Below are 288,358 nucleotides of genomic sequence, written 5' to 3' on the forward strand. Positions count from 1 at the left end.
AAGCCCTTCTGCTGTGGTGCCCTGCAGATAGATGGAGGACTTTCAGCGAACATGGCAGGAAGGTTATTTGCAGAAAAATAATCAGAGCAGCATACCAGTTTGTTTGTAGTTTTTCTTGCTCCATCTACAACTCTGCACCTTAAAATAGCTGGCTTCTTTCTGAGGCGGTTCAGAAAGCCAGCCTCTTTTGTCATTCGCCTCTTCCAGGGGCGCTCGGCAAAGGGCTGGCAGCCCGAGCCCGCTGCCGCTGCGGCGGCTCCTCTCCGGGCAGCGGCGCCTCTAGGGGTGGGGGCGGCCTCGGCGGGTCTCACAGCGGCGCTTTGTGACCCAAGCAGCCTCGCAGCGTTAGCTCCACGGCAAGCCGGGACCGGGGGAGCCGGGACCGGCGCCGGGCAGCAGCGGGGGCCGCGAGCAGCCCTCCGCCCGGCGCCCCCGGCCCTGGCCAGCCCCGCAGCATCGGGCGCCCGGCTCGGCTCGGCTCTGCTCTGCTCCGCGCAAGGTAATACCCGCCCTCCGCTCGCTCGCCTACCGCCGTGCTGCCCGCCTGCCCGCTCCCTGCAGTGCCTTCCCCTGCGGTACTCGAAGGGATTGGAAAAATGAAAAGGCTTGCTCGAGGGGGGCTGGGGAGAAGGGAGCCCTTTAGTCTTCGCGAGCATCTCAGCCTGCTCGCTCTCTGCTTGTTTATAAACAGCTTCTGCGGTAACTCAAGGGCTGGCACCTCTGAGCTGTTCCTGCAGCCCTCTAGGTAAGCCCGTTGCTTTCCTCCCTCCTCCTTTCCTGTCAGCACTATTAATGTAAGTTTGTTACCGGTTTACTCCCCCCCCCTCTTCCCCCAACCCAAAATAACTCTTAAAACTATATTCTCACTTTCTTCTAGTCTGATGTATGGGATAGAGTCAGCGAAGTGGGAAATGGATTGCTGTAACCCTGTAGCATTTGATGGATGCAAATCCCTTCGTGCACTCAGGAGGGCAGATGAGTGGGAGACACGGGATTAATATTTAGAGCGTTCAGACAATCTGTTACTGTATATTGTAAAGCTCGTGGCAGTCACAGTTGCGGATGAGGCTACTTGACTGTTACCCAAAGTAGAATGCATTAGTATAATGATATATGCAAATACTTTTTACGTGATGGAAAAGTGTTAAAAGGACCCATACTGACCTTATGGATAAACCTTTCTCCTGATAAAGGGTATCAGCATACAAAGGCAACTAAAACACATTCTCCTTCCTTCAGATGCAATAATAAATCACGTTATCATCCAGCTGACGGACTGTGGTCTGGCAACTGTATATGCTTAGTCCTGCTTGTTTCGCGGCCGTGTCTGGTGGTCTTTGTTTCCCCAAGAGTGTAGCAGTAATCATAATGGATCCTTACTTTCCTGGAACTTCCCAGGAAATTAATCAATGTAAAAGATTGCTGAGAAATGATAGAGATGCTTTGGTTAATGTTCTAATTTTAATCACTTATTTCCCTCCAACCTTTCAATTGTTCACAGCTGTTTAATGGTAATTTTACTTGCAGAAATGTCTTGTGTAAATGTTATCAACAAACCATTAAGTACTCATTTAAAGATACTTCTACAAGTACATAATTAATATTTTTATGGAGTGTTGGTAAACCACTTACACATAACATTCTGAAACTTCCAGGTAGTTTGGCCTGTGCTTGCAGGTGAATTGGCTTGTTTTGGTAAGTTTCAGCAGAAACAGCTCAGCCACTTTGGATTAAATGGAGAGTGGAAGGGAGGAAGGGAGTGCTTTTTATATTTCTAAAGAAGCTGTCAACCCATAACATCATTAACTTAATTTGAATGACTGCAGACAGAGTGTCTAGGGATAGAGAGTTGTAATGTGGTATGGAATCAAACCATCTTGTGAAGTGTCTTTTTAACAATGGAAATTAGTTTTGACTTGGCTGAAACCTATCTCATTAAAAACAAGTGCTATGAACATGCATGCTTGCTTGTGTTTTTTATATATGGTGAAGCATGCACAGCTACATGGGCATAGGTGACATAATCACATAGTAAGTAGTGAGCAGCAAGTAAATGTTTCCCTAATATTTTGTAAGTTGTTATGATAAAGCTAAAGCATGGGTAAAAGTAAGTTATCTCTATAGAGGTTTTCTTGCGTAGACAGGAATTTCCAGAAAATTTTATTTTTTTCCTTTTAATTTCTTAAGGACCATTTCAATGTTGATAAATTATTTGAATTAATACTACAGATCTCTATTTTCACTTTTTCATATCTGTAGAGTATACAGGATCCCTCTATCAATCCTTGTTAATTTAAAATGATCTGTTAATAATTTTCAAAGAAGAAAATAATTTATTACCAGAAGATGATAAATTAGAGAAAATCTCCCTCTGAGAAAGCTTAGCAACTAGAGGCCAGAGAAGACCTTTTGCTTTTGTGGAGTCTATAGACAAGTATCAAACAGTACTGAGAGATGGTAACTTTTCAAAATAAATGTCAATGTAATGAACATCAACTTCATGCTGACATTTGTCAGGATATAAAAATGTGGTGAAGGACCAGTTCTGTCTGGGGTATGAAGAACTACTGGTTTGTGGGTTTGGTTTTGTTTTGTAAAAGACTAATATTCCTTATTTTCTCTGGCAGAAAAAAAAATAGGTGGGAGGGGGAAATATTTTTAAGCTTTATTTGAGAAGAACTCTTGATGACTTGCCTGTGTAAAGAAGCATGAAATCTTGGACTTCTACAATACCATTTAATAAGGTGATCCTTTCTGATGCTTTGATCCTTTTTTAGGTTATGTGCATATAATGTTTGAAAGTGGAACCAAAAGAGAAGAATAGTCTTTTGAAATATCCCCAAATGAGATGCTCTACAGAGAACTCAAAAGTAGAAAAAGGAAAGTGAGGACAATCATAAGAGGTCTTCGTTAAGGTTCTAGGGTGGGGCAGCTTTCTGCTCTTTGCTTTACTGTCATATTTAAGGACTGAATGAAAGAAATCTTCATGTGCCTCTTGTGTTGCTCTTTTCAAAGATCTTTGCATCCCTTTCTCCACCCAGTCTTCCTGGCATCTGAGAACATTTGTCAGCTTTTGATTGTGCTTTGGCTATTTTGGTATGAAACGTATTCTTCTAGCTTCTATCTTATAGGACTTTTTAAATATAAAATCTGGATGTATATTCTATTATCATGATGAGCACCAAAAAGGCAGGAAACTGTCCATCAAGAGATCAAGTAGCTATAACTCAACAGAACCTGAACAATAGATGTGAATTATTTCTACTGTTTCAATATATTTTATATTTTTATGCACTATTCCTTCATGCCTAACCCCTCTTTGTTACTACTAATAATCATATAGCATTGTTATCATTGCTGGTTTTGACTGTCCATGTTTATTTGCTCATACTTGGAAGCAATAGGTGGAAAAAATACATTACTGTTTTAATGACCAAGCACAAAAAGTCAGTTATTGCTTGTGATTTTAATCCACGTGAATATTGTCAGAGTAGAGATTCAACATGGATAGTGAGTCTTAGCACTGAGTGAGTCTTAGTCTGAGAAGAGGAAAAGAAAGCCTACAAAATGTGCTGCGAGAATTCTTATCCAAGTGACTGTGTTTCCCAGCCATGCAGATACTGCAGCTTCTTCCCTTTCCACGGAAGGTTGAACCACTAATCATTAGTTCGGATGTTCCACGTGATTTTCAATCCAATCCTGTGCAGTCATAATAGAGGGCTTAGTATCTCCAGAAGACCACATATATTTTGTTGAGTTGGGCCCTTAGAAAACTATGCAAGAGCTGTTAAGTCTTAATATTGAAGTTCTTTTGTCCTCCATTTAACACCATTCAATCTTACAAATGATTTTAAATTATTTTAAATGGTACTAGTGAGATCTCGAAGTGAAATGCGTAAGATCTAAGCTGACATTTTTCTCAAAGCTGTTCTTTTTATCCTGCTGTATTTTTGAGCTCATTACATGGAAATACTGTCTGTATTTTAATCTTTTTGATTTTTTTTTTTTTTTTTGCCATGATGTTTGTCTTGTTGCTATAGTTAGAACCAACTGGGGGATCTATGCAGCCTGTTTAATCTCTTGAGTTTTATAAATATTTTTAAATGTTGTTAAAAAACATTGTTAAAGAGGTGCCAGATTTGCCAGTTGACAGACTTGCTGAATCTTATAAAAGCTCCATGTGAATGGTCGTCTACGTAAGGACACAGGCCAAACAAACCACAAGGACATACAAGCAGTTAACCATTTTCAGTACTTCTCTTTTTACTGTTGATTTGTACTTAAAACAGGACACATACAACAGACTAAATGTTGTACGTATGCAAGTTGTTACTTCATGAATTTGTTTGACAGGCCTATAGAAAACCTGTAATCTGTCCTCTCAGATGAGTAGCCCTTGAGTTTATAACTTTTTGTAAATTGGAGTTATATGTCAAAAACATTCACCTGTGAAATGGTGTCATCAGAAAGTTGAACTGAAGAAAACAAATACAACCATAGTTCTCTCCTGTAACACTTCCTCCTTTGAAGTGTTAACATGATCATCACAAGTCATTACAACCCATTTCATCCCAGTACAGCCAAGATTTTCAAAAACTGGATGATGAAGGTTATTTTTGAAGCAACCTGATATTCTTTAAGGCTCAAGTAATTTCAAGTTGGTTAAAGTCTGGGGAGGGGAAAAAGTTGAAAAGATTTCTGAATTTATTCTCCAAGTTTGCATGATTTTATGAAATATTTTAAAATATGCACAGTTAAAAATAGGTTTAACTTGTCAAATAAATCTTTCAATATTGTCCTAAGAACTTAGTATGGGACAGCATCTTTGATCTTTCCTTATGCAAAGATCACTGGATTTTAATTGGAGAGTTCTTCTAAAGGTATAAAAATTTGTTATTACAAGGTGTTTTGTTTTTTTTTCAGTTGTTATTATTTTAAATTCTGTTTCTGTTCTGTCTTCTCTACTGAAACTTCCTTAGCACATGCATTTTCTTTAGCAGTAGGCCCAGACTTTTGCAGCTAGAATTATTATCCATGCTCATGAGATACATCAAAAATTGGCGGTATCATATCCTTTTAGTTTTCTTCTCCTTAGCTTTCCTTATATATTATATTGGGTTTAAAGCTCAGAATATATGGTTAAACCAAAAGTGTCTCTGAAAGTGATGTTTGGTGAAAGACCTTTTGATCTGAAAGACAGTATACTAAATACTTTTTTTAAACGTTAGCATGGCACTAACAGGCATGGGCATTAAATAAATACAAATCTAGTGTCTTGGTTTAACAAAGATAAAGATGATACATGATACAAACTGGTGAGCTATTTGTAGCAATAATCTCACCAACTTGGATCCTTTAGCTGGTATGCATACAACAAAATACACTGGTCTATTTTGCCCCACAGTAATATCACAGGGTCCTTTCTGGAGTGTATAAGAATGTAAAACTAAAACCAGATTAAAATGAAATAAGATATATTAATAAAGTTTTAAGGTTTGACACAAGTTGATTGTTTTAGAGAAATTACTTATAAAGCACATTCAGTATTCTATTTGTAAAGATATTTCCCAGACGTTACTTCTTCAAACCATACCTGAAAAAGGTATTCTGATCAATATTAGGTATTTGCAAGCCAATTTATTAAAAACATTATGAGATGCAGCTCTTACCTGGAGAGTTTGCAGTTTGAACAATCAAGCTTAAAGCTTTTGGACAAAGATTAACAAGAAGACAATTCTTCTATTAAAAAAAATATATTTTTCATTTAGGTTGGTGTTTGTTTTTCCCCTGTAGAAATATCCTGTACATGCTGCCAGAAGTGGAAATAACCTACTGTGTAGCCTATAAAACTTAAGACAATGTATGAAATAAAAAATGTTTTATTTTGTAAGGACATATTTACCTGTGTTAAAATTGATCTATGGCAAAAAGTCATGCGTGCAGTTGATGATTGAATTCTAAAATATGTAAAGATGATCTTGCAAGTTTATATTATTTTGTTTGCTATTAATGTCAATGTCTGTTTTACTTTTCTTGAAAATACGTTTTTCTGTTGAAATATGTAATGATTACATTTTTAGACATATGAGTAGAGGTTTGTGCAAACTCTTTAGGTCTGTTATGGCTTTTATTTTGTTTATTACTTGAAAATCAGTTGACTAGTAATTCTACAGCTTTTTGTTAAGACCTGTTTCCTGAGGCAAAAAATGTTTCTTCTTGCTTGTAATTATTTTTTCAAGCTCTATATGAATTCAGCTGAATGTTAGCCACATGCCTCTGTACACATGTCCTGGAATGGTTGTCAGTTTTAACTTACAATAGATTATTTTATTGAGAGTATTCATCTTAGGCACATAAAGTTGTAGGAAGAGTTATTAGAGCAAGGTGTATTATATTACATTATAATTGTATAATATATATGTTATAATTATATACACGTTATATTACACATGCATAAATAATAAATCACAAAATATCTGTTTAATACTGTTGTTGAGTAATAAACCCTGTATTTATTTTAAAATAGTTGACATAGTTGTAACATTCATTTTAATTTCCAGATTTGGCAAAATACTCTTCTCTTACCAGTGAGGACGGTTTGGGTTATTTTGTTTATAAATATCTTTTTAATCTCTTTGAATTCATGTTCATACAGTCTGTGCATGTATCTTCTAGACAAGGTGAAAGCATAAGTCAATTTGTCATGATAATATTGTATCTGGTACCTTAAACTTTCTAAATTTTTCATAAGTATCCTCAACTGATTTTCATTTTCCTTATGTATCATTTAGGAAAATATGGCCTGGAGTATTGTGAAAATGACTTTTCTATCTTCCTTAACTAAGATTAATTAACTGTAGTTGCTGGATTGGACTGATGGACCTGGGCAAGGAGGGCAGCCTCATTCTCTGAAACAGAATCATAGAATGGTTTGGGTTGGAAGGGACCATAAAGACTATCTAATTCCACCCCTCCACCCCCCCACCCCCCCTGGCTGTTGGCAGGGGCACCTCCCACTAGACCAGGTTGCCCAAAGTGCTGTGATATCTCTTAGGTCCACGTGTTTTGTTCCAGAGAGATGTGAGGGTCTATATTATTGTTTGCAACAAAGTCTGGCTGGTATTTCGTGTATCATGCAAAATGAAGATTCTTATGCAAAATGGAGAGTCTTCATGTTTCACCCATGATGTAAAATAAATTTGTTTTTCTTATATAACAGCAGGACTGATTACTAAAATCTATATTGAAGTTGTTCAGGCATTTTTCATTGTAAGATTCTATTTTCAGCTACAACTTTGTGACACTTCAGTTATTTTAGATTCAATTTTCCATGCCAAATATTGCCTCTTGAAATGTTTTTCCCAAGGAAAATCTCAGTTAAAAATTAAATGAATTAAAGGCGCTTGCTTTTGCAAGCTAAGCTGGAAGAATGGAGCAAGAAGTGACAAATATAATTTTGGTCATGATATAATGGATTGAACCCATTTAATATCATTAAATTTTATAAGAGTTGCTGTTGCCATCACTTAGAAAAACCTCTCTTATTTAATCTTGGAAAAGTCACTTTGCTTCAAATCTGTTATGATGAACATGTCTTTATCTGGAATGCAATGTTTTTAGTGATACTTTCCTTGCAATTTGCCTTCAGCATTCAGAAAATGCTGTTACAGTCCAAAATCACTGGAAGCAAGATGACTGACTCATCTGTTCTGTTGGTTCTTTCCCTGCTGAGTGCCCAGAAGCAAGATGGAGAATGTAAAATCCTGACTGAAGTGCAGAGGGGTTTATTGGTTCAGATGCTGTACTTCTTGAAGCATCCTGTTTCAAGCAGACTGTTATTGTGTTAAGAGTGATTTCACTGGGATATGCGTACAGCTTGTCCATGCTCTGTTTCCTATAAGGTCCGCTGGTTTACTGCTCATTAGATTAAGGGTTTTTCATATTTACAATATCTGTTGCAGATTTTTTATTAACTACCTCTTAAAACAGTCAAATGGAAGAGTTTGTGATGGAAATCTCATCTGGTAACTTGTTGAAAATTAATTCAAACATGTACTTGAGAAAGGTAATTAATACATCCTATGATGTGGCTGAACTCTGCCAACACAGTTTTAGTAGTCATGAGGACATGCTGTGTGTCTTTTTTTCTTTTTTTAACTTGCTGACGCAGTTGTGTCAGAAAAAGCAACATCTTGCTTTGCTAAATTGAAGTAGGCTACAGAAGGATGAGAACATACATGTCAATCTAATTCTTTGTTGGTGGAAAGGTCTCGTTTTCTGTAACTAAAATTGCAAAAGGTTGTGTTAGCACAGATAGAGTACTAACAACAAAAAATCTACTTGTACAAATTATGTTGTGTTTCCGAGTTGCTTTGGGTTATATTCAGAAAGTAATGTAGATAAATTGTATTGAAGGTCACTTGGCTCAAATTATGAGAGCAAAAATCTGAAGAAAGGAACTTTTGGGGTAAGAGTACAACTGAAAATATTTGCAGGATTTGTGATGCTTTATGGTGAAGAACTTCACTGTTTTTAGCCAAACATTTTGATAATTCTGAAACAAAAGACTGATATAGTTACTATTGCATGTGGAAAAATATTTTTATCACTTCAGAAATCAAACTATTACTGAAGTCAGTAATTTCAATATAATTATAATTTTGTGGTCTAGTTTTTTTAAAAACAATTTTTGAGACCAGATAGTATGAATAATATAAGCATTTTGTGTTTGTTTCCCAACCTGACTGCTCAAGCGTAGTATAAATTTTAAGTATAAATAGTAGGCATTGATTCTAAATCCATCATTTCTTTTTTTCCATCTCCCATGTGCTAGAAAGGTAATATGTTTATTTACTGCTCTTTCAAAGTGAGTCTGTGGCCTATGAAGTCCAGGAACAAGTACAGGGCAGTTTGTCTATTTGTTTCTAGTAAGGCATCATCATGTTATTCAGTCCAACAGAAACTTTAATTTTAACTTTACATACCACCTATAGAGTATCTTTTTAAGTGATGGTTTTAGAGTTTGACATGTAGATTTCCTTCTTTTCAGATCACAGAGACAGGGTTTTCAGGGAGCTGAATTTCAGATTACTTCATTTTATGGACTTGGTCCTGTGTTGGATTATTTGGACAGAATAATATAGCCAGAGATTGTAAAAGATCCAAAGAATTTTAACATGCTTTTCTAGTGATTTTCATTTAATTTATCTCATTGTATGTTTATCACACTTTGTGTTTGTTTTAAAACCATTTTTGGTATGCCGAGCTCTGCATTGTGGATTAACTTAATGACTTTCAACCTTATGTTCTGTGCTATCCCTTTATGTTTCATCCAAATTTTTTGGCAAGCTCTAATATGCTTTAACACTTCCCCTATGCCATTGCATGAGATTTGAAATTTAATAGAAGATGTCTGTGTCTGGTATAGACTCTGTGTTTCTTATGTCTTAACAACTCTTTGCTAGGATAGTTCAGTATTTGTACAGTGAAGTAGAAAATAATTGTATTTTAAACTACCATGCATTGCTAACAACACGTATTATAGTTCAAGCTATTGCATGAACAAACAGTCTAACTTCTGAAATTTTTGTCACAATGCAGTAAATAAAATGTAGACTTCTAGTTGGAAAGTTCCAACTGCGAGGAGCTGTAACATTTTGTCTCCATGAAGAGCTAATCACCTTTTATCTTTCCAATTATAATGTTTATAATTGTGAGAGTGAGCAAGAGAACAAAATGCTGGAGTTCATCTCTATCAGACGAGTTGTGCTTAGTAATTAACAAATTTTATTGCAATCACTTTCATTTCAGTTTCTTCTAGCTTGTGCTGTGGATCCTTCTGTCCAGGTTTTTACTGCCTTTTCTCTACCAAGTTTTTTCTATTCTGGTGTGGTCATTAGCGGTATAATACAGCACAGAAGTTACCAGTAGTGTACTTGGGAACACACTGCCACCTAATAACAGTCAGGTATTGGGGAGGGCTGGGAAGGTAAGGAGTTCCAGTTCTTGCTTGCCTAAAGATTAGGGGAAGAAGGAGCAGCACCTGCCATGCTGAGCAGAGGTGATATGTCCTGATAGAGAGAAGGGACTGCAGCCACGGGGACCTGACTTTCCAAGAGTGCATTTTGAACAGCACTTTTTGAGAACTGACTCTTTTTACCTAGGATTTTGCTTAATTAAACCAATTTACTTTCTTTGCAGTCCTGGTTTTATATATATATATATATATATATATTTTACATATGTATATATAAGTATTTTTTTGAAAGCATGGCCTGCAGTTGTCTTCCCCACTCCACTCCCCACCTCCCATGTGCAGTGAAAAACAGACATCTGAGCAAAGCTACATAATTTTAGAAGACTTAACAGATCTTTTGGAAAGGCAGAGATGATACAGACTCTTTAATATGTCAATATGTGTGTACCAAAAGCAACGGTTAGTTTGTTCAAGCAAGAAGAGATCTAACAGGATGTATCCTCCAAAATGGGCCCAAACTGGCCTAACAGGTTGTTGTTAGTAAGATTAAAACAATAAATCTAGAAAAAGGTTTATTTGTTTCTAACTTAAAATAAATAAATAAATAAATAAATTGCACTTTTAGCTGCAATATGACTTCAGGAGTAGCTTGCAGGTCTTATTTCAGTAATGTAATCAATCAGAACTCAGATTAGATTAGGGCACCTGCTTGTGTTTTGGGGGTTATAGCCCAGCAAATCTGTGTTGCAAAGACAAGGGCTAGCAAATTCTCTCCTTTACACATATATTCCTTTGTCCAAAAAAATGCATACGTGTTACTAAGAACTGAGCTGAATTACTCAATATCGTACGTGTCAATTGAGGATATTCAGTTTGATCATAATGTTTCTGTTTATAGCTTCTAAATCTATAGCTTCCATGATGATATTACCTTGTAATCACATCATCATCTTTCAGTGAAAAAATGCCAAGCCAACTGAGGTGAAACAAATGAACACACAAGATAATTCTGACTAATATAATACCAAAAGTTTTTTTCCTAGATAAGACTATTAAATTGGACTTAACACAGACCTGATTTATTCTGTGTATTAAATACAATTCCCTTTCTTCCTATAACTCCCTCCCTTTTGTTATTTTCTAAAGCAAATGCACTGATAAATACTTTGTTGTGATGCTCTACTCTACTCTGTGCTGGTGCAGCCTCACCTCGAGTACTGTGTGCAGTTCTGGGCACCACAGTACAAAAAGGACGTAAAACTGTTGTTGGAGAGTGTCCAGAGAAGGGCTACAAAGATGGCGAAGGGCCTAGAGGGGAAGAGGTATGAGGAGTGGCTGAGGTCACTGGGCCTGTTCAGCCTGGAAAAGAGGAGGCTGAGGGGAGACCTCATCGCAGTCTACAGCTTCCTCACGAGGGGGAGTGGAGGGGAAGGAGCCGATCTATTCTCTTTAGTGACCAGTGATAGGACCCATGGGAATGGTGTCAAGCTGAGGCAGGGGAGGTTTAGGCTAGACATCAGGAAGAGGCTCTTCACTGAGAGGGTGGAACAGGAGGGTGGAACATACACTGGAACGGGCTCCCCAGTGAAGTAGTCACTGCACCAAGCCTGTCTGAATTTAAAAAGCGTTTGGACTGTGCACTTAGTCACATGGTCTGAATTTTTGGGTAGACCTGTGTGGTGCCAGGAGTTGGGCTCGATGATCCTTATGGGTGCCTTCCATCTTGGGATATCCTATGATTCTATGCAGCATCTTCCTTAAGTCAATACCGAGCATGGATTTTTGGTCGACTTTTTTGGGCAATCCAGTCTCATTTTTACTTTTTTTTTTTTTTTTTTTCCCCCAGCTACCTATTCTTTCTGCTTCCTAGTTTAACCGCTATGTTGCCAGTGGACCATAATATGGACTTTGGCATCCATCTCTCTGCCCAGCCACTCCCTTGAAATTCTACTCCTCAGTAAAGTTCTCCTGTAAGTAAAAACTGACTCAGCATACATTAGCCAAGGCTGTGGAGTATTAATTTATGAAAATGTCAACAAGTTAACTAGCTCATATTTGACGGAGCTTGCCACAGTAGATGACTCAAGGGGCAATTTGGTGCTATGGCCGAATTGATGTATTAGCAAACTGCTCCCATAAGTGTTGTTCTCTGCTTGGGTGAAGAGTGAGTAAGTTCAAGATGTCTCCTCTAAGGAAAAAATGTTCTTTGATGGTTGTTATTTCTATATGCAGAACCACTCTTGGATGCATCTGCCACTGACACACCCACCCCGTGGCTGCATGAGCACTCGCTTCTACACCAGAGAAGCAGCAGGAGTGCACAGCTGGAGACGAGGAGGGCAAAAAGTGAGAATGCACTTTTTGGCAGTACTCAGCCTTGTTGGTATTTTAAACTCAGATAATGAGCTAAGACAAGGATACGAGAAGAAAGAGTAAGGCAGAATTTTCTTAGAAATTGTTGTATGTCTATGAAACAAGAAGGCAGTCTTCAACAGAAGTACTGACTAAAGGTTTTGTACCTGTTCTACCCTTTCTTATATCAGAGAAAGCACAGCTATCTGAATGCCATCTAACTATTGACTGCTGGTGAATAGAATTAAGAAGCTGATCTGGCTCTAATGAAGATTTTCCTCACTGTTAGGCTCTACCCATTAGGCTCTCTCCTCTGAAGCATGCACATTAAGAATTTTGCTGACATCCAGTAAATGGAAAATTACTTCATTTTTACTCAAAGTAAACAGAAAGTTTGAAACTATTTAAAGAATATAGATGTGATGCTTTAGAATTTAGATCAAAACCACTGCAGAAATTACTACTTACCAGTAGTATAGGATGTTTTTAGTAAATGCCACTTGCTTCTTAGAGTTATAGTTTGCTAATTATTCTGATAATGTTATGGCATAATTTTATATCTAACTCACTACACTCTACAAACCGATACAATGTTTGCATATTGACAAAGTATGTAAAACTGAAATACATGACATGGTAATGTGGTAGCTTCCTTTAATTATTGTTGCCTGAGGTTTGACTATTTTAAAATGATGGAAAGTTCTGCTGTACTTACACTTTCAAAGTTGAAAACTGTGATTACTGCACCTTCCAACAAAGAGAAGCCTTGGAGCAGGTGCTCTCCAGCTTTGTGTGCTGCAGGTTTCGCAGTGGAACTTTAGCTCTTTTCATTATGCTTATGCATTTCCTAGTGGCTGCAGAATACCACTTTCATTATGATAGCAGAGTTCCTCCTGGATAAAAAAAACAATTTAGTTCTCAAAAAGAGTAAACTAACTTCTATCATGGTGTATCAAACGAATATAAGTATATCCAATCTGTAGTAAGAAAATGCAATGCAATGCAAAGAAAAGGAAACAACAAAGCTCAGTAAATCTGCCTGTAGTAACACAACTGCATTTTGGATCAAAATAAATTTATACAGTTCTGTATCTGATGGGTCTTTTGCTCTGAATATACTAACCAAATAAACATATTATTTTTCTTGCAAGTTTTCTTGATGTCAGGGCAGTTTCACAGATAGATATGGGAAGAAAATTTTCTTTCTTTTTTTTTTTTCTCCTGTGTAATAATGATAGCTAATGACACTGAAGGTGTTATGGTGCTGGTTTTACTGAGTTTAAAAAACATCAAACAAAAAAAACAGCATATATGCTTGAACGGTTCTTTTAACTATATGTTCAAGAGCAAGTTAACTTTTAACAGAGAGGAGGCAATAGATTTCAGCATTAAACAATAAATTCTGTTTGAAATGGATATATCAGTGAACATGTGACCTTATGGAACCAAGAGCATTGACTGAGAACCCTGGAGACACAGGCATGATGTATGGGAGAAGGATTAGGACTCTAAATATGAGCTTTAGCAATATCATCTTTTTTGTGTCAGATTTTTCAAGGTTAAAGATATGTATCAGGGAGAAAAAAAAGAGAGGGAAAATTGTGCTTCTGTGGGCTTGTTATTTGTCATATTACATTTGCCATAACCAAGTTTGACAGGCTTTTCTTTATTTTTTCCAGCAGACAATGTTATTGTTGAAGATTAGTCAGATGCCTTCTGTCCATTCCCTGCCTCACACGCTATGTCATGCAAGCAAGCTTTGATACACTTAGCATATAATTTAAATGAATGACTAATTTGGTAAGCATAATGGAAGGCACGCACACTATCCTTCAATTGCACAAACCCATTACGGAGCTTTGTTATGTCAGCTTCTACCTTCCAGAGGGAAAAGTCAGAGGATTTACTTACAAGGGCTGTGTAACTCTAGATAGAACCAGTAAACGTTTCTGTAATTGCTATAAAGTACAGGAACGGTCAGAAATGGAGTTGAGAGAACAGCCATATGAAAACGTTGGAGATATTATTTTCAAGCAAACTACAACGAAAGACATTCTCATTGAGCTGTACAGACTAACTACTGAAAAGGAAAAACTGTTATCCAGTCTTTTGAGATCACATCATATTCCAAGCCTTGATACAGGACAACAGGAGGGAAAGCAACAGGCTGTTTCTGGAGTCCAAAAACTTAGAGGTGATGACCACTCCAGTTTTACATATCGGCAGGAATTCTTTCTGGATTCCACAAGTAGCGACAATTTTAATCGCAAAAAAAAGAGTAAATATAGAAGGAAAGAGAGCTTTGAGGAATTCAGGCATTGGAAAGGGGCAAAAAAGGTGCATGAACAACATCCTTCTTTGCTGATTGGGCAAGGCATGCAACTGGAAAATCAGAAGATGCCCCCCACAAGATTTCCTACCAGGAGTTTTCCCAGTTTCTTTTCTGCATCCAGTTGTCTAACAGTAAAAGGTAAGGATGACTTACCACTAGAAATTGGTATTCTACCAGAAAGAGAGAGAGAAGATGGGTATTTTCTTGAAAGCAACAAAGTTATGAAACTGGATGCTGACTTACCAAGTTGTCTATCAAAAGACAGCAATGATATGGTTGCAGTTGAACTATTGGACAATGGAGAATGCATTCCTGAAGTTAAGAATGTACAGCAGAGTATCACTTTGGTAAAGCCATCTCAGGACAATCTATCTAACCAACTAGAGACATTAAGTAAATCTGCAGCTGCTAAAAGCTTGAAAGTTAAATGTACCGAGCAGGTATGCAAGGAGAAAGCAGCAATCGGAGTTGTGAAAGTGCAGGATTCAGAGGCTTGTATTAAAAAGGCCACACAAACCCATTCAGAATCTTTATCTGATTTTCACAAAGGTAAAGAAACCGCTTCTCCCGTTCTCACAGCAGTACCTAATGAGTTTATATCAAGAACTGGTGTATATTCGGTAGATGAAGCTGCTGGAGACTCTAAAAGCAGTGTGCAGCAGGAAGAGGAGCGAGACGGCTCTGTTTTGCAGTACAAAGCAGAGAGAGTGCACATTACTGATGAGTCATGCAACCCTGTGGGAGCAGTCAATAAAGCTCTTCTGAAAGTTATACGGAGTGACAGTTTAGATGAAGCTGCAGAATGGAAGAGACTGCAACAAATTACAGCAGCAGACAGAAACCTGCCAGGCTCAACATATGAGAAAAGAACCACGGTATCCTGGGGAAGCAGCAAGCATTTATTTCTGAACCTGCCTGTAAGTGAAGGTCCTGATGCTTCTCAGACAGGTAATAATCTTAAACTGGAAGAGAAAAGGCTGCATTCACCCTCGTTAATAGCTGTGAGTAATGTTTTTAGTAATTCCTATCCGCTATCTAATACACACAAACAAATGTCACCTATTCCTTCTCCATTATCTTCAAGACTGCCTAGCCCACAGCTGCATCATCGGATTCTCCCATTACCTGCACAGAACGGCGAGGACGAACCTATGTTCGGTGACTATTGCAGTGGGAGGCACGGTGCTATAAACCTCTCTTTCAATGATTTGGAGCCGCAGTTTTATCTGAAGTTTTCTGAACCTGGAGAATTGGGATTTGCCATCAGACAACCAGGCCTACATCAGAATGCAACTGCAGGGCATTTTGAAAAGCGCACTCTACAAGGAAGATTCACTACTCGGACACCTCAGAATTTCTGCCCAGGTCAGTCCTATTTTAGATATTCCTAACCTAGCAGAATTGACCATGCATGAAAGTATCAGAGCTTTTTAAAATATTAGCCTTTAATGATAAACAATGTTTACATTGAAACTATTTTTCACTGCTTAAAGAATGAGTGAAAAGCTGTTGAATTTTTAAACAAAAGTTACAGCTACACAGGATATGCTTTCAGATGCATTTTTTTTTTGTCAGATTATGTTCAGTGCTGTTGTTACCAAATCACCTATTATGATTTAACCAAAGTTAAATAGGTACACAGAGAGGAAGCATATTAAACTTTATTATTTATTTCATCAGTAACTGTGTATGATTTTTCAGCTTACTAAGAAATATATCCTAATATAATAGCTAAGATAATATCTTAAATAGATGATTTTTCTATATAAAAAGTTCCTGCTTTTCCTGTGTTTTAATCTGTCAAAATGCTGTCATAACTTTTATTGTCCAAAGCATTCTTTTTCGTTTGTTTGGCTTAACTTATAGAATATTGTATGAGCAAGCTAATTTACATTGCCTTAAGTATAGGACTGGTGTTGTGACCATTTAGTTACAAGAGGTTGATGTAAATTCTCTACCAACAAAATGCTTGTTTTTAAAAGGACTGCATGCAAGAGTCATGTTAAAAAGCACTGGAGTAAAGTGCATGGGTGTTTTATAAACATACACTGTGAATATAAAAGTGCATGAATATATGACATACTATACAGCTAGCTTTATTAGCTAGAACTTTGACATTTATATCCTTTTTTTTCCTGAGAAATAGGAAAGCCGAAGGACCTAATTCCACAGTGGTCTGGGTGTGGCTTAGGTTGGTCTGTGTTTTATGGAGGGCTGACAATGCAAGGCAATATGATTTCCCTATAAAAGAAAAAGAGGTCCTAATTTGCAACCTTAAAACTTTTCAAGGAAAATCAGATCACTTTCTTCAGCCTCAAATTAAAAGGGAAACTAAGAGAAGTAAGGGGGGGGGGGGGGAAACACCACTTTTATATCTGTTTTCTAGTATTTATCTAGACTTGAGCCTTTTGTGCAAAACATGCTCCCAACCCTGCCTCCCTTCATAGCCAGTTTGGGTCTCTTGCCATACCTTTGGCTGATCCAGTTCACAGAAATGGAACAAAAAACATCTTTTCTCTCTTTCTCTCTTTTTGTGGGTTAATCTTTTGCTGTTTTAGTTACCTAAATTGCTTCACTGGCTGGCTTAATAAGTGCTTTCCAGAGAGGGTGCAAGATGAGTTATAGGGTGCTACAGTCTAAAACAGGGAGGAAGACACGGCACAAGAAGGGGAGGTGTGTAGGAATGTGAAGCCATTACCTTAGTCAAAGGGTGTTGAATGCTGCCTATGAGACTTGTGTTTATGTGTGCTGCTTCTAGAAGTTGCTCTGTAATTGTAGTTGCACTCAAGACTATGTATAAATTTAGAGTGCTGTTTGATGAGTTGACAAAGCTAATGTAAACACTTACTGCTGGAAAAAAAAAAAAAAAGATAGGTGTTATGCTCTTGTTCTTTCCTTTCTTCCTTGGTTCCTATTGTCCTATCCCTCTTGTTACTTCTGGTACTGATCATAAGTTTTGGTGAGCTGGTTTACCTCATGAAACCAGCAGAAAATATCACCCCTTATAAATAAAAATAAATTAAAAAAAAAATAGTATTTTTAACTACTTTATCATTTGGGATCCTCAGATGGGGAACTATTGTGCTGCACTCCATAAGAAAAATAAAACATGCATACAAATAGCATCTGTTGGCTGCAAATCCAAGCTACTAAGCAGAAACATCTTAGTGAAGAGAACAAAGTGCAGACAAAACAAGTCCTTAGTTCTTGTTTACATCTTGCATCTTTAGATCTTGCAACATTAGTACAGATATAAAATATCAGTGCAACTTTCTGAAAGATGTAATACTATTCTGTTTTGTTTCATTTTCATGTAAGATTGAGTGCCATCATTATTACCCGTGTGTCAGAAGATCTGTAACTTTAGGGAAGAGCTTCCTACTTTACTACCCTATAGAAGACTGTAGATATGTCTCTGGATCTGAGATACTCTAGATTTCCATTTTGTTCTGAACTGGAGAAGAAATCATTCATACAGAGCATTGGTTGTACCCCTCTTCTGTAAGCTAACATAAGAAATAAGTAATTGGCTATAGTACAGTAGGGCAAATGAAGCATCACCAAGTTTAGGCAACATAAATGGTATTAAGATTTACAGCTGTATATTTGCAGTCCTGTTTTGATCCTTATCAGACTCCTCCCATGTCTGAAGATCAAAATCCAAGACTATTGTTCAGATTTATCTTTAATGGGGTACTGTTGTGAAATGGTTTCTCTCACATCTTGTCTGTATTAAATTGTGTAAGTATCTACAATGAATCTAAGAGTCATGGTGATGTTCAGCTGACTATCAGTCGGTTTGGTTGAAGGTTTTATTTCATGTCAAAAATGTTGGTCTTATGAAAGTCTCCAAAGCTTTATTACTGTCAGTCTGCAGTACTTAATACTGCAAAGCATTTGGAACCTTTCATTACTTGTGTATTTGGATAATTTGAGGTATGAATTAAAATATTATTTTAAGTGCAAAACCTTAAGGTTTTGCATTTTAAATAACAAATTGGACTCATACAGCTCTACCCATATTTTCTTTTAATTCTCTTTTGCGATTGTTTTAAATCACAATTCTTCACTCTGACTGCAGAAATATTCTCCAATTATCTAGAACTGTAACATTTAGCTAAGGCAGGGTGCCTTTCTCTGCTTCCACTTTTTCTGCAAGTTCAGTTTCTTTACAGCAAATATTTATGGCAAAAATCTCCTTGTTTCATTACACAAAGTTCTATCAGTAATTCACATGAAAGTACAGATTTCTGGACCTTCCTGTTGAAGTGCAACTGCTGGCCATGGGAACAGGCCACAGCTTTTATCTTAGCAGGTTAATAGTTAACTGGGAAGAATTTGTATTTCAATGATAATTATTTAGCAATTTTCTCTGGAAGTGGGGCTATGAATTAATGTTCCTATATTTGCATTTAGTAATTCCATTTGAATTACCAAAAGTCTAAATAAAAACTTTGGAATAAATTAAGGCTTTCAAGAAATAAATGTCCTCAGTGTATCTGAATACCTGTCTCAAGGAAAGATGTTTTGAAAGCTTTCACTTTCTGACTGTGCTTCTTTCTTAAGTTAATATTAATGAGTTAATATTTAATTATAAGTTAATATTTGCACTGAGAAAAATCTAGGGAGAAAATTTTCAGAGTTGCTTTATTTAATTAATAGAGAATGCTACCAATATGTTGTCTTACTAAGTATTATCTGAAGGGAGAGGAAGATTACTGGTGTTTATAGTAGTTATTTGATTCAGAGCAGGAAACTTAAAAATCTCTGGTTATGACATAGCCTCTATGACTTTGGGCAATTCAGCCAAGACGTCCCATTATTCCAGGATGATGACCACACTTTGAGTCAGCAAAAGAGCCTTGGATGGGTCATTTACCGTGCTTTCTTTTGCATATGTTAGTGCTGGTGTGTAAAAAGAATGAAGAACTGGTTAGGAGGAATGGTGAAAGCAAGAAAGAGAAGAAATTAGGTGAATGGTGTCACCTCAGTCCACCAGCCAGTGAAAATTTAATCCTTCTGTGATACCTAGGAGTTGTGAGAGAAGAGTATATCTGACAAAAACAGAAACTAAAAGTTAGTAGCACTGTAGAGAAATTGAAAATGTCTGAGCCTGTGCCACTGAAAGGGATAGGACCATTCTCCCTATGTTATCTTCCCTTCTCCCAGCAGAGGCCTCCTTTCTCACTATCCTTGGCCCCATTGGAACAACTCTTGTGTCTGTCCTTGTTGGTATTTTGAGTCAGATCACTAAGCAAGTTGAAAACTAAACCACAAGGAGAGAGGTGAACAGCTTTTGCTGTTTTAGTGAGCTGAACAGTTCACTAGCAGTCTGATGAAAACCAAAGCTAATGCTCCAGTACCTCAATTGCATCCGAAGTTGTTGGGAATAGTGAATGAAATTGGATGATGAAGCTTTTAGGTGGGTACAGTAGGTCTAGTTAATTTGGGAGGAAAAGAGAGGTTAGGCAACAGAGAAAGGGGAGCTCAAATACAGAGGGTAGGGAGTCTGGCCTTGGCTAGAATGGAGAACAGGAATGGAGTATCATGAAGTAAGTGTAGCATAGCAGGTTAGAGTTGAGAGGATTAATTTTTGTGGGAAGGTGTGTGAAAAGACCTGTAACCATTAGAATGTATTTCAGTGGATGTAAAGTTACCGTGCTTATTGTGATGTTCAGAGGGCGACTTATGCTCTGGAAGAGATTGCTAGATATAATTCTTCAGATTCTTTCTCAAATATATACCCAAGAGCTCCTGGTAATATATTCTAGACATAATAGTAGCTGCATGTATCCCAGCTAATGATTAGATGGAGAATGTTATGTTTGCTTGTTACTGCCAATGGGAATTTTATGGCAGCAGCTTGATTTCCATTAGGTGAGAGGTTTCTGTGGACAAAATTGACAATGAGCACTCTGGCAATTTTGTGTGGTTGTCAAAAGTTATGCACTGCTGTTTGAAAACATGCCAACTGTTAATGGCTACCTTCAGGAGATCCATTTTACAGTCTTAAAGTATAATAGAAGTGCTTCAACCTATAAAAGGCTGTTTACTGTAATATGGATAAATACTTGAGTAAGTATTATCCTTAAATTGGTCTAAGATCAGAATTCTTGTATGTCAGTCCTCAAGCCTTTTTAAGGGAATAAAAAGCATAAAACTATTTTTATCATGGTACTTCACATGCTGGTGGCTGGAGGAACAGTTTTCATAATCGTGCTTTGAAAGCTGTCCTACTCGTTATGACTTTCAACTTCCAGTAACATTTTTCTGGGTTCATTTTTGTTTTCAATGTAAGCACAGCTTACTTCCATGTGAACTACAATACTCTGATTCTTCAAATATAGCAGTTATATAGTCTATTTAAATTTCCAGCATTAAGGTAGCAGGCTGAAGTATCATTTGTGTAAGCCTCAGCGTTTGGATTTGATTTACTGTATTAGAATTAACCAGCAAAAAAAAATAAAATTATATATTAATCTATCTCCAGCACTAATGTGAAAAGATTTGTAATTGAAAAATGGGATGCATGCAATGTTTTGTCCTAGATATGTAATGAAGGTAGCAAAAATAATGAATATAGAGTTACTATTTGAATTTTATTTTGTCTTTTCCTAACCTAACTCTTTGACTCTTTAAGATGAAAAGGGATGGACAAAGTCAGTAAGAGAATTTAACAACACCTTGTGATGTATTCCTGAACCATGGTTTTTGAAAATGAAGTTTCATATAAACAAAACTATGTTTGAAGGCTCTTATAGCAGGAGACAGGTGATATTATATTGTTTTTGATGTTCCTTTTATAGTGAAGGGAAGGGTTTATAAATATCTTCTGTAATTGAAGTGGTTCAGAGAATTGCTAATTAGCATTTTAAAAGCACTGTAGCATTCTGTCCATAACTAGTATGCACTTCATGAGGTAAGTTTGCATATAGATCACATGGAAACATGACGCATAGTTTCTCACAGGTAATTCACATGAAAGTAATATACATTGAGTGTGTTGCTTCACAAAAAAAACCAGCTTATTCAGAGTCTGTGTAATTTGAAGATTCAATAAAGGAGTTAAAGAACTAAGACACTTGGGTAAAAACAGAATTACATTAAACGAGAAAAGAGAATTTATCACCTAAACTCAGGATTGTTTAGGTTGAAAGAGACCTCTTCATTTGATCTAATCCCCTGCTCAAGCAAGGTCACCCAGAGCAGGTTGCCCAGGACTGTGTTCAGCTAAGTTTCAAATATTTCCAAGAAGGAGGACTCCACAATCTCTCCGGACAACCTGTGTGAATGCTCAGTCAACCTCACAGTAAAGAAACGTTTCCTGATCTTCACATGTCATTACATACTTTTTAATGTGTGCTTGTTGCCACTTGTCACTGGACACCACTGAAAAGAGCCTGACTTCCTCTTCTTTGTTCCCTCCCATCAGTTATTTGTACACATTGATAAGAATCCCTCCTCTGAGCCCTCTCTTCCCCATGCTAAAGAGTCCCAGCTCTGTCAGTATCTCCTCTTATGAGAGAGATGCTCCAGTCCCTTAATCATCATCCTAGCCCTTCATTGGACTTTCTCCAGTATGTTCATGTCTCTTATACTGGGAAGCCCAGAACTGGACGTGTTACTCCTGATGCAGTCTCACTAGTGATGAGTAGAGAGGAAGAAGGATCGCCTTCCTCAACCTGTTGGCAATACTCCTAATAATGTGGCCTAGGATACTGTTTTTGTCACGCAGGTGCATTGCTGGCATTCTTGTTCAGCTGGCACTCATGTTCAGCTTGCTGTCCCCCAGGACCTTGAAGTCCTTCTCTACAAAACTGCTTTCTGGACAGCTGGCGCCTAGCATATGCCAGTGTTGGGGTTGTTCCTCTGTAGGTGCAGGACTTTGTATTTCCCTTGGTTGAGCTGCATTAAGTTCCTGTCAGCCCATTTCTCAAGCCTGTTGATATCCCTCAGAGTGGCATTAGAACCCCCTGGTGTATCAGCGACTCCTCCAAATTTTCTATCATTTGCAAACTTGCTGAGGGTGTGCACTATCCAGTTATCAGGGTCAATGAAAATGTTGAACAGTAATGGTTCCAGTATTTTGTCCTGTATATTTTTTTCCTCCAACAGGAATTAGTCCCACTGATCACAAACCTCTGGGCCTGGTCGTTCAGCCAGTTTTTAATCCTGTCCATTTATCTAACCCATACTTTGTCATCTTGTCTGTGATGATGTTACAGGAGACAGTGTCAAAGGCTTTATTAAAGTAAAGGTAAACAACAGCCACTGTTCTCACCTCATCCACCACGGTAGTAACCTCACTGTAGAAGTCAAAGAAGTTGCCCAAGCATGATTTCTCCTTTGTAAATCCATGCTAGTACTCCCCATCATGTTCCTGTCCTTCACCTGTTTGAAAATGTTTCCCAGGAGGATTTTCTGCATCATATTCCCAGGGACTCAAGTGGGAATGACTGGCATGTAGTCTCTTGGGTCTTCCTTCTTGAAGATAGGAGTGATATTTGCTCTCTTTCAGTCCTCAGAAACCTCTAACAATTGCCATGACCATTTAAAGATAATCAAGAGTGGCCTCACAATGACAACGGATTGCTCCTGCAGAAACCCGCAAGTTGTGGGTGCAACCTGTTTGGTCCTTAAGTCCTGTTTGGACTTAAGTACATCTAGTTTGTTTAAATGCTCCTTAACCTGGTCCTCCTCCATCAAGGGTAAGTCTTGCTCCAGAATTCCCCTCTGGTATCAGAGGCCTGTGATTCCTGAAAGCAGGTTTTACTGGTAAAGACTAAGGTGAAGAAGGCATTGAGTAACTCGGTCTTCTCCATGTCATTTGTCACCAGTTTCCCTGCCCTATTCAGCAATTATTCAACTGATGATTTTTCATGATTTTCCAAACTTGAATTGAGCTTCATCTCAGTTTTTCTAAACAAAATATGACAAATTTCTAAGATTAATTATGATAGTGATATTCAAAAGTTTGGAATCCAACCTTGGTCTTAATAGAACCAATATAGGTGTACACACCTAGGAGGAAACAGTCATGAGTTCTATTTTTCCCTCAGAGTTTTTCCTCTGGATTATCATCTCTGCAAAATCCAGTTACCTTCTCAGTGTTGTCACTAATATCAATTTCTATTCCAAACTTGTTTCTTTTTGCCCAGTCTAAAGCCTAGACATGTTTCTAATATGTTACAGAATTATGCTACCTGAAGTCTCAGTATGGCTGAGATAGAGGTAATTATTTCTGAGACTATTCCAGATATTGCTTTTCTGTATCATAGTGCATAACATGGCTATCCCGACTGCCACTTAGGTCTGTAAGATAGATATTTTCTTTGATTTGGACTTCTGTTGTGCCTTCGGTAGACAGTTGCAGTCTGAAACTAAAATTTTCTGGTTAAGTCTCCTTTTCCTTCTAGATATGTGATCTTGTCAACTGCTCTAATGGGTTCCAACTAAAACTACAGTAGGTATATAGCTCTTTCATGGATGTTTGTTTTGCTATTATGTTCAATGTACTTACTTGTCATAGTTTGACTGTATCTTGATTTCTTTAAAGGACATCATTATATCTTCTGAGTCTTACAATGCATTGTAATGATAAGAGATCACTAATACTTCTTCCCAGTGAAGCCAAAATCTTTTTTATATTACTGTTAACAACGTTAGCCAATGCTGCATTAAAATTGTACATTTATAACAGTTTGAAATGAATGTAGAGAAGAGAGGTAGTTCAAGACAAAGTCTGAGTTAAAAAGATCCTCTGAAGACTGACTTTCAGTAGATGCTGTGAACAAATAGTTCCTGTTTTACTTGAATGACTTCCCAGCATGACACGCTTAAGCAATAGTTGTATTTTCATCTCTCTCTGTAACATGTGACTCTCTAGTCAAAGGCAATCAGTGAGGGGAAAGCAAGTGAATTAAATTGGAATGAAACAACAGAGACAGCTTATTGTTTGATGCTGGTCACAGATTAACAATTTTCTGTTTCATGGGTGGGAGAAAAGGCCAAAGCATTCACACTGGTTTACAGTTTGTGCATTTAATTTAAGAGGCTTACTGTAATGAAATGGGATTTTTTCATCAGTATAAAAAGAATGTCTTGAAGTAAAATACTGAAATAACGTAGAAGTTGTAATTTATTAAATCTGTAGTTGTAATTTGTTAAATCTGTATGTATTCTGTTGTCAATTTAAAACAAGTAAATAGAAATGGTTCCGCTGACATTCTTCTTGATGGGTCAGGATTATATATAAGCTGAGATCAAGTTCAAGTATTTTCCTGTGTAAGTACAAATTAATAATGTATATAGGAATATTAAAAAGCTGCTATAGCTGCTCTTTGGTATTTTGTTTCTCAAGAAATGATGTTAAACCAAATCAAACTTGTAAAAATGGTGGAAAAAAGCCCTGTATATTCCCTCCTAAAAATGTGCTCAAAATTATAAGTAATGAAAATGAGTAAAGATGCAATTTATGTGCATGTGTTTTATCATTATCAGTAAATAATTTTGAATAGTATTTCGTGATTTAGATGTGACATTAAATCTAAAATAACACACTTAAATACTTATAAGTAGTGAATATTATTTAGAAGCACCTAAAGCTTTATCTTAGCCATAGTATTAAAATATTGCTCCTAGTGGATTAATGATGTATTTAACTATTTGTGTCAGAGGAATTTTTCTTTGGGATTAGATTATGACTACCCTTGAATTTAGATAATGGCAGCCTCTCACTCCCTGAAAGTGTTTAGGTTTTTCCAGAGCATAGTCAAATATCTCCTCAGGATTGAATGTTATATTTCTCAGGAGGGTAGGTCAGAGAAAAGAGAAGACTTGTTGGATGCATTCTACAGGAGGTATTTCAAAGACTGAGTGAAATTGCTCTTTACCAGAAAAAGAGGTGCACAAGGAAGGAAAGAGAAATACTTCACAATCCCTCAGCTGGGTGATGTTCACTATATACTGCCTCCTGGAGTTTCCTGGGCGATAAAGATTTTGATGAAAGTGTTAAAAAAGAGAACTGTCATATTTTTTGCCTTTATATATATATATATATATATATATATATATATATAACATGTTTGATATTGCAATGAAAAGCATATGTGACATCTCTGTGTTTTAAGTACACTGAGTCTCTCTGAATGGTTTTAAATGATCTCTAAGTGTTTCTTTGTCATTAGTACACAATCTATTTATACTAACTGGGTTCATTTAAAACTGCAAAAATTATGAGCATTGCCAAGTGTTTTGAGAGAGTGTTTTGGCAAATGTGTGTCTGTGATGGCTCTCATTTCTCATTTCTCTTCAGTATGTTGGAAAATGAAGGTGGAAAAACTTTATTTATGTACCAAAAAAAAAAAAAAAGAAAAAAAAAAAGAAACAAAAAACCTTGATAAAAGCATTCCGAGTTCCTAATTTATAACTCTTTAGCATTTTCTGTCTTAGTACTTCCTCATTGTCATCCCTGTAAACTGGATTCTCTTACCTCAACAAAACCACTGAATGTAAGAGAAAACAATTTTCACTGGGTGTACAAATTGTAGTATATCGTTTCTTGCTCTCGTTTTGGTGACAGAAACAGAAGTGAAAATAACAACTGTTGTACAGAGGAGTCTGGCCAATAAGAAGCTAGGACTTCTATGAGCATATAAACTCGGTCATTGTTGAGGAAGAAATAGCACAGGGCCTAAAATGGCGTCCTCCCATGCCTGTGGCCGCCACGTGCACCACGCAGCTGGGCAGTGTGAGGAGCAGGCCCTGTCAGGCCTGGGCTCGGCAGCTGCAGGCCTCGTCCTTGAGTCCCAAGCTGCGCCCAGCAGCTTTAGCTGTTAGCTGCAAAATACCAGTTCCTTCTGTGTGGCCTGGGATGCTAATCATGCTTCAAATTAGAATAGGGGGTCTGATTTATATTGTCAGTATATTTATAACAAATAGCTTGATTTCTGTGTCTAGAGAAACTTAACCATAAGAGATTTTCTAGAACCATGAGGGCAGACTCATCTAAAAGCTGCAGAATTTTCTGGAACATCTTATGGTAAATTACGAGTACTAGTCACCAGAAGCCATCCCAAGTTCTTTGGGGCACTTACTTTAAAAAAAAAAAAAAATAAATAAAAAAAAATAAAAGCTTAGTTTATTTTTGTGCAGCGCTAAAATCACCATTTTGTGTATCCCTTTGACTAGAATTTTGTTAATATCTACCTGGGTAATATTTAATGTGATAAAAGTGAAATCTTGCAGTTTAGTCTTTTGGAAAGACTAAAACTTTGTTCTTTTCTTTCCTATATAAGTTTTGTACAACCCGAGATGTATACATAACCCTTCAAGCTGCTGGCATTGAGCCATTTCATGTGATGATAATTAAAATCTAGAGGTCACCTTCTGTAACTTTCTTCTAGACTATATATATGTCTAGACTATATATATGTGTTAGTAATGTAGTTATCCATACATTGTATACTCGTCCCAGTGTCTACAGATTTTTGATTCTTCAATATGAGCTCTGTTTTATCTCAAGAAACTGAAATAGTGAAATAAGAATGCATTGAAAATCTATATTCTATTTTGAAGGGCATACGTTTTTAAATGTATATTAAAATGAAATTACATATATATTTAAAATAGGTTTTACAACTTAAACTTCAGATATATTTGATACAGTAATGCATACCAGTCAGGTTTTTTCTTCTTTTTGGAAAATGTCAGCTTTCGTTTTGAACAAACATACAAACAAACCCCACTTTGTTTTTTATTTATTTATTTTTTTTATCAGCCAGATAGCAGCCTTCTGAAAATTATTTTCTAGGTGATAAATAACCCCCCACTAATTTAATAGATGACATTCTTTGGTTTTTAATACATCTTTTTACATAGGCAGAATCGTCTTGCAGAAGACCTAAGCATTTATTCATAATGCTTTTGTACTCTAATTTTCTCTTATATACTGCTTTAATGGGATATTGAACAAGTAATTTTTGTACTAGTTTATCACAACAGATTATTTTTTTTACATGTGACATAAAGTGAAACTGCAGTTTTTGATATTATGGGTAAGGTAAATACCACCATATAAACTGCCAAGAAAGGCTTGCACCTTTCTTTCTTATGATTCATTTGTACTCTACTTTTGAACTTGTTTATGCAAATTATATTTAACTAGGGGAGAAAAAAAAAAAAAGTTGTTTGTCATCCAAAGCTCCGAAGAAAAATGCTAGCACATACTTCTTCAGCTTTTTACTTGTTTCAAGAATCTTTTACTTTTCAACCTTCAATCTTCTAGTGATGTCACCTAGTTTATAATGCAGTTTTTCATTTCAGTATTTTTCTTCTGTTTTTCCAAGTCATTGGGAAAAAACTCCCAACTTTGTTGCTTAGCTTGACAGCCTTGAACCATCCTGAGGGTTTTTTCTCTTGTCTACGGATTAGCAAAAGAGGCCAATCCTAATTAGCCCAAAGAACCATATTTTTCTTCTCATCAGGCACTGAATGTTTGTTCAGTCATTTTCATTAAGGTGACTGGATAACATTTATACTATTTCACCCTACAATCTCTGCAAAAGATTTGTTTCTGTTCTCATCAGCTTTTGGTGGCCAGTAAGAGCTTAGGGTTTATAGGCTTCTGAAAGGTTTTGTTCAAAGGTTAGCAGAAAACAGGCTATAGTCTAAAGCTAGTTGAAATTTCCAGTATGACATAAAACTTAGTGAGAGAGATCTCTTTTGTTAAAGAGCTACCTTTGTGATAGTTAAATCCAGTGTGATTACTTTCTTCTGTAACACTTCCAAAAGGAAATGCTTTTCATCATGCAGATGTCTTTTATTAAATTTAATTTTGTTTTGTTTTTGTTTTGTTGTCTTCTGTGGTATTTCTGACCACACATTTACTTTCAAATCCAACATTTTTCCCTCCTCTACTTAATCTTATTTCAGTTAGAGTAATGTGGATGCTTTATATGAGAACAGTCATGTAGGGTGTGTTCGCATTGCATGTCTGGTCCACGCTAGCAACCTGCTGCTTTTCCAGTTTGAGAGTTGCTGGCTGGATACTCATGCTGTTCGAAGGGCTTCTGGAGCCTGAACAATTCTTGTGCAGTTGCAGTTGCTGAGAAGTGTGCCCAGACCTCGTACATCTGTGGTGGCAGGGCTGATGTTACACATCTTCTCACACCCCAGTGACTTGCAGTCATTCCACCCTTGCTGCAGAGGAAGGAGTTTAGGCTTTTCGTCTTGTGGGTTAGGTGTGACTCTAGGCTTAAGGGGGATTTCAGACTATAAACAAGGATAGCCTGGGCTTGAGGCATCAATAATGTGGATGGTCAATGAGACAGAGATAAAAGCAGGTTCAATTAACTTAGTAAAGTATGTTGCAGCTCTGTCATCAGAGAGGTGAATTCTCTTAGGTGTAACTCTCATGAAATTGATGTTAAATGTGCAAATTAGGCTGACAGCTGGGTGTTCCAGTGGAACAAATGAAAAGTTCCTTGGAATTCAGGTCTGCTTTCACTGTTTTCACTGCTAAGAACAACATCTAATGATACTTTACATTTGAACAGTCATGGCTTTGAATGACCATGGAAATATTTCCACCCATCCTTTTCGTGACGTGTTCATGAAGCAGATGTTTGGCATACTGCTTCTCTTTCTGATTCATCAGTCATCCTTACTACATTTCCACAACCCCTTCACTTCTACTTTATTCCTATTACTTTTCTTCTTGTTTAGGCAATTGAATCCCACTAAGTTCTAATGTAAATGATATGACAGCTTTTTATTATGAAAAATGTTAAAATTCATCAGCCAAATTAATCCAAATTAGGGTTATTCCTTCAGGAAAAAAAAAAGAGAAAAAAAAACATTGTTTAGAAAATGTCTGAATTTTGTCTAGAATCTCTTCGTGTAATTTGGCCCATGATAACCTTTGTTCTAAAACTTGAACGATGCTTAATTCTGCATTCTTCCTTCTGGGAACTACCTTTATTTTCATGTTGCATTTCTAATTAAGTGTAATCTTGCTATTGTTTCTGTGTCAGTGTAGTAAGGTACTTCATCTGACTTTTAACCATAAAACTTAACACACTAAGTTGGGATTTTCTGGAAAATGATTATATAGTACCCAGTCCAGTCAAATAGCATCCTTTTAATTTATTTATTTAAGTCCTAGAAGGAAGTTCGATGAGGTGAGACTAATTGTACTTCTTGGTGAAACAAATATAGGGCTTAAGAGGACAGACTTTAGAGGTCTTTGGCCAACATGCAGAATTTGCATAATAGGTTTGCTGTTACAACAGGACTATGAGCAACACAAATAAAAGGAAGTTTATGTCTCTTATTTGGTTCCTTTGGCACCTACAGTTGCAGATGAAAGAATTTTAAAGTATAAAGTATACCTTTTGTATGAATCAGAAATACGATCAACAGCATTTTGCTGTCGTGCTCTCACATAGTGGTATGCTTTAGTATGGCATATGTTAGTCACTGGGCCTTAAAAGAGAAAAACACCCTTTTCAAGCACAGTGTTGAACAGACACTTAACTTGAAGCAAGACTGAGAACAAGCATGTGCTTATGATCAACTTAAATAGGAATGTTTTCCAAAACAAAATTACATGCTAGATGGCCAGCAATTGCTAAGTTGTAATTTTATTTTTAAAGGAAATGTAATACTGGCAGCCTTGAGGCTGCTGGATTGTAATAATGGCTGGTATTTGTATCTGGCCCATGAGCATGCCAGTGAAAAATTTCCTGTGACAAAAATCCATTTGGCTAATGAACCCCCTTTTAATTAGACCTCAAATTTTCAAAGGAACACAGCTTTTTTTTTTTTCCTCAGTAATGTAATATAACTGCATGAAACAGCTGAAAAAACGAAATGAATGACAGAAATACTTTCAAGTGAAATAAGCAGAGTACTTGTTAGGTGCTTAGATGTCTAAGGCTTTCTTTTGCTCTGCCAGATTTGACTGAGGCCAATAGAAAAGGCTAGGTTACATAATGAAGCGTGTTTTTTCTTGTTTCATGATAAAGGCCTTTGGGTTTGAGAGTGACTTGGTAAAGCTGAGAAATTTGTCATTTCTTCTGCTGGTTTATACAGTTATTCAGAGGTACAAGTGTTATTGAACATGCATGTAATATCTTGCAGATGTTACACAGTCAGCCAAACGCTATGCCTGAAAAAAAGTCTTTCCATAAAACTACTTAAAACAACAAAAAAAGCTATCCCCCAACTTGACTAATTTCAGTGTGCAGATGTGTCAGAGTTGAGACTACCTGTGCAATCTGCTGTAGGGAACCAGCTTTGGCAAAAGGGTTGGACCTGATGATCTCTGGAGGTCGCTTCCAACCCCTACAATTCTGTGATTCTGTGAGACTGTCCAATGTTGCATCTCATTTTGGAAGTTTCTTGTTAAAAATACGAATAAATACAGACTATTAAAAAAGAAATTCAGGTGGTAACCACAGATGTAAAATTCTAGCCCTTTTCTGCATTGCTTCTGATGAGTACTTTAAGACTGTTTAGCAGATTGCTATAGTTACCTAGTCCTTTACTGAATCTTACTGTAATACAAAGGACATGAGTAGTGTTACAGGTAGCTATTCTGGAGCAGTGACGCTAGTCAATGTTCCCTCATGGTTTCTGAAACCTTCTCTGCTGCACTGTTCTCCTTTTCCTCCCCTCTTCTGCACTTCCCCAACAGTTCCTCCAGTCCTCATCAGTCATCATCACTAACTATGAAATCAGTGCTGATGTGCTGGAGGGTGTATAACCTGATCTGACACGGTCTGCCTGAGGAGCAGGGATACTGATCTAGCCAATGCGGGTCATATCATGCTATTTGGGAAGAAATGCCATGAAGAATGCAGAAAGCACTTACTGGGCAGTAAAAGGACATTTGAAATTCAAGGAAATAAATACAAAGTGAGTGGCTGGAGAGGCTGTCCGGGAATGGCTTTTTCACTCCCCCTTCAGCACAATAACTGATGTGCACTGAAGAATGTTTCTAGGAGTCAAGTTGAGAAGAAACAAAAGGACGTAGTCCTTCATGCAGAATGTAGCTATGCATGTAGTGTGTAGTGGTGTGGAGTGCTTTGCCAAAGGACGCTGCAGAGAGCAGTATCCGGGTTAGTGCAGGGGGCCTGGGAACCAAAGTCTTTTGAGGGTTACTGAACAGCTTGTGCAGAGACAGGTTTCTGAGCTGTACATGCTGGAAGGACAGGAGAGAACAAGGAGGAAGTATCGCTGCACGTGCCACGTTCTTACACACTTGCTTAGGTTTAGGGCTCTGTTGGATGTAGGATACTTAGCTAGTTAGACCTTTAATTTGACTCGGTGTTGCTATTCTTATGTTCTTTTTCTATCTTTTTCTCCGATATTTAAAAAAAACAATTGTATTTCCTGATGACACTGCTTACACTGATGTTATCCTTTGTATTGCTGTGGTGATCTGGTGCTATTTAGGAATGCTTTGCAATGTCTTTTATTTGAAAAGAATTCTGCTTCTAAGGAAGGCAATCAGTTTCCAAAAATGCTACTAGTGATAAAATAAATAAAACAAATACTGCTGGGCAGATAATTTTGGGAAATATTTAATTCCTTGTAGTTATTTCATTTTATGGTTTTATGACTGATCCCAAGAGGGAAAGAAAGGGAAATGCTGAGGCAGTGTAGTCCACCCTACTGGACGTTTTACATACAACCTCTAATTTGTATTATATTGGACTGTTCTAGTATCAGTCAATATATAGAATCAAAAACTTTCCCATGCTGAGAAGCAATACTTATTCTTAAGGAACTGTGTATACCTTTTCTTACCAGACAGATTAGAAGTAGTTTATAACTGTTTTCTAAAGTTTTCCTTCATTCTAATGAACAGATGATATCTCTCTCTGGTGTGGCTAGCTGATCGTGTTTCAGCTACTTTGAACTTGAGACTTGATTCTAGGTAAGGTCTGATATTGCAATACAAACATCTGCAGGTAAGAATTTCACTCATGAGGAAGGTCCTAGATCAGGTGGAAATAAAGAGAGGAACCACTGTCTTTCCTACAGTTATCTTTGAGCTGGAACAACCTTCCTTTACATAATTTTGTTAATTTTTGTTTGTATTTTACATGCTTTGATAATTTCAGTTAACAAGCTATAATAGTGTGATATAATATTGCACTCACCCACTTCCTGAATTCTGTGCAAATATAACCTAGCTTGCAGGAGGCAAATACAATTATTGGTATTTTCTATATATGAAACTTCTAACCTGAGCAGTGGAAAAGTTCTATCAGGAACTTATGAAGCATGGGACTGCCAAGGTATGCATTGAGCCAGGACTGCAGCACTTGAAAGGTTGCAATAAAACATGCTTGCTTTGGGTGAGTATAGGTCATTGCTGTGTCTTGATACTAAATATTAACCTTATAAGTCACCAAATCTTCATTTCATCAGAGAAATAAATTTTAGTCAGTCATACATACCAAAATGTTGATGATAGAGTGAATAACTGTACAGCATCTTGTCTCAATGCAGAATTTTCAGTTGGCAACCATTTTTAACATTTGAAGAGAAGCTATTCATGAATGCCAGTATAAATTAATGTCGAGTTCCCTGATGTTATTCATGTCGAGTACATCTCACTACAGGCCCAAAAGACAAAAAAAAAAAAAAAAAAAAGATGCCAGGAAAGGCTTAAATGTAAAGAAAATAGTTTAGACCTTAATTTATTTCAAGAAAGCTAAAACATTTTAAGCAATCTATGATCTTTTCTAGTAATCATTACCAGGGAAGGTATCTAAATAGATGGCATAATTTTTTTTCAGATGTACTGTTCACCTCTAGCTTCTTGTGAAGTCTATGAAAGCAGTGAATATTCAACAGCAGTGAAAATGGAAAAATATGTCTAGTGGTTGTATGTAATTATTAAGTCAGAAATGGTACAGGAAAAAAAGTGATGAAAAAATTAGTGAATTTTCTGGAAAATAATTTGGGAAGAAGACAGCCTGTGGATTAATGCATTTTGTTTTAACTGCTTCATTGTCCTTTTTTCAGTACAGTTAGTTCAGGATTAGCTGATGCAAGTAGTGCTTTGGCATGTCTTAGATGAAATAGAAAACTGAGAAATAAAAATGATAATAAAAAAGGCCATTAAATATTGCAGTTTAAGTTTATTGGGGGAAAAAAAAAAGAATTAAAAAAATTTAATGACACAGCTGAGATTGTCCTGTAAGTACTAACTGGAAATGAGAAAAACATGTCACAAGACTCCATGAATATGTCTATGCTTTCCTGACATTTTGGATAACATGAAAAGCCCATTTGTGAGGCCTGATGGGCTACAGTAATGATAATCCAATCATGTTTAACTGGGAGTTGAGTGTGCATATCCAAAAATTGTATCTCATCCAGAATTTTTTCATAGGTAATGAGACTTCAGCATATATGAAAACTCAGTTCAGAAGATTTGCAAGATTTGTCATTGGTTCCCTTTTCTTTTTCAGTTCCTATCCAATTTTCCTAGGGCTGCAAAAGTCAGTATAAATCTGTCCATGCCTACCAGCTTATTTGATAGTGTTTCAAACATCATGATGATAAGATTTGCTTGATAAGAGCGTAGCATGGCTTTCCAGTTTCCATGCTCACAATGGATTAAAAAAACAAACAAACAAAAAACCATTCGGAGTTACCTGCATTAAAAAGAAGTCAGCTCAAGCTTTTGAAAGTCTGTGTGATGCAGACCAGGTTCCTCATAACTCAGTCAGCAGTGACACTGAGTGTAGTGATGTGAGACTTACAAGAGCGTGAACACCAAAGTAATCTCTTATTACTGCCATATACTGCCACATGGTGAGATGTCGCTACTGAGTCTCTGACCACTGCAGACAGGTGATCAGTGATTAATTTCTGTTCCTGCCTTGGCTAAGCAGAAAATGTAGGTATCAGTTGTCATATCACATATGAAAGCATATAACTGTAGAACATCCAGGGATGAATTATCAAATTAATTTGGGTTGTACTGGCTTGTTTGCTTCTTTTATGATTATATGTAAATATCGATGTAGCTACTTTTGCAGAACAGGTTGGAAACTTGCTTGGTGCCATCTAGGATGGATTCCTGAGACAGTTCAGAGACAGATTCTGAACTGTGTGGTTCTACAGTTGCAGAAATGCTTTTTTACTAGTCTTGAGCACAATTTATTTGCTTAGGAATTTCTTACGTTTCAACTTACACTGAGTGATAAGTGACAGGCCCATTGTCTTTCCACTTGCACACATTCAGCACTCACATGGTTAAATGTCTTGACGTGCAAATTCTTAGTATCGGGATAATTTTTTTTCCTTATATTCTAAGCAGCCTGCCTTCCTAGATAAGTACAGCTGTTTAAGCTTTTTGATTATACACTTTGCCAAGAAAATCTTTGAGTGGTGCTTGTGGTAGTTAAGAGTACACTAAAGTCGTCTTAAAGCACTAAAGTACACTAAAATCTTCTTAATTGGAATCCTTTCACAGTCTGTTGCTTCTCCTAAATCTCCACCACCTTTCACTGTCTTTTGTCTTGTAGCTCTCCCTCTCCCACTTTCTCTCATCTTAATGAGTTGACCCTGAGCAACTTTCTGCCTGTTCCTCCAGTTAATAGCTCCTCTCCTTTGTCTCTCTGGCATCTTGGCTGCCTCAAACACTCTCCTTGTTCCATTTCTTTCTGCCTTCTGTTCACTCACATCTTTCTCTCCCTATACCTCAGATATTTTGACAAGTTTCGGTGTTTTGTTCAGTGTTTGTTCAAGACTCATTTCTGCTTTTGCACAATGATCTAGCTCCCGCCCTAATAAAAAGGATTATTCTTCACTGGCTCTTGTAGTCAGTAACTGAACCCGACCTGTGTTATGTTGCACAGAATCCTAGAATGGCAGAGGTTGGGAGGAACCTCTAGAAATCATCTAGTCCAGCCTCCTGTCAAGCAGGTTCACTTAGAGCACGTTGCACAGGATCACATCCAGAAGGGTTTTGATGGATGAAGGAATGTAGTATGATGGTGAAGTGTATTCTTTTCTGAGTATGAAGTATTTCTGTAGACTACAGTTAGAGCAGTTATGGTTGCCTGTCACTTATGCTTTCAGTTCTTATGAATTCATCAAAGTTTTCTGATAAAATTTTACATCTCGTGTGTGTCTTAAGGTTTTTAAAATGTCAGTTGAAATAATTTACCTAACTGAGAAGAATCAGTTTGGAGAAAAATGTTGTTTTACAACAACAAAAAAATGTTATATTAAAACAATTTTTGAAGGAAGATGCTAAATTTTTCTGAAAGGCTTTTTTTTTTTTTTTTTTTTTTTTTTTTTTGGTCAGGAATATATGTTTAGCTTTCTATCAAATGTAAGTAACAGGACTTCAAAAACAAAAATCATTTGTGCATATCATTATATCTTATTCTTAGCATTTTTTGCAAAATACTACAACTGCAGGGGCCCCGTTCCAGCCTGTGCTGTTTCTTCCCACCACCACAGCCCCTGGCAGTATACAAGAAGCTGAGATCTTTTTTAAATGACAGATGAGCTGGACTAGAAGTACGGAAAGATAACCATTCTTGAGTTAACAGCTTGGTAATTAACTCCCAGAGGACAGACTGACACCATATAACAGTGCAGAAATGTCCAGCCAGTGTCCATTTCAGCTGGTGTGCCTGAATGGCATAGTGCAGAATCAGGCAGAGAGATAAATTGGACTGAACTAGTATAGCTATATACTGTAGTTACGTACTGTAGTATAGATATGCAGAGCCTGTCAAACGGAATGCAAGGGTGCAATGAATAGCTGTACTATTAGTACTGCAGCTTTGATGCCACTGTCTCAGACATCCTTCCAGTTCGATGTAGAAAATCAATGTGACAAATTTTTTTGTGAGTCCTTATAGAAGAAAATGAACTCACGGGTCTTAGTTGAATCTGCCCATTCACAGCATGTTGCCCCTCTCACTTTAATGTGTATATAAAACCAGCCTGGGCAGTGAGGATATAGAGTAAGTTGTGTTTTTGTTGTTTTTTTTTTGGTGGGTTTTTATCCCTAAGAATGAATAATTAGTATGGCATGATCCTTTTGCCACAAATCTTTCGTATTTTGTCTGTCATGGATCTTGTGCAAGGTTGCTGCACATTGTCTTTGTTTCTTGATTTTGAGTATCTTTTGGGCTGTAGTGTGCCCTCCTGTTGGATACCAGGAAAAGCAGTGGCACGTGCCATCCAATGTTATGCCAAGAGGAGGAGAAGCAGCAGCACATGCAATGTGGTGTAAACCCCTTGCCATCCTCCTCCTGTTATCAGAGTGTAGTTTTCCACTGATGAATCATCTGTACCATGGCCTTGATATAAATACCATGCTAAGTGTTAATTAGTTTTGTTGCTCTTGGTGGTTTCCCTGTTTATCTATACAGGTTGTTATTTTAATTTTTGCTTCTGGTGCTTTTATATCGTGTGGCTTTTTTTTAATAGTAATTTAATAATTTTGCACAAATGTTTCTATACAAAGATTTTAGCAATGTAGAAGCGATCTAAGTGATCTCTGCACATAGATTAATCAGTCTTAGACTTCCATCTTTCTTATTTTGGCAGTTTTCAACTTTGAAGTGCATTAAAAAAAGATACAGGTTATTTAAAATCAATCTTACTACATTTGTTGTGCTTTTTCACTTATCTAATGCAAACCTAATGTTGTCTGTGGTGACTTTATTCATCTCAGAGTCAGCAGAAGAGTAAGAGCCAGTGTGCAGGGGAAAAATATTCTAAATAACAAATGAGAAAACTAATGTACACAGTTTGTGTCATTAAATAGCTTATTACATTTGCTTAACCTGCTGACGTTGTGGTTAAGGACTCCCAGAGCATTCATTCCTGGCTTGCTGCCTGAAAGATATTAGATTTCAACTGTGTAGCTTTTTGTCTGTATTTTCTACATACTGTCTTATTCTTCCTATTGTATTAGCCACAGGTAGAGTTGTTTTCCAAGACTGCCGTGTGTATGCTGTAATCTGTCTGAAACAAAACAACGAGTAAAGGATTTAACCATTAGTCTCTTCATCCATATTCTTTTAGCTCACTGGTTCAGGCCACAGATCAGAAAAGCTATTGTAAGAAGACATAGTGAAACGCTCTCCAAGTAGTAGATAGCAATTGCAGCCTTAGGAATGCTTTGTTTTTTCGGTGGTCACTTTGAGTGTAATCTGTAATCAATAAGGTATGTACTGTGATTGGATGGAAGTGACTTCAGTTAATGAAAGAAACAGTCATCAACTGTTTTTGGAAAATAATCATTATCTATTTTAAAACCACATAAGAACAGTAACCGTATGTTTAATATCAAAAGCATATGTGAATTGTAAGGTATTTCAAAGCCTTGTATAGTATGTACTTTTTGTATATCCATAAATTGTTAATTTAGGTAATGTTGTATAATTAATATATGGATTGGTTATTCATCTATATTATTTTGGATACTCTCCCAATCTAGAAGTTACTGTGAGTAGTGAAATTCTTTGGCATTAAAACCGAACAAATGAGCCTTTGCTAAAAGTTTCTGGCATTGTAGCTCAGAATCTTGGCTGGAGCATTGACTGCGGACTTTTGGCTGCAGTCACCAGAATCTACTTTGGAAATAGCGAGAGATTCAGACTTTGCATTGAAGTGCCAACTGCTTCTTGTGTTAGGTCCTCTTGTGGCTTTTTTTTTTTTTTTTCCAAATCTTTGTTTCTTTGCTTATAATGCCAATTATGCTTGGAGAGCATCCTGCTCCAATCTGGAAGAAAGCAACGTTTGGCTGGGAAGTAACAAGACAGGTCCTACACATTATTTTCTCAGTGTAACAAAACATGTTAAATTTAAGTATGTGCTAAAATGCTATGCTGAATAGGATCAAACTACTCAATAGCTTATAAGACTATCCGAATTTAGTGAATGCATGCTGTACATGTTACTGGAGTTGGTATTCCTTAGCTTTCTGGAGCACTTGTGGGGTGGTTGCACAGCATTAGAACTCAGATCCAATTCTCTCATCTTTCTGCCCAAGATCTTGCTCTTATTTTTTTCTAATGCAAATTGTACTGGTTCTTTATGCAAAGCTAGTGATGTGGTCTCACTTTCACTCTACTTTATTAGAAATTTTTCTTGTCCAGGACAAATCTTGTCTAGATTGATGTAGAGGACAAAAGCAATATGAAGTATATACATTATTGTGATAATAATATAGCATAACATACTGTAAACACTTTTTTTTTTTTTTTTAGGCCAGAGAGCTTTGTGTTCATTCTTTTGACTGTTTGTTTTAATGCTAGGAGTTTCAAGTCATGGTTATGTACAATTTATTTCGTCTTGTGGGAAGATAACTCACTTTCAATTGGAACTTCAGAACAATGCATTAATCTTTGTTAGTCAGAGAAGTAGGCCTTAATTTTGCTGGTAATAGATTTCTCTGTTCATAATTGGATGGATTGGAAGCAACCTAAACATTTTTCTCCATTATTAGCAATACTAAATTGCATTTACTGCTAACTGGGAGAATTACAACACAGCCCAAAGGCAGTAAATTGGTGGTGGTTCTGGATACTGGTACTCCAGGAGCTTCTAGCTCTCCGAGCATTATGAGTCCCCCCAGTCAGGAAGGATTTACTGGTTGGTGCTTGGTTTAGAAAGAAAAGATCAAGCAAGAGGGTGAGGTCATAAAAACTGAGGTGTACACAGCAAAAAAAAAAAAAAATAGTTTGGGTGGGGTCTGCATATTTTGGCTTTCCATATTTTTAAAATATGGAGAAAAAAAGCATGCTTTCAGTAACATCGGTCAAGCATAATCTGTTCAGTCAAGGACTTTGCCAAAAATTGTCTAACATGCTGTGACTTGTTGATGTAGGACCTTGCAAATACCGATAGCTGTAGGAACATCATCATCTTCAGTTACTCGCGTAAGTGCTCTAACTAGTGATGGTGTTGAGAATGTTCGGCTCTGCTGTTGAAATGGTGCCTTTAAATAAGCAACTTGGCCACTTAGACTGTTTCAATTATGTGATCCACTTACCAAGTAAGTCTAACTGGTTATTTTCTTGTCTTTCTGAAATTAAAGACCCCCCAAAATCGTAAAGGTCCACAGAACATGGTATTCTGAGACTGGTTCTCAAAGACTTACGTTTTATTTCCTCTACCATTTTTTCAGTCCTTCCAAGAGGCAAACAGTGAAAAGTATCTAATTAACAAAAGACTTTCTTTATTTCTGCTTCACAAATTTATAAAAATGTTTATAACATTTAATCAAATAGACAACAGATACAGAATTGTATCTTACATAGGAATCATAATACAAAAAAATTAACTGTTATGTTTTTATCTTGTGTGATATAACAAAGCAAGCTAGAAGGAATAGATTGTGATTAAAAGACACATATAGAATAGACCAGCGGTCAGGAAACAGAAGCTGAAAAGACATTGTAAAGATTGGTCTCAGATTTAAGTGCTTTGTGGTTAAGCAAACTATGTTCCAACGGGGTATGGATATTATGACTCATCCGGTTTCCTTTGTCTAATAAAAGAAGATGTTTGAAAAGCTGATTTTTTTCTCCAAGGAGTTCTTTATACAAGACAGATGAGAAGGTAAAGAATGGCTTTCTAGAGAGACCATGGTATCACCATGTTTGGGAAAAATCGACACGTTTGTGGACCCACAGATCCTCTTCCTGGCTTCAGGCAGACCTAACAAAAGCTTTGCAAGCCATTTTGCAGAGACCTAGGTAATACTGCTTGCAGGCTTTTCTTGGTTCTGGGAAATGTTCATTGTCCAAAACCTGATTAGATGTAATTCTGAAAGTGAACTTAAACTCTATTTAAAAACTGAGTTATATTGCTGCCAAAACTAATTGTAATGCTTCTTTCTGTTTTGTAATTAACCTGCAACTTTAATTTCTGACATAGGCTTAAGAAATCCAGCTTAGAGTTTGGTTTAGTGCTTTACACAAAGAGCTCTAAATTGCTACAGGGAATGTAATGACAAAAGCTCACGTGAACATTTTATAATTGGAACTAAAAATGGCATATGTGCTTCCTTCATAGGAAGTGCTTGAGGTGAGAATTACAGCTGTTTGCATCCTCAGCTGATGATTTTGCTTTTCTTTGTTCTGCCCCTGCTTCTGATTTGTCAATGATTTAACTATGTAAAAAACTGTACATTTAAAAAATTTTCATTTTAATTTGCTGTTATGGTAAGTTTGCTTAACTTATTTAAATTATCTCACAGCCCATCCTGGTCCTAAGCAACCTAAATAATCTCATCTAACATTTTTTTGTACATTTCATTGTTATTTTTCTGAATGATGAAATATTCCAACTCTTTATTCAGCTTCCAAGATGTTTCTTCTTTATGTATTGTTTAATATCTCTCCAGGTATTATGTACAGCAGCTTAGGTTGTGTTGTATTATTTTTTCCCTTAATGGGATCTTTGTTGAAAAATAATTGTTTTGTGATTTTAGTATTTTAGAAAAAAAAAAACACGGATAAAATGTGTGTTAAAAATACTGCAATGGTTTGTTATCTTTGCAAGACAGAACTATGAAGTTCTAAAATAAGTGTTGCAAAAATATTTTTTTATAGATTTCTCAGTTTGCAGAAGATATTACTTGTGGTGATAAAAAAATAGCCACATATCTTAGCCATGTATCTGTGCATAAAAGTAGCCATATATCTATTTTTTTTAGTTCAAAAATTAAGAATTAAGAAATATTTAACCCCTGTGACATTAAACCAGTTTACAGAAAAGCAGCAGCAGTATATGGTTCTTTTTCATTTTTAAAAATCAACTTGTAATCAGTGTGGAAAAAATACTTTTCATTTCATTATAAAACACAAGTCTATAATTTTAATGAATTGCATGTGCATTATTATGTGCATTTAATATATCTATACACGTATTTATATAGATAGATACACATACATTTTGTGCCTGACTTGTTCCTGGTTCTGTCATTCTCATGATTTGCCTCTTAGAGACAGTGTATGTACCCCAGTCCCTTGCTGTCATCTCCTGGATTTTGGGCCACTGAAAACTGTAGGAGCCAGTGTTACACGTGTTTGGGTCTCATATCCCAGGACTGGTGTAGTGACGGGGAAAGAGCAGATAGCCCAGCTGTGAGCAGGCTGTGGCTTCCACCCCCTTGGCAGCAATAGATGGCAGCAAATCTGTATTTGGGCACAGTTCCTTCTACATTGGGTGCTTGTGGAAGGTATGACCTTGGCGATGTCAGCTGTGAAACCTGGAAGATGGTTTGGGTAGCAACTGGATTCTCCTGGAAAGTCTGTGTTTGTTTTTGTTGTTTTGAAGTACAAAACAGAACAACAGAAGTTGTCAAATTGATTAAGGTGGCTAAAGGATAAGCATATGCATTTCAAATTTTCCTTAATTAAACCTATGATTGAATGGATATATACATTTGTCTGCATGTACATGGATAAAATGTACATAACGCCCAGACATTTGAAAGCATTCGTTATAAATTGATGTAGCAAATAAACATAAATCAACAATAGTCACTGAAATTATAGAAACGGCCTAAATTTCCTCTTGGCTCTTGTTTTTTGGAAGCAGGTATGATTTTATAGGTGACACCACAAGTTTTTGCAATGTAAAGTCAGTATATATCCACAAAAATGTAACATTAATATGTGATAGGCATCAGGAGAAAAGCTAAAAGCTGGCACAATAGTTTGCTAGCATGATACAGGTGGTCTCCAATTGCCTCAAAAATGCTGTGCAGATACCAATTTTTTTTTCCTCAGTTGCTGCAGTAAAATGCTTTATGCAGTAAAATGCTTTAAAATAATTTACTTTTGTATTCAAATAGAAGTTTGTTTGCTGGTGTAAACAGTCAATCCACTGTCCGTTTCTGAGTGGAGGGGAAAAAATATGAAGTACGTAAAGCTTCTCAATGTTTTCATTACAAATGACTCCTGTGAGTCCTGTTTCTTCAGACTCCCGTTTTTCCTTTCCCCCAGCCTCTTTCTTGAGCTGTGTAATCATAGGAACTATGAATTTGCAGTTAATATTCCCTCTGAAATCAAGGAATTCCCTTTTCATGAGCAAGTACTTGCAGACGTAGGACATAAATGTATTGCTTCAGTCCTGGCTGGGTTTAAAGTTTAGAGAAGCACTGTGCTGGCTCTATGGTGGTGGGCAAGAAACAGCTTCAAGCTGGCAAACTTTAGTAGATTTTATTTATTGAAATTAACAAGCTTTTTTAACAAATGATTATGGTATTGAAAGACATATATATATATATGTATGAAAAAACAAAACATATGTATGAAAAAACAACATATGTATGAAAAAACAAAACAAACTAAAAAAAAAACACTAAAAAGCAGACACTTGGGGAACAGCTTTGCTTCCATAGGGACACCTCGTGCCCATTCTCTGGTCTCCAGCCCTCACACCAAACATCATGTCCCTCTGCTGAGGTGGGCTGGGGAAGACACCAGTGCCGGGACATGGAGGCCCCTTTTGTCATGCTGCTCCTTGTTCCTTACACCACTGCTCCTGGCTTCCTCCACCAGTCCCTCCAGAGCTGCACCCCCTCCTCAGTCTCCTCTCAGCCCCTGCTCAGGCCACCACCTGGCTCCAGCCCTGCTTTGGCCCACAGAGAGTCCCCCTTTGCCGAGTTACGTATCTGCTGGGTTACGTTAAATCAGTTCAGCACAGACAGATGAGAGCCAGAGCCGATGAGCAGAAGCCTTATAACTGGGGCTCTGATGGGGATGGAAGGGAACAGAGCCTCTTGTTCTTGTCAGTATCATGCCATGAGGTCTGTTAAAGCTATAACATGACACTTCAGAGCAAGAAGTACGTTTTTATTAAAACAACATTTTAAATACTTATAAATGCAATTACAATTCATATTATGTACAGTGCATAATTTCAAAAAGTTTAAGGTATGTGTAAAAAGTAAAAGTTTAAGGTATCTCTTTTTGCAGAGATGCTGTCTTTTGACATCTGGAAGGATGAGCATGAACAGTAGCTTCAACTTGAAAATCCCTCTTCTATAACGTGCTGGTGCTTCCCTAGCTAGGAATGACTAGTTTGTTCAAATGCTGTAATATTCCCTTTTGTAAGTGGAATGCGATTTAGAGGTTCTGCTAGGAAAACAAACAAACAAACACATTTGAAGAATAAACTAATTTGGGATACACACATTCAGCTTGCATATTAGTGAAGGTTCATTGAAGCATTACGATAAACTATTATAGTTTGCTATATGTGTCTGTGTAACCAGAATTCTTACACTTGCTTCTGAGTAGACCACAGAGAAATTTCTACAAATATTTTATGAAAACATAATTATTATTTCCTAATCTTGAGAATGGTTAGTTAATCAGTACCTCATAAGCAGTAGCATTTTATAATAAAATGGGACTGCCTTTGGACTCGAGCCCAGAAACTGTACACCTTGTAGACTAAGTCTGAGCTCTTTTGGCAAGAAGTGAAATTCAAGTACAACAATTATATTCAGCTACAGTGTTTTAGGGTACGTTATTTCATGAAAGGTTCTGTTCCATGAGGTCTTTACTTTTCATGGGGAATATTTTGGCTTTATGGATAGTTGGCAGCTTTACCAAGTATTTTACCTTGCTATGCTTACTGATACAGTGTGTCATCTAAATTATTTGGAGCTATAAGCCTTCAGAAGCTTGGAAGATCAGCCTAAATTTAATCAAACAGTCTTAGAGATTATGATTCTTGTGCTTCTTTTTAACATGGTATTTTAAAATCAGGGGAAATACCAAAAATTAAAAATAAATTTCAAAATTGTAAGTACAGTTCCTTGTGCATTGTTAAGCTAACTACCATATGTGACAGCTCTGAATTATGTTAGGATCTGAATCTTCTAGGTGAGAATGTTCTAGGATTCTAGAACTGCATATATAGTAGGATGGTCTGTGTATGTTCTACACCATGTCACACATTACACTTCAGAGAACACACTGGCCTCGTGGAATTCATTGCTTTTCTCATTCATAAATTAGAGGCTATCATTCAGAAAAAGAGTCACTGTTTTGGGGAGCTGAAATATTTGCAGCGATGCAAAGGAGAGTGCTGTGTAACTGGAGTGCATGACACAGGCGTATACTGTTGGCTGGCAGCTTTTGCACTTACCTCTCACACTACATTCATGACTGCATGTTTGTAACTAAATCATTCTAAAACTAGGTCGATATTTTTTTAAGGTTAATGGAGCAAGGTGAAGTGTAAAATACCACTTCTGATTGAAAGATTCTACTTTTTATGCTTTTGCTGTAATGGGCTAATGTAGATTTGCACAATACCCATTAGGGCTGTGCTTAACTTATGTCAGAAAGTTCGTCTAATCAGTCACTTGAGCTTCCTTAGCTTAGTTTTTATGCTTCACAGCCACCTCTGGAAATATATGCATGTAACAAATGCATTCAAGAGGGCCTTGGCAGAGGAGGTGAAAACTCAAGCAGCTTACATACTGTGTGTATGTGTGTGTTTGTTGGGGAGGAAGACAAGCAGTCCACTTTTTCGCTAGATGAAAGTTAAGTGCAAAGGTATTTTTTTCTGAGTGAAAAAACATATCCCATTTATGCCATTTTGTTTTAAATACGAAAAGTGAAAGTGCGTATATGTTGGTAGTGTGCACTAAAATTTTTAAAAGACATAGAACTTTTTATATGTAGAAATTATCTGCAGATGCAGATAATTTACTTTGTTTCATTTCATTTTGGCATTCCAGCAGAGACTGCTTTAAAGGATGACTTCACTGAACGACTGACAAATTTGGATGTGTCAAACAGAGATGAAGATACATGGGTTTTGGATTGCAGATTGGGGCAGTCAAGCCCATTTGCTCATTCATGTGAGAAAGAGAAGATCAACAGAAATGTGTTGCATTTGAGCCTGGAACTGAATGTAAGTAGGACTCTATTCATGCTATGTTGGATTTCAACAAGCATTTATTATATACTCTTACGTTTCTGGTATGCATTTATTTCTGGTGTGTCTAAAACTGTGTTCTAAAAAATCTGACAAACTGGAAAGTTTTGAATGGGATGCAGTTTTCCAGATGGTTTCTGAGTCCATATGCCTATATGTGACTAAGCCAGAGAGCAATATATATAAAAGTATATAAATAAATAAGATGCATGATGTGTCATTACTGAAATCATGATGGGCATTTTGTTTAAATTAGTTGTTTTCCTAGAAATGGATTGGAGGAGCTTGAAAGTATGAGATGACCAGAAAGATTTGAGTCAGCAAGCGGTGTGTGTGCATGCATGTGTGCATATGCACATATATATAGGCATGTGCACAGCCCAGGACTGCTATTAGTTTCAAAATTTCTCAAGGTTTTGAAGCAGCTGAACTGGCATTGGAGTCAGACTGGCCATGTATGTGACAGAAAAAGTTGATAAACTTGCTGGGAGACACTGAAGTTTTGGGCGCCAACCTGACTTAATTGCAACTTGAGACACTAGTTTAACATGGCCCAGCCTGATCTACCTGGAAATATTCACGTGCTCCAGGGACAAGCAAGTAGGCACATTTTGGCAGTAGTTTTCAAATGGGAGGGAGAAGGGAATAGAACGTAGTAGATGAGAAAAGAACCATGGAAAGAATGAAAAGATCAAAAGACGATGCTTTGAAGACTAGACTACATTTACAGTATGTGCAAACAACAAACACTGACCAAAAAAAATTGTGCAACAGTGACATCTATTGGTAGAAAGACTAAAACTGACATAGAAAAACATTTATAATACTTCACGACGTTTAAACTCACCATTCTTGTTCTCTTTAGCTTGTTATAAAACTAGTTTCGTGTCCTAACCTTCTTTTCCTAAAATAATTAATCGGAATGTTGTTGTATTACCATGAAAGTACAGGTTTATACTTGCAATAAACTGTTGAGATGAAAACAAATAACTGGATTGAAAAGACCTGTGGCACAGTTGTTACTACAAATACATGCTACAACAGGAAGAATCCAGTCAATGAGGGTACTTCATCTGTATTTAAGTCCTTGTATAGAGCATAGAGCAGTTGGGTCTCTACATCAAGTCCTTTAAGCACAATAATTTCAGTAAAGTAAGAGAAATCTAAGATTAGTAAGCAGTTTATTTCTATTTTTCTTTATTCAAGTAGCATTTGCTGTCTAGAAATCTTAGTGACTACATTATGAAAGGGGGAATGATTTCAGTTTCTTAACATGTAAGAATATTTATTCAGCTGTTTCTAAGAGATTCAGAACAAGAGCCCCAATTTCTATTAAAAAAAAAAAAAACGGTGTGTGGGGGGGAGGTGTGCTCAGCATGTGGCTGATAAGCTGTGAGTGACCCACCAGGACGTTGTATCCTGCAGCTCACTCGCTGTGACCTTCTTTCTTGAAAGTCTTTCAGAACAGAACTCTGGGCTGAATTACTTGCAGAGCCCTAGGGTCTCTGCCTATTTTTCTGCTGCAAGATGGGCCCAGGTCCAATTGTGTGACAAGGGGTTGGAGGAGGAACTGCCAAAAGAACAGTGGTGAAAAGGCTGCTGCTGGTGCTGCCATCAGAATCTGTTTGTACTGTAACACTATAAGAAGCCTATAAGAAAGGTAATGACCAGAGATAAGCGGCATGAATTGCTCTGGTGACAGCAATCTGTTCCCAGATGTCTTTCCTGTGCACTCCTCAGACTGAACAGCAAGACAGTTGTGGTCAAAAAATGAGCATGTGTCTGAAGAGCAACTCCAAAACAAAAATGTTTCCAGGAAATGCCAACCGAAATGGACTGATTTATTTACTCAGCCATACTAGATCCAGTCATGTGATCTATGGCCCTTTCTTGCTGGTGGAAAAAAAGTTTAGCCTAATTGACCAAAAAGTTGGGCACTACTGATTTAAAATGTAGTTATATTCATTACAATGGCAATGTGAAAAACAAAGCTGCTTTGCTCCGCTCTACTTTCTATATATTAGGAGCAGCCTTATATAAAGCTACAATATATTTGTATATGTGCATATCTAGGTAGAATCATAGAATCATCCACGTTGGAAAAGACCTTCAAGATCACCAAGTCCAACTAAGAACCTCACTTCCATCACTAAACCACGTTCATTAGTGTCATGTACACGTGTCTTTTAAATACCTCTGGGGATGGGGATAACACCGCTTCCCTGGGCAGCTTGCTTATGTTATTGAACAGATGTTTCTATGTGTCTATTACTTGGAAGGAGGCAGATAAAGTAGGTAAGGGAGACAGTGAATGAATTCCGCTCTAACAGGAGTTTAAAATGCACAATCTGTATCAGAAGCCTGAAAAAAAGTCCTGCATTAGATTTTAAGATCTTAGTCTGAGTGTGCTGGGTTCTCATTCACAATCAGCATGTACAAGATACAGAGATACAGAAGATAATGAAGCAAAATAAAAATGCAACTCCACCCTATACTTTATACAGTATTTCATCTCAGATAAAAAGGCACTTAAATGAAGTATGAAACTGCAGCTAAAATAGATATTAATAGATAACAATTACTTAAAAAATTCTGATAAATTATTTGATGTGACTTAATTTTATTTTACAACGTTGTGTTTGTTTTTAAATCTTTAAACTATTAAATCATGCTGTATAAGTGGAACAAGAGGCCTGTTGAATGCAATGGAGGAGAGAAGAGAGCAAGCTAGAAAAGTAAAGCACAGAGGCAAAAGATTCAGATTTAATCTCTGTTCTTATACTAAGTGCCAGCCTTTGTGCCTTACTGCACAAAGGTCTCAGTTTACTTACACAATTTACAGTTACCTTTTATTCTCTGTCTTTGTTAATTGTATGTCTGCTCATTTTAACCCTGATCATCCGATAAATTCTCTTCTACAAGCTCTCCCTCTGAGCTACTGTAGGTTTCTCATATGATGGAATTTCCACCTTCATTGTTCATTATGTTTACTGATACAATATAGATGCCTTCAAAACAGTAAATTGTATTTTTTAATGTGCCTTTTGTTTTTATAACTATGTAACTGTTCTGATTTTTTTTCAGATTGTCTAAAATAGTTAATATATCAGTGTCAAGCAGAACGGTGATTAAGGCATTAAAAAACGTTGGGTGTATGCAGCCTCCCTAGACCAAATGTGTCTGATGTTCATTGTTAATATCACTTAATGTTGAAATTTGATAAGAATTATTGTATCTATGTATTTGTTGCTAAGTCTAAACTTAATTGTTTATATTTACAGTGAGTATAATGGTGATACCCAGATTTCCAAACTTCAGGAAAGTTGCTCACATATAGCAAGTTAACAAAGGTGAAGACAATGGCATCAATCCAGGGCATACACATTTCTTTCCATATTCTCTGTCCTTTCTATTTTAAAGCATCTGAAGAGTTAAAATACAAAGTATAAAAGATAAACAGTTGGCAGGAGAGGCAGAAGGAAGAGTTGGAGAAGGTTAAGATCCTTATCCTTATCAATCAGCACGGGGGACAGTGCAGAGGCCAGGACTGTGTCAGCTGAGCCTCAGATCAATTCAAATTGCAGGAGTCACAGCCTGCAGCTTTACTTGGCTTTTCTTAAGCCTGGCACAGTTTAGTGCATATTTTGATTCTATAATGATTTTCAAGAAATTATGCAAACTCTTCTTGTTTCCAGCCCCTTTGTGTTGAAAATGCATTGGAAATTTTTCTACACAGTTCAGCCATTTGACTGTTCTGTAGAGTATGTCTCTATGCCTTGTTCATGTTTCTGTGGTTTGCTGTTATAATCTGAAAAGGCAATCTAGGTAGATATGCTGTCAGGAAGGCTTGAGTTCTGCTGTATAAAAATGATTGAAAAGACTAGTTTTATTTCTGCCTTACTGTGTGCTTTCTTCAAGGGTAGTTTTAAAGTTTCCTTCAGGGGAGCTCTCAGACACCTTAAGAATAGCAGTGGAGTGAGGTGTAGGTGTGACTTCTGTCTGTGATGAAATGTAGGTCAGTAAGGATGTGGATTATTAAATGTTCTTTAAACTGTAAGGAATTATTGTCCTCTTGTATAATTAATGCATTGACTGTCCTGAAAGTTGCTGTGATGGGCTGTAGGGGCTTTTCAGAGGCACCAGAGGGCTGTCAGTTTTATTAAGTGAAGAGGCTTGTAACATTATCATAACTGCTTTTTTTCTTAAAGGATTTGAAGTCATTTCATCTGTCAGATGCAACATTAAAGTCTGTTCAGACTTTCCTCATGAGATAGAACCACCTAATGTTAAAAGACTTCTGTCAGCGAACTGGCTCAGTCTCATTTGCATATGCATGGAATGATCTCCTTTTTATGTAAAAATATTAAGGGCACGTATCAATACATGCATGTTAACCAGAAACACTGTACTTCTTCATCAGCTATCCAGTCCCTTCACAGGGGCCCTCCAGTGGGTGACTGTCAGACTGTGAGAAGCAAGTCATTACAGGATCTTTATTTGAGGTTGGAGCTTTATGCATCACATGCTGAATTTAAGATACTGAGTGGCTTCTAGTTTTTGATAATTTCTGCAGTGGTAGATATAGGGATGAATTCCTTTCTTCATCCTAATGCTTAAAAAGCTTCAAGTTTTCTTCTCTGTTCCTCTTGCTCATTATCAAGAGAAGAGGTATGAATAAAAGTCTCATTTTCTGCAACCGTGTGAGATTGCCTCTGTGGTGCCCAGCTGGGCAATCAAGCTCCATCACAACTGCTCTCTCACTCCCCCTCCTCAAAAGGAAAGGGGGAGAAAATATGATGGAAAGGGCTCAAGGGTTGAGATAAGCACAGGGAGATCACTCAAGAATTATCATCACAGCCAAAATAGGTTCAATATAGGGAGATTAATATAATTCGTTCCTATTACTAACAGACTAGAACAGTGAGAAACTAAAACCAAACTAAAAACACCAACCCCCCATCCACCCTCTTCTACCTTCTTCCACCCCACTTCCCTCCTTCCCCCCCCTGCTTGAATGGGGGCTGCGGTCAGTCCCTAACACTTTGTCTCTGCCGCTCCTTCACGGTCACTCTGTGATCATCACCCCAGATGATCCTGGGGCGGGGGGCTTCCCACTGGCAGCAGCTCTTCAGGAACTGCTCCCACAATGCTCCGTACCACAGAGTCCATCCATCAGGAGAGGACTGCTCCACAGGCTGCAGCTCCGACCCGGGGCCTGCTCCTGCAGGGGCTCTCCATGGGCCGCAGCCTCCTCCAGGCCACATCCACCTGCTCCACCGGGGGCTCCTCCACGGGCTGCAGCGTGGAGATCTGCTCCGTGTGGGACCCATGGGCTGCACGGGGACAGCCTGCTCCACCAGGGGCCTCTCCACAGGCTGCAGGGGAACTTCTGCTCTGTGCCAGGAGCAGCTCCTGCACTGACCTTAGGGTCTGCAGGGCTGTTCCTCTCACATTTTCTCACTCCTCCAGCTGCAGTTTACAGCAGTTTTTTCCCTTTCTTAAATCTGCTCTCCCAGAGGCCAAACCAGCATCGCTCCCATGCCTGGCTTGGCTCTGGCCAGCGGCAGGTCCCTTTTGGAGCAGCTGGAGCTGGCTGTGATCTGGCATGGGGCAGCTGCTGGGCTCTGCTCACAGAGCCCACCCTGCAGCTCCCTGCTACTAAAACCTTGCCACGTAAACCCAATATATTCTACCCCTCATCTCTGTGAAAAACATGTTTAAGAATTATCATCACAATATGGCCTTATATGGAGTTATAAGGGATATAACTGAACTTTTCATACATACTATTAAAATCTAGAATAGTTAGATGGTGGCTATTTCAGTAACCTGCTTACAGACAATATGCATAAGACTGTTACAGTTTGGTGACCCTAGATTATTACACATAAGTTTTATTTTATCGAAGTGTAGGTGTAGTGTTGTCACCAACACCTGCTGTCACCTGTTGTATTTTGGCATTATCTAGTAAGTATGTTTAGTTTAAAATACAGCTACATGAGCAACTTCATAGAAGGTTTCTGATCACTGAGCAACCAAACTACTTTTGAAAAATACAATACTGTTTATCCATCATAAGTTAACCATACCTCAAATAAATATGCACATAAAATATGCAAAGCATAACCATAGAAGTTATCAGGACAATAGTAATTGTTTGAACAATTATCCTGTGGTTGAATATAAAAATAGGTATAAATTTAAATGTAATGAGTAGAAAATTTTGGTTCAGTAGGGTCAATCTTGCCCAATATTTTGTCATAAATTGAAGTTTAAAATTGCTGTAGACTTGCCTTAGAGAAGTCTGGTCTTGGAAGAAATTCTCACCAGTGCTGAGACAGCTTCCTGCCACTCGTCTTACTAACACAAGATTGTAAGAGAAAGTTGGCACAGGGAGTGAAAAAGACTTTCCTTATGTAGCACTTCCTTTTATGATATTGGTCTATATAAAGCCTAGAAAACCGGGGCAGTAAGTCATGGCTTATTGGGACATTCCTTCCCTTTGCCCATGATGATTAAGCACAGCAGAATCGCTAGTCCAGAGCTTTCTGTGTGCAGGAAATGGCAGATAGGAAAGCAGATAATGTTGTTCTATGCTTAAATCACAAGTGAAGGTGGGAGTGATTCCAGTACCCTTTGTCTATAGGTATGTATGCAACTTTGTAACTGAAAAGGTGTCAGTAGGCATTGTCTAAGCCCTTCGTATTACAATCTGATTTCAGGGAAACTTGCTTCCTGCAGTAGATACCAATGACTTTCGCTGTTGACTTTATGACAACTTTACTTTCTATAGTATCCTTAAAGGGAAACACATGCTTTTTGTACATAAACACTAAACCAAAACATAAGTATGTTGGCATACATAGCTGTTGCTTGTTGTCTGTAGCGTTCAGCTTTTCAATAAATGTTTTCCTGTAATGTGATACAATGGTGCCAAGCACAGTTGATCTGCCTGGGAAGGCCGGCTTTCAGCCTGGTGTTTACACAAGGCTACTCAGCACAGCTAAACGGCTGACTGCAGAATGACCCCTCCGCTTGGGTGCAACAAAAATCAGAGTACTGTCTTCGAATTTCTAACATACCGATGTGGAAATATGAGTAAAGTAACTTCTTAAAGGCAGGGGGATAAGACGATTAGAAATTCTTGCAGATCTGCAGTCTCTGTAGTTCCAAAAATAGGAAAAGTGAAGACTTTTGATGGGAACCTGACCTGAACATTAATGACTTCCTGAATTTCAACTGTGCCTAAGTATTTTGCACTTTCATGTGTGTTAAGAAACATATGTAAAGAGAGTTCCTGACAGCTTCTCTGAATGCCGAGTTATGCGGACGTGAAGATTTCCTTCAAGTACACTCACCAATGTTAACTAAACAATCTTACCCGCGCACCGCACAGAAGCAAGTTACCAAAGAAGAAGAGAAAGGTGTGAGCAGAGCGGGGTCCTTTCGCAGCAGTCCCGGCCCGGGGGCGGCGCAGTGTCCGCTCCTGAGCGGGTGCGGGCCCTGGGTCCCGTCCGGCCCCGTCCCGGCGGCGGCTCGGGGGCGCTGGGCGCGGTGCCTGGCGGTGCTCGGAGCAGGAGGGCGGGAGTAACGCGAAACCAGGCGCGCTGGTTTTTGCCCGTGGCCCCGCGGGCTGCGATCTGCATTCCGGATGAAACCTGCAGCAAATCGGAAGGCAGGCTCGCTCTCGCTTTTGTTTTTTGTTTTTTTTTTCATCTCCCCCCCTCTGGATTCGACTTCGCGGGCGGTCGCCGGGGCTCGCTTTGGGCAGCCGAGACCAGGAGCTCCGCACGGCAGCACCAGCGGGGAGCTTCGGGCTGACTCGGGCTTGACTTCGTTATGGGTGTAGGGCGGTGGACCCCGACCCCAGCGGAAGGGCCGTGCCGAGGCGTCCCGCGGGCGTTCAGCGCCGGGCCAGGCGCCCCGTTCAGCTCCCGCCCTGAGGAGGCAGCGCCCGGCCGCCGCCCGGCCGCCCCGCGCGTCTAGGCGCCCCGCACCGCCACCCCGCTCCGCCTGCCGTGCCCCAGAGCCCTTGGTGCCAGGGACCGGGCCCCGCGGCCGCCGAGGACTCGCCGCGTGTCCCCGCGGGCCCCATGGGCGACGCGGCCGCCGGGCGGAAGCAGCCGCAGCGGGGCCGGGCCGCTGCCTGCCCGCGCCGGGCCCGCGCCCCTCCGCCGCTGCCCTGACCCCGCCGGGGCCCGGCATGGAGGGAGCGGGCGCGGGGCCGCCGAGCCCGGCAGAAGGCGCTTGCACCACTTTTTCCGTGAAGACGCGATTCGGACTGACGGCCAGGTTGGAGCCGGCTGCCGCCGAGGAAGGGACGGTGCTCAGAGGCTTCCAGCCCTTGCGCGGCAGCCCGGACGGCCGTGCCGAGGAGCCCCGCGAGGGGAGCGGTGGCGACGGCTCCGAAAAGCCGGGTGTCCCAGCCGGGCCGATGGCTGGCAGCCGGCCCGAGCCGCAGCCCGAGGCCCCCGAGCTTGGCCAGCGGCCCCCTCGCCGTCTGGGGTCGGCGCAGAGCTCTCCGGCCGAGTCCGACGGCGACGACAAGGATGCCATTCTGGTGCAGGGCACTTTGGTGCACACGACGAGCGATACGGAGTCGGACTGCGAGGGTAAGGACTTCGACAGCGATGGGACCCATGACAGCGAGTGTGTACTACACAACGCTGCTTTGTCTGCTGGGGCTTCGGACGGTAACAGTGGAACCCAGGAGGAGTCAGAGGACTCGGAGGGGTGCAGCCACAGTGATGACACCGCGGATAGAGATGAAACTGAGTTACACCCGCCAATTTCGAAGTGGCTCCCCAAGGAGCTGGATGGTTTTCTGGAGCATGACTCCAATGGAAAAGCCCGAATGCTAATGGACGAGCACTTGAGTCGCTTGCTTGCTAGAGGGGAATGCCCTCCAGAGCTTCCAGACGAAGAACAAAGACCTTCAGCTGATAATATATCTCTCTATAAGGCAGCGCTGGCTGAAAAGACTTTTCAGCTGCCCGCTTTCTTTAGTGGACTACGAGTGAGGAAAAAGGGACTAGGCACAGAGGACGGGGAGACTGTTACAGAAATCAAACCGAGGGAGAACGATTTAGCTCTGCTGAAGTTACGACAGCCTGTTAAGAAATCCAGTATTACATCAGGTTTGACCACAAAGAAAAAATCAGCTGAACCTAAAGCAAGTCCTACTTTCCTGGAACAACTCTCCCACTTGTTAAACATAGATGTCTCCAAGAACGATGATAGAACCGAAGATTCTGGTGAAGGGTTTGGGGAGACCGAGGACAGCGATGAAGCTCAAGAGAACAAAGCCCCTGGCAAAACAGAACCACGGTTTCCCTCTGAGGATATAAAACCAAACCCCGCTGAATCTGCACTGGATGTCTTTAAAGCTTTATTCACACGGCCTCCCAAAAAAGAAACAACTGCAGATCCTTCAGAGCTGGAAGCCCTGAAACGCAAAATGAGAAACGAAAAGGAGTCCTTGAAAGCTGTATTTGAAAGGTCAAAATCCAGACCTGGTGATGGACCATCAGACAAATCTGTAGGTTGACTTACTTTTTCTTCCTAAAATCTGGAAGTATATGGATATAAAATATTTTCTTGTTTAAAATTAATGGTGGGGACTTAAGGTCAAAATGTCGGAATTGTCTTCTACTTTGTCAATCTCAAATTTTGGATTCCAAACTGAAGAAATCTTGGGGCTTTCAAAATTGTCGATCATCTCAAGTTCTAGCAGAAATCAAAGAGACCTGGTGATAATCACAGATTTGGGTTAAAAATCAGAAATTAAACATCAGTTTCTGATTTTAAAAGATGATCACAAAACAGTTGCCCATATATTAAGTAGGGCTTAAAATAAGTTTTGTGTTGCAAATACAAACTGTAATATTATTTATTAGTATCTCAATCTCCCTCTTCTTTCTTTCATTGATTATTTTTTTGTTTGTTTTTTGATTTTTAAAAGTGCTATTTCATTTTACCTTTAGGAATAATTTTAGGATGAGACCTGATACAAGAAGTTGTGGATGATCTTCAGTTTGATTTGTCCAAGACAAATGTATTCACACAGCCTCCCAAAAAAGAAACAACTGCAGATCCTTCAGAGCTGGAAGCTCTGTAAAATTTAAATTTAAATAGAATTTTAAAGTATTTTTTTCTTATTTACGTACATATTTTGGCTTTACAAATATGGAGAACTATTTAACCTTACGCAAGTATAACCGAGTACTTCTAATTAGACCACTTAAGTTATAGTTAAATATTTGCGAGGTTAATATTCCTATGTGTATGTAGATCTGCTGATGTAAATCTTTAAGAAATGAAAAAAATCTGTGCTATTTATAAAAGCCACAACGATAAATGAAGTCGAGTGCAATTTAGACTCTTTAACTAAATGAGTAACTGTCCCTGTGCCCCCCAACCAAAAACTCTTTCAGCTATGTCTCTGGCAGATAGTATCAGTACAGAAGACTGTTCTTATTGGCTAACAGGGGAATTACCTGAATGATTAAATTTGCAGGATCTGACCCTAAACCTGAAGCTACATACGTTAATTTGCTGCGTTGGTTGTACTCTCTTAAAATTTTTATTCTTATGTATAATTAAAATGTTCATAAAAGATGACTGACAACAGGGCAGACTGCTAATACCAGTTTTAAGTAAATTACCTGCGGGGAGGAGGAGAAAAGAGGCACTCATTGGCCCTGGCATGTACAGCAAATGCTGTCGGTGTGTGCCCTTCCCATTCCTGGGTTGCTGGTTCCTGCTTACGCCATTCCCTGGGCTGTGCTGGCGCAAGCGTCTGTGTGCCTCACAGCAACCCAGTTCGGGAGGCTGTCCTCACGCCTGGTGGGGGAGGAAGCACAGGAGTCAGTGTGAGTGGCTTTTAGAAATGTCTGCTCAGTGTCTCGTCTAATACACAGGTACATTTTCCCAGAGCAAAGCCAGAGCAAAAGGTCTTGCTTTTCCTTTTTCCTTGCCCAAATCGGCCTCTTATGGAGCCACTTTCATACAGTGTTCTGCTGTTGCTGCAGTTGTGTCTATGCAATTGCTCGTATGTTGTAAATCAGATTACAGAAATGTTGTTAGAGTTGTGAAAAACAACCAACCAACCAAAAAAGTAAACTCTAAAATGTTCTTCTTTATCTCCCCCCACCCCTCCTGTAAAGGATTATTTCACCATTCCAATTGACAGCGCAGTCCCATAACCAGCTGCAGCAGCACTTTGATGTGGCAGCGTTACATACTATGTGGACTGAGCAAGCTGCCAGGGGTGTGGCAGGCATTTTTTAAACCAGCTCTGCTTCCAGAAAATTATATTGTTAAATGATGTCTTAGGTGAATCCCACTAATGTTTACTTGTAGGAGAAGTGCAGATGGGGCTTTTCATTCTTGGAAAAAAAATAGATACAGGGAAAAAAAAAAACAAACTTCTTGACCTCTTGGTTCACCAAAGCGTAGACAGCCTTCCGTACTGATGTGAACAGTTTCAACACAATCATCATATGTCACGTGCATTAGGATATTTTCCTCCTCAAAATTATTTTTCCATACTGATTTCTTTGTGTCCCTTCCAACTAACTGAGCACTTTTTGGATCACTGGAATGAGACAGATAGCCATTCTTGAGTAGAATATGTAGAGCTGGGGATGGCAGTTGCTGTTTTGGAATTAATTGATACTGCTGATTTTAATTTTTTATTTTTTCATAATTTTAACAGCCTGACCTGAGTCCCTCAGAGCAAGATGACAAGACTCCAGGGAGACTCCAGACTGTCTGGCCACCACCGAAAGCAAATCATGAAGAAGTGAAAGTAGGATTGAAGTACACAGAAGCAGGTAAAACAAAGAGATGAAGCATTTGCAGAAATTAGTTTCTGACATTTTTTTTGTTTAAGATAGAGACAGTGATAAGTCACAGTATTTTCTTATCTGGGAAGACAGACCTTACTCAAATGAGTGACAGTACTGAGCTAATGGTGACTTGCCAACCTTATCCATTGGCTCTGGCAGTGACCCTGCCAGAGTCTAGTCTGATGTGTGCAGTTCGCTTTAGGTAGTGTCATACTGTTAAGTCCAGAATAAAAGTAATTATTATCACTTTTGCAACTTGTGTATAAACAGAGGAATGTTAATACCCACTCAGACCATGTGTATAGCTAGCCATGTGTATTCTCATATACAAATGTATAAGGAGGCATTTCTGAAGTGCAGTGCTAACTAGTCATCAGATAAACATTCCACAAAAACACACGTTAAAGGTTTTTGTTATATAAATGCTTATATCACATATTTACAAGGAAAGAGTGAGTATTACAGGTGCCACAAGCAAATTTGTGTTCTGAAGTATAAAATAGGATGTCCTTGTTACTCAGAAGTCAGTTCTGAACCATGGAATTGTCAGAAATACTGAAATAAAAGACCATTTGTGCTTCATGCAGCTCAAGATTTTAGAAAATACCATGTCAAAAGGATTAAGTGGAATTAAAAAACAAGCTTTTCTACTGCCTTGCTGTGAGAAAGTTTGCATGGTGATGGTGTACATTTCTTTCCAATTCCAGTGAATATCCATCTGGCCTTGTATTAGGAGAAAGAATAAGTAGGAGTCCTGAACCTACTTTATATTGTTCAATGTATTGCTTTTTTCTCTCTATTTCCTGAGCTCCCTCTACCTTCATCTTTATTTTTGTTTTGTTTTATGATAAAGAGGGGATGTTAATGAAGGTGAAAAGCTGTTTAAGATTCAGAAAACTTTTTTCCCCTAGGTTTTGGCAGGATCAACATGGTTTTAATGTAGGCAGAATTGAATTTACATTGCTTCTGATTGCTCTGAGGTGTGTGTCTATCACTAGATGACCAGCACAGTTTTTTTTTTGTGCAAATACAGGTATTCAGCTGTTGACAACACTACAGTCTCTTTCTGTTATGCTTAGATTCTTATTACAGGGTATGTGCTTTCTGTATTTAATTTTCCCCAGATAAACATTTTTTCTTCTAATGACTATAATCATCTGTGGCAAAAACACATGCTGTAAGAAAAAAGGAAAGGAAACTGAATTAACAAAAGCTCCAGATTCTACTACTTGCAGAGAAATTAGGTCATGCTTCCCTGAAATTTGAATAGAAAGGACAGACTGGCTTAGAGCCCATGTAAATTGTTACTCTTTTGTTACTGTGATATTTTGGGTGGCAGTGTCATCAACATGCTGATGGTTGGTTTGCTAAGTCAAGTTTTTATACAGACCAGATTTTTCAGTTCATTAGTCACTCCAGTGTCTGGCAGAGAGGGATCTGAATGAAAACAAATCTCTGGTGATCCAGCTAGGATGAGACAGAAGTGGTGCTTTTAAAGGAAATAGGCAAAGACTATATTTTAAGAGTGTAGCAGCATTATAGGTATTAGCTGGTTTGTATTTCTTTCATCTCTATTAATACTCACGGATGCCAAGAAAGCAGTGATAGCAGCAAGGACACTGGAAACACTTAGAAGTTGCATATGATGGGTCAGTTACAACAGTTGGCTTCTCTGAGTGCTACGGGGAATGCCTTAAATCATTATACACAGGAATGTGTGTATACAATCTCCTGCAGGTGGAGGATAGCACTGTTTATGAGAGCAGCACAGATGTAATTAAAAAAAAAAAAAAAGAGTTTGTATTCAAGGTTGGTCTTACTGCTAGGTTGTTGTTATTTTTTTTCCCATTATATGAAAGTTTTGGTACAGGATTACTTCTACCCTCAGTCTCTGCAAAGTGTCTGCAAAGAAAGTACATGTGTGTAGTGGCATTTCCCTTCATGCCCCTTCCCATCCATAATTCTCTCCCCACTACCGGTACCAGAGGAGCTTCTTGTCCACAAAGAGTGTTTCCTAAAAGTGTAATCCAAAGCAGATTATTGATGATCATTGAACTTTGACTGTTCTCAACCTGTAACCTGAAACCCCATCTATTACTACAGTGTCTTGTTCTGATGGCTCTGATCAAATGTCAGAATCAAAGTCAAAAATTGTCCACATGGCAGAGATCATCCTCCATTAGTTTTCCTGAACAGATGATTATTGGTACTGTAGAACAATGCTAAAATGACTGACTTCCAGTCAACAGTTTATGTTAGTGTTTTAATTTCAGTGATTAGGAGTTCCATCTACTGAAACAGTAGGAACCTGTATACAATCAGTAGTAGTAGGCAGAATTATTAGGTAAATTCATTTTGGGTTGTAAGCCAAAATAAAGCTGTCGTAACTGTGATTATGTCCAAGGAGAAGAAATCTGTGGACATATGCCTCAGTACTTCTAACAAGGTACAAGAATCCGTACTTATTTTATGAGGTAGCATAGCTTTTTCATTTGTCATGAGAAATTGGTGTTTGAAGTAAGGCTGTTTGAAAACTTGCAAGCTGGAATACTGTGATCTTTCTCACAATTCTGTTCTAAGTCTTTGATTTACTTCCTCCATCACCATGCAATATGACAGCTATGACAGGAAGGTAGATATATTGTGTGAGAGGATTACTGGCTTTTTGATCTTTTCTCACCTCCTTGCCGTGTTTTTCCTCATTGTTCTTGCTGCCTAGTGGAAGCAAGAAATTCAGGCTTAGTTTGGCCTACGCAGCAGACATCACAGTGACTCAGAGCAGCTTGGAGGAGCAGCTAACTCCCTCCTGAGGCTCGTAGTCTGGCCTGGTATGTGGGAAACCAACTGAAAAGCAAATGGACATAACAAGGAACATGTGTGTGGAACTGACTAGGCCTGTTAGGAATATTAGAACTGAAAGAAGTTAGTGAACAAATACAACTCCTCACCAGATTTTTTTCATGCCTTTGATAACATCTTGTGTAGCCATAGTATTGTCACTCCCAACATTTAAAAATTACCGTAAATATCCCCAAATCTTGAGTTGCAAATTTTGAATTAAAAGGATGATATTATGAGATTTTGGCACACCTTATTATTGTTTTCTTAATCTTTAATTCCTCTGTTTCCATAGTGTGAGTGACTGCATCGTCAACTGTCTCTCTGTAATTAACACAAACTGCTTCCACGGGTCTCTAGAGAAACTGGAACTTCTTTGAAGTTTGTCAGTCTAAAAATCCAGCAAGACTGTAGTACATTATAGTATTTACATCCTGGTAGACTGGAAGGAGGGTATTTTAATTTATAGTTACGAGTTTATTCCATGGAAATCTTTACTGTATACTCGAGACATTTCTGTGCATATTCCTCTGGTCCTAAAATTCAATTCTTCTGTTTTCAGTAAACGCTTCTTTTTCTTTTTTTCTCCATAATTCTTAGAGTAATTTCTCCCACTGCTGAAGCATTATATCTGATAGAAGGGTGGATGTGTCAGCTGTTAATCAATGTGAGAATACCTAGCCACGTGGAGGAGACAAATTGATGTCTATAATGAGTGAACTCAGTTATGATATTGAATCACATGGAATCCACATACAATGAGTCTTAGCTGCTGCATATGATTGATAAGAGCTTGCAGCCTGCCATGTCCAAGAAGGAGAGTTTAGAGATGAGTTCTCATGCTCATAAAACTGCTTATGTTTGAAGAACAGTCTCCATGTTGAGGAGATACAGAAGAGAAGAACTTCAGGTCCTGTGATCCTTATTAAAATGTGCATTTAGCCATCAAATTAGTCCTCTCATAAAACTGAGAGTACTTCATCTTTTGCTTAAGCAGAGCAAAAATTGTAAAAATGATGAGAGAAATATTTGTCATTCTGGTCAGAGAAAATGTTGAAAGAAAATCAAGTTGAAATATTAATCCATTTAGTGCTCTTTTTCATGACATGCTTTCTTGTTAATTCAAATTTTTTTATCAGACAAAAAAACTAACCCTGTTCTCTCATTGTCTGTCTTATTCATCATACTTAAATCTTCGATGACATCTTGTTGTCCACATGGAGCCACCATTTATATATATGTATATACAACCGTATAAGCTGTAAGCACAATTTCTGTTTCAGGGTAAATAAGGAAACCAGGAGGTGACCGAGAAAACTCTTATTAAACAGAAAGTGTCTAAGTCAGTTGCAAATGACATAAAAAAAATAATGGCAGAGGTTTACTCCCAAGTCTTCCATACATTAAAGCTTTGGTCCCCTATGCTCTGGGTTCCCAGCAAGAAAATCACTTTATGGTCATGACGTAAATGCAGAGAATAACCAGCTTATATGACAGAAAGAGAGGCATAATGATCTGAACAAAGAGATGAGAGAGAAGCTTTCATATCTGTTTTTAACTTGGGCTTCTGTTGTTGCCTTAAACAATTTATATTTGTCTCTACAACAGACATAATGCTTGATGTTAGTATACTGAAGGAAGTTGTAACAGGTGATGTTAATGTTGGTTTTATCTTAAATTTATTAAAAAATAATTAAAATAAAATAAAGGCAAGCCCTTGCCTCATACATATATTTTTAATAGAGAATTTGGGATTTGACTTTATTAAATGAACAATCTTGTTACATGGATATGTTTCTCAACCTGAGAGGTACTCGCTTTTCAAACTGCAGGTCTGTTGAGCAGTGTGGTACCAGAGGGCTGCAGGCAGTGAAGAGGAATCAGTCTCTTCCTCCTGCCCACTAGAAGACATGCAGGGCTTACGAGAAAGGAACTTTTCTCTCCCCATCTCAGCTGATACTGTCATTCCTACTGTGCCTTTGGAGATGGGAATAACAAGACAGACATCTATTAATGCTGCAGATTTGTTGGTAAAATGCCTGGGTTCCATTTCCAGCCTTTTATTATGCTATCTTCTGGAATGACTTCAGGAAACACGAGCGTTGACCTTTTCACACTTCAGTTTACCCATCTGTAGAACTGGGATAAGAATCCTGACCTATTTTTCAAGCCAAATTAAATCCCTTTTCAGTTTAGAGGTTGTTAACATTATATAGGAGAGAAGAATAGAAAAGAATGCTGGCTTCCTATGTTTAAATCTGCAAATAATAACACAGGATGGAAATTGTGCCTAAGGGCATGTGATAAAACAGTTGTGCCTTTCTATGCACAGGGCATTATATTATTACAGGGTAAAGGGGGAGAAGAGGTGTGACTCACTTTTTCAGTGAAAATTTCTGCTTTATTTCCATATTTATTTAAATACAGCAGTTTTAGGAGACCTGTTGGTTTTGAGTCTGGATGCATATTACAGCAGATGCCTAAAAAGGACATGTTTCACATTATACAAAGCCATACCTGAATACGCACATCTGTGTAGCTGTAGATGCCATTCTGAATTTATATACAGAATTTATATACAGAACAGCATTGGTCCACTCAAAATAGAAACATGATTTTAAACTACATTTTCCTATTGAAGAGATCAATCTGTTAACTGAATATAATGAAGGCAAGTTCTGTGAATTCTTTTCTTTTACAGTAGTTTTTACTTTGAAATGCAGGCACCACTATGGGTCCTACCAATGTGGCATTGTGAAGGCCCAAAATGATTACAGGATTTTATGAGATGGTTATTGTTACTTAACTGAAACACAGTGAAAGAGCAGTTGTGTACAGCACAAGAAGAATGACTTTGTATTTTATTTCCCTGGTTCTGTTTCAAAATATATGAGGCCCTTTGTGTAAGACAAATGCCTCCGATTTTTCTTGAATTCACTTCCTTGTATTGGATCTCATTCTCCAGTCTCATTGTTCACATGGTCAAGGTTCTGTTTGCTGCAGCATTTGAACAGCACTGATTTACATACCAGTCCAAATTAAATGCTGAATCTGAACACCTTGAAGCTTTCTGAAAATATGAACCTGGATTCAGAACTGCTCTGGGGCTTTCTTAGTTACATCTGATAACGTCCTTCCTAAGTTTGCCCTCTCTGCTACGGCACAGACACGTACTCTTATCTGAAAAAGAAAAAACAAGCCACCACACCTATTTATTGTACATTTCATCATTTTGTACACATCCATGTTTTAATGTCTGTCAACTGCTCTAAACTCATAGGTTTCTGAGAATATATCGGGGAAGCAGTGTCCCTGTGTGTGTGTGAACACATTATGTTTCTACACCCACATCCATCCACGTTCGAATAAATGTACATGTATACTGCATATATAGTACACATGCATTCTCAATGCATGCTTACTATATATACTATATAGTGATTGAGAAGGTGTTAAGAGATCTACAATCTAGAATATGTGTTAGGTATTTTAATTCTGTGCTGAATGAAGTGGATAGAGAGGGTTTGTTACTCATTAAAGAAATGCTTTAATAAATTTGTTCCTTGTATTTTTTGATAAGGTGTACTTTATTTGCCATATTGCACTTGTGAACGTGATCCTGAAATAGATTGTTATTCGACATATGTAATAGGACATATATTGAGAAAGAAATCATTTTGAATGTCCCCAACAACAGTACATCTAATGCTGCCTTCCTGTGAGGATGAAAATCACAAGTGAAACTTAATTTCTGTTATCAAGTAAATGAACTGTTGCTGTAACCTCACCTGTGACAGGAGGGGAATGATCAAGTAGATAGTTACTCAGGTGACTACTTCTGAATAGTGCTTTATATTGTTTTGCAGCCAGAAAGAGTAGAAGCTATTTTCTTCGTTTACATAACAGAATCAAGGGGTTGCTGGTCTTTCCTTTGGGAGACCTGCTTTTCTGTGGGTATCATTCTGTTACTCCCAGGGAATTCAATAACTGTTGTGTAGTTACTTTGTTTTCTGCAGTAAGTTAACAGTTATGTCTTCAGGAACAGTACAGGTATTATCTCAATACTCAGACAGTGTTTAAATGCTTAACTAATGGTGTGTTTGGAACTTATTTCTCTACGTGTTCCTTTCCAGCTGTCTTGCTTCTCCACATGTTCCATATTTTCACTCTAACAGAATCTTTAAGGTGCAGAAAATGATCATTTTAAATTTTAGGCTTGCATGTTTCTTCCTTCTCCTGAAAGTCTAAAAATCGTTCAGTAGACATGAGGGATATCTGCTCATTTCTTAGGCTGGGGAATTGATTTCCATCTATGTATTGAATTACAGGGCTGTAAAAAAGTTCAGGTCAAATGGGAAGTAAAGAAAGGAGGAAAGACAGGAGTAGGTGGAATGGGATGGGGGAAGAAGGGTTAGAACAACGTGACAAAACTATATTCAGTATTGTTTTAGACAAACCCTTATTCCTAAACAAGTCAATTTTAATTTCTTAGTTCCAATGAGATGGTTAAATGTTAAACTTGTTCAAATTGGTTCTGAGAAAGTTTAAGCCTTTCTGTCAGTTCTTTACAAACCTAGGCTTTGGGCTTTCACTGACCAATCATCTTGTAAAAAACCATATAAGCTATGATTTATGTGCTTGAAACATTGCACTCATTTAACATGTCAAATAAGTTTCTATATTTCTACCAGATCTAATTCTTTTGAATAAAAATTACACTTTAAACACCAGTTCAAGACAGAAGAAATGACGTGTTTTGTAAGATGCTCTTGATTATTTCTATTGGGGAAAAAAAAAGCGTGAACGTTTGCTGCCTTTTAGGACTGTAGCCCAAAAAAAGACTGTAAAGCTGCATCAGTATGTTTGTGGAAATAAATAAATAAATAGCTAAGAAGAAAGCAGCTGTGGTGAGGATATGCACTTCTGGCACCTGGTGGTTAGAGCAGAAAGCTGCACGGGAAAGTAATGGAAGAGAAAACAAAGGCTTCAGTAAAAGAGAATTTGAAAGTGATGGGACCAAGCGTTACCAAAGAGGGAGACAGGAATAAGAAACTCTCACTGTTCAGAAATTTAATGAATTGGCTCAATTTAAAGGTAATGGATTCCTCAAGGCACATACATCACACTCAAGTTTTCCGGCTTTTCTTCTGTAATTACTTTTAAATTTTTGGATAACATTATTTTGGATTTTTCATTTGATGAGTTTAATAAGTAAGATTTTTTACAAAAATGAATGTACTTTAAATGCCTTTAAAACTTTGACTGTCTACTTGAAGTTTTGAGATCATGGGGGGGAAGGTTTTTAAACTGCTTTTGTAAAGTTTTAAGGAATAACTCATCTATTTGAATTGTCAGTTGTGGAATTTTCTGTGTGAAAGGTTTTCATATAAAATTTTACTTAAGTTGAGAGAAAGTAAGTGATTTGCTTTGTTGTCAAAGAAGAAAAGGTAACCTTGGAATATTTTGCATCTAAGTTTGTTTGAAACTTTTCAGGGATCTTAAGAAATAGCATTTTTCTTTCAGAAAGTCAGGATGTTGTATTTTCTGGAATCAGGTGCTCAAGGTCATCTTCCCCGTGCATAAAGGGTCTTCTGAAAAAAAGCATAATCAGCACAGTTTTGAACACATATAGAATAATACTGAATAATGTTTTAGTGTATACACTTGCTTTATGCAGCAGTTTTGGAAAATGAAAATTGCCATTCAATTTATACAAGAACACTGTGATCCACTGTATCTAGTACTGCCAAAGCTTCAAGTTATATCTTCAGTTCACCAGATTTACCAGTGAATGCTTGTACCTTTTCTTTTAGAAATGGTAATACTCAGTGCAGCTTGCTCTGTATCATGACAAAGATTTAAATGAACATGTATATATTTGTAAATGTTATTGGTACTTTGCATTCAAATAATTTCTTTGTAATTACACATCTGACCACATTTTAAGCATTTGCTTGAATTGTGTAGGCTGTTCAAAACATCTAGTGTTTATTTCATGTTTGATTTTCTATTCATTAGGTAAAAACATGCATATTACAGTATATATTTTCTTCGCAAAATAGTGAAGCACGCCTCATACTTTACTTGTCATTAGTAATATCATATTATGTTTTATCTCTACTATCCGGTGGCATATGTCATATGTTGGCTATTGATTTATTTATTTTTAATACTGACTGAGGTATATGCTTATAGCAATGAATAAAAAGCAGGGAGTCTGCTGGACTGTCTGCTAGGATACATATGTAATGAGTGTAAAAATCTAAGTGCCCTGTGTGAAACTTGAATACAATCTTACTAATGCTTTTGTCTCTAGCTCACCTAAAGCTTTATGAGGAGGGACCACCAGGTGGGTGGAACAGCGTAACGTTGTCTGTCTCTGTCTAGTATTTGGTCTCTCTTGTTGTTGTAAAGGTGGTATGTACCTTTCCTTGATAGAACGGGAATGATAAAGGCAGAGTCTGCAGTACCTACCGGTATTTAGGACTAAAAAATGAATAAAGACTATCGCAGTTCTGTAGTGTAGATGAGGAACTGTTTTCATTATTCTAGCTTGAGGGACTGCAATTTCAGTTGCAGCCATCCTGCTGCAGCGAGTGGTACTTAGGTCGGTTTCCCTGACTTTCAGATCCATCCCACAATGCTACATGTCAAAGTTTGAAAAGTTGAAATTTGAAGACAGATCAGAGGGATATCGCAACAGAGAACTGATATATTACTTTCCTCTAATTTGGTTGTCTGTGAGCAAACTCCAGGTAAACATAACCCATTTTAGGGAGTATTTTCTATCCCTAATGCTTGGGCTTGTTATAATCAGGCAGTGTTTTTTTTAATGAGCCTTGAAGGGAAGACTGCAGCTGTAGTGAGAATCGGGCTGGAGACGTTCATTCTGGAGTTGTGGACTATACTTTTCCATTGTGAGATGTTCCTTATGTCAAAACAAGATAACAGCTGAATACAAGCAAAAAGACAAAGTGAAATAATTTAATAAATGTTGAGAAATTTCATAGCAGCATACTTCTACAGATCTGAGTAAATATTGCATATAGAAATGGCAGCTGATTTTGTGTGTGTGTGCAAGAACTAAATTTAGCCTGTACTAGTTCAGTATTAGACAGTTTTGGTGGATTAAAGGAATTACAGCTTTTAGATGATGATGTAAGTGATCATGATACTTGAAGAAATTAATTAAGTGACTCTGAAACCTTGTCCTGTTGCCTCTGAAATTTCATGATGAAAGTCCACTCCTGGTTGTTACATGTACATTAGTACATCTTAAAAAATAAAACAGCATTCAGGCATTTTTGCATAAATAAAAGCAACTTGTATTGGAACTGTTACAGCGTGTTAGAGTTCCCCTGCACATTCGATCAGTTATCTCAGGTTACAAAAGTTATGTTGTCTGTGCAAACTGTCAGTAAGTGAGCATCTGAAGAGTCTGGTCTGCTCGGTTCATCTTTCCCTGACAACTCAATTGCTGGCATTTTCCATTTCCCTCACATGAAGTAGGATTCTGATGGTGGTGTGAAGGCCACAGAAACACTTAGATCTTTGGAGTTCCAGGCCACCCATGTAATTTACTGCTTGCTTGGAGACCGGGCAAATGAGCATGCTGTTCAGTTTATCCATCCCATAAAAATGTCATATTTTTTCCCTCCTTTCCAATGGAACAAATAAGTGAACATCACAGAGTTGTTCATGAAACAGAAACTCCTACCACTCAACTCTGCTCTAAAATGTGTTAGCAAAGATTTAGGCTGTAAATCATTGTTTACAACTATTTGAATAGCAATTTAGAGATGAGTAATTCATTTTTAGTTCAGTTTCATTTCAGGCATCTTAACTTACAATGTAGGGGAGAATTGGAAAGGAATAACTTACCACGTTTCACGTATAAACCAACTTACCCTGATTCATATTCCAGAGCATAGTATTCTTGCAAAATTAGCTTTAATGGCCAAAATGGTAGAAAACACTGCTGTGTAAGTTATCCCAATGTATTGAGTACCTCTTCCTTTGTTTCAGGTCATTCCGTGTTAATGTTTGAAACTCAGATATTAATATCTTCAGACACCTCTTCATCTGTTAACTCAGTTCTCAATATGCAATTAAAACATCAGCCTGTATATAATATAATTGTCAGTGACTGTCAGCCTAGAATACTTTTTCCCAATCTGTATGAAGACACTAAGTGTTGCAGTATTTTTCTTATTAATTTTTTGGGCCAGGATGGTTGCTTGGAAGATTCATGATTTCTTTCTGCAAATTTTTTCCTTATGAAGTTAAAAATCAGAAGCTTTGTGTATACTTTCATATAAGGATACATACCTTTTATATACGTGTATATATATATATATATATATGTATGCAAACATGCATATATTTATAAGATACATTAATATATTTCCAAAGTAGATTTCTGGAGGCACAGTGCTTTGTTATACCTGCTACTTCTGCTTCCTGGCCCAGTTATCAGATAGGATCACGTCATATAGACAGAAATACGAAGCTATGAATACTTTGTGTAGCAAATTAGTGACAAATAGGACACTCAACTGCAGGTCCACACAGAAATATTATCAGGTAGACAGACGTGCGTGCTTCTGCAAGCAGCTTTGATTTATAGGCTTGTCAGTCCCTCTGTGGCCCTTCGTGGACTCCCTCTGCTAGCTCCATGTCTCTCTCATACTGGGGAGCCCAGAACCAGACACAGTGCTCCACGTGCATCCTCAGCAGTGCTGATTAGAGGGGAAGGATCACCTCCCTCAACATGCTGGTAGTACTTTCCCTAATGCAGCCCAGGATACCATCAAGTTTCTTTGGTGCAAGGGCTCATTGCTGGCTCCTGCTCCACTTGGTGTCCACCAGGACCCAAAGGTCCTCTTCTGCAAAGCAGGGTTGCAGCCAGCATGCATGGGTGCCTGGGGTTGTTCCTCCCCAGGTGCAGGACTTTGCATGTCTCTTCCTTTGCATGTTCCTGTCAGCCCATTTCTCCAGCCTGTCAAGGTCCCCCTTGATGGTCCCACAGGTGTATCAACGACTCATCCCCGTTTTGTGTCATCTGCAAACTTGATGAGGGTGAAAAGACTCTGCAACTCTGGACATATATTCATAAATGAACTGGAAAAGTGAGCAGGAGATGGGAAAGCTTGCACCTGAAATGGAATTAATAAGTGTAGAAAAGAATAAGACCTGAGAACGCACAATGCAAATTTATCTTATGAAAATGCCAAAGTAAAAAAGCAGCAAACATTTGAAGACTGAGGGATAATGGCAAAGGAAATCCAAAATGAAGAACTTTAAGTTTTGCACGTGAGGAAGAAAGAAATCCTAAGGGGAAAAAAAATAAATCCTAAATTCACATATATAATGAACTCTGATCAGGTCATCACTCTTTAAATACAAGACCTTGATAGGACCTTGATATTGAAATAGATCTTGGGAAATGTCATTTCAGTACTCAGTAGTGATCAACCAATGGTGGTAGGAAGCAGTAGGACAGAAATAAAAGATAAATACGTAGATCACTGTAATGCCAGTGCTTAAATGTCCACATTTTGAATTTGGCGGGAAACTGTAGTTTCAGAAGGGGACAGTAAGTTTGATCAAAATTACGGAATGTGCTCTTTATGAAAAAAGACTATATAGACTAGTATGCTGTCAACTGAAAAAGAAATAATCAATGGGTTTATGATGGAGATCTCTAAAATTGTAACAAATAGCAAATGGGTAAATAGTGAACGTTTGTCTTCTAGTGCACATATTGCAGACATCAAATGAGACTAACAGGTGCAGATTCCAAATAAACAAAAGGGTCTTTACCTAACGTGTGATTAATTCTTTGCTGCAGGATGTTGTCTGCTTCCAGGAGTTTTAAAATCAGCAATGCACATTCATGAGAGGAATCCACTTGCAAACTGTTAAATATGAAAACAACATCTGTGGTTTAAAAAGTTCTTAATTGCAAATCATGTTGCTGGAAGAGCGTGGGAGAAAAGTACAGCTACCTTTTTGCCTGTTCTTTTTTTTTTACATCACCTGCATTTTGGCTACTGTCAGAGACAGGATACTAGGCAAAATAGACTTTTGGCATGGTTCAATGCGGATATAATTTTGTTCATTATGAAGCTGAATGATTTTTATGACAGAGTGACAACTGGGATACATATGGGATACATATGACTAGTCATCTTATGTATTACTTCAGTGAGGAATTTCCTCACAAAGTAATGTGAGCTGGAATATGTAATATGTTCTATATTTTTAGATTTTTATTTTGGTAAGACTCAGCTAAGCTTTTGTGTTTGGCTTCAGAAGTTTAGACCTGTGTGTTTTAAAGTTTCTGAGGCCCAAGGTGTTTTCACTGTCTGGTTTCTGGTTTGAGTTTTGTAACTAAAGCGTTTTCAAGCAACGAGAGAGCTAACTCCCCAGTCTAACTGGTCTTCTGCTGTACATGTAGTGCTAGCTTCCTCACAGTTTTGCCCTTCCTCACAGTCCTGCCACTCTACGCTTGGCAGTTCTGTTTATCTCTGTAGGGACTTGTAGAAATAGGAACAAAATAGACTTTGCAATGTGTTCCCAAACCTTCATAGATTAGAAATATATAATATGAGTAATCCCAGACAAAATAAGATGTGTTCACTTAATTCACTGACTTTTATTTCCTTCTGCTTTGTAGTGTCTCCTGGAAACCAAATTAGTTTCCTATAAGAAATCCAACTCATTTTACTGTTTTAATGTTCTACAACAAGTTTATCTCTCCAAATTAGAAACAATCTTTTACTTACACAGCTATTTTTTCTCTACTATGACTCAGTGAATCTCTGCTGTGAAATCTACTTGATTGGGTAAATCTCAGGTACTTTCACTAGGTGCTAACTATTTCCCTGAAAATGATCTGGATAGATTTCAGAACTTGGAAAAGTGATTTGACCTAGGCCAGAGGTATCTACTTGTCCTGCTTCTATGTGCAAAGAGGACCTGCATGATTAACGTTGGTGTATGTTGCCTAATGGATTTAAAATACATATGGCAAACTGTAGATGCAAAAAGTGTGAATGTAAAGGATGAAAGTACAGAAAAAACAGTAGTGGGGAGGGAGGGAATGTTCGTTTTGTTATCATTATAATTCTGATGATAATGAAGTCCAAGTAAGGTTTTAGTATATCTGATGATAAATCTCTATGATTAGCAAGACTGCTTTATATACCTGCCCTATCTACCTCCAATGGCAAACCATGGGATCTAATGGAAATTTAAGTTTCACTCTAAGGAGATTTCTGTTTTTACAATTACTAACCAGTTTATTTTTCCAACAATGCACATACAAAATGGAAACCCCACACTGCTGTGCTTTTTCATTAACTAAGTTAAAATCACTCCATATCTTTAGTTTTCACCAAGGCCTCTGTCCAGCTTCCTGTGTACTTTGCCAACATTTATGTTACTTTAAAGCAAGTATTTTATTGAACATTTTTCAATATCCTGGTACACATAAAATAGTTTTCTAACTACCAGAAGAGGTAAAAAAAATCTATATCTATGCCACGTGTATGTCTGCTTTATCTCAGTATCTTAGGAAAAAAACAGCTAGTCTTATGATGGTTTGCTTTAGCAGCAGTGGGTTATAATTATTGAGTGAAGGAAGCACCAAGTTGCATAAGTAAAGAGAATGCCCAAGTAAGTCAAAAACCCTCCAACTTTTATAATATTTTTCCTGGGATGGTCTCCTCTCAAAACAGAGAAAAAAGTGTACTAGAAGCAGTAAATTAAAATTGTTAGAGCTGGTTGGAACTGAATTTGTACAGTGAGATTATTTACTTCTTGCTTGTTTGCCTTATGTAAATGACTAACATTCACATTTTTCATTGTTTTCTCAGTAATTAAATCCTAATTTGCTTGTGGTCACTTGTCAGGGTAAGAGCATTTCCCATCTGATTTGTATCCGATTTGTTTGTTTAAAAAGTCCTTCAGAGTACTGTTTGAATTGGGGATGGCTAACTTACTTATGCCTTACAGCCACTTTCTTCCTGGCAGGCTGTTTGTAGACCAGGCAAGCACAACAGGATGTTTCCACCATCAGTCTTCTGTTATCCAGGATAATGAAAGACTTTAAAACCTCAGAAAATATAAAAATCTTGAGATTACGTAAACCAGGGGATGTGCTGAAATGGAATGCAGTAAAGAACCACACCTTGACACCAGATCAGCTTGGGTCTGTAAGGGGAGATGGAGCCAGGCTCTCTTCAGTGGTGCTGGGTGACAGGACAGGAGGCAATGGGCACCAAATGAAACACAGGAGGTTCTGTCTGAACATCAGGAAACACTTTTTCACTGTGTGGATGACTGAGCACTGGCACAGGTTGCCCAGAGTAGTTGTGGAGTCTTTGTGCTTGGAGATACTCAAAAGTCATCTGGACATGGTTGTGTGAAACTGGCTGTAGGTGTGCTTGCTTGAACAAGGAGTCTGGACCAGATGACCTCCAGAGGTCTCTTCCAGCCTTCAACCATTCTGTAACTTTGTGCTTCTATGATGATTAGCTTTATTTCCATGTCAGTCTGAACGTCATTAAGGTATTGTAGCACCATGTAGTGGGAGGTCTTGTTGCAGCATTGTATCTCAGCTGGCTCCAAGAACAATCCATAAAAACAGTATTTCATTGGCTGTTGGTTTTTATCCAATGGGTATTTCTTTTTGTTATTTAACTAGGAGAAACTACAATGGTAGAAAGAAACAAAAGAAGCTTATGCTGTAGAATGCCTGCTTACTGCATAGTAGACAATGTTTTAAATATGTTACAGTATATCAATGCATGATACACTTGCTTTTATGTAGTAACAGTATTTTAAGTAATGAATTAGGTTTATTAGTTCTTATAATCTAGTAGTTGCTAAGCATACTTTTATTTGGAATAAGCAAACTGTAAAAGAATCTCTACTTTCTATTCTACTCTATAACAAAGTTTAAACAAAGCAATCTCAAGAATTTATTTTGGAACTTTCAGCTAGAAGGAGTAATGAAAAGCACATGCCTTTGGGACTTTGGAACGTAAATAACTTAAAATGATGGTATCTTGCAAAATGTCTATCACAAAAAATAACACAACTCATTTTTTAAAAATTCTTTAACTGTTTTCGTGCTGTCTTAGGTTTAATCTGCCGGGGTTCTTCCATCATTTTGTGGTTTCACAAACATTCATGGCAACGTAAGAGAAGAGGCAACAGAGAGTTAGGAATGGGTAGACGTAGTGAAAAATCTGCTTTAGGTGCAGTAGAGGTCTATGCCGGCACAAGTTCGTACCCAAATCCTAAAGAATGTTGAGCACTGGGCAGTCCCAGAGAGACAGTAGATCTTTTGTTAAGATTGTTAGAAGCATTTTGAAAGCCTGTTGTTTGCTCTGACTATCATGTGACCTTAAAGAGCTAAACTTCAAGTCACAATGTTCGTAAAGTTCATGCCCTGCAAACTGAGCGCTTGAATAACTGAGGTGCCAGAAGGGTCACTGATTGTTCTGGGGACCTGAGGCAGCTGTTTCTTTAAGTGTAATTTAGGTGAATGGATAAGCAGAGTTTGTGTCCAAAAAGCATATCAATAAAGAGTTAAAGGAAGAAAATCTAAAAGTGTGTAGATCTAACCACTTACAATTCAAAGAGAGCAGTTAGGCAGTTTTTCCATGCTGGGAAGCTCTAAGGAGAACCTCGTAAGAGAGGATGGAGGTGTTCAGATGAGTGATTCTGACTAGTTATAGTATTTATGTTTTTTATTTTGCATCTTGAAAAATATCAAACACTTCCTTCAGTTTTGTTTATCAATTCAGTTGCTTGGATATAGCTTCACCTGCCTGTCAAAATATTTGGAAAAAAAAGTTTCAAATTAAAAGGTTCCTCATCATACAGACTTCAGGGTGATGACTAGGCTATGTTTTCTTTTCTTTTTTGCTCATGTATTCTCAAAAGAAAAATAATAAAACCACCTAACCACTGAAATATTTTACTGATCTGGTGCTTTGGTCCATATTTTGCTGATCTAATGCTGTTTTACTGGTTCTTATGTTCCAGGGAGATAGCATTGGAGAACATTTTCAGTAAAATTTAAACTCCTTGGACTATTTTGAGTCCTTGTTTAAATTAGGATCTGATTCCTTTTTTTTTTTTTTTTTTGTTCAGGAAGCAGAAGCCAGCCAGGGAACTGGAAATGAACCATCAGATAAATTTTGATTTGGAAGCAGATGGAAGTGGAGTCTTAATAGAATGAACTCCAGTTGCTTGTTTAGGAGGGCTAAAGCATCTGGGCCAGTGTCTCACAGGAGACAGGCTTTTCTTAAATCATTACACAACTGTAATGAAAATTCTTCTCTTTCTTCTTTGGTCGAATGTAGCCACAGTATGGAGTGAGGGACACCATAGCATGAGATACAGGTTCTGGAGGTTCGTTTGGTAAATCGACATTACAGCCACCACTAAAACTATATAATCAATGCTCAACATTTTCAATTTTTCATTGCTGACATAAATTTCCCTGGCTTTAACTTTCATTCTCTGGGGTTTGTTATAGCCTCTCCAAATTAAAAAGAGTTATGTAGTATATAGTGTATTTTCCCTCGGACGTTACTTAATCTCTAATTAAGCTTCAAATGACAAACTTAAGAATTTTTTGCATCTCTTACTGTTGGGTACTTTTTCAGGTCTTTGTTTGAATTTGTGATTAGTCCTGTATCCAATTTGCATGTGTTTAGTGATTGTATATTTACAGTTCAGTTGAAATCATTTAATTTAATATATGCTTTTTTAGAATGTATGTGTGTGTGAATGCATGTATATGTCATAATATATCCTATCGGCTCTACTTTTATCTGCAAAGCTAACCCTTCTGTTTCTTCTTGTTGTTCCAGTCTGAAATATCTCCACCCCATCTTTCCCTCTCAGCATGGAATACCTCTTTGCTTTATCCTCTGTTCTCAGTAAGACCACTGAAGATCTTGTCATGTGGTCTCAGAACGAAAACGCTAATTACAACATTGCATTTAATTTTCCATCACCATTTGCAGAAGGTATTTTATTTGAGAGCCTGCATCTGCATTCTGGACCTCATGGTGTAGTATGAAATACACTATGCTTAAGATGTCATGTTGGTTTCTGACTCTAATGGAATGTACTTTTTTATCTTTACAGAGTACCAAGCTGCCATTTTGCATTTAAAGAGGGAACACAAAGAGGAAATTGAAACATTAAAGGTATACTTCTGTAATATTTTTTTTCCTTTCCCTGACTGCGATTTACAGATTAAAATAGTGCAACATATACTTACCTTCAAATAATAAAAAATTCTTTCTTTGTAAAAGTTATATTCAGTTGACTGTCAATTCAGTTAAAATTAGTTTAGTTAAAATCCATACATGTGCTCACATAGGATGGCAAAAATCAGTTTTTCATATTTCGCTTTCATAGTTTTGTTTGTTGTACTCACTTAGCATGGAAGACATTCTTCCCTCTATCTTAGCGGCGCAGTACTTTTACATTTGCTTATCATATTAGAGCACTGACATTTAACTACTCACTCTTTCTCACCGAAATATACTTCTCATTAAGCAGACCACATATAGTAATCATCAGATTAGTATGAGTAGAGTGTTTGTATTACAGAATGTTTATTTATGTCTGCACAAAGGCCAGGACATAATAGCATAAAACCTATTAAACTGAGAAGGCTGAGTTCTTTGAGTAGGCAGGGTGGAACGATGGTAGCAGCTGGTGGCATGGAAAGGACAGGCGAGGAGTCTCTGGTCTGTGCAGTGAGCTCAGTGTTCTGCAGGAGTGAAGTGCACTTTCCTATTAAGCATCCGTTGAAATTTAGCACGGGGAAATGCAAGCTGGCACTGAAGTAAATATAACAATAATGTACAATAAACATTTAAAATAACTGTTACAAAGAATAGTGTAACTCTCCCACACAAGAAGATGGAAAGGAGGTTTATTCTTTTTGAGAGGTTATTTCAAAGAATACATGGGCTTGGTGAGAAACAAATCTGTGTTTGCACATTTCCAGCAACCCTGGAAATAGTGGTGGAGGAGGCAGGTACTCGTAGCAGTCCAGGAGGACTGAAGCTTGCCATGACCTAATTACTGGAGTGTTTTCTCTTTTTTTCACCATTCATGAAATTCAGATATTTTAGTTGTAACACAATGTTCCGAATTTCACCTTTCATTAAAATAGCATTGGTGTTGCACATTTTGTTTTCCATAAGAATACATCTGCAAGAACCTGCAGGAGAAATAGATTCATTTGTTTGCTGCTCATAACTTTGAATGATAAAAATATGCTCTTTCAAATCAGATTATTATTTTTTACCTGGATTTTACCTGGATTATTTGAGTTTTTCTCATGTCGTGCTGTTTAGCTGCAGTTCTGTGTTATCTTGTTTAGTAGCAAGGAAATTGTGAATGGGTCATTTCCAGGCAGGTGGAATTGTGAAGTAACTTTCAACAATGAGTACACCATAAAATCTCACCATTATATATATATATATATAAAAATAGAATTTGAAGTGAGCTAAAATGCAAATGTTTGCTGTTCATGAAGTGGAAGAGTGATATAGTGGCAATTTCCGACAGATTGTTTGCTTAGATTTTATACATTTGTTTGGTGATTATTTTGATGCTTGACACTGTTTTATCTCAGACTATTTAGTTCCAAACCAGAAAAGGCTATAGAACTGTTTTGTAAGCCTTTTAGGTTATGATAGTGATGTGTAAGATCTATATCGCAATGATCAGAAAAATAATTGATGCAGAAAAATAATAAGTTTACACAAGATGTAATTCAAACAGGGCCTTTTGAATTCAATTTAGGAGTTACTAAAAAGTCACAAGAGACCCTACACAAAGTTCTGTTTATAAGATTAATGATTTCTGAGATATAGTGTAATTTTTCATTTTACAATATTGAATGACAATAGCAACTTCCTGTATCAAAGGCCGGTTGAAGCAAATACTCTGTTTCCAGTAGTGTCCAGCAGTGGGTGCTAAGAAAACAGATAAAATGCAGGCTGTAATAATGCCTTCTTCCTGTACAGTGGTTTTGTATTTGATTTGTTTTTCATTGGCAAATCTGAGTGCCTTCATTGTCTCTTACTCATTGTTTCTACTACCACTGCCTCCATGCCCCTTCCTTAGCAGTGTGCTTGATTTTTGGACCTCAGCCCAGCCTGGTATAAGGTGTCAGGTTCATAAAAGATGCATGGTGACTAAACTGCTGAGAAATGCTACCCAAGTATGCCATTTCCAGCAGTTAGTATTTTAAGGTTTTCCTGAAACAGAGTCTGCAGTCAGGTTAAGATATACAGTACCAATGAATAAATTACAATATCACATGCTTTTGTGACTTCTGAATGCTGTGCCATCTGAACAGTGTTCCAGTTTTTTCTCTGTATGTCCTTGACAACAAATTCCTTGTACTAGAATGTGGCCCTTTGTAGATGCATCCTTTTTGTGTATACAATTGTTCAGAGCTCTTTAATTCTCTGGAACATAAAAAATGCAATATGAAAATCTCTCTATAGTGACACACTAATAATCTGAAAAACACTTACAGTGGAGATACTGAATTCCTATATTTTTGATATGTCCTATGTCACAGGAAGTTCAACACCTAGTTATTCAGTCTGCGAAGAGAATGTCAACTCTTACTGCAACATGTTATTTTTTATAGTGAGTGAAATCTGACAGTCAGATGCTGCTTACATGGTCATGTTGCTTTGGTAAATCATAAATAGTTCTGCTTTTAAGTTTTAGTAGTTTTCTAAATGGAAGGGGGTATTATCTTCATTTGTGTTGTTTTTTTTTTTTTCCCTTTTTTCCTTTTATTTACAGCCCATCCACTTTGAGAGGTTCTTTCTTGTGTGATGTTCAAACATTCTAAAAAACATTTTTTCTCTGCACCTCTGTTATTATCCTTTATTATTTTGTATTTTATTTCATAGGAATTTTTCCTGGATTTTGTAATTCATTTAAAAATTATTGCATTTCCCTGAAGTTGCTTCAGTCTGTAATACTTAAAAACAGGAAAGGGACATGATACTTGTTCATTCTTTATGTTACCAGCATTTGCACTGGTAAAAGTAGAGTGCATTAAAAAAGGTCAGACATTGTCTGTATATGCTTTCTAGTGTCTTTTCATTATTTGAAGAAAGGTGAAAATACCTTTTTTAAGATTAAAAAAATATGAATTGCTATACACTACTGTATTTGTAGAACTTCACATTATAAAACTTCATATGAGACCACATAGAGAAGTCATATTGTGTCATGATTTAGTGTAATACCTTGTTGCATTTTATACTTTAAAGATGTAACAGAAAAATATGGTGGTAGATATCCTGACTATTGGAAGTGTTTGAGTTAAATGTGATTTTGTATTATGCACTGAAGAAACCTACGGTCAGAAATTTCTCTGAACCAGCTCTTTTGCAATCTGATCCAAATCCTGTATTGTGTATTTATGAAGAAAGTTGTTCATTATACTTTCTGTATTAAAGATGAGGAGTGAGACTCTTATTCTTTCTTACTCCTAAAATGCTTAGAAAAACCTTAAGGAGCACTTGAAGGTATGTGTGGGGGAAGATTCTCAAGAAATTATTAAACCGCCCTCTGAAGGTAAAAGCAAACAACGAAATCCTGACTGTGTAGGGGAACTACAAAGAGTACGATTACAGGGCCACAGCAAAGCATTGTAGAGGTGGTAGATAAGCTCAAAGAGGCATGTGTTTTTTAAGAAGATCTTCACTGCCGAGTTGATTAAGCTGGGGGGGGCACCATTCAATTGGAATGGTCTGGATTTTGAGCAACTAAGGTTATTGTAGACATTCCTTGCCTAGAACAGTTAGTCCTCAGCTACGTCAGAGAAAAAAAAAGTTATGCATAATCCATCCCATTAAATTTATATGTATCATGGCTTGTTAGTGAGAGGTCTGTTTACTCTTCAGCAATTATGAAGTGTCTTATACTTCTGTCCTGAAGGGTATGTAACCTAATCTTTTTTTTTTTCTTTTGTAAGTTATATTTTTCCTTGAGTACGTGAAAGCAATTCAGAATGGATTCTTATTGTTTAAGATTTGTTATTGCTATGGTCATAACCTGTAAACTTCATTGGAATTAGAACTTTACCCATACCGCCAGTTTGGAAGGGTTGGTGTCGATGCTCTAGGCAGTTGAAGTTGCAGTGAATGTAGCAGTCGTGAAGGATGTAAAACAATTGCTAGAAAGGAAGGGGGAATGACATACTGTGGTTATTTGATGGTGCTCTCTTTGTTTTGATAGTGACATGAAGCTTTTTTCTTTTTTTCGGTGTCACTTGAAATCAATTCTAGTCATGTAATGTGCATATTAATTAAATTAAGATTACAAAATATTTATTACACCAATTGGATTACTGACAAATCTGTGCCATAATAGTGCATAACATCTCTGAACAGGCTTGTTAACGTACGTAATTCAATCGAAACGTCCACATGAAGGTGATCTGTAGAAAGGGCAATATAGTAGAGGTAAATACTTAATTTTCACCCATTTGATTTCAGCTACATTTACTAGCTGATGTGTTCAAGGCATTCCATGATTTTTTACCACTCTTGTTTCCAGAACCGAAATGATGTGCTTTTAAGACTGTCCCCTTCCGTTCCCTCCCGCGGAAAGGCCTTTCCTGCCGCCGCCGCGAGATGGCGGCCGAGCCCTTCCGCAGCAGCCCGCGGGGAGGCCCCGCCTTCCTTCCCGCCCGCCGCCGGCTTCCTCTGGAGCGGGGATTGCAGCGCACCTGGCAGAAGGAAAAGTTCAGTTGTTCAGTACATAAATAGCAGCTGTCACCATCGTCATAGGACTGTAGAATCACAGAATGGTTTGGGTTGGAAGGACCCTTAAGGACCACCCAGTTCCACCCCCCTGCCATGTGCAGGACACCTCCCACCAGGCCAGGTTGCTCCAAGCCCCATCCAGCCTGGCCCTGGACGCTTCCAGTGATGGGCCATCCACAGCTTCTCTGGGCAACCTGCTCCAGGGCCTCAGCACCCTCTGAGAAAGGAATTTCTTCCAAATATCTAATCTAAATCTACCCTCTTTTAATTTAAATCCATTCCCCCTTGTCCTGTCACTTCACCCCCTCACAAGGAGTCCCTCCCCAGCTTTCCTGCAGGACCCCTTTAGGCCCTGGGAAGCCACTGCTATAAGGTCTCCCCATCATCTTCTCTTCTCCAGGCTGAACAACCTTAACTCTCTCAGCCCCTCTTCACAGGAGAGGTGCTTCAGAAAAGTCAGACTGTTTTTCCCTCTAGAACCAAGTCTACAGTATCTAATAACCAGCTAGATGAAAATGACTTAATATTAAATCAAAATGTTGTAACAGGACTGCTGAATCACAAAATGAAGGAAATAATGTGAATGCAATAATTTAATTGTAGTACTTAATCAGTAATCCAACACAAGGGCACAGTATACTTTTATTTTTTTCTGTAAGCTCATTTGATAAAATGTGTGAAAAGAAGTTATTACTTTTCCCTCATTTCTCCTTTAGAACAAAGGTACCAAAATCCTCTCCTCTTCAGTTACACTGAAGTGCAATACTGCTTTTGGATGATGGAGTCAAAGTCTTTAAGTTTTTCTCTAACTATACTCTGTGCATGGATCTTCTCTCTGATACACTTTATTGTGCTTCCACCAACTCACTACATCTTTTGCATCTTTCCCAACCCAGAATGCTAGTGTCTTTAGCCATAAATCACAGCTTTTTATAATAATAAAATATTTTTATAAAATAACATAAAAGAATATATAATTATGTATATCGTGATTATATGAGATATGTAATGATATATGATACATATACAATGATCTAAATAATATTAGCTATTTGATAAATAATATAGAAACCATAGATCATCTGTAAAATATAATTATATAATTTTAATGTAAGTATATAAAATTATTATACAATTGTATTATGTATTATATAACATTATTCTAAAATAATAATAATTCTAAAATATTCTGTGATAATAATATATAATGTTCTAAAATAATAGAAGTCTCAAAGTATCCAGCTGCAAATTTTAGAAAGAAATGCCTATAGTTGCCACTAATACAGTAACTATTGTATTATTGATATTTAGGAAATAGTCAACAGTAATGCAGTTGGTGTGTAGCTGCCCTTGACATTATGAAATAATGGGCTGGCCTCATTTAGAGAAGAGTGTATCATGGGTTTTTCATAGCAACCTTTGTGATCTCCTAAGCAATTTTCACAAAGGATTCAAGAGCTGAAACGTAGAACTGAGTAGAAAGTAGTTTCCTTTTCACAAAAGAACTTGCTTAACTTTGAAAACAATTTTGTATCACAAGCTCAGTCTAAAGACTAGAGCCTTAAAGTTTCACAGAAAAAGACATATGAAAGGGAAAGTCACGACACCAATCAAAATTGTGTGATACTTTCAAAGTGATTTTTATTTGATTCTGAGATCATGAAGGTATAGAAGCATTTTCTTAGTTACTGAATGAAGAAATAAAGCTTTCCCTATGTGATGACATCTTCATTCTTTTTATAAATTTATTTTTAAATCTGTTATGCTTCACAATTCCTTTCCTGACCATTTGTCTTTTCACTTTCTCATTCGTTTTCCCTCATGGTCAGTGAGGGAAATTCCTTTTGTGAATGTCTCTATTGCTCTTTAATTGTATTTTGAGTATAACAAAAGGTGCTACTTCTCCCTGATATATTTTGAAATTTGTAATTAAGTTGTGAGAGGTAATGATGAATAGTGTTGAAAGTTGCTGCATGCCAGAAACCTTATCAAAAAAACTTTTATGGAATTGGGTAATTTTACTTTTATTTTGACAATTTGAAATGCTTTTTACTTGCATATGAAAGTGAAATTACAGCTTCAGAAGCAACAGCAGAAATTAGATGCTTTAACACCAAATCAAAACATTTTAAAATCTTGTATTTTGTCTAAATCTTCTCGTTCTAAGAATAGTCTATAACAGAAAAGTGATTTTTTCGAACGGATTCAACTGAAAAAATTCTGACCTGTATGCTCATAGGTAGGCATCTTTAAGAAATTTTTAAAAATTCTTCCCCCTCCCATCACCCTTCAGTTTTGTGTGTGCATATGTGAAATCTTTCATAGGATAGGTATTTCACAATTTTTCAAATCTGCTATTAAACTGTGTGGGCCAGTAAAGAATAGTGTTGAGAGCTCTGATATGCCAGAGTTCTTAGCAAAACCACATTGAAGTAGTGGATAATATGCTGACTTTTGGTAACACAGTTTTGCTTCAGGATGCTAAGATTAATGTTTTTAACTTTTACAAGATTAAATGCATATGTAATGTGGCTAGCTGCTTTGTGTGTTCTTCGCTGGATTTTCATGTCCCAGCATGTACAAATAGAAGAAAATCCATATATCATGTATGCCTCTGTCTGGTGAAGCTGAGCTGCAGTCCAAAAGAGCAGCCAAGGTCAGCCAGGGTTTATTAGTAAGTCTTTCCTAATGAGCTGTTCAGGCTTTTCAGCATTTCCGTGTGTTGTTCCTGATGAAGTTCTCCCAGCTTGTGGTTAATTATTGATACTACTCTTGCTTAACTTGAAACGTTTCAGTCTTCTGTGCTTAGCTGCTAAATGAATGGTTCCACCACTGTGCGTGTATTGTGTGTCTTTATGAATCTTCCTCTTGGCTATATTGTCCTCATGAAGGAATTCTCCATGTTCAATATGGAGCCCATTTGCAGTATGTGACAGTGAAAATACAAAGAAAAAAACCAAACACATAAAAAATAAGAGAAAGAAGAGACTGAAAGTCTATGAAATGATATCAATATACACATTTCGGTATTCCTAAGACTCCTAGACAATGGGAGCAAGATTATCTTCAAAGTATATGTTTCCTGAAATAGATACACGTTTTTTATCCCAATGTTCATCACTCTGTAATGAAAATTCACATGGCCAGTAACGGAGAAGGCAGAGTAGCAGACTAGGGAATGAGAGCAAAGCACAAGAGCAATAAAATAATAACATCCTACACTGTGCATACAATCACAGAAAGTAGAAGTTCTTCAGTCTCTTTAGAAGCACATGCTGACAATTGTATCTTCATTCAGAAAGGAAGTTTGGAATGATTCTTCATGGTGTATGAGTTAATTTCCTTCCAATACTTCCCCTTCCTCATCTTCCTCTTGCCTTTGCTAGTGCTGTAATTTGCTTTCTAGAAAGAAAGTTAGTTTGTAGTTATTTGTGCTATTACAAAAAAGTATGCTGTTTATCTCTGGATACTGTTTTAAATTACTAATATGTTAAATATATCATAGTGCATTGTAATGCACATGAAAATATTGAGGAATCAGCCTATTTTAAATTTGGCAAGTTAGAAATTTCATGAATCGTGTATATTTTTCAGCACTATTGATTTTCTTTAAAGTAGAACATGAAGAATTACTGGAATAATGAAGATATTCCCCAGTTGAGTTGCTGCTTATTTACATCTTAAAAAACTTGCAGATTGTAATGCCTATATCCATATCATAATCTGTAATCACATACTTGGTGAAGTTGTAAGTACTACTTCTGTGCTCTGATAAGCAAAATTAAGCAAAATTCTTCTTTTTCTTCTCCATTGACTTTATATTTTCAGTATTCTTGATGTAACAGGTGTTTTTCATCTTCATTTCCCAATAATTATATGCTTACATTGTAACTATTTTCTTGTCAGATAGCTTGAATATCCAGAAGGATTTTTTTCTTTCTTCATGTTGTTTTTTTTTTCCTTTTCACTACTGTTTGCCATGTCTTAGATTGCCACCCTATTATTTTCATCAGTGCAATTTCACTTTAAGAACTTGTCTTGTTTAGACTTCATGTCAACTGCAGAATGCTGTTAATTTCATATGTTAATCCAAGGACTGCCCTGTTTATTAAACAATTTACCACAGAACATGGTATTATGTAGTTAGAATGTGCATAGAGATCAACAAGATAATTTATAGCTTTAAAACGCCAGCAAGACTGCCCTCATGCTCAAATTTGGACACATTATGAAACACTTTGCTTAATTAGGGCTAAAATGAAAATTCATTATGAAAACCCCTGCATTTATCATAGTTTGTGACAGCTCATTTATCCCATCACCTTAAGTGAGTATGTTATGCACTAAGGAGAATAAAGTAGAACGCCTACTGTGAACATGATGATGTTTTATTTTGACAGATTTGGAAGACTTCTGTAACACAGGAAACAGTTGCCCAGTAAAGAAATTAAGTGAAATGTAATCGTGCAATATAAAAGCCACTAGAAATTTAGTAGTATCCATGTTTCTGATAGCATTATCCTACCATTTTGATTTTGAAAATATGCACCCACATGTCAAGCTTAGTGGCTTTTCAAGATTTATTACACCAGATGTTTATTCGAGTTGAAGAACTGGAAGTCGTATCTCTGAATGAAATGCATAATTTTCTGTACTTTAAAAATTCTGGCAAAATTCCCTTTGATAATCTCTAATATTCGTGGTTTTAGAACAGGGACAATTTTGGCAAGGATGTACATTCTTCTGGTCAACGGAAAAATCTATCTGAAATTGTAGCTTATAAGCTTTCGGAAAATGTTTTTTCTCATATTCAGTAAACACTTCTGACTTTGCAAGTTTGGTGCATATTGTACCTATTGAATCTTATGGTGCTGACCAAATTTTTCACATGTCAATTCCACAAAGCCTTTGAAGATGAAGCCACTGATGTTATATAGTAGCAGTGGGGCAAAATTAAGTTCCACTGGTTAATGGGTGCCACAATTTACCCTTGGTTAGGGAAGGATCACGCTGCCAAGGATGTTTTCAAATTGAAAGCTAGGAGCCTGTCTCCTGACCTTATTTTTGATGACAATGCAATGCAAAAGAATTATCTGAATATAGAGTCTTTCATTATGGATTTCCAGTGTCATAGATTTTAATCTGTCAGGATGTTTCGTATATATAAATCAGATTTTACAAAATGGTTCAGATAGGCATATGCTATTATTATTCATTCATTATGTACAAAGGCCTTAAGTATAAAGTAAAAGCAACCACTAATTTTGAGATTTCTGATTCAAGGTATTTCAGAGAAAATTAATGGCTTAGGTTTTCCTTTTATGTTCATATCACAGTTCATTTTTAGCTTGCCTTGTACCTACAAATTGGCTACCAGAATCTCAAGATAGTTGCTTAAAAAATCAGTTGTATCATTGATTACCACTTCAGAAACACTTTGGCTAAAATGGCTTGTGATACATCTTGCATGAACTTTGCGTTTTGGGCAAGTACAGAATCTGCTTTTCCAGGTCAGCATTATAATACCTTTACTGTGATACTGTTATATCTTTTCCCAAAGTTCCATATTTCGTTCATTATATACCTTATATATCTTTCAACTTCAGCACATATGAAGCAAAAGTCTTAAAACTGACAGCTTTTTGATAATACAGTTTTTATTCTTGTCTGGAATAGCTCCCATCATGTTCACTGAATGAGATTCTGGGTCTGTCAAACAGAAGGATTCTGTGTAGCTGCCTTACATGGAAACACTGATGGAGTGAGAGAAAACTTTGATTGCTCTGGCATCTACACTTGTATTTTTTCCTTTTATGTAATTGAACAAAGCTGTTTGTTGTTATTTTTTTAATAATTTTTAACACATTTTGTGTGTGTGTGCAGTATTTTCTTCGAATCCCATAAAGGGAATGTCTAGAATAATGTGCTAATGCATAATTAACATTCAGTAAATATCAATGTAAAGTAGCTATGTCTTTTACACAGTTACAGGGTCATTTCCATAATTGAAGTTTTACTTCTGTTTAGCCAAGTAGCATCTCTGGAGGTCGTAAACTGTGTGTTAGCTAAGTGAATCTTTACCTGCTAAGAAATTGCAGCGTAAACATCTCTACAGTGTTAAAAGAAGTCTGTTCGTAAATACAGTGTTGGGTTTTCTTCTTAACATTACCTGATTGGTGATTATTTAAACACAGTATTGTATTTTCACCACTAAAGTGTACAATAGTATCAGCAGAACTGGACTTCCTGACTAAACCAAGATAGAAGACATGCAATATATCTTACTTGTTAGGATCTCCTTTTATAATTTGCCTTGACAATATTTGCAGTTTGCGTTTTTTTCTTTAATCACTGTAACTGAGGCACATATTATATTGTCACTATAAAAAATTCCATTCTGTCCTGAAGTTGTGAGGAAAAGAATAGATTTTATTTTTTTTTTTTTTTTCTAGAGGGTAAAGAGTGTAACCTAATGAAAGCTTTTGCTTTCTGAATGTGAAGCTGACTGTGAAGGTAACCTCTGCCTTCATTTCCTTTGCTATAGAAAAATGAGGTAGTGTATTTTGGAATATAAAGTGTTGGAGGAAGAACTGTTTCACCAAGCAATCAGTTTGTTTTGATGTATTGAGGTCTCTCGCTGTAACACCTGAGGAATGTGACAATTTTAGGTGCAGAGAATTACTCCTTCAGGTGGCTATGTTCCATAAAGTAAAATTGAATGTCTGCTGTTATTTTGAGATCTGGTGTCAGACAGGCCCCAGAAAATTCACTTCCCTCCATAGCAAGGAACTGAATGGCTTGCTACACTTCAAAATGTTTTAGTTGTTTTCATTGCCTGTGTGGGCACTCTATGCATTGGTAGAGAGGGTGGCCATCTCCTCAGTGTAGGTATTCATAGATTTATTTTTTTGAACAAAAATTATCTTCATGATGAATGAAAAGCTTCAATTTCTAAAAATGTAGAGTTACTTTATTTTAGAACTTATAATCTCGTAACAATGTATAGCACTGCTTGGCCAATTATTTCCTACTGCAAAGTAGTGTTTGTTGTTACTTGTTATCCTTCTATAGAGGTATAACTTTATCCTTGCTTACTGTTTCCCATGTGCTGTACTAACACTGCTTTTTGCTTCAACTTGCTTTTGCTTCATTCATTGAAACTTAGAATGTGATGCGTATCATTACTCTCTTACAAATCGTTACAAGGCTTTGTTATAATGGCTTAATCTTGGAGTCTGGCTGCCAAAGAAATCAGTTCTTTATACTGTGAAGCAATGTTGACAGTAAACTCTCCTTTCCTCTCCACCCCTCCCCAAAAGAAAAGGAAGAAAAGAGAAGAAAAACAAGGTTGCATTACAATTCTGGCAACATCAGCCACACTAATAAAATCAAATTCAATGTTGTTTTACGACTTTGAATTTATGTGACTGCACAGGATCAAAGGATTTGTATCCCACTGGACTGCAAGGTCTATAGTTCATGGCAAAAAAACTCATCAAAAAGAACATTTTAGTAGTAAGGCTTTTCATTTTAATCAGCCACACTAATAAAAAAGCTGTTAGGTGTCCAAAAACATTCTCCCAAGATCAGAGACAACTTGCTCTCTACTACAATCAGTTTTCTTATTGGATCCATACTACCTCTGTAGCTTTAGTGGCTGAAACTTCATCTTCAACTTGTTTTCAGGAATTTTTCACATCGTTTTTGAATTTGCATGCCAAATCATATGAATTAGTAACAGTAATGATTCATACAGTTTCCCTGGCAAATGGTAAATAAGATGATTTCTTGAAAGTAAATTGTCAACAGAACAAATGATTAACTAAAACAAAATTAGAAATATTATTCTATATTTTTATATATTGTATTTTAAAATATTTGAATAATAACAATAATTCATTTTTTTCTCTTTGGGTATAATCTTTTGACCTCCAATGTAAAACATAGCATAGTTTTAGCATTCTTTTGTCTTTAAGTCATAGTAACTTAGGCTGTCCTAAGACCAAGGCAGCGACCGTGACTGAGAAACAGAGTAGGAAGTAACTACAGTGTTTGTAATAGGAAAGGCTTTTGTTATTGTATTTGGAGTCTTTATGTTAGTTGTTCATGGACCAGCTTCAACAAAAGTTTGAAATGAATTTTTAACAGGATTTAAAAGTATGGAGAGATTTTGCCAATGAAATTGTCCATGAACCTCTCACTTTTCTTTGAAATTTCTAGCTAAGTCTCAATTCAGCCTTCTTCCCTTTTTTTGCAAGCTGCATGAGATTTATTTTGCCTAGCATAAACTAGTTTACATTTGGGAGGAATCAGCACATGGTCACTTTCTGCAACGATCTCTCTCCCTTTCTGTATGACATATCTGTATGACATGTATCTCTTGTTACATGTTTTCCTGTAGCTACTATACGTTACCTATCCTGCAAAATTCTGGTGCGAGTGGTGTTCCCTGCTCACTGCTATGGGAGATTCGTGCAGGTTATTTATTTATTTATTTATTTATTTATTTTTGTCAGCTGAACTTTGTCATGGTTCTACTATTTTCAAAAACATTCATTCAAATGAGCAAGAACTTCAGTAATGGTAGACATTTTTTGTTACCTACCAAACAGATAAAATCTACATCCAATCCTAAGTTATCCACTGTTATTATTTATTAATAACTTGAAATTTACCGTTTTACTCACATGTTATTAACAGTTGACTTCATTAAGTAATATGTAGTCTAGTTGTTTTTAGAAGTGCTATCATTTACCTCAAAGGATGACATTACTTAGCAAATGCATCTGTGGCCAAAAGTTGGAGAATCCAAGGCATTAATAATTTTCTACTTGATGCCTTTTGGTCATGTCCAGCTTCCTCATTGTGAAGACAATTCTATGCCTGTGGAAGGTGTTGGACTGATGGCAGTTGCTGCCAAAGGAGAGTTGAAGAGAATGGCACTGCTCTGTTCCTCTGTTACCATACTAATTTACATAAGCCTAAATGTGCATGGAAGACTGACTAGTCTTTGTATTTTGTAGGGGACAGAAGTCAGTAAAAAGTAGAATGATTGTAACCAGTCAGTATGAAGTTAAATCTGTATTTTCATGCTTATAGTCCTATGCTTCCTTATGGTCCTTTTTTTAGCCAACAATTGCTCTGCTTTGAAAATTTTGTATGGTTCCCAAACACACTAAACTATGTATTTATGTATCAGATTCAAGAAAGATTTAGGGTCCAGTGAGGTTTCTCTGTGGGCACAGGAGAGTAAATCACTGACTAGGTGCAAAAGTTGACATAATTGCATCCATAAATGTGGATAAGCTGTGAAGGACAATGAGCATTATTAGAGACATTTTTCCATGTATTGGATTTTGAGATTACGGAGAAATTTCAAGGACACATCAGGGGTTCTTTCAGTGTCTTTGATTAAAAGTTACAGAGAGGAGGAGATTTATTCTTAATGGCAAGGTTCATCTCAGTAAAGTTGCATGTAAATAGGACAGCTGAGGAAAAGCAAGGACTAACAGTGAGCTTTCGGGAGATGTGTATTCTGTAACAGAGCTCTCCACGTGAGTTGATTTGTGTAATCTAAAACGGTTGAGTGGTAGTTATTACCAGTGAAAGGACTGAGGGGATAAATATATAGATGCGGGAAGAAAAAACGGTATTTTCACAGTAAATATTTAAAATTGTCAAATTTTAAGTCAATTAGTGCTTAAAATGTTATGTAAATTTTAGGCCATCTGTAGTCTTATATGTAACTAAACATGCTGATACAATTAAAAAAAAAATCTGCATGTTGCACTGTATCTTACATTTAAATGTTGTATTAGACTAATGATTTTGTATTGAAAAATCAATCTCACTCACTGTAAGTCTGTATTTCTTTCTAGACTACCGAAATGCCAGTTGTCATTAAATAATTAAATATTCCAAAAGTATATAGAAAAACTGTTATATATATTTACTATGATCATATTTCCTCCCAACTATCTTCCTACATATTCTCTATAAAACTATGTATTTAACATTTTTAAATTACAAAGAGAATAATACTTTATATATATAGCCTATTCAAAAATTTAGAGTGCTGAAAATGTTTGAGAATGGGCAATCCATTTGGCTTTTTGCTTTTTTTTTTTTTCTCACTATTAGCTGTCAGAATAACCCTTACTGCGTACCCTTGAATATAGTGATATACCATATGTAAATGATTATATTTGTTGAGGTATTTGTTAGAGAGGAATTTTGATTTTTATATAAATTGGCACAGGCTTAATTTTTTTCATTGAAAAATTCTTTGCTAAATCTGTGATTGTTGTTAAAATTTAAAACAAATGTATGTTTTTTCAAGGACAGACATTTAACAAAAAAAAAGACTTTTTTGTTCTTTGTCAACACAATGCAAGAATAAAAAGTGTGAGCTCTTCCAAAAACTGAAGATGAAATCACTTAGGAGGAACAAAAAGTCCGAGGCTGTCTTTGAAAAATATTTTCCTCTCTTTTCTATGCACAGTACTTTGATGACCAAAATGCTATTAAAAAAAAAAGCTGTGAAGTCTATAAAAAAAAAAAAATTCAGCAGCAACTCAAGAATTCTTACCTTTTTTTTTTTCCCCAAGAGCATTTCCAGTGGTAAAATAGTATATGAAACTATCCTTAGATACTTTTCATTTTCTTTGTTCCTTTTTTATTTTTTATTTTTATTTTTATTTTCATAGCTTGGCATAAGATAAGTGACTCATTAGATGTAACAATCACTGTATAAAGTCAGAGAAGGGAATAAAATTGAGCTTTCTCACTACTGTGTTGTTTTTCCAGGCTAATTGGAGTTAAAAACTAGTAAAAGTATAAGTTTCTCAGTTAAAGATGTGGTCTGTGTCTGACATACGTTGAATGGCTGTTCATTACAGACGTGCCATTTTTACGCAGTCACTTTTCAGAGTAGAATTGCACTGTTAACACCAGTGAGAAAATATTAAGCATTAGCAGTGCAGCATTAACATGCTGTTTTCAAAGAAAAGTTTTGCGTGTTGCTTGCTCTAAACAGTGTTCTAAAGAATGTCTTACCATTGCAGTTTTCAAAGTTTTTTTAAACATTTGTAGGCCAGCAGCTAATTTTTGAATGTAGATTGCTATTTAGATTTATGGTTTCATCATATTTGTACATACAAACTATTCTTTTTCTTTGTCCATGTAAAATCACATTATATAAAGCAGTAACACAACAAATATAATTGATCTCATTGCATTTAATTGACTATATAGACTATTACTGGCTGTACTAAATTCGACTTTAATCTTTGTTACCTATCAAAGCACAGAGAAAAGCCATCACATTGGTATTACAGAATTTGTTTGCCAATCCATATTATCATTTCAAAGACATTTAGACAACCTGCAGGTTGCATCCTGAAAGAGAAGATTTAATCTCTTTTGTGATAAGTTATGTGCTTTATTATCTGAGTCTGTAATGAGAGGTGGAAATAAAATACACTGATTCAGCATTTGGCCTTTCTTCTGCATTTGAATATGTTTCAGATGTTTCTGAGTCTCAATATTATTTCAGAAAATTTATCTTCTTGCCTTTTTTTAGTCTGTGTTGCATAAAGTCACGGGTGCAAAAAGGAAGTCACTGGAAGGCACTCATACAACAGAGGGCTGGGTATAAGGGAAAAAAATACAGGAATATTTTTGTTATTTGTAAAATCATCTTTATGTTACGGCAATATGTATTTCAGTAAAAGGGGCAATTTTACTTTTTAGGGATGACTTTTATTTGTATTACCCGTTGATAGAGGTATATTTTTTGGAAGAGTGTAATATGTAATACTGACCTTCTAATCTTATATATAAAGTCAGCGTTTAAGGGAACTGAGAGTCAGCTGGGACCATTTGCTTTGGTGAGGTGATTTTACTCAAGGAAAATGGATGTCCTGTTCTGATGGCAAGTACAAGACAAATCTTGAGAAATAAAAGAAACTCATTTGTGAGTGTGACTGTACCAATGAGGCTTGAACAGCGGATGGGCATGGCCTATATTTGGTCAGAATCAGAGGTACAAAACCTCTGTAACCTGCATTCTGACCAAGGGCAGAAGAGGGAGCAAAACAAAGCTTGTAAGGGGGAGGGCTAGACCTAACTGCATATTTATTTATTCAACCTCTTCAGAATGGATGTTGGGTGGAAATAGACAAGGAGGAATGGAAAAAGATGTACATTGAACAGAAAGGCTAGTGTTAGAGGTCAGAAGAACAGTGAAATTGAAAGGACAGTCGACAACAAGCTAAGTTACATCTTGGAAAGCAAATTTTATAGATACAGTGAAGTTCAGCCATAGAAACAAAGAAATCAAGGAAAGACAGGGGCCATTATTTCATAAGGGTGAGATGAAGGCAACGTACATAGAACCTGGAAAAAGAATACTGAATTAGCTGCCCCAGATTTCAATAGAAATGATCATGAACAGAGGGACAGCATTTTTCACAGACTGAACACCACAGCTTTCACTAGCACTGAGTAGAGCACAAGTGTTACTTTATTTTTATTACGTATGACATTCTGTTTATATATTTTCACCCAGAGTTGCTGACTCACAATCCGTTTGTGATGCACTGTCCTTCACTGATTGTTTTCCCATAGAATTGCCGTCACACTGATCAGTCCCTTCAGTGGCTATGTACACTGCAGTTCTCTTTTACCAATTTTAGCATTGAATTTCAGATTGCTTATGAATCTGATAAAATTTTTCTGAATTCTTAGACTGTTATTCAGCATACTAGCATAGCATCGTTTTCAGATGTAATATTGACAATGAGAGCATGAAAGATTGTACCAACTTTTTTCAGCAGCATATTGCTATGCAGATTAGGGTTAAGATACCCAGGAGGTACTTTCAAATTTATAATTGAGATCTGATTTTAGCATGTTAAAGCTGTTACAGTACGTGGTTATATGAATTTATTTGTATACTTATAGTTTCTTCTGAACTGACAATATGAAGAGGACATAGGGGTAAGGTTTTATTGAAATTACCTACCTCTAGCCTGGTACATTTAACAGTAATCTAGAGAAAATAATCTTTATTTAAATTATTCTTAAATTATTCCCTAAATTATTCATAATATCTTCATTTTGTACGGATATTTGTATAGACATTTTACTGTGATAGGTTTCCACATCTTTTACCCTTCTTCAGGAATAAATCAGGTTAATTCATGCTGCATAGGGTGACTTTCTAAGCTTTAGTTTCCAGCCATCTACCTGTATCTTCCAGCCCTCCAGACTTCTCACACCTTCCTTCCCTCAGACATCTTGTTTCCTGTTTAAAAAAATGTCTGTTTCCTTCTGCTTTAAATAGTTGTGTCCAAGCTATTACGTTCTTATGATAGCCATTAGTCGTTGTTCATCTTACATCTGTTGTCAAACACTCTAGGAATCTCTTTCATGGTGTAGCATGCAACAGACTCCATATATTGCTGACATGATTCAGCAACAAGATCTGAATATTTTGATCTCTGTCTAACTGTAATTCCTATGGATTTGAGTTTTGGTAAAAAATCTGTTCTTATCATCAGCCACAGGTAGTGTTAAGTAGTCGTCATAAACATTTTAAAGGAGTGTTGACAGACACCTGGAAATAAAACTGTAAGCTTAGTATGCATATGTATACTGTAGTTAAAGAAAAAAACAAAACACTTTAGTACCCATTGAGATGAAAGCAGTCTTTTAACTGGAAGGATAGTGTACAAGTCCTTCCAAGTCCTTCTAACAACAATTTATATTGAATAAAATGTCTGTGTTCACATTATATTTTTAATATTTCAGGATTCCAGTTATAGCTTATAGTATAAAAGTAAATTTTGATTGATCTGTTTCCCACTTGAAATTGTAAGGTGTAATTAGATTCTTTTATATTCCATTTCAATGTAAGATTTGTTTATATTAAGTTATGTACTGCATCAGCAATTGCTGTAGCAACATTTAATGATTTATCTTTACTAACTATAAACTGTACGATAGCTTACTAACTAACTTCTATACTAGTTAGTAACTAGTATGATTTACTGTAATAACTACAAACTATAGTGTTTATACTATGGCATAAAATAGCAACTATAAATTTGATAATATATTAGAAGAAAGATTCTAATCTAATGTAAATCTCAAAATTTTAAGCAACAACCCATTTGTAAAGCCAAGAAATCATCTTGCACAATGAGCAGCTGTTTGACAAAAAAGTTGCTGCAAATCTTAATTTAGTTGAAATTTAGTTTAATGTAGTTAATATAGGTAATTGTATTTAAGTTAATTTAGGTTTGAACTCTGCATATGGTTCTTCCAGATTTGTGTATTCAAGTCTAGTTATTATCAGTAAGTATTCTGCAGCCTGAATTCTGAGACTGCATTCTAGTAGGCAGTAACACGTAAAAAGTTTGAAACTACAGACAAGTGAAAATTGGATTTTTTCAATTTATTTTTTTTATATAGTAACTAAATTTCAGGAGTTAAAGGTGCCTAAGTTTAGAACACGCTGCTTCTCATTATCACTTAATATTACGTGATGATACCTAATTAATCCTTTGTGATGTAATAAAGAAAATGTAATGGACTTCATACATAATTACCATATTACATGACAGAAAGTGAAAGTTTAAATTCTCACCACATGGAACAGCTGTGTGCTGTTTGATCTCCATGGATTTTTGATTTGTTATAAAATTTCAAAGCATTTCAGCTCTCAGGAAGAAATATTTGCCAGGAAACAGACCTTTATTATTATGTATCTGTATATGTATAAATAGTATGTATTAACGTATTTGTACATATTCTTAAAATTCTGTTAAAAATACTATCATAGTGATGTAAGAAGGTTACAATATTACTTAATCTTATTCTGATGAACCAGATTTGTTTTGAGATGTAAGGTAATTAAAATCAAAACTTATTTTATTACTTATTGCTCTTTGATATTTCAGCCAGTTGGATAATACTCATCTTCTCCATTGATGAGATGTCCAACATAGGTTCCCAATGTGTCATATTTGTTAAGCCTGGTTTTCTCTTTTGTCCTTGGTAGTTTTCGTATTAATTCTTGTTAAAAATAATACAAGTGTTATTGTAATTAACAGAAATCAATTTTCAAAATACGAAAGAATAAAAAAACAAGAGAAAGGATAAAATTTTCATGTTGGATATAATTTTAAGTTTAAACCAACAGTTTTGTATTAAAAATTAAAGACTGCAGGTCTGTAACTGAAAAGGAATATAATGCTACCAGAGTTGATTTCATGCCCAGTTAAATTTCTTAAGTAGTTATGTTAAATACTGTGTTTGTTTTACAGTGTGTTTTTTAAGGTGACTTCAGGTTTACAACTGGGAAAGTCTTGAATGTTCAAAGTAAATTGTTCTGTTGTGGAGTTTTTGATATCCAATAGGGGCAAAATACTGTGATGAAAAAAAGTAAAATAACTGAATTCCCTGAGGCAAATTTACTTCCTTATTTTGTTTATATATCAGTATGCTGGATTTAAAAAGAAAAGTGATTGCTCTGGAGCAATTCAAATGGCATAAAATCTTGTGATAGTTTGAATGAACTACTAATTAAGCTGAGCCATGACAAACTTTGGTAGAGTAACAGTGTAAAAACAAAAAAAAAAAAACAAGTGAAAGATGTTCAAATATACATTCGAGTTAGTCTATAAAACTTAATTGAAATTGGGTTATTTCCAATACAAAACTGTTTAATTATCTTTGCAAAACTTACATCAGAAATGGGGGAAATCAAGTTAAAGGGTAACAAAAGTTTGGTTTTCTTCCTTGTTTTGTATATTCTTGAAAGACATTTGCTATTTCATTCTACCTCAGTGAAATCTTCATGATTTCTTTATGGTTCTAAGATTTATTTATATTTTCTCTGAATTACAGATTAAAAGATATTTGGTAAAAAGCAGTTTTAATCTAGTGATAATTTTGAGGGAGAATTTGTGTGTATCTCTCTGAATTTAATTGATGAGAATAATTTTAATAGATTGGTATTTTTTTTATTTAATATTTTATCCAGGAAGATTTTCACCTTCTGTTGATTTTCATATTTTTTTTAAATCTCCTAACATGTTAAGAATATAAGGTATATTTATGAAATGAAATAAAAACAGTAAAATACTGTTCGAAACAGGCAACTTTTTTCCATAATGAACTATTAGCTACTGCATTCAGAAACTAAACAACATTAAGTCTGCATAAAGACAAGTTAGAAATTGTTGAATCAGGATTCTGTATATTTACTCATAAAATGTGTTTTGCTGAAATATATATTGCTTACATTTCATAAAAGATTAATTATTAACCACTGATGTAAAAGCTTGCAATAAAGCCATTAAGAACTGGGAAAGTGAAGTATTTCTGTCAATATAGGTTGTAAGAACATAGTCTAAATGTGAAAATTTTTAATTGCTATAAAATAAACACTTTAGCAAAATATGTACACTGAGGGTTTTTTGTTGTTGTTGTTCTGCAGTCTCAGTTTGAACTCAGGGTATTCCATATTCGTGGAGAACATGCTGTATCAACTGCTCAGCTTGAGGAAACCATTGCACATCTGAAGAATGAACTTGATAATAAATTAAACAGAAGAAATGAAGAAGCAAAGGATATTGCTGTTTCTACTGAAGATGATAACCCACCAAAGACATACCGAAATGTATGTATACAGACTGACAGAGAAACTTTTATAAAGCCTAATGAAGAAGAAAACAGAGCTGTGAAAAATAACCAAATAGTACCCAAAAAGCTTAATATTTCTTCTTTGACACATTGTATTTCTGCCCAAAGTGAAAATAAGGACAATTACAATGTACCAACTTCAGAAAGTGTCTTACCTTGTCAACCAAAACAAATGCTGCCTCCTCCACCGCCACCACCACCTCCTCCTCCTCCTCCTCCTCCTCCTCCTCCCATTCCCGATTCTTCACTACCAGGTTTAGTTCCTCCACCACCACCTTTGCCAATAGGTTTGACTTCACTGACACTTCAGTTTGGATCTGGGCCACCACTGCCACCTCCACTTTCTGAAGGCTGTAGGGATTTTCAAGTGCCATCACCACCACCACCACCACCACCACTTCCAGGGCTGGGACCTCCTGTTCCTCCTCCACTGCCTGGATCTGGGTTACCTCCACCCCCTCCACCCCCTGGGCCTGGGTTCTTTTTTAATAGCACTTTATCTTCAAGTCAAGGTCCTCGGAAACCTGCCATTGAACCTAGCCGTCCAATGAAGCCTTTGTATTGGACACGGATACAATTGCAAGGCACCAGGTAAAATATATTTATTTAGACTTCATGGCTATTTATGCACCATGTACAAGTGTATGGTCTTAACAAGAAGTAAAACATAAGTGTAGAGGCATGGAATTTACATGTTTAAACAAACAAACAAAAAAGGAATCAGTTCTAGAAGCCTAATAATAAGAAGAAGAAATGGTTTAAAATGTTAGATATAAATGAAAATTATGTGCATTATAACAGGAAGAAGTTTGATAGTTTTATTCCCCAAAATCAGAGTACTCCCTGGACAACTAGTGGCAAAGCAACTAAATATTTTGAGGGTTCCTTGACTTTGCACTAAAGAGATAAGAAAAAAAAAGTTAGCCAGGAGGTGAAAAAATATATATTTTTAAATAGAATTAGAATTAAAATTGAGATGGTAGAATTTGGTCAAGTGAGAACTTTGAGTTTCATCTCCTTTAGCTTTCCAGTCATTTGAGGTGATACCATCTTCAAAGCACTGTGTCAGCCTCTGTAATTCCAGCTCTGGAAAAAAATAAACTGGGACTAACCTCTGTGTATAATTCTCCGGGGGCGTGAAGCATATGTATAAATAAATGCAGTGCAGGAACCTGTAGTGTAAAATATCCAGCATGGAGGAGGCTCACTGCTGATAGAGACCTCTGTAGTTAAAACAAACAAACAAAAGCTTACCGGTCTTAATTAAATATGACTTTTATTATAGTTTATAGCTTTTTGTCTGAATTTATTTTGATGAGAAAGAATCATAATTCTGGAAATTTTACTCTGGTGTAACCAAACATAAGGTGTTCATATTTTATATAAAATATAAAACAGGAACAAACAGTTAATGAAGTGTGAGTTGTATTTTTTCATTGCTTCAGAATTAAAGGAAGTGAAATATTCTTGAACAGGAAGTTTTGACATTTTCATTTTGCTTTCCCAAAATTACTAGTGCAAAACAGTGAATAGATAGTTGGTCCAAAAATAAACCTTGTTGTAATTCTTCCTATTGATTCACTGAGATCAAGATGATCATTTTGAAACATTGCTGGTTCATCAAGCTCTTGCTCAGTGCAAAATAAAGTCTAAGTCATAGTTACGGTGAACCACTGGTCATCCGCTCTAATGATCCAGCAACTTTATGTTCTGCACTAGAAATGGAAACTTTTTTAAGGGTTGCTGTTCAGAGCAGCAGCTCTCTAGGACTTTGAAGTTCTTCTTACAGAACCAGAAAGCATTCTTCAGTGAAATCTTTGCAGCTGATGTCAGGAAGAGTGAAGCTGTTGAGTTCTAGCCACCTCCTGTGACACTGAATATGCTTCATCAGTGGATGCTAATGGAAAAATTAGAGTTCTTAAACATTCACTGTAATAAATATGTGTTTGTGTATTAGGTAGAAACAATCCTAAATTTGAGAAAAGTATTTATATGACTTGGATTTCTCTTCCCACTTATGTTGGTAGGTATTACATTTGTTGTATATTACATCTAATAAATGTATGTTTGGTGATATCAGCTCTTTGTAGCTCATAGGGTTTTCATATATACATCTATATGTATATATATTATTGCAAAATATTTCATTGCCTTTTAGTGACATCTGCTGGAAGAAGTGGGCCCACCTTCCACTGATAAGCATATGACAAGAAGAATAGTTTGAAGATAGTTTTGTCACACATACTTTCAAAAAATATTGAAATTTTGAAAGTCATTCAGAATTGAAGTGCTCAGTTTGCAGCACTACTAAGTATTTTTCCTAAATTCAGATAAAACAAGAGGATTGCATTAATAGGTTCCAAGTGTAGTGGTGATGGTTATCTACACTACATCTGGTTTGAAAGCTGAGAAGAAAAGGAATGATAATCTCCACGTAAAATTTCTAGTTGGTTAAATGAAGCAGAATCTGTTCAGTCTCTGAAAGTATAGGTCACATAATTGTTGTAATTTCTTAAACCTGCAACAATGATAACTATGAGGATAACGCACCTGTGGCTAACATCAAGTGAACCAAATCCTCTTCGAATGTTCTTAAAATGTGCTTGAATAAAGTGCAGTCACTATTTGTTGATATTGTTTATTTTTGTAGGTCTAAGCAGATTACTTGGAATTACTCAAAAAAGCTGTTGTTGAAATACTCTTAATCCTAGTTGAAGTGGTAGAAATCTCTAAAGATGTATTTGCACAAACTGCAGTTGCAGTATTTGGTTGTTTTACAAAAAAACTGCACAATACATACAGGTAGTCTACTAAGTAGCTACACTTAGCTACACTTACTTTCACAGCCTTGTGCAAAATACTTTGACTCCTTGCAAAAGAAAGGTATAGAGAAGGAATACTATTTGTGTGCTAGCCATGTTTGTTGTTTTGAGTTTTAATTCTATTAAAGATACGTTTTTTTTAATAGATATTTAGTGGAATTTTTATTATTATCTTTCCCTTTATAGGAAAACTGCTATACCAACATTATGGGAATCACTAGAAGAACCTGATATACTTGATACTACTGAGTTTGAATTTTTGTTCTCCAAAGACACCACTCAGGAAAAAAGAAAACCATTATCAGAGACTTATGAAAAAAAAAAACAAGGCCAAAAAGGTATTTATTGTTTCTTTGTATTAGCTTTGTTGTTTTTGTTGTTTGGTTTGGTTTCTTTTTTTTGTTGCTGTTGCTGCTTTGTTTTACATTTTTAAAAACTTCATTTTTTATTTATTGATGAACTAGCGCATAATAGATTGGTTTGTAAATCCCACTTTAAAGCAAAACAGGTAAGACTGCTGAATCAACCCTAGCTAGATGATTCAGGTAAATTTATTATTTACCTTGGAAGGTTTCTTCCTTGTGAAAATGAAGGTTCTATATCCTAATGAGGTAGAAAAAGCAGTGTACAGGAGAACTGAATGGAAGTTCAAGTATGTATATAAAAGTACCAGTATTTCAGGCCATGTCTGCCCTTGCAATTATTTATAAGTAAAGGCTATAATTAAATTATTCTAGCAAACATATTTTCCATTAAGATTAATTTTGAGAATTATATTTCCAAATATTATAATATATATCTTAATAAATAGATTTATATTAATATTAATATCAATATGTGATTTATATTAATATATAAATTTATATTTCCAAATATTGGAAAAATAAAGTATAAGGGAAGATAGGAAAACCACTCTTTCTTGTTTTGAATAAAGAATGTCAAAAAATACTTTTCTGGTATAGCTAAATAGCTGTCAAGGAAGAGCAGGGCAATCATATCTTTGATGGCTAAAAGTTTGTGCAGTAACTATGTCATCATCAGAGCAGATACTATTTGCCTCAGATGTGATCTGTTACAGAGAGAGCATATGCTCAGTTACAATGTGCATATAGGACAAATAAATAGCATTAGTAGTATTTGCTGCAGGAAAAATTCTGGTCTGAACAATAATTGAATAATGTTTTCCTAAACCAACATTGTTATAGATTACAAACCTGTTTAAATATATACTGTATCATAAATCTGAGTTCACCTGCTTGGAACCACAAGAGGGCACTTTGTACGTAAGCTGTGCTATCTATCTTTTTCAATTTTATCATACATATAAAGTGAATTTTCCTACAAGTGTATCAGTGAAATTGAATCTTTCAAAATATCTTTGATCATAAACTCCCTGTATTGCACTTAGTGTAGTAATTAATGAGAAATGTAAATGAGGCTGTAGAACTTACGAAATTCAAACTAATGTGATACCAAAAGTGAAAAATGAGAAAGGAGGCTGGTGGGGAGTTGGAGGGTGGGAGCATGCTGGCATTTGGAAGTATACCCTAAAGAAAATATTTAATGTTACAGTCTTTTAAATATCAGATTGAAGTTGGATACAAGCACCCCTATGAAAAATATTTTTATATTACATTTTACTTGATAAACACTTAAGTGCTTGTAGCTTGTAACCAGTGTAACTTCAGTGGGGAAACAGCATGCACAAACAATTACCTATTTATTTCAAAATATCAGCAACTGAAGGAATATATCTGGGTCTCTAGGTCTGTGGCAGCAAAACAGATTAGTATTAGTCCTGTTTTCTGAAAGATCAATGTGCATTATTCTTTTTCCTTACTGCTTTGTAAACTAAATTACAGCAGCACGATGGTTCAATGATCCCTCTTAACTTTATCCAAAACTGAATTGGATAGTAGTTATTCTATACAATGTAGGAAATAATGGTGTAATAATAAGTACCATTGCTTGTGAGAAAACAATGTTTTCTTACAAAGATATTTTCTTTATTTATGTCGGTGGTTGAATTAAATTGTTTTGTTTTTAAAAGGAAAGTTTTTATTTTTAATACTAGGAACATATTTACTGGAATTATAGGAATAAAAAAGTTCCTCAAAAATACAAAATTAAATCCCCCAAAGGTTAAAAGTTATATATAGTATGTGTTACTTAGTTTGGTGAAACTGTTGGGATTATGATCATGGTGTTACAAACCATGTAGTGTGTTTTTTTTGTGAACATTTCAAAATCTTTTGCACAATAATATTAAAATTTCTGTCATTTGAACCATTGGAAAAAAAAAACAGCTTTTAGAATTCAAATGAAATTTGAATTTAATTAGGTTTATAAGCATTTCTTATTTTATATTCTGTATTTCCAGCTTTCTTTGCTAAATGACTCATAGTAGCAGTTGAAATTTTTAGACAGTTGGTCTTTACATAGTCCTATGTTTTCCTTTGTCTCTCTGAAATCCCAGATGTCGGTGGGCTAGTTCCAATGGATCAGTCTTGGTGGGCTGTGAGTGAAATGATGATAGGAAGGCATTTTGTTTAATTACAGTATGGTTTATAAGTAGATGGTAACAGAAAGCTCTTGTAGATTAATGTAGAACTATCAGTTCTGCTGGTTTCATTTGTCCTTTCTCATGCTTTACCTCATCATTCAACTTCTCTTACCTTTTTTCTAACAGTTACATCGATCCAGAAGAGCTTTAGCAGCAATCATTTTCTTTGCTACAGTGCTGCAAATATGTGCTTGTCTGGTCTTAAGTATGGTGTGTCCTGGTGTATGGAATTGTATAGTCTGGTTAAAAATGCTTTATACAGACAGTATGAAAGATGAATCTGATGATATTCATCATGTGTTATGTGTTTTTAGCTGATACTGTATCATTTTATGATTCTTTGTAAATCACTATTTTATGTTTTGTAAAAAAACCTTCCCAAGAAAGATACAGCTACAGCTGTAGAATCTGGAGTAGCATTTTGTGTTTGGCATAGGTAAACTGTTTTATTTAATACTACATCTTAGTGTTGACCTATTCGTTACATTAAATCTCTTCTCACCCACCCAAATTTTTGTCCCATTTAATACCATCTTATACAAGCTATGTTTGGCATGCTTGGTATTTAGAAAAATGACAGGCTGATAGGCTGTGCAGGATCCCTTGTTAAAACACGATTACTTAATACTTTTCTCCTTGAATGAGAATTAAATCAGTGCTTCACAATCAAGTTTCTTGTGCAATTGGAAGAGTCGGTCTTTCAAATCCAAGGGGAATTGTTTTTATTTAACTGGGTCTTCTTTATAAAAACTGAGACTTTAACAATTAGTGGTTTGCTGAATTATGAAATCTTTACTACCTATTTACATTTCTCTTGCAGTTTCAAATAAAATCATAGTATTTAACTTATTCTCAGATTATTTTTTTTTGTCAGTCAGAACACTTTTTATGCATCGTCTGTGAAATGAATGCTTAAGTGCAAAACATCACATTAAACCTATAGAAATTTCACTTTGTTCTATTCTTACCTATTTGTCCACATAGTAGACACTTTAGGACAATCCTGATTAAACTATTCACTGTCAACTACACTTTTATTGCTTATAGGTGATAGATAATCTGCCATTTTCAGCCAGAAATATCTAAATCTTGTCCTACATAAATGGAACTGATGATGTCCAATGCTATTTGGAAAGTTATAATCAGTATATATTTTTATTCATGTATATAATTACATGTGTAACCATATATAAAATACAATGTAAAATTTATAATATTTATAATACGTAATATATTTTATACACATACATATCCTCGTTGTCAAGATAGGAGAATACATTGAGGATTCTGTGGGGATCAGTGCTGGGTCTGGTCGTCTCCAAATTTTCACTTGTGACCTGGATAATGGAATATTAACTCTGCAGCTATCACTTAGTTGCAAGAAGCTGCATATGTTTTGGATTAGACCCTTTAGAAAGTTTTTATGTTTCAGTGGTATGATCTGAGAAATAGGGATAAGCACAAGTCTGTACAGTTAAGGTTAATCTACCTACTTAGAAGTAAGATGGGGTACAACTGACTGTCTAGGTGACAGCTTAGCAGAAAGGATCCAGGAATTGTAATGGAGCATGAGGAGCATGAATTGTCAAATCACGGTACTACAGAAAGGGAAAACAAGACTGATATATAAACAGAAGTGGTGCTTGCAAGACAATCTATTTAGCCATGTCTCAGTTATGAACTGCATCTAGACTTAGGCACTCCAGGCCTTCATTAAAAATGTTTACTAACTGTGAAGAGTCAAGAAAAGTGGGAATGATCAGAAGTGTAAAAGTAGTCTCTGAGAAAAATTCAATGATTATGATTGTTTAGTCTAGAAAAGAGGAGGTTGATATGGGACACACAGTAAGTATCATCAAGCGCATACAGCTGCTGCAAAGAAAAATTATGAAAAGCTTTTTAAGAGTAAGGATACCAAAGGAATGTAGAGCACTTTTGGCTGGGGAAAATGTGTTTCTGTATTGGGAGATAGATCATTAAGAAAATTTGTTTAGAATTATACACATATAGTTGATACTGTATTGAAGTACAGAAATGCTTTGGATGACGTTTTGAGTGCCTTTCCAACATCGTGATGCTCAATTTAAAGTCATAAAGTCCAGTTTCTGTCCATACTCCTATGGTTGAAGACAGCTGGCAGTCCTTTTTTTGAGTGGAAGTGCTTCTGTGACTCCCAAATTCATTGCTTTCGTGCCTGACAGAAATTGGCTTACTAAGTCAGTTACAGTAGTTTCTTGAGGCTGTCATCCTTGTGTAAGAATGTAATTACTATAACTAGCAGTGCAGTAATTAAAAAATAAGGTATTCTAACAACTACGTGGGGAAAAAAAGGAAGGGAAATTAAGAACCTTCCAACAGTAATGGCAAGATAGTGTCTTAAAGGACTACATGGAGGGAGATTTCATGTATTTTTTAGGCATATACAGTATATTCGACAGTGATAAAATGTAAAAATAATATTGTTTAAGTGTTAGTGTAGTACAAATGAAGGTCAGATGTACCTTCTGGTACACTTACATATTCTTAATGTTTGTTATGGTCATGCTTATCTGGGCTTTAGAAGTTCTTTAGGGTATTTGGCAGCTCATGCACTCCTATGGAAAATTCAGCAGATTTGGAAGAACTCTGTTTTTTTTGTGTTTTTTTTTTCCAGCTCTGCATTCTCTGAAATATTTCATAAAACACAGATTCGCATGCATTTATCTCCCCTGCAAGTAAGCAGTCATGTAAAGTTCTACAGTTGTATGTAGATAACAATCAAAATAAATATTCTAGTCTTCTAGGTATTATTTCTTAAGAGTAGAGCCTGTATTTTCTGGATGGGGAGAATTTATGTCATGTATTAGTTATGTCCCTATGTTAGAGCAAAATACTGTGCAATATCTTTAAGGATTAATAAATGCAATTGTTTTCTTACAATGATGCTTTTGAAGTGTAAGACTATAGGCATTTTAGTCTTATACAAGATAATACAATGCAGTGATTTCTTGGATGTGATATTTATGAAATGGAAAAGAGGCAGTAGCTTGAACCCTGACTTTCCCAGAGACTCTAGATGGATGAATAATGTATGAGTGGGATTTATTTTCTAGATTAGTTCTGAAGTGGTTGAATATGCAGCAGGCAAAGTCAAAGTTACTAGACAAAAATAAATAAATGGAGTTTGTTAGCGCCTGCACATGAATCAAATCAATTTCTCTCTGATTTTGGTTAATTGAATTAGCTTAATTTAAATATTTATGTTACTAGTATGATGCAACTTGGCAATATACATAGGACCTAAATATATTTACGGCATGCAAGGTACTATGGTCTGTAGCTAAGATTTTTCTTATGCATCTAGTTGGGCCTCGCTTTCAAAATGACTTAAAAGTTACAGCTTATTGGAAATCAAGAAGAAAAAGGGCTAGATCCACCTGGTTACTCTGACAAAGAGTCCCTCCCCAGCTTTCCTGCAGCCCCCTTTAGGGACTGGAAGGCCACTATAAGGTCTCCCCATTGCCTTCTCTTCTCCAGGCTGAACAACCCCAACTCCCTCAGCCTCTCTTCATAGGAGAGGCGCTCCAGCTCCTTGATCATCTTTGTGGCCCTCCTCTGGACTTGTTCTAATACTTCCATGTCCTTCTTGTGTTGGGGAAGAAAAAGGACAATATACAAGCCCCAAAGCTGAACACAGTGCTCCAGGTGGGGTCTCACAAGAGCAGAGCAGAGGGGGAGAATCACCTCCCTCAGCCTGCTGGCCATGCTTGTTTTGTTTTGGTGCAGCCCAAATACGGTTGGCTTTCTGCGCTGCAAGCGCACATTGCTGGCTCATGTTGAGCTTCTTGTCAGCCAACACCCCTAGGTCCTTCCTTCTCCTCAGGGCTGCTTTCAATCCATTCTCCACCCAGCCTGTATGGATGATTGTCCTATTTCATCGGACGTTTAGACTCTTAATGCATGTTGAATGTGACTCCTATTTTGTGACCCAATTTTTAAAGTATCACTGTGCCACTATTAAACTGGACTGTTTTCATTATCATCACTGTATTTTCTTAAGCTTAGATTTCAGTTGTAGCTTTCTGAATATATGATTTCTGTACCTATTATATTATCCAGTAAGAATACCATTAAAGCATTTGTCTAGGAATGTATGATTTATTTAAGAAAATATTTTAAGTTCTACAAATGAAATTGTAAATGGACCTCAAATATAAATTTTTCATGTACCAAAAATTTTCAACTATAGATTAAATACATTACCATTAAGGTCCGTAGCTGTTTATGAAAACAATGAAAACAGAAAACAATCAATATATAAAAATTCTAACCTATTTTGCTGAAAATAATCATCTGCCCTTTTTGAAAGAACTCAGCTTTCAACAGATTTGAGTATAATTTGAAGTGTCTTTCCCAGACTGTGAAAATCTTCTATAGACATTTTCATGTCAGATGAAGCACTGAAGTTTTACATGCAAAGAATGTTGTTTTCATTCATTCTAAACTGGTAATATTTCTTGTCTGTACATGTCCATGCAAATTTTTAAGCTGGTAGGCACATGTAATTGTTTTCAAGCCATAGGGCTTCCCTTTCCTGTTAGATTTGCAGAATCAAAATCTGTTCTTGTAGTACCAAACAGAAGAAAAGGGGAATTAGGAAATGTAATTGCAAATGAAATAAAAAGCAAGATCCATTATGTATTAAGCTATGATGCCCTGTAAGCCTGGGGGAAAAAAAAAAAAAAAATGGTAATTTAGAAAAGAGCATTCCTTCACCGTGATTTATTCCATGTGCATTCTGTAGCTCCATTACTGAAGTTACATGCTTTTTCCAGTATATTTGAGGACTTGTGACGAACTTATCCTCCTATGCTTTTTTCAAGAAACAGGATAGTTGGATGTTTGCGATGCCACTCTGTCGTCTTCTTGCCAAAAAAAAAAAAAGTAAATGTAAAGTAATTTGTGTCAGGTGTATGCTCCAAATGAAAGTCCATCAATCATTTTTGGCCCTTTAGTGCAATGATTATCATTTCAAAGACACAGGAGGACATTAAAGATAATGGCTTCTCTGTTGTCTATTATCTCTAACAGACTTCACATAATTATTAACATGTGTTCTCATTTAAGAAGAGTGTCAATATTTTGAGTGAATTGCATTTTTTTAACTGAAAGGGATATGTCTGTCAGCAAGTTTTTTGTCCATCTAACTAAATGAGGAATTACAATTAATGAATTTTGTGTTTCTGCAAGAAGAGCAGATACTGCAGAAAATGTTGGAAGCTTTGCAGGGTTGAAACACAATGACTGTCTTCAGCTGTCTGCATAAGATAATAAACAGTGTTCAAACTTGAGTAAAAGTAGTAAAATGCTAGTGCGTGCTCTTCTGAGGCACTCTCACTTTCTTTTATTTTTTGTGCTGTGCTGAGAAGAATGAATACAGCATTTCCTTATTTGCCACAAAGCTCTGCAGTCATGTAGGATGGGGAAGGTATCCATAAAGGGTAAATATCTATTTTGTGGCTTTGTTTTATTCATGTGGTTTTGATAGAAATTACTATTAGATTTACTGGATTTCTTACCCCTTATTTTATCTGGAAATGTTGCCACTTGCTTGTCCTTTAGAAAGGAAAGCTTAAAAATGTTTTTTTTCTTCATCCAATAGAATTGCAGTTAGAAATACGTCTCCTAAAATATTAGGAACATGGATAAAATATAAAACTATGGTTCATCCAGGTTAAGTAAATAAAAAATGGTTAAATCTCGCTCTCCTTTGAGAAGGTATAGAAGAGATAATGTATAGTATTAAGCTTCCAAAATTTCATTGGTAGTCTTGCGGTGTTTATGTAGAATGGCCTGCGGGGCATGCTTACTTGCTTCTTGAGCATGATATTCCTCTTCTGTTTCAACAGGGTTTCAGCAGACTACTTATGGGTCCAGGTTGTTGACTTCACTATAAAAGTTAATGAGTGGGAATGTAGGGAAACACTCTGATATACAGAACAGGCTTTTAGCGTATAGTTTCTCTCAATAAATTTAAATATTATGGAAAGAATCCATGCACCAGCAGAAGGAAGGATTTAGCTTTTAATTACTAAAGTAAACTGAATCTGTTCAGATTTCAGCACCAGTAAGTGTCCTGGACAGAATGTAGACATTGCAGTTAGACAAAACAGTGAAGTCTGACGTGTAATATTTAATGAAATACATTTCTGGCTACATTAGAGAAACACCTTTTAATGGGAATGACAGAAGAATTTATGAATGTATTTGAGCTTCAGTATGTCTCTTCTTTTAAGTTATATGATAAATATTTGAAAGATATAAAAGAGGCACTAGTTTACAGCAAATCAATGAAATAACGTTAAAAAAACAGGGAACACCACGTCGAGCAAATAATGTTATGGATCAGTGAATTAAATACATTAGCATCAGCAACCACTGCTTTGTTACTGAGCCAGTAGATGCTGCATCCATTACAACGATACATTCATAGTCTGGAGGAGCAGCAGGCAGCTGGCAAACCCTGCCAGCTGGCATAGCAGCATCAACTGGTGTCAGCTGGATTTTAGCTTCTTACCTGTCACTGCCAGCAAAAAGCAAGTCCCAATATGCTGAGAGGTGATCAGTGATTTGTCTTTTAAAAGCACAGACTAAATAGTTCAATGCAGTCTTTACAAACTTCCATTTTATTTCCCTTACGGTTTTTATGAGCTAGAAAACTGCAAAATTTTTTGTATCTCCTTTCCGTTTAGAATTCATACAATCATTTAATCCTCTGTCAGTGATTTCCCCAAAATAAGCATTATTTGGGAGCAAAATGAGTGTCTTGCAAAACATGTTCTCTGTTTTAGCACTGATTTTATGTTTTTGTTGCAAAATCTTTCAAGTTGCACATTGGTTTTAAAACCTGTAACAAAAGTCATATGTAATTCTTCAGTATTACTACTGTGTTTTAGAATAGTTTTATGCCCAATTTGAGCTATTCTGTTGTCTTATTGCTCCGTTTTTGCTCTATAATGAATAAAATATTAGCCGTCAATTATAGATTTCACTTCACTGAAACTATTTCAGGTAGTCTGAGTCTAGTTTGATGTCTGGTAATTGTGACCATGTGTACAGTTGTCTAAAATGCGTGTGAACATACAGTTGATCAGGCATTTTAAAACATGAATCTCTGTTCTAGCTTTTAAAATCATACAAGCTATTCTTTACATTTATTTTTCTAGCCTTTTAAGGTGAAAGCTTTGCTTAGCAATGGAAGCTAGTTTGATCATATTTAGAGGATGTTTTAGCATGTAAAAATAGTAGAATGATTTGAAATGTCGTATTATCTATAACAGCTATAGTCTGGAACGGTTTTGCCTCAAACTAGGCATGTCTAATGGGGTTTATGACAACCTGTGAATTTGCCCCTGAACAAGGTCAACCTGGAGGTCAGAGAATGCTATACAAATTGCATGCTACTCAAGCCTGTAATTATCCCTGTAAGAAGTTAATGTGCTGAGGAGTTCAGCAAATTCATGAAGAGCTTCAGAAATGACCATGATGAACTGAGCAGTTACTTATATTTGCTCTGAAAAGAACACTGATAACTGGATGTGATGCCTAGAGAGTATTAATTTCTGGTAACTTTTAGCCAAATCATCGTGTCTGATTGTGTACTCAGGAGGTTAGGAGCCTGAATTCTTTATCGTTTAAAGAAAATATTTTAAATAAAGTTTAAATAGTATTCCTTTTGTACCATCAAGGTAATATGCCTATACCTATAAATTTCCTACCATATAGGTACTATACCTTTAAATTGAAAAAACTCTCAGGATAGATTTTATTCCCAATTTTGGCAGAAAATAAGCAACATCTACTCTAACATAAGTTTATTTAATTTTGAATATATACAACAGGGACATAAAGTCAGATCTTTGTTATATCTTTGCTGATCTTGTTGAAGGTGGCATGTATTTGTACTTGTTCATGTATTGTCCAATTTCAGCACTCTACAAGTAGTAGTAACTAACTGCATTTTTTCAGGTGAAAATGTCACTATTGCTTCTCTTTTGCCTGTATTTTTCAACTACAACTCCATTTTTATATAGGTGAATTACTATGTAGTTGCACAATTAAATATTCCTAAACACAGGCAAGAAATATTTTTATAAGTTAGTATAAGTTTATCATTTAACTATCTGTAATGTGAGCATCTATAAGAATATTCCAGGGAAAACAACAGTTTATAGTTTTGAATATTATTAAATACACAAATATTAATATAATACAAATATTAAAATTATATTTAGATGCATAAATTTAGAGAAAACTTAGCTATTAGTTTTAATTTTACATGTGATTTATTGTTATTAATAATATTTGTTCATCAGCACTATAATTTAAGCCAACTACTTGGATCTTAACAATTTTTTTATATTTTGAAAAACTTTACATCTGTGTTGCATTTTGTGATGTGCTGCTGTCGTATATCCCCTTATGATGTAAATCAAAATAGCAAATACAAGCAGTCCAAACATTGTGGGAAGTTTGGTTCTGAATACAAGTTTCACATATCAAATCTCTCTCTTCTAACATCTGAACTACATTCTAAAATCCTGGTAGTTTACCTTATGTTACTTTATTTATGGAATGATAAACATAAGTATCATTAATTTAAATTGACAGGTTAATCAGCATAACTTCTTCAAGGTTTCCCTCTCTCTATTTTTGTCTCTTCCCTGCACCCGACATCTGAAAAATTACAATTTAAAAATTGGTGTATTATACTAACAAGAGGCTGTTACCCAAAATATGAACAAAATCCTCAAATCCATTTGCAATATCAAAGGCGGGGAAGAAGCAGAATCAGACAAAAGTGAAAGGAATCCTTTTAGTAACCCCTGCTGTTCCAGAGAGTGTTGGAAGTACACAAGAAATTTCTCCAGTTTTCCTTGCTCAAGAAGTGAACCTCTGTCAAAAAGAGTTAGACGTGTTCACAATGAAAGATCAACTCTCAGACAAGCTAAGGAGTTCCTACTCAGAGTATCTCACAGAGTTTTGCCCTGATCAGCTTAAGGAGAAGGAATAAAATATTTGTAACAGAATAAAGATTTGATGTGCCTTTCTTTTTTTACCTCTTAATAGCATCCTGCAAATAAGAGCTGGTGGTCTTTACCAGTGGTGAGAATTCAAGCTTATGTTTATCAGCCATTAAGCCATTCATCATTATCAGCCATTAAGATGCTGAGCATCAGTATAAAGACCCTACTACTTCCTTTATTTAATAAAAATGTTTGTAGACACATTGAGTTCAACTCACAGATTAGTTTCTGTCATTTCTGTGAATGAAGACTTTGCAGAATGTTCATTTGATCTCATGTTATTGAATTATCTTTCTAGATTATCAAATTGTTGGATGGAAAGCGATCTCAAACTGTAGGAATTTTAATATCCAGTTTACACCTGGAGATGAAGGATATTCAACAAGGTAGGTGTTTCAAAACTATAATGTACCATATATATACGGTTATTTTCTCATAGGACCACTTAGAGAATTTCTTACAACATTTGCTTTGAGTATGATCCTCTTTATGATATCTTAAGAATTATTCTTCCAGTATGTTCTAGTATATGTAAAAGCTTCATCTAAATAATCAGAAACAAATTTTGGTACAACTCCTGTACCTTTTCAGCTCACCAATCACTTTTCTCATGAGAAAACAGTGTTTTCTCAAAATGTTTTCATATTCCTTTTCCTCCCCTGTGGTTCCCTCCTTTTGCCTAAGCAAGTCCCACACTGACAAAAATTAGTTAGAGGTCTTGTATATAAGTCTTTAGGGTTTCAAACATGCAGTTGGTATTTGTTGAATATTTAAATTTTTCTTTGCTAACAGTATGAAATGCACATCCAAAACTGATGCAGCTACCATGTAACAAGAAGATGATTACTGGATGGTGTTTTTCAAAGCATGGGGCTACTCAGTGTATAAATTCCATTACTGGTAGAAATTATCTGAGTTTGCCAATGCAACTGTAGAGAAATAAAGATTTTTCAGAACCCTGGGGTAATTCAGATTCTGCTTATGTTCTGGATTTAAAAAGATATTGTTTAAGGATATTGTTTATTTCTTTTTCACATTAAAAAAAGGAAAATATTCACCATTTAAAACAACTGCTGGAAGAATTCAAGTTGATGTCTCCTTTTTGCTATTGTTTTCCCTCCATCACATGCAAATGCTGGGTAGGGTGTTGAGATGCTGCTGGCATTGATTATTATTAATTTCAGAAGAGCCTTTGAGCATCTAACACTTTAAAAGCACAAGGGTTTACAGATGGCTCTTGGGGTGGAGAGAAAGAAGAAGAAGAAGGAACAACTTTGTGCCTGCCAGTATTGTGTGAAAGGTATCAGAATGAGATGGGAAAAAAACTGCTATTATTAAAGATGTGAATAATTTACTGGCAGGAATTATAGCAGCATAGGATAGGATAGCAGCTGTAATATAAAAACTGGGTAGTATTATTGAGTTTCTTCAGAGGTACTTTTTATTTTCTATGCCATGATGTTCTACTAAAATAAGGCATATGTGACTGCAGCACATCTATTTCTATCTCAGTTGTTTGCTGTACTTCTACAGCCTTTGAAACCCTCTGACCAATTTATCCCAAATTTGAGAGAGAAGAATAAGTGTTCAAAATATTTGTATGTGTATACACTAGCATTTTAGTTTGAATTAGCAGTGTGCTGTTGAAGCAAATCTACCAGTTTTCCCCTTAGCTGTGTTTGCAATGCAGTCTGAGTGCACAAATATCCTTTGGAATTAAATTAAACTGGAATTTGTGTTCAGGGAGCACACCAGCAGTCTTCACCTATAGCAGGCTTTAAAGTCCACAGTATCAGACGACCTAGTTTAAAGTACAACTCCCTGAAATGTGCATAGTGTGAATAGTGCATCCCCAGTTACCATCTGCAGATCTACAGGACTACACTGCTTGCAGTTTGTGGACACTGTTAATGTAGTCCTACAAGTTTAATGAAAATTAGAATGTTAGTAGAAGAGGGACACCAAAACAAGTGTCCTGTCACCGAGGAAAGTTTGTAACTCATCGCCTGCTCTGTTCTGAGAGGTAGCAAATGACTGGCCTGTCACCACATGTGTTGCTCAAGGCAGCAATAGGGTATGCTGTCACTTGCTTTTGGAAGCAGCTAGGTGATACAAGAGGAATTTGGGAATACTGTGGTTTTTTTTTTTAGGGGAACTTTTTCCTTTTTTTTTTTTTTTTTAATTTCAAAACAGTATGAGTGACTCTAATCAAGATCTGTGTGTAGATTCTATTTGGGAAAAAAAAGAAAACCCAAGAAAAAGAAATAGTTCAGACCTGGGGAGAACATCTGTATTGTAGAAGGGTCCACTAGAAATGCATACTATAATGAGGACAAAAGTAGTTATACTTGTTTTCCATCTAGTGCATGTTTTTCCCCTATTTTTTGTTTAATTTAAAAATGTGTGGAGTCCTGCCTTTCAGCATGCTTTAAGGGCTGCTGTAGTCAATGACAAAAAAGATCATAATAAGCTAAATAGCTCATGACAAAATTTAACCAAAAAAGAGTATGATCATTTCATGCATTTGATGCTGAATGTTAACAGTTTTTTTTGTTTGTTTGTTTGTTTGTTTGCTTTTAGAAGGTAGAGTTACAAAGAGTTACTTCTGAGAAAAATAAAAATTAAACACTCATTCCTTTTTTCAAACCACTTTCCATTGCATAATTCAGTATTTGAAAGATGAGGAAGAGAAAAGTTAACTGTCAGCTTGCAACAGAGAATGAATAAACTTGTAGGAAAAGAAAATTGAAATGAAAAATAGGGCATATAATTTTATTTCAAGTTGTTCTGACTGTATGTCTTGAAAAGCCATAAACAAAAGAAATTACTGTCCATATATAATGCATTGTTACTCTATCTTAAGTGTCATTTATAGGTATAGAAAAACCATCCCCAAATTACTTCTGTGAAGAATTGTCATATGCATAGAGAGGCATGCAAAAAAGTAGACAATTGTAGAGAAAATAAGAAGAATCACAAGAAAAATTACCTACTTCTCTAAGATACTGTGAGATTTCTACATCTGTAGGATTACCCTCCCAAGCTAAAGTAAATAGCTTCACAGTATATTCTTTAGATAACTCAGCAGTGCAAAACAAATAAACGACCATATCTGGCACCCAGATGTTTCAGCTTGCATTTGATAATGAGCCAGCTGCCACACTTTGGGAAGGGAATCTCCTGCACATGTTAGTTTGAGAGAATGAAGTTCATCCTTTAACAGATACATTTAAATTCTTGCTGTATCTGGGTACAGTCTAGGGAGATGACAGGGTAAAAATGAATAAACATTTTGTGTAGTATTGACACTTACATGATGAAGAGGGAAAGTTTATATCATCATACTGCACCTGTCCTGATGCTCAGTTTTTTGGAAGGTGGGAGAGGAGGAGAGATCCTAAGTGCTGTAATGTTCTGAGAACACTAACAAATGTTACTGGTGAATTTGGTACTGAAGAGGGCAATACAGTTTCTAGTTAGACCACTATTAATAATATTAATTTCCTGAGCAGAAGTGGACAGAATATCTGTCTGTCTCAGTATGCTATATAGAACCTGTATATACACTTAAAAATCAAATAGAGGTAAATTATGCATAGGTTTGAGATTATTTTCAAGTCATTTTCACTGTTTTTTTTTTTTTTTTAATTAACATTTATACAGAAGGGATGAGGAATAGTGGAAATGAGCTGTTAGATAAGGAACATGCTGTAACACTGCAGACTTAAAGAAGTAAATTCCTTTTCATGAGTGTGCTTCTGTCTTACTTCTGTCATTGTTCAGCTGAAACATTACAGCTTGAGAGACAAACTTGTGGCTCAAGACTACTTGTGTGGCTTTGCTGTTAAAATATTACGACTCACTCCATAGTGAGGAGATTCAGTTCTGTAACTAATGGGAAATGCTGGTTATAAGTATATGCAAAGACCCTCTGTGGGCACTGGTCCCAACAGCTTACTGGCCATCATTCCAGTCACTCAGGCAGTTCCCTTTAGAGAGCTAGCCATAGCAGTAGACTAGAAAGCAAATAATAATAATGTTTTTTGTAGTTTAGGTCATCTGGGCTGGCTTCCCATGAGGTACTGAGATCTTTGTTCAAGAGTAAACTCAAAAAATTTGGGGAAAGCTCAGATGAAAAACAGCTTCAGTTACAGAAAGCAAGATGTAGATAAAATATAGATGCCTGTGTCCAAAAGAGTAATTCTCCCAAATCATTGCCTACATCACTGCCTGCATTTTGCCACTAAAATTGTGAGGCACAAGAAGTTCTGCTTCTGTATGTTGCTGGAAATAACTCTCTGTGTAGTACCTCTTATTTCTATCAGGATGCATTAACTAGATCCTCTCACATACCAGAATATTTTCTTTGGGACCAAATCTATGAGATGCGGTAGATCACACCAGATGCACACTTTATAGCTTATTGCACTCTTTGTGGCAATAAAGTACCACATTACTCCATGCAGAACAGCTGCAGACTGTGCTAGCACATTTACCCAGGCAAGTGTTCAACACAGGGTAGTGCTGTAATGCTGTCAGAACTTAGCTTGTATGGCAAAGGAGAGAGCTGAATGCTGATCCTTGGCATTAAGACTATTTCTAATGCTAATTATATATATATAATATATATATATTATTTCCTAGACTTTAGGTGATTAAGTATAATGTGTAAGACTCCATTTATTAAATCAGAATAGCACTGGCCAACCTGTAATAGCATGTATGGGGACCTAGTATGTTTATTGTGCATTTGAAGCATTCTTTTGTTTACCAAAAATGTAAGCTAGGTATGCAGAGGCGCATTAAGCTTTGAAGATAATAGAGAACTTAGATCATACTTAGATGGGATGAATTAAAATTGATTTTGTTACAAAACATGGGTCGTGCCGTCTGCTTTTGTAGATTCACCTTCACGTGGAAAAGATTTATTAGGGGACTAGTATCTCAATAATGATATTCTGATGATGGACAATGCAAATGGCTATCATGCCAATCTACATTTAAAAAATTGCTTTGTATTGTGGGAGGAGACAAACTGACTTTCTGTAAAGAACACAATTAATACTATTGTGCAATGGCAGTCAACCAGTTAGAAAAGTGTTTGATTGGTCTTCTCCAACTTGATTTGTGATTTACCCTTCATTGTCAACATATTGGAGCAAATAATTGGAAGAATGTGAACAGCAGCTTAACTCTCCCACACTGATGATCAGTTCAATAACCATTCAAATTATATATTATGTTTCTAATCATTCTGTCATTTCTGTGTGGTCTTCCTCTAATTAGAGGCTATACAAGTTATATAAATAGGCTGCATAGTTTTAATGCAATTTATGGCTTATGACACATCTAAACCTTAGAGAACGGTGTCATTTTTAACTAGGCACTTGTCTTAACACCCAAGAACCTATGTCTTATATGTATAATGCAAGCTATTCCAAAGCAACACTAATCTGCAAACCTTAGTGGACTCAGAATTTCTAAATCCCAGCTTGTGTTTTAACCATATCATGTGGCACAAATAATTTCAGAATTCTATTCTGTATTATATTTTGGTAATACTTCGGGATAAAGTGTTTTGGAATATTTCTTACTTTCACTATATGAAAAGAGTGTTATGGGTTTTCAACTAAAATATTTTGCAGAATGGAAGCAGAGATAAAAGTTACAACTGTTGTTCTGAAATTGTGTGACTTTTCCATCTATACAGAATATTATGCATATGCATTCTGTGCATTCTGCATACTACGGATGAAGTACAGAGATAGCTGTATACCCATCTCAGAAGCTGGAAAGCAATTTCCTTTAAAAGTTATTTTCTTTGTTCTGGAAAATTCACAACATACGTTTTTGTACGTCTGCCTTGGGCATCCAATCTAATGTTGGTTGCCAGAGTCTTTTGCTCATGTCTTCTTGCAGCACGTGAGCTTTTCTAGTCTTCTAAACCTACACTGTGCATATGGTGCTTCTTAGTATTGTATATCTTAATGTTTTTGTGTTGTGTGATTGGTGAACGCTGGAGAAAGCCTTTAAATAACTTCAAATCATCAGATCAATTTTTCAGAAGTAAACCAGAGCAATTTGGGTATTTTAGGTGGTTTTGTCAAGTAGGGATTTGTATTTAACAATCATAGTGACTTTCTAGTTGACTAGAGGGAAGTGATTGCCCCACTCTACTCTGCGCTGGTGCAGCCTCACCTCGAGTACTGTGTGCAGTTCTGGGCACCACAGTACAAAAAGGATGTAAAACTGTTGGAGAGTGTCCAGAGGAGGGCGACGAAGATGGTGAAGGGCCTAGAGGGGAAGACTTATGAGGAGCGGCTGAGGTCACTGGGCCTGTTCAGCCTGGAGAAGAGGAGGCTGAGGGGGGACCTCATCGCAGTCTACAACTTCCTCGCGAGGGGGAGTGGAGAGGCAGGTGACCTATTCTCCATAATCACCAGTGATAGGACCCGTGGGAATGGTGTTAAGCTGAGGCAGGGGAGGTTTAGGCTGGACATCAGGAAGAGGTTCTTCACCGAGAGGGTGGTCACACACTGGAACAGGCTCCCCAGTGAAGGGACCAAGCACCAAGCCTGTCTGAATTTAAGAAGCAATTGAACTGTGCACTTAGTCACATGGTCTAAACTTTTGGGTAGACCTGCGCAGTGCCAGGAGTTGGACTTGATGATCCTTATGGGTCCCTTCCAACTCGGAATATTCTATGATTCTATGATTCTAGATCAGTCACAGTTTCATTTGCATTTCCCAGTGATGAGCTTCATGTTCTTATGATATCGAGCCTTAGTAGGAAGAATATAACACATAAAAGAAATCAAGTACTTTCAGGCCAAATGAATGCAACTTTTGCAAGCTCTTTTTATTTAAATAACATATTTCTGTTTTATCATGAAGGAACAGTTAAGATAATTTCTTCATATTTCATAGTTTGTCACATTAAGTGGCGTGATACTGTTGCATATATGTAAGCTCTGTCGTCAGGACTTAAATCCTGATTTAACCACAATGTGTTTAGTAGGAATGAGGCTGTATATCAGAGTCAGCCTTAAGACTTTTGGTATTTAAGCAAGTTAAGAAGAAAGAACTGTCTTTTTCATATTTAACCTTTAAGCTCTACAGTTGTATGTAGACTGCAGACAGTATGCTTTAAATTCTCAGCTTTTCTTTGGTTTACATTTTTAAAGTGATAAAATAGAGCATGTGAAAAATCTGTGCCAGTAGGGAATCTGTTTTTTACAGTTAGATTCATTTTTAAAAAGAGTCTGTTAAAAACCTTTGGTAAAAGTTTATATTTGAAGCATTACTCTTAGTATGTGAAATGTAGTTGGCAAGTATTTTTATGTGTGCCTGTTAGTTTGAATGCATGATGCTGATCTGTTTTTTGTCCTAGCTGACGGTTATTATATCCTAATGGGTGCAACCCTGCACTAATGATCCTTGTGTATATAAATTCTTCTTGTTGTGAGCAGACACCATAGGCCACATAAAAATGTTTGCCTCAATTTCCCTGCAAAAAAGGATCTCAGAAACCAGACTTGGCCAAGTAACAGATTTTTTAAAGGTAGAGGAACCCAATAAAATTACCAGCTTTTCACAGCATGAGTCTACTTCCTTTCAACATTGTGAGGTGTAGGTGAAATATTCTAACTGAACTGACAGTGTAAGGAAGACAGCTAACTAGAAAGCAAGATAAAAGTAAAAACCACCAATGATGATTGATATTGTAATAGCTATTAATTGTTTTGGAGCCTCTTTTGTAGATTTATGATACTTCACCTATATTACTTACACTTATGTGAGTCTTGATATAATGAATTTCAATGCATTAAAGTATTGTGGCTAAATTCACTGTATCTGGAATAGCATTTTGAAAAACATCAAAGCTCTTATTAATTTTATTAATGTTAAAATACATATGAATAAAGCTTTCCTTTTTTTTTTAACAAAACAAATTGAAAAGGTTTAGTTCCTTGCAGCTCTAAGGAAAAAGTAAAGTAATTAGTTTCTTTGATCTAGAGAAATGTTTTTTTTTTCAGCTGCCCCAACTCAAGTTAATTTACAGAACATACTGTGAACGTATTGCACATGCTGTATTTTAGGAAGAATATGAAGAATACTGAGACACCTGTGAATTTGGGGATTTCTTCCAGCTTTTAAAATCAATGTTTCTTTAAAAAAAAAAAAAAAAGGAGAGAAGAAAAAAGTAAATGGACAATTTTTGTAATTCTATATGTTTTCATTTTTGTCTATTGCTCCAAATGTGTATGGCATTAAGTTTGATCAGTTTGAATGAAAAAAGATAGAAGGAAAAACATAAAGATGTAAAGTACATAAAGGTGAAACAAAGGAATCTGCTGTAGATTTTGGCAGTACTTCGGATTTTTTGGAAGTGTGTCTCTACATATGCTAACATCCTAAGATGTCATTCTATCATCGAATTGAGAAATATGGCTAGATTTTTAACTGTGACCTGTCTGCATGGACATTGCCAGTAACAGCAGGACAGGTTGTATATCAAGTAGGACAGAAAATATTTTCTTGATTCTTCCGTTGAAACACACAGTTGCCCCAAAAGATAAAATAATTCATATTAATGTCTCTTAACACTGATTATTATTAATTCTGTTTAAAATTTGTTAACGGCTCATATTGTGTTTTATTAATCTCAAACATTTTGGCATAGGGAATAGTTTATCATGTTACTTGAAAACAATGCTTTTTTCTTAGGTCTGTTGTTAAGTACAGAAAAGTTTTTAACTACAGAGCATTTAGCATTAAAAAAACACTTCGTGATTTTGGCGCCATCTTTGTCACAGTTATATGTACAAACACTGATATTCTTGTTAATGTGTTCTTTTTTCAAAATCCTTGCTCTAATTCTAATAGTTCCATACTTAAAAGATCTACTATTTGTTACGTGTTTTGCATTTCTAGTAAGAGTTAAAATTACCTCCTATAAGTTGTTTTTCTAAACAACTATGGACTAATAATTTTTTCTTCATAAGCAGATTTCAGAGTATCCCAAAATAGGGTGGAAGTGAAAGTGTAACGGAAAATTTTTGAACTAAATATGCGTATTTAAAAATCATAAAGTTAAACATGTTAGACTATGAAAACAATTTTCCAGTACCTTTTCTAATCACTAAGGGTTTTTTGAAATTTCACTGGATAATGCAAAAGATAATGCAGTTCATGGAACGGTCTTGCTAGAGCTGACAGATGATCTCATAGATTCAATTCCTAAGGATTTTTCTTTAAAAACAGAATTTTGTCTAGCTCTATAGGTGGGGTTTAATATTTGGTTACACTCTTTGGAGTTTTGTATATTTGAAATAGGACAAAATAGCTGTAGGTATTGTTTTGTTTGTTTGTTTGTTTTTTCATTGATATTGTCTTCTTCAATATAATTATTTACTTCTAAGCCAGGTGTAATGTCAACAGATTGAATCATAATTGACAAGCAAAATTTTAAAGCGTTCTAAATGTCATTGAACCTTTTAATAAAATTAATTACCCTTCCACAGAGAAAATTTACTAGCCTGCTGGTTAATATCACAACGTAAAATCGTGGGGTAGGTGGAAGAGCAGGCGAAAGCTTATTACTTTTAAATAATTATTTAAAGATGTGTTACTTGCCTCTTTCAAGCTTGGATTGCAAATACAGCAAACGCTTTTAAAATCTTCTAAATTCACTAGTAGTCAAGTTTCCTTTGAATAAATATAATCCAGTTGAAATTAAAAGTTATCGAGTACTAGTAACAGGGTGATTCACTGGTTATGTGGGAAACTGGTAGAGGCCTTAATCTTGATTCTTTTGGGATTAGTGTTCCCAATAACACTTAAACATAAGTCAGTAGTTGGGAAATTGTGCCCGATCCCATTAGGAATCTTGATGAAATAGTGTTCTAGAAAAATTAAACATCCAAGTTATTCATCTGTCATTGTGCATCTCTTAGCTTGCTGGACTTTTACATTAGAGAGCATTAGAAAGAGCGATGAACCAATACACTGCCTAAATTTTAATGGGATTTTCAAGTGTTGGAAACACATAATACTGTATAATCCAAATGTAGTAAGATTTGGAACAGGAAACATTTTGAGACTTCTCATTTTTGGTAACAAGCAATAATTAATCATTGAAAAGTATACTTTTGGTGTCTGTGTGAGATTTAGAAGTCTTTATCTGGAAATTTTCTTGTGGGTATTTTTCTAGTGGATAAAGCTAACTCAATTGCAAACTTCTTTGTGAAGATACCTTAAAAATCTTTAATACAACCTGATTTTTTTTTTGCAAGTTTGTCTACCTACTTCCCAAGATTGGTAGCTCCAAGACAAGCTGATCTCACAGTTTCATATCTCCCTGAACTCCCATGCACACAGGGATACTGTAAATGCCCTAACTCTCAATTTCTTCCTATTCAGCCTTCTAAGCTACTGTGAAATCTGTGCTATTCATTGTCTGGTATACAGTGTTCTCATGTTCTCCAGGCTGGCAGCTGCACAGGAAGCTGACCACCTGGCAGGTCATATCCTTGACTGCTGAATATACTGGAGAGTAGAACTCCGTTCTCCTGAGATAGAGTTTATAATAAGCTCTTGCATGATTGCTGCCATTTAAAATCAGAAAAATAAGATATTGAAAATAGAAATTATTAATTGGATGTAAATACATTTTTTAACTAGGGCAGATCTCTTCCGTATGTTTCCCAAGAAACAGAATTGAACTCACAGTTTGTTTTCTAACAACTAATTAGTGACTGTATCTTATACAGCTATTCTGTGTGTTGATGACTCTGTAGTAGACCTGGAAACACTGGAAGCACTTTATGAGAATGTAAGTAAGTTGGGATACGTCTGTGCTTAATCACCATAGCATTCAGAATTTCAGATGTGCAATAAGTAAAATTTTATTTTATCTTGTCGTTTGAAACTAGAGACATTATGTAGAAAAATTCTTTAAGGAATTTAACAATAATACAATAGGTGACATCAAAAGATATCATTGAGAAGCGTATTTCTCTGACTGGCTTAAGAGTCAGAAATTTAAAACATTGGCATGCCTTTGGAATCAGGCTAAAATGATGTAACAGTAAATGATGTAACATTAACAAAAGAAGAAACATCTAGCAATGTTCTCTTCTGAACTGCCTGAAAAATACTGGCCTTATTAAAGGGATGTTGTGTGCTAAAATGCTGATTTTTTTCTCATCCAAGATGTAAGTGGATAAAGCAGTGAACTCAGGCTAGTGCATTGCCATCCTTACCTAAGTTGCTTTGTAGACAGCATTCTTTAATTTAGACTGTGATGCTGAAATTTCGTACAAAAATATGTTTACAGTTGGCTGTAGAAATATCAGAGCTATATCTATGATTTAAATGCTTTGAAGCATCCTATAGCAATATTTGCAGTGCCATGCCCTACAAGGATGCCTTGCTTTATGAACATGGTAGTAAATGGAACTGCAAAGCAGCGAAGGAAATTGTCATACTAGATCAGTGCTAGCTCACTCTTTTGGATAGTCTAAATGTGTCCATCTAAGTATATAATTATTTGCAGACAAACAGGTAGAGCAATAATTTATTATTTTGTTTTAAAATGTTATTAATTACTTTATATTAATTCACTCAGAGAGCACAAAAAGATGAACTGGAGAAAATCAAGCAATATTATCAGACTTCGAAAGAGGAAGAACTGAAGCTTCTAGACAAACCAGAACAGTAAGAGTTTTTTTCTTAATATTTTATCAATTATGTAGTGTAGTCCTTTGGTGATATGTTAAAAAGAATCTTTATACATAATATTTGCTAGATAATTATTTTTTTCCTGTATTTCAAGGCATGGTGTTAAATTTGTGTTTATCTCACTTTTTTCAGACGTTACAGGTAATACTTGGTCTACTTGGAGCACCAGAACTGATTAAATATGTGGCCTTAAATCAATAAAAAATTATGTTTCTATTCTTATATTTGTAGAAGGCTTATCCTTCCCTTAGAGTTCTTAAGGCTTTTTTAAATTAAAAGCCTGGTCCCATAAAGCAGGGCCAGACTGATTTTGCTTGTTAATACTTTGGAGGAGCTAAACAAACAGAAGGTTTTGGGGAGTCCAAGGCACAATGTACACTCAAGTCATGCTGTTTGAAGGCCTACTAGGCTGATTCCACAGTTTGTCTCCTGTGACCATTGTGGGCAGTGACAAATGTTAGGATGAAACAGTTCCTAGGTGTAGCTTCTGCTGTTGTGATAAACTTTAGACCAATCTGGAAATCATAAAAATCTGTGAACACCATGGTAATACTGAATTTTATTTTAGTGTTTGTATTTGATTCCGGATTAGGCTTACCAGTGGTATTTGTCTTCTGCTGTTTTGCCACTTTTCCCTTTGTATTTCCATCCTCTCCTAATCACAGTGTGATTTCCTGCCTTGAAGCATCTACCCATTTTGCATCCTTTTCTCTCTCGTTCTATTTTTGTCTTTTCTGCTCTCTTTGGCATAAGAAAGGGTAGCAAGGGGAAGGATTGAAACAGTAGAGATAGCATATTATTGTTTGATGTCAGAATTATTACATTTCCATACCTTTTTTCCCATTAGACTGTAGATGGTGAAGGGTGGATTTTTTTTTCCTCTTTCTAACACAAAGCAGCTAACTACTCAATGGTGATAGCTACATACAGTTCACTAGGGATAGTTCATCTTGGAAGATGAGGCTATCACGCTCTCTTGAGTAAGAGTGGCTTAAGAACACTTAAACTATCTTGTTCATGTATCCTGTATCCATTTTTTTCATTGCCTTGGCTTGGTGCATAAGAATACATTATGTGACTAGTCGATGTTTTCCAGAGTTTGAATCTTTGGCAACCTGCAAGTCTGAGTGAAATAAATATAAATGTATTTTGTGTTCTGGAAAACATGAGTCTTGTAGAGCTCTAGAGTTATAAAAGGTTGTCCCTTCTTGTAAATTATATTGGAGAGGGGTTGGTGGAGAAAGGCAGATCTTAAACACAAAGTTCGACTTAGTCTATCATTGTTCCATAATTAAAAGTAAAGAACTGTAAATAAAGCAGTTGTGCTTGGTCATTCAGAGTGAAATACTAGTGTTAAAAGCAAAACCTACTCTATCAATTATTAATCTTTGTTGTCACTGCAAGTCTTATTTATCCCCTTTTCACTCTGTTAAACTGCATAGGTTAGGAAAGTTAGCTTTTCAAGGTGTTGCCTCTTAAGTAATTTCTATTGCTCCTTCAAAACGAAGTCCTTTCTGAAAACTCAGTAGATCAAGCTTTAGCCTGAATGCAGAACTAGAGATTTGTTGGAACTGCATATGCTTAATAACTCCATAAAACATTAGAGACAGAAAAGTGCAAAATTGTAGGTATGAGTAAAATAATTTGCTACAGGGCATAAACCTGATGTATTTTCTTTAATAAGGATCAGAACAAAAGTGCAAATTAAACCTTTTATAAATGGTTGTAAATACCAGTGATAGGCATTCATTTATTGACTTGAATTCACTGAAGTCTAATAGAAATCTGTCATTTTAAAATGCTTTGGATTCCCAGGCAAATAGAAAATTTTACTTGCATCACTAATGCTCTCCTTCACATGTGTTTTTGATTTGTTTTGCTGGCATGTTACACATGCTATTGTTGGCACAAACTGTAAATATATCTCAGCAACATGACAATATCCCCCAAATTATCCTTCACGATAATAGTTGCTAAGATGCTAATTAATATTCATTAACACAATGAAGATTTATATGCATAATTGGCCACAACTTGTGTCTTTGCTAGCAGGATACAGATGCTTAAGCTAGTTTCCAATAAGATCCTTCTAGTTTTAATATAATCTTTGTGAAGTCCTCGCTACTGTGAAAGAAATACTAATGAAGGAAATGGTAGCAAAATACGTTACTGAAATGTTCTGTTGTGTATGTAGTTTGAATTCAGGAAGTAGTGGACTATTGATAATTGCAGATAAAATAAGGCTTTCTGTACAAGCAATGCCATTTGCTTGTCTTCTACATACAAATAATTTTCACTGACTTCAGTTTAAATCCTAGTGGCTTCCTTAGAAGCTTGCAGGATTAGATACACCTTTTTAACAACAACAAAAAAAAAATTTAAATCTAAATGTTATAGTCTTTAATGTGGATAAATGTGACCCAATAAATAGTTCACTGTTATAGAATCATCCTTCTTTGACTCTCTTTTGAAAGAATGTTGTATTATACTAACAACGTGGTAATGTGTCTGATTTTGAAAGTAGTTTCAAGTCCTTTGTTACAAGATTCTGGTAGGATAAAAGAGTTCTCAAGTAAATGTATTTTTTATTTATAGTTTCTGCAGAAGAGAAGTAAAATGGACCTCACACAGATGAACAGCAAATTCTTTGTGTTTACTTTAGGCCATGAGAAGTGTAGCAATGAGAAACCCATCATAAAGTTATGTCACAGTCATTGTAACTTTAAGTCAAAATCATACTTTCCTCATTTTAAAATTGCAACACTGACTGAACTTTTCTCTGAAAAAAGCTTCATCCACCTGAATGTGGTGGTTTATCTTTGATAAACCGTAGGTTCATGCCGTGACATTCTGTTTGGTAACTGCTGAGATCAATTCTTCTTTGTGACATATTTCAGTTATAAATGTTTGGTCAGGATATTTACGTTGAATACTTTGAATTCCAAAATCTGGAGACATTTTCTTTTTATGCTAAAGGTCTTTTAATTCTCAGCACAATTACGTTGCACTCTGATGACCAGAAATGTGGATAAAAGTTCCCCTTTCAAGGGAAGGCAAGAAAATGTATCATTTGAATTTTTAAATTTAAACTTTTAAAATATATGTATGTATGTCAGAACTTTTGTGAAGCAGTTGGGGTTTTTCTTTCTTTTGTTTCTCTCACACGAAGTGCACACAAAGTATCCTCTTTTTTTCCTGGCAATACCATTCATTCCCAATAGGAAGTATTTTTATTAATACCAGCTTGGCATTTCTTTTTTTTCCCACTGCTTAAATCCTAGAGCCAAGCCTGGCCTCCCCAGTCTTTCTCTCACAATAGATTTTCTCATCAGGCAAGAGAGAAAAAGTCAGAAAAAAAAATGATGGTCCAATTAGAATGTTGTATTTCACACCAGCCACAGGTGGATGTTACCAATTTTTCAGACATGCGCTGTGTATTCAGCAAAGCGTTGCATGCATGAAAAATTTATAAAGGTGATTTAAAGATACTGGTATTCGTTATAGTGAGAAAAAAAAAGAAATAGTTTGAAGAAATCAGATGAATTGGTTTAAATAATTAAAATAAATTTAATAAGAATTCAATCTAATAATGATTCAGAAAATGTCCCAGAGTTCAATCAGGAAAAAAAAATCTTTAAAGCATCATATTAAAGGGGATCTAAGAATATCTGTAGACAGGAGATTGGAGGAATTCTACTAAAGTGATATTGGAGCAAAAGACAGTTTGTTTCTAGATTTCAAGAAAGCATGCATAGCACTGGAATCATTGACTCAAAACCCACAAAGCAAATTATGCAAACCCTGTTATTATAAGAAATGTTAAAGTTTCTCGTATTATTTAGCCAAAATCTTACATTTTAAATTGAAGAAAAGGGAGTAAATATTCGTGTCTTGGGATGCTTTCGTTTTGTAATACCCGAACTGGAGTTGTTGAATATACTTCTATTTGTTTTTATTTACCAAAGAGTTAAAGTAAAAAAGGTGGAATAGCTTCATGAGAAGAGTGAAAGTGTGAGAAAAGATAAAGAACAATTGTTGTTTTTCAAAAGTTGGTAACTTTGCTGAACAGTGACTGAAGAGAGAGATAATCTGCAAATATTTTAGAGCTAAATACGCAGCTAGGTGCATTACCATAAAACACACTGCTATAGAATTGGAAGCGTGGTGCAAATTAGTAAAAGAAAATTGAGGTTGAGCATCAGAAGAAATTTCTTGGCAGACATTCTATATTATGAAATAACTTTGTAGGAATATGTTGAGTTCAGTATTGCTGGGCATGTTTTAAATTGAAGCAAAAACACACAAGTGAAAACACTAAATAGCGGTTCTCTAGCTTTTGCTTTTTTTTTTTCCTTAAACCTATGATCTTGCCTTATAATTCCTCTTTATTATTAGACAGTGAATTCATGTTACAAGAATTAATGTGTTACATCTTTCTTGGTATCAATAGGATTTCTTAACGCATTGAACACAGAACACTGAGGAGAAAGTATACAACAATTATAAATTCTGTCAGAATTTTGGATCAAAGTAGGAAAGATTGCATTATATATGTATTTCATAACACTACAGCTCTGATCCAGTATGTACCTCACGGATGTGAAATGTAGGGATTCATTTAGTATCTTTTTTTTTTCCACAGATTTTTATATGAGTTATCTCAGATTCCCAACTTCACAGAACGAGCTCAGTGTATTATCTTCCAGTCAGTTTTCTCTGAAGGGATAACATCAGTTCACCGGAAAGTTGATATCATTACTCGTGTTTCCAAGGTAAGTCCTAATGGGAACTAAATAAAAACATAATGTGTTTTAGATTGCTTATGTGGGTTTGTTTGTTTGATTGTTTTTACCAAAAGTGATGAACCTTAAGCATGGTTATTGGCTTTTCAGGGAAATAAAAATATATTGATATTTTTAACTGCATATAAGAACGTGAGGAGGAGGTAAGAGGGAAGATGAGTTGTGTGTGATGCTGTATGTTCTACTTTGGAAATTTTTTTTTTACTTGAACATCAGATTTTGATTACTTCGCACATTAAGTGGAAAAATAGATAACGTTGATCAAATAGAAATTAAATATCAAACTAACTTAGTCCATGGCCTTGCAAAGTTACTTTGTTAGTATACCACTATGCAAACTTGACTTGCTTTTAGTTTGTGTCAAATCAGAGATCATTTGGTTTGTCCACCATGAAACTACTGGTAATACAATGTAAACATACTTCTACAGTGAACTGTATAGTAGCTGACTATAACATACATTAACTTACTGATTTCCCATGGTATCCATACATTTCTGTTACCATGATAGAGCAGATTTCTAGTACTTGGCAAAGCTTTACCTAAGGTTTCTTTACAATGAATAACTGAAGAGAAGATTTTGAAATTATAACAAAATATGAAAAGTAAAATGAAATAAGAAATAAAAGAGAAATGAAATAGTGTCCTGAAGGTATAACAGCCTGGCCAGGACAGCATTTAATTTATTTTATTTTTTTATTTTATTTTTTTATTTATTTTTGCTATGTGGTGTCTTTCGAACAGCTTTGCTGCCACAAACTACCCACACTCTATTCCTTTGGATATTCTTTGCATATTCTAACAAAAATAGTTACTTAGTATTCCCTTTCCAAAGGAGACATAAAGAAGACACAAAGAAGTTGTATGAGATAGGGGAAGAGTCATTACCCTTAGTTTACTTAAGAGGACCTCATATGACAATTGATTTTTTTCAATGTGTAATATAGAGCTACATAGTTAAGAATTAGGCTCATGGCCTCAGAAGCTTGATTGATAACATAAGTGTCTTTATATAGAAATTAAAATAATTTATTAATTCTCCACTTTGTTGCTAGATTTCTTTTTTCTTTTGAGGCATAATAATTTTGTCCTTGACCCTGGTATATCTGCACTAAGTATAGATCCTGAAATGTGAATTTTCAGAGCACCAGGGCCAATGAGAAGCAGACTGAATAATGACTTTCTGAGTGTAACCCAGTGGCAGCAAAAATAACACATCTCCATTTGACTGTGCATTATGTAAACTCACGAAAAAACACTTTGTCTGTGAGATTTTTAAAGGCTACTGAGGATATTTAGTAATATCCTGCTGTAAAACTTCTTCCATTAATCTTTCTGTCATCTACATAGTATATAATGCTATATAATTTACCTCATGTGGATTAAGTTAAAGATAGTATCTTAGGCAGCTATAGCCTAATAAATTCTTCTTTTAAATGTTTGATTCCTGTACCAGTTTTAGCTTCCTTTCCCTGTAGAGGCACATGAGAAACAAAACCTCCTTTAGCAAAAATAAAATCTAAAAAACTTTGTTGTGCGAGCAATTAGAATTTTTGTGTCAATGTATGTTTCATACTAGTATCCATTTTCCAGGCCTTGCTGAACATGACAAGTGTAAAGGAAATTTTGGGTTTGATTCTGGCTTTTGGAAATTACATGAATGGTGGGAATAGGACTCGAGGTCAAGCTGATGGATTTGGTTTGGAAATACTTCCCAAACTAAAGGATGTCAAAAGCAGAGTAAGTACTCTATTTAATTAAAGATTTATTTTCTCAAGTGATATCTTTCTGTTTCATCATTTGTCCAAACTTAATCTTTTCTCGTTTCTTTGCTTGAAAGAGCGAGGCACTTTGTACCATTTTCTTCTTTTTTCTCCACGCTTTTTACCTCTTTCTTCTACTTACATGCTTGTCTTCATAATCTCCTATTTCTCCTATTCACTACCACTAAAATTATTTTCTCTTGTGAGAACTTCGGTGTGTCTGTTTTACTAGTTTTACTAAATTACAGTAGGTAGAGAGACATGAGAGATCACAGACCACTGAAGTCTTCTCCAGCAAATATCCCCATACCTTTTTCTTCTTTTAACTGTAGCTGTATGTGAGTAAAAAGGCTTTAAACGTCATGTTAAAAAAAAAAAAAAAGCAGCACAGAATGTACACTTTAGAATTAGACATAAAGGATTTAAATATATATATTACAGGATTTTAATCCTCTTCAAAACGGTGTGTCAGATCCAGCAAGATACTGTCAGTCTTTTTTTTGAATTGGCGGTTAAGCAGATAAAGGGCATGAATTCTGAATGGCATAAACAAGCAAATGCTCATAGATGGCAGTAAATTATTTTTGTCAAAAATTGAGAACCAGTAGCCAATTTTTGATTAGTCATGCTAGGAACAAAAGAAGGCTCAGACACACTGTGCACGCCTTTTGAGATGAAGTTACCTTGATCCTTATTTCAGCAGGGTAGAGGATGAGGTGCTAGATAATGCAGACAATGGAAGCACCACTCAAAAATCCTTCTCTGCCAAAGCATACCTAGGCGCCATGTGGATATCAGAACTAGCAAAGAGTAGGAGGTATTTTCTACTGATGTTGGTAAAGATTTGGAGGTAGAGAAAAACTGTTCTCTCACACGCTTCCTCTCTTCCTAATTGAAGTGCTGTTCTAAATTGTAAGGAAAATACAGTTGTTTTTTTTTTTCCCAGTTATGGCATATGTAAATAGGAATGTTCTCAGTTTGGGAGATGGGCAACGTCAGATAAACAGTATGTCTAGGGAGCTTTTTATTTTATTTGTGAGTGCAACCACTAACAAACAGTAAAACCAAGATTTAATATTTTTTTTCTGTGAGCCACTGAATTTATGAAAGTTTTTCCAAAGGATTTGTGTCTTTTGTCTCCTAACTCTTACTTTCCTCTTCACTGCAATAGTTCAGCTGTCCCATATGACCACTTTTTTCCAGTTCTACTCCATGGACAAGACACAATACAAGCTGCAGCTAAACTAGATCTAGGCCCAGCTTGCCAGTACTCAGGTGTTCATTGGTCAGCTAGCTGCCATGAGGAAAAATGTAAAACAACTGAGCTCTGCCTGGCTTTTCTCAGTTGAAGTACTAATTTTATCTCTTTCTATCTAACCATTAACTTGGAAGAATTTAATCTTCTCTGGGACTTTCCAATTTGGCTGGATTTAGTCAACACTCTGCAAAATTATGAGTTATGAAAAGGAGTGACAGATGTACAGTATAATTGCATAAGACTTGTTCTTTAGCAAAACAAGCTAAAAAATTACAGTACTTCCAGTTTCCTGGTAGCCAAAATAAATATATTATTAGTTTATATTGCTATAAGAAGTAGGAAAAACTAGTCTCCAAAATGCATTAAAAAATCAAAGGGGCCAGCTGCTATAGGCAGATATGGAAACTTAGAGATAACTGGAGAGTGTTTTTGTGAGGAAGAAGAATGGAGGGTCTTGCATATCTGAATACTAAGGTGTCCTGTGTCCTGTTGTTCCCTTTCTGGAAATTGACAGCAAACAGTATGACTTCTAGGTAAGCTAAATTCCAGGAGCTAAGGTAAAGTGTCAATGTTGAATGTCTTTTATTTCATGTAAAGGTTATTTGTTGTCACAGGGATGAGCCTAGAAAGCTACTTGATACAAAAAAATAAATAAAAATCTAGCTCACCACTTCAAAATCCCTGTGTTTTTTTCATATGGAAATACCATTTAAACAAAAGTCATAGGTTTGATAGCTTAATATATAGAAAATAGAACGGGCATATTTAACTTCGGAAAAACAATCAAATATTCATTCAGTTCTTTTTTGTCACACAACCTGCCAGCAATTCTGAAATGGTTATGTAAGCAGAGTGGTTTTGACTACATGATAGCAATGACTTGCTTAGTTAAGAATTTTGCTGGTGTTTGATATTAATAAAATATTACGTGCTGCAGGCTGTAATACAGGTGAGGCAGCTGTGTACAGGAAGTCAGACATTCACATACATTTATACTAATACTTGTCAATATAGGGTATAAAACCCCATTAAAAAACAAACAAACAAAAAAAAAATACAGCAAAGACATCCCAGATATAATTCCCTATATTCTAATTCTTTTCTGTTGTTGAACAGTACCCTGTAATGTGTAAGTCAAAGTTTTCTCCTTTTCCTTTAGTTCACATCCTATGCTGAACCAATGACATACAACAAAATAAAATGTTCTATACATTTATTGTATGCAGGACCAATGGAAAAGATGTTTCCACAAATACAGCATTAAAATTCATGTTTTTAAACAAAAAGGAGATGAAATATACTTGTTAGGTACATGCTGTCCGGTTTTATATTTGGTGTAAAATATGAAAATTACCTTTGCCCCTTCCAGATCTTTATTGTAGATGACTTCAGACTGGTCAAATCAAGAATTTCAGCTGACTTTAATATATAATACATTTAACTATATATTTTTAGGTAATATTGTATTCAAGAATAATATATAATATAATATTATTCTAATAATATTGTTAATGATATGGTTAATATAATACAAGAATGCCTTGTATTATGAAAAAATGTACAGTGGCAGCTTCTCCCACTGGATGTTTTCTGTACCTGCTATTTAGAATGTCTAAGTCCAGTGGTAGCATAATCAAACCTGTGATTGTTATACCATTTTTTTTGTCAGCAATGTTAGGAATAATGATATTGTGAATTCTATTTCTCACAGCAATAAAAATAAATAATATATTTTGAAATACAGTAATTTTTTACTTGAAAACAGTGTTAGTCATACAACATTTAACGTTTGTATGTATCCATAATCCATTTTTAATGATATATTACTGTTTTTCCCTAGGATAATCGTATTAATCTTGTGGATTATGTTGTCATATATTACCTGCGCCATTGCGATAAGGTAAAAGATTTATTTGCTGTACACCTTTCTAAAAGTGATTTCTTTAAGAATTTGTAAAAGGGTTTGCATTTGCCTTTTCTTTTTTTTTTTTTTTTTTTTTTTTTATTTATTTGACCACGGTAGCTGTGGACCTCAATAGGTCTGAAGTTTGCTGTAGGTTCTTTGATAGTGCTTTGGAAAATCTTACATTAACTCTGGAACTAAACACTGCAGACAGCTGTCTGTGACTCTTGCAGGCCGGACAGGTTATCCCTCCAGTCGCTTCTTCTTATAACCTGGTTACTGTAACATTGCAAATTTTGTTTGATGTGATAATAATGCAAGACAGAAGCAATGTTTGTCTCTCATGACAGAATACAATGACAGGTTGATATTTTAGAATAGGTGACTCAATTGATGGAGGTGAAGTTAGATAAGGAATGTGGGAAGAGGCATGGCTGCTGATTTGAGTTACTTGTGTTTATGGGGCTTTTTGATGTGTCCAAAGTTTTGGAGTGGAAAATTTGAACTGTTTTCTTCAAGTGAAAATGTCGCTATTGATTGATTTTAAGTATGTAATTTCTTATTTTTGAAATTAAGATGATGTCTCCATTTGATATTTGAATTCTGGTCAGTTCATTGACCAGAATGATTTTTCATGGCCTTATCTCTGGTTGAATATAAATGTTATTTCTTTTTATTTTTTATTTTTAGTGTTTAAAGTTTTTTTTGGTTCTTTGTTCTTGTTTTTTCTTTTTCTTTTTCTTTTTCTTTTTCTTTTTCTTTTTCTTTTTTTTTTTTATTCTTACATATGCATGTTGAATTGAAGAGTTAGTTGTCATAGAAATTTTTTCAGGGAGTAAGACTAAAGGAACTGAAGACATCACTAACACTGGAGGGTCTGCATGTCAGGACATTGTAGAACAGCTCCTGAGGCTGATCTATAGAGAAGACAGAAAACTAGCAGATATGAGGATCTGTACAAATAGGATTGTTGATTTTGTTTGTTTATTTGTTTGTTTTTTCCTGAAGCAGGAAAATAAAATTTCTTTACCCTAAGTGCCTGTCTTGTAAAAAAAAATCGCATTACAAAAGCAATTTTGTCTAGTCTGTAATTTTATTTATTTATTTATTATTCCTGCAAAGTTTCTGCTATACAGTAGTTTTACTTCAGGAAATTCTGGAAAAACAAAACAGTTTATCTTCTCTTTGGAGGAAGTGGAGACAATTTAAGTTTTATCCATTGTACTGTTTTCTTTCCCTGAGTGCTCATATCTTTCATATCTTATTTGTTCACTGTTTACAAAATAGTTAGTTCTCCAGCCCATGAGCTTTCCTTTATTTCAGACTGAAATCTGTGCGCAGATAGTATTTTAAACTCACTAGTATATAGTTAGGCAGAGTAATGTCATTGTAATACCGTTTATACACTGTACTTGTTAAATTTCCCCTGCTTAGAATCTCCTAAAGCTGGTGGTTTTTTTTTAGTTCTAAATTTTTTTTTTTATTGTGCTAAAAATAAGGTATATGCTTTGGAGTTCCATACAGATATTAAACTTAATTAGTGAACTGCAGAGACCTTCAACTATATATTTTTCTCTGTATAAAATACTCGAGGCAATATATAAATATTGTTTTCAATTTATCCATGTGAAGTGTGTATATATGTATTGGATTGGGAAAGAGTGAAACCACAAACTTTTGGCATAAGATCACTTGCTCCATTAAAATAGGCATTCATGTTACCTGGTTTTAGGAAACTTCTAATCCGTTATCTAAACTTCTGTTGATATACAATGACCTAAAATGTTGTGAGCTTATTGTTGCTTCATAGTTCAAATTGAGCACAGTTTGCATTACAATGTCTAAAAGGAAGTTTCAACACTCAGACTGGTCAGGATTTCATCTTAAATGATATATATATGCTGTTTTAGCAAGAAATATTTAAAATATGTTATTTTTGTGTGTTTTTAATAGTGTTTTATAGATGCCATTTCAAAAAAGTAATTTATTTCACTGTAAATGCATTTAATTTTCATAGTGGCCTGTTTGTTTGTTTGTTTGTTTAGGAAGCAGGAACAGACAAGAGTATTTTTCCTTTACCAGAACCACAGGATTTTTTCCAGGCCTCCCAAGTTAAGTTTGAAGACCTAATAAAAGACTTAAGGAAACTGAAGAGAGACCTAGAAGGTAACTGGGAACTTTCAAATTTGTTCGGCTAACAACTAAGTGCCATTTAAAATGTGACCTTTATGAGGTTTGCTTATTGCTAATTAGGTTTATAGTGTTGATTCATTTGAAGTTTTTACATTGTGGCACAAACTACCCCCATAAAATAGAAAAAAAATATTTCAAACTCATGACTTAATAAAAATGAAAGTAAAGGTACTGAAAAATAATTTTCTATAATTCCTTTTTGCAATTGAAAGACCCCTAAAGAAATGTGTGAATTTTTCTCTGGCTTCTTCACAACTCTATGTTTAACTGTAGATAACCTGCTAGTTCCATAACATAAATACTTTCTTCAATACTCATGTAACAACAATTTAACAGCTTCAAGAAAGAGTTGAATGCTATTAATGTAGAAATAAAACACAGCTTTCCAAGGCACAGCAAAGGGCAATGGAAAGCTCCAGTTCAAAATATTTTCACCCTGGGACATAAAATAAACATTTAAAAATGTTTATTATAAAGAGGGGCTCAGAAACCCAACTCATCTATCAATCAAGGTATTGAGTGGATATGAAGTAGGAAGAGTTGCTCTCTAAGTGTTACAAGCAGTTTCATTTTTATTTTGTGCTTCATATGACTCTTAAAAATAAATCCTGTGAATGATGACTGAATATTTCAAGCCTGTCATTTTTGCTAAGGCAAAGTTGCTATTTTTACTGAAGCAATTACATGTAGAAAATAGAATTTTGGGACAGAATCTGCATAAAAACTCATAAAAATCTCCATTTACATTTAGATAACACATCTGCATCAAAATGCAAGAGTATTTTTTGAATCAGAGTTGAACAAGCTGATTTTTCAATGTAAAGCAATGAAAACTGTTAGAAATAATTTATTGTTACAGTTAGAAATGGCTGAATTAGGTCACTAGTATCTTTAGGATAGTTTCAAAGGTTAACAGTGGTAGGAAGGTATCAGTTATTGTTTGTTCGACCCGGGCAGAAGTGAGTGCTCTATCTCCTCTCATCGCTTGGCCCTGTAAAACCCTTGGCCTGCCCTCTTTTGGGCTAGTTTGTGCAGAAACATGATCCGTGTTTGATCTTGTACTTTTTCAGCATGTAGTCCTGCTGTAACGCATCGTAGTCTTGTAGGATCTGCATTGAGGCTGTGACATTCACATCATATTTGTTCTACATTGCAAAGAGAGAGACAGAAAGTAGGAAAAGTACTTCAACTAACTTATAAAATTAAAACTGCAGCTTTCTTGTAATCACTGATTTCTCTTTCAATGTGTTTTCTTAGATATTCAGAGAAAATTCGTTATGTTGAGGTTGTTTTCACCATTTTTCTTTGTAAAGATGTATTTGAAACCCATCCAAAGCAATTAACATATAAAGTTAATGACAGCAAGGATTTGAAACAAAAAAGGTTGTGGAAATGTTTTCAGATGTTGGTATTTTATCACTCAGAAATATGCAGCAGGATTCTAACAAGCATTCCTGTGAATAATTTCTCCTACATTTAAACAAAGAAGCAATCACTCATATAAAAATGTTGTATCTCTTTCAAACATTCCCTTTCAATTTTTTTCCCTTCAGATAATGCTGTAGTTTATTTTTAAATCGAAATTTTAATTGAAGAGGTTATAATTTTAACACGTTCAACAAAGATTTGATGAGTCTCTGTAGTTTATTGTAGCCATTAAAAAGTTGTGGCTGCTGGCAGAATACCAGTGAAAGTCTAAAGCTGAAACAGATGTGAGTAGCAGAAACCAAGTCCAGAGAAGCGTCGGGCCCAGCTATCCAGACAGGCGCGGCCCTTCAGATGTAAATAATTTGAACAATATTAACTGGAGCTGCCTGTGTTATAGGGTACATTGGATTTATTTCACACTTTGGTTGGCTAAGGTAGTCTTAAACAGATTACTGTGAAAGTGGGATGAGACAAAAGTAATAAATGAAAGAGAGGTTTTCTTATGTGCCGTTTGGGAACAAACGAATGTGTCTATTAGTGACTTAGTTTTTTTTCTGAGATTTGTACAAGGTGAGTAAAAGCAGGATAAGCATCACCTATTGTGTCTGAAGTGGCAATTTTGATAGAAACTCTTCATAATATCCTAGTTTGTCAGGGCATTCATTCACCTTTTAATGATGGATATTAACATGGGAAAGACTGGGGATTCATGAGAGCGGCACGTCTTAAATGTCTGAACTTTGGGCTTGAAATACCTAGACTCTGTGGAACCAAGAGTTCGGATCTAGATGGAGCACAAACCCTTTCATCCATTTCAGATAAACAGATTGAGTTCCATACGATTTACTATTTTGAAGTCCTTCAGATTAGACTTTAAAGGGACAGTGTCAACTAAAGTTTGGCTCAAAAATTTGAACATGTCTTTTTTGAGAACCTTAGTCCAGCAGGTTTTAACACACGTCCCAGAACAAACTTCGCAGTCATGAGCATTTTTAGGTTAAAAAGCATGATTTAAAAAATGCACATTTAATATATGTTTTTAAGTGGAAAGAAGTGTAAAAGCATTTGATTTTAAATAGTGAGATGGCAATTATAGAATGAAATCTGGTTCTGCTTTAAAGTCATAGAAAAAAAATGTTTTCTGTAAGCTTAGAATTTCACTCCAGGTCTGTATAGTCATTGCATTTCCAGGATTTCCAAGTATTGCATAGAATGGTATAAGCAGGTACACGTATACATTTGACAGGTATTAGCTTTTCAGTTCATCTTTATGTTTATGAAAACAAAGCTTTTGTTTTGCATCAGTATTTTAAGATCATAATATATATTATTCCTTGTCTAGAGCAGCAATTACCACTTTTTCCTTTCTGTATGACCAAGTATTTCCTTTCTGGTCTGGACAGTGCCACTTGATTGGTATTCTTCTGGAAGAAGCATGGAATATTTGAAATATTTAGTCATATGAAGATTTTTAGAAAGCAAACCTCTTCACCAGAGTATAATAGACTTGCATATGTTTTACCATGAACCCTTTATTCATCTACCTCCAAAGCTGAACAACCTTAATTATTCAAAATTAATTGCATTGAAGATTGTTTCCATCTGTCATACTCATTGCTCTTCCATGCAATGCAGTTCGAAAAATTTTAAAATGCTACACCATGCACACTTGAAAACAATATTAGATTCCTTACATCATTTACTGTAATGTTCATTGTAACTTTTTAGTATTCTTGACTATAACAGCAGAAAGAGCGAAGGTATCTACTGAATTGTTAAAAATGGAAACCAAGGTAGTTCCATGCTGAATACTCCATCCTTATTGCTCATAATAAATTAAATTTCCTATGATATTTTGACATTCTGATCTCATTGAAAATCCACATTTATTTTTAAACTTTAGCTTTTTGTGAACTTTAGCTTTTACTTTCTTTCATGGCTGCCAGTACAGATTCTATCTGCCATTTTCACACTAACGTTTTTTCAATGCTGTATATTTTTTAATTTGTTACTAACTTAAGAGAGTATATGAATATATATGTAGATATTTATAAATACGCACATATATGACCAAAAAGAAATAACTTCATCTAAAATAGATACAAGACTTCATGGATCAGCTACCTTTTAATAATCAGTTGGATTTCAGTACTCCAGGAGACATGGTTTGGAGCTGGGGGCCTCTTAACCTAGTTGTTCACAGATCTGTATCTTCCAAAAGTATGTTATCTCCAACTTTCCTGCTTTTAAGTAATGCACCTACATAAAAACTTCAGCTTATGAAAACCACACCTTTTAAAATTGCATAATCCTTTTAGAAAAATTAAAAGGTAAGATAATAAACTATGCATGAAAAATGGAGAAATTACAATGTTACATTGGCCATTTTCATGTTGTTTTTCATACAGAAGCATTACAAACATCTCGTAAAGAAATGTAAGTTGGAAATACCTCTGGAGGTCATCTGATCCAAAACCTTACAGCAGGACTCACTTCACATTTAGATCCAGTTCCATAGGGCCTGTTGAGGCCTAGACTCAGTTCTAAGTCTAAGGATGGAGATTCCAACTCCTCTCTGGGCACCTCTTCCAGTGTTGAGTAAATGTCATGATTTTTTTTTTTCCTTATCCCTTGTCAGAATGCCTACGTTGCAACTTGTGACTCTTTGTCCTTTTCCTTCAGATGTACATGAAGAGTCTGTCTCCGTCTTCTCTATGTTCATTAGATATCTGAACATACCATATCTGAACATACTCTGCTTTTTCTTCAATTACTTAATTTTATTTTCATTCTCAGATGGCGTGACAATATACATGTTTTTTATCCTAATGTCATATAGTACCTGGAGTATCTAAACAAAGAGGCAAGCAAGCACAATATGGCCTTCCTTAGCCAAGTAATTTCTAAATTCTACGCAAGATGTTGCACAGGATCCTCAGTACAAAATTCACTTCTTAGTTGCACTGATCATGTTCCATATCAGAACTCATAGCTTTGTCCTTACTTTCCTCTATTAAGTTTCACTGTTCTGGTTCCTATAGCATCCCTTTCTTACTGTTTACTTCTTCAGACAGAGAAGGAAGAACCAGAAAGGGATTGCTCTGCTTTTTTCTTCCAGATATGGTGGTGATGAAGAAATCTTCATTAATGTATTTAAAGTGCTCAGTAGTCAGTATTTAGCACATCTTCTTTGAAAGATTGTTTTAGAAGTTCACTTTTTCAGAAGATGGTCAAATTAAAATCAGTCTTCAACAAAATAATCACACACATTCTGTAGACTAGTCCCATTCTGTGTTTCAGGTTGCTATCCCTCTTTGCTGTGGCAATAAATAAGCCCTTAAAGAAGTTTACAATTTTTTTTAGTGTGAGAATTAGTTCCTTTTTCAACTTTTCTTGTATTTCATCTAATAGCTGAATAATAATACATAATTTCAAAACATACTTGTCTTTTGACTAGAGACCAGTTCTCTGTCTCCATAGCCTCTGTGGCCTTATTGCAGAGAAACATCCATTTCACTGGATATGATTAGCATAGGGTTGCCATACCAATAACAACATCATAGCTAATTAACCCTGTCTCTTAGCAGGGCTTAGACAAGAGATAATATTACACTGTTGCATCTGCATTATCCTCATTCAGTACCTTCCTCAGGAAGCTCTGTATGACATTGTACTGTAAAGTGGAAATGTGTTACAAAATTAAGACAGTAATGGAACAGAATTTAGAAATGAGAAATAGGTGGAAATTGAAACGTCACTTGCATCCACTGTTGCTATACAGAGAGCAAAGAAGGAAGCTGCAAAAATAAAAAATAATTAGTCCATGCTCATTTAAGACTAAAGCACTCTGATTTTCCTGATTGAAAATCCTGAAAACTTTTGTTCTTATCAAGAATTATGGTGGAATATATTTACCAATAGGAAAAAATAAAAGTTTAATCGATATTATTTACAAGGAGTTGAAATAAAATATACGTGTGTATTACCATTGGAATCCTCAAAATAAGTTGCAAGTTTTTGCATTATGTCTATTAATGAATAATAAACCAATTTTGATCTAGAAAGTAATCGATGTTTTCAGTTAATGAATTGAGAATTTTTCAGCTTTTGTTGGACTTCTATATAAGCAGAAATTGAGAAATTAATTGAATGGAGAAATTAATTAATTGAATGTGTTACTGTTTGTTCAGATGGAATTATACAATTAGTTCGTACATAATACTATAGGCCTGAGAAAAAAAACATTTTATAGAATAGAGTTTTAGTATAACCATAATAAAATAATTATCAATAGGACAGTGATTACAAAGTTGAGAGATTTTGTGTATTGTTTGATTAGTTTTATTGACAAAGGTTACTGAATCACATCATGAAAATTACAATATCAGCTTGAATGTTAACTTTCTAAATAGTTTGTTGAACCAGCAGATATTTTGCAGTAAAAGGTGATTGTTTATTTGTTACAGGTCAACATTCAATAAAGTATCAAAGGCCCTTTTCAAAAATATGTTCAGCAGATTGAAGCCTTAGTCTAATTAAATGGAATGTTTTAAGTCACTCTAACAGTGTGATTTAGACATCTCAGTCACACACATTTTCTGGAAAAATTTTCCCAGAGTCAGCAGAGAAGTTGAATGATATTTTCCAGGAACCAGTAACTTTACAGTTTTTCTTAATTATAATTTCTAATTTTAAAATTAAACTTAAAATTTTGAAACCATAGGCAAATAGGAATTTGAACTGGGTGGTGGAGCATAAGGAACCAAATAGGTGCCTGTGATGTGCAATGCTCTTTAGATGTCAACATAAATGGAGCATGTTGTTATGTACCTGATGAGTATCACTATATTTTTGCACTGTCCAAGATTTACATGATATATTCAGAGGCAGTACAAAATGATGTAGGGAAAAGAGAAAAGGACAACTTTATGCAGGGACAATTATTTTGTTTTCAATTATTAGTTGGTAAAATGAGTCTTTTCTTGTTAGATTTTTCCGACCTCTTTTTGAATAGTCTCATGCCTCAGCAAGCTGAGATACATTTCAGTTTGTTTTGATTTGGCAAAGATACAACACAGGCATTAAAAAACACATTTTGTATATGTGCACTGGATTCTATTGTACAATAAAACTAACATTTTGACAGTGTTCCACTGGTAATGTTCATATGCGAATAGATTAACTAGAAATCTTACTAAGTGGAGCATTTCTTAAAATTCCATTAGATTTTCTAGTTTATGATAATCATAGAATAGTATGTGAGGGTTTTAATAAGATTCGGAAGTATGGTAGAGGGGCAAAGAAATTATGTTTTAGAAGATTTTATTGCATAAAAGCAGATGTCTGCACATGTGCATAAAGGCTAGGGAGAAAGCTTTCTATCTGTTAATCAATGGCATGCTGTTAATTTTTTCTTTTTTCTTTTTTTCCCCTTGTCTAAAGAGTCCTAGGAAATTTCTTATTTAAAATTATTCTGCAAATGTTAAGATTCTCAAACAAATTTTGGAAATACCAAGGTTAAGATTTTCTATGCACCTTTCTTTTCTGTGTGCTGTTTTATATACGTGTGTGTGTTACTGTGTACTGTTGCATAACAGTGTAGTATACATCTGGAAGCAGGTAGTATACATCTGGGAGTAGGAATGTTGTCCCTATCAATGTATGATGGATAATGAATGATGCAGTCTGGAGAGCTGGAAGGAGCAGTGACTTCATATTAATGGATCTCATCAGCTTTTCCTGTCTCAGAGAGTATGCAGTAAAAGAGAGGGCAGATCTCTGCTAGATTTGAGGCAGTGGGTATGCATCTGCTACCAGTGATCAAAAATTGAAAGCACATTAATTCAGACAGTGGGATAGAAATTAGTAATAGTTATGGTAATTAACACCTAAAGAAGTATGAATTTACATAGTGATTTTAAAATCAACCAAGCAGCATACTCTAACTAAGCCATACGCTTGATAGAAGAATTAATTAGGTGGAACTTTATGATCTGTTTTGCACAGAAAATCAGATATCCAGCAGTACAGAGAGAAAGAGGAGATCACTTCTGGTTCTGCAGTTTCAGCTTATGAACATACTGTTTCAGTCATTGCCTGGCAATTCTCTTCTATCTGTCCAACACTCCAAGTAGTAATGTGTTTGTGTGTTTGGAAGGTCCTTTTTTCTCTCGCTGGAAAAAGTTTAGCTCATCTGATTAAAAATCTTATTGCTTCTTAAAAATCTCATCTTGCTCTAAATTAGCCAGACAAGATGCTTCCATTTCAGATATTCACTTTCTGTACTGTGCAGGCAGAAGTGAAATGTTCCGATTTCTCAGCGGGTTCTGCTCGCGCACATTTCTACACTCCTGACAAATCTTAATGATGTGCGGAGGTCTGTATGTTTGGATCTTGACATTAAACCAAAACTTTCTACTAATAGTGTGTGCTGGAATCACTTAAAGAATCTTACAGAGACTTGACTGGAAAATTATGGGGGTTTAGTCATTATATTCATTTGTGTGTGCTGTTCCGTCCGATGCAGTATGCTTTTCTGCTGAAGGGTGCGCTAAATGTAAACTACCATTTCAGAGAGAATACATTAACCAGAGTCTTAGACGTGTTGCTATGGTGTGAAAAATATTTAGTTTTACTAGCAATCTTTGTTCATTTTGTTAAATGTATTTTTAGGAAACAATCTTAACAGGACGGATTTAAAATGATATATATAAAATGTTGATGTGCTTTGTCAAAACAAGGAGAAAAAAAATGAAATAAAATTTCCTTTAGGTTAGTTGCAATTAATATAGGTCTGACATTTTCCCTGCATATCTTCATATACTGTAAAAGTTCAAAATATTTTAATCTTAAAAGAAAAAAAACAAAAATCTCACAAATCTTAAATCTGAAAAACCAAAGCCAGAATACCTGATAAAACTTGTGAGAACTGTCAAGATTTACAAATCTAGTGTTCTATTAAATGTCCAGTAGAACAGGTGAACTTTACAGGCTGTTTTCCAAGATGCTAATTCAATTATTTCACTTTCCCCACCTTAGGATTTATCACTTAAAACTTCTGCTGTCTCATTTAGACATGAGAGCTATTGCCTTAAGCACCTAAATAGATACTGGGTTTTGTGCATCACAAAGGGAAAGTGTATTTCAAACAGAAAAGGATCAGACTGTTTAAAGTTTTACATACTGGCTTTATCCTGTGAAATAGCTTTTTAAGAAAACAGTTATTAATGAGTGAAGAAAACAACTGTGCATATAAACATTCTTGTTCTAAGTTCACTGAAAATAACTTTGCACAGAACTGTAACTATGGTGCATTTAGTTTTGTGTGCTAATACTTCTTTTGCATCACATTGTTGATCTTTATTTCAGACAATAAAAACCAAGCTTGAGAATACAGAGTACCACCATGATTTGTTCCTCTTCTGCTTTTGTCTCTGCTACCTTTTTCTCAGGAAACTTCACCCCCTCTTCATGGCATTTCTCTCTCTGTTTGGTTCAAGGGCTTCTGTATTAGTCGGCCTGGCTCTGGCTAGGGTGTTAGTGCTTGAACCTTTTGTGTGTTGCCATCGGTGATGTCAAATGACTGATTATCAATATAAGTCCAAAGCTGCAAGTAAAATGCTGTCTCTGAAATTATTCTGGAAAATAACTGAAAAGCAGTATAACTACTTGCACTCAGAAGGAATCATGATACATCTCTTTCTGTCTCCACACTTGTTTAAAATTCTATATGAAATTAAACATTAACTTGCAGGACTATAAATAAGGACAAGAGTTGCAAATGGCATAGGTATAATGGACTATAATTAGGCTAATGCTCGTATGTGCATACCTGCAGTAAATATGTATCTAAAGTCACATTTAATAGCAGAAGAATATAATCAAATGCTGCAACAGCATTCAGAGGGTAAACATGCATCTCCTGTAATGTTCTATTTAGCTTGGAAAGTTGTCTGCAAGTAAGGAAATGTAATAAAGCTGCACCATGTAAGATAAATAATGAGGAAAATGAATTAATTTATATTTACAAACCTCCTGCTGAAGTTTGGGTATATAGGCCCAAGGAATGTGATTCCTGCACTTTAAAATTTCATACAGAAATTTGGGTTTCTTCAGTAAAACATTGAATTCATTTGAGGTATGGTTTCAAATCTCCTTTGGAACAGGAAAGGAAAGGGTTCTAAAAATGAATTATCAAATAGTAACCTTTCTGTCAAAGATAAGCTGCATTATAACAAGAAAATGAAATAGCAAGGTTGGCAGTATAAGCTGCCAGGCTGTGAACAGACAACAGGAGTGGGGGTTGTTAGCAACTTTCACAATAGCATAACTCATGGGGGTAGTGTCAGTGACAGGTTTATAGGAATTCATGGTGTTGATACATGGTTGCACTGTCAGGATGATTCCTGTAAATGCTACTGGTGGGTTCTGGTGAGTAAATAGTTAGTAATTTACTGTTATCAACATTAAACTATTTCTGGTTTTGCGTTTACTTTAAAAATGATGCTTAAAAAATTCCAAATCCAGTCTGATTGACACTGAAATGCTCTTTACATGAAAGTTTGTTTATGGGCAGTGATTCTTTTGACAGATTTACAAGTGTCTGTGGAGTTTTAAAAGACTATTGCCCAATAGGCATTAAGTGAGAGACATTCTATTTTGTAAATATTTTCACTTATATTGGGGATTTTTAAAGAACTTTTTGAGCCAAATACTGCATTAAATCTGAAGACAGTGGCAAACTGATAATCAGCAGTTTCCAGCTTTGTTCTAATGTTTTGCTAATGGTTTCCATTTCTATGGCCAAGATTTGCAGTGGGTGAAGCATGATGTACGTCCAAAAATTTGTAAGGGCTTTCAAATATTGTTACACACTCATATTTTCTTTTTTTGCAATAGCTCATTTAGAAATAAACAATTTTCAAAGTAGTATTTTACATTTAATTTGACTAACATATAATGCATACCAAGAAAATGACCCAAAGGTTTAGTACAGTAATGGAGAATTTGCATCTGCTTGAGCTCATTAATGCTGAAGCAGGTTGTTTAGTTCCTCAAATGATTAATTTGGAATAAGGTGGTGAGAGAGGAAGTGTACATTTGGTATGATACGTTAGCTATCAGATTCCTCAGAATTTCTTCAGATTCCTCAAAATTTCAGATTTCTTTTTCTCAGAAAGAAAATTTTTAGAATGTATGTCAAAGAAGGAATGTTTATTAGGATCCTTACTTCAGAATCATTCTAATAAAAAACCTTGCTAAAATAATTTTCCTTTTAAATCAGAGCAAGGAATGGAGCAGAACTTTTCAGTTTTAATTTCTTTATATAATGCTTTGCTTGAGTTGGTAGATTTTTTTTTTTTTTAATATTAGTATATTTCAAGTAAACTTGTGAATAAACATTAAGAGGGTATTATTGAGCTTAATAACATGAAGTTCAGTAAATGGTAGGTACCAGAAACCTTCATGTTATGTTGTGTGGAACTGAGGCATGTCATAGAGTTGTATGGTAGCCTTTCACATACTGCAAATCGGGGTTGATCAGCTGACTTTAATATATAGAATATAACTGCCATTTTATTCAAAATCCTTGATTTAACCCGATCATGAAAATCATCTTCCTTTTCTGAGTGTCTTTACTTGTATCTGATTTGTAATTCCTTTGAACACACTTTTACTATTCTTTTCCATATCTTATCTATCCCTGGGCAAGTTTAATGAAGTTCCAAGGTTCAACAGCCTGGAAGATACATCTCGTTGGTAGTCCTAGACATCACTTTATTATAAATTTTGGAGAAAGAATCATTATTCTGCATTGGACACTTAATTATTGAAGGGGATACTGAAATAGAATGGAGACATTTGAGCAGGAATACATCATTTTTAAGACTGCAGTTCAAGCTGAAGTTAATATTGCCTTCAGCCACTTACTCCATATCTATGCTCTGTCTTATTTTTAGCTTTAGCAAGTAAATAAATTAAAGTTTTATTCAAGTACTTCAGTGCAGTTGAGTTTAAACAGACCTAGTCAACCTTCAGTTGCCCAGAAAAATATTTTTATTTTCCTTTATAGAACAGAACTATATATATGTCTTTCAGTGAAGTGTAACCTAAACTAAAGTCAACTAAAGGAGGACTAAGCAGTACAGGGAAAAGACATTGCTCCTGTGATTTTCACCTCATCACCATTGTCCTTGATTGCCTTAGCTCAAATCTAAAACTTTCTTAAGGCCCTTCAGTCTATTTTTAGTTATCTAAAGAACTTTGGGAATTAGACGAGTAGATTTTTGTTCCAGATAGGTAGTTTTTGTCTAAGTAAATATCTTCATCAGAGACTCATTTAAGGTGTTTTTTTTTGTTGTTGTTTATTTATTTATGTATTTATTTTTTAAGGCTTTTCCAATAATGTAATTTCTTAGAGTCTTACAGCATTTACTTGACTTCTTTTGTCTCTTTCAGTTTCATTGACTTAAGATGACTTAAGCAATGCTAACTGGCATTTCATCTCATTTTGTCTGATCTCAAAGTTAGAGTTTTAATCAGTGCCCAGGACTGACTTGTTCTATGTTATGTGTCCCATTTGATCTTCTCTGATGTGCCTTTCCTTTTACTCATTCTCTCTCCTCACTCCAAATGTTGATCCTCTTGTTAAGGATGTGAAGATTCTACTAAAGAATTCACCACCCAAATCAGCTTCTCTGTACACTGGCACTTCTACTTTTCAGTATTTTTCTTTAGCTTTTTTCATCTGAGTATGGTTAATGTTAGTTGTCTTTATTCAAAAAAATATTTTTTATTGAAGGGGTTTTACATGTGCTTTCTTTCTAATTTAGAAACAATTGGTCCTAGTCTTGGTCACTTAATTATTTCCATGGGACATATCCAATTAACTGTTCTAATAATCTTGGGTTGTTAATGCTTGTAGGAAGAATCAAGGAGGCTAGAATAATCAAGACAATACATTAGTAGCTCTAAGTTTGCAAAAACACCTTTCTAGAGTATGTTAGGGTATGTTTTGATGCTACTGTAGTTACAAGCTTATTATTATATATATATATATTCATCACTGTTTCTCTGTAGATTTTTACAAATTTATTTGTATAAGGTTATTCTAAAATAATGACTGGCTTGCAGTCATTAATACAATCATCAACCTTAGGTGATTATATTAGTCATGTGCATTCTATAGTCACTATATCAAATGCAACAATATAATGTGTATTAATACTTTAACCCTTTTGTCATTTTATATTGCTTTAGAATAATTTCTTAATATTACCTTATATACTTCTTGTGGATTTTTTTTAAGCATGACAAAAATTAGTCACAGACCTGTAGCTGCTGCTTTGTGTAAAATTTCGGCTGGAAATTGAAGTAGCATCTCAGTTATTTTGCTAGATTTTTTTTTCTATAGAATTCCAATGTCCCTATCTTATTCTGAAGTTTTACAGTTTGCTTGAGTAGATATAGAAAACTCCTCCTAATTCTACAAACTGTAAGTCTTGGTGGCCCAAAAGTACCATAGGCAATAACAGTAAGCAACACAATTTAAGTTGTGCTATAAAATGTATGCATGTGTTTTCAACCTTCCATTACATGTTAATTTAAAATTCTCAGTTTCTGTTTCCACAGTTTTCTATTAATTTTTGCTGGAATAAGTTGAGTTATATAGTGGTGGCAGCAATATGGTGTGAAAATGTTTTATGCAGCCAAACTTTAACTATCAGGTTTAACTCCAAAATAAATTTCTATCTAAATTTAGCTGCATAGGAATTAAGAGTTGTGGAAAAAAAATCATATAGTATTTAATAAAGTCAGTTACTAAATGGAAGGTAATTGCGTTTTGATTTCCAAAAGTCTAATTTCATCTTTAATGTGGAACGCTAGAACCTTCAAAGTTTAACAGAAGTTCTAGGTAATGTTAAAATTAATTGGCAAATAACCTGGAGTTTTTAGAAATTGACATGGCATCAGGTCTTAAAGTAACAGACTAAATAGTAAACAAATGATAAGTTATGTAAGTTAACTTTCTTCTTATAGACTTCTACTATTTCATGTCATGGCCTATAATTTGAATACTTAAGTAAAGCTAAATTCCTGCATCTGTGTTAGAAAAATGCTTGAGTACACATGCCTGGTATTGATGGATTAAAATCAGTCCAGATAGAAGGCATGTTCCACTCACCACAGAACAAAGCTTTGGGCTTTAAATATTGTCTAGAATTTGTGTGTGTGGCAAGCTGTGATAGCAGCAAGTCTCAGCTCAGAGCTGGAGTATTAAGACAAACAAGTCATTACTAAAGACAAATTCCACTCTTTAAACACATACAGAGTTTTCTACTTGGTATACTAGACTATTGACACTTCAGTATTTTTTATTATAATGTAATTGCTTTTATATTATAATATTATAATATAATATTATAATGTAAATTGACTATTTTAATTCACTCTAAAGTATGCGTAGGTGACTAATTTGGATGTAGGCTTCTACAGCGTTGACATCTACTTCTTTCTAACATCTAACGTCTTTCAAATTCTTTTTATAGCCTCTGAAAAGCAGATGAAGTTAGTTTGCAGAGAGTCTTCAGAAGAGCATCTCCAGCCCTTCAAGGAGAAATTAGAAGAATTCTTCCAAAAAGGTAAGCACATTTGAAGAAAAATATTGATAAATAGCATAGTGTTTTACAAGGTGTTCTATACATAATGTATGGTGCATTAAATACCTGTTCCCTCTGAAATTTCATACTATCTGCTATGGATTATGTTCCTAATACACTAAATATATGTGTTAAAAGTAATGGATATGCGGATCTTGGAATTCACTTGTCAAAGATGATTGTTTTCTTTTATCTCACATATTTCTTACTGATTATTTTGTGCTTTTGTTCTTTATCATTATTGTAGGTAAAATGAAAACGATATTTATCACAGACCAAATTTTTCAGATAGAATATAAATCTTAAAGTCTATAAAAGACTAGAATGAAAAGTACCCTTCTAGAGAAGGTACATGTACATACATGAAGTAATGCTGTTTTGTATCAATGGTGTGGGCCTATTAGCTGACTAATTCAGATTTAAGATTTTTGCCTTGCGTGAGACAGAAACAGACATAAGAAAGTAACCTGTGAGGGTAGAGTCTAGAGATAAAAGAGATGAGGTCTGAGGGTGCAATTTGATGATCAGTACAAGACACGTAAATGCATGTTGCTGATGTTGAAAATAGCAGTCTTGCTCTCTTCTGTTTTCCTACACTATATATTTCCAACAGTGCTGCATGTGCCAGCACTGGGGTCTCTGGAGCTGTGGAACAGGTAAGGGAACAGATTTTTCTTCCCCAGGTTGTAGGGAGTACGTACAGTCTGTTAGAATAAACAAAGTATCTCAGTATTTCTGATGACTATATTAAGAATTCTTAAGAATTAAATATTACCAAGGTGCTATTATTTCTCCCAGAAATTGTGAACAATTTAACAATTTGCTGTTTGAGAAGTCAAGTGAACTATCTGAATCTACTATTCCAGGCAGAATGTGTACTTACTATTAGTTACATTCAAATTGTTGTAATACTTTATGAATTAGCTTAATCCATTTTATAAAGATCCTTGTAGTGCTTTTTTAATAACTTTATTTCACAAGGTTGTCTTATATTATTTGCGAAGTGAAAACAGGATGCTTTAAAAGTAATAGTCCTTGTTAAGTTGTACTGTTGAATAAACTATTCTTCTTCTTCACCCTTCTCCATGCCAATGGAGCTTAATAGATATATTTATTTTATTTTAAATTTATTGGACACTATTAAAGCTGCACATTTCTTGCCACAGAACTTGTAAAACAAAACAAAAAACATGAAGAGGAAATCTTTGTGTCACAGCAGGACAGTTATCTTTCCCAATTATTTAACTGGAAATTTTTACTGTCAGCTTAACTATAATGCCAAGATTGAGATAATACTTTGTACATTTCTGCAGTATCTTTATGATCTCCAGTATGCTGTTTGTCACAGTGTTGTAGCTAAAAAATTGGTGTGTTATCAACACTGTTTGGGTCACAGATCCAAAGCACCATGTGAGCTGCTAAAAAGAAAATCCCAGCCAAAACCAAGGAATAGCAAATGCATGTCACCACATTTCTAAACAATAAAGGTAACACAGTACCTGGTTTCTCCTGCAAAGCTGACCTATACTGCTTTATGATGAGTGGGACTTGATAAAATTACTGAGCTGATCTTGGGAAAAGATTAGTTCTGTTTTTGAAGAAATTATGAAATAATAATTGTAAAACAAAAAATCATGTTCCTCACAAGATTTACTATCTTTGTACAGATACATACAGAATTAGAATTTATCCTTATCAGTGTCACAGAAAATGTTAACCTTATGTCTGTGAATAATATATATGTTTAAGAGAGGATACATTCCTGCATGATGTCCCGGGACACTGAGGTCTATTAAATTTATTGGACTATTAATAATATCGGACTAGTAAACTATTAAATTTATCAGACACTTTTTAGTGTTTTCGTGTTTGTATTCTGGGAAGAGCAAAACCACATTCATTAAGTGTCCACTTTTTATTTTCTCTTGTTTACCTTTTACTTTATAATATTGTTTTATGCTATATTTTAATTTTGTCTAAAATAATTTCTCATCTTCTGACAGTTGTTTTATCTACCTTTTTCTGAGATGAGTTGTCAGTAGACACTCATAATATTTAACGTGGTAAATTAGGCTGTGCTGTTGCATGTTGCCATCACACACTCATCCATTTTTAAAAACAATGTATTTTGCCTATCACAATGCTCTGAATATCACACATTTATTGAACTGCCTGTGTTGGCATCTAGGACTTCACTTTATTACTTTCAACTAAATGAGAACTTAATCAGAGTGAAATAAGAAGTCGAGTTATTCAGTGACACTTGTCATTTTTTAGCTTTCTTTGGGTTCTTCATTTTTTCATTAAAATCTGTGTGCTGTGGAAAGGAGTTTACTGGAATTCAAGGAACTTTTTTATAGTAAAAGGAATACAACCTTTACTTCTGATGTATTGCTGTGAAGTTTTTGATTGTACTTAGTTTCTACAAGAAATTGTTCCACAGGTTGAGCTAGCAACTGAGAAAACAAAGCATAAGTGATTTGATCAAGGCTACACAGAAAAATAACTCAGAACATGAGTATCTCAATGTCCTGGTCACTGCTGTATTAATGTGGCTGCTTGTTTTGCTTTCTAACTACATTGACATGTGGTTTGCTGTAGCAGGTAATTATTCTGAACTAAAGGGATTTGAATTTTGATCTTTTAGATAACTTGCTATCAGTTTTTTATGATTTACTGCTTCTTCCTCAACAGTCAGTGGACCAAAAGTTAATTTTGTAGTTTTATTTTTAAAATTGGCCTTGGTATTTTAAACAAAAATAAAACCAAAAACACTGACTTCACGTATTATACTAGCAATTTTCTGCTTCTTTCTTTGCTCATCTTTTAACATTGGATGGCTTTTTCCTCTGTCCTAGGCATGTATATTTCATAGGTCTATGCCTCTGTCATAGGCATAGGTAAATCTGCTGTTTCAGTTGTTTCATTGCCTCTTTCTTTCACTGGGCCTCTGTGGATTTTTCTCTTCCTTTCTTTTCGTGTCTGTAAGCATTATGTCAATAAGTCAAACCATTAGAATCAACTATGTTTGTCAATACATTTGATTGGCTGTAAATGTTCAGCCATGAGCACTTTCAGATCTACTGTGAGTACACATCAGTAAAAGCAACAAAATCTGCTGTATATGAGCAGCCACTCTAGTACCTATACTTCTCATACAAGCTTTTTTATAGTAAATAATAATTTCTGGTAGGCTAAACGAGGCTCTATTAGACCTTAATTTCAGTCACTTTTACCTGAATGAGTTTTAGCTTGACATTAAGATAGAGTCGGAACTTGGAAATATCCTCTGTGCAGCTCTTCTACTCTGTGCCTGAGATTTTTTGACAATTCCTATTTGCTCATTTCATACAAGTTGTGATCAGTAGTGAAAATCAGTGTGTTCATGCATGTCTGGCCTCTTTTCTGAGAACTGATGAGCAGTTTCAATTGCTACACATGCAGACACATAGATAATCATTATTATTACGTTTGATATTATAAATAAATAACGGGGCCTACAACTTTAAAGAGCAGCTCAAATGTAGTTGTTTTGAAGTTCCATATCAGTTTTTCTGTCAAATTTTAAGATTCCAGACTGCATTGAAGGGGCATTAGTCTGTCAAGGCAGGTAAGAAATGGCAACACCAGGAACCATTGTTCATTCTAACATTTTTACAAGTTGTAGGGATTCATTTTGATTTATTTTTTTTTTTGCATGCACTTAATTTAAAAGAAAATCCTGTATTCAAATTTTCAAATTCAAAACAAATATTTTTAGTATGTGTCTGTACACCAGTCTATATGCTCTTTCAGCTTCTGTGATTCACTGGGATGGTATAGGGCTTTTCCTAGGAAAGAAACTATATAAGATAGCACAAGCATACACTTATAAAAATAGACAAATGTCAACAAAGAGACAAAAAAAAATCAATCTCAAAAGTGTCAGAGTTCAACAGTAAGCATGGAGAATCACACTGTTCTGTCTGTCTATGTTTTCCATTGATGTCTTTGTTATACTTGCCCTCAGTTTGTACTCATTTTCATTAGAATTTGCAGGTACAAAGTCCTGAGAGCTCCAGACACTGTTTGTCCTTCAGTCACCTACTTGTATTGAATCTTTATAATTGGTGGGTGGTACTTGGTGTGGTATTAGAAGGGAAATCCTATAAAACTGTACACTGGAGATATGTAAAAATAACACAGACAACCATCTTGATTTATGCTGTTGAAATAGGTATTAGACAAATTTCAAGAAGTTCAGAGGTCGAGTTCAGATAAGTGTCTGGAAACTCAGCTGCTTCTCCGAAATTAGGAGTTAACTGATAATACTGAGCATCCGTTAAGCATCTGCTTTCAGTTTTGTTTGTTTAAAAAAGAGTTGAGGCTGGTTTAAGCAAATGTATGAAAAATTTGTCCGTTATCTTACTGCCAGCTCACAGCAAGTATCCAAAGCTCAGATGCTTTTCTGAAACTTCTGGCTTGAAAATAGGGCTGGAACACATAGATACTCAGGTTTTTCTCAGATGCACAATTTCCCGTCATTTCTTCTCAAAGCTAAATGGGAAATACTGTAGGGGAAAAAAAAAAAGCAACAGATTGATTTGCTTTAACAGAGCTGTTTAAATTTCCTAATTACAATTAATACTAATTAAATATAATACTTGCTGTGTTGTAATAAAAAAACACAGTGTTATGGAGACTGACATTCTAAAATGCTAGAGGGGATAAACTGTACTTCTGCTGATGATGTCAGTGCTGTTTTGTGTAACTGGATGTAACATAGCCTATTGCCTTCAACAGAGAATTAGGTGCCAGAACCTTTAGGTTCTATTCCCAGTTTAGCTACTTGACATGTTATGCTAGAAGAGTTGGTTAATCTCTTTTTCAGAGAGCCTCACTTTTCCGGTACACAGAGTGTAAAATAATGATTCTTGCTCTTTTTTGTAATGAAGGATAATCTTTGTCAAGTGTTGTGTGATTCTCACAAGAAAGACATCATGTTTAAACTGTGTTAATACTTCATTAGCTGTATTTGATATTCCCATGCTATTTTAAAAGCGCTTAAATTACTCTAAAAGTGGAAATAATCATTAACATATTTTTATCCGTACAATTAAATCTATTAGTTTTCCTACAGTATAGAGACCTAAGAATTACAATAAATTACTATACACTTACTGTATTTCCAGTGGAATTACTGCATGCTGTTTTCAGAAATACATTTGCAGTATTTTCTATTTAAATTGCCATGATTTGCAAAAATAATATTGAAATCTTGATATTAGTAGTTGGTTTGGAATGCACATTAATTTATGAAATTTGTACTCTTAATTGATTAGAAAAAAAAACTCTTCTTTGGATACCAAATTGTGACCAAAAATAATCAAAATCATTAGCTGTATGTGAGAAAGATGCAAAATAACTCTGTTTTGAAAAGGAGAAAAGAAAAGGTTTTGTTACTACAGCTATGAAACTCACTAGAAAGGGTGCTGGCCATCAGCCATTGTTTTTACTTTTTCATGACACTTTTTATTCTCTTCCTGCATTCTCTCAAGTATAATGTGAGCCAGAAAATAGACGACATGCAGGAGTGGGTGACTAGCTTTAACAAAATCTATTTTTCATTTTACCCTTTGACTATCTCATATTTTTTGTCTGTTGTCATAAATATGGAAATGCATAACACATTCATCCAGGATCTTGCAAAATCTGGTCAAATTCCCCTTCATTGGTTCCAGGTCAGAAAGCATGTAAGAACTCTAATCTGGGCTGCATATCCTCCCTTGTATTCTGGAATGTGCAAATCAAAAAGTCTGTAGTCTTAGTAGCAGTTAGCATAGGAAGTGCATAGCTGCCTCTTTTCATTTCTCCAAGAATAAAGCATCTTGCTGATGGAGACTGTGCTATTACAGGAATTCATTTAGTTTACAACAGAGTCTGGGAAGCAAGTAGTCTGATGTCAAGACAGAATAGTTTCTGAAAATCATTAATAGTGGGAAGGAACACTATTTAGGAAAGGCACAAGATATGCTGAAGTGCCCAAGGTAACAAACAAGATGGAGAAGGAGGGATTTGTCAAATAGAGTAGATCTATTGAGACCAATCCCATGGTAGAACAAGTTGTCCTGTGTTTAGAATTTTAACCTGGCACTTGGAAGTAACGTTGGTTAAGTTCATTGCTTTGCTACAATTGCTGTTCATCTATACTATACTACATAAAAGATGAATACTGTTCAGTCATGGCACTGTACAATAGAAAAATAGAGTCATAGACCAAGTGAGTCACTGCAGTGCTACGTCAGGAGGTAGGTAGTACATTTTTCAGGCAAGGTTAGCAACCACATGGAAAATGTCAGTAAATCTGATTTTTACTGCTAAGTGATTTCTTAATAATATTAGCCAGGCTGCAGTAGCTACCTGGGCATGCATCCAATCTGTTGTGCTTTTTAATGTATTTCTGCTGCAGAACAGGAGCTTTGATCCACATCTCCTGATTTGCCTGTTTGAATGCACCATAGAGGATTGTTGAGGTAATCCAGTGGGAAAGAAAATAAGTTCTATTAAGGCTAGCCCCCTTCATTTGTATGTTAACTGCTTTCCACTTTATATTATTCTTGGGGGAATACACTGAGAAATTAAGAAATGTCATGAAAAAACAGTATTCAAGTGCACTGGCCAGAAACTCTGATCAGAACTCCTCTATTCTTTGACATGAGAATGAGGAGGATAAAGAGGGGTGCTTATCTGTTTCTGTAACAGACCTGGCTGCCAAAACAGGCAGATACCTCCTGACCCTTTCAAATATCTGAAGCAGTATCATGTGAATTGCTTGATCTAGGTCACTGCAACTACATAAAGAATTGTTACTTCCTTTCTGGTGCATATCTCTTGTGTTTGTGATTTATTCTTTATCTACTAGCAGCCATTGTATTAACCCAAGGTGAGCATCCTTCCTTCCTTAGTTTATAGCCCCTGTACGTATCTTGATTTGTAAGATGATGATAATATAATTTCTTACATTAAGGCAAAAAAAAAAAAAGTCCACTCAAAACTCTATTACTTTTCAATCAAAGCAGCATATAAAATAGGATGTTAACATAAGAATACTCCAAGACAGTATTATTAATACCATTTTCACAATATAGTATTTCATGTTTCTCTTTTACTATTAACAGGGTGTACCTTTATAAATTTTAATACAGTCAAAAATTAGGAAGAAATTTACATTGCCATTTATTTCCTTTAATAATCTGACAGCATTATATTGGTTTTAAACCAGATGTAGAAATTATGTTTTAACTCCTTATTCATAGTAGTTTGGTAGATCTTTCCTGTAATGACTTCCCAAAATGTCCAAAACCCCTGAAAAATATTTAAACTTCTTGCTTCTCTACAACAAAAATATAGCTTTTCTCCCCAAGAGGTAAATCCACAGAAACAAAATTAACATGAAATCTTAGAAAAAAATATTCTAAAACAGTATATGAAACTAAGACACATACTTGTTTTTCACTAGTGTTGTATTCCTCTACCTTAACCAACATACTGGGTTATGACACTTGTGTTTCATTTTCTTTGTAAAGCTCTTGAACCTTTTAATGCTGAATAAGTTAAGCAAAAAAATCAATTCTTAAGAAGCATTGGATTTCAGTCACAATTGCCTTTTAATTTATGGTGTTTAAACAACTGCAGAAGAGCAATAGCACTTACAAGCATCTTATAGTTGCCCTGATTTTCTGTTACCTGCAATTATGAATCTGCTTTTGTCAAACAAATACCATATATTTGTAAAGATAACCAGTTCGACAAGGCATCAGGCTCTCTTGCAGAATCTGTGACTGTCTACTCTGCATATCAAATACTGATTCTTCCTTTTGTGAATAAACTGTACAAATATGAAGACTTTCAGCTTCAAAGCTGTATTTTCTGTTCGACTTATCATAACTCTTTTTCCCCTTCATTTGTTTTCTCTGAGATGTTTTATTATCTCTGCCACACATATGCAGTTCTCACATTAAACAGTGTGGGAGGATATTTACGTCCAGTGTCAAACATGAAAAATATGTCATACTTCCTTGCAGTGATAATGTTTGCTTATAACTTTTCATCCTTCCCAGCAATGACATTACAGACCCTGCAAAGTTTGTGTTTAGATGTGGAACATTGTTTTATATGCCAGCAGCAGAATTACTTTAATCTTTCAAACTGTTTGTGACAGTCGTAACTGTTTTCATCACTCAAAGATCGTTGTATTTAAACAGATGAAAGAGTGATTTACATAAATTGGCATGAGTCTGCAAAGCACAGATCCTTATTGCTGTGGTACTCTGAGGTTTTAGAGTTGGACAATAGCCTTAGTCCGTAAGACACCAAATAAGGTGTCCTGGAATGTGATTGCATCCATATGCCTCTAACAAATGCAATATTGACAGTGAGCTGATTCAAAGAAGAAGAATTTCCTCTGAAATGAACGTTTCCTCCTACACTACCAAAAGAATTACCAGCATCAAAGTCCTGAAAATTGATGTTAATTAAAAATATGACTTCACAGGAAACTTTCGACTGATTATTTTTGAGACAGTTTTACATCACACTGCTACAATCAGTTTCACTATAATCATAACTTACTTTAAAATTGGAGGGCTAAACTCCATTGCAGTGTGTAATATATAATTTAGAAGTGTTTATAATAACAAGTACAGTATCATCCTCTCCTAGAAGACAAGGAAAGAATCTTTCAGAGGAAACAGTTCCTTCCAGATCCTTTTCAGTTTGATTACGTGTTATACTGAATTACTGTGGATGCCACAGTCATTAGCACTTCATGATAGAGGAGGATTTCCTATTAATTACAATTGAGTGGCATGATGAATATTAGTGTTAATACCCTTGATTTAATACAAAAAACTGTGATGTATGTGATTGTTATAAAATGTATACCTAGAATCACTGATTCCTTTACATAATTGTTATCAGCTTGTCTGGAATCTAATATTTTAAATTCTCATCAAACCCCTTATTTTCAATTCAATTAGTGTAGATTTCTTCCAGTACTTGTATCATAGGCATATAGGTAAACCAAATCTCAGGTTATATTTTAGTTTTCCATGGACTCTTCTAGTCCAGCTGCTTTCTTCTTTACTATATTATAATGAATTTTCTGCATGATTTCATATCTTTTCGTGTCATTATTGTCTGCACTGCAGTGTCACTCCATTAGCATGCAGTTTATCTCGATTTGTTCTGCTATTTACATTCTTGTCTTATCCTATTTGTGCTGGTATTGAAAGTCAGTGAACTAATATAACTTAAATGCCTGTGAAAGCTTTCCTTGGTGGGAAATACAGATACTTATAATTATTTTAGATTATATATCCTATGTAAGCAGTTTACTCATAGATGGAAGAAATTACTATGAGGAAAAGAGCAGAGTCAATAAATGGAAAGGATAGGATAGAAGACATTAATGCATTTATTTAAATAATGAACGGCCCAAACACTCTCAAAAGCCAATAATACTCACTGGTAACCTTCACCTTATGTTTGCCCCATATCCTCTTTCATTTCACACCATAATCTTTGGATTAAGCTTGAAAATACCCTTCCCTGCTACTGTAACACAAACTAATTAGGACAATAACATGCTTAATCTGATATGCACTTATGTAGAATTTCTCTGTAGACTTTTGTAGTTTTAGTATGTTGATCATTTTTCTCAATCATGTTTCATACCTTTGCAAACACATCAATATCCTGTTTTAATGCTTTTGCATGATTAATACAAATACTCGTTGCTGAAAATTTCAGCAGGAAATTGCAGCTCTCTGGATTAGAATCTCTTCTGGTGTAAACTGTGTTTTTCTTTGTTAAGCAATGATAACAGGTAACATCTGTAGGCCAGACATGAAATAGACATCAGAACGAGGCTTCTTTCTAAGACAAGAAGACAAATTAATTTGACACCCAAACTTGTTAAGCAGGGTTTAGCAAGACCATTTGTTTTGAGAACAAAATTAACAGTCTCTATGTTCATAAGCAATTCTCAGAAATTTGAAGCTAGTTGAATGACAAAGTACCAGATTACTATTAAACTATCAAAATTGGAGAATGAAGGAGTAAAAACATGTGAATGATACAGTGTTTTAAGATTAACTGAAATAGAAGACAGACTTCTAATAAATGCAAGAAAAGTCTGATTTTAGAAGGTCACTTTTTTGCAACTTCTAGTAATATCTTTGTGCCTAAATACTTCGGGTGCCAGGGCAAAATATTTAAAAAGGTACCACTGCAATTTCACTGCCTTTGTCCTGTGAAGAGCAGTTATAGTGTTGCTTTGTGGACATCTTAGCCAATATGGAGAAATCAGTAGTCTTCTTTTTTTCTTAATATATGAACTGATTGAAACAGCTCTGCTATCATGACATATACATAATTTTGTAAGTCTGTTTTTCCTTGTCCTAATGGAGAAATAAATGACGAGAAATTAAGTTCATTATGACTGGGTTATTACATCAGGATGAGTTTAGATACAAATGATACTGGTTTGTGTTAATTATCATTCCCAGAAATAGTTTTTTGTCTGTTACTAGTTAAGATTGTAGCTGAAGTTTTATTTGACTACCATTTTGATTCAGCTATCAACTATTAACCCCTTCTACTTGTAGAAAATTGCAATTATCTCATTTTTATGATTTCAGTTAAATTTATCATATATTTCTAGTCTTCTCTCTGTCTTTTGCATCAACCTACTATTATTATTGTGTAAAAGCAACTTGTAAGAGACAGAAGGTACCTAATAAACAGTAAGGTAGTAATAAAGGCCCAGAGGTACACCTAAAAGGAAGTCTGCAAAGGGCTGAGCAGCTGCCCTCACATTCCCTGGTCCTGTTATGTAATATTCATTTCCTTTTACATGAGGGTGAACATGAACAATGTAGAAATGTTTACATACACTCTGAGGTAAAAAAAAATAAATATATATATACAGCCAGCATAGAGGTCAACAGAAAATAAACAAGCTTAAAAATAGATCAGGTAGATGTAAAAATAATTCTTGTTATTTTCCCATTTTTAAATTAAGCAAACACAAGAATTTTTCTCTTGTATACTGTTCTCATTTCTCTCATCATGTTAAGTGCTTTCTAGGAGTACATAAAATGGCCCAACTGGTGTGTGTCATGCATACTTTACTTTTCCCTTCATCCTTTCCCCATAAGGAGAATAGTTTGCTTAATTTTTTATTTAGAAGTTTAGATGTTTTTTTTATATGTATATATTCTTATTTAGTATATATTTATTTAGTATATATTCTATATATTATATTATGTTTATCATAAAGAAGGCAAATTCAGCAATATATATGCATTGTACTGGGAAGCAGGTTGTTGTTTCTTGTAAAAACATCAATTTAAAAGAATCCTAACAAAAGAATCTTTAAAATCAGAAGCCTAAAATATGCTATTTACTGCTGTGTTTTATTTGTGGCAAGAAGGAGAAATATTTCAGGTCTAAATTTGCTTCCTTTTTTTTACATTTTGTTTCAAATTACAGGTCTTTAAAACTAATAGCTAGCTGAATTTTCCCACTTAAATCTAAGGTGTAGAATAACCTTGAGTTAAAAGCAAGAATTAAATACATTGGTAGTATGAAATCATTTGATATATCTTCATGATCTTGAAAGGGAAATTACTACTTTTTTGTTTAGAAAATCATTTAGCTTATGTACATACATTCTACACAAATACTTGTGATTATAGTATTTTTAACCATCTATCATAAGTATTTGTGTAGAATGAATGTAGTCCAACAGTTATTTTTTTCTATTGACATGTTCTTTAAGTAGAAGTTAAATTAGATATACATGAATTTTCACAAAACATAGGTGATTTAAACAGAATTTCTTTATTTTGTGTGTGTGATGTTTGGTTAAATCGTACCGATTCATATTTCCCAAGGTAAAGCTTAGGATTTCTTACTAAATATGAACCTTTTTAAACGGGAAGGTTGTTAATTAAAAATTCCAAGTTTTATTGAAATTTCTCTCTCTCTTTTATATATATTTTCTATTACATATACAACTTCTCTTTTTCTTGAACCAGATCTTACTAGATGTTCTCCAAATTCAGTTTTGATTCAAATACGATGAAGACTAAAACACCAAACTTCAAAGACCAAGTTGCATCAGGTTTAGTGATGTTATGTGGATTTATGTGGAGAGGTTTGCTCACTATATAGAGCAGAATATAGAGGTATACCCACTATATAAACCTTTGTATAGAGTTTTACCCACCATACCTAACCTGTAATATATAAGAAATTTTCAAAATGAGGCGTGTTCATTTGGCACATTCCACCTCACTGAAATGCTGCTACAGAAGCTAAAAATATATTAGTAGGTAAAATCTACCTTAATATTTCACTTATTTTTAAATATGAATATCTGATATCAATACCTAGATTACCTATTTGATTTATCCTCAAATGTAGTCGATAATCAATTTGGGCTTGAAGTTCCCTGCCCCCATCCTGTCTATGTGGCTGAATGAAAAAGGGAAGGTGACCATCATACTTCCAAGCAGCACATTTTTAGAAGGTTAGAACGATTAAATTCATTCTCAATAATGTAGTTTTTCTGTTCATGCTTTTTATTGACAGTCTTTGTTGCTTAAAGAGCCTACATTGCTTTTTTTTTTTTTTAAACAAAAACGTAGCAAAGAAACAGATGTGTCCCATATAAAATATGCAATAAATCTTGTCTCACAAATTCTTTTCTCTGAACTTTCTGACAGAAACTGTCGAATATCCACTTTAATTCTAGTATAAAATGTTCACTTTGTGTCATGGCGCCAACCACCATATGCTGGAATAAAGTCAGTAACCAGCAATAAAAAAGGCAACATACACACCTTTGAAACAGTACAAGCAATCAACAGTGAGAAAGGTCTATATAAATCTATGGAGAATTAATCTCAGCTTTGCCACTATCCTGCTGTGCATTTACAATGAGACTTTGCTCCTGACCACCAGAAGTAGCTTACTTTGCAGAAGGAGTGTATCCTAATGAGGGGAAAATGTATGGAAAACAAAGCAGCAGCTTTTAACCCCCCTACCCCCATCCTTTGGATCACCTAGAAGAGCATGTCCTAGTGTGTTCAGACGTGTGGGGCCATTACACATCACGCATTGCTGTACTTTAGCTGATCATGTGAAACCAATCTTTAGTGAGCTCAATCAGCGGAAATTAATTTAGCTTCATAAATCATTGTTATCATTCCACAGGAGGAGGCAATGCTATGGCTTTTCTCTCCTGAAAGCTTTCAGTCCACAAATTTCACAATCTTTTTTGAAATTAGTTTAATTCTCTTTATATAATTACTCATTCTTTACTCAGCAGATTAGCTGTTGGTTCACCATCTAATTAACTTTTTTTTTTATCCCTCTCATGTTTTTGAGAAGACCTGATTCCTGTTGCTTTAAACAATCATTCTACATGTATTTTAAAATATTGTCCTTGTTATAAAAATTTACTGATCCTATAAGTTTTTATTTCTGCTTACAATATGAGATTGTAGTTACAGAAAAGCTGCATATTTAGTTTTCTCAAACACAGAACAGATTGGATTTAACCTTCTTCAGTTTGAAAGGATTAGAACTAATTTTCCAGTTCTGTAAACTGTTTAGATACATTTAGTCATCTCAAAGAGTAATCTGCAAAATCACATTTGGAATTACAGTACAACATAAGAATTTATTAAATAGAAGTTGGAATTAGTATATATTTTCAGAGTTTTAGAAGGCTTTAAAAGCTATTTCTTCTCTAATACCTTCTCTAATAGAATGAGAAATTAATGGTTTAATTGCACCTTAACAGAATACAGTTTCAAATAATGTAATTGGAATAAATTGAAAAATGTAGTGCTAATTCTTGCTTTCTAATTAATAACTGCAGAACATAGGAAAGTAAGGCTAATAATAATTCTAATTTTAATGAAACCGTGAACTTTTTCTATACAAGCTAACTGAAAAAAAAAACAGCTTTAATTTTAAAATCTACTCTCACAGAATACAGTAAAAGTGTTGAGCTAAGAAAAATATATTTTAAGAAATGTAGGGCTTTAGTAAATGCACATAAAGTGTTTTATTTTCGTAGTTGGTTATGACATTCTGGTAAAATGACCTTCAACATTTTTTCTGAGAAATTTATAGACAGCATGATCACTTTTAAAAGAAAACATAATTTCCTAGTTTTTTATTACCTATGATAATAAACACTTCCTTGAATGTGTTGCTTGAGTGTGTTCTGCTGGTGCTGTGTGCCTCTGTACGTATACCAACATCTACAGTTTGTGAAGCTTTGGTAACATCAAAAATACTGAACATTTTATAATGTTTAACAATTTCTGTGCACTTAATATTAATTAATTAGTCCTTGCCAGTACCTAAGGTACAGGTTGGTAAATAATATTTCTGATTGCTCATAGGGAACCTTGTTTGTTAAGCAACTTTCCAAGACTGCACAGAGACTCTTTGTATGATAGAAACAGTTGTACATTTTCATCATTGGATGTGGGTTTCTTAGTTAAAAATAATTTTTGTACCACTGCAAAGGAAAATAAACTTGTAAGGACTGGTTCAAGGAAGCATGATTAAGACCTCATGGCAGCAAGTGTTCTGAAGATTGTTTTGAAAGGGTTTAAGATGTCTATACCAGTATTTAAACCGTCCAAAAAATATGCATAGCCAAATCCTATGTTAAAAATGTGACATTTTCTAATTTAGAGAAGAGGTAAAGGAAACAAGGCAAATGTGATCACGCCACCTGTTGTTTGTTCCCTTGCCAATAATTTTTAATGGACTGGCCAATTTTGACCAAATGTGGCAGAGTTAGAGGTCCTAAGATATTAAGCTTCTAAAATCTCAATAAAAATATGTGGCTAAATAGAGAAGAGTGACTCTATTAGCCTTCCAGGGAGAGAAAGGCTGTATCATGAACTCAACCCTTAATTAAACGTTAATGAATCCATCTGGGAACTAACTCTAAAATACAGATCAATAATAGGCCAAGTTTCATTTGTTCGATTGCTCCCAGACCTCCTTGCTTAACTGATACCATAAAAGAAAGATCTGTTGATTCTAATATGCTGGAATAGAAAAACTGTATAAGACATACAATGAAATAGTTACATGTACTTTCCAGGTTGTCTGTCAAATTTCGGGAGTTCATAAAGACAGCAAATTAGAAGTTAGCGACTAGCTAAAGAAAGCTAATCAAATTATACATATTAGAAAAATCAGTTGCTTGAACTCTGTACATAGAACACTTAAGGTTTTGTGGCGATTTTTTTTTGTTGTTGTTATAAGACAAAAAAGCTCCTGCGTGAGAATGGTGAACTGTAGTGGAACAAATTGTAGTCATATTAAGTATGAATTTTTCAAATTTGAAATTGAATACAATCAAAATTAGATTGGAAAATGTCTTACACTACATATTCTTTCCTGTTTGCTATATTTATGTTCGAAGTCAATTCTGAAGTAGTAAGATTTATTTTGTATGGAAATAATGCAGAAGTAACATATAATAATGCAGAAATAGTAGAAACTTCAGTCCTTATGCATAGCTCTAGATACATAGATTTTTCATGAGTATATTTCTTCCTACAACAGAACAGACACGTGCTTTAGGATTTCTGACACTGCATAGTTTGCTAAAATCTTTTAAATTTATTGGGAAAGGCTTTCAGTCATTAAAATGAAAAGCATAAGTGTCTGAAATAACTAAATTCATTTTTTTCTGTAAGCACCATTTCTGAGAACTTTTATATCCTATTTAGCAATGCTTATGATGTGTTTTCTGAAAGCAAATGAACCATTCTGAAATTGCATTCAGTCTTTATGAAATGTAAAATTTTATCCCAATAGCATATGGTACAAAATTAGAAATGTCCATATCTTTAGCAATTCCAAAACCCCAATTTCATTCTCAGTACTATACTTATTCTTGTCAGTTGATTCATGTTTTCAAAATGCAGTACAGATTATGGCTTTCTTTCCATTTTCTGATTTTACATTCTCTTGCATTCATATGTGTATGTCCACAAATATTTTATTATTTGCACTTGATACCTGTTAATTTGTTTAAAAAATTCTATTCCTTTTATTTCATTCCTTTAAAATTCACATTTCAAGAAAGGAGATTTTGGCAGTGTCAGGTAATGAAATGTATTTTCATATGTTACAGCATGCAGATTGTTCACTTGTGTAATTTGCAATGTATTTTAATGATTGCCTTTTTATGCAGCACCCTTTCTTTTTCTAGCCAGTAAGATAACACTAATAATAAAAAGATTGAATGGAGGTTGTGAACACGGTGCATGAGTTGTTAGCAACATGCATGTGGTTCTGCTATCATCATCTAATCAATAAAATCTCATACTGCATTGAAAACTACAGATTGTTTAACATGAAAAATCAAGTGACTGAACACTTTGGCTATATTAATATATATATACATACATACACACACTTATACACACTCTTTTGGAGAAAAGAGTGCTTTCTGGTAGTGCTGTTAAAAGGGAAGAGAAAGGTCTCATTTTCCCGAGACTTTACACCTAGTGGATGTCTTGAATAAAGGGTTTCTTAAAAATGAAGTTTGTTTTGAAGGTTTCACTGGTAACAGTTCTACTGAAAGCAAAAACAAGGGAGACTAAATCCATCCTACTGTAGAACCTGCTGTTCTTTATATTACTATAGTGTTTAGGATTTTAAGCCTGTCTAGAATTTTGTACGAAAACAGAACATCTGTATTTTTTTAATGATCCTCTCTAGTCTCTGTATCCATCTAGAAGGCCTTCGTTGACCTTTTTTCTCACCCTGCACAGTCCTTTCTTAAATACAGTTGTTAAGAAGTTTCCCTTTTATCACAGAATCATAGAATAGTTAGGGTTTGAAGGGACCTTAAAGATCATCTAATTCCAACCCCCCTGCCATGGGCGGGGACACCTCCCACTAGATCGGGTTGCTCAACATCCCATTCAGCTTTAAACACTTTCAGGGATGGGTCAGATGATTGTATGATGATTGTACTTGAGCATGGAGACATATATGGCGTACTTCTAACTATAGAGTCTTCTGACCTCAACATCTGATATCCAAGTATACCTGCAATGCATAATTTCGAAGAGATTTGGATCTGTTATCAAATGGTGGCATATCTTCATGCTTTAAAAAGACCAAGAAAATTAGAACGCTTGTTGCTTGTTCTCCTTACCTCAGTGATGGCACAGAATGTTACATCTGGCACTTTGGAAAGATAACTCAATCTGAGCTTCTCTGGGTATACACCTTTCTTCTTCAGCCCTTGTTTAAAGGGCTAATACATTTCTATCTTCACAAATTATGGGTGGGCTTCTTCTTTTGGCTCTCTTCCGGCCTAACTGCTTAAGAGGTTTTAGTCTTGACTAATAATGAATGTGAGTTCTTTTGTGCCTAGGAAATGTCCTGTCTTTTGTCTCACTGTCCAAGCTCTATAAAGTTCAGAGAGGAATATCATTAGGGGATTTGGTTTGGTTTTGCATGTTTAGGGTTGTTTCTTTTTGTTTTGGTTTCTTGTTTGTTTGTTTGTTTTTGCTTGTTTTCTGTGACTATGTCTTATCCAAGATTCTGTTTTAATCTAAGTGTGGTTGGTTGGAAAAGTCAGAAAAGACCCATTTCCTTACTTGGGACAAAAAAAAAAAAAATGAAATGCCTTGTTTTAGGGTAACATTTCCCCCACCCCCCCAAAAAAAAAAAAAAAAAAAAAAAAAAACATTAATTTGCTAGTCTCTAAATGTTCATGAAGCCTATTTAACTCAGCCTTGAAATAAAAAACTAAGAGTTCTGATTTCTCTACCATAACTGCAAGTTCTCTGGTCATTCTCATAATTTTGAACATTGCTCCAGAATGTCTGTAAAAGTTATAAAAAGTTATGCACAAGATCTTTTAATTCTGAAAATAATAAGATACTGAAAAATGAAAAAGCTGTAATGGGCACAACTAATTCAGTAGATTTGCGTGAATTATTCTTCTTACATGCATTCATATACTTAGTATCAGAGAGAAACGCCAGAAGACTTTTCCACCTGGTGTTAAATGTTTTGACTAGCTGGCCAGGTGTAATTCATAGTTTTACACAGTTGTGTCCACACGTTTTTCTTTCTTTGCCCTCCACTCTTGGAGCAAGCTGTCTCATCCTTCTGCTTTTGTCTTTTGTTTACTGGCCTTCTCCAGTGTTCAGTCTGTGTCACTATTCAATATTTACTTTCCTTTGTTCTTTGAGGGACTATTTCTTAGTAGCCAGATGTATGAAGAGATCTTGGTTCTGTTGTAGCTGGGAGTTGCTGTGCATTTATTAGAAGCATTAAAAATAAATATTTTCTTGTAATTTCTCAAGATAGCGTTTGACATGCTGTTTTATCCTCAGCAAGTAGAATATGTATCATAAATAAATAAAGTGTTTTTTTGTTTTGTTTCGTTTTTACCACTTCACTCTAGTACTGTTTCACTCTTAGAATTGTTACAGGATCATGACTCTTAAAATGCTTACTTCTGTATTTTAGTAAAAAGAAGTTGCTAGAAATATCTCGGATTCATAAGGCAAATTCATAAGATTGTACTCCATTTATTTTATTTTTCTTTTAGCTAGATACAGATAGCAGGATGAATAAGGCAAGTTTTGTTATAGTTGTTTGTATTGCAAAAGATTATTCTAACAGCATATTAGAGCTGCATATTTTGTCAGTAGATGTTTTCCTTTCAAAACTCTTGTCTGTAAAAAGATAAAAATTCTTCACTGATCCTGGTTTTCATATCTGTATTAGAAGAAAACATATTCATTAACATTGTCTGTTAGTCATGAGATAGGGTCTGTGACTTTATTCGGTATCTTAACCAAATCCAAACAGAAGAGCATATTAAGAAGCTGCATTTGGAGATGAGACTAGACAGCAAACTACATTTGGCAGTTCCCTTTATTTTCAAAGGTGGTCAAGCCTAATGACTGAGGGCAGACAGAAGGGTGCCACCTTACCAGATACAGTTTATGGTAAGTCATTTTGAAGGACCTATGTGTAATCTGTACACATTACAAAATTGCAGATTAAAAAATCTGTATTTTGCAATGTACATCTACATCTATATTGTGATTTGGCGCAGTAGGATTGGATCTGTAGATTGAAATAACAGAGGCTAATGCCACTATGTATACAACAGAGATTCAAGCTTTGGGTTAGATTTAATCTGAGGTGCACATCTCTACATCATGTGTTTCAAAACTGTCTGAGTCTCAACATCTTAATTTCAAAGTAATGCTTTTAAATAGTTATTGGGTAGACATGATTATAGCTAAAGGTATGGAAAACAGTCATACATATAATACAGTTACTTTCTTGCTTCCTCTTTTCCCTTATGTTGGTGTGCAAACAAACACACTGTCCTATTAATGTAAACTATGCAAGTTCTTTCCTAGAAGTCACACCTTTTTTCCAATTTCTATAATAAATTAAAATGTCTTTCCTCTGTCTTCCCTTACTCTGCTCTTACGAGATTAAAAAACAGTAAGTGGGTTCTTACCACCTAACTATAAGCCTATAATCAAAGTGGGTTCTTACCACCTAACTGTAAGCCTATAATCATATCCTTGTTATTGTCTTCTTGCTTATGTGCAGTTGTATCAGGGAACTGAGGATACTGGATTTCTGCTGTAGCTCTGAATGTAGCTATGTGGGGATTTTGGTTTACTTAACATTTTTTGATCTCCTTAACAACAGGAAAGAAATTATTAGTGTAATCATAAAGCATACAGTTTTATACATAGTTCAGATTTTAGCCATCTTTGTTTTTCTATATGTAGTTAATTTTGTATCAGGATGAACTATCAGAATTCTCATGTTTTGTACTTTTGATGATAAAAAAATATATAAGAGCTGTGGAAATAATGAATTAAGTATAGTAGATTAGTTGAATTTCTCAGGAGCCTGAAACAAACACATAAAAGAGACCTGCTGTCATAGCTGTCTTGCCACCAAGATTTGAGGTGGATAATATAATGGTATAGAATTCATTGTTTTCCTGACACAGGACACGTAACATTGTTTCTACTTTTGCCATAATGAAATAATCAAATAAGTATCTACAACACATTCACTCAATATATGTGTAGAAATTAATTTGTTTTGTCCATGTGCAGCAGTGCTGTGAAGTAAACCATTTTTAAGTGATTTTAGCTTAGTGTGGATCTCTGTGAAGGTACCCTTGTCATGAAATCGGATCAGTGGCCTTGTATGAAAAAAAAAAAAATAGTTTATAACTGTAACTGTATTCCAACCAGTGTATGCACTCCTGTAGACTAAGCAGCATGAAGATACAATTCTTCATTTTGTATCATTACCATGTCTGAATTCTGTTTGTATTAACATTTGCACTTAAAGAATTTTTGTGTTATGGAATAGCAATAACTTCACCACTTCAGTAATTTGTTTACGTATGTAGTATTCTGCTGCAGCTAAATTGACTATACTGTATATGGAATTAAGAAGAATAAATCAACATTTTCGGAAAAAAAATGCTTTTGCTTGAGTATCCAGCTCAGGAAACATTTTCAAAAGCAGAGAATGCCCATCCTTTGAAAACTGAATCCCTTTAAGTAGTTCGTGTCAGCACTCTGTAACAGAGGGGTTCACATTCACTGACTGTATTTCAAACTCTTGGCTTCTTTTTCAAAAAATGATGTACATACCATACATTTAAAACTTAGTACATGTGTTTTTATTTACCAACTTCCTGAACAAAATGTGATAGCTATATGGAACACTTGGTGTTAACTATGTTCAGTACCTGTTCATCAACTTTCAATTATTAGCACTGAAAAAATGGATTTAAATATGTAAGTTTTTGCAGCAATAAAGGAATATACAGCAATTTAATGATTTTTTTTTTTAATCTGAAACTCAAGTCTAATTATTTGGTTTTTATTTTGATAAATATCTATTTCTATATATTATAGTATCAGATTTAAAATGACTTTTAAAATCCAATACACCTTATTGCTACGCATACATTTATTGCTACGCATACATTTAGGTACAAGAAATAAACAAAAATTGAAAATTAGTAATTTTTTACCACTTTTATTATATTTAGTGTACAACCTATCCAATTTTGAATGTAAGAAATGTTAAATATGTAGGATCTCTAAAACATTATGGGAGTAATTTATATATTTGAAACGTTTTTCATTGGCAGCTAAAGAAGAATGTAAAAAAGAAGAGAGCAGTTTGGAAAATGCACAAAAATAGTAAGTTTTTTGCTTGTGTTTTCTAACAGTTTATTTTTGGTCAAAGATGTTATTGGTCTGGGAATTATAGTAAATAGAGAAAAGCATCTGTACTTCAAAGAAGTAGTGTACTTTCTGAAAATTTATGTAGGCTTCCAGGAAAGAGTTCAGTTGAATTTTTACCCAGTCTTCTGTTTGAGGTTTTAATTGTTGTCAACATTTAATTGAATCAGAGTCTTACAGAATATTGTAATAACTGATTAACTGCTTAATGTAGTAAAAATATGTTTCAGTGTCATAGAACCTTTTCATCACCTAAGCTATTGAATGCAGTATACTAAGAAGCCAATGAAATCTAAATGCTTTTGTTGCCTGAACATCTATTCCTTACTTAGGCCTGAGGAGGCAACATATGGGAAGAAGTAAGATACGTTGATTTATGGATAGATAATAAAATATTTAATAATAAATATTGTTTACCACATTATTTTATGAGATTGAAGTATCTGCTTTTAACCTTATTTGTGTTAGCTATGGAACTCTTTATATCAATGAAGGTAATTTTAGCAGTTAAAACTTTTAGTTGTAAAGATATCACATATCTATATGAAAAATACTAACTACAGTATTTTCTTTGTTTCATTTCTATCCTTATACATTTTGAGATTGTTTTGCTCTATTCATATAAAATGTAAACCAGCTGTAAGACAGTTTAAAGAAAAGCTTATAAAACATTTTTTTTTGCTTTTTTGAAGAACATCCATATAAAGAGTAATAGATAAGGTTTCTTCATCTGAAAATTAGAAAATGTAGTTTTCTACATCATAATGTATATGGTCATATGTTCAATTAAATTAATTTTTAACTTCAATGAATATTTATTCTTCATGGTCTAAAGGTAGATTTGTTGCAGTCTGTATTTTTATGTTAGATTTCTGAGCCCTGAGTGACTTGACCTAACTGAGACACCCAGATTAGTCTTCCTAGACAATCAGAAGAGAGAGAGGCACCTCCCAAACTCAATTCAAGTCTTAGGTGAACTGTTACCATTTGCTACAGAAGGTGGCAGAAAATTGGCAGAACTGTTGACTAACATTAGCTGGCTAGGCTCTTTACTTTCTGCCTACCTCCAAACTTTCCTTCTCTGGCACAGTTGCTCTAACGTTCTAGCTTTGTAGCCTTTCTAGAGCAGAGTAGACACTCAGGGGTACAAAAGTACGCTTAATTTGCAGTTGAGTTAAGGAATTAGTTGTCTGATAAAGAGTTTGGGTTTCACAAACGCGACCTAAATGTTCAGTATTTTAAGTTACTGATGCAAGGATCTGTTGCTCCTAAAAGTCAGAAAGTGGCACAGGAAGCTAGAGCAAGCTAAATGAAAGCAAAACAGTGCTACTTGGGGAACATCTGAAGATGAAACACAGAGAGGGGCAGAGGAGGAAAGAGAGGGGTGTAGAAGAATTCAGAATTCAGGACAGCTATAGTTGGAATGGTGTAGGTTTCAGTTAGGAAGGAAGAAGAGATATTATGTTAATAGGGCAGCTGTTATCTGAAGCAAACCTGCAAAGAAAGTTTCTGGTCCTACTGTCCCTCACTCAGCTGTCCTAGTCAAGCTGTATGAACAGCTGAGGAATACTTGGCCAGCTGAGTGTAATGGAGATGAAAATCACCTTCACACTGTCCAGTAGAAGTGAACTGTTTTAACCATATGACTGATGAAGGCATTTTAGTATTTTTAGTGTTTGAAATCCCAGAATGGTTAACACAGACATTGAAAGCTGTATTAGCTTATTTATTTATTTATTTATTTACTTTCTCCTGGTAGGGTCGCTACAGGACCCTTCAACTTGGAATATTCAACTTGGCTTATTCATACTCATTTCACTGTCATTCCTTTACCGTTGATCAGCAATTAACTTGAAATATATTTTCATGTCTCATGCAAAACCTGTGCAAGAAAAGTTATCATGTACAAGGATTTAAAAAACTATCAGCAATAAGGGATATTCTCCAACATGTCCTAGAAGCTGTATGCGTCTTTAAGGAATCAAAAAACAGAGCATATGGCTAGCGTAGCTCAAGTCTGAACTTCCTTACTTTGTAAAGCAGCTGGAGTAAATTTTGGTTTGTTTTTTGGGGGGGCATCTTCTCTGTCTTTGGATAGTTACTTTGTATTCTTCAAGCCTAGCTAATACTTGATGCTGACCTTGGCAAGTCCATATAAAAACATAAAATGGACTATGCAAATACATGTAGAAGTTAAGAAAGAAGTATTTCCTCAAGCTGCATCTATTGTTCAAGTAACATCTGTTTCATAGTTGAGAGACTCCTAACAGATCTTTCAAATACCTCTTATTTATTTTATTTTCAGTATTTACACTTCCTGTATTTTAGATTTAGGACCTATTGGCAGCTATAAAGAAGAATATAATTTTCCTTTGTTTAAATAAGTTTGTTTTTTCAGGAAAAATGGATTGTTTTGAAATATATTGTTACCTTTATTTTTAAATTATAGCATTAGTTTTAGTAAGTTTCACCAAATCTTACAGGATTGTGACATACACTTTGCAGAGAAAAGTGATTCAACCTTTACAGAAATGAACATACTATTTTGTTTTGTTTAGATGAGTCTCCACGTACTATCGCTAGTAATGTGAATTGCTTCATTTTATCTTACAAAGCAATGTCATAAAGGCAGTTAAAATGCCATCAGAAGTATCTTCTGTAATAAAAGGCTACTTTGAAAATATTCAGCTGTATAACAATACTGTATCCACACTATAAAATAAAAGGGCATTACAATATTGGCAATGTATTTTCATAAAATTAATTGCTGTTATCTGTTTATTTACACACTTGGAAGGAGATTTGTTTTCTCTAAGAGCTTTGCAAAATGATTATTGGCACTGACTGTGGCTTTTTTTGCTGCTACTCAGAATTCTCCCTAACTACTTGAAACTTATTTCTAGCCTAACCTGGAGATTTTTTATTGACTTGGCATATGACTCCTCCGTAGTCCTTCAATAAAGATAAATGGCAAAATAAGTTCTCTATGGAGCGTTGCAGAATAAAATTAAAGACATAGATACAATATAGCATTTCCTTTAATACAGTAAATCCAGTTTTTCTGTTTAAAATTGGTTTGACTGTGTGACATGTCTATATGATGGCTCATGCATCTGTAAGTTGACCTCCTAGGAGTGAGGTAGGTGTTGGAAGGTTAGTTATACTCAGCATGAATTGCTGCTATGATTTCCAAGGCTAAGGGGAAGTTATGGTAATTACCAGCCTTGACTACTGAATCAGGAACCAGTCCTCAGAGAAACTGTTTCCCCCGTGGGCTTATGTGTTGACAGTTTCTTTTCCCCCCCCATCATAGCTTTGAAGAAACAGTGGGATACTTTGGGATAAAGCCAAAGCCTGGTGAGAAGGAGATCGCACCAAACTATGTTTTCACGGTATGGTACGAATTCTGCAGTGACTTCAAGACCATTTGGAAACGAGAGAGCAAAAGCATTTCCAAGGAGCGGTAAGGTTCTAATAAAGTCATTAATACCATTTTAGATGTCTGGGAAACTGTTCCTTCTCAAACCCAACAAATTATACTCCTATATTTCACAGGCGTCATTGTTTTCTTTCAGATCTAATGGACATCAAGGAAAGATTATTCCCTCAGGGTGCGTAGGAAAATTCACCAAAGGCATGCTGTCCCCACAAAAAGATAAACACATATAATCTGATAAATTACACTTTTGTAACCCCTTCCAATTACTAGCTAGTAAAATGAAAGGGGAGCTGTGCTAATTTGTAACAGATTGCTTCTCTGTGCATTTTCATGTTGAACTAGCCTAAATGAGGCGATATTGCTGTCGCAGACAGTACAGACAAATAAAAGTGAATGCTTTTCCAGTTAATATACTGCACTTGCATCAAAGGGAAGCCCCAGAGATTCAGGCCACACTTAGCACTGTGTTGAAGCCCCACACTGGATTTACAGCACCACTTCTGACTTTTGGTGTCCTGCTGAGGACATCAAACTACTTGCCGCTAGATTTTATTAGTTAGAGTAAAAAATATATATATAAACCCTTCAATTATTTGCTTGATTTTCTTAAAGAAGCTAAAAATCTTTTACAAACAAAAAACACTTCCACTACAAGTGAACCATGTTTACCATATCTCAATTCATTTGAAAAGACCTAAAAAGTGCTAATGTGGTCATGCTTTGGAAAAGAATGGATTAATCACTTTCAGATGAAATATAAATCCAGGTGTGTATTCCAAAGTGACAGAGATTTGAAAGAAAAAATCTCTTAAAAAGTCTTAGCAAAAGTAGTAAAGTCATTTGCACTTATATTTTCCTTTTTGCTCCACATCAGTGGGGCTTCTAGATGTGTGTAAATGTAGATTTTTAAAGAACAAGATGTAGAAATTTTAAATTCCCAATTGACAACATTATGGACATTGTTTTGCAGATGTTACAGGTTTTAGACACTTGAAAGTTGTAGCTTTTTGTGTTGTCTGCTTTATGATTAGGTTGGTTTTAGAAACTGACAACTGTGAACATTTACGGAGAATCTTTTATTCCTCTGTTTCTAGTTCAATACACAAGTTTGATTTACACATTAGAAACCACGCAAAATAAGTAGTCACTGAGCAGATAACTATAATCATGCTTAAGGATCATCTCAGGGGTATACTTTTCCCTGATTCATTACTTATTTTTGTTCCATAAATAGTTCATCATAAATAGTTGTATCCATAGATACAAATTAACATCCAAGAAAAAAAAGGTCCAGATCATACATCATTGTTTTTTCTGTAGTTAGCACCTTGATGGTGGGATACAGTGATCCCTTCAGTGAAATTGATCTAAAGTCCCTTGTAAATGTTTTAATGCTATATTGGAAATCATAACAAAACTCAGTTTCTTAAAACAATATTCAAGAGATCTTTGTTTCTAAGTAAACTACTATGTTCTGTGCTTTCCTACTGGGGTGAGGTGAGAACTTCTTGTTGTTTAATAACAATTTAAATAAAATGTAAAAGTCAAAATGTAACTAATATTTCATCAGTTCCTTTAATATATACCCTTAGTCCTATTCATAAATGTAAATCAGTATCAGTAGAATGCAGAATGCCAGTTAGTATATTTCTTCAAAGTAGTGATACTTTCTGGATTATACAGACTTTTTTCAGAGTTCACTTCAAATTATTTTTGTAAAGTTTCATTGGTGTCGAAAGAACAATGCATTGTCCTTTACACTCAAAATCTGGGTGATTCATTGAGACGATGTGCTGCTGGAATGAGGAGCCTTGTGTAATAAGTAAATTAGAATGGCAGAAGAGCTGTTTTCATTATCCTAAATTGCTTTGTAATGTACTACTGAAAAGAAGAACCTCATGAAATCAGTAAATTAGAGGGATGGGAAAAAGCATCTTAATCATTTGAAAATGTCCTGTGAAGTCATGACCTTTTTAGGTTTCTGTTTTATGAAGTACGAGACTAACAGTTGATGAACTGCTGTCCAAGAAATTTTGAAAGAAAGCTAAGAGTCATTGTGCACATTGGTAACTAAAAACCTTAGTATGACAGGAATGGACAGCTGTCTTCCTTAACTGGCTAATTAATTGGATTCACTATTTGTTTTGCATTTTTAGAGATTGTAATTAAAAAAAACTGCTCATCTTCAACCAATTATTTTGTTGTGAAGGAAATTTTAAAGAGGAAAAATTGACAGTATAAGTGAATATTTTCAATCTTGGGTTCTAAACTGAAGCATTGACATCCTTATGTAAATACTTTTACAATTACCTTACCCTTCAAATTTCAGGATGAGCTGCAGAAGCATAAAATGGATCTGAATTAGACTAGGCATGTAGATACCTAAATATGGATTTCATTGCTTATATTTATAGGGTTATGTTAATATTAATATTGGGTTTTAATTTCTCTCTCATTAAATACAGCTCAGAAAATTAAAACATTAATTATAGTATGTACCATTATGCCATACCAAATCTATCATTAAAAACGTATTAGCTTAAAATTCATAGTAGTGAAACTAAATCAAAAGATGTATTCCAAAATTAAAATTTTATGCTGAAAACAAGCTACTTTGGGTTGCATAACAGAAACTTTAAAATATCTGAATTTCATGAAAAAAGGATACCACCTTTAAGAAAATGACAACCTCAGCTGCAAGAGCCTGTTTTGTCTAAAATCTACTTGGCTCCTAAATGTAACACAACTGTAGAAATCTAATTAGATTTCTATGAGGCTTTTTTGTAAAGTAAGGGAAGCACTTTAACTGAGCTGCCCTGCACTTAACCTACCATGAAAATAAATTAGCTGCCTGCAAGATATAGTTGAATCATTGTCTCTTTCCTGGACAAAATTTCCACACCATTTAGAAAAGCAAGACAGAATTACAGATAGCTAACAAACTTAGATAGATACAATAAATAAATGACTGTAGAGATAAAATGAAGAAAATTTGAAAGGAAATGAAGGAACTTTTTAATTTAGTGTATGTGTGCGTCCAGGTACATCGAGTTTTTTGCTTTCTTCTGTTTATGAAGTTTTGAGATTCTAACCAAATTGAAGACTAAAATGAAGGTATATTTTTCTGGCAACAGTGCACTTATACCATGGTGGATTGCATATAATTCCAGTCTCACTTCCTTTTTTTAGACTATTAATTTTATTTTCAGTGGATATGTCTGTGCATTCAGAATAAAAACAAATGTGTATAAATAACAACTTGAATACATTTAATTGATGTCAATGTCTACCCATAAATCTATTAAAGCATTCAAGATCTGCTAAAGTATATTTCAAGAGAATATTCTAGACAAGTCTGAATGTAGAGAAAAAGTATAAATATAGAAAAAATACGAAGTAGTTTGCAGTGACTTATTTTCATCACAAAATGTGATTGCACGTTTTGCAGAATAAGTGTGACAAGGATTATCATTATGTTTATGCTTTACATATGAAATACCTATATATGAAAGGAATTATTGCTGTTAATTTTTCTCACTGCTTACACAAAGGTAAGATTACAACATAGTTGCCATACTGGATTAAGCCATTTCTTTTAGATAGAACATATATACAAATTTCATAGCTCAGGAACAGAAATCAGAAAAGAAAAAAGAGAACCAAAGTTTGTCTCAATGGCTGGAGAAGACGTTATCATTATTTAATGAACAGAAATACATGCTACATTTTAAAAATAGGGCAAGTCCTATTTTTGAAAAGTCCCTTTTTAACACCTTTTTTGTTCTTGAAATTTATCTCTGTCACAAACCATGTCGATGGTCTCAGCTTAATCTTGTGAAAAAAGCTATAGTGACTTTTTTGGCACAAAAGCAGTAACAGGTTCAAAAAGCAGAAGGTCTGAATGTAGCAGTGTAAGTTGCTAATATTAAAGAGGAAAATGTCTGAACAGTAAGAAAGACTGAACAGTGCCCAGTAAATATTTGTTTATTATAGTAAGTTGGAGTTGGCTATACTTTTCTACTTCTTTCTTTTCTGGTGTTAATTTACTAAATACAGAATGAGTTGTATTGGTTGCTCACTGTTTCTGAACGTGAAGAGAGTAAGCTTGGGGAGTTCTTGTTTGTAACGCTACATGATCATAAGAGATACCATGTGAAATGCAAAAGCTCATAAAAATGCTGGCCATCAAAATATTTAGAATCTTTAACCATCAAGTAAGCTAATCTATGAGGCTATTTTGCACCTTAGAAATGACTGAAATTTGACAGAAACACTTGCCACAGAGGAACTAGTGAATTGTATTTTCATTTTCAATATTACAGTGACCAAGGAGGAAAAATAATCTTTGGTTCAAGATGTTATCCAAGTTTTAGATGACCAGATTTACTTTATAACTTGATTTTAAAAGTGAATTTCCATAACTGTATCTTCTAGAAATGAGGAAATTTTACATAAGGCTGTGTTATACAGTTGTAGTGCCAACAGTTCTAGCATATTATAATCATAACCTTCCTATCTTATCATAGTACCTATCATGATTCTCTGCACATGCACACAACTCGATGACATGGAATGGGGAAATTAATGAAAAGCATAATATTGTAGCATATAGCATTATAAGCATAATAATGAAAAGCATAAAACATTATACAGGTACTTGGAATAAGAAAATGCATAAGCCAGATGAAATTCCAATGACATTACAAATATAAGGTAACTACTTGATAAAGAATGTGTGCATGACTTACAAAATCAAGTTGTTATTCTTTAGAAAAACAAATAAAAAATTGAAAAATACCGAAAACTCTAAGGCACCAGAGCCAAAATTAAGCAATAAAGGTTTGCCATGTATGATGGCAGCTAGAACCTGATTGAAAATGCTGGCATTAGAGGCTGTGGCTGCATGAACCAAAGTGATTTTGGTACTAATGCTTATACAGGTCTGCATATTATTACAGGTCTGCATATCATGCACATATTAATGAGCTTTTGGTGGGAAAGTAATTAAACCTGTTGTTTTCAATAATGTGTTGCTTCAGTGTAACCTATAGTATCTCACAGATGGTAACATCCAGTCTGGAACCTCTAAACAGTACAAATCTTTCATTCATATATTTTGTTGTTGCTTACACATTATATAATCACTGTAGTGCAATAGCATTCATGCCATACATATTTCACAGTAGTTTTGGAATCTGGCCTACTGAGTTGGAGGTGATAGGTTAAATATTTCTGAGCAGTGGTGAAGTCTGGGACACCTCTCTGTGTTCTTATTTCAAAGGGAGAAATGCTAAGCAGTCTCCCCTCAGTACCAGGGTAGTCATATTCTTTCTCTATCCTTTTCTTTTGCCAGTTTTCGCTCCCTCAAAACCTTTGTCTATTGATTGTCATGTGTCTGTCACCTAAGACAATGAATAAAAAAATGTGAGAATCCAGATTTGCAGCCGTTTTGATCAAAGTGTACTATGGCAGAACACACTGTACTGAGCATTAGCCCAACTGCAAAAAAGGGCATCATCCAGCTATCATAAAATCTGCTTATCTGGTTGAGTGAAGAAAAAAGAAAAAAGTGGCATTCTTCATGGCTACATTCTATAAGCATTTTGAGTAGAAATTAGGTGGCCAATGTAGCCTTTTTTCTATATGAGAAAGGCAGAGTTGAAGTAGCTGATGAATTGCAACATGAATTAATAAAAAGTTGTACCAAATTGTTTAGCAATGCAGACAGAGAAAAAAAGTTTTTACACACTTCTGAGGTTAAAGTATAGCTATAGGACAAATCAAGGAGACAATTATGATTTACAGGCCTGTGTGGCAAAACAGAAATGGCTAGTTTCCATACAGCAGATCTGGCAAGGTGCTGCCTTAAGGCTCTTGCTCTTGGAAAGAAAAGCAGTGTTTCTTTTTAAGTGTTATTAGGGAACAAACGTACAACAAAACGGAAAACATTACTGAATCATTATATAAATCTACAGTTATCTACGTGTAGTTCTGCTCCCTTCCTTTCCAGCAGGATATGGAGAGAGAAGAGTAAGATGAACAGGTACAGAACAGCTTCTGCATAAGGAACTGTTTAAATAAAGGGGGATTTATAGGCTTGGAAAAGAACCTAATGAAAAGGATACAATAGACAACTGTACAGGCATGAAGGGCAAATGGGAAATAGTCATTACATACCTCATCTAATACTACAGTTGAAAAGCATCAAATGAAACTGCCAAGTGACTGGTGCAACCCAAATGCAATGATGCATCTTTACAGTAGGTATACTTAATCTGTTGAACACATTGCCACCAGATGTCCCAGGTGTCAAAAGTTTGCATTGCTTCTGAATGGTGACACTACAAATTCATATTAGAAAAATCTATGAAGGACTGTTAAATGTGAAAAGAGTTTCCAGCTGCAAAAGTATTCTGGGGATTATCACTGAATGCTTTGGCTGTCCTTACATGCTCCTAGGTATTTACTAGTACGCAGCTCAAATGGACTGAAGCATATTTTTAATCTGACCTGTTTAAACCTTTTTTGGCCTATTGTTTCCTTTTTCTTTAGCACCAGCTTTCATAAAGGCATAGAATTAGATTTTTTTTTCTTGTGATTACAGAGCTGAAATTTCTCACCTGTAAACAGATAATCAAAATATTGTCAGTAGATCCAGAAAAACTAGAAGCGAACCAACTGTGTTAGCAATTTGAGGTTTTGGAGTCAAATTCCACTGAGAACATACATTTTGCTATGTATGTACTAAATTAGTTAATGAACACTTATTCTAAATACAATTTAAAGATTTGATCAGTAATGATCAAGTTCTTTTCAGAAGGCTCGACTGAAAGCTTGAATAGCCAACTGTATTGTGCAACACAATAATAGAAGTGGAGTGTTCAAACTTTAAAGTCTGTTAGAAGGCTCCTGATTGTGAAGCTAACCACGGACTCCATCAAATAATCTGCCAGGCCAAGTAATACACAGGCATCTGTCTTCTAAAATTTTAAGACTGAAGTGTAGGCTGCCATGTTTTATGGGCTTACAGTGTTTTCAGGAAGCTGTGCTGTTACTTAAGGGTTAGTTTATGGTCTACATTCAGAAATTATCATATGACTGAGAGCAGTAAGGCATGTAACACATGAAAGGTAGTTGAGCTATGGGGATATTTCTTAGTCTCTCAGAGGGAGGTACTGTTTAGCTGTGTTTAAGGATCTGAGGTGGGTATGCAGCTTGGCTCTAGGTTGAACACTTGATGTTGAGCATAGCTGCCCCTGCTTGTTCATCTCCACCCATATCAGAAGATTTGAATTGCACAACAATTCCTGTGCCAACACAGTCTTATGGGAGAAGTTTGAACTTTATGTCATGGAAAGCTCAAGCGGAGTGATCATTCCAAGCTATTTCATAACCCTCAGCTATCCACATAATCCACCAGCTGCATGGAAGGAGCTATAGCACCAAAGAGAATGGATTATTCCAGAATATCAAGAGTTGAGAGAGAACCAGATAATTTTGTCTGTCTTTACACACCAGTAAGGGTTGAACATACCTGAGTAGCAATTGGCTTGCTTAGAAGGGATTTTATGTATCCTGACTGTGGGCTTTGGAGCACAGAATGGGCCAGCTCACACCTTCTGCTGTCTGACTCAATGAGAAGCACAGGTGAAAAAGACAAGAGTTTATCTGCTTAGATCCTATTGATCTAAGTTTGATCATATTTTTGCCTGTGAGGAGGAAAACTATTTTCATGAGCTTATGAGGGAGATATTTTATAAATACAAGCTTATGTATAAGTTTACTATGTTCCCAGTTATAAAATACATTTAAATATATATATATGTTTTTATTTTTCACTTATATCTTCTTATTTAGGAAGCCTGATTTCCATCCATTTTCCAGGGTAAGCCAGTACCTGCCACATACAGGCAGGAAAAAAAATAAATTATATTCACATTGATTATAGTAAAGATCCATACACAATATTGGACTCATGATTCCCCTAATTAAAAATACGTTTTGATCACTTCATTCAGTTTTGTTTTCCATATTGTGTGGTACTGTGCCATCCTGCTCAGTATTACAGTTGACACCACATATTCTCTATTCATTAGGGTATATTGACCTCCTTTGCTCACTCTTGAATGAGAGTAGTGTTTATTTTGAATGCATCCATATTGCAGCTGATCAGATTTTAAAGCTGAATTGACTCACATTCTTTAATTCTTATTTTTTCTTTTCTGAAACACACTGAAACACCAAAAGCTATTAGTGTTTAATGTCTTGGAATGGTAAGTAGACCTAGATTATGTCATTCACTGATTCATTCTGCCCAAAACACAATGTGTGAGGAATATCTATGATTTTATTGCCTACTCTATTTGAGAAGATTATAAAACATGCATTAAAAAAGCAGGTCTCCACTGAGGTGACCCTGACAGAAGTAAATCTTCATCTGTTTTCTGTAAAGACAAGCTAGTCCTTACACAAGCTAATGTGTCTTCCTATGCTATTTAATACTGATACAGGAAAAAAAAATCTTTTTGTTGAGTCTGTTCCTTTACACGTCTCCAAACTCTCCCTCGTGGTCATGGCTTTGTTCATGTGAGCTGCTCCTTTGCACATTAATTCACACAACAAAAATTCAGAAGAAAGGGTATATAGTGGTTGGTGCGATGTTTGGTTCATGTTTTTCAGCCTATGCCTGCACGTTGAAAATTGTGAAGCTCTGTTTCAGAGCTAGATTCTGCTCCTGTTTCTCAAGGATAGGGCTCTTGAGGAGACTCTTGTCAGACTAATTATGTATATTAACTGAACTTTCCTAAATCTAGAGAGTGTATCAGTACCTGTTGTCTTTCCTGCTGGTTATTGTACTATCTTACTGATTTCCCGACCTCCCTAGGGAGCCCTTTTACTATGTAAAATTCTGCACGTTCTCCCAACTTCTGTGTGGTGTTTCAAGTAACACGTAAGTAACAAATGAGCTCAAGTAGCATAAAGTGAGTAACCATTTTAAGTCCATATTTTGTAAACCTCACTCATTTTCACTAAGAAACTACTTAGTACAGTACATCTGTAGTAAATGTTTCAGTAATGTTTTTAAAAGTCTTAAGACGTTTTGTTGGCCCTTGTATTTAACACAAGACTTCAAGGCATTCCTTCTATTTTTAAAAAATTTCTTTTTCATCAAATTTCTATAAAGTATACAATGTTAACATTGGTTGCCTTCATTATCATCTAATATAACTGCAGTTACAAGTAAGAAGGGAAATTTAACAGAATATTTATTTAACTTACATTTTGACTTTGTCACTTAGCTTTTGTTTTACTTCAACTTTGAACAAGTAGTTGCTGAAGAATTAAAAGTAGCTGAGGAAGTTATACTTTTGTAAGAAGTTAAACAATTAACGTCTATATAAATTCTCATAAGCTATGTCTACTACCTTGAACAACTTTATAACAGTAACTGAAAATAGTAGCATATTGTGTGGTATGTTTGCACATTGGCTAATGATATAATATGTGTGTCTAAGACAACATCAGAAAATAATTGGTAGTTTAGTTCTATCCTTTCAATTGTACTTTATATGTAGTTCTTTCTGTACCTTATCTCTAATTTTACTTTTGATTTTAATATATTTTTGAAAGTATAATCTGAAAAAAAATGAAAAGTTTTTCTAATAAAGTTATACTATTATATGATTTATACAAATGTAATTATTTTTATTTGTGCTAGGGAAAGGTAGTACAAAAGAAAAAAAAAGAGTGAACAGCAAAGAGGCATACCAAAGTCTTATTAGCAAAAATTGTGTAGTCACTAGATAATTGTTTTTTAAGTGATTTGTTAATTTTTACTTACCTGTTTCAGTAACAGTGTCAGACAAATGTAATGCACACATTCATTTTTAGATGAGGATAAAGGATATTGTGTGTTTGTAAGTTACATGTTCGTTTCTAAAGTTTTTTCATGAAAGTGAAACAAGGGAAAGGAATACAAAGATAAGACTTCTGCCACTAAACAAATTGATGATTTTGAATTTGGATGGTTTTCATACCATTTCATTTTTCTCATTTCAAGGACAGTGCTTCCAGACACAATAGCCAGTCCTAGTATCCTACCCATGTGTAACAAAGAATCATTTTTATTTATTAGACACCTTTGCATTGTGATGTTTTACTGATGTAATTACTGAGCTAACCGTTTTGTTAAAACTGAACTATTTTACTTTTAAAATCCCAAAGAATTACATTCATCTTAAATTATGCACTTATGTTTCCGAGAATGCCTACTAATCTTATTAGTCATATGTTAACAAAGTGATTTCTTTACTCCCTAGGAGACCAAAGAGTAATATATAATGTCTGTCATTTTTATGAGCCAAATATCACATGATTCAAATCATGTTAGTGAGCTGGTTTATTTTTATTCTGTATTCCAAACTATTCATTCTATTTAAAAAATTCCAGGTTTCCTGGCAGTGGTGCAAGTATGGAATAAAATACACAGAGCTACGCCTAAATCAGTGATGAGCATAATTTTCTTTTCAAGTCCAAAAGTTTATAATCCCTAGAATTCTCCCTTCAGATGAAAATGTAGACACTAAACATTTAAAAATTATTCAGAAAACACTCCTAGGACTGAAGAGAATGTGATAGAAAATAAAAATGTGATGGAAATAGGGAAGAGTTTAGAAATTGATCCGTCCGTATGATTGTGCTAAACCTGAATACTGTCACTTGAAATGCATTATCATCTTTGCATAAACTTTTTAGCTGTGAGGAATGGCATGCTGTCCAGTGGCCGCTGTCATCTATCATAAAGGAGCAAACTGTAGTGATTAACAAAAAACTGTAAAAAGATGGAATGGTATGTTCCAGCTTAGTTGTTTACTTGTGGAAACAGGGAAAACTAATTACGTTCTAAAAAGAGTGCAGATATGTTTAAAAATGTACAGAATAGTAATTTCATATTGGCGTATTTGAGGGTGTGCTTACAGCTTGAATCAATGTTGTAGCTAAACAGGGTTGGAAATAAGATCACTTAAAGGTAGTGTAACTGTTTCCTGCTGTTCTTAAGCACTGAAAAGTGAGACAACACCAATAACTACCCAGGAGAAGCTTCTAAAATGCATACCTCAGACAAGGAATGTTAGTTTCCAACACTGAACTTTGATAAACACAATGAGGAACTTATGAATACGTTCTGTATTTTTAAAAAGATGTTCAGAATCTGTTTTGCTGCTAGTGTTACAGCAAGGAAATACGTATCAGTAATTGCAGCTATAATCCACTTTCCTTTTTGCTTTTGTTCCAAAATTCCTCAAAAATTGAGTGTGTCGAAAGTAGCTTGAACTGGACATGGTATTTTAAATACTTTTTGACTGGCCATAACAATTATTTCTACTAGTGGAAAAAAAATAGGAGAAGAAAATACAATTTTTCACTTCCAGAGTGCCAAGAAATGTGTTGTTTATAGTAAAAGACTGATGTTGTGTGCAGTAGTGAAAACTGGGTTGCTGAGTTCTTGCTTGTAAAAACTGACTTGCAACTTCTTTCCCTCTACATTTTGTGTATAGAATTGTAAAGTAGGTGTCTAGAACATCAGCATTTTAAAGGCACTGATAGCTGGCCAGATCCTGTCTCAGGAGTCCAAGGAATTTTCTTTCCTTTTTATCACTGTTTAGCACATAGCTTCCCCTGCCCTTTCCTTTCTGTAAGAGGAGAATGAAGTCCGCTTTTGTTAAAAAAAATGACTTGTTTTGTCCGTTTCTGTTTCTCCTTTTTCTCTTGATAAAACTTCTGATTGGGTTCTTCTCATTGAATCCCAGCAGAAACAAAGGATTTAGGGTCTGCAAGACCCTAAGAGAAAAAGGCAAGAATAGAAATAATGGAATCAGATGTGATCCTCTTTTCCCTGATCTCAGTAGTGCATTTAGCAGACTGGTCTGTAGCTGTACACAAGACTGCCTTAACTATCCATAGGCAAGAACCTCTTCTAAATTGCCTCTGCTCCTATCACCACATCAGTGAGACTGGCCAGGCAATTCCATGTAAAGCAACAGGGAAAACATTAAGGAAAAAACTGGCAGATGCTTTCACTTCAAGGTTTTCAAAGGAAATAAAATGTGTAGCCTGGCAAATGGCCCACTAAAATGGTATATACTATATATACAAAAGATCTAGCCAGCTAGCTTGTGGTTTGTTTTTTTCATAGGAGTATCTTGCCTTCATACTGCAGCTGTCTTGGTGAGAAAGATATTCCATAAAACCCAGATCCTGCAAGAAGGGAGAAGTTGTGTGCCTAGTGGGGTTTTCAGTGAGCAATGCAGACAAACTGTGCTTTTGATTTTCTCTTCAGTTGAAAATGTATTCTGTTCTACTTTTTGGTACTTTACAAAGTGCCTTTGAGTAGTAATTAGAATTTTGTTTGGCTGATGTGCCTACAGATAAAGTATATAACAAGCAGACTTAGAGCAGTTTTAATTTCTTTGAACCTAACGATGTCTTTTGTACATATCTTGTTTCAGAATTAAAGTGGCTCAGCAATCAGTAAGCAAGTTGACTGCAGAGAAGAAAGTTGAAACAAAGAAAATCAATCCTACAGCTAGCCTGGTATGATGTGTTTCTCAGCATGATATTCAGAATGTTTTTTGTGACACTGTTCTTGTCATTCAGGATGATGGTGGGTTTTTGTTCTTGTTGAAGTGTGATATAGTATGCTTTGACAGTTTAAGCATAGCAAGTTGTTATTCTTCCCAAAGACAAGTCTTTAGGCTTATGCCCTGCAGTAATGCCCTACAATAATTAAAATTACAGCATGGCTAGATGTGCCTAAGCATGGTTCTGCTGTTTGAGATAACAAAATACAATGAGTGTTGCTTTTCTGGTTATTTCCCCTCTGCCACTAAAGTCTCCTGTATTTTCTTTAATGCTATCTAATGCATTGGGGCTCACTGTATATATTTGCCCAATGGGCAAGTGTCTTCTTTTCTTCAAAACCTTACAAAATGTTGTTTGCTCTGTTGAATAATGGTAGAAGGGATTGAATCCCCGTTTTGTTCCTTACTGTTTCCCAGTTTTTTTCATAGGTCACAAAAAGAGGACTAATAATTGACACTGTAGATAAAAATGTTTTTTATCTTTATGCAAGGCAAAGAGGTTAGAGTCACATTTCTTAAACTATGGGATGCGAGAGATTAAGGGAAGGAAATGTTCATGAAGGAATCGGTATATTATTTCCATTCCCAACACAGCATATCAATTGCAGGACAGGCGGCAGAGGTATGATTGACTAACCTTTGTTGGGAAGACGAAGAGGTCATTAGACAACACAATCTGCCTAATGCTAAATTAGAGTCTTTATGTCAGCAGAAACCGTTCTGGACAAAAGAAGGTGTTAAGAGTCACAGTAGAAATGTATCTAGTTTTCTCTAGCTGCACTAGTCTTCACAGAGATGCTGGTTAGTCAGGGTATTTTTAAAGGCACACGGTATTTGACAACTGTATAGCTAAAGCAAGCTTAGTTTCCCTACAGTAAGTAATGCAGTGGTTGAGAGCCTCCTTTGAGTGTTCCAGGAGGGTTTTTTTTTGTTTGTGTTTTTTTTTTTGAATTAAGGAAAACTCTAATCTGCTGTGACTCATTCAGTACTTCTTAGTATTCTAGACCAAATGCTTATGGCAACTTGAGAGAAGATGGAAAATCAGAGGAAAGAATGATAATAAAACACTTTTTTTTAACAACAGAAAGAAAGACTACGTCAGAAGGAAGCCAACGTGACTGCCAACTGAGAGAAGAAAGATGAAAATGATAGTGTGTCTTAATACTTTTCATGATGCTTTACTACACCCGTGGCCCAGGGAGCACCTTATGTTAGCTATTGAATTGTGCTTTGCTGATCTGTTCCAAGACAATCCACTAAAGATTTTTCAGTTCCTTCAAAGGAGTTTGTACTTTCAGAGGAAGGAATTCTAAGATGTTTTTTACTTGGGAATTCAGAATGATTTTCTGTAATTCTTCCTCACATTGCTTAAAATGCATCTGGTTGTTAATGGTTATTTAAAGTACTCTATATGTAATGCAATAATATGGAAAAGCTAAGATGAGAATTTTGGATGCTGGGTTAAGTAATGACTAACAACCTGTAGGTTATTTACAGGGCTTTGTGTAGATTAGAGCGAATATGCCATTCAGCTCACAAAGGACTATTACATAATATTTTTTTGTTTACTTCAGCAGTAAGTAATTTTACAGTGTCTTGAGTATTGGATGCACCTTTCTAAAATTGATTCAATATAATTATAGATTTATTCTGTATTTTACTATAAATATTTTTATAGAAGCCTCAGCTTATGCCACACATTGAAATGAAAGCAATATTTTGCACATGAAAAGGAATAGCTTCAAATTCTTTAGCTGTATGATCAATGGCGTAACTGATTCATTATTTTTATGGTTTTAATCTAACATTTCCTAAATTCTGAGCTCCAAAAGAAAAATGATTAAGAAATATGTTTTTATTTCAGCATGTATGGAAACTACCAGTTCCATAAAATGATGTCTTTATTATTCATTGAGCTAAAATATAACAGTGTGTCTCCATGAAGTTATACACTTGCCATTTAATCTCTGGCTTTCAATTCTATTGAAAGCTTTCTTTTAAAAAATTAATAATTCTCTCTAACATATATTTTGCAGCCTGGTCTTGTCCTGCTATATTTATATGAAGAATGTATCCAGAATATATATATATATAATAATTTTAAAAGTAAAACTTGAGGAAGAAATAAGAGTTTGCTGTCATCCTGTAACATTGTAATAATTGCCTGTGAAGTAAGAGAGCCTGAAAAAAAATCCACCAAACATCCACTGTTACTTGAAGATTCTGACTGCATTTTAAGGATTCAGACTCTTAGAAGTAAAGATCTTGAAGCAGAAGTTAATTTAACATAAAACAGAAAAATGGCAGTTAAATACAAGCATGATAATGGCCTATAAATAGGAAGAACAAACTGGAGAGAATATGCTTCTTTTGTCCATACGAGAGAAATCCCCTTCTTTATGATAATGGTATCTGAAATTGGATAGGAAGATAAATTAGGTAAAGAACCAAGTACAAAAGATACTGTGGGCAAGGCATTAGTCCTTTGACTTAGTAAACAGAAAGGATACACGTGAGACAACTTCATCAATAGAAATGAACACTTGTTGCTCAGTTGTTGGTGAATGTAGCTTGAAGATTTCATATATTACAGGTTTCTTAAATGAGTCCCTCTGTCATTCTTGCATACATAAAAATAAGGGAATCAAGATTGCACGGTATATTTTGGAGTTTCTAGCTGCTATGGATATACTTGAGAAGCATAAGCATAATTCTTATGAAAACAGTCAATAATAGACCAACAAAAATAACTAAGTTTTAGTTCCACTATTTCCATTGCAGAAAAATAAATTACAAAGATTTAAGTTTGGTTCTGTGATTCCAAGTTTTCTGTCTTACACCAAATAGATAAAGTACATTTATTTCCAATATTATCAGTGATAAACAACAGGAGCAATAATGCTTATAACAACCAAAGAACAAGAGCAAGCAAGGCAATTCTGATGAGTCTTTAAGCAAACAACTGTTAAATTTTGATATGGTTTTCTATCATGAAGATAGTGTATATTGCAATTTGAATTAATTGGGAATTTTTCAATGAAATGTTTTATTTGGAATACTAATCAACAAAAGTAGCACTGTTTGTGAAAAAGAATTGATCTTGAAAATTCTCATTAAAAATACATTGTGGCAAGAAGTTTTTAAATTATTGAATTAGCCTGTTTCAAAATTTCTATATGTGAAGTTTCATTTTTCAGTTCAAACTGACTTTTCATTTTGAAATGTTGAAAAATGTATCTAAAAAGGGGTTAAAATTAAAATTTTTGATGTAAAGCATTCCTTGATCAGTTTTATAATTTTTTTTTCAGATTATTAACTAGCCAAAGTTTTAAGAATTTAGGCTATTTTTCAGAAGTCTTCAAAACTTATGTAGCACAGAGGCATTATTTCTTCCTTATCTCTAGTTGTTGCAACCTTTCTCTCAAGATGGAGGTTTAGCTTACAATTTCACCCGTGACTTAAATTGTCTACTAGTAGTTATACTGCTTTTAAGTGAAGTAGAAAAAAAGTGCATCTAGAGCATTTGACTCATTCTCTTACTCAAGACTTTAAGACTCTCGGATGGAATTAATCAGCTAAATTTCACACTGACACCCCTACAGGTACCCAGAGGTGTCATCAAACCGTGACTAATGGTATACTTGCTGACCTTAACTAAACTTGAATTAAAGAAGAGATATTAACAGGTATTACATACTGTGTAAACTGTTAAATTATGAAATGCCTAGGTGCTACAGACGTAACAAATAGGCATCAACCAGCATTCATCTTGAGGTCACCAAGTGTCATCAAAAGTTATGTTTTAAGCTTAAATTTAGTTTGGTGTCTGACTTTAACTGGATCTTTCTAATTTGAGGGATGAAGAAAAGGAGGACAGAAAGGGAAAAGAAAGAAAATAAAAAGACAGATGGGAACAGAAGTCTCTGGTAAATGTCTACCATTGCTGTCAAAGAAGTAAAAGTAAAGAATGGACTAAATTAAGCCAACCAACTGTAGCAAGGCAGTTACCATTTTCCAAGCTAGTTTATTTAAAATACCTCTACACAACACGGAATTTGCTTCTGTGACCACAAAGTGGATCTGTCTTGAGAATTTTTGTTTTGCTTTGTTTGTTTACTGTCCTGTTATTGCCAAGCTTCTTACAGTCTGTTAAGCAAAACACTATTAAAACCCATGTTGCTCAGTAGGTGCTTTTTTACACAAAAAATGGTATGTATACATTGCTATCTTATAAACTGGATTATCAGTTTGCTAATGAATTAATTTACTAATGAATTAATTTACTAATTAAGAACTCAATTTAGGTGAGTAAATCTCTAATTTGTGAAGTGCTGTTTAATGTATTTACAATGTTACTACTTACTGGTAGTAAAATGAAAGAATTTTTAGCACCTTTGAGATATTTTTACAGTATAAATTATATTTTCATGGTGTTTTTATTAATCTATGAGAACTACCCAGGTGTTTTGCCATGACTCATATATATTTTACCATGTGCTTTATTTTAAGGTTGTAAGTGTATAGCTTGAATAATATATATACTTCTGTATTTAACTTAGACATTTTTTCAACAAAACAGAAACTGTGTGTTCTTCAGTTTCTGTACATATGGAAAATGAAGGTCCAGTGGTTGGAATATTCAGAAAGCAGAGAGAAAAATAATTGAGCATCAGCAGTTCTAGGAAGGATGAAGCTTATACAGGATTTCAAGCTTCCTGAATTGCTGAGGATATTCCTCCAACAGCCAGGGTATCCCAGGTATTCCTCCAACAGCCAGTCTAATTGTTTTCTACATAGAACATGAACAAAATATTCTGTTTTCCGTATGATGCACAGGATTCTTACTGCCCTGATATTCTAGTAAATTGGTAGCAGTTTCTTTCTCTGATGAATATGAGGCAGTGGAAGACTGTATTTATATTGATATGATGATGCCTTAATCTTGTGTGGGTGTGAAATTTCTGAAACACCCCAACAAGTAAGAAATATGTATCTCATTACAGCACTGATGTGATTTTGAAAATCCAGCTCCATAATCTGTGTTTAGGCACCAGGCTAATATTAAAGTGTCAGAAAATCATATCCATCTAGTTTTTGCTTACTCGTGGCCTTGTCTGGATCTTGTTTAATTTTGTTATGGATCTCACTCATTATTTATTCATTTTAAACTCCTTTAGACTTTATTCATTTATGACAATGGGTTTCAGGATTTGCTGTCTGGAGAGTTCTCTTTGGCTTTTCTCTTATGAAGATAAGCCTATATATTTGCATATAAATGTAAAGATAGAATGTTAAGAGATAACTTGATTGTAGTCAATAAGTTGCTTCAAAGAGGGAAAATATTAGGAACTAAGTGGCTCCTTGAGCTAGCAAGGAAAAGTATCACAAAAAAAAAAAAGTCTGAAAATTATAAACAGAAGAGAAATTAAAATTAGAAGTAAATTCCAAACTGTTAGTAATGAGCCTAGTTAACCACTAACTCAGTTAGCTGGGGCACAGTATAATCCTGAAGATGAGGGTGGGATGTTTTTGTGATTCCTAATGAACTGTAATGTACTTGATAAACGTAAAGTCCTAAAGAGTATTGACACGGCCTCAGATCATGTGCTATATTGACTCTGGCATACAGAATCCTTATAGGTTAAGATACAGTGACTTTAAGGAAGAGGAGCTGTAATATCTGTTCACCATTTGAAAGTCTTTCTTTAATCATTTTTAGACTCTGCAGCAAAATTTTGGTCAATCTTCTGTGACGTGAATTACTCATTAAAAAATCCAAATGATCCATTTGCTTTTTCCCAGAAGGATCAAGCTTGTAGTTCTAATTTTTCACTTTCTCATTTGGCATGCTGTAAATACTTTCCATTGTTGCTGGGCAAATGCTCATCCTATGCAACCATTCAGAGATAACATGTTACAGAAACTGCATAACTGTAGAAATCAAAAAATGTGATTCTATTTCCTGCTGCCTGAAGCATCTATAATCAGCAAATTAACATATTTATTGTATGGCACCTGCTGCTTATTTCTTAGCCAGTTGTAGTTCAAGGAATATATTTCCATTAGCAGCTAATGACTATGCACTGGGTAAAAGCCATGTTCTTTTTATAGTTTTTTTGTTGTTTGTTTTATTTTATTTATTTGTTTTACTTTCTTAGAGTAAGTTTTTATGGTGTGAGTTTATTCAAGACTAGGTGGAAATATACCATTTCATACAAAAAATAGAGCAAAATCACAGTTATATTCTCTACTTCTTTCAAATCTGACAAGAAGGTGAAGGAACAAAACTGTGTTGTTGTTCTGTTTTGTTTTTCCATTCTGCATGAAAACAATCCTTCTTCTGATTCCTTTTCATTCCAGTTGTTCATTTTGTGTTACAGTCTAACGTGTTTTTAGGAAAGCCGTAAAGAAATTAGAAGGTTCAGGTATGAATCTCATTCCTTAAAGGTTCCCTGTAACGTTCTAATTCAACGAACTGGCCCAAGGAGCTCCTGCCCTATTCCCCACTCTCCTTGTTTTATCAAAAGTAAAGTCGCATAGTTATAAAACTAGTTGCTAAATGTCAAAGAAAAACTCAACTGTTGCGTGAAGAGAGGTCATTTAGCTTCCAAGCCACAGCTTTGCTGAGCATGATTTGAACCTTAGTAATTCAGCTAAACAGCTTCAGTTTCAAAGGGTTAAAAAATTAGTACAATGTTTCATGCATTTCTGTTCCTTATTGTTTTACATCAAGAAAGCCTGTCTCTGAGTAGGAGGCAGAACTTGTGCATTTAATTATGTAACCAAGGCTTTTGCTCTATTTTAGACCAAAAGTATGCGTGATATGAGAGTTCTATCTGAGTGTCTTTTGCATTATGTTTTATACATATTTTCACTCACTTATCAATGGGCCAAATAAAAGGACACTGTAACATACCTGAAAACAAAGAGGCTTGTTAAAACGCCATTAAAAATATACAAAGCTCACTCTTCCTAGTTGATTTTTCCATCCTCATTGAATTTCCTATTGAAGTGTTGGGATTTTGTTGGTATGTTTTAATTCAGAGATGATTTTATATCAGATAATCAAGCCAGCTTGTCTTGGACAAGCTTCTATGGGGCCTTGAGTACTCGTCAGGTGAAATAATCCACGTGCATGCTCAACAGGTCCAATCTGCTAGCTACTGTAGCATGAACAGCATAGTTTCATCTGCATATAGCTTGAAAAAGGGAAAAACTTGAGAGGATTTTCAGGTGTCAAGTTCAGAAAAGATACATCAAATGAAGTGCATTCTTGTCATATTGCACTGGTTTTGAAATGTCACTGATCTCTCTTGCAAAGGAAGATAAAGCTCATGCTCCATGTAAGATGAAATTGGATAAGGACTGTTTACAGGGAGTGGGGAAAAGTGCTATTTCTTGTACAAGTCCTCAGCAAAGCTGTGAATACCCAGCTAATGACTGGCAGTATATACTTTTACATTTTTTTGAAAATACATATTTGTTATAATGGCACTGTTTTTGAGGTATAGAACAAAAGCTGCCCCTGTCCAGGAAAACTACAAGCAAACCATATGTACTGTGAGAGCAGAATGAGTAAAATTTTAATATCATACAGGGCAACATAAAAAGGCCACGTCTAATTTTCAAAAGTAACTTCAACACATTGGAATCATTCAGTGAGTCTTAGGCTTCTAAGTGCCCCAGTCTCTTTGAAAAGATGATTTAAACTTCAATGTTTTGATTTTGAAAATACAACCTGTCATTTCATATAGAATACCACTCAGCTATTACTTTCTGAAGTACAAAGCTAAAAGCTTAGCCATGTTCAAATGTACAGGAAGCAAAAATAAAGAAAGATTATTTTGGGAGGAATCAGAGTTGGCCTCTAGAAAGTGTTTTTAGTAGGACTATAGTATGATTTTCAACTTCTATTTAGTTATTTTGAGATTTTTTTGTTTTCCTTTCCAATCAATTTGAGTTGAATAGTTGCACTGTTGAACATTATTGTTGTTGGTACTCTTCCCTCTCTTCTCTCCATCTGACTCAAAAACATCAAAATACAGGCCTCTTTGGCTCTCTAACTTCTCTTTGAAGACATAGCAAAATGGCAAATTCTCTTGCAATGCTATTAATATCCTGTGTGTACCTAGCAAGTTTCACAGACATAACAGGGTTTAGTCTCTCATGTCTGCATGTGATTTGCTTTAATAAAATCATAGTTTTGCCTTTATGTTAACGCATACACTCAGCAGTAATATATTTGCTGTCATTTGAATTGAGCTCAATGTTGCACTTTTCATACCACAAAATGTACTACAAAAATGGAATATTAGTATGGTTTAGTATATTATTTTCAGAAATTTAAGTCCTTTGAGTAGTTATTGGGTAAATATAATATAAATATCCAAAAAGAATAAGCTAAATAGATTCAGGTGCTTTTTTCCTCTCTTTACATTGTAATTACATATATGTGTGTGTGTGTATATGTGCGCACGCATGCGTGTGTGTTTCTACTATGTAACTGAAAGTTTAATTTTCTCAAAAACAAAATGTACACGATTAACTTTGTAAAAGTTATTGTAATGGAATTGAGTATTTATTTTTAAACTAAATTCTTAAGGAACCATTGTCTGTAAATAAAAGACTATATTTTCCTCCTCTATTTTTGTTTGTTTTATCAATTGTATTTAAAATTTCTGTGTAAAATATATTCTTGAGATACTGTAGGTTTTACTCTACTTTACTGATCCAGTTAATATTCCAGATTCAGTGCACTTGTTAAAAAGATACATAGTATTTTGGAGATCTGCAAAGCATTAAAATAAGTAGGTTACAGATGTAAATTTGTTGAAGATATTTTAATAAATGTTTGGGAGGATTGTGTCTGAAACAATTTGCACACATTTCTGGGGATGTGGATTTCCTTTAGTTCTCATGCTACTTTTGGCAACTTGTCACATTTCCAGATACATAATATTGAAAAGCTCTTAAATGACTTTCAATAAATCAAAGCATGCTGCCCACAAAATAATATTAAAATAGTGTCTCAAAGGATGTATCCTTCATGTCTCCAGACACTAATATTTGAGCTCCATTAACTAAGAAAAAAAAATGTAAATTACATTGTCATTTTACCTATATTTTACTGTTACTTGAATTACTCTAGATTGATAGCCTAGAAAACCTTACTGTACATCATTACGGATATTTTTTTCCAATTTCTCTAAAGTCAGAATAGGAAACAGCTTCAATTTATAAATAAAATTATAGAGTAATTTCATGACCTTTTGGGGAGTACAGAAACTGGAAGCATCCTTGCCAGGATGCTAGGCAACTTTCTGAAGACTGGTATATTTGAGGTGGGTTTGGCATCATGTATCATAAAAATAAATAAATAAATAAATAAATAAAAAGTGATTTCTTAGATGTTTCTGAGAACAACATAAGTGTGTTGCAAAGTTGTTACCAGAGGTTGGAGTGATCATGTCAGCGGAGAATAAGACAGAGATATACTATGAAGGACCTTGAAAAATCACAACAAACTATTTGAGTTAAAAAGAGGGAATCAGTGGCGATACTCAACAAATCTACAGTGACATGATCAAACAGTATTTTTTTTGTTTGTTTTTAAAAACTGAATAGACTCTGTATTAAGACTGGAGAGGACAAGAACCTGAGTAAAGATTTCAGCTATGTAAATGAATTGGAGATACTAGATAGAAATAATCAACAAGATTTAGGCATTAACCAAACATGAAGAACGGTTTACAATCCACTTCCTGTAGAAGAGAAGGGACACATGGGTATTGGGAAAATAAGACAGAAGCTCAAATTACCACAGTGAGAAACATGTTAGAACTATCTATATAGACACTGAACAGTTAAAACACATGTATAATGATTATCCTAATAAAAATTAGCTAAGCCAAAGTAGTCCAACTTAGAGAGACACTTGCTGTCTTTCATTCTCTTATTTTTTTATTGCCTAGTGTCTTGAAGTGAATTTCCAAGAATAAACCTATGCAATAACACCAAAACTGAATAGAAGTTCAAAATAGTTGGACCCATCCTTCAGTTTTAAAATAAATGCTACTCTTCTGAACATACAAAGGTGTCATCAGATATAAACCTTATTTTTTTCCCTATGCTGTAGAATTCTTCATTATTTCATTGTTAGTGTATTTCACCTTTAGAGTTATTAAAAAGTGTTATTTCATAAATACAGAATGAATTTATGGTAGACTATTGTAAAATGCTGTAGTTGTTGAATTGTCTTCTTCTAATTAATAGGCAGATAAGATTTATACAATTCAGTAATTTCAGAGATGCACCATTTCATACCCATAGACGTTACAACTATTTATCCATGGGTTAAAATTGTAGATAAAAGCATGCAATTATTCCTAACTTATTTTGTTTATAAATATGCAAACATATTTATAATTATGCACTTATGTGTTATATATGTGTGTGTATATATATATATATATATATGTATATATATACACTTCTAACAGAAGCTATGCTATTTATATGGCCGAAGAAATTGATCCAACCATAGCTCTAATATAAATATACATATACTTCACTAATATATAGTGAAATTTTCATATATCTGTTGTTTCAGGATTGCACAAAATCAAAGCTGGAATACTGTAGTGATTGAAATAATTTAAAAGCAAATGAGCTGATGACAGTAGAATTTTAGATTAACTTCTGAGAAAACTTTAATCAAAGCAGACTGGTGATTTCTTTGTGTAACCTCTTTCATGAGACAAGGTGCTTTGCAAAATAATGAAATTAACAATGCAAATATTGATGAATACACCGGGTCAAACAAAGCAGTCCTTGGTCTTGAGAGGCCCAATACCGTGAGTCAACAAACCAAGGGATTCCAGATGCAAAGAGAACAAGGCACAGAGACAGCTAAATAGGATATGCCTTTCACTTTGTGCTGGTTTCTTTGGAAGGATGAAAAAATGTGACAGTTGTCAAGTCCTGGTATTGCTGCATGTTTGCTGCATTTCATTGGCTTTATTTGCTCTAGGGTTTTTGTTGTTGTTGTTGTTTGTTTTGCATCTTGCAAACAACCATAAATGTGTCCAGTTTTTTCTATATGACAGTGGATGCATAGGCTTCAGAAGCTTCTGGTTTACATATAGGTTAATGTATTGGCTACTGCTGGAAGTAATACTAGCAGTTGTTTTCGTACAGGTAGTCCCCACACACTTAAGAAAATTTGGTCTTACAGTACTGTCTCTGTCTCTGATGAAAGAAACAGGCTCCACGGATCACAGCTGAAGACAGCGTCAGAAGAAATGAGTGGTGATTTAACTTTCACAACTTATTCTTTTTGAGTGAAATTGTTTAGGCATGCTGGGCCTTCATAAAAACCCTCTGCAACTTCTTAAAAAGAATGTGAGGACTGAGTGAGGAATAATTTCTTCATTCGCAGTGTTACAAGACTATTATTTTCTCTCTCTCTTTTTTTTTTTTTTTCCTTTTGGCATTGTGTCCTTCCTGTAATTCTTTGCTGTCTTTCTCTTTCTGTCTCCCTGTTTAAGAAACCCTTGTTAATTGAATGTACATTCATCTATCTCCTACATTTGTTCATTACTAATGATGAAATGTATTCAAACTCTAAATGCTAGGACTGCAATAAATGATTAAACCTTTTGAAATGATTTATGAAATTAACTCTACTAATAGATCTGCAAAATTCTCAGCCAGATTATTAGATCATATAATCATTAAGGTTGGAAAAGACCTCCAAGATCATCTGGTCCAACCATCATCCGACCACCAATGTCACCCACTAAACAATGTCCCTAAGCACCGCGTCCAATCTTTCCTTAAACACCCCCAGGGACGGTGACTCCACCATCTCCCTGGGCAACCCGTTCCAATGCCTGACCACTCTTTCTGAGAAAAAATTAATCATACTTATAAGATTAATCATACTTATTGATCATACTTATAAGAATTTGTATTAGCACTTAAGAATTTTTACTTCCAGCTCTACTAGTCACAGAGTCACAGACAAAGCCTACTACGTGATTCATAGCTAATCGAAATAGTGCGAATCAACCACTGAGAACTGTACAACTATGTAAATAGACAAGCAGTAGAATTTAAAACTAATGTCTTAATGAAAAGCTTGAGCCACAAATCACCATATGATGATGTGAGTTAAGACCTTCTTCAAAAGACCAGGTGTGTGAGTTAAGGGAAACATTATAAAATGTTGGTGTCTACTTTTCGGTCTTCCATTTCTCATTAACTTCAAAAGAGGGCAAGATGATGCTCTTTGCTGATCCTACTCACAGTGTCTATAGCATTATTTTGTGCCATTGATTTGTTATGAATCAGACAGAAGTGTGATGTGCCTTTTTTTTTACTTTGAGCATTTTTGATTTCCATTGAACTATTGATGAAGGCTAGCAGTGCTAACTTTTATATGTGATTTGAAGCAGTCATAATCACCCTGTCTTTGAGAGATGATATGATGCAAATGTTCAGAAGAGGACGTACATTCATGATGTGGGATAATAGAGTTTTAATTATCACAAAATGCTTTTGATGTTTGAGATGGATGAACTCCCAAAATATTATTCCTCTTAGAGCCTGAAGTTCAGTAATTTTAAAGATTCATTTTTTTTTAAGTTCTTTGTATTTGAAAGGAAAGCACAATATCAGATATATCCTCTGACCACATAAATTAGTTGCTAGAGGATGAGTAAGAACTGAGAATTAGAGAGAGAGAAGGTATTTCACCATGTGAATTTTGCCCTCTCTTTTTTTCCTGATTTAAAATCATCATCAGAAGTTCTCATATAATTGTCATTTTACCCACCTACGCTTTGATGATGCATTCCAAAACTCCAAAACGATGATGCAGATCACTGAAGGTAGAGTTCTGAGACTGCTTCATGTACACACTTCTGAAGTCATCATCTTTATGGCTTACATACAATAACCTATTTTGGAAGTTTTAACAACAGCAGAAGAATACATCTTCTTTGTACTCATACACCATGTCCTGACAACAAGAAGAATGCCTTGAGATTTTAAAAGAAATTTCCCATCTCTCTGGTCTTAAGTATCTTCTAAAGTAGCAAACCAAATCCAACCTCAAGTTTATTATGAAACAATTGCATAAGCAAAAAATGTGAAGGGAAATCAGAGTTTCCAGAAGCTGAGAAAAGAGAAGATTCTTAAAAAGAGAAAAGGTTGCATAGAAGGCTAAAGGTCCTATTCAAAGCCAGGCAGAAAATCTGGATGTATTCCAAAAGTGAGATTAACATACATTCAAAATAAACTTGCATCACACTGTGAGGCTAGCATGTCCTTTCCTTTAAGCAGTATTGAACAGCTGAGAATCATTCACCTTACTTCTTTAACAGATATTTTTTGAGGGAAAAGGGACAAAGACAATACTAATTTGTAAGTAATGTGAGCACAAGAAATCTGATGCCAAACTACCCTTTTTGCTCCCGGGATTGTGTTGAGCTAGTTCCCAAGGCATCCTTCTGAAAATGTATCCTTTGGATTAAAAAGAAAAAAAAAAAAAAGGCAAAAAACCCACCCTCTTGAATCCTACTGTTTTAGTTCCCTGTGTGAATCTTATGGTTTGGCTTAGGAATGTGCTCCTTAGTTCCCATGTGCATTGTTGTTGTAGTATTTACTTTGGAAGGAAAAGTGAGTATATGGTTCATGCCTTAACCTTGTCAAGCTTTCCCCTTACCAACTTGAACTGACACCATAGAAATTCTGAAAAGAAAGGCCACAGCCAAAATTAATCATAAACATTAACCATAAAATATTACTCTTGACCCTACCAAGGGGCAGACCTCTAGGAATAACATCCTGCTCCTTAAGAAAATAACATCCCTCTCCAACTGAGAGGAGCAGACGGTCTCGTCTATGCATGACGGACGTGTTGACCTGTGCCTCAGGGAGTAACATCCGATTTCAACTCAGAGGGTAATAAGCACTCCAGGTCTTGCATTGTGGAAGTCCGTCCCCAAACATAGCCCCACAGATAAGCTCTGGCAGCTTCTGCCTTCTGCAAAAAAAGTCCTGTTCAAGGTTGTACTATAAAGTTAGTTTTTTTGCAAGGCCAAACATACTAAGGCTGAAACTAGAAAAATTAGAGCTGCCACCCCAGCTTCCAGGCTATTTTGACCAACAATGAGCCTTGATGAAAGCCTACAGTCTGTTGCTCCTTTGTAATATTTCATATGAATAGACACTATGCTTGGTTTATTCTTAGAGGCACAATCCACAGATCAGAGAAGCTATTTAGGTTGCTATCAGTCAGCATGCTTCTCAGCAGCAAATTGATTTAATGCAAGCCTCAGAAATCTGAGAAACCCAGAACCAAAATTTGGTGCCTAATGCTATTTTTATTTGGATAAGAAATAACAGATCAAAGAACAACTTTACTGAAAATCGCCAGAGATGAGATTTAAGTGCTTCAATCAAGCAAGACCTGCAATGTTGAATGAAGCATTTTCTGAATATCACAAATAAAATAAAATAAAAATCTATGAATGGAAGCAATAAACCAGATCAGTCCCCAGGAGATGTTGGTTGTACTGGCACTGACAGCAACAGATTAAAGCAGCAAACTGTTGAACTTACATCAAGGATACACTGCAGACATATTTCTGATATTGCACTCTTCCCTGAGCTCATCCTCTTGCCAGCAAGGACAAGATGCAAGTAGCACCAATACCCACTTTTCAGAGGGTTCTCCTCAGCATAAAAGTTCCTTGCTTCAGCATCACCTCACCAAGTGATTTTCTTATTATTATTTCCAATATATCACCCCCGATGGAAGCTGAGCTGCCTGGTGGGACAGGCAGGTTAAGTGAAGAGAGAACTGGCGACAGAATTGAATGTCATTCCTAAATGTTGGAGCACTCAACAGTATGATGTAATCTTCACAGAAGATTAAAGGAAAATTTCCCTGATAACCCTTACTGGGACAGAAAGCAGGGTTTGTCCCACCCACTGAGTGATGTTAGTTAAAGAACGTACTTAGAGCTTTCGCAGTTATATTATTACTGGTAAATGTGTTTGTGAGGTTAAAATTTATCTGAGGTCTATCTGCCACACAGAAGTGCAGATAGGTAGACCCCCTGTAAGCAAATGTGACAGATTCACTGCCACAGAGAAGATGGCAGAGGTTACTGCAGTGTGATCTGCTTGGAAAATGCCTTAATGTTTCCACAGGAATTGATTTGTACTTGATTTGTTCTTGTGTAGTCTATTCATAGCGAACAAATATAAACTGTACCCTACCCGGATGTCTTTCTTCTGACAATGTAATACATTTGCTCAAACTGAGTATAGTCCTACTTTCACACTAATGCCAATACATCACCCCTGTTATTAATAAGCTATTTATGCACATTCTGACAGTAGACTAGACCTCATCTTTGAGATCAGTACCTGATGCACATATTTCTTCCCTCTTGCCCTCTGTTTCTTTCCACCATCCATCACACTGACTCTTACTTCCTATTCTATCCTGTGAAATAGACACTACCTTCCTTTTTCACCAACAGTAAAACAGATCAAGGTGGTTCTATGTGTTGGTAAAGATGTTGAGACTAAAAAATGTTGAGACTAAAATCTTTCCTTGTGTGGCTTCCATTAAACTTCATTGGGTAGCACTTGCACACCTTTCAGTTATGATGCACAAAGGCAACTTTTTTTTTGGAGTCTGATAATATCATGCCTTTTTAGCAAACCAGTGCTTCTGCACAGTTCTTAATTGAAATCAAATGACATTTAAACCTCTATGTTTTGTGAGTTAGTTGTTCAGTCTTTTCTAATGGTACAGGTGGTGTATTATGTCTAAGATAAGATGACTAAAGATGCCTTGGAATTATGCAAACAGTACTTCAGAGTACTTGTGATAAATAGACAGTAGACTACATTAAAGACATTTTCATTCTGGAGATGTGGCAAGGATAATGAAGAAAAGTTGTGTTTGAACCTAAGCAATTCACACTGGGGGACATTTTTGCTTTACCGAGCTTCAGTCTCTCAGAGTGAGGAAAATGGAAGTCTTCTCACTTGTCACAGTGATGTGATAGGAAAGAGAATATTTATTACCATACATCTGTGTATAATGTTTTGTTCCTGGTAGTGAATTAAAATATTTGTTTCTGAATAAAGGAAGTTTTGTTTTATGAAGAACATCGCTGCAAGAACTAAACTTAGTTGTAGAGGAGTAGGAAGCCCTAACACACTTGCCAGCTGAAATTAAACCTGCCAGGGTAGCTGTTCTATCAGTTGGCTAACAACTGGCAATTTCATCACCAGACAAAAGTCAGAATTTCCTTCAGAGAAAAATTGACTCTGACTTTTTGAACTTTCAGATTACTGGGCTGAGCAGAGTGAAAACAATTGTTTAGAGACATCATGCATGGATGTAAGGGACAGATGGCTGTGAACTATGCCAGAGAATTATGATAAGATATTCAGGCTGCACACCAGGACTTTTTTTTTCTATTTCTTTCTTTTCAACCATTGCTCTGTCTCTATCACTTGTTCTCAACCTCACTTGCTTTCCACTGCTTCTCAGTAATAGTGAATATATAAGATACACTGCTAGAAACCTGAGACGACTTAATAAACTGCCTTAGGCTGAGTTCAACTCATACGCACAGAGCAATGGCATCCTTGAACCTGTAGATCCAAACTGAAGGCAAGACTTGGAAGATGTGGTTCCTCAGAGGCTTTCACTGGTGTCCACCCTTTTAAAACATATTCTGTACACAAAGATTCCTAAAAGCAATCTAAAGGTGAAATTGAAGATCTACATAGATTATTCCCTATGCAAGAGAATGGATGAACTTTTCTTTCAACTCCTGCTGCTTAACGTTGATTTAATATATTGTCTTGACTTCTAATAAGGTTATTGAAAGATAAAAGCATATAAGGAGCTGTGCCACAGATGCAACCATCAGAACTTCATATGCAAAATAAAAAGAGACATTATAATAAAAGAAAACTGAACGTTGCTTGTATAAAATCTGGCTTTGTTTTGATACATAAAACAGCAAACACTGTTCCACAGTGAGGTTTTCAAGAATGTCTTAAGTATACAACGCTTCTGATGCCACCCCAGTTGCCTATATATAGATCTGTCTTGTGTAAAGAATTTAAAAAGCATTAGAATGGAGAAATCAAAGAGACAATAAATTTTAAACCAATCTTATTGTCTGCAGCCTAAAGTGTTATTAAGATCAAAGTGGAGCAAACATCTGGCATTTGCCTTTCTGCAAAAATTAGATCAAATTACCTACCATAGGATTTAGATCCATTCAGTAAGATCTTTCCATTGCACACATAGTTTTCTTTCTCTTTTTATTTGCTAGATTTAACTTAGCTTCCAAAATCTACCCTCTTCATTCATTTGGAGCTGAAACAAATTAACAACAAAAATGGAAAAAAATGTTCCTCATATATGTTCCTCATGCACATCTGTTTCCCAAGGGACGTTCAAGGTCCTTCAGATCCTAAGGAGAGAGGTTCAGCTAGCCTTCATCATTGCCATTGATTGCAAATGTCTAGAAATAAACTTTACCGAGTACCCACAACCCTGTCCCTCTCCTCAAAAAATAAATTATTCATGCTTACTGTTGTGATTACCGTCACTGTTGATTTTATTTTATAATTATCACTCATAAAGTACACTGTTAAGAAGATTGGGATACTGGCACATACTTTTATGTATAAACATGGCAAATGTGTATTTTTCAGACATTAAAAATGTCTAATGCATTACTAGGCATTTGATACCATTTTTTTAAGAGAGACAAATACATGTATATTACATCTATATAGAACAACTTTTTATTCCCTGAAAAGAAGAATACACTAAGATAGAGGTAAGATTGAGAATACATATATTTTTTAAAATATAAAAATAACTGTGCCTTTAGTCCTCAACAAATTAATTATGAACTGTAGAAATTTGGTATAGTTTAACTTAAAGGAAAATCATTATAATGGTCTGCAGATTCATTATTAAATAAATCAAACAATCTTAACAGTGCTCTGTAGTGATGCCATGCAATAGCTATAAAATTATGATTAATGAATTTTAGTGTTGGTGTCCCAGACGAGCTGTAACTGACACATTAATTCTTTCCAATTGTGTTCTTGCTGGAATCCATATTGGTATTACTAGACAGAAGGTTAAGATATAGCTCTCAATTATTCCAGAGATGGAGATATTATTTTAACCTTTGTTCTTTTGATCTCTTGTAATATGAATTGGAATATAGCTGTTTCCATAAGGCATTCTTTAAAAAAGAAATGCAAACATGGCAATTTCAAATTTTATTTGCAGAAATTTTATTGGGAGTCATTGTAACTTCTCTATTTGATTCATCCCCAAGGTATGTGACTTACATCTGTATCAAAGCAAAGAGGAGTTATTGCTTCTTGCAACTTAGAAATTTATTTTTTTTAAAGTGATCCCAAACATTCTTCTTTTATGTCAGTATATATAGTTTGATCCTCACACCCTGATCCTCGACCATTTAAAAGAGACAGACTATGAATTTTATTTTCAATATTTTTAGAAAATAATAGGAGAGTGAGCAAGTGACAGTTAAAATTTCTGTACTCCTCCCCCCAGACCCATAAAAGCTCAGGGAGGAATTCAGGCAGCCAGAAGCCACACATTGTCAAAGGGCACCTTAAAGTCATCAGCTACATTCCCAGGCAGGCAGTGCAGACAGGCTTCAGATGTTTTTATGAAGCTGCATTACAAGGTAGCATCAAAAATCTGCACTACTGAGATACCTGTATGTTGCTGTGTATTTCTGGTTTAAGTCCTAGCTGATAAATAAAAAATAAAGCAAGGTGCCCAAATCTTATTATGGTTAAACTTTTTGATACCTTAAGGCCAAGATCTGATGATTTGTAAAAATACATAGCAGTGATACCTCTAGTGTAAGTCCATACTAAGTCCAGATGTACATTATTTTTTTCATTCCCCAAAATTTTAAATTGTGCAGCTCCTCCCTTTGATTAGTGCAGCTGCCCGGGTAAGCACAGTCAGCCAGAAATAATTTCGGACCTTCTACTGCCAATACTGAGTGACTGATGTATTTCAATAATTAGGGAAGTTTCTAAAGCAAGTTTGAATTCTTCGGAGTGAATAAGACCTATGCTATTTTAAAAGAGAAGGAGCAGTCTGTGGTATACTGGTTTAAGCAAAGCAGCGTTGCAGGCTCCATCTTCTACCGGTGATTTGGTGTTTCTCCTTTCAGAAGTCTGTTGGAACTAACAGCTCCAGGCCAGGCTTGTATGCTGGGGAGCACGAAACATCAGTCCCCAAGGCTACAGTTCCCCAGTGTTCCCTTTTACTTTTTTGCTCAGGAGAAGGTGAATTACAAGTTTAAATTACCACATCATTTTTGGAGACGCAATGCCCTTTTTTCCGGGCAGGCAGCGCTGCTGACAGGCGGCTGGAGCGGAGCCACGGTGCTGCCTGTTCCACTGACCCGTCCAGAGCACGCCGCACCTACCACACCCATGTGTTGCTCAGATGTCTCGCATATGCTCAGCCAGCCCGACTCGCTCTTGATGCCTTAGTCTTATCACGTGTGTGCAAATCTACTGCACAACACATGGGTTGCAGAGCACACACGGAAATCCTGAACAGGAATCTAGCCTACCTAGCTGGGAAGAGAGAAAAAAATAGCCTTATTTCTATCCGTCCCCTGAAAGCTGATTGAGGTGTGTGATCTCTCTCTCCCTCTCATCTTCTTTTGATCAGTGCAGCTATCTATAAAGCACGCAGGACTTCACAGTGGACATATCTTCAATTCAAAGTTGGTATGAAGGCCAAATGTAAATTATAATGACTGCCTCAGCTTGTTAGCATATAAATAATAAGGCCGTAGTACTAGAAAGTATTAGAAAGGTAAGCCCAGGAGGTTTTTCTCTCTGTTTTAAATCTTTAGATAAAGATATATTTTCACATCTCTTCATGGAAATTTATTCCATGCAATTGTGCCTAAATCTCCGACCAGAAAAGGTCAAATGCCTTTTACAAATGATGATTTTAATGTTATTTCCCTTTCAGTAAATTTTAGAAGCTCCCTTCCCACCCCCCTCACCATTCCCCCCCCCCCCAAAAAAAAAAAAAAAAGAAAAAGAAAATAGAGGAGACTGAAGAAAAAGCTTTTAAAGTACCCAGAGAAGCAGTACTCCATAGACTGGTCAGCTACATTATTTCAAAACGGCTGCACATGAGGAAAAACCAGCAGTGTCTTATCACCACCCTGCCTTTCACAGCTGGGTGCTGGACATCTGCCTCTGGTTACCCCTGTGTGCCACAACGTGCTGCTCACTCAAGGGATTGTAGGGCCAACTGTGTCATTGACTCTCCTTTAAATGAAAAGGTGCAAGTCTGAAAATGAGCAGGGCTATGTTACTGCTCAAAGGCTTGTGTGAAATAAGAGGCTGTCCTCAGTGTGGTACGATGAGGTGCTGATCCCCATCTAAGCAGCTTTCACCACAAGGGCAGAAAACGCCACCACTGCTGAAGACTGCAGCATTGCACTGAGCTCTGGAAGGACTGACCTAGTCCTCCAGACACCTGGCAGAGCAGCAGGTTAGAAAGACAGCATCTGCAGTGCTGCTGCCATCTCCTCCCAGCTTGGTGGCCGCAATCCACCCTCTGTGGTAGCAGTCTTTCCTCAGCACCAGCCTTGTTCAAGTGCAGTCAACAGGGACAGAGAAGGTGAAAGGAAATTACAGCTCTTCCTGTACTCCTTCATAATTCCATCTTTTCATCTCCTCTGTCCTCACTGAGAGCTTGTAAAATTCTGTGTTGCAAAGGTGTTCCCTACTCTTTTTTTTTAAAGTGGGAGTGAAATGATGAATAGACACAGAACTGAGGTGAGGTGTAAGGCAGGCATGCTGAGTCCAACTCCAACTCTACAACAATTCGAGTTTGATTTATATTTTGAACTGTCACTATATGGTTTACAAGGGGAAAAGTGTGAGTAAAGATTGAGATTTTCCTTCTATAAATTGTGAAAGGGTGAGGGGGAAGTGACAGATCTCATTTAAAAACCTTATTGAAGTAGCCGTGTTGAATGATGGTGCCATTGCTTGTCTCTGTCTCATTGTCATAATGTAAGCCCTTTTATAATTAAGAGAAACCACAGAAGTCAGAGTAAAGTACAACAGATCCAGAAAGAGCTGGAAACTTAAGGAAGAAATAAAATTAAAAAAATAAAAAACAACAATAGACATGGGCTGAAGAAGATATTTTATTTATTTGTTACTAGTAGTTAAAATGACGTACAAAATGCTGGGAAGAAAAACCTCCAATTCTATTCAGTTACAAAATAATTAAAACTTCATTTTAAACCAAGTTTTGCTTTGTGAGACCGAGCATGAAAATACTGCAGCCTTAGGTTATATAGTCCATTGTTTTTAGAATAAAGCAGACATTTAAATACATATTGTGGTTGATATTAAATATCTTGTATAATTGTAAGTTAGCAGAACTTTCTTACTCTCAGGCAATAACTAGCAATTCATAAAAGTTCTTTGTATAAAATTTACATAGTTATGGGGGGGATCTGCCTCCAGGGGAGTTCCGTTGTGATCTGTGCACAGGCTGTTTGGAACATAAGGATTTGTAACACTTTTATCGGTTTTCCTTCAGAATGCTAGCCTAATGTTAAATAAAGGAGTCGGTAACGTCTAAAGCTTTGCTTCGTGTCTAAGGCTTTAGGGACAGAGCAGCCTAGAATGAAATCCCGTCACTGTTAAAGACAATGAGAGTTTTTCTATTGACAGCAATTGAAGAAAACAATTTCTTTATTAAGTTGTGCCCATTTATTGAACAGAAACACTAGCTAGTACAAATCTTTCAGCAAAGGCTGAGATTGGCCCTGTCACCTGCAAACCAACTCAAAAAGGTAATTTAAAGGAAAACAACCTCTGCTTATTACCAATGAAAGAGGATTTGTGTTAATAATAACATTAAATATCCATATCTTTCTGTTTAACTATTCACATTCCACACAGTGGAAATCTACCTCCTATAATTCCAGATTTTAAAATTGGATTTTAAAATCCATGAAGAAATGTGTCAACCCTGCTGAGTGAGAGTACGCCAGGTGAAATGCATTTAAATAATATGAATCAATGAGTTGCAACCTCTCAATCTTATAAATGCAGACCTTGTAGCTGTGGATTTTATAGGAAAAATATATTAATTGCAGAGACGCAGGATATCGCCAATAATTGCATGAGACATTGTGTAACAGTGGTGGCTTCTAATATAATGACTGCACATTGTACACATCTGTGATGTGCCACTGTGTATTCTTTCCTATGGATATGTTACTAAGAGCAGAGTGGTCTTCCTCAGAGTTTGATGGACAGAAATCCTGTCAAAACAATCACCCTGTGGCTGAGAGAGGCTTTTGGTGTGAGAAAGAACAGCAATGCTGATAGTGGAGACAGAAGAGCATTGCTGCTGAAGGGGAAAACAAGTCCTGGGTGTGCAAGCCCCACCGTACCACTGACTTGGACATGGCTGCCACAGGGAAGCACCATTTTGCAGGGGGCCTTCTGTCAGGGTGTAGGAAGGCGAGTGGCACTGCGGTGCCCTCACCGCCTGGACAGAAAGCGCCCTCGCTGAGCCAGCACCCAGGAAGGCATCAGCAGGAGGCACAACGGCTGCTTGAGGTGCGGGGTGGCTGTGGACCACAGTGGCTGCCCAGATGGCCCCAGGGCCCAGGGCAGCAGCACCGCCTGCGGGGTCGCGTGGCCCTGCGTCCACCCAGCTGCACAGGGCTGGCCACGCTCTTGCCAAGAGCCTCCACCCTGGTCTGGTTTGAGCTCCTACTCCTGAAGGAAAGACGATGCAGGCTGGTCTCCCAGGTGAGTGTCTTTGGGCTGCTGGAAGTAGCGTGTCCCCTTTCGTGTGTTTTTCCCCCCAGATGAGAGGGGGCAGTTAGCCCTTAATTTTCAGGAAATTCTCTTTACTTAGTCCAAATCCTGCTTAAATGCAAGTCTGCGGTAAAAGATATAAAAAGAGGATTATTGCTGGCAAAGTTCTTCATCTCTTTTTCAACAAACTGCATGCCTGTGGCAAAGCTAAAATAACAATAACAATGCAATGTTTACTAGTCATGAATGTCGTGTCTTTTGTCTCTTGTGTGGTTATTGCATTTGCAGTCACATGATGCTTGTTTTAATTTTTGCTTTGCTCTTTATGTACTAAATTACTGCCATTCTGTACATGATCATGGTTAGCAAGATTTTTGTGCTGCGGTATGTATGTTTTTATGTATGTGTGTGAAAAAGAGAAGGAGAGAGTTCAGATATGCACAATAGAGTATGCATACTCATTGTATGTATGTATAGATACCAATGAATAAAAGATACTGCATATACATATATATGTAATATGAGGAATAACTGATACCAGAAATACAAGACATCGAATGGATCTAGTGGCACAAGAATGGGTTTGGATTGATGTGGAGAGCCATTAGAATTCAGAAGTGTATTTAATAGCCTTGTATATAGTTTGTCTTTAATTTATGTAATATATGACTAGGTATATAAATTAAAGCATAACGTAAACAGAAGACAGTATCTCTTCCTCTGTGTCTTCCTATTTATGTATCTTTCTTTTTTCTACTCCCTTTTGTACTCCCCCTGTCTACTTACTTTGGCCTTTTGCTGTCTAACTGGCTTTGGTTCTGTTTTCCATCCACCTATACTGACTTTTCAACACTCCCACTTCCCCCATTGTTCTCCAAAAGCGGCTTTTGGATTACAGCTATTTTTTTGAAGAAGCACATTACAAACTGTTGATACAACTGCTATTTTGAGTGATGTTTTTGCTATGCCGTAACTGCTTGTAGCCTACTTCATATTTAAGAATAGATTCATGCTTTCAGATATATTGTCCTCTCACTTTGATGTTTCTCATAATACAGTAAAAGCAAATAGTATGGCAGGTGAACATTAGCAAAAGCCACAGCTCCACTTTCCCAGTAAGTGGCAAAAATGTGAATTTACATTAGGAAACCTAATTCATGACTGTGGGTAAATAGATTGTTTAATCTTTAATACCCGTGTTGATTCTTTATTTCCTTTCCTTTTTTTTTTTGTCAGAGTGAACATTCGTATATTTGCTTACACACATCCATTTTCTCTCTTACTCCCAAACTCATGCCTATTCTTCCCTTACATCCATTTTGTTCTTTGATTTTTGGTTGGTTGGTTGGTTGTTGTTTGTTTTTTTTTTAGGTAGTTCACTGGGTTCCTTTCAGTTTCGTCCAGCCCTGAAGCTTTGCTATTTCATGCCACTCCCTCTCACACTGGCAATGATTGCGGACAGTCAGAGTGCAATCGGTACGATATTTTTCTCGGCTTAGTCCAAGTCGATAGATATACACCGGCACTCCTTCACGCGGGTGATCCTTTTCTTCTTCCTAGGGGGCTGAAGCTCGGGGCAGTTGAGGGTAACAGTCATGGTGGTAAATTTCTTGGGCTTGCAGAAGGAACAAGACTGGAAAGAACCTTCCTCTTTGCGGACATGCCTGGGTATATAGAAGGAATTGCATTGGCCATAGCAGAACCTGTTGATAATGGTGCGACTGTTGCAGCCTTCTTCATGGATAGTTTGTTTGAGGGGCTGAGTTTTGCACCAATCCCGCTTTAGGTATTTGCGCTCAGTGATGTGCAGTGCCTCCTGACTGGATTCCAGCACCTCCTCTGCAGGCATCGAGGTGCCTTTTCCTCGTTCTCGATGCCTAGAGCCCGACTGCTGCTGTGTCTGTATTTGCTCTGAATCATTGGGCTGATCCTTGTCAGGAGGAGGGATAGCACCTTGGGATCCACGGTTCCTCTTTCTCCCTTCTGCTGTTGGTACCAGAAATCCCATCAGAAGAAACACAGCAGCAACGGCATACAGCATGCGGACCATCCTATAGAGAGGAAGATGAGGAAATAAAGCACAGTTGTGGATTTCAGATATCAACAGAAATCAGGTATGCAGAAAATTTTCAGCTCCATAAAGGAAGTGTGTGTGCACAGACAAAAGAAGTGTGCAGGAGTGCACACTTACTTATAAAAGATGAGCACTTTGCCTTCATCAGCTGGAAAGCTGTTTCCAAATTACCAAGTAATAAAAGCTTTCATATATGGTGACTGAAAGTCAGAGGCTACAATAAGTCCAAACAGAATTTAACTGTGTACCATGCATCTTTTTCCAGCTCCTTTCTCCATGTATACTACCCTTCTAAAGAGTTCTTATTCCCTTCCTATAGCTTACTGACGTTAGGAGCACTGCTCCTGATTTACACTGGTGGAAGAAGAGATTTTATGCTGTGCAATGATTTATGTGATATAGTTATCTGCAACACCAGAGGACTGAACTCTTTGACTCAGGGCATGCATCCTAACTGCGTGTCCCTTAGACTCAGAAGCTTTGTACCTCTTCTTGCATACCACGTGTCCAAGTAGACTGACCATATGTGCAGACTATATCCACCTGCAGTCTGAATGCAGCATCCCAAGCTCTGCCATACTGCACCTCTGAATTGGTCCACTGAGTCTGAATGTAATGAAGCCTAAGGTGAGTAAGAAATGTGTAACAAGATAGGCAACAAACATAAATGGGTATTTAGGTATAGGTTGAAAGAAGTGTGTCTGTAATTTCAAATTACACATTCTCACACATTACTCTGAATCTTTGACAGATACATTATAGAGATGCAGTCATAGATCTCTGAGTTTTATTCATTATCATAGATCTCTGAGTTTTATTCATTATACCCAGCAGGATAATGAAAAAACATGAGAACAGCAGAATTTCATATATGACATTAAGTACGTGACATCAATATCATAAAGAATGTCGATTGTGCACTTGCAAAAAGACTTCAAGTGCAATAAGTAGAGAAAACCAGGCTCTTTCAAACTGCACTCCTGCTCCAAAACCTAGTTACTAGCATAGGAGCAGCTTTTCTTTCCTTCCTTAGTCTTTATGACCCAGTTACCTTCCACAAGTTCTGCTGTTTCCCAAAGCTCTGAGCAATATGGGCTGCTAGGTCAGCTGAAGCCACCAACAAGCCAGGAAGCAACCAGTCACCTGTCATGCTTTTCCCTCTCCCTGTGGTCTCTGTGTTGTTTTGGAAAGCGAGGGATGTGGCAGCAAGCAAGGCATATAGGGGAGGGAGGCTCTCAGGAGACCCTTGTCATGGGGAGCTTGGAAGAAGCCACCAGAAGTGGGAGGCCCATGCATTAAAAACGGGAAGAATTGTGAAGAACAAATGAGGAAGCTGGTGTTTCCTACGTGCTTGGAGCGCTGCTGTCATATCCCTTATTTAACTCATTTTATTGGTAAGGGATGAATTACCGTTTGACCTGAAGACTTCTGCTTGTGTTACTACCCTACACAGCCAACATACATGAAATCAAGGGCACTGTCCTGTCCTGCTTTATCTGCTCGGCCTGAGACCACACAGCAAGGCAGAAAAGCAGCCAAATGCCAGCCCTGGAAGGGCCACCTAGAGACTCAGTCAAGGCTCAGGATAAGTATCCTTTACTGTGCAAGATACCTGTTAATTTCTGAGTTACTAGATCTTTCCGGTCATACAGAGAAAATAAGTTTTTTATTATGCTGTTCAAAAAGCATTTCTTACCAAATGGACTGGGAAAGGAACTACTGGAGTGGAAAAGTGCCATAGGAGGTTCCCATTATATTTAGAGATTTGCTTGGGGAGTTTAAGTGTGGAGTTATTTTAAGTGTTTGTCTACACACTGTCAGTGTACCTGGAGTTTACAATATGTATTTTATCATACATATAATATGCATCCATTTTATTTATTCAGGTTTATTTACCAGTACAGATTCATTTTATTCATTTAGGCTTATGTACCAGCATGTCGCACATTTGGAAGAAGCTTCAGACTTCAAGAGAGGGGTGTAAAAAGTGATGCTACTACCGACTCCAACAGGCAACTTGGAAGGGCTGCTTTAAATATGGAAATGAAACATTGTACAGAGCATGCTATTTTAATAAGCATAAGGCTCTGTCATAGAACAGAAAAAAAGTTGGGAATTCTAATTGAAGACCAATGCAGTTGAATTTCAAGCATTAGCTTGGACTTCGTATTTGATGTTTTTCCCGTTTCTTTTGCAGTCTCGATGTTACTTAAACATGTTTCTTTTTAGTTTCCATCTTCTGTCTTTAAAATATTTTTAAAAAAACAGTTATAAAATACTGCTTATTTCCTTAAGTGACCAGAATGACTCCTTCCAAAACTATTCTTATTTCTCTGGTGACTGTATACCCACACTGTATTTAGACAGTATTTTAATATGCATGTTATTTACTCAACGTGGTGCCAGAACCTTAGAAAGAAAAAAAAAATTAAAAGAAAAAAAAAGGCATTGCATGCAACTGAAAATAATTTGCTAGTTTCTAAGCAGTGCCAGGAAATTTCAGGTATTTGTTTAGTGTCCCATAAGTCTGAGTTGCTGTTTCACCAGTATGCGTATTCCTGTGCTACTTTTATTTCTAGAAGTGATCTTCTCCATGCTACTTCACCTTTTTTCCATAAGCGTGCAACCGATGACATAGTCATCAGTCATGTGAAAATGAAATGTACTTTGGGATGGTAATTTGGGGAAAATCTGATGGTAATGTCTCCTGTTGCATTATATGTATCCCAGGATCATGTGTCTGTAAGAAGCACATGCTTAACACTAAGGAAATGCAGGGATGTGTTCCAATATCATCCTAAAACTAAGGGCGAAATACTTTTTTTCACTGAGCTGATTTACAACCTCAAAGGCAGAAACTATATTATATGCTCAAAAAAGCGATTATGATTCAAATGAAAATTAACAACTCAGCCAAAGCCTTTGTTATGGTCACTTCCAAAATATGCATCTAAAATTAAAAATAATCCTAACATTTAAGACTAAATACAGTTTAAACATAGACCCACCAAAGAGGCTCTGTCAACTTCATGACCTTTAATGGCAGCTCAAGCACAAACTTCCTTTAATAGTAACTTATTAAATAGTTATTAAAAAAAATGAGATTATTAAAGAAAGTAAAAAGAAAAGCAAAATACAAAGGAAAATGAGGTATTATGCCTCAGTAAGGATAGCAGCCAAAATGCAGTGCCTGCATTCTGCACTATCTCTGGTCCCGAGGCAATGAATGCATTTGCTTATGAGAGAAGACTGCACCTCTGCTTAAGTTAGGAACTAGAATGATTCATCCAATCTGCAATTTAGTGTTTGTGAAATGTTTCCTTAACAGCTTTTTTTATTACTGAAAAGAAAAAAAAAAAAAAAAAAAAAGAACACGCAACAGTGTGCAAGTGACTAAATCAGTGTTACCATATCCAAAGTTTTACGAAAAGGAAGTCTCTCCAGATTTTTTTTTCCTTGTCACAGCCATAATTCTGAAGCAGTAATAACTCTGGAGCTTGGGTAGGAGCTATGAGGAATCAGGCTGTAAAATCTTACATGCCAAATTTCTGCTAAATTTTCAATACTTGATAGTGGCTGCTACGGAAGCGTTGGCATAATCAGAAACCTTTCTGAGAATCTTTTGAACATACAGATGTCCACAGACAAAACACCTTGTTCAAGTCCCACTTACTTCATTGAGATCCACTGAGAGATCCAATATCATTAATATTTATTTTCAAAAAGTAACAAAATACTTCAAAAAATCCTTTTTTTCCCCCTGTATTTCATTGCTGAGCTGAGTTCTACTCTTTATCATCTGTAAGCACTCAGTCCTAAAGCCTAAAGCAGTTTTATTGCTGACTTCAAACAGGAGCAGAATTGGACCCTAACGTTCAAATCACCTCATATGTGGATTATCTAGAGCCGGGGATCTACTCATCTACGGCAGATGAGGAATGCTGTGGATTAATACTAACAACTGTAAATATGGAAGTGTAAAACCTTCCAGGTTTATTACTCAATACAGTAAGCTGTAATTTTTCAGTGTATACATTTTCTGCTATAAATTAAGGACCTCCAAATGTCAGTTTATAAATGGCACTTCCCTATGAGTTCCCAGGCAGAGTCATAAAGCGATCACTGAAATTTTTAGCACAAAGCAACTCGTTTAAAAGTACTGGATGGAGTCCCGGTTCTGTTGAAATATACAGCAAAATTCTCACAGACCTCAGCAGGCCCATAATTTCATCTGTGAACCATATTTACTAGGAAAATATTATGATGAGCCATGGACTCATGTGCTTCGCAGAAAACATGAAAAATAATCTGCCGAAGACCTAGAAAAATAAATGTTCTTGGTGGGCTTCAAATACCAGCCAAGCAAAGAGGCAAAACACAGCACTTTGGCTATTGAGAAAACTGAAATGGTTTATGTCCCAATGGATCGGAATAGTTTTATGCCTGGTTTATAATATATGAATTACAGAAATAGTCTTATGTAATGTTTTCATAGTTCCTAGATCTGTATCTTTAAATACACAAAAAGTATACTTTGTATGACGGTGGCAGTTCCCACAGAACCATATTTTTTTTTTCTGAGATCAAGATAGCAAAACTAACGTCTCCTTTTGGTAGAATCTGGATACATTTACATTTCCGATAATTCCTTCGTCTGAGTCACGGAGGTGCCTTCCCCGAGACATGTAATAAGTGCGGGCAGCCGTACAAGGGGAAAAAGGAAACCACACACACACACAAACCCCAAAACCCGATCCCTCTGAGAGTTCCCCCTGAGGAGGGATGTCTCCGCAGGGCAGCCCAGGGGATCAGAGGGCAGCTGAGCGCTGGGCACGGCTGGTGCCACTGCCACTGCCACCTCGGGACTCTTGGGCCGGGGCAGCGATGCGAGGCGGCAAGGAGGTCTTCGGGAGAGCGAACCCACCGAGGGGAAAGCAACCGCCGGGGAACGGCGTGGGGCTGAAGCCTAAAGAGGAGCGGACGGACACGGGCGTGGGCTCCCCTGAAGCCTTGCGTGCAGCCCCCGCCGCCTGCGAGCCGGCTGCTTCTGGGCTTTCTCGGCGTGGGGAGGAGCGGCCGGGACGGCAGCGGCTCTCGGGCTCGCCGACCCCAGTGGCTCAGAGGAAGCGGGGCCCCGGCGCTGGCCGCCCCCCGACACGAAGACCCCGCGCACCCCGCCGGGGAGCGGCCGGGCCCGGCGCTTCCGAGGGCGCTGCCTGCGGGGACGGGATGGGATGGGAGGGGCGGGACGGGACGGGACGGGACGGGACGGGACGGGACTGGAAGGGACGGGACGGGAAGGACGGGAAGGGACGGGACGGGCTTCTCCCGTCACCCTGTACCCGGCACCGACAGCCGGGGCGATGCGGCGGCCCCAGAGGGACGCGAGGTGCACGTGTCCCCCACCACCAACAACCCCGCCGGCTCGCCTCGGCCCGGCACGGCTCGGCCCGGCTCCCCGCGGGCACCGACGCCCCCCGAGCCTGCCCGAGCTCTGCGAAGGCGACGAGGGCCGAAGGAGCGCGCAGCCGTCGAGGCGGCAGAAGTCAGGTGGGAGACTGAGCCGTGCCGTGCCGTGCCGGGCTTAGGGGCGCTGAGGGCGCTCCTGCGGGCGCGCAGCCGGGGCCGCAGCGCTGCGCGGAGCTCCGCTGCCCGGCCCCCGCACCCGCCGCCTGTCCCGGGCAGCCCGCAGCGACGGGACGGGACCCGACGGGACCCAGCGGGATCCGACGGGACGGGACGGGAGGGGACAGGACGGGACCCGACGGGACGGGGCGTGCGGCGGCGAGGCCGGCACCTGGAGCTGGACCTGCCCCCGCCCCGCTCCGCTCAGAGGCCGGGCCGGGATTTGGCCGCGTGTCGGGTTCGGGTGGGCGCCGCATCCAATTTGTTGGGAGGGATGCTGTAGGCGGAGATGAGAGGCAGAGCTAACGGGGCTTCTGCAATCCCTGCGTTTGCCGGGCGAGAGGCATGGACGGCGCCCCGGCCCCGGTACTCGGCGGGAATAGCGGTGTCAGCCCCGCTCCCGCTGACGGGCATCCTCCGCAGAGCCGGGGCGGCCGGCACTTTTGCTGGACACCGGCGAACGACCCCTCCCCATGCCCCTAGCCCGACGGTAGGATAAAGGGATGCACATTTTGCCTCCGACGGACTGGCCAAGCTCGGCCGCTGCTGGACCCGTTTGCGGCCCCGCTGTGAGTGCGCGCAGCGCGGCTTGGCTCGGCTCGGCTCGTCTCGGCTCTGCCACGGCTCGGCCCGGCCCGGCTCGGCCCGGCCCGGCCCGGCTCACCTGCGCGGCGGCGGCTCCTCGGGGGGCCCGGCTCGGTGGCGGCGGCTCCTCGTCGGGGCCTGGGGCTCGGCGCGGCTCTGCCCTGCGGTGTCACTTGGCGGAGCGGGCGACGTAGGAGCCCGGGGCTGCCCGGGAGTCCATAGAGGGAGAGCCTCGGATCCTGCCTACAAATTGCAGCAGCGCCGAGCTGTCTCCCATTTAAATGTCTGCCAGCTGAGATCTGCGCTCCAAGCCCCTCCAGATCATTGGACAAGCGCCTCCAAATCCCGCGTTATCCGCCCCCTTTAACACTTCCATGAACTTCCACTAGGGAAGGCTTTCAGTCGTGCAGATAAACACTCGACTACTTTCCTCTCTTAAGAGAATCGGTGCTAAAGGTCACCACCCCAAGGAATTGTTCCTGGAATGCACAGAAAATTCAAATTTTCCATCCCCGTTAAAGTATGACATTTAAGAAGCGTTAACCCCCCCGGCCCGCCTCCGCTCAGCTCAGCTCCGCTCCCCATCCCTTCCCATCCTTTCCCATCTCTTCCCATCCCTTCCCACCGCGCTGCCCGGCGCCGCCGGGGCGAGAGGTGTCCTGCGGCCGGGAGGGATGCAGCGACCTCCCTGCCCCGACTGCTGCCAGCCGGCCCACTGCAAACACGCCCGGAGTCACGCAGCTTCCAGATAAAATAACACAAAACAGCGGGCGTGCTTGCAGGGGGTGACGCTAAAGCGCGGCTCGCCGTCCGCAGCCGCTCTCACGGCTCTTGACCAGGGACAGGCTTCTCCCACCGCCTCGGGTGGGCTTTTCCCCTGCCGTCACTCGGCTCTCGGAGGGCCGGGGGCTCCCCAGGGGTCCTGTGGCTCGGGGCTGCCGGGGATTGCCCTCAGCCTGCAGCCGGAGCGACGCCGGGCGCACGGCGGAGCTCGGACCGGGGCACGGGGAGGGACCGGAGGGAACGGGGGGGAACCGGGAGGGACCGGGGAACACCGGGGGACACCGTGGGGGGGTCTGTCCCCTCCCGCGGGCTGCTGGGCACGGAGACTGTCCCCTCTGCAGGTGGTGCCCGGCTGCCTGCCGTCGGGTCCCCGCTGCCCGACGCGCCCCGCAGCCCGCACACGCCGCGCCGCCGCGACCCCGCCGCGGAAGCACCGCGGAGATAAGCGGATCTGGCGAGCGGAGAGTTTGTGCTGGCCCCCCGGCTTTGCAGGTGGGGAGGACGAATTGAAACTCACGTAAAAGGGGGTGCTGCTTTAAGGATGCCGGGCCGAGGCAAGGTGCCAGCTTTCTGAGCTTTCAGAGCCCTTAGCATCGGCTTCCTCATCGCTAAGGCAGGAGCGTGGCCGCACTTTGTGCCCGCTGCATAGGTGAGGGCTCAGCTCGTTAGCAAATTGGGTCCGTGGCTTTAACTCACACGCGGGTTTAGCTATAACTTAGTAAAAAATTTAAAAAAAAATTAAATATCCCTTCACTAACGGGACCGGCAGCACACACAAATGCTGCAGAAGCGGCAGTGGTGCAGTGGTAGATGGCAGCATGAGAGAGAAAATGTGCTGGTGTGCAGGGGCCACTGAAGTTCAGTACAATGAAGGGGGGAAGGATTACTGGCAAAGAATCACAGTCATTGACATCTAGATGGATGGAAAGAGAGGCCCTGGGAATTTTTTGGATTTTTCATTATTTTGCTCCAAAAAGCGCTATTGGACTTCATAGATGTTTTTAATTAACTGGGGTCCGTCCTTTGTGAATCCAGAGAGAAAGTCACAATTCCCACCTCTCAGTATGTCGACAGACTTTATGCGCCTTTTCTTTTCTTTTGTTAAGCAAAGCCGTGGCACTCGTGTAGGGAGAGGGGCTGTGCCCATCTGAACAGCTGCCCTCAAGCTGGGCTGGGGTCTGGGGGAGCACCTGCCAGCTCCTGCCCCTTGGTGCTGCTCTGGGGATGGGGATGGGGATGGGGGAAGTTTTTTCTGTGGTTGCTCTGAGCTCGTTTTGGTGCCTGATGTGGCACTGGCACTGCACGCACTGCCACGTGTTGCTGACGGCCTGTAGACAAGCTGCCTCTCAGCTGTATTTTTCTGGGATGCAGCTTACATGCCACCCTGGCATTCACCTCTAGATGATGATACTCTGGGCACCTATGGCAGGGCGGCCAGCTCCTCCCAACGCCTCACTGCACTCAAACATGCAGCCAGAGCTGCTGATCTGGAGCAGATGTCAGCAAACCAAGATGTCAGCAAACCAAGAATCCCTTTTGGATGCATGTCCTGGTGCAGAAGGTGTTCTCCCTCCTCAAGACCTCTCTCGATTTCTCGTGGCTGTATGCTCCGCGCCGTATTTTCCCATCTGTTTTCTTTCCCTCAGTTTAATCCATAAGGAGTGTTTCAAGTAGACACTAACATCTTGGGTCCAGCAAGATATTTTTCAGATTTTTCTGAACATTGCAAAGTAGAATTATTCCTGCAAGAGTTTGTCTGCTCATTCAGAAAAATAAGCCAAATGGGGACCAAAAAGACAAATAATTATAGCCATATCTGCTTCCTTTGGATGAATGATGGTGGAAACAAAAAATAAATGGTAAAAAGGAAGAAATATTTATGGCTATTTTTATTTCTTCGTGGTTGAGGGCGGTAGGGGAAATACAGCTTTTTCTCTCATTGTTCTTTTAACATCAGGTATCCAGATCATTTCCAGCTGGGAAATTTGTATTCCTTCTACTGCTGGGTTCATTAACAAAATATTCCTAGACTTTACTCCAAAGGCTTGGCTGTGCTGGTCAGATCCCAACCGAAGATGAGGTTCTGGCATCTTCCATCTTGAAAAGCCCCCTCTACTTTAAAGAAAACACCTCCCCTTCCTCCCACCTTGTCCACACTTGGAATTCTCTTGATGCTCAGCAGTGCTGCTAATTGGAGCTCAGTCACAACTGGGGAAAACTCGTGTAACTGTTTAGTACAGACATGGCCTATGGGAATATGTATATTTTTGTGGCATAGGTTTGAGATGAAGAGCTTTGACACCATGAGGTAGTAATAGTACACACTATCAACCTGGCTGGATTCAACTACCCATTTGCTATTCTTTTTTTCTTTTTTTTTTCTTCTTCTTTTTTCCCCCTTCTGTTTTTTGTTTGTTTGTTCGTTTTATTTTTGTTTTAATTTCCTTTCCCACTTCTTGCTGATATTCACTGTGTGAGTTGTTCTTTGTTTTAGTGGAACAGTAAGAATTGTTTTAAGCTTAAAAGAAGTGCTGTACTTAATTCTTGCATAGAAAAATGGTATTGGGCTGAGCTCCTGTCTGCTACTGCTCACTTTGAGCACTACTCAATACATCCTCATTGCCAGAACAGTTGGCGCCTTATTAAAAGCCTTTGCAGAGGAGCCAAAGACTGACAGGGGCCAGATCCTCTTCTTGAGCAAATTGCAATAGCTTATAATAACTTCAGGGAGATGTAACTGACTTATGCCAGTGGAGAATCTGGCCCTAATATACCCAGAAATCAAATGCCTCTCACTCCTAGACATACTCCTCCAGGTCAGAAGTAAGGCAAGCTGTGGGAGAGACAAGGCACATCTGAGCCGCCTGCCTTGGTGTTTTGAACAGTTCTGCTATAGAGAGGAAGGAGTTGGCTTTATAGGGCCATGAATCTGGCACTAATTTACAGAAGAAAAACTAAAAGGGTACATAAAACTCAGCCATTGATGACAAAATCACTAATGTTTTCCGTGCTTTTTGTATGGCAGCAACTTGATATATTTCCTCTCTGCTGGTAACATTCAAGAAAAGTAATGCCAAGCCAGTCTATTCACGTATTTTGAAGTAGAAAATACGAATGTATGCATCTATATGCCTACCTACCGACATACCTCAACTCCCTGTTAATACACGAGGTACTGATGTTCAGCTGCACTTTTTGCCCTTTAAAACTACATTGGCGCTTGTGCAAATCTTGTGAGAATAAGGGGGCAAAGTGTTCAGAAGTTTTCTCACCAGCACAACTGTAACTTTTCTCCTTGAGCTCTGCAACTGAGCTAGAAGTAAGCTCTGATGTTCAAGGTGCTCACCACCTGCCCTCCCGGGGGGATTTGAGCTGTCCCGCGGAGGCGCGAGGTGATGGGGCTTGGCATGGGTGTTACCTGATGTGACAGGAGGTGTGTGCATTGCAGAGGTGTCCTGCTGCGGACACGCGTTTTACAGGACATGCTCTGAGAGACAAGAGATGCTGTCATGTTACAGGGACTGCCAACCTTCTGATGGTGCACACAGCTGATTTTCCTGACTTTCAAGAGGGGCAAGATGAGCAGCACCTCAGAAGCAGTTTATGACTTGGAGCATAGGCAAGGTCATATGCAGCACGTGTTGGATGGTCTGTGCATGGAAATGGCCTGTTGCTACATTATTGCCCACATGTGGGAGTTTGTTAGCTTTACCTGGAAAAGAAAACATGTTTTGTCACAGAACAGACTCAAAGAATGAAGTTCCCTGTGGGGTATCGATATATCCAGAAGTAATGGATGAAAAGCCATGTGAAAAAAACAGCACAGAAAAAAAATCACTTTTTATTTTGAGCTTTTTATTCAGGCAGAGAGTAATAAGTGACATAAAATAAGAAAAGATGTTCTGTACTTTCACTTTAAGACACTTTATTAAAACACCAGTCCTGTGGTTCTTGCTTAGGCACTCTACTGTTTATTCTAATATAGATCAATGTGTAAAACAGAAAAAAAATAGAGTTGTTGAACTTTATCTCAATATTGTATTTCATACCAAGCCATATAAAATCATACAAGAAAAACATGAGGTTAGTGTGAATTGTGATAAATTTCTTATAAAATGTACTGGAAAATCAAGCTTGGGACTGTGCTGCACTTTAGCAAAATTCTGTTTAATTAAATATTTTAAATCTTTCTTTTTTTTGAGTTTTAGAATTAATGTCTGTTTGGTTGAGGCTCCACCTCACAGACTGAGAAGAAAGATTTGGATAATATAGTACTTATTAAAAAAAAAAAAAAAAAGCATTTTAGATTTAGGTTGAGCAAGCATCATTCTTTTAATGTATAGATTTCTATAGGCTGAATAAAAAAATAAGCAAGGGAAAATATTTATTTATTTATTTTTAATGAAACATTTTGATTTTGTTGTTTCAAAATGTCACAATCTAGAAATATACCAATATACCTGCATTTCATTTGTGAGTGCTCAGAAACAGGACATGAGAAATCATAAGAATAAATGGCTTCAAGATAAAATCACTAGCTTTAAGCACTTTAAAAGTCTGGGATCCAGCCCTGAAAATTATGGTGTCCTGATATGTCTGAAAACCTTTCTTGTTTAGGGTATAATACATGTAGAGTCAAGTTGTGGGCTTGTAATGATCTCCACACCTAGGAGCCACAGTCACTGACCAGAATTCCACTGCACTATGTGCTGCAGACATAGAACAAAAATATGTTTTCTGGCCTCAAAACACCTACATATGTAATGCAGTCCATATGTGACTATTTTTCAAAAGTGATTTAGAAAAGCTTATTTTATTAGGATGAAGTTTGACTGTTGGACAAATATAAACTTTCATGCCAAATGAGGAAATATCATTTGTCAAGCTAACCTTTTTATTACTCTTTTCACAGATATTTTTTTTTATGCATCTTATGTATTTGATAACTATAGAAGAATTTGCCAAGAAAATGAAAGCCATAAAATAGCCATGAAAAATTCCTCTTTCCTCATGCTTTTGCTTTGCATGTTCTTTTGTGGCAGGGCTGTCTCATGAACCTGTAGGAGGTGTTTGCTGATATGCTTTGCTTTCCGGATGGTTCTGGAGCAACATGATAGCAGAAGTGACTCAGCCAAGCAAACTGACTTTGTCTAAGAAGCCCTTATAGTTTAAAGCTGTGGCTGGGTATTATGAAGGGAGGCATCGAAGGAGCTTGATGTGTTATTTGCTTACATATTTCACTCCAGGGGTATGACAGCTATGAAATACAGTTTCCAGTTACACTGCAAAACTAAAAGACTCCCTTCCCACGCTGTACTGCGTCCCACACGTTGATGGTAACCTCTTAGACAGATCACATCCACTTCTAAGACATGTATAGATATCCCCTACCCAATTCTGGCAAAGCAGTCCCTTCCGTGCTGTGGTGCAAATCAGTTTGCTGTGGTGGAGGCACTGTAACTTGGGATGTTGCCATTTTGCACCAGGCTCAAAGAAGAGCGCTTGCTCTTTTCTGCAGTATGGAGACTCTCATACAACACCCATGGAGCACGCGATGCTAGCCTCACAGTTAAGGTAGCTAGAAGTTAAGAAATTGTGGCCTTTTTCCTGACTCTACCACTTACTGCCTGTAGCGAAGGAAAAGGGAGTACAAGGCAGGAGAACCATTTTGTTATGTAAGAAGGTTCACAAGGCTTTTGTTTTGGTTTGGGTTTTCTTCTTTCCCATTGCCTGCTTTTTTAAATTCAAATCTTATCTGCTCTTTTTGTTTTTCCTGGCAATATCTAGGTAAAAACGGAACACCAGATAAAAAAGTGGCTTTGCAGGAATGAAGGAGCGTCAGCCCTCTTCTGGCTGCGACAACAACTTATTTAGATCGTGTGGAAGTTCTGCATTTCATATTTGAAATCCACTGTAATAAACAGGACTGCTGCGTTACAGGAAGGAAAGAGCTCTGAATCTATTGTGCTGCTTCAGCATCAGCTAGTCCACTTCTCTGAGTGAATATAAAGCAACAATTCCTGAGGAGGCAGGTAGGAAGAAACAGAACTTGTCCTCGCTGACATTTTATATTTAGATGGTCTCCATGTCAAGAAGATGACATGTAAGAGGCACAAGTACCCTCCCACCCTCCTTCATCCTTTTCTCTTCTTTCTCTCACACTGATTTTCTTGTGACTCCCTTTCCCCTGCAACAGAGAACAGAGTTTTCAAAGGAGCCAGAATCATTTTGGCCTGAATTCTAAAAGCTGGTTCAGTACCAAACTTCCAATGAAATAAGTGGTTAATAAGAGGAGCTGGGAGTTCAAATTAATCTGGGAAGACAAATTGTATTTTTTTTATCATTTCTGTCCATATGCCTGAATGCATCTATTTTGAAATTTCTAAGAGCTTTTAATGGGGAAGAAAGCCTTTTAACTTCTGCAATTCTCCACAATAAAAAAAAAAAAGATATTTCCAATGAATAAGCCAAGTTTTCACTGTTGTCGACAAAAAAAAAAAAATAAATCTAAAGGCAGACAAAGAAGTGTTTTAACCACTTGTGGTTATCTGAAAGAACTGCTAAAGATAAGGCTCCAATGCAGCAGACTTTGTTGATTCGAATAGTGTTTTAAATATATACATAAATGCAAACTCACAGTTAAGTGCTTTGTTAAGGAAGGTGGACTTGTGTTTGCACTTTGATTTTTTTTGCTAAACTTAGGTTCAGACTCTAGTCCTATAGGGGCCTGCTAGACGCTTTACTTCATTTTCAGTGGGACTATTCAGAATGTATAAAATGAAGCACACATAAAATCCAAGGAGCTTGATTCAGGCAAGCCTTTCTGAAGACCCTCAAATGATTTATATATGTGTCTATCCCTGTTGACGTGTATATTAGAATTCTAAATTTTACAAACTGAAGAATTAAAAGTACAATACCATAATAACAAAGTACAAAAAAAAAAAAAAAAAAAGTCTATTTTTTAATCTGTATGGTTACCAAAAATTTACTCTTTCAAAAATTGCCAAAAAATATCATTTCTGGGAAACTACACAGGCAAGCCTAGGGCCAAATCTCGTCCTGATATTTCCAATGGCTCTGTTTTGCTTCTTCTGTTTCCTTGTCAAAAGTATCCTGTTTAGCCTGTTTGGCTAAGGGCAGTTGGATATTTATTCATTGATCTTTCCCTTTATCACAGTATCTTGAATTCTAATTACAATTTTTCAAGTTCTTTTACTTTATTCCCTAAATATAGCTACAACAGACCTCATTCTTCACCTTCTGTGGAGCTGTTCAGAGTCATGGAAGAGCTGTCATCTTGCATTCTGTAACTAACCACACTGCCTATAAATTCTTCATCAGCTGCTTTCATTTGCAGTTTGATTAAATTATATTTCTTTTTACATGTAACAAAGTGCCCGGAAGAGAGTAAAATCACTTGATGTTAGGAGAGGCTCTGAAAATAGTTCGGGAGCTACCCTCTAGGTGTTCATAATTAATCAGACACCAAACACTTTGAGATTTTGGATGCACTTTTAAAAAGTCTAAAAATGTAAACAGTTTTCTTTCCTCTCCCCAGGAAGTCTTAATGCACTAAAGACGTAAGCGAAGAAGCTAAATCGCAAGTGACCAAATCAATTACACTTCAGATCAGACTGCGGCAGGGCTTTTTGGTTCTGAACCAGATGGAACTAGACTCTTTGTGAAGGAGGTATTATTATTTCTTGTCATGGCTTCAAAATGAACATATGAATTCACAGTAGAAAATACATATTTTTCCTGTTGAAAAATATAATAAAGCATTTAGAGGAAAGAATCCTTGGGAGCTGGCGTCACCAGAAGCTATCAGGCACATTTAAGAAAAAAATAAAAACTTGTAGCAATTTCTTGTTCTTCTGATCTGATCAAAGAGAAAACAGAATTGAATAGGATGTTTTCCTGTGTTGTCAGGCAAAGAAGAAATCCTGCTTTTTAATACAGTATATTCTTGGATTTAGAGTATATGATTTCTTTTTTCTCTGCCTTTCCTGTAGGATCAGATTTTTTGCATTGAGACAGCTATCGCGATGTAAAAACGTACCAGAGACAAGCGTGGTTTTCCTTGATGTAATTAGTTGAGGTAAATCCAGGTGGCGGCACAAGCTATCCGGAGATAGAAAGCACTTTTAAAATCCAATGGAGATAGAACAATTTGTTTAGAAAACCTGGACAATTTGCTTAGAAAGCCTCTGCATGGCCCTCTGGGAGGAAGTGACTACTACAGTCAAGTGTAACAAAACCTTCTTCCTAGATAGAGAAAAGCCATCATAGCCAAAGGTAAATTCTTTGTTTCTAATTTAGAGAAGTATTTTGGAAAACCAAATACTTTTATGCTTTAATATATCAAATCAAATTTTTTGTTTCATCTGGCATCTGGACCCCTCTTGATTTGAATATACTACCACCACCTTCTAGGAGAGCTTCGAAAACCACTTTAGCATTTGGCCCTAAATATTTAAACAGGGGGAATTCCACCTGAAAATAAGCACCTTGAAAGGACTTCTTCCTGCTAGTATGGAGGGAAAGACTCTGCCTTTAGCTTAAACAGTGCAAATACTTATAACAAGACATATCCTGCTATGAGGAGTTGTACTGTCAACAACATTAACAGGGCTCCTTAGCATCATTGGAGCCCTTGGCCAGCAAACCCTACACTTGACAATGTTTGCAAGATCAGATTTGTCACTGGGATGTTAATAGTGAATAAAAAAATGCTGTTAGAGCTTTAAATCTTTTGCCATACCTCTTCCAGACTTTTTTTTTTTTTTTTAATTAAACTGTCTACTTCTGCTGTGGTGTTTTGGGCTGTGCCTGGTCCTGTAGACGTGCTTAAGGTGGGTCCTAACCAAGTTGGTTCCCCTAGGGAATACAGGGGAGAAATTGCCAAGTTTGTGAATTCAGGCTGTGTTTTGGACTGAAATAGGTGCTGAGCTATGTGGGTTCACCAAATTTCAAACAGTCCTAGACAACTACAAAAGTAGAAATTAAGGTGCCTAAGGTACTTTATTGACAAGAAAATATAGTTGTGTATATACTTTAGCTTCCTAAGGAATTGGACATAGGAGGCTGTGTGCTTGGACTTTGGCATTTGTATTCCACACAAGTCCCACTGTTGGCATTTAAGCCTTTAGTGCCCCTCAACCCCTTTGCTTCTCTTTTCCCACCTGTCAAGTTGGAGATAGCTCCCAGTTTTGCAGCCCTTTAGACTTTAGCCTTTTAGAGAACCTCCAGATACACAACAAAATAGACACAATATGTTTGTAAGGAGCAACCAATATTTTAGCGACAGTCTGTGAAGGTCTTACCTTCAAGTTAGTGGGTAATTCTTATCCTTTTCAGGGCTCATAGGTTGCTGCTGAGAACACAAACGCACAGCAGGAAATAGCCAATGCTGCTGGAGAGACACAGAAACTAGAAAATCACCTCAACTACCAGAGCAGGAGATAACTCATGTATTTTAAATTGAAAGAAATGTACCTTATTTTGACACACATTACTTGCATGTTGGATAACTTGCACTCATGGTTTCATGAGTGTATGTTCACCTTGAAAACAAGTCTTTTGAGATCCCATAACTTCAGACCCATAACCATCAAACAGGCTGCAACAAAACTGGATAATAGCAGGGGGAAGCTATAAGGAATCAGAAGCAGGGCAAAATTTTCTGCTTTTTAAACTATGTACACACATTACCTGTGTATGCACATAACCCTGTGGCAGCTGAGTCAAAGGGTTGTTTGGGAATTTTAATAATAGCCATGGACTATGTGTAAACTATGACAGCAATGCTTATCTGTTAGAATAATGACCTTTTAAGAACTTGCTTAAATCAGCTACGACTGTTTTTTATTTGATAAATGTTTTATGCAGCAATAAAAATGAGTTTCTTAGTTCAAGTGTAGTAACAGAGCTTTAAGGCCCATAAATCTTACAGCCATCACACTATCCATTGAAGCAACTGAAAGTCTGGCAATCAACTTGGTTTCTGGTTGCACAGTTGCTTTTTTTTTTTTTTAAGTTAAACTTAACCAATGTTGAATTATTATTGCATCTCTGGATGACCTGACATTTTCTTTCATGGGTATGTTTTGGCCATTTGGAAATATGAAATGACATGAAGTAGTATTTTATTTTATTTCCAAATGTGGAAAGGTGTTCTGTCTGTCTTAGGATGATGACTCAGGGCCATACTTCTCTACGGGGGCTATCCCACTTGAATTTCAGCCACCTTTAAATAACTTTTAGTCATTAGGATGTAGGTAATGCTCTGTAAAACTGCAATTTTTTTTTTTTAATTATCATTATTTTTTTCTCAGAATAAAGAATTAATTAAAACAGGCTAAGACTGAATTCCGCGTCAAAACTGTATGCCCATTCTGTGAGCTAACTCTTAAATATTCAGATGCTCAAACCTAATATATATATAAATATATATGTATTTGTGAGGGAGGTCTTTGGTGGCTCCCAAGAAAGTTACAGGTTGGTTAGGGTCAGAACAAACATTTGGAATAAAAGCTGTCAGTGTTTATACATTTAAAATCAGAGCTTAAGGATCTATAAATGAATGATACCAGTTAAGGGAAGAGGGATAGTCTGAGGCTCTCAACATTATTTTACTTTGTGCTTTCTCTTTTGCCTCACTCAGTTCATAATGAAATTTAGCCACTGACTCCCAGTACTGTTTTCCTTGGAGAACAGAGTAGGATGAAGTAAATGTAAGACTCGTGCATTGTAATGAGAGCTGGATTCCATGTGTTTTGTTAATGGGACTTATAGGAAAAAATAAGAAGAGATGATTCAGGTCCACCTGATCTTTAAATCTGGAAGCCATTCTCAACTCATACTGTCTCTGATCCCTTCTGCACTTCTGCCACATATACAAAAAATAGACATAGTTAGTGACACAACATTTTTTTAAAGTTCTTTCAGTTCCAATTGGTAATGATGCTGCCATGACATTTGCATCATTTAAGATTTGTTATACTCCCATGTGTTGAACACATGGCTAGCAGCTATTCCAGCCATCAAGATTCACGTAATCATGGCAAAGCAGTTAGCATCATAAATAAAGCAAATATGAGCAGATATTATATCCTTCTTCTCATGGTGAATTGGGATGATGAACTAGAATTCAACCCCATTCTTCACTGAACAGCAGAAGGCTTGAGTGTGGTAGACCTGGACCATGTACGTACGTACATACCTGGGAAATGATTCCTTTAACCCTTTCATGGTCTCATAGTTGGAAATCTTGGCTTAGGACAAAATCCTGTGCCAGTTAGCCTTATTTGTGGTACATGGGGCCTTCACGATGGCAATTCCATACTCTTCTTCTACATTGTTTTTTAGTCTTTATTTAGTTTTCGTCTAAGTAGGTCATTGTCAGTAGCTGAGCACTTTAAGGGAACTTGCCATTTTCAGTCATGGTTGTAATCTGCCTTTGGCTTTAGGCACCATAAACAGACAGACCTTTTAAGGGACACAGTAATTAAAAAGGATTAGTATATGAGACGATTCCCAAACATGATATTTATTTAAGATTGCTGAAGACAATTACATGACTTCAAATATTTTTTTTTATTTTTTTTACATGTGCACTTAGCTAATAAAGCAGTGAACACACTCATCTCCCCTTTAGTCATGTGAAATTACACTTTGCTTATGCATTTACTGTTGGTCATGGTAGCATCTTCTGTATCTGCACACCTTCCTTTTCTCCTCTATGAATATGAGTCTGAGAATTTTTCATCTTTGAACACTGTGTCCTAATGATTCAGACATTCCAGACTTGCATGTAAGAAAGAAGTACTTGCATAAGAATCAATTCACAGGACCAGAGATACAGCATTATAAATGAGGTGAGAGTTGCTTTAACAAGCTTACAAGCAAAAAGGCCAGAAGAGTACAAGTTTGTTTTGTGCTGGTGTTGCTATGTGTTGTTTTTGTTTGTTTCTTCTTTCCAACAAATTTAAATGTCTGAAACATTTGTTTTTGTACAGCATGAAAATGAAAACAAAGCCTTTTCAACACTTTCACAGAGCTACTGGTTAGAGATCTGGTTTGAGGGCATGGACTCAACTCTCTTCTTCATCTTAAAAAAAAAAAAAAAAAAAGTACTTTTCCTCATCCCCAACTCCTGTCATTTGGAAACAAAAGGGGCTTGAATGTTACTTTGTCCAGAACAAATCCAAAAACTTAGTTAACTTGGTATTCATCTTTCTGTCCACGTCCTTCATCAGTTTAGCAGATTAATATGTTTCATTGTGTTTCAATAAAATAAGATTCAGGTCAGCTTAATTTACAATCCTGTACGTGACTCTCAGAAGCCTGACACCACCTCCCCAGCAACTAGTTCCAAGTTTCTTTGGTTTCCTTGTGAATTGCTGGACAGCATAGATTTGTTAGATGAATCCAAATGTGCCAATAGAATCAAGCATATATTGTATATAATCAAGCATATAATTATTTCTCCTCTGAAATAATTCACTAAATATTTTTATATTACATTCTTCTGGGGGTTGACATCTTTGTATTTTTTAAAGCTGAGTTTAATATAAGGCTATATTATCTTCTAAAAAGAGTACCTTTTGTACAGCATAAAAATGAAAACAAAGCCACGTGTGTGAGTACATGTATATAAAAATATATAACCTAGAATTTGCTCAGTTACACTTTTTTTTTTTTAATAGGGTCATAAATATTTTATAGCCAGCCAAAACTAGTGTTCCATGGTGTTACACTTTATTTTGTTTAGCTTCTTCAAGCAAATTATGTCTGAAATATGAGAGGTAATTAACATACTTGCAGATTTTAAAATGCATAAAAATGTTTTGTTTTCCAAATAATGAAAATTCTAAACAATGACAGCTATATACAAACTCCCTAACTCACATGCACCATTAATGCAAAAGGAGTGATTACACATGACAGAATGACCAGCCGTTTATATCCTTTAATATGTTGTTTTGTGGCATCAGCTCTTACTCTTTTAGTATAGTTGGTGTCTTTGTTCGTTGATTGCAATAGACCAGCAATTTGTTGATTCTTTGTATAAAACTACATATAAACATTTGCACTGCTGTTGGGAGACATTTTTTGCTTGCTTTTTGATCTTTAATGATTGTGGGACTACCAATCCCAACTCAAAAACATAGCTCTACTATGAAACTCAAATTAGAATAATTAATCCTATTATCATGGTGGCATAGCTATATTTTATCAAAATTTCACAGTAGTGTTTTTCAGTCGTACTTGTCGAACACTACAGCTGCCTGATGGACTCAGCATGTGACTGGTACTGCTATGTATTTTTGTTCTAGCAGACAGTTCCTGTAAAACACATCATTGCATTGTGCAATGTAAAAGTGGGTGGTTTTTTTTGTTTTTGTTTTTGTTTTTTTTTGTGGTGGGGCGAGGAGGAGGCTGTATTTAAAGACTAGAATATGTGTAAGTTGTGTAATTATCCTTTTGCCTCCTCTGTGCTGATGTACTACACGTGGAAGGGTAGCTCCTCAGACCCCAGCAGTGAGAGCAATCTCAGCGGTGGTGGTTTGTGGTGCCTGTCACATCAGCACACAGTGGGTGCAGTGAGCTGAAGTACTTACAGAAATCATCTCTGATACTATTAATCAAACATTATCTCTTTGCCCCTCCCTTTTTTTAGCCCCACATTTACCATATACACATCCTTTTATTATGTGCTGGTCCATATGAAGAGCTTAAAAATGAAATAAATTACCTTCATAGTTTCTTCTTTTGTTTTTGTGTGTGATTAAAATGGATTTTACTGCAGTTAATAAGGCCAGAATGTACCTCAAATTACTTTAAAAGTAGATAAGGTGGTTGACTAGATGAGGAAACACCAGTTTCCGAGGAGTGGAAATCAAGTCAGAGCCCCAGTGTCAACAGGAGGGGCTGGCTGTGGGGTTAGGGGGAAGGGATGGCAATTTGGTGTACTTTCGGCCACTGGGTACCAAGGGGCTCTGGTTTTTGGTTCATGACATGATACATGTTCTGTTCTGGAGACAATCTTTGCACCTCTGCAGCTCTCAGTACCTGAGTGAAGATTAAGTGGGAGTGCAAATTAAAATAAGTAGAGAACATGAGTCCTGCCCTGCGAGCAGCTGGGGTGCTCCCATCCCACTTAAGGCCCTGGAAGCTGAGGGAGCTCAGCATTTCACAGAAACTCCTCCATTTCATGCCACATGCAATTATATACCCCATGGCATTACATACTCTCTTAGTTTTCTCTTCCAGCATTTTTTTTTAAAGAGGAAATATGATAAAAGACTTTATAGTTAGCCTAGAATGTTACCGAGTTTTGCAATCCACCCATAAATAACTTGAGAGGAACAACTCTCTGCATATATAATTTATTGTGAATTACTTACTGGTAGGAAAGAAAAAGCAAATACCATACACAGTCATATTTGTGATGTTGTTAAGTTTAATCATACGTAGCTAGGACCTTTAGTTTCTGTTACTGTCTCATCTGTTTTATCTAAGAGGTCACTGTTATTTTACTGTCTCTTTGTAGGACACGGAAGAAAACTAGACTTTTTTTTTTTCATAGGTTTGAAGTTCAAAGCTAATGCTATTTTCTATAATTCCAATGCCACATGTACATGGCTTGTTTGGCTTGTCCTATTTCAGATGCACCCTGAAAATAACAACAATTTTATTTAATTTTGTATTCTCATCTTTAAGAAATCCAGAGCTCAGTTTGCTGCCATATAAAGTTCCTCAGGTCCTAGGGGCAAAAAGGCAGTTTAAAGCCTCCTGGAGTGACTTCAAGAACAGTGATAGCTACCAGTGTTATTGGAGTATCAAAGTTTTTCAGAAGATCATCAACTGCTATGACCTTCACATCCTGGATTTGCATTCAGAGGATATTGGCACAACCTTATTAACACAGATAACTGTCTCCATCTTCACTTATATCCCAGGGACACTTAATTTAAGCACTTCATTATGCACAAATGCTGCCTTTACTAAGACAAAAGAACAGAGGGGAAGATTAACTCCCACCCCAAAGTGCCATTGATAATGAAGGAAAATGCACAAGGGTTCAGGAAAGTTGTGGACATGGAATGATTAAAACTAACAGAAAAGTATTCCAGTGGACAGATTAAAAAAAAAGCAGCTCTTTAATTTTTAAATTTGCACAGAAATAACTGAGACAGATGAGCCTATGAAATATTTTGGAAAACGTCACTTTGCAAACCTTGTAGATTGCTTAAATGTTTATTAAAATAGACCAAAAGCCAAAATTCTCTGGGTAAAATAAATACTTTGTCTTTGCTAAGTAACAATATTTGTGAACAAAACATAAAACTATAATTTTCATGTGTCAAACATACTAACATTTAAGATTAAATTCTGGAGTCAGACAGGGCATTTTTTTACATCTTCCTATTTACAAGCTGCTCATTAAGACCATTTACCTCACGTTAGCTATTAAAATGACTAACATTTTAAAAGTTTGCTCCATGACTAAAATAAAAACAACAGAAATGTCCTTTTACCATAGCTTAACGAAAAGCAGAACCATATTTTTGTTATCTAGGAGAACATACTGTTATAAATACAGCTGTTTTTCATCTACAATTATATAAATAATAAACATGCTGCCATTCACAAGGATTTTAATAGATGATTATATATAAGCAATATTACGATCTAGCAAAGGATGGCATGAGTTTTCATCATTCATTTTTATTGTACTTATTCAGGACCCTTGTCTTCTTCGGAAAAATGTGGAACAGACTTCTTCGCTACAACATTGTCCAGTCGCTGTCCTTGCAGATATGGGTTCACACTCTGAAAAAAATGCAAAATTATTTATATTTATTAGAAACAGGAAAATACAGAAAAGGTAACTAGGAATAGTGGACATATACATATATTTCTTATCTGTCAAACATTAACAGACAAAGAAAAAAAATTGCTACCAGGGAGTAAAATCTAACAGTCAATCAGTGCTTTGCTTTCTAATATGTTTTGTGTGTGTGAGAATTTAATCCAATCCACTAAATACAAAAAACTGCTTCCTACCCCACAGTGTGGACAAGTGGAGGAGGACTACACAGAGTACAGGACAGGCTGGGTTAAACACTGTCTTTTTGCTCCGCTCCTCCTTTCCCAGTTCAGCAGAGAAGCAGCAGATCTAATCCCCTCACTCTTGAGGCAGGACAGAACTCACTGTGGTTGTACAGGTAAGCTTTAGCTTAAATCAGTTCTCCCTGATGGACCTTAAGCTGGGAGACAAGCTAGATACTACGACACCATTTTTGACCTAAGTCTCCTCTTCAGCCCGTCTCACCGGGAAACCCATCTTTGCTCCCTTTTTTGATGCTGAGATAAAAAACTGCTGGCACAGAGGCAGAGCCAAGCAAAATTTTGGCATAGGAAATGGCCCTCGTACCACTGCCAGAACAAGGGAATGCTGGAAAGAATATCCCTGGCGAGGCTTTGACTTCACTTTGCGCCATGTAAGCAGCACAACGTGAGACTGAAGATGAACAGATCCTGTCTCAAAACTGTTTGGACATCATGGTAATGTAGAAAGCCTCTGCTTGAATTTTATCTGTACCAATTAAATAAAATGTGTTAATTGTATCTGCAAGTATCAAGCATCTTTGTGGAGCTTTAAAATTAGAAGAGTATTATTTACACCCACTGTGTCAGTGTATGCAAAATGCAAATGCATATTCTCTTCTTCATGAATATAGACAAAAAATCTAGTGTGCTGTTTTTTGATGACAATAAAAATTATTTGCCTCTCTAAGGATAAACTTCAGAGGGATTCAAATTTTCTAGTATCTCCTGATTCTCATCAGACTTCTCTGTCATAGAAATTACTTTTCTTGAGATGTCTCTTTCACTAAAACCTAGGAGTTCAAAACTAGACAAAAACAAACAAAGAAAAAAAACCTTAAAATATACATGAAATATTTCTCTTCAAATATCCCAAGTATTTGTCAAATCTCTGGAAAATATTTGGATTTGTTTTTATTCACATTTAAGTCCCTGAGCTTGTCCGTATTTGTGGAAGCTATCATTAGTACTTGATCACAGCGCAGAGCAGCCCATTTTGTTTTGTTGTATTGTTTCTGAATGCTTTGCCTGCTACAAGTGAAAACATAAAAGTATTAAGAACCAGAAATGAATGTGGAAAAATCTTTGAAAATAAAACTAACACTAATTTAATGCTCTAAATTGTTAAAAATAAGACACATGTAAATGATTTGTTTGTGTTTGTTAAAAGAAGTTCTGTTTAACGTTAATTTAGCAAAATTCAGCTGTTGCATAAACTTCTAGGAATTATTTGAAGATTCTTAGGAAGATTAATTGGTCTTTTTTGGAATGGTACTTGCTTGCTACTTTTTGAAATAAAGTAGAAGAGAATGAGAATACATTTAAAAAAAAAAAAAAAGAATCCTCAACAGGCAAAAGAAAACACAAAATATAATGCAAAAATTCTGTCTGATATGACTAAATTTTTTTTAATCCCATACAGCTGTGTTGAATTCAAAGCAAAGTGGTTCAGGAATACCTTTGCTGTGGGCTCAGAGCTGTGTACAGTGTGACTCTGTTGTTATAGAACTCCTGTCATATTCAGGGTGTTAGATTATGGGTAGGACCCATGCATAGAAATTCAAGAAAGGGAGAATCACTAGTTAAATTAGAGGTCCCTGTATGCCTCCTTTTCTTACACTGCAAGGGCTGCAAAAGTTTAACACAGTGGCAAATGGTAAATACGTACCTTTGCTATACGTACTGAGTATGTATGTATATGCCTGTGTATGCAGATGTATATTTATACACATCCATATAAATGTACATTTATGCACAAATACTTAGGTTTTGTGGTTTTGTATAATCCCATAGACCCCCTTTGATGGTTACGCTATAGCGTTGTACAGCATTGTACAGTGCCCTTACTCTCCATGGACAGCCCGGTTCTCCAAACATGGGACTTTTGGAGAAGTGCTCTAATCTAACACTGGCATGTCCTGACCCAAAAGAGCAATCAGTTGCCAGCAACTGTCCTCAGTAAGCTCCATTGGTGTAGAAGGGCACGGAGGAGTGACAGGGAGCACAGCAAGTAAGAGGGAGTCAGATGGGCTTTTTGGTATCTGGAAAAAAAAACACCACTCCGCTGCTGTCATCTCTAGGTTGTCCTGCTGTTGATACAGTGACAATTCCATATAGTTTATTACAGCATTAGCAACCACTACAGTATTACTCTCAAAACAGTAAGATAATTTAAATGTTAAATTCACACTTAAATGATACACCCGTGCTAAGAAAAAAAAAATCTGCTGCAAAGCAAGAAACTGAAACTTTCACCTCCTAAATTCTGGGCTATTCCTGGCCACAGGGTCTGTCATGTCTCTACAGCCATTAGTTGTCTTATATTTGATTATATCACTCAGCACATGGACAGAAAATGTGTATATGTACTATTTCTTCTCATGTATCTATCTCACTAATCATACTTTAACATAGTATTCTAATAAGAGTTCTAATGGTGTTCTATATTTATCTTTCCAGAGTAAATTCTACTTACTTGAGACCAAAAATAATATGTTCACACTTTTTCATTTTCTTTTATATAACTTGAAAATCAAATGTAAGTGGAAGGCAGATACTAAGCTGAAGATAGGTCATTACCTATAATCAACCAGGGTTTATTACCAGTGATGTGTGAATCAGTAAGAAATCAGCTCACTTCTCCCTTTCTGGAAAAAACTTTAGGTTTGAGAGTTAAACAGGCAAATAAATAAATAAATAAATCACCTTCACTTATGCTTCAGTTATTTCAATCCAAGTTTACTTCATTTACAGTATAAACTGTGCTGTCATATTTTACAAAGCTACTTTTTGGCAGAGAGCTAGGCTTCATAATGTAAAGCCTCGTTTTCTTCTTGTAAAAAAATATACCAGCAGCAAAGCTAAAGACTGCTACTCTGTCTGAAAGTGATTTTTTGATAAAAGACAGGCTGATGCTATTGAAAAACAAGAGAATATAGTGACACGAACTGTGCCAAAGTTCTCTGTGGTATGTGCATCTCCTTCTCTGTGTAAGGGCCAGCAAGGTAACAACCCATTCATCCTTGTCTGCCCAGAAAGTGGGACACAGAGCTAGGAGTTTAATTCTGAGCCGCTTTGCAGTATGCAAGTTAGTCGAATTTCATAGGCTTAAGGACCAATTCTGCTGTCATTTACACCCAAACGCATACTGACACGTATGGGTAGTGGTAATTAGTTTTACCAATACATTTAATAGGAAAATTTAGATTCTGTTTTAAAGAAATTGGAATAATTTTGGATGGTTTCATGGAATCAGGATCACCACAGATAATACAAAGTTTGTCAAGAAATGCTCTGCATTGAAGTGTATCTTCAGAATGCAACAGGCTTTAGCAAATTACATCTTGTACTCAGTGGCAGTCACAGAGCCTGCTGTAGTAGCTTATCACAGACACTCCCTGACTTCAGGCATTACCTAAGGTATAACATAGATGCATTAGGCTAACTTTCCTTTTCAGCAGTACGATTTTAATTCTTATTAGCTCTGTAGATGATAGAGGGACTATAAATTATTCTGATAGTTACCCTCTTTCTTCTTTTTGGACCACCATTAATCTTCTCAAAGAGTAAATTCTTGCTCTGGAAGGGGAAAAAACATAGCCATCAAATTCATTACACTCTTTTAAAAATACTACTCTTGCTATTAAATATTAGCATATGAACATTTCATAAGCAAGTTTAGATGGGTGTGTAGTTTTACAGGAAAGATAAATATATCCAATATGTTAGCAGAAATATCCAGATAAACATTTGCAGTTCTTCAGGAGCAGTCAGTCTCATCAACGACTAAAAAGCCAGTAATTTTCCACTGTGTTGCACTGTATCCTTGAGCTTAATGCAGAAGTACACTAAGTACATGCTTGTATAATGATATAGGTTGGAAGTCCCACATAACGTGATACATAGTAAAAAGACATATATATTGTAAAAAAGAAAAAAAAGGAAGAAAAAAAAAGAAAAAAAAAGTGGAGAGGGGGAAGGAGAAGAAGTCCTGTCTCTGATACATCTTTCTATAGATTTGAGGTGACAAGAACAGAAGCAAAAATATTTGTCTTTTACAAGGGATTTTCTAATTCATTTTAAAAACTACAGTCAGTGATTCCTACTGTTTTGTTGTCTTTGCTTATTCCCTTCCAGATATCAACACTTTCCAGTGCGAAGTTCTGCTGAAATGAGTTCAGTGCCAACTCTTCCTTTGTTTAAGTAGTGCCCTCAATAAAGCTTTTAAAAACCATTTGGTCCATAACATTTTTAATGGTGAACCTTTTAAAAACTGCCAAAAACATCTTGGCAGAAATGAAAGTTATGATGATGAGAAAAAAAAAAACACACACACACACAAAAAAACCCCTCTGACCACGGTTTATATGAGTGCATCCACATATTGTTACATTTCATACAAGTAGTGAGTTCTAATAAAGTCTGGAATAACACACACATGCTCAACACATTTTGTTTCAGTTGTGTATTATACAGAAAAACAAAACAAGACCCTAACCTGAAAATGGAAGGAGAGAAGAATTAGATGTATAAAAGCAGAACACTGTATAAACAAAGCCATTAATTCTGCTATAAACAACTGACCTAACGTTGATTATATAAATAGAAAGTGTAATTCTAGCGCGAGACAAATTCACCAAAACACTTCTACCCTCTGCACAGCCTTGATATGAGAAAAAACAAACATTTTCAAGTGTTACAATGACATCTGCCAAAATTGTCTGGTTTGTACTTCTCATGTTCATTAAGCCCAAAATTCGCAAGGCCTATCTCTTGCCCAACCTCAGTTATTTTATCCGAACCATGCCAAAAGGGAACAGAGATGAAGTTGGCCAAGAGAGACATTCTTGGTTAGTCATTTGTGCAAACTCACTTAGGGAAAACGTAAATTTAACATTAAAAAAAATACCCATGGACGTGTAAATTATTCTCTGTAGTAACAAAGTGCCACTGAAGCCTCTCTTCATAAACTATATGGCTATACTTTTCATGAGAGGAAAAATAACATCGCTGAAATAAGAACAATTTCATGACTACCGAAGCTAACATTCCTGTCCCTCTGGAAAATTCCTTACAATTGAAGTGTTCCTGCTCAGGAAGGTCATATTTGCCTTGTCTGTTTGGGAATGCATTCAGACCGTAACTACTACTTTTAAGCACTGCATGCAGTGCAAAACAAATGGGGTTATGCAGCACGATCTATGGGTATGCATGAATGGCGAACCACAGCTCTGGAAATACGTGCCATGGTGTAAGGCCCTGAGCTCATCGGCTGCTCAATTTTGCCTGTGAAGCACTCGCTGTTCTCACCACGCGCCTGGGGCTTCTTAGGCGTGGAGGCACAGAGCTTCCCCAGCTAAAAATGAACCTCAGCTGGAGATGAGCTGCATGTCTGATGAGGAGATGTTGCTTCAGGAGGAGAGTGAAGGGGAACTCCTGGCACATTGTAGGGCCTCAGGACTGCAGGAACAGCAGTGGCACGAGGAACCACTGCTTCCCTCTTGCTCCTGGAGCTTCCCTTGCACCCACCAGGTACTTGGGGGTTGGGTTTTGGGCAGAAGAACTCAGGAACTAAAATGCTTGCAACCAGTGCCGGAAAGATTTACCCTTCAATCTTTCAGAGGTCACTGAAACTTGTTTAGGTCAGTAATGATCAGCAGCTCTGTAATCTGGGCTTGCACAATTATTAAGCAAAAGTGGAAAGGAAAATTGCATTAACAAGGTTGCACACTTTCAAGAGGGCTTTTTTATTCCTGCATCAGTCAATTTGCAGTCCATCAGGAATAGCAAGCGTGATAATTGCTATTACACCAAGCATACTACATTGAATTCAATAACTTGTATCTATTTTCTGAAACTGAAGATGGGTACTGAACCTATGTAACCCATCATTAATAATAACCACCATTGCCAGCCAGATATTTTAAAATGTCATTTGGCAAAGTGAGATGCACTTAACACTGCTCATTATAACTGAGGTTGGAATAAAATGAGATCTATAAGTGACTAGTTTCAAGATTTCAGTAAAATTAGGAAGCCAGAGATGGCAGCTTCTTTTAACAAGGAGTTCAATCTTGTGGTGTTTTCATCCTTGCTTCCCATTTGCATTTCTTTCTACTGAATTTGATCTCTCCTCTGTAGCTGATAAACACAACTGGCATTATTTCTACCCCGAGAGTGAAATGTTATTCACTGTTTCAGTAGACAAAAGTGTTGTTGAGAAACATCATTGCTTTTAATTTCCTATTTGTACTGATACTGGTATAAGAAAACACAGCTGAACTTCCTCTTTTTAACCCCTGCCCCCCTGTGATGCTCATTTATGCCCGACCTCGCCCAGATGACAGTTAGTGACCTAAGAGAAAGACCTGATCGACTTTCTCTTTTATAAAGTCTCCAATAGCTAATTTTTAGAGTGCTTTTCTGATCTTATTTTTTCTGGCAAGGGAAAAATAACAAAAGCAGCCATAAAAACGGATACCACTCTATTTCCCAATCTTTTTTAATGTGTAGTAATATACAGTGAGGAGGCAGTCAGGGCAATACTCCTGGATCTAGGCAGAACATTTACTCATGTACATGTTTCATCTCTGATTAAAAAGATTGCGACTTGGCTCTGCTGTAGCTAGATATGATTACTGTTTGGGACCTAACAATCTGTTTTAATCCATGTGTGAGTAGTTTATTCCCTGAATTAGTAGTGATGGATGGAGAAATGAAAAAAGGCCAGTATTCACTAATGATTACCTACCATTTGTTAACTATGTATGTTGCTGATGACAACACAGTATGTACATTGATTCTGAAATAATGCTGTAGGCCAAAGATTTGCAGAAGTGTTATTATAGTCTTCAAAGTGGCATTATGAAAGTAAATTCCTTTTGAGTAATAAGAAAACTAACAGCATTATCTGGCATAAATAATAAAGTTCACCATCTGCTGTTTTTAAAATGAAAACCTTTGATGGTAATTACTTAGAATGCAACAGGGGTTTCCAAAATTTGGATTTTTGGCATGATTGTCTGTAGAAATTTAGCACTCACATAAGCAATTAAGACTATAAATCTTACATTGGTTTGATCACGAATGATGAATCATTGTCTCACAATTACAGCAGGAGAAGAGGCTGCCAAACATGTCTATTTATCGATATATGTTTAGAGAGCACGGGTTTAGGGCAATCTTAAGTAAAGTGCTGTAACAATGTATAATGAGATTTCATGATTTGCTCTAGCAGCATAAATTATGATCATTGTTATTGTTTTCCTGGCGCCTGAAGATGGATTTGGGATCGGACATTTAACTGATGTAATCTAAGATTAAGCAGCAGAGCTTTCTTTGGAGCCTCTAGCCTGAAGAAATAGTCTAGCCGGAATTATTAAAGTCCTTGTACGTGTAAAGCAAGATTTTTACCCTTAGTGTAGCTCACTGTATTTATTATATGCAATGTATAAAATAGACTTTCAATAAAATATGGTAAAATAGCCCCAATAGAGCCTACTGGTGCTCTGCTCCCACGCAAGCCAAAAGCAGTGGAAGGGGGAAACAACAGCACAAGAGCAAACTGCCCCCTCCTGCGCTGCCCACCCGCCGCAGTCTGGTTTGCGCCAGGCTCTGCCCAGGAACCCACTTGTGTTCTGGAGCCTCGTGATAAAAAGCTGAGCAGATTTTAGCTACAGGCGCACCACAGTTTGAAATGTGGTTTGCTGCGTTTATCACCAACATACATAGTTGTCATGCTTTGGGACATAATGAGACGGGGGGTTCTATTTTCTGCTTTTATGGGCTTTTCATCGATCATTTTTCTTAGCCACTATTTCTGTATTGTTAAGGGCAGGTTCATCTTTTTGAGAGGCTACCTTTAGGGTTATAATTCTACCAGCAATGAGCCCAGTATTCTCCTTGTGGCTCCATAGTATCCGAGGCAGCAACAGAAGAAACTCAGGTTCACAAACAGCAAAAATACCAACATGTGTGTACTCACCCACTTGCCCACGTTGGGATAGTCATGCTCTGGATCAAAAAGGTGTTGGTGCAGCTGGTATTCCCTGCTGAACTCCGCCGTGTCGGGAGTGTTTTCTAGACATCCATCATCGACTGCAAAAGCATATTAGAAAGCAGTGAGTCCTTGGTAGCTTTAAAACACAGATATTCACTTTTAGCAGCAAACTTTGTAAATGTAGTTTTGCAATTTAAAAAAGCATATAAAAAAACTGGACAACTGGAAATACGATTTTTTTTTTTATCTTTTTAAAGGAGTTTGTCAGGTTACATATTTATTAAAGAACCCCACAATTTAATGAAACTCCAAAACTAACAAAGTTTATTTTCCAAGCTCTCCCACCTCCTTTTTGTTTTTCTTTTAAATTAGTGATTGAGATTAATTTTACACAGAACTGCTTGTTACACTGATTTGGAAGGGATCCTATTTTCATTTTTAAATGCCCTTGGGAAGTGATAGAAATTGTTTAAACAATACTTTTTAAGCTCATGGTAAAATGAGTCTGTAAGCAAAGGCAGAATTTCCTTCACTAAGTAGCTATTTGTGGGGCTCCATTTCTGGTTTGCTATTTTGTTAAAAATAGATGAAATTTGTTTACACATCATACATTCCCTTAAAAATGCAATGTGGCAGAAGCTGTATGCTAAGGGTATTTGTGCAGATTGGTAACTAATCTGATGAGCGTAGAAACCTCTTTTATCACAATGGATGGCTTTGCAGACATTGTCATGTCAAGGATAATATATTTTTAAAAAGTCTACTTATGGACTTTTTACCAAAATAAGTGACCTTTAGATTAAACAACAATTCAGGAACTTGAGGCCAGATCAGCTCTTTGGATAGAGTCTGCTCCTGGAGCTCCCTTTTCATTGCCAGCATCATGCACTTGCAATCCCTGTTGCTCCAGACATACCTGAGGAGATGCCACCACCCAGGGCATGATACAGGGCAGCAAGCAGCTGCATCCACCAGAAGACACACTACAGAAGGAACACTGTGGACCTTCCCTTCCATTGTGTAATCATCTTGCAAAAAGCTTTACAGGTGGGTCATTTTTTTCCTTTAGATGTGGGAAACAGTAAAGACCTAACATAAAAATGAATTAATTCAATGACCTAAGGAGGTTTATTCTTGGTCCGGTGGATCCCATTTTCTTTCTTTTCTCTTTAGGAAAAAAAAGACACATCTTGAGTAAGAAGTGGGAAAAGTAACCATGCTAGCTAACAGACTCAGAAACTGTTATAGTTTCTGCGCACTTAAACTAATATTTTTAACTAGGAGCACTCAAAATTTATTTCAGTCTCAGCAGGGACAGGGCCATCTCAGGAGAGAAGTAGGTGACAACAGAAATGTGGTTGACCTCCTCACATTGTCTATGTCTATGACTTTGGGTAGAAAACACAAAGAGAAGCTGGACATATGTGTGCCCTCTGTGACTGCTAATCAAAAAGTCAAAAAGTCACTCAAGTGCTCGAGGCTTATGTATTCCTGCTGTGGAATGTGCATATGTAGACAGTGACTGGAAAAATTGTTTTCCATTAAGCAAATCCACAGACCTGATTGAGGAAGGCCTCTGGTAATTTGTATGCATAATACAGTTTTAACAGTCACCACTTGAATTTCCATTTAAGGCTCTGAAAAACATTTTAGTCTAATCCTAGTAGATGCTATCTTCACTCTCAGCGTACCTATGACAGAGTTTATCTGAGCAGGGAGCACTTCTCGAGGAATTCTCCCTGTGCTCATATCTGACTGTACTGGTCTAGATAACAACTTTTATTTCACCTAAGAAAGAAAAATTAAAGGGATTTTCAAAGTCATTTCTATGGATGCCAGGTTTTTATTTTATTTATTTAATCACTTACAGAAGTTTGCTGGACAAGCACAGAAGATAAAAAGTCTGTATGTGCTTTTGTGTGTGAGAAAACCTAAAACCATCATTTGCAACCTGTCAGACGCAGCTATATTGAACAAATGGAAGATTAGATACTACTTCAGAAGTGATGCAGCCATTATCACCAAACAGGCTGTAATAGAAATCAGTGTGGATGGCTATTTGGATTTCTTTTATTATATGATATTTTGAATGAAATGTAAAAACACTGTTTGCAAAGCTTCTCACGACATTTTTTTTTAATCAGTTCTAAGCTCGTTAGAATATTCTTAAATAAAAATGTGGACAACTGTTTTGCATTACCAAAGAGCATAAATGAAGACTGAAGAGAAAAGATTTTGAAAGGTTCTCTTAGCTCACAAATAAAAAGCGACAGAAAAAAAAAGAGTGCTCATTCCCATTCCCAGTTCCAGCTTCTAAGGCAGCCAATGGGTATTTTACTACTACTTTCTGTACTGGAAATCATTCCTTGGCTCAAATAACAGGAAAAAAGATCTGTTTTCCTTAGGATATGTCTATATCATGCACATGTAGTGCTGCTTTAGAGACCACTGAGCACTAGCCACGCACATGGCTTAGGACGCACACCGGTCCGACCGAATGAGGGATGCGCTAGGTGTCTCAGGTACACCACCACTCCCACTCTCCCCAGCTGCACTGCTACTCTGCTGGAGCTAGCTTGCTTGTAACGAGTTGGGGTACGTCCACATAGTTCTCCATTTCTTGGCGCAGATGCACCCTCAGTGAGCTATAAAGCCACATGGATGGGAGCCAAGGTATCTTAAATATTGACTCATGGTCTGGGTTGGAGATCAGGGCAGACAGTTTCATTCCTCTTGGCACAATGAAAGTCTCTAAAATAAGGGTAAACCTCATCTGTACAGAACGATAACTTTTTTTCAGGGGCCAGCCTAAAAATGAACTCCCTTAGGAACAAGATGCTATCATAAATCTTGCCAACTTCTACTCCAAGGTCAAGACGATTTCTTCCACCTCACCTTCTCCAGCAGGCATACAGCGATAGAGAAGGTGCATATATAGAAAAAAAAAAATCTAATATAAAACAACTGATTGCTCTACAGTTCTCCTGGGGTACAGAATGAAAGGAAACACACATTAATGATCAACTGTTGTACTGCTTAGCGCATCACTGGAAGACTCAGTAGCACAGTCAATGCAGAGGTACAAAGGCTACAACAGGCTTACCTGTTTTTCCAATAGGACAGGGATTTGGGGGGTCAGGATATCCTTGATCTTCACTGAAATCCTTTGGTATATTATCTCCTGTCAGCTCAGCCACGATGTTTGGGATATTGCCATAAGGACCCAAGTGCTGGAGACCTTCATGTGCACCACCTAGCAAAGAAGATTTATACACAGTCTTTTTACAAGATGAAAAGTATAAATGCTTTAGTATCTCTAAGTAATCCAGATTTAAGTTTAAAAAATACATACAATTTTTACAGAGACAGATCCAATTTAGATTTCAAAAGTCTCTTTTAGAAATATCACCATGTGACCTAAATCAAATAACAGGTAACAAGAAATGAAACTAGGAAACAAAGTTGGCAGCTTATTAATCTCAGGGTTTCTTTCCCTGCCCCTCCTCCTTTTATTATTATTATTATTATTATTATTATTATTATTATTATTATTATTATTAAACTATATAAGTTATAGGTAAGAAAATGCAAAGACAAAGAAACATGAGTCAGTAACGGAAATTAAAATATTTACTATATAATCATCTTCACTCACTGATGATGTTACCGTTCACTGAAGCAAGTAATAACTGAAGAAGATGCGGCAAGATATCTTCATGCCACATTAATGACACTGTAAAAAGAAATAATACTATGTGTACAGCTTTGCATATTATTTATATTTTAATAAATTCAGTCATGTGGAGGGATTCAATACACCATATCAAATTTGGTTATATACAGCCAGAAAAATGACTTTAAAATCAAACTATTTCCTAAGTGCAAATTTGAGTTTCCTGCACTAACAGTGAAAGGTGATTAAGAGTCCATACACTGGACATATACAAGGAATTCTTGTGCATGTACACCTACATTGCAGTCATTTTGGTACGAAACATCACATTCAGTGACTTTTACACCTTTGCCGACTAGGTCAGTTCTAGATTCAGGCCTTCATACCTGCCCTGCAGGACACAGGGCACCATGACCACCAGGTCACAACAGCAGCGCGCAGCCCTGTGGTAGTGCAGCAGCTCTCCATTACCCCACCAGGCAGGGCAGGTGAAGGTGTTTACTGCTCCTGGGCAAGTGCAACACAACTGGTGTGCTGCAGCCAGTGGGACTGGGGAAGGGGGAGCAGGCTGTGGCTATCCTTCCTACTCCCATGTGCCTCAGCCTTGGGCTTCTCACCTCTGATAAGCAGGGTCTTCCACAAGAGTTTTGGGAACCAAGCTCAGGCCAATCTCTCTATATTCTTTTCTACAATTATGTATGTGCTCAAGGGCTTTTGTTTTGTTTTGTTTTGGATTGTTTTTTGTGCATGCATTACTGGCCAAATGCATCTAAACGCTAAAACACAGCTGTCTGACGAGTTTTCTAAGTACTTCAAAGAACACAGCATTCTTTTGAATTTTAGACAAATGAAAACTTAGTTTCAAGTATGCTCTTTTGTCCTGTCATAAAGCAAACACCACACATACTGCAGCAACAGCTAATGTATATATATATATAATGTATATATGTATAATATGTATATATATGTATGTATATATGTATATAATGTGTATTTGAGTACTGAGATGATTGTGTGACAGCAGAGCAACAGTTTTAAAAACAGTATATAGTGAGGAGTAACAACGTAATGTCCATTGACAGATTCCACTAACAGTGAATGAGAGGAAAAGGAATTTGAGTGATGGAAAAATCACTTTTAAAAAAGAGTTAATGCAGATAAAAAGAGTGAATGCAGATAAAACTGTTTGGGTAAATAGCATGATCACTGTCTTATCAACAAAGTCTTATTTTCAATTTATATAATTATCATAGCTCCAAAAGATTGGAATAAAGCTTCTGAAAATGCAAGCTGCTCCAGAAGAATCATTCAAGTACTCCTGTCCTGACTTACAAATAAATACTGCCAGCATAAGCTACATCTTTTATGCAGCTAGGCATTGTAAACTAACATAATCCCTCTCAAAAATTGCTAACATAAGGCAGTCTTAAGAAATTTTGTATCCGTTTCTACACTTAGAAGTAGTAGTTCTGTCAAGTTGTCCGTATTTCACAAATAAGCAGTTGGAAGTTGGCACCATAGTACCAGAAGCAACTTAGTCTTTAAGCTTATATATTTCAATTTTATTTGCATGACGGACTAAAATCTAATCAAAATGTAATTTTTCCCCTCAAATACAAATTTCTTATTCTATAGTGTAATGTTGAAGGAAAGTTTTACAGATATGTAACAAACATAAATGTAGTCCTGTAAAAACTTTGTAACTGTGTTATATGAGGTTTCCCCTTGTAGCTGACTATGAGACATGGTACTAAAACCTGAAAATAGTTACACACAGTATGAACCTTATTATACGTTTACAGTTCATAATCAACACAAAGATAATGCTTGAAAGAACTGTATAGATTCACAATAATGCTACGGTGATACATTAAAAATGTATAATATACATTTTTTCTAATGATATTATTCAAATATCTAGTGTACAGCATAAAATATTTGTGTACTGAGCTCCTTCACATGAAGATTGATTGCATATATGTACTTTAAAGCATCAGATTATAATTCTGCTTTAAACTAAAGAACCACATAATCAATACATGTTTGAACATCCTGTATACAATGTGGTTCACTATGGGACAATCCATCAGATACAAGTGTATCTACACTTGCATGTGGTGCAGACCTCTTGGCACCAAGGCTTCATCCATAAAGAAAACAGAGGTACTTAGCAGGCTCCAGCGTGCTATATATACAGGCAAGTTTAAACTGACTGCCAAGAATTCTTTTGACTGAGTACAAAACAATCTTTTTATATTAATATAAAGGATTGTTTCCTTTAGGTATAAATGTTCAGGATCATTTAAGGGTTTTTGCTTTCTTTCCAAAAGAACTGGATACAATAGCACCTGCTCTGGTGCCACAATTTAGCACGCTTGAGTGACTTAATAGTGTTAGCAACGATCATTCCTTATAAGCTGTGAAAAATAGTACATTCAGTCAAGACTGAAATAATAAAAATGAAATGCTATGAATATACCAAATGTGAGTATTATGTACAGTTATTCACTAACTGCATTAGTTTTCGTATTGCAATGTTATTGATATGAAGCAACATATTAGGATTAAACGCATGGCAGCTACCAAGTCAAAATATTGTAATACAAACATACACACTGCTGTGTAAAAAATAGCACACAATGGGTCTCTTGAACCTATACCAAAGCTTGAGGAAGAGTCTGAAGGAAAAAGACAAGAAGACTAAATATTGAGGAATTTTTTGTAATTTCCTATCCAAGCACAGCATGAGAGACACCATTGTTATATTGTTTGAAACTGGACTAGAGAAACCCAGAGGGACAGTACAGAGAACAGTCCTGTACTAAGAAAGGATGGGCTAGATAGCTGTATGTTTTTCTCATCTCTGCTTGCTTCTCGTATGAACTGGCTTTGTGTAGTACATACTAGCAAAAAAAGTAAAACAAAAATAATCAGCTCCCTTTCACGTGCGGGATATCTGTGTAAGCATGTGGTTATTTTACTTCCCTACAGGATAAACTAGAAGTTTAGGTCTTTTGGACTGAGGTCTGTATTGTCATAACTAAGCTTTGGATTTCATTTGAAACATATGCATATATGTAGCCATCTTCTGGTACTGGTCATGAACTGTTGTAGAGTGGAAAAGAAGAAACGGATCAATTCCTCCCCACATTCATATAATCCTGGAAAAGTCTTTAATTATCTCACCAACAGCTACTATCATCTCAATTAGAGATACTTGGAATGACTAAAAATTTAAAGTGTACACATTTTAGCTCATTTCTCTGTAGCAACAATACTGTCTCTGTGGCTGGGAGGACAACAAAACCACTCTGTTCCTAGAAGTGGGAAAAAAAATGAAAAGGGAAAAGGGAAAAAGGGAGAAAAGGAAAGACAGAGAGCAACTAGTCTCCTGCCAGTATTGAACATTTCCCCTGATAAAACAGATCTGATGGAGAAGCTGAAGTTCTGGTTGCTGCTACCCATCTGTTAGTGGCACAAAGTCCAACTGAAAGACATCTGCTCTCAGAAACAATCCTTCTAATTGAATACAAACAGCCACCACTGCCCCCTGAAAGTCATTTTAATAAGGCCAGTAAGAACTGATTTTCAAAAAAATGTAAAATTTTTGTAAAACATTTCAAGACAAATAATGGGACACGTTTCCTTTTCAGTCTGAGTAGAACAGATTCCTGCTTCATTGTGTAGATAAGGTTACCCCATTAAAAATTCAGAAAAGAGGTTCTTTGGCCAATCTTTGCACAGAAGAACAAAATGGAACAGATTGTGTCAGCTGTGAGTAAACAAGTCCCAAATTAAAGCCCTTTATTATCAGTTATGCTTGCTATCCTAGTTTTCACCTTTTTGCTCTTAAATATCATGGAGCATTTAGATTCCTAAAGTGCCCAAGCACTCCCAGACACATAGAGGAAGCGTCCTCCCACATGAGAAGTGCACTTCTTTCAATCCATCCTGAGCTGTACAAACACCAAGTGTGAGCTGCAAGGGAAGACTGGTATACCTTATCCCACTTGTGTAAGGTTCCCCAGGGAGCCATTGCCAGCTTGAGATGAAGTGTACCAAGAACCCGTCTGACATGCACCCTTTTTGACATTTTCCCTCACATGATGACCAGTACAGGAAATGATAGGCAAGGAAATGTGATGCTGGAGAGGAATTCTTCACATGGGGAGACTCCTCTGGCAGCTCTTTGCAGCTGCCTTGAATTTCACCAGACATGCAAAGCAAACTTAACTGCCTGAAGAACTCTAGCAGGCAGCATCCAAGGCTGGTCTCCAAGATCTGTATGGTATATTATTTCTCTGCTGTAAGTTAATTCATTAAATTTAAATAGATGTTAATCAGAGATTCGATACCATCTTTGCTTCTTTTCAAAATGTTTTGTTAATCTAGACTATTAGTTCTTATAACCGGTGAAAATCTTCAACACCTTTTCCAGTGTGTCCTCTCTGATCCAGGAACAGCTTTTTCCTTTCATTGTGACAGCTCTCCATACCATCCTGCACTTCTGACACCAGTCATCCTGCCCTATCTACCTTTGCTGTGTCACTGCTGCATTCAAAAGTAATGTCTAATTCCTAATAAAAGGCAAGTTTGTCAGTATGCTTTCTGATACTTCTGTATCTTAAAATGGGACATCAGCCACTAACCTCCTTTTTCATTTCATTTGTTATCTGCAAGACTCCCCACAATGTAATCTGATTAATTCAAACTGTCCAAAAATTAATGAATTTAAAAAAAAAAAAAAAAAAAAAAAAAAGCAAGTAACGTGTTTTAATTTTTCTTACCCTTTCTAACATCATTAGAAGCTTTACAGCTTCAATGTCATTTCCCCCCCTGCGCTTTCAACTAGTTTCATCTTAGAGTCCTACTCTTTGTTGCTGAGATCAATCAAGGTCAGGAAATGAGTGGAACAGAAGAAATTAGAAATGATAACATTTCTTTATTCCACAGAAGCTGATAAATAAGAGAACAAGGAAGGAGAAAGTGCACAAGAGAACCAAGAACGGAAAAAAGCAAATCTAGCCAGCTTCCTTAGCCATTTAAGAGCATGCCTGGGGAAACCCAAGAAAACTACAACTGCACATACAAAAGCATCCCAGATTTCACAGTCAGCTTCCTCTCCCCTTAATGATATAAAGTTTCTTTAAACTGTAAACATTAATTTTCCCTTTCTCTGCAGAGGGACAAATTCCTCTCAATATCTTTTGTAAAGCTTTAGCACACACATCACACAATTACTGACCTTGTTTTCAGTGGATGATTCAGTTTTATCCCATATTTTAATTACAAACAGTACAGATATTTAAGATGTGAAATGCTTTTATTGTGAAATGGCTGGGACCAAACAACGCCCATGCTTCTCTCACAAAGAATTTATAACAGTAGCTTATATGCCATTATTATTCATTATTCAAATTGCAAACACAATAAAAATATCTAGCAGCTCACTTGCTGACAGAGCACCAAAGCAATCTCTTATGTCTCCTTTCGTTCAGCAGTCCTGTAATGGCTATATTAATTTGCCCTTCAGCCTGAGTAGAAAACTTTCTCACTTCACCGTGTAGATAAGCTCAGCCTTTTTACAAAGTGCAACCTATGGCAATTAGCAGCCTTTGCCACATTGACTTCCAGCTACTGTGCACCTGCAGGGTCAAGGAAAAGCATGTCCAGCAAGCAACATGTGCCTGTTCCTGGCATATAAGGTGTAATCTAATGACCATGTGTGCAGCACATGGCTTTATGAAACCGGACGACAGAGGGAAACAGATGACCTACTTTATCTCATGAGGTGCGGGACACTATTTCCATCCCATAAATGCAGATGTGCCAACTAAAGAGTGGAGCACTTTATTGACTGGCATTGACACTGGGTCTGTGAGAAGTCCAAAAGATCCATCACTACCAACTTACAGCAAAGTGTGCCTCTGGATCCTGTAATGGGAAGCATAGAAGCACCTGATTTACCTAGAACAGGACCATGTTTTCTATCCTCTGCTCCACTGAACTTCATGAAGTTTTCATGTTTGTTTCACATTCATATCCACTTCAATTCTATTTTTTCATACAGATGGCACAAAGTCCCAGCTGGTTCTTCAACAGAAGCATTTCAAAGCTTTGCTTAACAACTGTGAACTCTGACAAGTGCAACCAGCATAGGTTTTCTAATTCCCAGAAATGATCATATCGTCAACAGCAGCAGCGTGAGGTTACAGGTTTCCCAAGTCTCTGCTTTGGTGAGCTGTACAGCCTCACAGCCACAGATACAGAGGCCTTTCTCTTCTCTAATTCCACCAGCACAGCCTGAGTCAAGATGCAGGTTTTCCTGCACTTGAGTACAAGCATCGACACCCAATGGAGACACAAGAGTCAGGTAAGACCAGGCCAAACTGCTCTTCTATCTGTGATAGGGACCCAGGCTGGATAACCTGATGCACTCAAGCATCCCAAGGGGAGAAGCTGGTTTCTTTCTCCTTCCTGCTCAGCAGCTGAGAACATTCCTCCTCTCATTCATTCCCAATGCAGCTGTGAGGGCACTGCTGAAAGCATTCGCAACGGGAAGCACAAAGAGAATAGTTCTGGAAACCTCTGGAATATGCCAGAGATCCTATCTTCTGCACACTACACCACAATCAAGAAAAGCAAGAATCTCCTCTTTGTCTAGACTTTTAAAATATCTTTTCATAGAACCAAATAAATTAAGGAATCTTTTCTTACTGCAAGTTAATTTAAAATCCAGATGGGATCAGGGAAAATGCACGATTGTGAAAACATTTGCAAAAAGGTATAAATCCTAATAATTGCGCCCAAGGACTTATTTTATGCATGTGAAAGACAAGCAGGGAAAAAATCTTAGAAAACATGCGCTCATCATAATTTGGCCAATCTTCACTGGCAGATTTTTAAATACTTCTGGAGCATATTTCATTGCTAGATAAAATTTTACAATTTTTTATTAAATTTCTGCATACCATCTGCCAACACTAGAAAACAGTAGTACTGTAAAGCACCAGACAATACAGAGACTAACATATTCCACCTCCTCCTCATATTTCTTGCCTCCCTTTTCAGTTAATTTCCCTCTATTAACGTGCACAAAAATACAATTTTGGATATAAACATTTGCTTAATCCCATTCTAATTGATTAATTACCTTTAGGTACATGAGAATCTACTTCTAATTCCTGCAGACTTGCCACCTTTCTTCCCCAAAAGGGCTCCATCTCAAACTGATTTCTCCTTTGGTAGCAACTTTCAGAGATGGCTTTGTGAATAGCAGCAGAGGTCTGTATTGCACAGAAGCTGGTCACAAAGTTAGTGGGAAGTTTCAGGAGTTGGGGTTACTTTGTCTTCTTGGTTCTGTACAACAGTGACACCTGCACCCCCTCCTGTCACCACGAGTAGACGACTGCGTACGCATATAATTTCAAGAAAAGGTTCAAATCTCATTATTCTTCTGTTTATGGATATATAGGTATAAACTATTTTATGTGCAATTTCAGATGAAGAAAACCCGCTATAAAGCACCACTGTAATTTGGCTCCTAGCTTTTAAATGCAGGAATTACCATCTTAAATTGCTTCTCTTAGGACATGCACCACCTCCTGATACTCTGTTTCTGGCTGTATCTGACATTATAATTCTGGAGTAAAATGCAAAGACAATGTTAAGTATTTTTAATAAGATCTATACAAATCCAGATGTCTACCATATTTATATATTAAAAAGTACAGCTTTACCATTTTCAGTTTATGTTGCAAATCCAAGATGCCCATATTAAATTTTGAAATAATATATTAGGCTTTTTCATTAATTTGAAAACCAAACCAAAACCAACCCTGAAAGCAGAGACTACAGACTAGTGGAGTGATGTTGGGGTTTGATTTTCTTTGTTAAATGTCAGGCCCATAACACAGTGTTTGATTAAAGTCATGTGTGCTTCAGCAAAAGCAGTCCCACTGTGAATGTAACTGTATGTTTTAACTGCAGCAGGACTTTCTCTATAGAACAGATACAATAATCCAAATCCCAGACCATTGTGTGGTCTCTGTGTGCTAAATTGACACTACAAAGTGGCCCCGAAGCAGCAAAATTGGCTGTGGGAGGTCTGCCCCAGCCCAGCGGCATGGTGCCAGCCCAGCGACTCCTGCGCTGCTACCCCCAGATGCTGGCACAGGGGATGTAAACGAGACCAGAGGGGATGCTGCCACACCACCGCCACGCTTGCTGACCCTCAGATGTTCTGTTCCCCTGCCTCTGTCAGTGGATATTGCTTCCAGTCACCCAAGGATATGCAAATGTGCCGGGGCACAGGCATAGCACACAGTAGCCCAACAGCAAATGAGTGCAAGAGTCAGTCATTCTGTCTTAGTTTCACCAGGTTCATTCGCAAGCAGCAAGGGGATTGAACTGTCTTTGTGGGAAGCAAGTAGCAGCCTTGTAGGTGTGTTACAGGGCAGACAGCAAGGCAATCCGGTACTGACCATCTTTTTAGGAAAATGTGAACAAAATAGACATCATTAACATGCGTGAATATTCTGCATGATTTTTCATGACGTACATTTTATGCAAGGCATATTTGTATGGAGTCTGTGCCGATAAGTCATTACTAGTTCTTAGCAAAGGTATTAATATAATTTTCCAGGCTCCTTGAGTTTTAACATCTCAACCAGGCAAACACTAACTACCTTTTTTTTTTTTTTTTTTTTTTTTTTCTAAAACGAGAAACAAGTATATATTTCCTTTCTAAATAACTAAATGAAACCCAGCCTTTCCTCAGCAGCTATAAGAAGTCTCTGCAGGAGGGTAAAAAGCCTTGCTCGTTCCCAAAGAGACACTGTATTTTTTTATTCCTACAAAAGATCAGGATTAAAGAGACATTATTGAGTGTTTTCATTGAGGTTGACAGCATTAGGACTCTTCTGCAGACTGAAACCTTTAGCCTCTCAGCTGTCATGCCAGCACCTCTGACAACTATAATTTTGTTTGGAGGGTTTTTAAGAAATAAAAACAAAACAGCCAAACCAAGCCAAAGCCAACAACAAAAAATCAACTGAGAAGCTTTCTGTCATGTTGAACTGTACAGGAGGAAACGAAAATGTAAGCAGACAATATTTGCGAAAGTAAAAGACGTCTCTTTTACCATCCCGCAGCGCTCTGAACTGCCCGCGCTGGGCTACTGGTGCCCCCCAGTGTCTGCGGGAGATGTCGCTGATCCGGGCACTGGAACCACACACCTCTCCATCCCTTCTGCCCTTCAAAAACACTAAATACTGGCTAAATTTATAAATATGCAAGGAAAGAAAGAAAAAAATCACGTAGTCTCTTACTTTTTGAACTCTCTGACAGGCATAAAAAAACAACTGTTTTTGAAGCTGAAGGCATATATTTTATTCTTTTGTGCTCTGTTAGCATAGATGCATTTTTTGTTATTCTCAGTAGGAAACCTAAATATATTATAGTGGTGCTCATGCGGTATCTTAGTAATAAACCAAAACAGAAACTGCAGAAACACAGACACTCATTAAAAAAAAAATCATATTTTGCTTTTATGTATTTTTTCTTCCTCTCTGCAGCACTGTTAAGTCACTCCAATGTATCTTTTTTCTAATTCACATTTTTGTGAATCCTGCAAACTGCTTCCACTCAGCTCAGAGAGCTCCAGCAGAAAATGAGGACTGATGTCGCCTTGGCGGCCAGTACGGCCCCTGGGAGGGGAAAGCCACCGCTCGCTCCCATCGTCCTCAGGACCTTCACTCTCCTTCGGTGATAGGCACACTGGAGTGGATGGCGATTTTAATCTGCCAAGAAATTGATGTCAGGCATCTGCTAGACTCTACTCCTATTTTAGCAGATTCACCTGCGATAACAGGTAAATCGACAGACACAAAGGAAGGAGAAAAAAGTAGACTCCGCTATTTCCAGATTTCAACATAAAAGGCAAAATCTTTTAAATAAGGAGCTGTACGTGTTTGGTGGTTTTTTGTTTGGTTGTCTGTTTTTTTTTTTTTTTTTTTTTGTCCATCAAGAAGAAAATGATCTGGTCACTCAAGAAAGAGAGCGTGCTGATAAATGTATTTTCTGAAACGTGCATCTTCTAGTTGCCTTTGGTACATAGCAAGCTTGTGACTTTACTGACTACTGCCAAGTAAGCCCTAACCTTTATTCTGGGGGGAGAGGTAGGGAGGAAAGGAAAGACCACATATAGTTCCTTGAAACATATTTGACCTGTTTTTTAGTGTTTTAAAGTCAAAATATGATGATTAACAGTGGAAAAAATGTAGATAACGCAGTTGGAAAATGGGCATAATTAGGAAATCTGTTTATGAACTAACAGCAATAGTATTTTTATGTATAAAATTAAGATCTTATTCAGTTGGAAAAGGTTATTATGATAATCACTCAGAAGATTGCAAACATTTCATTATAATAAGACAGCTAGCATAAACTTGTCTACATTATGGCAGCTTAAATATTTTTCCAAATTCCAAAGCTACGCAACTTATTTTTCCCTGACAGCACCTCATTTGCAAAAGTATACATGTAATTGGTGAAACCTTGGCCTTTTGAAAATCTTTTGTAATCCTGGCTTTGTTGAAGCTGATGGCAGCCACACTTATCAACACAGCTGCAGGTCTACACTACAGTTGGTGGGGCAATACCTGACAAAACATTTTGTTAGGAAAAACATGCTCCAAACAATTTTCTGTAGGAACATAATAAATTTATTAAATTGTTAAACTGTGACTTTCTTATTTTTAATTATTATTCTGAGGTGCAAGACATGATTGAGATGAGAAACACTTGCATTCCAGAATCATCCGTGGGTTGGTGGTGATGACGCTGGCATGGGATGAAGCATGCTTTAACTGTCCACGTTGGTCTCTGCAAACTACGGAGTGAAAAATGGACAGACATCAACACTCCTGGCAGCTCAGAATTTCTGACAGATAATGAGTTTCATATGCATTTCTACTCTTCCCAACTTTTGGGCAAAAATTCCCAACAAAGAGAGCACCTCATGAGAGTAGTTGATGAATTACCACTTTGGTACTGATGACGTTTAGCACAAAACTCCTGTTTTGCTGTGATATATTCCAGTTCCAGCCTCCCCGCTCGATCTGAAGAGAAAACTCCCATTTACCTTTGTTTTTGAGTTTGTAGTACTTCTGCCCTTATCTTTCTGCCCTTATCTTTCTGCCCTTCCTTCCCTCTTACTTTTCTGTTCTAATATCTTGTAGATTTTTAAAAGAACTTGCATACACAATTATTGGCCAGTGATAATTGTGTAACTACATTGGGGAAAGCCCACATACGAATCCCTAAGAATATGAGCTGATGTAATCTAAAAACATGTGCAGTTATTTTTTCTGTAGCTCAAGTATAAATTGTTTACTGTTTATGCATGTACCACTGGGAATATTAATTGCAAGTTCTCTCTCTGCCAATCCACTTACAACATGTCAGCCAACACCTGTGCTCAGGCTTTTTGGCTTAAACATCATACCCCATGCTACTGCTTCTTGTGCTGCTGCTTCTCAGTTCAAGTCCTCGTATGTTGACCAAGAAGCATCTGATGCACAAGTGAGCCCTAAGAGCTCAGCACTGTCAGAAACCTTACTCCACAAAGTCCTGCAAGTTCTGTTCAGCAGAACGGAGACCAGAGTGTCTTTCTCTGAGGAAATTCTGCTTCTAAATCATGTGATGGAATTTTGCCTCATATTTGTATATGACCTCAAAAAAAAAAAAAAAAAAAAAAAAAAAAAACCAAAAAAACAACCAAACAAATAAACAAAAACAAAACAAAACCCCCACGTCAATCCAAAGATGCCAGTTCAGAAAGGAAGGTCACAATATTATTACTGTACCAATCACTACACTTCCTCTGCCTGTAATGGGGCAATGGCCCATGGGAGCCCTCCTGTCCTCACTCCTCACCAAGGGACAAGGCCCTTACTTTAATCCATTTCCTACTTTGTTTTGGTTAGAAAACACTGGCTGAAGGGAGCAGCTCAGAGGTCAGGAATGTCAGTCTCCTGGCAATAACAGATTAGTGGGCAGACAGTGGGGAAAGCAGCCACAACAGCAGTTTTTCAGACAGATACCGTATGTGGAAGTATTACACATCTCTTGCAAAACTAGGCTATTTTGAATGTGTCTTACCATGCCCTTTTAGCAGTTCTGTTTCCAAAGTAGACACCTAATGGAAAGTCAAACCCACCATGTAATTTTTGCTGCAATTACACAAAAATAAATATACAAAGAGGATAAAATAGAGCGCTGTTAATTCCAAAGTGTTTCGTAATGTAATATTTAAAATCACTGGTAGGGAATGAAATGCTGGCTTTGCTGGATTAGCTATCCTGTCATGTATGGTCTACATTTAAAAAGAAACAGTGAAAATTTAGTGAGCTCTATGCACTTTTAAAAAAGGCAGGATAAGAAAATGTTATGTATAATGCCATAAGATCACGTTAACTGGAACCAACACTTTCAAAACATTCAAAAGTGTTTCTTTTTTTTCTTAAGCTGAAGTTTCTAATCAACTATTTCATCAGATGTCTATATAACTGTATATAAATAGACACATATCACCACAAAAAAAAACAAACAAAGAGCAAGAGATTACTATCTGAAAAGCTTACCACAGAAGAGTTTATGAAATGTTTAACATGAAGGCTGGATTTACGTCTGTTTCTATACAGATTGCTATCATTCATCTCTGCTTTTGCAAAGATTTCTCAATAGGCTGTTAAACATCTACAATTGAATCTTTTTTTGAAAGTCTTTTTCATCTCATCAAAAGTAGAATGTTAAATATGATAAACAAATTGGATTGGTTGCCTTTCAGTTTTACTTGTTATATATACAGAAAAGGAGTATTTTTATTTAAAAAAAAAAGGAAGAAAAATGAAAAAAAAAAGGGTTGTACAACCTGCTTTTTGTGGAAGATCGTGTGGGTGACTAATATTATTATAGTTTCACAAGTACCAGAAAAGTTTTAATACTTAAGAGAGTCTTAATCTGTTTTTGCTAACACTGTAATTAAAGAGTAATGGCAAACAGCTGAGAAGAAATATTTATCTTAGGTCTATATTTACTTTTCATAACACGCTCAAACACAATTCATCTGCTTTTCAAAAAATAACAACATATGTATACACACACACATATACACACAAAACCTCAGGGGTCAGAGATTTGCTATTTCTTATACTTCTAGGGTTAAAAAAAAGTCTGTGGAAAAGAGGATGATGCAGAGTAAAATTACCAGAAAATTACCAAAACTACCAGTCTGCAAAAAAAGTCTGGGGAAAAGAGGACGACGCAGAGTAAAATTACCAGAAAATTACCAAAACTACCAGTCTGCCCCAGTTTCTCTACATACAAACACTGATAAAGGAGGAAAGGGCATGGACCAAATTTTACCCTCTAAGCCTACTCTCTCTCTCTCTCACATATGTTTGCAGAAAAGCAGATGATGATGAAAGTTTCTTTAGAAAATATATAAACTTAGGTCTGCAATTATCTGGTGGGGGTGCATATTCAGTTTTAGTCCTCTTCTTCGTCTTCATTAGGGCAGTTTTATCTCTTTGGCTAGGACAGTCTTGAGATCTGAATGTGAGGAAAACAAGGGACACAGACTTGCTGTGAACTTTCAAGCAATTTTCTATGCTATGTCAAACTGGCTTAATGGCGAGACAAAGAAGGGTTGAGGTTTTCTGCTCTGTTTTGGTGCCTGCATATTAACCATAATATTCCGAGTCGCATACCTTCAACCTTTTGCTGTAATCCCCAAATAAAGGCCAGTTTATTACAATACAAATAGCAATGCATTTTGCAACATTATCCTAATACCCTAACATTTGAGCCAGATATTTCAGATGGTTTGCATAGTTATAAAAGGCTGATTCCAAGGAAACTTTACTTCCACTGAGACCAGAAATACTGGCCAAAAAAATGAACCTGAGTCCTTTGTATTCATCAGAGCAGCACAGTCTTGAGGTGCTACTGCTGGATACAAGGAGAAGAGAAACTGTGTCTTTTTCACTCCTGCAGCTGGAGTTTGGGGCTCCACACCACCCACAGCCCTGTGCACCACATCACTGGTCCTTTCCCCAGGGCAGAACAGACTTCTGGGGAACGTAGGAACTCATCCACCCCCACGAGGTTTCTCCCTTTATCTTGTATGACACCGCAAATGGTGGCTCTCTTCCAGTCCGCAAATGTTTCCAAAAATCTGTGAGATTTGGGTTCTACAGTTCACATTTATTTTATGTTAAATATATATATGGGATATATTTATACACAATACTGGGGGAGTGTTTTGTAAATCATTGTTTTGAGGTACTAGAGGCCAGATACTATCAAGACAACATTTTTTTTTTCTTCTACCTGTAGGTAAAAAACAAACAAACAAACAAAAAAACCAACACTATTTCTTCTGACAAAGCCATCACTTTAAGGAAGGTAAAAGATTGATGACGGTTGGACAACAACAGGGTGAAGAAGCCTGTGATTTTAAGTTCAGGATATTCTGCATATACACATATGCAAGACAATAATTATTATCAAAGGATACAAAAGTAAATCAATAAATCACCATGACTCAAAGCAGAAATTTGCTACCTTCAATGCTCTGTGGACCAACTAGGTTCATAGCCTGGTGTGCTGGATATTCTACACGGGGTCTGGCGATGCCCAGCTGCTCCATGACCCCGTGGAGGAGCCTCTGAATGTCTGCTTCAGAAACCCTGTCCGGGGTCCTGGGGCTGTGGTTGAAAGCTGAAGCCCATCCAAATGCCAGCAGGAACACCACGTTACAAAGCATGGCCGGTGTCATTCTGGTAGCCACTTGTAGCCTGTGAAAGAGGAAAAAAACTGATTATAAATGGTAATGGAAAAAAAGTCCAGCATGTGTGCTGGAAACACCTCTTCTGATCCCACCATCACACATCACAGCTCACTACCACAGCCTACAGGGCTGCTGAAAATCTGTGGGGGCCAGAGGGAAATAGAGGGGAGAAGGTCTTCCCTTCTAAAAGTAAACAGTGTATTGCCAAAATCAGTTTCCTAATTCGCATTTCCCTGTACCGTTCGTTACCCAGCCACTGCAGACAAGATGGATCCGCGGCTTCGTGTAGCGAGCATCCCCCTCCCCGCCCCCGTACGCTTGTTATGCTCCTGTGCAGAGCGCTGGGCTCGGCACAAAGCCTTCTCCAGATGGGAGCCGTGTCTCCTCGCACTGCCCCTAAACGAAGCGCTAGGGACAGCCGAACAACCTGCACCCTGCTTCTCTCTCTGCCTCAGGACAAGGAGCTCCATGTCTCAGTCGCATCACCTGGAGCAAAGAGGTTTCATTTGTCTCCCTCAAATACCTTTCACCAGCCGGCTGCAGTGGGTAGCTTAGTGAGGCACAAAACCCAAACAACAACAACAAAATCAGCACCACCACCACCGCAAAAATCGTGCTGTTGTCTCGGGCTGAAGTGCAATCAGAGCGTTTTGTTCTGAGCGCTCCTCTCCCAGCGCGGTTAAGAGGCGCATCTCCCCATCCCTTGGCACACGGAGCCCCCCATCCTTCTCCTCCTCCTCCCTGCAGCCAGCACAAGGCACCTTAAAATGACTTTGAGGCAAAAATGGCCGAAAAAAAAAGCCACGCCGGGACTATTCCGCTTCGCGCCTGTGCGCGGCTCCGGCGCAGCGCTCCGCACCTCCGGGCTCGGGCCGCCGCCGGGGGGTCCCGCTCACGGCCCCCCACCTTTGTCCAGCCCGGGCAGGGACGGCTGCTGCCCGCAGGCCGCCAGCCGTGCAGAATCGAGCCGAGCCGAGCCGAGCCGAGCCGAGACGCACTCACCTCCCTCCCGATCCCGGCGCGGCTCCGCGGCCGCGCATCCTCCGTGCGCAGCCCCGGCCCCCGCCCGCCTCGCCCGGCACCTGGCGCTGGGTGGGGGCACGAAAAATATCACAAAGCTCGGATGGGGATGCCGTACGTAAGATCTCCAGTACCGGCTAAAAATAAGCTGGAAGCTGCTGGTGGATTGACTGTGCTGGAGGGATGCGGAACGGCTTATCGCCGGCGCTGTGCCCGGCTTCCCGCTGAGGTTTCCCTTCCCTGGATAAAAGGATCCGCAGCTCAACGCCGGGCTGGCAGCACCACGGACCCGCAAGGCAACAGCACAGCAAAGTGCTCCGGGCACAGGGCTCCAGGTTAAGCACATTGCAAACACCATCTCCAGCGGAGGTTAACGACAACAACAACAAGACAATAAAAGGATCTTGCTAAGCGAGGTCTGTCATTTAATAGCACTCAGCAAAACAATCATTTCTGAAGGCTATTTTAAGTAATAGCTGCTGGTGATGTGAATTTGACAGGCTCCATTTCGGGAGGAGTGTTATCTACAGAAAACCTTCGAGAACACAGCAGATGCAGGAGCTACCTTCGGCTGCAGACGGCTCGCCTTTGCTTGGCCTTAGCACATTTTTACATTTCAGTAACTTGCAGGATTAAGCAGCAGGGATTTCTATCGGGCATCTAGTATTTCTAACCCCTTTCTTCAAAACACGTTGACAAAAAATGATCATGTATGTCTAAACAGTTCTGTAAAATGTCTAAGAACAAAGCTTATCACTTTCAAGTGATAGGTGATAGCATCAAGGTGACAGCATCAAGGTGACAACCTTCCCTGGTGTTTAAAGGATGGTATCAGCCCCCCACCAAAATCTCTCTCCCCTGTACTTTTAAGTCTACTAATTGAAGGCCAGCTTGCATGGAAGACCAAAACCAGTTTGCAGCTTTCTTTTTTTTTTTTTTTTCTTCCAGGTAACGCCTCACTTATGTTAAAGCCTCATAGTTGCCTTAGTCTAGCCTTCTAGAAGTGAGTCTACTTTCTGGCTTGCTTAGGGTCTCAAAACCATTAGTTAGTGAAGTCCTTTAATTGCTACCAAGTTAGCAATACTCACACTCCCAGCACCCCCAGCTCTATAACAGCCTGAAGTACCAATGGAAGAAAACAACTGGGAATTTGGATTTTAATACCCCAATATCTCAGGTCATTAAATCTAGAAACCTAAGGCTTCTGAAGTACAAGTTATAAGAAATGTCAAGATACTGATCAGTTGCAAATGTGCAGACTTCTGCAGAGATCTGTTGTACCTTGGCATTACACAAGAAAAATGTCTTTCAGTATTTAAGACCATAACGACATTTAACAGAGAAGGCAATGATTAAAGGCAGCAACATATATTCACAAACCCAAAGTGTATTTTACGCTCCTTGCATGATGACAGCATGCAGAATAATTCCAACTGTGGATACCTGATCACCAAAGCTCCACTCCAAATAAGGGATGCTCCATCCACAACGAAGTCAAAGCCACACGAGTACCGAATATTTTGAATACTAATTGACAGAAAAGCCTCACTCTTTCAAACACCAAATGGCATGGCAGCTTACTGTTACGGAAGTGGTCAGAACTCATTTCATTCCTCATGTCATTACTTCTACCTCCTTCTGTCCTGTTTTCACCGCGTACTTCTTCTCCCTTTCACTAGCTGTGACAGTTTGCAGCTACTTTCCTAGGACTTCTCAGCTGAAATGATAAAAAAGGTGGTGCTCTGATAGCCATATTCAGTCTACTACGTTCAGTCTGATGTCGCTGCCAACTAGAGAGTAGGAGCACATATCTGAGAGCAGGGAGAAGGAGCTTCCTCCTTAGATGATGGTGAACTGTTACATGGGCTCTTAACTTCATGAAACTCACCCATTTGATACTTAGCAGTAACACCAAACAATCTTGTTAGGACCCTGTAGTGGCTGTTTACTTCCTCCTGTTTTCCCAATGTTAGATTGCAACAACACTGTAGCAACAGTAAGGCAACTCATTTGGGCGATGGTGGTGGTGGTGGGTGGACAGAAAGCAATGAGAGAGTCCTTTCATCAACACATCAGTTTAAAAGCCTACTCTTGCTAGGTTATTTTATATCATGCCTTTCGCTGGTAATGAGAATCACCAATATTTATCTCCCAGTGAACAACCAGGAGAGCCAGAAGTCATTTGACTTGAGCACTTTCAGATTTACTCATTGAATCCCACGGTCTGTATGACAACATAAGTTATATTTGTAAGTCGCTATAGAAGAATGGGCTCAGAGAAGGGACATAAACCTTGGTTTTATTAAAACCAAAAGTATCCAGTGCTTTCAGCTCTTGTATTTTGCCAATAAAGAATTTGCACGTACAGAAAGCTAACAGTTTAAGTGTTTACTCTTAAATAATTTTACAACCGATGACAAACAGTTTTCATTCCAAAAGATGTAAACATTTGCTTGTGCAAATCAACTTTTAACAGACTATGGCTTCTTACATTCATCTCCCTTGCAACATAATCAGCATCTAAACTCTGCTTCTGCACCATCTAGTTCACACTATCATACAGCTCTAAAAATAAGTTAAGACTATCTTTTTGTACTAAAACATTTCACTGCTCACAACTGAAGATACATAGTACGTATTGCAGAACATATCACCTGATGAAATATTAAGACTTTCATTGCTTGAATAAACAGCATATTTTCAGTATTTGTACACATCAAAATATGGTTCATTTACTTAACAAAGAAACTGTGCTCCCACTTCACTCCAATAGAAATTAAAAATGTCTCAGAAGAAGTACAGCTGGTGTAAGGTCCAACTTAAATATCAGAGTAGCGCTACAATACACTTGAAACTATAAACAAATGTACCAAGATTCATCATCAAGTCTTTTCTTCACAGCTGTTCAGTTTAAATGTCTGAGATTTTTTTTGTGAACTGGTATTATGTCTAAACGCTGCAGAAGTTGTTTTGGGACACGCAGCATGCTTTTAGAAGCTGAGGTAATCAAGTGTGAGCTTTAATGCAAACATTTGTAAAACAGGCTTAAAAAAAATCAAATCCATTTGGGTGAACTAGCAGTTACAAAAAAGCCTAACTAAAAAAAAACTCAACATAAAACCAAAATTGTTATTTGTACCAAAATAGTTATTTGTACAAGTCTATAACTTGTAAATCAGAAAACAAAAATTTAGTTTTTCCAAAGGTTAACCAAGTTATGATAAGCCCATTTAGCAATCATATTAAAACTTATAAGTCTACTGGTTTTGCAGTTGGTAGCAGTTTCGCTTTAGATATCGGATTCTTTGGAGAGCCTCTATAACGAATTTTTTCTTTTCCTGGAGCACTTCTTGCAACAGTAGTTTTTTCTGGAGCAAAACCCGGAATACTTACATCTGCATTAGCTTTTAAACTAGATTTCAGGGTTTCATGATTGGTTAGATCTTCTAGAACAGACTTTGATGGAAGAACAGTCACTTTCTGTTCGTAGATTCCAGTAGTTCTTACAGAAACATCAGGCTTATCTGATGGATTTAGACATCTACGACATGATTTGGATGTTAAGTCAAGCTGACTATGAGATGTAGAAGCTTGGTCACATGTACTTTCACTCCTGAGTGAAAAAGCTGTGGAATTCTTAGAGGGCTTTTCTGCACAGAAGGAGAGTGCAGAATCACAGCTCAAAGATTTAACAAGTGGTGAACCAACATCATTACCTCTAACCATCTGAGAGCTTACAGATCTTCTGTTAGCCTCCAATAAGGAATTTATTCTTCTTACAGACTGTCGAACAGGAGTACGCTGGAATTTAAGAGGTGGTTTAGTTTTGCTTGCAGAACTTGGATCATTTAAGGAAAGCTTGTTGAACCATTGTATGTGGTCAGAAACCTTTCCGTGGTCAGAAACAGACGATGTTTTAGTTGAAGTTTTATCAGAGTTTTCAGCTTGCGAGTCTTGGTTGCCTACTTCATTTCCTGATCTAGGCAACTGCAAAGCAGGAAGCTGTCCTGACCCAGAAAGTTTAGCAGTATTTTCTTCTAGATTACAGCATTTTAATATACAGTTTTCAGCTGTTTGTGAATGTGTTAACTCTACTTCCTCTTTTCTTCCAAAGGAATCTAATTTGTTTATGCCATCTTTTGCAGGATGGTTCTGAACAGTCGATTCATCTTCCCTGGCCTGTACTTGTGGCACAGGAAGTTGTTCTATTACATTTTTTACGTCCGGTTTTTGGACCTGAAGTTCAATCTCAATAGAAGTTTTGAAGCTTCTTTTCTCCAAAATTTTACTTGCATCTTTGTTTGATTGTTGTTTATCAATAGCATAAGATCGATTCTGTTGGTGGAACAGCTCTCTGGAGTCTGCCGTTGCTAGACTTCCTGAAAGTTCAGCTGCCAATTCTGTCTCTGGACTGAGCCCCGTGAGACACAGAGTTTCACCTAATGTTTCACCTGGTACATTTGAGAAAGACGACTTTGTATCAGCTATCAGACTGTGAAGATTACTTCCAGATTCAGAGAAGGCTTGTTTAACTTTTAGTAATGTTTCAGCAGTCAAATTACTTTCCTCTTCACAGAGTTTTAACCTGTTGTCTTGTTTGTCTACAGCTGTGGGTCTGTGTTCATCTGGAACAACTGGTGGTTTTCCAAATATGAAAGCAGATTCTGAAGAACTGTTTCCTGTTTCAGCGTGTCCTGGCAAAATTCCCTCATTGCTGCTGATCTCCTGAGAATCTGTAACAGTAGGACTATTCCACGACATTCTGTAAACTACTTTATCATGGCATTTTGGAGTTAACAAGTTTTCTTCTGACTTGCTCACATTCTTTGAACCTTAAAAATAAACATCACAGGTGTTTATGAATAAGGTCTTACAATTTAAAAGGACCAGTATAGGCAAAATTCTTGCTTAAAAGTAAAAAAAAATGCTACCAAAGCAGCACTGAATTTAAAGGTACCACTATAACCTGAAGTTTCAGGTGTGGAAAAAAAGGTCATAATACGAAGAACTAAAGTCACATCTCAACATGCTTAACTAGCAGAAGACTAACATATATTAAAAACACAATAAACTTGTCCTAAACCATTTTTTCCCCAGGAGACACTAACATTCAGTGAGCTTTTACCTTACTAGCTAGAAACACACCAACTGTTTTTATACCTCCCTGCATAACGTTACTTTTGCTTTATAAGGGTTTTTCCAATGTAATACGTTCTGTGAGGTATTTACCTTTCCTACAGACTTTTTCACTGATGTATGGACTGAAGAGTACATCTCTTTTTGCACATTCATCTCTGCTTTCCAAACCTTGTTGACTTGCGAGACGCCTTCCAATATTTTCAGATCTATTACCAACTGCACATCCTGATACAATATTCTTAAACAAAAAAAAAAAGTGTTAGTTAGAGCCTTATACAAACCTGTAAGTTTGGAATCTCATTCACAGAGGAGCCACTAGAAAAAGGCTGTGCAAATCATAGCCATAGCAGCTTTTTCCTGGTCATACTTAATCTTTCCTCAGCTCTCTGTAGACCTAAGTAGGGAACAGCCTGCCTACAGCAAGGCAGGCTTAACCACACTCTGAATACAGTGATTGTATGCACAGCCTCTGTAAAACAAGAGGTTCAAGAACTGTGAGAACTACTGATCAGAACTGTGGTGGTTTCACTCAACCTGTCAGGTAAGCTTGCTCTGCCTCAAAAAGGTTGGGAGAGAACCAGAAGGGAAGAAGCAAGGAAAAAACAAATATAATGCCACAAAAACGATGTCCACCACCCAGTCAACAAATAAAATCTGCCACAAAAACAGAAAAAAACCCACACAACTCACTAGCGATACAAAAACAGTTGTTCACCATCACCATCACTGTTCAGCCAGTCCGCAACTATTGGCTACTTTGAAAATATTTCCCCTCAGTTGTATCACTGAGCATGACATTGTACGACCTGGAATATTGTTTTGGTGAATTCGGTCAGCTTTCCCAGCTGCGCCCCGTCAGCCTCTTGCGCCATCACAGAGGAACCCAAACCAATGACAATCAGTTACTGCTTTGGAAATTAACCTACAGCTTCTTGTACTTGATAGCAGGTCCATTTGTGCTGTGGTCCCACCATTAGCAAATAAGTCCTTCCAGCTAGTGAAAAGCAGTGCCCCAAACTTTATAACATTAAAATTTGCACTGTAACAAAAGCAGCATACTTACATCTCTGTTGCTTTTCCCCAAACCAAACTTCAAGCGTAATGACCTACGAACCATCTCCTTTCGGCTAATCTTTGGAGAAAAACAACCTGTTTTTCCCGATTCAGCCCTGGGAAGACAGAAGGAGGGGAATGAAAACTTCCTTATGCTTATTTTATTCCCTCTGGTCTGAATTCTTCTACTACCTTCATGCCAAGCTTTTTTAATAGGCACAGGAAGGTTCTTCTGAGGCCATTACACCAGATCTTATTTTGAGTCACATTTTGCCACGTATAGTGATTTTGAGAATACTATAAAAATCTCTGATGTTTTAAACACACAAGTATAATTTTGAAGACCAAACAAAATTTTACACTTTATTACAAAAGGGTTCTAGATCGATTTGCTTTTTGCTTCTGAGTTAAGGCAAATTACCTGTATAACTTTTTGTTCGCAAGTCTTTTACTTCTTCTGTTCCCTGTACTAGACAAATGATTTTCACCACCGGTTGAAGGAGATAATGAGGTTTGAGATGACTCAAGAGAAACAGAAGGGCTTGCTTCAAAGTGAACTACAGAAACAAAATACATGATATTAAAATAACCACGAAGTTTTCAGATAAGGACTTAGAGATAATACACTGAAGAAGAGTCTTAATAGAGTAGATATTTTGCTTATTTTCTGCAATACTGACTTGAAATTATTTCAACTTCTGCTTTTATTTAAGTGAGGCTGGTGCTTGTAGCAGCCATAGAAGTTGGGTTGCAATTAAATGCATGCTACAGAAAAATAAAAACTTCAAGCAGCACAGAAAAAAATGAAGGCACTATACCTGATGCTGGTGTCAAGCTGCTGTTAAAAATGCTACTTGGTAATAACTCAAAAGCAAAATTATGCTTAAAAGATCGCCTCTTCTTGCTGGACAAGCCCTGAGAGCAATCAGCCGGAAGTTTACGCTTGGTACTTGGAGTAAGAACCACAGGAGTCACTGATGAAAGGACTGAAATTAAGAAAACCAAAGTTTTCAACAACAGCTTAAAGGGTGACAGTTTACTAACTACAGTTTTATTTTCTTTTTACCCCCAAAAGAGGTTGTAAAACTTAGCCAAAGTGCATGCATTTTGAACAGGCAAAAGCAGCCAGTATAGCCATTTGTTGTTGGAGGCTTTTTTTTTGCCCGCCCCCCCCCACACCTTTTTTTCCACGCAAGCTAGAGTACCAGAAAGGAAAATCCAAAACCACATAGTAATAAAATATAGGTATTAGAAAAAAGAAGTTAAGTATAGTCATTTTTCTGTAAGTTTGAAAGTAAAAGTGAAAATTCATTCTCAAGATAGTGTTGCACTACTGCACTGAAGCCTTAATGTGCATTAGATAAAAAGCGCAAATTCTAATGCTAGAACACCACAGCGCACTGCTGCAGTGATTATAGCTGCTCCAAGAACTAAACTAAATGCAGTATCCTCAATAAAATGCAACTATATTCCAAGTTTTACACAATTTAAACATAATTGCTTATCTTCAATTAAAGCTCTAGAGCTTCATTGTAAAATATAGTCTACAAATCCAGAAGATACTGCATGCGCTTTATTTAGTACAAATATACCGATACCTACCGCTTCTGTCTTGCTGAGGGGTAGTGGAGGGTGTTCTGTTAGATTTAAATTTATTCAATGCTCCACTAACAATATCTGAAACGTAAGACACACCAAGCAAATCAAATTCAAATATGAAATTTGACTTGCTCTAGTTTCAACTGAAATTTAACTTGTATTCTTTCAGAGAGATATAAAACAAATCACTTTAAATGGCTGTTTTATGTACAGAAACCTAAAGCCTAGACCTTCTGAACAGCATATAGTTTTTGTTGCTTTCACAATAGCTTAAAATTCTTTTTTTCCCTTTTTAAAAAAAAATCATGCAAAGGTAGCAATTTTTTTGGTAGTAAATTCTACTGGTCAATATAAAGAGATGCCTTCTTGATTTCTTGTAGGCACACCTAGAAAGTATCCATTGAAGACTTTCTCACAGACTTTACTGGGCAGTCCTCCTGTACTTGAAAAGCGCTTTGGGCAGAGGCCCAAACACAAGTATGAAATTTTCATCTTGCAAAGAAATAACTTACGACTTTTCTCTTAACAATTATTTTCTTTCTTCTTCTGAGAAATGAATCCCAGTAGAACATATGCATGAACTCTTACTGGTTTTCCTGCTTTTAAGAGAGTAAACCAGAAGCATTTTTATTAAGTGCTACTGCATCCTACAATTGTATTTCCGTATGTTCATTGCAAAGCTCAGCAAACTACAAGGCTGAAGTAGTTCTTTTGTAGTGTCCAGTAAGCGTCAGGCAGTTTTTCAAAACTCATCTTTGAAAGAAGAAGAAGTGTAGTAACGCTGTGTTCTATTACATCTGGAGAAAGAGTAGAAGCTGCCTCCTACCAGGATATACTCCACAGAATTTACAAATTCTAGCTGCTGTTTCTGAAAATTTGAACATTCACAAACATTTATCACTTCGCAACTCTGGATAATCTCCCTTCTTCAAAGAAATGAAAAGGTACATTACACAAAAGCTTGCCTTGGCTAAACATATACGGTAGTAAATTGTTAGTGTCAACTGCTGTCAGGTTTAATATTCCAAGTATATGAGCTAAATATATATTCATATTTTTACAGCAATACATAAAAGATCAGTCTTATAGTTAGAACCAAGTCTAACAGAACAGAAACCGTTCAGTTAGCCATATTGGGGCAATTGTCCATATTAGCTCAAACAACCTATTGAATAGCTACACTACAAATAAAAGCACAGATTCATGATAGAGCGCAAAATATTGAATAAGAACTCACACTGAGTTTCTACAAGTGGGTAGCTTTAGTGCTTTTCTGCTGCTTAACAAGAACGTATTCCTAGTATTTTAATATTAGCAGACATTCTAATGACAAATAGCTTCTTAGTTTCAAGGTAATAAGCATTACACGTTTTAAAAAAAAATACAGATCTCAATGAAATTCATACAGTCCTTGCCTTATTCAACCATAAAAAAAAAACACAACCAAAACACCATCTTCTCATCCATCTAGGTTTAGAAACAATTAAGCCTGGAGCTTTTAGAAATGCGAAAAGTGTGTATAAATCTGTTATATTACATCTGCATTGCCCGAAAATAAAAGATTAAAACTAAACCAACCCCTACTGGGTTGGTTTAAATCTCACTGAAACTAATTTGATTTATGTTATAAAGGCTTGGTATCCTTTATTAAGTATTTCAGAACTCAGTAATAATGTATCGCACACATGAAAAACAATGGCTGGCAAGTAATTAGAATTATGTTTAAGTAGAATTAGAATTAAGTAATTAGACTTAGAATTAAGTAATTATGTTGTGGACTGAGAGAAAAACTGAGTCATAACCTGCATATATGCAAGATATGCAAATTCAGCAGTGTATTTCCCTAAGTTTCTTCATCCCATACACGAGATACACAGTTGCAACAGTGCTGTCATACTACTAGCCCTTGAAGGAAGATATATCAGCATATTATATCTGATTCTTTGACAATTTCTAGCTTACACAGGAATATTGTGCTTCTAGAAGTCTAATCTGTTCAGGGTCAGCATACATAAAGTTGCAAAAAACTGTTTCAGTTGCTGAAGCTTTCACACGACATACCTACCCCCAACACTTCGGTGCTTCCTCCTCTTACATTCACTGGGAGATTCATTTTCACTGTCTTCATGGCCCCTCAATGAGGGAGTAGACTGAAAGGCATCAACACCTAACATTGCAGGAATCTTTTCCAAGATGAATTCTGGTACCTGTCCTGAATTGGTTAAGAAATATTTTTTAATATTATTTAAAAAGCTGTAAAGAAAAACCGTATACAAGTACGTATAAGACGACATTCTGATAAACGTTTATCACTTACCGATTTCTTCTGCATGATCAATAAATGTCTGCACAACAGCAGCCTGCAAGCGAATTTTTTTTTCTGTGGTGGTTGACATCTTTTCACTTTCATTTGTGTGCAAGAGGTTGGGAGCAAAAATCACTGCCAAATTGCTGCTATCCATTCTGTTTTCATTGGATCTTAACAAGAAAAAAAAAGTATTTCTTAATGCATATTATCAGGACATAAGCAGCACAGAGAGAACAACCAAATTACACAAACACAGTTGAAAAAAATTGTAGTCATTCACTTGGGTACTCACATACCAAAATTAATGTGTATACTTATGTACCCTAGGCTCAGTACCTGTATGACTGTTACTGAATTCAAGATGTTATATATACCTTGCGCTCCCAAAAACTGATGGGTATCAAATTATGTTAGTTTCATAAGTTACCCCTTTTGCTTTCCAAAGTAGAAAGAAATACAGCCATGGAAGACCACAATAGTCTCCAGCATAAGAAGCTTCATAAGAAAACACTTTGGACTTATGAAGACCATGCCCAAGTTCTAGTAAATGACAATGTAAGAAAATTTTAAAGTCACAGAAAGTTACAGCAGTTGCTTGAAAAAGAAAGTTAACCAGCTTCAAGTTGTTTACAATCATCCGCTTTACATTACACTGACCTTAGGGACACATTTCTCAAAAATCTGAAAAAGAACCGCAAAGCTTCAATTGTTCTGTCTGTCATTAAACACGAAAGCAACATAGTTGCAGTTTTCTTCTCATTTCCTAGCTGCTGAGCTTTGAAAAGGCCTTCTTGCAGATGAGGTGGAAGGATGGGTTCTGGCAGCTCTCTGAAGAACTGCTTAAGAAGCCCTGCAACATCACACGGTAGTGCAGCTGACAGGCAGTTTTCACCTTGATCCAGTTTACTCTGAAATTGGTCAGAAGAAACATGAAGCCTTCAACGTACTGTCAGATTTCTAACTTTATGCATTATTCTCTAACCTGCATCAGAAAAGACTGTCCGATCTTCCCCATTTTTACTTTTAGTGTTATTAGGTAAAGCATGACAAGGCTATCTACAAAAAGACACAGATGATGTTATCTGATAACTTGCATTTATTTACTGGTTCTCCCTGTACATAACCTTCTGGGAGAACACTGTTAAACAAATCCCTCAGTGTCCAATATGTATACCTGCTAACAGGTTTGTTCAGTCACAAGTCCGTCCTGTCCGTCCGTCCCCCCCCCCCCCCCCCCCCCCCTCCCCCCCCACCCCCCCCAACCCACCCCCCCCCCCCACCCCCCCCCCCCCCCCCCCCCCCCCCCCCCCAATCTGGAAAGCTGAACAATTTCCCAGGAGAAAAAAAAAAAGTCAAGTTTGCCAGTTGCTGGACTGGATACCCTCTCATTTCTAAAGCAGATAATGTTACCAGTCTACTTCCAATGTTAAAACTCAAATATGACTGAAAAGCATACAAAACTAGAATGTACAGATGATCAAGGGAAACACAGATAATTAAAAAAAAAAAAAAAAAACTTTAGAGAATACCTTTAAGGCTTTTATACGAACAAGAGATCCAGATTTTCTGAAGAGTCCTTCAGTATGAATATGTTCTTCCAGATACTCACAGGCATCAACTAGAAAGCTAAGGAAAGAAGAGCAACATACTTCTGACCTTCAGAACATATTTTTCCCAGAAAAACTGCTTTATGATAAATAGATAAAACTTAATACATAGGATTGTTTTCCCCAGTGACAACAAATATAAAGAAGTGATAGCTGTGGCTCCGAATTCCCCCATCTAATCTCTACTTCATTCCTCCCCAACTGAAACTATTGTATTTCCCTATTATTTACCAGATCTGGGAAAAAAAAAATGATACCCCCACCCTCCCCCATGAGTACACTATTATTTAGATTTATACTTCTTTGCTCTCTTCATATACAGTGTTAATTTACCTGGGAAATACCCATATTCTGGCACAAGTGATTGTGGTAACGCATGAAAAGATACTCCAAAGATCTTACCCTATAAGATAAAACTCAGTGTTATTCAAAGGTTGACAGAATTACCAACTACTTATTACAGAAATGCACTTATACCACAGAGTACAAACAGAAAAGTAGTTTAGACAAAAAGAAAGCCTTTCAAATAAGAGATATTGCCAGGAAAAATTCTCATCTCTAAATACATGAGCCTATGGTGATTCTAGTTACAGGTAACAAACTAGATTTCTGTGAAATAATAGAAAGCTTTCTGCGGTATGTTTTGCATATTTTATTTCAGAAGGAGTCAATTTTGCCATAAGGCCACAAAATTGGTAAGGGTATTTATCCACAGGCTCTTCTGGAATCACACCTTTTCAAATTGACAAAATCCCATTTTTCTTTAAGAAGTATAAATAAGTAAAACCAAACCAACACAACTTTGAAACACAACCTTAAAAAAAGTAATTTTTCTCATCATCTGAAGCACTCAAAACTGATGTTTCAGGAAGGACTGATCTCAACACAACCATCTAGAGAACTCTCCCGAACTTCTGCATTCAGTTTTACAATAGTTTCACCTCACAAGATGACATCACAGCATTAGAAAACACACAATGTCTTCAGTCATTATTACTGATGCTCACCTACAATGTTTTTTGCCCCCCCCTTTTTTTTTGTTTTCTTTTAAATGTTTACCTCAGGTGACTGCATAGGTGTTTCAGTTATAGAAGCTTACAATTTGATTTAAAAATACAAGTTATTTTTTTACCCTACCTCTTTTCTATTTAAATTTACAGCATACACGAGCCAGCCTCAACCCCAACTCAAAAGGGACTGATGAATCCACATAGTGTTTTTGTTATCAGAGATGAATACAAATTCTCAGTCGTTTCTGCCTAAAATTCAAAGTGCTGACCACATTCAGACAACAGTTAATCAGTAACTAACCAATCCGTGAGGCCACCTTTGGCCTATCTGTCCTACAGAAAACAAACATCACATGATAGATAAGGGAAATGAAGTAACACATGCTTCTGTCATTGTATTCCAGATTGCTACCCTAGAGTACAAAGAGAAACTTAACTCCAATATATAATGTTTTTCTGTATTTACGAGATGATGTAATAGAGAATTCCAGCAGCTTGCAATTCAATATTTAAAATTCATAACTGATACCACTCACTTTACTGGGTTTTGGCTGACAGATCAGAAGTCATGGTTTATTTCAAGAACTGAACTGAAACAAAGCCTGTTCCTTTACAATAGGAACAGAATTCCCCAAGCAAAACAGATGCTATTCTCTACTTTTTCCTACCTTGCTCGTTTGTAATTTAATTTCCTTCCTTGTGTAATATTTAAATACTACAGAGAGATTTATGGACATCTTTTATTATGATGCACATACGTACCTATTCAGTCCTTATAACCTTCTCCAGTTATAAAACTAAACTCTACAAACATATTGTTGATTTTGACAAGGGGGAGGATATCCATTCTAACTTTACTCTCGCTCCCTCCTTTTCTGAGTGACCCAACCCGAGCATGTGTTTTTGCAACATCTTCAGCTTATAGTGACCAAGGGTTGCCGCAGCATTTTGTAACATCTTCACAGCAATGGAAGCAGTTTTACAGAAAGCCCGTGCTGGGCACACTCAGTTCTGGGCTGTATCCGTTGCACAGGGGTCTCGGTAAGACTCTGATAGGGGTTACTTCCATGCTTTATAAAGTAGGTTCTAGCAGGGAAACCTACGCACACCAGCGGCCCTGAAGCACGCGGGGCCGCCAGCCTCCAGCACGGCGACAAGAGTGCCCTCGCCCCCCCCCTTGGGGACGGCCGCCCCGAAATGGCGGCGGGGGATCGGGACGCACCTCCCTCAGACCACCGCCGCCGCGCTGCCACCCCCCTACCTCCCCGGGCGTCGCTCCGTCCGTCTTGGCGGCCGGCGGGCAGCTGCCGCCCTTCACCTTGATGCCGTAGGAGGCGCGGAGCTCTTGCAGCACGGCCAGGCGCTGCACGCCGCGCCGCCGCGCCGCCATGCCGCCGCCCTCAGGCCCCGCGCGGCGCCATGCCCCCGCCGCCGCCGCCGCCACTGCCGCCACCCCTCCCGCCGCCGAGCTCAAACCCAGCGCCTGCCCCGGCCTCGCCTCCCATTGGCCGCCTCCCGTTCGAAATCAGGCCCCGGCCGCCCAACGGCCGGGAGGGGTTGGCCGGCAGCGCCTGCTTCGTGCGCCGCCTTCGGGCGTTCGCGCTGGCTGCCTAAGCGCCGCCTCAAGCCCTCAGCGGTGAGGCGCGGCCGTTACCTCAGCGCCCGCTGCTACGGTCACTGTCACTGACACCGGCAGGAGGGGGCGCCGGGGGGACAGGGACAGGGCGGCAGCTCGACAAAGCGCCCTGCTGCACGACACGACACGACAACCGAGCCCTTCTCTCCTCTCAGCGCCCCAGCCGGCTCCCGGCACGCGTCACCCACCCCTTTTTTTGTTTTCAAATAAATTCCTTCTTGAAATAGCAAACAGTAGCGCTTCCGTGACTAGGCTGAATTCTCAAGGGAGGGAGGAATGCAGGGTGTCAGTGTTGGCCATAATGACGCTATAAACGGGGATAGAAAAACCGTGAAGATCTTCATGCCCACCTTAACCACTGATGCTACTTTGTCCCGCACTAGCGTTGTTGCGTGCAGAGCCACCTCCGCCGGCTCATCAATGTCTGTGCTCAGGATCACCATTACTGGCGGGCTCAATGGCAGTTTCACCACCAGCACCGAGTTTGTTTGTACTGTCTAAACCTGGGCTTGCTTACCTATTTCTTCCTATGTCCTCACACACCTTCCCTATATAATAAATAGCAGGGTAGACATGTTTTTTTCTCAGGTAAAACCCCAAGATTTTGATTATGGGTGTCAAAATCATTGTGTCATTGAGCACACCTAATATTCCTGTAAATATGGTTTTAGTGCAGTCTTACTGTAAGTACTATTATCTGTCCTGGCACTTCATTTATATGACAATAAAAAATTCCAAACCCTGAAGTATCACTGACAAGAAGTACAAGAGTAAAAGTAATAGATATAGAACCCCATCCTTGCAAAATTTAACATTAATTTAGTGAAATATATCAAATACAAAATAGTCTCATGTACTTCTAAGTGGCCTGAGTAAAGATGAGATAAAAGAATAAAACAGCCCAAGTTTAAGATTATAGAATATAAATTAGTTTATTTTTAACACATACAAACACAGTTTGATTGTAGATGTGATGATATAAAAAATGAATATTCCTCAAGGGTCCCACAATAGGGTAAATCTTCAAAGAATAAAATAGATACCTTAGAAGAATTTAAGTAATCACTATCCAACTTAGTTTTCTGTAGTAATGACAAGTTACACAGGAGGGAGCTGTGATCTGATAAATATTTAAAGTTCCATATAAAGTCTTTTCCGTTCAGAAATAACTAAGAAAAAACACACGATGATAATAAGTGTAGTATTTAGGTTTCTTTGTTGTCATCTAAAAAGTGATTGAGGTCTTTTTATATTTTTACAATAGATAGTACTGTGGCTTTAAGTATTTTGTCAAAAACACAAAGTATTTTAATATACTTTAGGTGACAATTTTAACACATTTCTGCTTTATTTACAGTTAGAGACTGTGGCAGAAAAATACTTTGCAAATAAGAACTAGGCATTTAATTTAGGAACCACTTCTAGCATCCCAACTCAAATCTATTACACTCTTTCAAAATTGAGCTAAAAAAAATAAGGTAAACATCTATTTGGCATTTTTTTTTTCCTCTGCAAAATTGTCTAAGAATTGATGTGCCCAGCTTCTGACATTTTAAATAATTCTAATTTTCAGAGGCTACCGGGAAAACCCTGTCTTTGATGAAGTAAATTTTATAACCGACTTATGTCATCAGGAGGGTCAAGTTTACACGTCATTTTACATCCAACATGTAATGTGCAAATGCATTTGTACACACACACACCCTTTTTCACTATTCACTACATGTAAATATTTACATTTTAGGAGTTAAAAACCAACAACAACAGCAACAAAACACCGAAAATTAGTATAGGGCTTTGTGAATTTTAGAAGCTACTCCAGAACAGAGAGCTTTAAAAAAGAACTCAAATGTTTACTAACCTTCTCATTTCAGTTTACTAACATTCTCATTTCAGTAACCACTCAGAACATTCAGTGGTTGAGACAACTAGAAACTCAGCCAGAGAAAGCAGAAACAAGCTTCTTCAGCAAGCTAGTAACATCATGAGGAGTAGGGAAAACAGAACTTACTCCCTGAACAAACTCAGAACTCAGAGGGAAAGAGCATAAGTATCCCTCACACTGGTACTACCTTACCTCTTCAGCCAAATGAGCTCAGGGCAGCAAAATATGCTGGACCATACCACCCAGAGAAACTGAAAATTAACTGCATGAGGGACGTTTACACGCCAATGTCCTCAGTGTCTGACTTTTAGTATAGTTATTCTGAGTATCCTTCCTCATTCTTGCCTCTTCCTGGTTTTATCTCTCAATTAGGAATTATTTACTCCAATTCCCAGTTTTCCTCTCTATGCATTGTTCAGGCTGCATTTGTGCTAGTTACGTCTTTATATATATATATTTATATTTATATGTATATATATCTTTACATCAAAGAAGACAGAGATACCCAGAAAGAAAAGAATCAAAATGAAAAGGCAGGAGTTGCATTCTGCAGTTTAAATATTTTAACATATTTAACAGAAATAGGAAACGTCTAAAGCTAACATACAAGCTGATCATGCATATTTCAACCTTAACACGCATGTACTACAACAGGGACTCTGGGGGAAGACCAAAGTGCCTAATACATTCAAAAGCCCAGGAAACATTTCCCAGAATTCAAATCACTGTCCTATAAATTATGGTTTTGTTTATCAGTAAAACTTAAAGTTTTAGTAGTTCTGTGAATAGTAGCCTACAGTAGGTAGAGTCACTGGTCAGTGTTTTATTGACATCCTAGGCAATCTTGGTAACTCAGGATAATTAGCCTCAAGGTAGATAATCTTTTAACTCCATTTAATTTTCCTAGGATGCTCCATTTCTCAGAGAAGATATTGATAACAGTCTGTTTCTATTCAGGATAGCAATTCTATGGTTAGGTTTTACTTTCAAGACATACAAAGCAAAACCTAGCCTAAGTGATGGATATTTAATGACAATTTTAAGTAGTTTTCAACTGTTTTGTTTGTTTGTTGTTTTTACCTTTTCTACCCAGTGTTTATTTTAAGCTTGAAAAAGAGCCCAAGTGCCTAAAGACATCTTTTTTTTCTTTCTTTCTCTTTTTCTTTTTTCCCCACCTATACCAGATGGTCTTACAAGAGCTATTACCTGAAAACCTAATCTAAGGATATAGGTAGGATAATGACAGTTACCCTGCTACTAGTGTACATAAATGCTTTTGTTTATTTATATCTTGGAAAGATACAAGCTTATTTGGAAATCTGGGTCTTAGCTGCTGCTGCATCTCTTCATGTATCAGTAGAGACTGCAGACTTCCCTAGCAAGTTCTCAAAGCATCTATTGCAAGATAGATAAATTCATTTATTCAAAAATGAGTGATAAAGAAGTTATCCTGCTGTCTCTTGAAACAGTTACCATCATCTAAATTAAGGTCTGTCTTTTTCACCCCCCAAAATGTACCACAAGATTAATTACTTTTAAGAACACTTCTAGATATTCACCAAAATGATACATGCATGTGAATTTACACTTGTGTCATTTTAAATGGTGGGTTAAAGGAGTTTAAAGGGACCACTGGACATCTTTAATGAGCAAAGTGAAAATTAGGAGGCATTTTCATTTTTACTTCAGGTTGTTCACACATGCTATTTATTTTTCATATATTCTGAAAAGTGCATTTCATCAATCTGCTTATCATGAATTCCAATCTCTTTCTAGCTATATTTAACCACAGCTAGTGGTATGTACTTACACCTGTACGTCTCTTCTAAACTTTCGTCTTGGTCCAGGTGGCCTGGCAACTAATGGAAGATAACAGCCCCTAAAACTCGGGAGCATTTACATGCTTTGTCCGGACTAGAATCCAGAAGTCTGTGTTCATTTGCACTTCATAAGAAGCATAACTCATTTTGTTTAGAGAAAAAAAAAAAAAAAAGGAACTCTGGCCACTCTTTTAGAGGCAGGTGCCCTAATCACTTTTTCCAAACAATTGAACATAGCTTTCTTTTTCCATTGTTTCTATCCTTTTGAATAAAACAGTTATTACGAAACTTAAAAGTATGTATTGTTATTTCTTCTACTTCAGGGGAACTCAAATCCTTGTTGTTCACCACTTGACATGCCCGAATCACCAGGTTAGCAGTAGAAGAGAGGTTATTATTTCTGTACTGGAATGGGGACCGGGAGGGAGGGAAAGAGAATATGAAGGATAAAGGGAATAAGAAAAAATGTTAGTTCTATGTTCCAAAGACTGCTTTTTTTTTTTTTTTTTTTTTTTTTTTTTTATCCAGCTGAGAGTTCAGTACAAAATAAAAGAACTATTTTGGTGCAGGGATGGCAGCCAGAGTATCCTAATACTAACTTGTTGAATGAGTCATATTGTTGCACTTACTTTTTTTTTTTTTTTGACTCACTGAATTTATCTTCTTTTTTCCTTCCCTCCGTGCTGCATCTTTATTAGAAGAAGTGGAAAGTCTCCTTTCTTTCCATTTCCCTCACTTCTTCATCATAGACTAATATCTGGTAGTTAGACAGGCTTTCTAATGGGAGAACAATATGTGTTTCACTCTTCAAACACACAAAAAATAAAATTCCATTCCTTGGGAAATGCTGTAACTATTATGAAATTGTATGAAAGATGGTTATGAACTCTCCTGCAGTTACACTGATAATAAAACAAGAATCTTAAACTCCATTTTATTGGCTACCCAGTCCTGTAGGCCTATTTTGAGGAAGCCCATCAGAACACTACTGGAAGAGGGTTTAGATTAAGGAACTAATTTCAAGATATCAGACAACCTTTGATATGAGGTTAAGTAGAAAAGAAAAAAATACCTCTTTTCTGGCATGCGTTCTGGACATGTTCATATTCTAGATGTTTTGAGAACATAAAATGCAAAGAGCAGGAATTTTAGATACTTCTAGCCCTGAGTGGAAGCCAAGTGGGGGTTTTACGGGTTGCTTTTTTACACTTGTGCCTGAAGTGGGATCTCAGCTGAAATGCAGTTGCCCAAGTCTTTTATTAGGCACCCAAGGCTTTAGTCAGATATGTCACAGCATATTTGAAGCAGGAGCTATTCTGAAATCTTTAGAAGTTTAACTGCAGACCCAAATCTTGATGTTTGCTCTCCTGACTTTTGATCTTTCCTTTTCAATCAGTGTGGGAAGGAGAGCTGGTAAAGCAAGCTGTGTATGGGAAATTAAAATGAGAACAAAAGCCTGTCCAAATTATGCAACAAGGATCATTATGCTATAAAATTGCTCTTCAAATGTGGCTGTCATTGAAAGATATTAAGATTTCAACAGTTATTTTCCTGATGAAGACTTAATTTCTTGCATAAAAAGGTTTTTAAGCTTAAAGCTGTGCCTACACAATTAGTATCCTTTGGTTTTTAAAATCAGTTTGAAGGGTACTAACGGATTGGAATGTAACAGAAGTATTTTTCTTCATTACAGATCAGTTGTCTCAAACCACTTTCACAATTGTCTTAGAATTTAAATAATTTACAAATGTAATGTATCGTTAACTACAATGATCACTAGATCATTTTGCAATGCAGTCTTAGGAAGCAGCCTCACTGCAGGCTTGAGGCTCATGTTGCTGTATCTACGGTAGAGTTCAGGGTGGACAAAGCTGTAACTAAATTTCATCTGCAAATTCAAAGGAGGGTTGGAATACAGCAGAGAACAGAAGCCACAGATTCCATTTTTTAACCCCATTCTCTTTCTCCCATGGAATGGGGTATTTGTGCATGCAGTGAGGCAGAAATAAGTTATTTTAACATACCACAGTGTTTGAAGAAACAAAATCTGTAAATAATATTCTTGATGTTGCCAGTGTTGTTGAGGTTCACACAGTGCATAGGTATGTACATGTCACTGGAGGGCTCTGTAGTGCATATCTGTAATCAAAACACACACTTTGACCTAGGAACAACCTGATGTGGAGTTTCAAGCAGAGTTACTTTGAAGAGCAAACACGGGCTTTTCTTCCTCAGTTTCCGCCCTAGTCATCCCATGCTCATCCCTTACATAGCCAGTTGTTTGTTGTGGGGTTGTTATATCCCAGTGTCTGGGATGGGAAATCTGGCCCCTGTCCTTCTCCTATGGTGTGGTCCTGGGCTCCTCTTAAACCTCCAACTATAAAATGCTCTCTCTACTAAATGTTTAAAGGAGAGCAGATAAGTATTTTGTGTGTTACTTAATATTCCCCCTACTCATATTCCATTCTTTTCATCTCTGGCATTGCTTTAATCTGATTTCTTTATACAAATCCACTTCTTTTTTTTTTTTTTTCCTCAAGTAGACAAGATAATTCGTATGAACAAGAATACTGTTGTTATTTTCATTACTTCTTTATTTTCCCTTCTCTTTCCTTTTAAATATTTATTTGTGCCTGCTGGACTTAGCTAGCATTTTAGCCTACTATGCTAGATGCTACACAAATCCAGTAAGAGACAGGACATATTAAGAAAACCCTAGAGTCCAAATAAAGAAGGCAACATGTATTCACATAGAAGAGGCACAGATCAATAAAATGGCTTGTCTAGCACAGTCAATAGCTAAGCTAAAAACAGAATCCAGGTCTCTTGAAATTCAATCCCACTCACCACCCACTGACCTATGCAACCTACTTTTTATAACATATCAGTAATTCAAACTGGGTAGAAACAGTGGTACTGTGTGACTTATACGTTTCTCCGATAGGGCCTCATCCTATTATGTTTATAACAAACAGAGACTTCTAATGGTTGTTGAGTCCAGCTCATATTGAAGAGCAAATCAGTAACAGTGAGCATACCTTCAAATAATTTAGCCAACACAACAAGTACGTTTTAACAAGTCAGGACTGGTTAGTAAATATGATGGAGAAAAAAACAGACAGACCTCAATTTGGATGATGGTAACTGTTTTAAGAGACAGCAGGATAACTTCTTTATCTCTCACTTTTGGATCTGAATAGTCTACTGATGAACTTTTAGAGAAAATCAGTATTTTTTTCTCCAAAAAAAAATCTGAGTTTTTAAACAGAAATTCTGTTATCTAAGCAGAGTACTAAAAGCACACAGCATTATTGTAGGTGGCAGTAGTAAGGTCACATTTGTTACTCTTATTATCATTACAGTTACTTTTATAAATAGCGCTGATATCTCACTGTCATAAAGGTTATATGTGAATGAAGTTACAAGTAGTCTTATTGCCTACAAAGCCACAATACTGAAACCTCTTACACATATAGATACCTTTCTATTATTTGTGGGTGGATCTTAATCCCTTTTTACAGACTAAGCATGTTGCGAGTGTAGAGGAGCTCAGGTCTCCTTTCCATGTACGAGTATTGGAACAGGATCTCTGCAGGCTACAGTGTGGGTATGCCTGGGTGGTTCTGTGTAACCCAGCCCAGGGGGACAGGGTTTATGGCCTCAAAGCAATCCCAATGGACTACAGCTATGCAGCTTCCCTAGCTGATATCCATGTATGTGTGAACCTAAAGGCTTTTGAAAATGTCTGCACCTCACAGCTAAGTGTTCAATGGTTAGTAGTTTCATCTCTACATCTCACTCTGTGTTCTAGCTTTATTACTTAAGTATTATATTATGTATGTTTTAACTATTGTCTCATTTCTCATCAACTTAGATAACTGAAAACTAACCATACTTAATATTAATGCAGTCAACAGCCTCACTTAAGTATATAAAATTCCAGGTAGTAAAACTATTAATTTTGCAGGATTATGTCTGTTCATCAATTATTTTCAATTATTTTAGAAAATTTAAAAGATGAATGAAATACACTAAATGCACTGAGAATGAGAACTAAAGAGAAGGCAGCAATTCAGAAGAAAAAAAAAGTTACTTGAGACACCTAACAAAAGAGGTAAATAAGAACCTACTGCTCTATACTTAAATTTTCTCTGTTCTTTGTGATCTCTGGAATTTTGCACTGTTTTTCATGTGACATTTCCAAAAATCTCCATTTTCCAAATTCCCATAATGAACATTTTTTCCCACAGTTTTACTCCACTACGCAAACTAGTTCTAATTAATTATACGTAACTGTTTTACTTATAAGTTATTCATATGATATTTTAAAATGTATTTGATTTTAAAAGTTTGCTTCTAAAAACACACAAAATCAGCACTCATCTAGGAAATGTTGAAGTTCATCTGTTGTTTTTTTGGTCTCATGACTACATTATGTTTAGATTCTTACTGCACCTGAATAAATTACCTGCCTTCCACTTGAAGGTGTCAAGACGTGTCAAGATCTTTTGCTGTTCCACCTCCAGTGAAAGGCTGTCAAGGTAAAAACGCTACATGTCATTTTAGCTTCCCACGCTCCATCCAATTTTAATTTACTCTTAAACTGCTACAATATCTTGTGAGTACTGTATGTTTTTCAAGCAAACGTTTACAATCCTTTTTTCCTTCAAAATAAAAAATAAAGGAATACAGCAAAATAAAAAAAAATTCTGCACCTTGAAGATTATGGTATTTTCAACTATTTTTGTCAGAAAGGAAAAGTGAAAAAGAGAAATTTCGAATAGAAATAGACTACAAATTGCACATGGTTTCAGAAAAATTTTTTCCAGTGCCAGGAATGGAAGAATGGGTTCCATCAGTTCCAGTGTCACAGCTGCCAGACTGATCTTCCCCTTTTCCCTTTACCAGTCAGGTACTTCTTTAAATAGCCTACATCCTGTAACCCCCAAAAAGCAAAACTTCCCTTCTTCATGTTTTAGAGGAAACAGTTATTTGCATATTATCATGCAAGCATGTTATTTCTTCTATTTGTTTTCAGGCTTTCATAAATTTAAGCTCTCAAAATAGGCAAATAGGCAAACAAAATTATTGGAATGTGAATAAGTTCTTGTTTCAGTAGTTTCTACATCCATTTACTTGTAGTTTATGAGATAATTTCAGGTAGCTACAGAGATACTTAACTCTCTCCATTGACTGTGCACAAAAATATCCGTTTCAAAACCTGCAAAGATCAAACAATTCCTACGTTAGTTATGTTAGCTGCAGAAAAACCACCACCTCTGATGCTGATTTCCTGCTTGAAAAACCATAAGCTAATTGCAGAACAAAAGCTACGTTTTGAGAAGTCCTCCGCTTAGAGCAGTTACTGTGTTAAAGCCTATCTGATGCAGAACGGCTTGCAAGTCTTTTGCATGTTCTGTGAAGAAGATAATCTGGTTGTCGTATGCTGTTAATGCTGCTGGATGTGATGATATAGCATGAAGCAAAGCAAGCTCAATCCTTTAGTGTTAAATCTTTCAGTTTCAACTGCTCCAAAGAGCATTTGGGTAAAGAGTAGGCAGCTGCTTTTTTTTTTTCAGTCAACTGTCATCTTTACCAACTCACTTTCCACCTGCTGATTTTTGAAAAGTTAAAATCCTTCCCACTCTCTTCAAGTCAGTTACCAAGGTTCAAACACATGGTGCTAGGATAACTGCTTTTACATGACTGACAATAAAAAAAGCAACATGCAGAGACCAACAGGTAACTTGTGGTATTTAGCAGACTTTATTATTTACTTACTGTTAGGTGATGACTCCTTGTTACTTACTCATTTTTTAAAGCCAAATGTTCGGTGTATTTAATGTCCAAATTAAACTTTTTTTTTCCTTAATTAAAATGATGAAGATTAATTAATGAAAATAGCTCAGACTTTAACACCTAAAAAATACATTTTCAGAAAACTGCTTTGTTATCTTAGGTATGCAGTTTTTAACAGTATTTAGACTATGCAGTGTTCAGTGCTCCTATGTCTATGTGACATTGGTGAGAATATCATTTCTGAAATATGACAGGATGCCCATAAATGCAGGGCTTCTAAACATCCACATTAAAGGGCTCTGAATCTAATCCCCAGGAATTTTCCTTCATGCCAGGGCTGGAAGTCAGTTGTGTTGCTTTTCCACCAGCCCCTCCTCTTCTATGTGTGTTTGCAGCTTTTCTGTGTGTGAAAGGCTTGAGCACAGGAAACCAAGTAGAAGTAGCTCCACAGCTTGCTGTCCCTGATCTTATATCCTTCTGCACTTCACGTGCTGCACCTATGAAATCCCAGGGTGAGGACCAAGACTGCTTCAAAGGAGAGCCAGCTGAGGGACAGGACAGAAAGATAAGATGCACACAGGAGAGGAAAAAAAGGGCTTACAGGGCTTCAGGTGCTGAAAATCATCTTGAGGGCAACCTAACCATCCTGAGCACAGTCAGAATGTTACAGCTCAGCTTCTACCACTAAGACCTGGGCTGCTAAGTTAAACAGATCTCATAGAGTTGACTGGAAGAGTACTTAATAATTAGAAAAGGGGCTATGAGTTTTTATGAGCTCTTTGAATTTAAATGCGATTTTGACAGATTCAGATCAAAATATCTAGGACTTGATGCACAGCAGTAGTTAGCACTAAGAATAATCAATGTAGTGACTAGAGGGCACCCCGCAGAGATCCGGATTTGCAAATCAAGTGTACAGAAAACTGAAATACCCAGAGTGACTGGCACTTTTGGAAACAAAGTGCAGATAAAGATTTAAGGTTTTAAATGCTCTGATTTCATCCATTTAAGGATTTTCTAAACTTTTCGGTGTGGATATGCTAACACTTCTAATCCATTATGATCAGCACTCTTGCTTATTTTTCCTCTTTTTATTATGATACTAATTAATCTGTAATCAACAGCAACTCCATTAAAATCCTTGTGGCTTTGTAATTTTCTAAGTGTATAAGATAAAACAAAATGCCATCTAAATGTTTTTCTTTACATAGATATACGTATATATGATCATACACACACATTATTAGCATTTCAATTTAAGCTAAACAAGATTCAAAAAATATCAGTGAAACACCTGTAGACTTTAGTATTGTATAACTATGTCAGGGGAGCAGATGGGTTTATATAGAAGACTGATTCTTCAGTTTTATGTCAGATTTTAAAAAGATAAATACAGTAATGTGTTTATATTCTCAGTCATCTAAGCATAAATATGTAGGAGAGCTATAAGAGAATGTACAGTCTATTTATTAACTGCAAATAAATACAGCACAGTAATAAAGACACAGTGGCTTTTATCATGTCATGCCTGTGAAGTGCATATCCTTATTTTGTTAGTCTGGTAGAAAGAAATTTTTATGTACTTACATTAAATTTCTATATAGGTGAGCAGGCTTCCTAAATGATATGCATTAATGTGGAAAGGTGGGAATCTTCCATAGTGCAATCCAGACCACTTAAAATTGGGCAGCAATTTGACTTCTGGCACAGACAGTCTGAATAGCCCCTTAGAAGTGCCCTCCTCAGTCATTGACTGTAGAGCACTAATTTAGTCTTCCAAACTGGGGGTCTAAAATTGAGAGCGGGCATATTTTTGCTTTATTGTGGGAGAGTGGGAATAGTTCTGCTAAAATAAAATCAGTACTGCACAGACGTGAATAAAGAAAGCCCCTTCCCTGCGGATCTTATACAGTGCATTTCAAACATTTTGATAGTCTGTACACTGACTTTATATGAAGTTAGCCATTTCCAGTATAGCTCCAATTATTCTTTATCAAATCAGTTAACATGTACAGTATTATAATAAACAAGATATTCTTGTGCAAGTATCTTTTCATCAACATCACTACATGCATACTTGGGGTGGAGTGGAAATGCAGTTTTATCTATTTTTGAGGTGGAGACAAAGTTTTATACACTGTTACAATTACCAATTCTGTATATATTCAAATAAAGCAAGTCATGCATTTTACTATTACAGGACCAGAGCTTTAGTTTATTAATATTCTTTTTTTTTTTCCTTCTTTAATTAAAAAAAAAAGATTTTAAAGCCTTATTTTCTAAGAAATAACATCCTCTTAAAAACAACTTGCAATTTAAATATCTTCTTGTCTTTATTTTTAGCTAACT

At 36.6% G+C, this 288,358-nt stretch overlaps 3 protein-coding genes across 15 annotated transcripts; 1 reads left to right on the top strand and 2 right to left on the bottom strand.

The window, feature by feature from the left end:
• Positions 1–638: 638 nt before the first annotated feature.
• FMN1 (formin 1) lies at positions 639–195,139 on the top strand. Its single transcript, XM_040558445.1, is given in 21 exon segments — positions 639–745; positions 11,823–11,946; positions 14,008–16,025; positions 45,421–45,596; positions 57,337–57,454; positions 75,479–75,540; positions 96,656–97,452; positions 99,870–99,999; positions 100,001–100,021; positions 111,610–111,697; positions 122,084–122,145; positions 122,941–123,029; positions 127,696–127,825; positions 129,449–129,595; positions 132,717–132,776; positions 134,825–134,945; positions 148,949–149,041; positions 170,322–170,373; positions 173,729–173,878; positions 186,364–186,448; positions 187,580–195,139. Coding segments are annotated over 19 exon segments (4,335 nt in total). The 5' UTR covers positions 639–745; positions 11,823–11,946; positions 14,008–14,116; the 3' UTR covers positions 187,625–195,139.
• Positions 195,140–210,754: 15,615 nt separating this feature from the next.
• Positions 210,755–218,043, bottom strand: GREM1 (gremlin 1, DAN family BMP antagonist). The gene is made up of 2 exons (XM_040559286.1): positions 217,788–218,043; positions 210,755–211,475 (listed from the first exon to the last, which is right to left on the bottom strand). The coding sequence occupies exon 2, from the start codon at positions 211,472–211,474 to the stop codon at positions 210,920–210,922; it is 555 nt and encodes a 184-aa protein (XP_040415220.1). The 5' UTR covers position 211,475; positions 217,788–218,043; the 3' UTR covers positions 210,755–210,919.
• A 14,825-nt stretch (positions 218,044–232,868) lies between these two features.
• On the bottom strand, positions 232,869–276,318 carry LOC121071766 (neuroendocrine protein 7B2). Of its 13 annotated transcripts, XM_040560465.1 has the most exons (14): positions 276,131–276,299; positions 274,193–274,262; positions 273,782–273,900; positions 272,910–273,160; positions 272,262–272,422; positions 272,010–272,156; positions 269,948–270,022; positions 269,164–269,331; positions 268,767–268,902; positions 260,908–261,140; positions 245,710–245,859; positions 242,592–242,704; positions 238,133–238,186; positions 232,869–234,331 (listed from the first exon to the last, which is right to left on the bottom strand). In XM_040560465.1, exons 1-14 carry the CDS (start codon positions 276,257–276,259, stop codon positions 234,236–234,238), a joined length of 1,902 nt encoding a protein of 633 aa, XP_040416399.1. In that variant the 5' UTR covers positions 276,260–276,299; the 3' UTR covers positions 232,869–234,235. The 13 variants fall into 13 exon arrangements, with proteins under 13 accessions (XP_040416399.1, XP_040416389.1, XP_040416394.1 ...); XM_040560451.1 differs by lacking the exons at positions 232,869–234,331; positions 238,133–238,186; positions 242,592–242,704; positions 245,710–245,859; positions 260,908–261,140 and adding exons at positions 264,434–266,985; positions 267,383–267,530; positions 268,356–268,461 and having other exon boundaries at positions 273,782–273,878; positions 276,131–276,318; XM_040560453.1 differs by lacking the exons at positions 232,869–234,331; positions 238,133–238,186; positions 242,592–242,704; ... (1 more) ...; positions 260,908–261,140; positions 269,948–270,022 and adding exons at positions 264,434–266,985; positions 267,383–267,530; positions 268,356–268,461 and having other exon boundaries at positions 273,782–273,878; positions 276,131–276,317.
• Between the last annotated feature and the right edge of the window lie 12,040 nt (positions 276,319–288,358).

The sequence above is a fragment of the Cygnus olor genome, chromosome 5 (genome assembly GCF_009769625.2).
Source record: "Cygnus olor isolate bCygOlo1 chromosome 5, bCygOlo1.pri.v2, whole genome shotgun sequence".
Classification (NCBI taxonomy): Eukaryota; Metazoa; Chordata; class Aves; order Anseriformes; family Anatidae; genus Cygnus; species Cygnus olor.

Coding starts and splice junctions, on each gene's coding strand:
- GREM1 (XM_040559286.1), bottom strand. CDS start 211,474: ATGGTCCGCATGCTGTATGCCGTTGCTGCTGTGTTTCTTCTGATGGGA.
- LOC121071766 (XM_040560451.1), bottom strand. CDS start 272,992: ATGTTGCTTTCGTGTTTAATGACAGACAGAACAATTGAAGCTTTGCGG. Junction 272,157..272,261: donor TGATCATGCAGAAGAAATCG/GTAAGTGATAAA, acceptor TAACCAATTCAG/GACAGGTACCAGAATTCATC. Junction 270,023..272,009: donor GAAGCACCGAAGTGTTGGGG/GTAGGTATGTCG, acceptor CTTACGTTTCAG/ATATTGTTAGTGGAGCATTG.